This window comes from Pongo abelii, chromosome 18 (genome assembly GCF_028885655.2).
Source record: "Pongo abelii isolate AG06213 chromosome 18, NHGRI_mPonAbe1-v2.0_pri, whole genome shotgun sequence".
In the NCBI taxonomy this organism is placed as follows: domain Eukaryota; kingdom Metazoa; phylum Chordata; class Mammalia; order Primates; family Hominidae; genus Pongo; species Pongo abelii.
In genome coordinates, this window is record NC_072003.2 from 64096228 (window position 1) to 64360506 (window position 264279).

The following is a 264279-nucleotide window of genomic DNA, read 5'->3' on the forward strand; positions in this document are numbered from 1 at the left end:
TATGCTTTTAGCAGAAGTCTTTGATAAGCTTGAACATATCATTGTCTTTTCTTTTTGGATGCAATGGTTCATAACACAAGCCTTTGTCTTTGATCACTTTCTCTTGTATAAAGTACACAAACACTGACAGCTGAATGCAGTGATCAGCTGTCGTTGTCTCATCAAGTTGAATAACCAACCACAAGGAGCAAATCTTGATGTATTCTATAACCTGCTGCAAGTGATGCTTGTTAGTTTTATTAATTCGAACAAGTCATTCCATTTGACAGTAAAACATTGAGAAGTTATTTTGTTTTTTTAAATGTACAACTTACAATACTATTTTGTTATATTACCAATGTTTTGACTATAGCAAAACCTTCCCCCACACCACTCCTACTCATATATATATATATAAAACTATATATAACTATAAATAATGCATATATATAAAACTATATATATAACTATATATATAACTCATATATATATAACTTTTTACTAGTGCGTATTCTTATGCTTCGATGAAAAGAAACCAATTCAAGCTTGCATAAAAAAAGAATAAATAACTTTATGAGCTCATGTAATTGAAAAGTCCAGATGTGAGTATGATTTCAGACTTGGCTGGATCTAGGGGCTCTTCCATGTATTTAAGATATGGCTTTTATTCATCATTTTTACACTCTGTTCTTTTCCATATTTTTGTTTTCAGTATAAAAACATTTTCTACATATTTTTATCTCCCCCACCACCTAGTAGCTGAAGATATACATCCTCAGTTTTTTATGTTTAGCAGAAAATTATATCTTCCTCTAAAATTAAGAAAAAAAAAAAGGTAGAGTTTAGCCTTGGAGACTCAATGGCTCAGAATGGCTCAATCTGGGCTATCTCACTGTCCCTAAATAAAACTCTGAGGCCTGGTTGGCCAAGCCTGGTTGCATACTCAACTCCTGACACTAAACTTGGAGTCAGCTTCACCAAACCCAGAAAGAAGATGTCTTGAGATTCAGGGTACTCTTACTAGAAGAAAAGGTATTGGATGCTAAGCACATAGAAACACCAAATATCATATTATAATTATAATATAAATATAATATTATTCTTACACTTCCCAAGCACCTTTCTAATGATCAATTTGCAAGTGCTATCAATATTTTATTGCCATATCATGATCTGGTAGATTTTACTATGTGGAGCTCATATCCAACTCCATTCCCAAATCGTATTTAAGTTCAGGAAGCATGTATAGCTTGATATTGACATTTTAAAATAATCTGTTGCACAATGCACATTAAAGACACAGAGCTCTGTCCATTTTAAGTCATCTAGGAATAACCATTAGCAACAAACACCGTCTTTCCATTTGTATTTTTTCAACATGACATGGACAAAATTCACAGACGCAAATGGTATGGGTTTTTGTTTGTTGCTTTCTTTGTTTTTGTGGGACTGCTCTCTTTCCAACTCACATAGTCAAGGTCTAACCAAATTCAAGGAACAATTTTTCACAGTCAAATCATCATATTGGTGAACATCAAGGAAATAATTAAAATATGGAGGATCAGATTTAACCATGACTATGGAATTTAACTCAAGTAACTTCTTTCAACTTATCTCACCACTATAGAATCCTTGCTGGAATCACTATGGTCATAAAAGTGCCAGCACAAATCTTATCTTGACATAGCCAGCGCTGGTGAATCATATGCCTATGTTAGCTGTTTCAGCTTAATTTGTACTTTAATTATTTGACTTTTAAACAACTACATGTGTCTCCCATTCCAAGACAAAGGAGCTTCCACTCTTACTTACCAAGCATTGTTTCACACCCTGAAAGGCACATGTCTTCATGCCACAGTGTTGTGTGAAATGGACGCTATATACTGGGAAGTCCAGTATACAACAGTCTCTAGCAGAAATACTCAACGTCTCCATATGCATATACAGCAATAAAATCAGGAAAATAGAAATGCCACTTTCTGCTTCCCATGACTTTCATCTTGCTCTTCCTTATTTCATCTGTACCAAAACCATGCATTTCTCACTTACTTGCACATCAATTACTGCTGGACACTCACAGATCCAAACCATGCATTCCACTTTACTCTCTCATGCAATCAAAGAATCTCTGCGCTGAATAATGTCTTTCAGGTCACCTGGTTGTATATTTAAATCACCTATAGAAGATTCCCTATCTTAGAGTCTCTGCTTTATACTGGGAGAGGTATTTGAAGTGGTCCAAATCACAGGTGCTGGGGGCTAGCACCTCTAAACCCAGCTCCCTCATATGAATGGGCGATCTTGGTAATTTACTTACTTCTGTTAAGACTCAATGTCATCATATGGAAATAATAATAGAAATAATGGTGTCAACCTCCTGGGACATTAGCAAGAAATTCATGAGGCAATGCCTATACAGTGAGTTTAACACAAAGCTATGTTTGTGTGGTAGAAGCTCAATAACTGATAAGATCTATGTATCTATCTATATGTCCATATTTATATTTCTATTTTCAATAAAGTTTCATTTAATTATATAGCTACTACACACTGAAAAATGTAATCAGGATAATACAGAATGAAAGAACAAAAAATCACACGTAATTTCTCCAATGAGATGTAAATTTTATTGAATTTGCTGCTCTTCCTTTTAAGCTTTTTTCCACTGAATGTTTTTCTTTTCCATAGCTGAGATCATATTATGTACATATTTTGGAAACACATTTTTAATATTATAACATAAATAATTCCCCATGTTACTAAAAATGCTACATAAACATCATCACTAACGTTTAAATTTTCACCATGCAGTCTTTTTATTATTATTATTATTAAACTTTAGGTTTTATGGTACATGTGCGCAATGTGCAGGTAAGTTACATAAGTATACATGTGCCATGCTGGTGCGCTGCACCCACTAACTCGTCATCTAGCATTAGGTATATCTCCCAATGCTATCCCTCCCCCTCCCCCCACCCCACAACAGTCCCCGAAGTGTGATGTTCCCCTTCCTGTGTCCATGTGTTCTCATTGTTCAATTCCCACCTATGAGTGAGAATATGCGGTGTTTGGTTTTTTGTTCTTGTGATAGTTTACTGAGAATGATGATTTCCAATTTCATCCATATCCCTACAAAGGACATGAACTCATCATTTTTTATGGCTGCATAGTATTCCATGGTGTATATGTGCCACATTTTCTTAATCCAGTCTATCATTTTTGGACATTTGGGTTGGTTCCAAGTCTTTGCTATTGTGAATAATGCCGCAATAAACATACGTGTGCATGTGTCTTTATAGCAGCATGATTTATAGTCCTTTGGGTATATACCCAGTAATGGGATGGCTGGGTCGAATGGAATTTCTAGTTCTAGATCCCTGAGGAATCGCCACACTGACTTCCACAAGGGTTGAACTAGTTTACAGTCCCACCAACAGTGTAAAAGTGTTCCTATTTCTCCACATCCTCTCCAGCACCTGTTGTTTCCTGACTTTTTAATGATCGCCATTCTAACTGGTGTGAGATGGTATCTCATTGTGGTTTTGATTTGCATTTCTCTGATGGCCAGTGATGGTGAGCATTTTTTCATGTGTTTTTTGGCTGCATAAATGTGTTCTTTTGAGAAGTGTCTGTTCATGTCCTTTGCTCACTTTTTGATGGGGTTGTTTGTTTTTTTCTTGTAAATATGTTGGAATTCATTGTAGATTCTGGATATTAGCCCTTTGTCAGATGAGTAGGTTGCGAAAATTTTCTCCCATTTTGTAGATTGCCTGTTCACTCTGATGGTAGTTTCTTTTGCTGTGCAGAAGCTCTTGAGTTTAATTAGATCCCATTTGTCAATTTTGGCTTTTGTTGCCATTGCTTTTGGTGTTTTAGACATGAAGTCCTTGCCCATGCCTATGTCCTGAATGGTAATGCCTAGGTTTTCTTCTAGGGTTTTTATGGTTTTAGGTCTAACATTTAAGTCTTTAATCCATCTTGAATTGATTTTTCTATAAGTGTAAGGAAGGGATCCAGTTTCAGCTTTTTACATATGGCTAGCCAGTTTTCCCAGCACCATTTATTAAATAGGGAATCCTTTCCCCATTTCTTGTTTTTGTCAGGTTCGTCAAAGATCAGATAGTTGTAGATATGTGGCATTATTTCTGAGGGCTCTATTCTGTTCCATTGATCTATATCTCTGTTTTGGTACCAGTACCATGCTGTTTTGGTTACTGTAGCCTTGTAGTATAGTTTGAAGTCAGGTAGTGTGATGCCTCCAGCTTTGTTCTTTTGGCTTAGGATTGACTTGGCGATGCGGGCTCTTTTTTGGTTCCATATGAACTTTAAAGTAGTTTTTTTCCAATTCTGTGAAGAAAGTCATTGGTAGCTTGATGGGGATGGCATTGAATCTGTAAATTACCTTTGGAAGGATGGCCATTTTCACGATATTGATTCTTCCTACCCATGAGCATGGAATGTTCTTCCATTTGTTTGTATCCTCTTTTATTTCCTTGAGCAGTGGTTTGTAGTTCTCCTTGAAGAGGTCCTTCACATCCCTTATAAGTTGGATTCCTAGGTATTTTATTCTCTTTGAAGCAATTGTGAATGGGAGTTCACTCAGGATTTGGCTCTCTGTTTGTCTGTTATTGATGTATAAGAATGCTTGTGATTTTTGTACATTGATTTTGTATCCTGAGACTTTGCTGAAGTTGCTTATCAGCTTAAGGAGATTTTGGGCTGAGATGATGGGGTTTTCTAGATATACAATCATGTCATCTGCAAACAGGGACAATTTGACTTCCTCTTTTCCTAATTGAATACCTTTTATTTCCTTCTCCTGCCTAATTGCCCTGGCCAGAACTTCCAACACTATGTTGAATAGAAATGGTGAGAGAGGGCATCCCTGTCTTGTGCCAGTTTTCAAAGGGAATGCTTCCAGTTTTTGCCCATTCAGTATGATATTGGCTGTGGGTTTGTCATAGATAGCTCTTATTATTTTGAGATACGTCCCATCAATACCTAATTTATTGAGAGTTTTTAGCATGAAGGGTTGTTGAATTTTGTCAAAGGCCTTTTCTGCATCTATTGAGATAATCATGTGGTTTTTGTCTTTGGTTCTGTTTATATGCTGGATTACATTTATTGATTTGCATATATTGAACCAGCCTTGCATCCCAGGGATGAAGCCCACTTGATCATGGTGGATAAGCTTTTTGATGTGCTGCTGGATTCTGTTTGCCAGTATTTTATTGAGGATTTTTGCATCAATGTTCATCAAGGATATTGGTCTCAAATTCTCTCTTTTGTTGTTTCTCTGCCAGGCTTTGGTATCAGGATGATGCTGGCCTCATAAAATGAGTTAGGGAGGATTCCCTCTTTTTCTATTGATTGGAATAGTTTCAGAAGGAATGGTACCAGTTCCTCCTTGTACCTCTGGTAGAATTCAGCTGTGAACCCATCTGGTCCTGGACTTTTTTTGGTTGGTAAGCTATTGATTATTGCCACAATTTCAGCTCCTGTTATTGGTCTATTCAGAGATTCAACTTCTTCCTGGTGTAGTCTTGGGAGGGTGTATGTGTTGAGGAATTTATCCATTTCTTCTAGATTTTCTAGTTTATTTGCATAGAGATGTTTGTAGTATTCTCTGATGGCAGTTTGTATTTCTGTGGGATCGGTGGTGATATCCCCTTTATCATTTTTTATTGCATCTATTTGATTCTTCTCTCTTTTTTTCTTTATTAATCTTGCTAGCGGTGTATCAATTTTGTTGATCCTTTCAAAAAACCAGCTCCTGGATTCATTAATTTTTTGAAGGGTTTTTTGTGTCTCTATTTCCTTCAGTTCTGCTCTGATTTTAGTTATTTCTTGCCTTCTGCTAGCTTTTGAATGTGTTTGCTCTTGCTTTTCTAGTTCTTTTAATTGTGATGTTAGGGTGCCAATTTTGGATCTTTCCTGCTTTCTCTTGTGGGCATTTAGTGCTATAAATTTCCCTCTACACACTGCTTTGAATGTGTCCTAGAGATTCTGGTCTGTTGTGTCTTTGTTCTCGTTGGTTTCAAAGAACATCTTTATTTCTGCCTTCATTTTGTTATGTACCCAGTAGTCATTCAGGAGCAGGTTGTTCAGTTTCCATGTAGTTGAGCGGTTTTGAGTGAGATTCTTAATCCTGAGTTCTAGCTTGATTGCACTGTGATCTGAGAGATAGTTTGTTATAATTTCTGTTCTTTTACATTTATTGAGGAGAGCTTTACTTCCAAGTATGTGGTCAATTTTGGAATAGGTGTGGTGTGGTGCTGAAAAAAATGTATATTCTGTTGATTTGGGGTGGAGAGTTCTGTAGATGTCTATTAGGTCTGCTTGGTGCAGAGCTGAGTTCAATTCCTGGGTATCCTTGTTGACTTTCTGTCTCGTTGATCTGTCTAATGTTGACAGTGGGGTGTTAAAGTCTCCCATTATTAATGTGTGGGAGTCTAAGTCTTTGTGTAGGTCACTCAGGACTTGCTTTATGAATCTGGGTGCTCCTGTATTGGGTGCATATATATTTAGGATAGTTAGCTCTTCTTGTTGAATTAATCCCTTTACCATTATGTAATGGCCTTCTTTGTCTCTTTTGATCTTTGTTGGTTTAAAGTCTGTTTTATCAGAGACTAGGATTGCAACCCCTGCCTTTTTTTGTTTTCCATTTGCTTGGTAGATCTTCCTCCATCCTTTTATTTTGAGCCTATGTGTGTCTCTGCAGGTGAGATGGGTTTCCTGAATACAGCACACTGATGGGTCTTGAGTCTTTATCCAATTTCCAGTCTGTGCCTTTTAATTGGAGCACTTAGTCCATTTACATTTAAAGTTAATATTGTTATGTGTGAATCTGATCCTGTCATTATGATGTTAGCTGGTTATTTTGCTCGTTAGTTGATGCAGTTTCTTCCTAGTCTCGATGGTCTTTACAATTTGGCATGATTTTGCAGTGGCTGGTACCGGTTGTGCCTTCCATGTTTAGCGCTTCCTTCAGGAGCTCTTTTAGGGCAGGCCTGGTGGTGACAAAATCTCTCAGCATTTGCTTGTCTGTAAAGTATTTTATTTCTCCTTCACTTATGAAGCTTAGTTTGGCTGGATATGAAATTCTGGGTTGAAAATTCTTTTCTTTAAGAATGTTGAATACTGGCCCCTACTCTCTTCTGGCTTGTAGGGTTTCTGCCAAGAGATCCGCTGTTAGTCTGATGGGCTTCCCTTTGAGGGTAACCTGACCTTTCTCTCTGGCTGCCCTTAACATTTTTTCCTTCATTTCAACTTTGGTGAATCTGACAATTATGTGTCTTGGAGTTGCTCTTCTCGAGGAGTATCTTTGTGGCATTCTCTGTATTTCCTGAATCTGAATGTTGGCCTGCCTTGCTAGATTGGGGAAGTTCTCCTGGATAATACCCTGCAGAGTGTTTTCCAACTTGTTTCCATTCTCCCCGTCACTTTCAGGTACACCAATCAGACGTAGATTTGGTCTTTTCACATAGTCCCACATTTCTTGGAGGCTTTGCTCGTTTCTTTTTATTCTTTTTTCTCTAAACTTCCCTTCTCGCTTCATTTCATTCATTTCATCTTCCAGGGCTGATACCCTTTCTTCCATTTGATCGCATCGGCTCCTGAGGCTTCTGCATTCTTCACGTAGTTCTCGAGCCTTGGTTTTCAGTTCCATCAGCTCCTTTAAGCACTTCTCTGTATTGGTTATTCTAGTTATACATTCTTCTAAATTTTTTTCAAAGTTTTCAACTTCTTTGCCTTTGGTTTGAATATCCTCCCGTAGCTCGGAGTAATTTGATCGTCTGAAGCCTTCTTCTCTCAGCTCGTCAAAGTCATTCTCCGTCCAGCTTTGTTCCGTTGCTGGTGAGGAACTGCGTTCCTTTGGAGGAGGAGAGGTACTCTGGTTTTTAGAGTTTCCAGTTTTTCTGCTCTGTTTTTTCCCCATCTTTGTGGTTTTATCTACTTTTGGTCTTTGATGATGGTGATGTACAGATGGGTTTTTGGTGTGGATGTCCTTTCTGTTAGTTTTCCTTCTAACAGACAGGACCCTCAGCTGCAGGTCTGTTGGAGTACCTGGCCGGCCGTGTGAGGTGTCAGTCTGCCCCTGCTGGGGGGGTGCCTCCCAGTTAGGCTGCTCGGGGGTCAGGGGTCAGGGACCCACTTGAGGAGGCAGTCTGCCCGTTCTCAGATCTCCAGCTGTGTGCTAGGAGAACCACTGCTCTCCTCAAAGCTGTCAGACAGGGACATTTAAGTCTGCAGAGGTTACTGCTGTCTTTTTGTTTGTCTGTGCCCTGCCCCCAGAGGTGGAGCCTACAGAGGCAGGCAGGCCTCCTTGAGCTGTGGTGAGCTCCACCCAGTTCAAGCTTCCAGGCTGCTTTGTTTACCTAAGCGAGCCTGGGCAATGGCGGGCGCCCCTCCCCCAGCCTCTCTGCGGACTTGCTGTTTGATCTCAGACTGCTGTGCTAGCAATGAGCGAGACTCCGTGGGCGTAGGACCCTCTGAGCCAGGTGCGGGCTATAATCTCCTGGGGCACCGTTTCCTAAGCCCCTCGGAAAAGCACAGTATTCGGGTGGGAGTGGCCCGATTTTCCAGGTGCCGTCTGTCACCCCTGGAAAGGGAAGTCCCTGACCCCTTGCGCTTCCCGAGTGAGGCAATGCCTGGCCCCTGCTTCGGCTGTTGCACGGTGCACTCACCCACTGACCTGCACCCACTGTCTGGCACTCCCTAGTGAGATGAACACGGTACCTCAGATGGAAATGCAGAAATCACCCGTCTTCTGCGTCGCTCACGCTGGGAGCTGTAGACCGGAGCTCTTCCTATTCGGCCATCTTGGCTCCTCCTCTTCACCATGCAGTCTTACCCCGATTTAATTAACTATGCCCCTGTTTTTGAACACTGAGGACAGACATATTTTTCAAGCTACATTTGCATAAAGCATGAGAACTATCTATATTGACACAAGGTTTGTTGGAAAGGAAACAGGGTAATATACACTTAACATGACCAGGCGAGAAAAGATATTGGATAAGATACAACAAACGGTCTTTCTTCTAGTTTTTCATTATATTAATATTAATATTATTACCAATAATAACACTTATGTAAGTACCTACTATGTGCCAGGCATGCTGCATTATTTAATTTTGTCATGCAAAAAGACTTGTGAGGTAGGTTTCATAGAAGAGGAAACTGAAGCATAAGAGGTGTAAGCAAAGCTCATGTCACTAGTGACTGAGTCAGAATTTGAATCTAAATATGTCTGCCTAAAATATTCTTGTCTTTTCACAAAATCCGGTGGCCAGACTACTTCGGTCTGCCCATGATTCTCACTTTGGGGTCAGGTGGACCCCCTGATAGCCATAGCAAAGGTAAGTTTCCTGGTTAGATTCCAAAAGATACACAGATGCTAATAAAAAACAAACAAACGAACAAATTAAAAAAACACACACAAAGAAAACCTTTTTTAAAAAAGAAGGAAATGCAGCTAAACTCCGTGTGACAGGTTTAGTCCAAGCCAATTGTGGTGACCCCATTCCCTCTGCCAGTGATAGATTTGATAAAGGGCACATGACTTAATTCTGGCAAATAAATTTTGAGAAGATTTCTTTTGAGAAAAAGAAACAGGGCTGGAATTCTGGGAAACATTTCTTCATGATAAAGAGTACCAATAAGTAATGATCCTTCTTCTTCCTCTTAACTTTGTTGTCTGGGCATAACACCTGGAACTGCTACAAAGTCCCTATTCCTGGATTGAACATGAAGTTAGCACAAAGAATGTCAATGAGGAGGCATCATACAAATGTGAGTCATTAAAGATCTGTCACATTATCCTACCTCTGGACTTGATGTTATAGAAGATAATGAATTTCCTTATTGGTTCAGTCTATTTTGAGTAAGGTCATTTGTTACTTGCTGCTAAAGGCATTCTATCTGACTTCAAGAGGATCTTTAGTAGCCTAAGACTCTTAACTCACTGTATCTATCATTGCATAACACTTATTAAGTGTGTAAGGATTTTGACCACATTTCTACATCTGTCATCTAAAGAGAAATGCATAACTTACCCCTGATGGTTTTTGGACAAACTACATTATTCCATTTAAGTAACGGAAATCTGAAACTTACAAAAACCAAGTAACTTGAAGAAAGTGGCTTGAATAAGTATCTGTGTCAGAATTTCAACAACAGTACCCTGGCACCAGGGTGCACGTTTTCATGTGAATTCACATATAAACTCACATTTGGATGCTGCCATATGGTAGCCTCAATACTTTTATGTTCACCATTCCACTTGATTTTTGACATCAAATCTATCACTTGACAAATGCAGTTTTATGATGTCCACTCTTTAATGTACTGTAGTCCAAGAAGGCATGTGAGCTTTTCAAGGTGACACAGCAGGGAAAGAGAAATAGGAAAGACCTACTGTTCTGGAATGAATGTTTTTGATGTCCTCCTGGATTCATTTGTTGAAACTTTGCCCATCCATGTGATGCTATTAGGGAGTCAGATTTTGGGAGGTAATTAGGATTAGTTGAGATCATGAAGGTGGAGTCTTCATGAATGGGATTAGTCTTCTTATAAGAGTCAGAATTGAGCTTGCTTCCCTCTCTCTGCTGTAAGACCAGTGAGAATCCAATGAGAAAGCTACAGTCTGCATCTGGAAGAGGACCCTCACTAGAACCTGAGCAGGCTGGAACCCTGATGTTGGACATCCAGCCTCCAAAACTGTGAGAAATTTATTTCTGTTGTTTTTAAGCCATTTGGTCTATAATATTTTTGTTACAGCAGTCCAAGCTGGCTAGGATGCCTACCCTGATGCATAAAAACAGATCTGCTATAGCAAAACAGTATTGTTCACCATGCAACACTCTTTCTTTCAGTCTCTTTCATAGTAGAGTTAAGGTCATGTGGCTAGTCTGGCCAATGGGCTATGAGCAAAATTGGTATGAACTATTCTTGGCCCAAGGTAGTTAGAAAAGGATGTAATTTCTTTATGGCCTCTTAGACGTTTTCCATTATTTTCATGGCTGGAAGTGAAGAGCACCACCATACCAGAGATGCTGGAATGAAGCAGCCAAGGCTCAGGCTAGATGTCCCAATTGATGATGGATGAGAGTGTTAAACCTCCATCCTGCACAGGATGGAACACCAAGAGCTCCAAACCTACGTGTAAGTTAACATTAGTATGAAGTTAAATCTGACATGTTCAGCCACTGAAATTTTGGGTGTTTGTGTTACTGCAGCACATATATCCTATTCTAACTAACTCAGCTGCTAGAATATCAATAGCTGGTTGGTTTAACCAGTATCTAAGAGGTTTCATTTAACTTTTGAGTACCTGGTAGACATTTTCAACATATAATATCTTTCTAGGTTTTCAGCTTCTAGTTTAAAGTCCTCGGATACAAAGTGCTGGTGCTTTTTAAAGCTCTTTCTTTACTTTGTTTTACATGGGTGAATAGTTGCTTTATTTATTATGCAGTTGGTGGTGGTTATGGAGAATTTTTCTTCACTATGCTTCAGATTTATAGAGCTCGGCTGTCCTTTTATTAGGCAATATATTCAGTTTGGCATTCTTAGGTGCCTAGAGAATTTGGCATAGATATACTTTTATCATAAAAAAATTCTCATAATGATTATTATTAGCGTACCCTGTTGTTTATCAAACTCGAGTGCAAAAAAAAAAATGCATATGTAGTTTTGAGAGCCTAAATCTTTTGGTCTGAGTAGAATAAAGAATGGCATAAATATTCCTGAGGCTTAGTGAATATACTCGCCAAAAAATTACATGAGCTACTAAAATTACAAATAGAGTATTGCTGCTGGTATCCTTGAAACTAAGGTTTCCCTACTGTACAATGGATTTAACACACATGAATTTCCCTATTATACCTCCAGGGCATAGCTACAATTTACTTGAATCTTGAAAGCATCAAATCCCGACTGACTGCTCCTGGGGAAAAGAGAAAAGCTCCATCTTTCACCCCTAACATTGCAGAGCCTGAGGAAACATTGGCAGTCACCTAGTTGGAACTCCATAAATTACAATTAAAAAAAAAGCCAAGAGAATAGGAAATAATTGTCAAAAGGTGGCAAAAGTAGTTAGGATCTAGCCCAATGTTTTTCTCTATTTCATGTCTTCTTCTAGATCTCAAAAAAAGAAGCAACGGGACCACATCATGCGTCCTTCCTCCTGCTTTCTAAAGCAACAGTCATCTTGCTCCATATCTTGGGTTTAACAATAGGAAAATATAGTCTTTCAGGCTGGGCATGATCTCTGTGTATCAATTAATACTACCATTTGGGCTGGGTGCGGTAATCCCAGCACATTGGGAGGCCAAGGTGGGCAGATCACGAGTTCAGGAGTTTGAGACCAGCCTGGCCAATATGGTGAAACCCAGTTTCTACTAAAAATACAAAAGTTAGCTGGGCGTGGTGGCACGCGCCTGTAGTCCCAGCTACACGGGAAGCTGAGGCAGAAGAATCGCTTGAACCCAGAAAGCAGAGGTTGCAGTGAGCCGAGATAGCGCCACTGCACTCCATCCTAGGCAACAGAGCAAGACTCCATCTCAAAAAAAATAAAAATAAAAAAATTTTAAAATACTACTATTTGTTGAACACCAGCCCAGTGGTCAAAACTAAACTACAGTTTGTTTGTTTGTTTGTTTTTAATTCTCACAACAATCCAATGAGATGGAGGTCACCATTTTAGAAGGTTCAGAAAAATTAGTCCTGAGTACATGGAGAGCAAGAGATAAAGACAGAATCCAGAGTCAGATCCCTTCTCTCCAGTGGTCCTGTGTAACAATGTCCTCAGGAACAAAGTAAAGCATCATTATCCCCATTTTACAGAAAGAAAGCCGAGTCAAAAAAATGTTAAGCAAAACATTAACTCAGTGACTGAGCTGGAACCAAGTATGCCAAAATTTCCAATGATCAGAGATTATTTTTTGCTCCTAGCTAACCCATTATTCTCTGTGTTGAATTTAGTGGCATACGAAGTGAAGAATGGAATGAGTATGGTCAGAAATACATTTTGTTCTCCTTTTAAACTTTTGTTTTCCAGATAAAATGAAGTGTCTACGTAGTATGTGTATCTCACCACTTAGAACGTATCCAAGAATTTTTTTATTATTATTTTTATAAGGCTAGTGAGGAGGTTGTCTGGCACACGACAGCACTCATTGAGGTTTTGCTATTGTCTTTGGAAAGAGGACTGTAACCAAAAGAGCCAGGCAAGATCCAGACATGGAGAAATTCAGAAAGTTGCCATGAGACCTCATGCCTTGTGATCTGTCTCATAGGAATCTATAAGCATCACCTTTTCAGCAGAATATTTGTGTCCTCATAAATTATTTATTTCAGAGCCTGCTTACTTCTGGGATAAAGGTGATCAGCCCAAAGTCATAGAATTTAGATAATGAATGATCTTAAAAAGTAGCGAGTATGCTATCTCATTTTGCAGATTAGAAAGCTGCGATTTCAGACAGGGGCAGTAGCTTATCAAAGGCCATGCAAGTCAATTTGTGACAAAGTATAAACCAGACAAAAGGTTACCACGAGGCTCATATCATGGCCAGCTGAATGACTGAAAACCTGGATATACACTCTATAAACAATGTTATGGTGCCGTGGCACAAAGAAAGTTGAACTGCACAAAAAAAAAGAAGAGTGTGATGGTAACTCTAAGCCAAAGGCAGAGGAAGAGAAAACAAAGGTAATTAAAAAATAATTACTCTGTATTCAGTTAGCCAGCATTTGTTAGTCACCTCCTCTGTGGGAAAGCATAACCCTATGCTCAGGGCAGCGAGGGAACAAAGTGATTACACTGACCGTGTCTTTAAGGAACTTACGTTTTCTTACGGGAGCATCCACCTAGTCACAAAGGTTGGAAGAGATACATTTTGGAAGAGCAGTACAGATAAATTGGTTTAGAGAATCAGAGAAAGAACAGATGTCAGAGATGACCAGTCGTTGTCAGTCTACTAAACTGCAAGGAAATCTGCTCATAATTTGGGGGAAGGTCTTATGTTGTTAGAGTTCCTGCAATTCCTCCAGCTTGGGAAGACACACTAAAAAATACAGAGCAGCTGGTTAAAAAAAAAAAAAAAAAGCGTTATGCCTTCTCTTCACCACTGCCCTCCATCCACACTTCCTCCTCAGACCCTCCTTGCATATTCTTTTTCCATTCAAGCCTGCCTTATGAGTTCACCATAACTTAATTTCACATTTATTGATGTCTACTCTCTGTCTGCTGACCACAGAAGAGGCTATTTTATGTACATCTTATCAACTGCTTACCACATAGTAGACACATGATGTAACTAACTCCATTTACATATGGGAAAATGGGTATAGAGACTTTAAGCTGTTTGCCAAAAGTCACACAGCTAGAATGCACTGGAGACTGGATTTCAATCTTGAAAACAAAGCTCCAATTATGAAGGAAAATAAAATGATCAATTGAACTACATAAAATAAAAATATACGTGCATAAAATACATCATTAAATCTATCTATAAACTTATCCAAATGATAAATATAAATATAGCTTAAACATTTACCTTAACGTCTTAATTATAGCTTAAACATCATCTATATATCTGTTTACCTAGATGAGACAATCAGACACACACACACACACACACACACAGAAAGACAGAGAGAGAAAATTTACATCTTAAATTTTATTTATTTATTTCCATACACGATTACTGGATATTGGAGACATGAGGACACTATTCTCACAAAGTCCTGCCACATAAGGCAAGTCAATTTCCCCTTCTTGGGCTTCAGAAAAAATCAAAAGCTGATAAAAATGAAGAAATATGCAATGAATTAAATTAAATATGTAGATGCCAGCTTCAAACATTTCTGGTTGCAAAATCCAGGTTCAATATTTTACTAGCTTCTGAACAAGTAACTTCATCATTTCGTAACAGTATTGTCATCTGCAAAACAGGAAAATGATAGTAAATATCTTACATGGCTGTGCAAACATTAAACAAAATTGTGTATTTAAAATACTCAGTACATTTCTGTTTAGAAAAAAAAAAAAAACTCAAACTGTGCTATTCCCTCACTGCCACACCAACATAAAAATAATCAATACAGATGACTTCTGTTAAAAAATGGGGAGTGGGGAGGGGTTCTTGTCACCACCACAGTTACTTCTGCAGCAGGCACCAACTGGGTGTCTTCCAGTTCAATTCTCATATTGTCTACCTGGAGAGAGTGTCAGATCTCACAGGTTGAGAGCTCAGTCTCAAGACATTCCCCCCGTTGACACACCAGTTCCAAGTCCAGGTCTCTGGAAATTCTGTATGACAGGCTTCAAGTTGGGTTTCCCACAACCCCCTCTTTGGGTTTGATTAATTTGCTAGAGAGGCTCACAGAACACTTTATTATAATAACCAATTTATTATAAAGTATACGACAAAGGATACAGATGAGGAAATGATTAGGGCATGGTATGGGGAGAGGGGCACAGAGCTTCCATGCCCTCTCTGGGTTCATCACCCTCCAGGAACCTCCATGTGTTTAGCGATCCAGAAGCTCTTGAGCCCCACCTTCTCAGGTTTCTATGTAGGCTTCATTATATAGGCATGGTCAACAACCATACAGAAATGCCACTGGAGAAAAATCATGTGATCGAAACCCAGCAAGGCCTGCCAGAATTTTCTTGGCCTCTCTGTGTAGCATTCCTTCCTCTAGTATATGGAGCAAGACCCTCTCTGGAATGAGCATCTTTTTACCCAAAGTTGGATTATAGACCTACCTTGGGCTGGTGGAAGGAGGACAGCAGAGTGTCAGAAAGAGAGATTCTGTTTCCTGATGCCTGCCTCTGAGGCCTAGAAGCACCCTCACATTATAACAAGGGCCATGGGAGTTATGAGCTTCCTTTTGGACATGAATTTAGGAAAGGACAGAGCATATAAGTCTTTTGTGGAAGTAAAAGCCTCATTCACCACCAGTGAGAGAAGAAAGCAAAAATCTCAACTACATCAGGAAAGATAACCAGTTACATATGTGCTGACTACCTAAAGACATTCGCATAAGTGATTGAGACAACCTAAATTAAATTAAACCTCAAGTAAATTGAAATGTCCCTGATTCTGATGAGCTTGGAGAGCTGACACTGGCTCCTTCTTAGAGAGTGGGTATCCCTTTAAATGCCCACTTCCTCAGAGATTTCTTGACCTCCCTGAAAAGATAAAGTCTTGTTAAAAGGATTTTAAGAATCCCATAGTTCCGCTTCACCCTGTCCATTTTCTAAGACCCTGTACTTCACTCTGAGATCATCTGTCATCTTAGATAGTTTGCAATCATTTTGAATGGTCTCGCTTTCTGTCTCTATCACTGAATGGTAAGTCATATGGGGGCAGAGACATATCTCTCTTGTTCAACATTTGCCCTCATCTTGCCCATGACAGCACCTGGCACAAGTGGCAAATAAAATAAGGTGAAAATAAGCATGACAGTGATTGTTAGGGAATGAAAGGAAGGGGAAAGAGAGAGAGAAATGTGGGAGAAGGCGGGATGCTGGGGTTTCATGCTAATCTTCTAAATCCAGGTTTAGAACTTTTCTTTTTATTGCACCAGAGTCCTTCCTTCTCTTCTATTTCCCTCAATTTGTAAACTTTTGTTTGTTTGTTTGTTTGAGACACAGTCTTGCTCTGTGGAGAGCACTGGTGAGATCACATCTCACTGCAGTCTTGATCTCCCAGGCTGAAGAGGTCCTCTCAAGTATCTGGGAGTACAGGTGTGCACCACCACACCCAGCTAATTTTTGTATTTTTGGTAGAGATGGGGTTTCACCATGTTACCCAGGGTAGTATCAAACTCCTGAGCTCAAGCAATCTGCCCGCCTCTACTACCCAAATTGCTGGGATTATAGGTATGAGCTGCTGTGCCCGACCATTTTAAACTTTTTAAAAAAAGTAAGTCAGATTATTATGCAGCTACATGTGGGGCTGGCATTTTAGAAGGTCTGGGGGAAGCTTTTTATACTGGCTGACTTGATGCATAATTTGACTAACACATCAAACACAGGCAATGGAGAACCAGCTCACTTTTATTTTTTATTTATTTATTTTTGAGACAGGGTCTCACTCTGTTGTCCAGGCTGGAATTCAGTGGTATGATCTTGGTTCACTGCAACCTCCGTCTCCTGAGTTCAAGCAAATCTACTGCCTCAGCCTCCTAAGTAGCTGGGATTACAGGTGCACGCCACCACACCAGGCTAATTTTTGTATTTTTAGTAGAGACGGGGTTTCTCTACGTTGGTCAGACTGGTCTCCAACTCCCAGCCTCAGGTGATCTGCCCGCCTCAGCCTCCCAAAGTGCTGGGATTACAGGCATGAACCACTGCGCCTGGCTCTATCATTGGCCCACTTTTAGTTGAGCCCAAATAAGGCACTGCTGGGGGAGAAAAGTGATGAGCTTGCCGACAGCTAATATCAGTCATCTTGATAAGGTTAGCAGTGTTGTAACACTACTTCAAGGGTGGAAATGGGTGCTTTTAACAGACAACACTCTTTGAATCTGAATCTGCTTCAGTCATGGGTCACCTTAATCCTTCCCTAGATTGAGGAGTCAGTCTCCTAATGTTTACTTTTCCCAGGCATATCTTTACAGACAATCAGAAATAACACTAAACTCCAAGAATGAGTCCAGCCCATGCGACATCACTGTACACACAGCATTTTGTCTGGCTCATGTTGTTGATATGGGCTGGTCTACTACCCTGTCTCAGTCATGACCCCTGGTTATCAGGCAAGGCCCCAGCATTTTCTAGATACCTGTTAGTACCTGGCACACTGCCAGAAGGAACCTCAGAAGATGAACCATCATTCTTCCCTCCCATTTTAATATAATGATTGAATTGGGGCCAGAGAGGAGAAATGACTTGCCCGAGGCCTCACATTGTGAACCATTATGATAGAGCTAGATCTAGAACCAGGTACCCTTGACCAAAGTTGAGAACCAGGTATGCTTGACCTGAGTCAGGTCTACTACTGGGAGAACATTCCAACATTTTAAAAATTTTTCTTTCTTTCTTTCTTTTTTTAAATGCATTGTAGATACTGGAACAGGCCCAAGTAGCAGGGCCACTTCCATGGCCAAATATCCAGGTCCTCATTATACAAAGTCACTGATCCTTCTCCTACTTTTTCCCTTAGTCAACAGAAAAGGGAAGAGGCCGCCTCTCTTCTCCTATTTTCATTAAAGCCCAGGCTCAGGGGAAAAAAATCCCTCTCCCTCCACCCCAACACACACATATGTCTTGGTTTAAACTAAAACTTGAGGTCTACTAAATAACCCACTAAATACAGTGGCACACAGGATGTAGACTGTTTAAATCCTACTATAGTTCATTTTAATGTAAATTTAGTGATCACTAAGGGGTGCCCTAAAGGTGGTGACTCTGATCCCTGGTGCAACTGCCCTCCCCAAACATCTTGGAAAAATAAACAGAAAGAAACAAGGTCCACATTTTTCATGTCTGTTAACATTGCCACATGTGGCAACCACCTAGGTTTCTGTAATAAGAAACTGTTATAATTAAGCCCTTTTCTGCCCATGCCACACTGGTGCTCAGAGTCTGCAGGGAGCGATAAGAAAGTTCTGTTCTACTGAATGTTTTGACATTGTCTTTTGAAATGCACAGCTATAGAATATAAAACCTTTTTTTATTAGGGTTGTGGGAGACTGAAAATTGTATAAGCAATTATATGTGAATTGGAAATGCAATCTTAAATGTTGAACAAAGGGTATATTTTCTCCTAATTCCAATGAAGCTGTATTTTTCTAATGGACTCCCATGATTCAAACATATATAAAGAGAGAAAAAAATACGTTTAATCTTCCAGTTGGTTATAAGACCCTGGTATACAGAAGAACTGTATAACAGTATGTGAGTTTATAATCCCCTGGCAGGAGGATTAGAAATTTGCAATGAGAGAACTCCTTCATCTTGCACTTACATAACTACGCATTTTTAAGATTTAAATTCTACAAATCAAAAAAAATGAAGATCATTTTGTTCTTTCTAAAGGGTACTCATAGATAAATGATGACTGGTTACAGCCTATTGAATGTTTGAAACATTTGTAGAATGTAATTTATTCATACCAAATACATCAGAAAAGTAACTCTAGTGTTAAATTACAGCATGAAGAAATTAAAAGGCAGAAGTGAGGCAGTTGGCTTTAAATGGATGCTCTGAGGTTTGTAGAAAATGTCAAAAGGGTTCAAATGTTCCTAATGTGAAAGTAAATATTTGGGCATATTGCAGGAAGGCTTTCTCTCAGTGTAAGATAATAAAGTTTTTCATGGGATGTGGTAGAAAGAAAAAACTGTTTAGTCTAGTTCATTTAATTTCCATATGCTTTATTAATAAATGATTATACCACAAAGATGATGTTCTTACTTTCTTTCTCATTCAACTCTAGTTCCCCATAAAGTTTATTCTCCAGTGAATCAAGCAATCTTTATTTTCCTTTTCCTTACTGATTTTTCTTCATTTAGCAGAAATTTCACTGGAGCAATAAGACATATATTCTTCAGAACTTGAGGACCAGAGGCTAATAAGGAGTCCATGGTTGATAGGATCTAGGAATACACAGAAACTGTCATCATCTAACCCAAATTCCTTCCCATTGTTACAAGAGTCATAGGCACAAGTAAGGTAAAGACAGGCAAAATATCAATTTGCAAATTCATGACTTCAGCCTTAAACTTAGTATGCTGAGCTGGGTTAAATGGATAATTATTTTGCTATGGTTTGAAATTTTAAATGATACCTCTCTTTAAACCCTAACGTGCATCTTGGAATTTATCATTTTAGTAAGTCTAAAATAACAACATGTCACTACAACAAGAGCAAAACGTATATACAAAATAAAACAAAACAAAAAATATACAACTGAATAATCAAATCAAACAGAAATGTTTAACCCTGAAGGGAATAATACATATGTCTATAGTTCTATCCACAAGTTTACTTAATATCCACACTGCCACCTGGTAAATGTCTGGGAATTGAAACAACAAGATCAGTATACGTTTTCCTCCAAACTGAAGCAGAAGAAAGCTTAGCAGAGTATACCTGTGACTTCAGGAGCAGAAAAAAGTTTTCTTACACAGGACACTAAAAGGTCTAATCATATTGAAAAAACAAAAAAGATAAACTGGGCAACAATAAAACTTAAACTCTCTATCATAAAAATTCTCTGTCTAAATGAAGCACAGAGGAAGAAATATATATATACGTATATATGTGTATATATATATATATATAACATATATATATAGCATTATGTTAATATTGGAATCTTGTAACCACCTGATGGGTTCTTCCTGCCTGTTGCACAAACAAAATCAACTTACTAAGACCAAGGCATTGCAGTAAAGAAAGAGTTTAATTGATGTGAGCCCAGCCACACCATGTGGGAGATGGGGTTATTACTCATATTAATCCCCCCAAGAACTTGGGGATCAGAGTTTTTAAGGATAATTTGGTTTGTAGGGAGTAGGAAAGTGGGGATTGCTGATTGGTCTGGTCAGAGATGAAATTATAGGGAGTCGAAGCTGTCCTCTTGTGCTGAGTCAGTTCCTAGGCGGGGGCCGTGAGACCGGATGAGCCAGTTTATCAATCTGGGTGGTGATCCATCGAGTACGGGGTCTGGAAAATATCTCTAGCACTGCTCTTAGGTTTTACGATAGTGATATTATCCCCAGGAGCAATTTGAGGAGGTTCAGAATCTTGCAGTCTCCAGCTGCAGGATTTCTAAACCATAATTGCTAATCTGGTGGCTAATTTGTTAGTTCTGCAAAGGCAGCCTAGCCCTCAAGCAGGAGGGGAGTTTGTTACCATTTTTGCTTCAAAATTAGACTGTGAACTCCAAGATTCTCCCAAAGTTAGTTCAGCCTACACCAGGGAATGAACAAGGACAGCGTGGAGATGAGAAGCAAGATGGAGGTAATTAGGTCAGATCTCTTTCACTGTTACAATTTTCTCAGTTATAATTTTTGCAAAGGTGATTTCAACCTGAGTAAGGGGTTGATGATATTTTCTTTAGTTCTTTGCAATGTATATATCTAACAAAGAACTCTTATTCATAATATATAAAGAACTCTTTCAAATCAATAAGAAAAAGGCAAGGAATATTTTTTAGATGGGGAAAATACATAAATAAATGCTAAAATTCACTAGTAATCAGAGAAATTAACACAAAAGTATATATATCACAACCTACCCAAAACGATAGGAAAGGAAAAAGGAAGAAGAAAGGGCCTAAGGAAAGAAGGAAGAAAGAGATGAAAGGAGAATATGAAGGAATAGACAATAGCAAGTGTTGACGAGCATTTACAGTAACTGGAAATCTTCCACACTTGTGGTAGAAATATTATATAGTACAACCACTTTGAAAAACTGCTTATCAGTAGCCTCTTCAGCTGAACTTCTATGTCCTGTTACCCAGTAATTCTACTCCGAGCTCAAATGTACATACGCATAAGAATGTTCATATGTTCACTAAAAGACATGTACAAAATGTACATTTTCTAGAATGTTCAGAGCAACACATTTTTATTTATATATTACTTATTTTATTATATTATACTTATTTATTTATTATTAGAGATGTTCTTGCTCTGTTGCTTAGGCTGGAGTACAGTGAAAGATCACAGCTCACTGCACCCTCAAATACCTATACTCCAGCAATCCTTTTACCTCAGCCTCCTGAGTAGCTAGAACCACAGGCGCACATCACCATGCCTGGCTTTTTTTTTTTTTTTTTTAATTTTTTGTAGAGATGTTGTCTCAGTATGTTGCCCAGACTTTCCTGGAACTTCTGGCCTCAAACCATCCTCCCACCTCAGACTCCCAAAGTGCTGGGATTACAGGCATGAACCACTGCACCCAGCCAGCAACATGATTTTTTAGTAGTAAAAAGCTGAAAACAGTCTAAATGCCCATCAGTAGTGGAATAAATAAATTATGGCACTCTCACACAATGGACTACAATACAATATTGAGAATGAAGGAACACTAGCTACACAATGCAAGATGAATGAATCTTACAAAGATAAAATTAAGCAAAATCAATCCAACACAAAAGAGTAGATACAGTGTGATGCTATTTATACAAAGCTTAAAAATTAGCAGAACTCATCTATGGTGCTAGAAGTCTGGGTAGAAGTGAGCAGGAAGGGTATTGATTGGAAGAGGTGGTAAAAGGGAAGTTTTAAGGAGAGAGAATGCTGGTAATTTTGTATGATTATTATTGATGGTAATAACTAGGCTGGGCTCATTTTATAAACATTTATTGGCTTTTATGAGTTATGACATTTTCTGCATATACTTTATATTCCATTAAAATTTATCTGAAAAATAAAATTAAATGTTGGTATAAAAGACCTTTGCACCAATAAGAATATTTCTCTAATTTAAGTACATAGATGAATGATTTTATAAAAAGGAAAATGTTACTATTTAAATAAAGGTCGAAGGACTCAGTCTATCAAAAGACACCATTGTGAATGATAGTTAATTTAAGAAACTACAATCATAGTATTTAAACCTGTTTTCAATTAATGTAACCACAGTAAATGAGAAGTTTAATCATTCTAAATTATAAAATGTATTTCTTGGATTATGACTGTTTTAATCTTAATATATATATATTTTTTGTCTATAGTTTAAAGAAGCACTTACTGTAGCAGTCTGGATAGGCTAGGATACACAATGGAAAGCTAAATCTCAAGACCTCAAAATAACAAGGTTTGTTTCTTACTCAGAGCTTCATGTCCATCCTGGGTCATCGAGGGACTCAACTCTATATCATCCTATTGTAGGATCTAGGTTTTTGGAAGGGCCACCAGTTTTGCTGGTCACTATGGGCAGATAGAGAATGCAGCAAATGATTCACTGCTTTTTAATGTTTTGCCCTAAAAGTGACACCCATCAGCACCACTCACATTTTAGTACCCAAAACAAGTCCAATGGCCATACCCAACACCAGTGAGGAAGAGAACTACAATTCTGTCCTCCGCTTGAAAGTAAACATCAGTTACCGAGAGACTTAGTGACTTAGAATCCATCAATTTGTTCTCACATCTACAAGCCTAATCAGAGTGCTTTAACAGTGGTGTGATCAAATAATACTGGGAACACATCCCAGACACATGCGGGGCAATTGCACTTGTTTCGCCTACCACTAAAGTCTCAATGTTTGGCAGAATGCCTGACGCACGCCCCGTGCTCCCTGAATGCTTGCTGAATGTATGAAGACAGTTGACAAAATCAATTCAATGCAAAGGGTATAAATATCCCTTATGCAAAGATACAAAAAAGAATAAGATTATGTTTCAAAAAGACTGAAAAAGCATCTATTAGAGAGGGGATAAAAGCAAAAAACAAAATGGAAGACCAAAGGGGTGTCAAACATAAAGACAGAAAAGTAGAGAAGTACACAGTGGCCAAATGCAAATGACTACAATGGCCCAAATGTGTATTGTAAATGAGCAAAATGGCCCAAAGATAAGATAATAGGGAGAAGTAGGGACTGTGAAAAACAGAAGACCTTACTCTTCTCAGTTCAGTTATTTCTCATTTCCAGCGAATTATTGTCATCCAGGAACCCACTGTTCCAGATCTTTCAGGTTGTTGTTGTTGTTGTTGTTGTTTTTGGACGGAATCGCCCAGGCTGGAGTGCAGCGTGGTGATCTCTGCTCACTGCAAGCTCCGCCTCCCGGGTTCACGCCATTCTCCTGCCTCAGGCCTCAGCCTCCGGAGTAGCTGGGACTACAGGAGCCCGCCACCACGCCCGGCTAATTTTTTGTACTTTTAGTGGAGACGGGGTTTCACTGTGTTAGCCAGGATGGTCTCAATCTCCTGACCTCGTGATTCACCCACCTTGGACTCCCAAAGTACTGGGATTACAGGTGTGAGCCACCGCGCCCGGCCATCCAGATATTTCGGTTTTTTAGAGTGTTTACAAAGTTTTTTTAAGTAAAATATCTCAATTTTCAAACACGAAATAAGCCAAACGAAACAATTTTGCTCACCAGATTTACACTCTGGGCTGTTGATGGGTAATGACCTCACTCTCATTACAAGTGAAATAATAGCGAACAGTGATTGAGGAAAGTAGCGATCCCACTGGCGTTAAAGGCTGAAATCTGGTTGCAGAGGACTATTTTTTGAAAAATCTTCAACATTTTCATCTGAATTTTACAGAAAGGTCAATAAAATTCAATGCAACTTGAAAACTTACATAAAGTTATATTTTAATGGTTCTAAAATAAACCCTGGATTCAAAAGTTCTCAAACAGTCATTGTTTCCTGCCTATAAGACAAAGACAAAGATTGTTTTCTCAGTTCACATTGCTGATTTTGCCGGATAATAGTTCACGGGCATTGACAATAAAAAATGGAACATGCACCATGAGTGTTTTGCTGTTCTTGCTGTTGTTGAAATACTCAAGACTATTTGGCTTTCATCATCATCAAACACTCATTGTGCAAATATAATGCAAAAGTTTCAGTCCAAATGAAGCAGATACAGTAAGGTCAAAAATGTTCCCATAATCTAAACATTTTAGAACCAAGTTAAAAAAATTCTCTCATTAAGCATTTAATTTAATTATTTTTCAGTGCTTAGGGCTAATAGAGCCTAAACACATAGTTCTCCTTAATTTCATTAGCAGGCATTTATGAGTCCCTGCTGTGGGTGGATATGGAAGAAATATAAACTTCGGGGTATTTTTCTTTCTTATTAAGATAAAATGCGAAACAATTCATTGTAAATTTCAGGGTCAAAATAGAGTAATCTTTTGAGGCTGCTTCTGGGAAGTATTCCTCACCTTCCCCGTTCAACAGAAGGAGGCATTAGTCCAAATTTCTGCAACTAAAATTCATCCAGGGGACACACTTTGATTTGAACACATACTAAAATATTTCTGGGATATTAACTCCTCAATTCTAAAGAGAGCTTCAAAGTGGTCACTTAAGCCTAAATTTAGAATTTATTTCCATTGGTTCCTATTCTTATCCATTATCCCTAATGGTTGAAGGTATTGAAAACATAAGGATTTAGTCAGAAAAGAGGAAAAGTTTGTAGTATTCTTTTACAGAACTCATATAGCCATTATAAAGTGTACAATTCCTATTGAATTGCACACATCTAGGGTTTTGCTTGATTGAAAAGTTCATTGTGACTGTGAATGGAGGGCTCAATCTTTGTTTTTTCATCCCCAACTTATAACACCCTCAAAAGCTTGCAAGGTATGTAGCTAGGGAGAGGTCAATTCCGTTTCCTGTGGGTTTTCTGTAGAAATCCCTTTTTGGATTGTACAGATGAACCTCACTCTGAAAAACAAGAAGAAATGATGGATACTTATCCCAAATGACATGGTAGACCCTGAAGTAATGAGCGTTTACTCAGTTCGACAGCTTACTCACATCCAGATGTTCCAGTCGCAGGTTCAGTGGGGTTAGTGAGCATGAATAGATCTATTCCACACATAAGAAGTTAAAAAAAGAAGAGGCCACTGAAGAATGGACTTTTCTAAAAAATTCCTGCCTCTCCTGACCTTGCAGAGGGTAGAGATATGAGGACAATGTTCCTAACATTTGTCTTATTTTGTCCCCAGTTCATTTGGGCTCTGGCATTAGACTGAATGGGAGGAAAATCTAGCTTCACCATGTATTAATTTAAGTGGCATTGTGTGAGTCACTTAATCTAACTGCACCTCAATTTCATCAGTAGAAAGGGGTTATAATAATACCTACCTTGTAGGACTGTGGTATGAACCAAGAAAATGTCTGTTAAGTGCAGCATAAAGTACTTTGTACAAAATAAGAATTTAATAACTGCTGTTATTATTATCAGTGTTTAATTGTTACTGTTATTATTAATATTTTGTTTTCAAATTAGGAGCTGGTTCACTATAACTGCAAATGAATTTAAACTTGAGAATTTCTGTGAATATTTGTCTTTTTTTAGATTTATTCAAGAAATGTAAGCTTGTTTATCCCAAACTTCAAGTATTCCCACAACTAAAGGTGGCTCTTGCAGGCCCTTCTGGTTTTGATAGGTCTTAGGACATTGCTTCACTAAGGTGTTTTGGGAAACACACACACACACACAAACACACACACACGCACACACACATGCAGCAGCAGCAGCAGCAGTAGCAGCAAGTTCATGGTTCTTTCTGTTTCCACCCATTTGTGCATTTATTATGCAAACGCGTATTGCATATGATGGCTCTGTACTCTATCTCAAGATTGCCTTGGCTATAATCTCTAAAAAGATAACTTTTGTGTGTCTTAGATGCATGTTATGCATATGTGGAGGGAGATGGTAAGGGCATATAATTTTTAAGATTGTTCACTTTCAGGGGGAATTACTTTAAAGCAAAGTTAAGGGGGTGGTGTGAAGGCTTTTGAAAGTGGTAGGCAGCCACTGCAAACAACCACCTTTCACAGACGTTACTCTCTCTACGGGAGCCAAAGTCCTGGCTGCCAGGTCACTACTCCTGCTTTTGGCTACTAGCCTGGTCCAGCTTTGGCCAATCATCTCTAGTAGCTTGATGGAATTGCCTTTTCCTGAGGCTTCACTCCTGCGACACTGATTGACATCTGATTTCTTCCTGAGATTTTGACTGGCAACCAATTCCCTGAGTTTAGCTTCAAGTGCTTCTCTAGGAAGCAGGAGCACTCACCCCAGCCCCACTTATCCACAAGGGCTGTTTTCTCTTTACAGAATTAATTGCAATTCAGGAACCACGTTGCAGTTATTGATCTCCAGGTCTGTGTGTCTGAAGTTTGATTTCTCCTTTGTCTTTGCCTCTCTTTCCCTGTGTACATTTTCCTAGACCAATATAGGTTTCTAATTAAAGGAATCATATTATTCCATAGTTCCTGGCTTACTGGAGGCAGCAGTCTCCTCTGGAGCTCATGCCTAGAAGGCGTTTAGCTGAGTCTAGTTAGTGTCTCCACAGTAAATTGATCACATTCTGCCAATGTTCATTTTCCATAACCCACTTGTATTCAGGGTTGATCTATTTTAAAAATGTGAAAAGACGATCATTTAACAGCTGTTGTGAAAACCATTTACAAATAACTGTTTTTAGTTCTCTTCACTAAAGCAGAGCTCACTGATAGGATCCCTTCTAGTCATCTCTCTGAACCTTGATATATCAACAAGCCATGGTATTGATTAACCCACTTGCACATAACAGGCAGCACAGCATAAAACAAACAAATGCAAATAAACATCATGGGGTATGTGGGCAAACAGATCTGGATTCAAATGCCTGTTTTCAGCTCCTTGAAAATTGTAGGAACTCAATCAAGTATCATAACCTCCAAGTGTCTCACATTACTCATTCACACATTTGGGATATTGCCTACATTGAGGGATTACATTGAATATTAAATTATATCAAATACACACACATCATTAAATTATATTGTGTATGTGTGGGATCTTGTTCCTAGTAAATATCTGATCAAAAGAATAACTATCATCATTATTCTTCACTGTGAAAAAAGGAACATTTTCTTGGGACAAAAGTTAATGTGAACTAAGGTTTAAGGCTGGTGTTAAAAAATAAGAAGGCCAGGCACGATGGCTCACACTTGTAATCCCAGCACTTTAGGAGGCCGAGTCAGGTGGATCACCTGAGGTCAGGAGTTTGAGACCAGCGTGGCCAACATGGTGAAACCCCATCTCTACTAAAACTACAAAAATTAATCTCAGCTACTTGGGAGGCTGAGGCAGAAGAATGGCTTGAACCTGGGATGTGGAGGTTGCAGTGAGCCAAGATCGCGCCATTGCACTCCAGCCTGGGCAACAGAGCAAGACTCTGTCTCAAAAAAAAAAAAAAAAAATATATATATATATATATATATATGATGGATATATAGAGGAAAATAACTTCAAAATTCTTTAGACTGATAAATCTGAGATCAACTCCTAAAATGCCCACCAAACTCAAGACTGCCTGGGTGCATCAACTGGGATCTTCAGTGCCTATGAAATTGACTTAAAGTCATGGTGCCTCTTGAAGCTATGCATCTAAATCAGAAAGAAATCAGCCCTAGACCTTAGCTTCCTCCTTATGCTCCCTCGCTGCTATTTATGTAAGAGTCTATGAGCTGCAGTGCTTGAAATTACAGCCCTGAAAATTTGGGCTAGATCTTGTTCTCTGTAATGTTGCTTCCAATCTCCTGCCCCTGACCAGCTCCATGGAGTTATACCAAGGCTCCCACTTAAGTTTACCTCCAGCCCCACCAATGTCTTAACGTACTCTATCACTCACTCTCAGACAGGGAACTAAAAGTAGCTGCTGGCTTCAACCGTTTGCTTGAAAAGGAAAAACAAAATTGAGAGAGAGAACAGAAATGATGACAGTTCCCCCTTCCATCCAGGTCTATACCAAAGACCTTCTCCAAGAGTAATGCCTGATTCAATTAGGCTCACCTGATTACGTCATCCAAGCTCCCCGAAGGGTCTGCACATGGTGATGTGTAGCTGGGCTCCTGCCCAGCTACTACTATCTCCTACTTGATGTCCCTCCATGCTCCAGAATCTTCTGTCAAATGTGAGAGTCCAATTCACTGCGTTTCAGGCAAGTGGCAAATGAGGCTTTCTGACAAGAGCTTATTAGAGGCAGCTGTGGTGAGACTCTGCCGTTCAGAGAACCACAATAACTGACAGATTGGCTTTAAAATTAGACACTTTGCACACACATTCCAAAGCATCTGTACACTTCAGATTGTGCGTCACTCAGGGGGACTACCATGTAAAAGTCTCCATGTATCCTGATGTTTAAGGCCCAAAGTGACTGTGCCCAAAGCCATCTTAGTTTCTTTTTGTCCTTCCCTCACCTGCAGCCACATCAAATTTTCTTGCCTATCTAACCGTGGCATCGTTAACTCCACAAAAAAGCTACCATGGTTTTATTGTTTACAATTTCTGAAGTGCCCCAAAGTCTTTCCTCCCTTCATTTGTGCAGTTATGCAATACATAAACATCAGTCTAAAATCGCATCTACTGCTAAAGATTTCCCGTAAATTTTGTATTTTTTTTAATTATTGTTTTTTATCTATTTATTTAGTGAAATGGAGTCTCGTTCTGTCGCCTAGACTGGAGTGCTGTGGTGCAATCCGCACTCACTGCAACCTCGGCCTCCTGGGTTCAAACGATTCTCCTGTCTCATCCTCCTGAGTAGCTAGGATTACAGGTGCACACCACCATGCCTGGCTAATTTTGTATTTTTAGTAGAGACGGAGTTTCACTATGTTAGCCAGGCTGGTCTGGATCTCCTGACCTCAGATGATCTGCCCACCTCAGTCTCCCAAAGTGCTGGGATGTATTTATTTATTTTTTTAATAAAACCTGTAGCCGTATATCTGTTCATTTCCTATGACATGACATATTTAAATATATATTATATCTAATATTTTATAATTATATAACATAACTATATTACTTATGTTTATATTTAATATATTAATAAATATATGAAATATTATATGTGACTATATTGGATGACTGCAGAATATATTAATACATATATGAAATGTAGATTAACAAATATATAAAATAATATATTTAATATATATTTTGGTGATAATAAAAATGATGATGATGATGGTGACTATAATAATAATGGTCATTTAGGTGCTTGTTTTATTTTCAATATTAAAAGGTAAAGTTCTTGGAGGATGAACTGAGTATATTTTAATGGCTTTTTCCTCTTCGGCATGTAAAATGGCATATAATAGGTGCTCAACAATACCGATTGAATTGGATTGAGTAATGCATAGATAAAACTTGAAGCAATCCATGCTCTTGGTATATTTGGGTTTTGAAACTTTAGAGTTGTTTTCATTGCAAAGACTTTTCTTTAGACCTTCTCTTTATCTTTCAAAAATGATTGTATCTTTGGAAACTATCAAAGTAAGGGTAATTGAAGGCTTGCAAATGCAAAAGATATAGGCTTTACATTTTGAACAATTTCTTTACATCAATTTTCTTGTATTATTTTATGACTAAGATCTCTTATCTAAGCCCAAGCTAAGAGCGTATAAAGCGGAGATTATTCATAGGTATTTTGAATCCCATTTGGCATTCAGAATTCTGATTATTTCTATTGTATCTAGCACACTATTTCTTTCTTTAAAAAAGTAAAATAAATGTAGCAAGAAGCACTCCTAAAAAAAAAAAAAGGATAGTGGATATCTAATAGAAATGATTGTGGCCATTAAGATGCTCATTGTGCTACCTCATTGGAACTTCCTTGAATTTTGATCCCTGGAAAATTAAAGTACAGGGAGGCAAGGAAAGTAGGTTATTATTTCCTGTGCACCACTGCATCTCATTTTCCCATGAAGATGGAATGAACTAGGAGCCAACCATGACATCACAGGGAAGTAGAGAAGGAAGAGTGGCTGTGGAAATAGTCATGATACGAATCACATGGTACACAATTTCAATAGCAGGAAAAAATAGTGCACCTGTAAATCTTCTCCAGCCCTCAAAGTAGAGCAGCATTTTCATGTGTGTGTAAGTGAGTTTTGTTGGTGGTGTTGTTTTCAGTCTACAGGACCTTGAAGTAAATATACTAAAAAATGCTTTCTGAGATCTCATATGCTGACGACTTAAAGTGATACATTTTTTAAAAAAATTTTCAGAATAGACATTCAGAGATTTTGGGGAGGGAGGTAGATCTGCTTGTTTTGAAGCCATTGGAAAGGAATGGTTATTTTCACCTAGCCTCTCTCCTTCTACCATACTTCTCAGGGGTACCTACTATATTTGGAGCCAAAATAGAGAAGTACCCACCAATCAGGTGCCATATTTTGTCATCTTAGTTAGAGGAAATAAATATCTAAGCAGCTCAACCAATCCAGATGTGACATACCCAATTTGGCTTTTTCAGGCTAGATTGTGATATATTCATAATAGTGAAATAGCATACAATATTTGTATAACATTTGTTCTACTCAACTATTTGGTAATGTGACCCGAGATGCACCATGGTGTTCCTGTGTTTCTCAGTAATTTGGAAATGTGTCTATGAGATTTAGACAAACGGTTCTCAACTAAGATCAATTTTCCACCCAAGAGACTTTAGAGTATGTCTAGAAACATTTCTGACTCTCACATGTTGGAGGATTCTTTGGCATCTAGTAGTTAGTGCCAGGGACGCTGGTAAAAATATTTAAATGCATAGGACATGCCCCCACAGCAAAATTATCTAATCCAAAATGTCAATAGTGCCCAGTAGGAAAACCTGTGCTACCGCCCTTCTTCCCAAGTGATGGTCTGTGTACCAGCAGCATCAGCATCATCTGCAAGCTTATTAGAAATGCTCTGTCTCATCTTGCCCCCCAAACTGAATCAGAATCTTGGAGTAAGGCTTCAGTGGATTCATATGCTCATTATAGTTTGAGAAGCAGTAGTTTGGAGTGGTTGTTATCTACTCTTCCTAAATCACAAAGTTGCCTGAGTAGCTCTCAAATAAAAATAAAGATTAACCACACTTTGCCATAACCTTGGAGATTATGCTTCACTCATCTGGGATGGTGTCCTGGCAGCAATAGTTTCTAAAAGCTTTTCAAGTTATCTTAATACGACACCAGGGTCTATACCCATTGGTCTGAAGTAGCTCAGAGTGGGGTGAATGTGTTTAGAATGAACAGATGTCTTGGTATCCTGAGGAGACTCTGGCTTATGCCTTTTGTACTAGTATATTATAGCACCACTTTTTACCCTCAAATGTGTTCTGATCTTGGAGTAAGCAACAAGTTCTTTAAAAAATGCTAATTACAAAAGATTAAGATAAGCTGAAATTTATTAAAACTAAGAACTTCTGTTTCTCAAAAGATACCATTAAAATTTTGAAAAGACACCCCATAGAATGGCAATAAGGTATTTTAATGCATATATATAACAAATAATTTGTGTACACTAAATACACAAGTATTCACAAACTCATAAAACTTATTTTAAAAGTATAAAAAGAAACTAACAAATCAAGAAGAAAAAGACAAGACAACCTATTAGGCAAAAGACCTGGACATTCATTTCATAAGAGACACTCTGCAAATGGCTAGCCGACATATGAAAAAAAAATTCAACTTTATATTTGAGGAAATGAAAATTTAAACCACAATAAGCTATTAATAAAAATTAATTGCAGTTGCTAAATGCTAAAAACTGGTAATACCAACTGCTAGTGAGGTAAGTGAAATTCTCCTCTTGCCTTGCAAATGGTAGAACAAATTGATACAACAACTTTGAAAATATTAGGGGCAGTTTTGTTCCAAACTTCAACATATACATGAGTATGCCCATGATCAATGCTACTACTTAGGCATACACCCAAAAGAAACACTCATTTATGTTCATCAAAATGCATGCATTAAATTTCCCATAGTAACATTAGTCATCATAGTCCAATGTTGGAAACTATCCAGATGCCCAACAGTAGAATGAATAAATAAATTAACTGGGATACATTCATGACATAAAATATTATACGGCAACGAGTGTGAATGATCTTCAATTAAGCACATGATACAGATGCATCTCTCAAACATAATACTGAATGAGAGTAGCCAGATACAACAGCACGAACAATGATTACATTTCTGTAAAATATAAAAATCTGTAAAACTAACACTTGCTACTAAAAATTTGAACAGTGGTCGCCCTTGAAGAAGACCAAGCTGAAACAGAGTGTGAAGCAGAGTCTCGTTGTTCTTAACATTCTTTCTGCTGCTGGACTTCGGTATCATTAATGTGTTTGTTGGGTTACATGCATTGAATTGTACACTTAGGTGCATTCTTAAATATGTATAGTATACTTGATTTATATTTTAAATATCCCATTTTGGATAATAACATTCATAATCACCCTATTCTGATGAGATGATCTCAAGTCAATAGTACATGGCCTGAAGAGCAATCATCCAAAGTCTACGAGGGCAGCACTCCCTCTATTAAGCCTGAAGAATTCAGAAAGAACTGTAGGACAATTTCACAATGACCCTTTTTAGTATAGCCATTCTTAACCTTGACAGCACATTGGCATCACGTGGAGAGTCTTCAAAACTCCTGACAATTAAATCAGTAACTTTTAAAGCTCTCCAAGTGAAGCCCATGTGTGAAGGGCTGGGAACCACCATGTTCACCCCACCTCCCTGAGACTATATGGACTTGCCACGTCACACTGTTGTTATGACAGTGTTTGCTGCAATTATCTGGACATTCTTAGTTTCCTTGGAACAGTCATTAACTTATTTGCTGTCTCAATAAGCATGCATTATTTACTAGGTCCTGTGTTAGGTGCTAGGTTCTAGGCTATATAAAAATAGATTGTAAACCTCAGGGAGCAAAGACCATGTCTTTTTAGTTCTATGCTATGCTATCAATGTTAAGCACTGGTATATATAACAGTCTTGAGAGGAACTCTGAAAAATATTCAGGAAAAACAAGAATGAAGGAAGTATTTTAGATACAAGAAATAACAACGTGAAGGTATGGAGACATTTCTCACTGTTAAAGTGAAATGACCATCTTCTAATCCTAGGCCTTTAGGAAACTCAACAATTTCAGAAATGGAAGATGCAATTTCAATAATAATAATAAGTGTTGTTATAAACACAGTTGGATTTTGCTTTTCTTCTTTCTCTCATCATGTTATCATCAGTGCTCTAAACAGTGCCTATATATGGTCAGTAAATATTTTTGAATAAATTAATAATTGAACAAGTGAATGAAAATATTCTTTCAATAAAGAAAGGATGAATTAACGTTTATTGAATAGGAAATATACTCCATCCACATCCTAGGTACCTCATGTATTAATGCTATTTAATAGTCATGAAACAATATAAATGGTAGGCATCATTATCCTCATCTCAAAGCTTACATAAAATACAAGGCACAGAGAATGCAAGAAATGTGCAAGGTCACAAGGCTATTTGAAAGAACCCAGATTCACAGTCTGATCAGTTGCTATTTGGCGTCCCTGCTCTGGGCATCCCGCTCCACAGAGCAGTGGGACCATAGTGAGCCTGGCACGTAATCCATCTGGGTCCATCTGGCCCTGCTCTTCTCTGGGCCAAGTGCTTTCCCCACGTACCTACTTCCCTAACACCAAGCCTTGCTTTCCTCTTGTCGTTCATATTTATAATTCAGCATCAAATTATCTTATTAACACCATGGTGATTAAGATATGATAGAGGGGCCACTATGGAATCAGAGGTGTTTACAGGCCAACTAAGTGGCAATCTCCCTCTTCCCAACCCTAAAGTTTTATTTGGGTCTCCTGAGGAGGAAAAAATAAATTTTGAGAATAACCATTTGTTTTGGAAAAGTAAGCTAAGAAACTGACAGGAGAAAAATGAGCAGGAAACCGCCTGGCCTTTGCTGGATTGTCCTGCTCCCTCCCTTCACTTTCTCCATCTTCATTCTCTTCCCCTTCTTCCTCTTCTTCTTGCCCATTCCCTGAGCCCTTTCTTATCTCATTAGCATTTCTCCTCTGACCAGAATCTAGATAATATTGCAAAAACCATGGCACTCAGAAATCACTTCTGTCTGGAATGAGAAGCGATGGGCTACAGGGCTACAGAGTATTTACGGGGATTTTCAACTTTTCACTGGATAGAGATTTAAAGTTCTCACTTAGAGTTGTGGATTCAATCCATTGTGAGGATGCCTTTTGCTCTATTTTCTCCTTTTCTTAATTTCTCTATTAGTGTGGGTTTCCCAGAGAAATGGAAATAATAGGAAAGAGAGAGAGAGACAGAGAGAGAGAGAGAGAGATTCACATACATCCATAAGCGTGTGCACACACATACACACACACACACACGAGGGGACTTCAAAAATTCATGGAAAATGTATATTATGAAAATACTATGCACAAATTTCAATATTTTTTGCACCTACATAAACTCGTACTAGTTTGTTATAACATACCTGAACAGGATCTACTTTGAGGCACTCAGAAGGACAGGACAGCAGTTTGAGAAGAACCTCTATCAAAGCGATATGTATTCTGCTAATATTGAAGCAAGAACAAACATCAAATTCATGGCGAAACTTGGCGGTGGAAGTATGGTGAAATCTTGATGCTTTACAAAATGTTTATGGGAACAATGCCCCAAATAAATTAGCAATTTCAGTTTACAAATCAATAACTCATTTTATAAAGGAATAAGATTACGTTGATGATGAAGCCTGCAATGGCAGACTATGCACATCAATTTGCAAGAAAAAAATAGTCTTGTTTATGCCCTAATTGAAAAGAACTGATGATTAACATCAAAAACAGCAGCCAACACCATAGACATCTCAATTGATTCAGCATACATAATTCTGATGGAAAAATTAACGTTGAGCAAACTTTCCACTTGAGTGCCCAAACTACTGTACCCACATCAGCTGCAGACAAGAGCAAAGCTTTCAATGTAAATTTTCAGTAAGTTCGATCAAGATCTTAAAGGATTTCTTGGGAGAATTGTAACAGATGAAACATAGCTTTACCAGTATCATCAGAAAGACAAAGCACAATCAAAACAATGGCTACAAAGAGGCAGAAGTGGTTTGGTCAAGGGCAAAAGTCACGGCAACAGATTTTAGGATGCTCAAGGCATTTTGTTTGTTGACTTTCTGGAAGGCCAAAGAATGATATCATCTGCTTATGAAGAAAGTGTTTTTAAAAACTTAGCCAAATGTTTAGCAGGAAAATGACCATAAAATTCTCAGCCAGAGTGTCCTGCTCCACCACAATAAAGCTCCGGCTTTGTCCTCTCATCAAACAATGGCAATTTTGCAAAAGTGTCAATGGAAAATTACTAGGCATTCATTTTACAGTCCTGATTTTTCTCCTTCTAACATCTTTTTGTTCTTAATCTTAAATTGTCTGTAAAGGACACTTATATTTCTTCAGTTAATAATATAAAAAAGACTACATTAATGTGATCAAATTCCTAGGACTCTCAGTTCTTTAGGGATGGACTACACAGCTGGTGTCATTGCTTACAAAAGTGTCTTGAAATTGATGGAGCTTAGGTTGAGAAATAAAGTTTGTATTTTTTATCTTTATCTTTTAACTCCATTTCCCATGAACCTTTTTAAAGTCCTCATGTGTGTCTGCATGTGTGTGTATATACATACATACGTATACAGAGAGAGAGGGTGGGGGATTTAGTTATAAGGAATGGGCTCATGCATTACAGAGGCTGAGAAATCCTAAGATCTGGAGTCAGCAAGTTGGATACCCAGAAGAACCAATGGTAAAATTCTAGTCCAAGTCCAAATGCAAAGGCAGAGGAGCACTGATGTCCCAACTCAAAGACAATCAGGCAGACAGGAAGAAGTTTTTCTTACTCAGCCTTCTTTTCTATTAGACCTTCAACATATTGATTAAGGCCCACTCACCCTGGGGAGGAAAATCAGCTTTGCTTAGTCTACCAACCCAAAGTTAATCTCACCTAAAAATATCTGCAGACACATCCAAGAATAATTTATTATTAGAAAACATCTTTACTTTATCCTTGATTTGGTAGGTTATTTTGATTTTTTAAATTGACAAGCAATAATTGTGCATATTTGTGGGGTACATAGTGATATTTCAGTACATATAATATATAGTGACCAGATCAGAGTAATTAGCATATTGATCATCCCAAACATTTCTCATCTCTGTGTTGGAACCAGAAATAATTTTCAACGAAATATCTGTGCATTCGATGGCCCCGTCAAGTTGACATATAAAATTAACTATCACAATTTGCATTTTAGCAGTTTAAGCATTGTTTTCTATAATAATCTAATCTTTTTTCTGATGAGTTTGTTCAGTGACTTCAGCCATATTTTTCTGTTTGTTTGTTTTTTTTTTTTTTCTGTAGATCTCAGAGCCCAGAGTCCCCTCTTCATGCAAGTGCGTGCACACACACACACACCCACAATTTTGGACTATCATTGAGATAGATCTGCACACCACTTTTACTCCTTTTAGCTCTGACTTATTTCAGGCATGAAAGTAAATATAGTTCCCTTCCCTTGGTATCTGTTTGAACAGCAGTTTCCAAAGTGTGTTCAGAGCGTGATAGGTTCCACGGTAGGCAGATAATAACATTATAGGTAAATCGTTGCTGAAGAGAGGGATAAATGGGAAATAATCTGCAAAAGAGCTGCATGTCTAAATTGTTGAGAAGCACTGAATATTATACCCTTCTCTTAAATTTTTATGATTTATTTTGATAATGCATATTACATAGTAAGGGCTCTGAAAAGTATTTATTCATTTCTTCAATGTGTATCTATTGAGTGTCTACCATGTTTAAGGCACTGTTTTAAGCACAGGGAATAGTTATTTATGAAATATTTCTCACTCTCATGAAGCTTGCATTTTAGTTAGAGGAAACAAAATAAATGAATGAAGATAAGTAAAGCAGGCAAGGAACTAAAGCATTGAGGAGCATGCTATTTCATAAGGGCATTAGGAGAAACAATCTTTGAAAAAAGGATATTTTGAGCAAAGCCTAAATGAAGAGAGGGTGCAGGACACATGGATATATAGAAGAGCAATGCAACAGTCCTGAAAGGGGAGTATGGTTCAGACATTTCAAAATGATCACAGGCTGTGTGACTAGAGCTACCTAGGAAGAGAGGTGGGAGATGAGACCAGTGCATTAGTAATGGGCCAGGTCATCTATTTTAGAAGCCAGGATGAGGACATCAGAATTAATTATGTGCAAGAGAGCAAGTGGTTGGAAGGTTCTGAAAAGGAGAGTTATATAATCTGGCTAACATTCTAGAAGGATCGCTCAATGAGGCTTACACATTGTGAGGCCAGGCGAGAGTGTAAGCAAGTGACCAGCTAGGAAGTGACCCCAAGGGTCCAGACGCCACAAGACTGGGGACTGGGATAGCTTTGTAACAAATAGAGGATGTCTGGAGAAGTGAAGAGATTATAAAAGTATGTCATTCTCCAGTCAGACATTTTTTTTAATTTTATCTAATCCCGAGGCTCTTGGATTTTTTTGCTCATTGCCTTCTCTCCAATTGGCTCTCCCCTCCGTTATTTTTCAGAGTTAACTGTTTAAATTTAAATTGGTGTTTTAGCTTTTTACTAGTAAATATCATGCAGTTAATCCTTATGTCTAATATATTTCTATTTCAGATTATCCTTCTGTGTGTCCTGTTTGTATGCAAGCATCCATAGGAGTGGTCACATAAATCAACCACTCATAGTTTTAAGTGGATTTGTTTATCTCTTTTTTGTATGTGAAAATCTGTCAGTGTGTTCACTTCCCAATAGGGATTTAAGGCCTCAGGGTCAGGGATGACACTACCCTTCTGTCTTCTGTCCAGTGTAAGCCTCAGTGTGTGTTCAACTTTCAGATATCTGCATATGTTTGTCACTTCTTTTATGAAGGCCTTCTTGAACATGCGTGAAGTTGAAGATGCTCCATTCTGGGTCCCTTCAGAAAGGCCTCAGTGTATCTCTGTTCTGGCACCAACACTCTCCATCACTATGCCATGAATGTGGGTACAAACCTCTCCTGCTGCACCATAGGCTTCTGGAAGCAGGGATTGTTCATAGCTATCATTGTGTCAGCAAAATCTCTCACCATGAATGACACCAAGCAGTTATGAACAAATGCCTGATGAGTGGCTGGAAAGTTTTTATTCTTTATTGGTTTAAGAAATATTAGTTTATTGGTTTGTTTGTTTAAAATATTTGTTGGCACTTTGCAGATGCCACTTCCACTGATGTCACCACTGCCAGTGATGGTCAACTCCACCTTGTTCTTTGACATTATAGTCAATGGTGAGCACTTGGGCCATGTCTCCTTCCAGCTGTTTGCAAAGTTCCAAAGACAACAGAAAATGTTCATTTTCTGAGCACTGGAGAGAAAGGATTTGGCTATAAAAGTTCCTGTTTTCACAGAGTTATTCCAGGGTTTATATGCCAGAGTGGTGACTTCACATGTCATGATGACACTGGCACAAGTCCAACTACTGGAAGAAGTTTGATGATGAGAACTCCATCCTGAAGCATACAAGACCTGGCACCTTGTCCATGGCAAATACTGGACGCTACACAAATGGTTTCCAGTTTTTCATCTGCACTGCCAAGACTGTGTGGTTGGATGGCAAGAGTGCAGTCTTTGGCAAGACAAAAGAGGGCTTGAATATCTTGGAAGCCATGGCGCACTTTGCTTTCTGGAATGGCAAAACCAGAAAGAAGACCATGATTGACAACTATGGACAACTCCAATAAATTTCACTTATGTTTTGTTTTAACTACCAGACTAATTTTTCTATAGCCAGGAGAACATTCCTCCACTCCATTTGCTCAAAATATCCTATAATCTTTGTGTTCCTGCTCAAGTTCTTTTGGTTCCACATTTTCCTTAGTCTGCTCCACCTCTAGCGGATTGCAGAGTTAAGTTTATAATTATGAAATAAAAACTATACAACAAAAGAAAAGTAATATTTACTGAATGCTTAGTAATCCAAGGAAAATGAAGTTAAATACACACACACACACATACAAACACACACACGCATGCACACTCTTACATTCTTAGATAGATTTATATAGGAAGATATAAATTAGATATAGATATATATAAATATAGATATAGATATAGATACAAATGGCTATGGTTTGGATATGATTCATTTGACCCCATTAAGCCTCATGTGGAAATTTGATCCCTGATATTGGAGATGAGGACTGGTATGAAGTGTTTGGATCATGAGGGTAGGTTTCTCATGGATGGGTTGGTGTCATTCTCCTAAGAGTGAGTCAGTTGTCACTCTTAGTTTTAATAATACGTTGTTGAAAAGACCCTGGCACCTCCTATGCTTTCTGTCTTGCTTCCTTCCTCTCACCATATGATGCCTGCTCCCCTTCTCCTTCCACCATGAGTAGAACTTTCCTGTGGCCCTCCCCAGGTGCAGACACTAGCACCATACAATTTGTACAGCCTGCAGAACGATGAGCCAAATAAAATCTCTTTTTTTTATAAACTATTCAGCCTCAAGTATTCTTCTGTGGCAACACAAACAAACTAGGGCACAGATATATATATATATATTATATATTATATATATAATATATATATTATATATATATAATATATATATTATATATATATAATATATATATATTATATATATATAATATAATATATATATATATTCATCTGTTGGAAGAGATGATTAAGTCTATAGAGTTTTACAAGGTATGATAGAAACCATTATCTGATTGATCATGATGCCATGCTTTTCATTTAATTCCTTCGAGCAAATATAGCTTTATCAATTACCTTATTTTTTCTCATGGCTTTTTTCCCCACAGACACTGCTGTATTTAGAAGTTTCTATTTTACTTCACTAAAAACTACAAAACCAATCTATGTCATATACCAAAAATTTGAAATAACTCTATATATTTATTGAAAAATAAAGGAGGGGAATGATTGCCATGAGAGCAGAGCTCAGACATGTCTTCATCAGCCTGGGAAAGAAAATGATGGAGGAGGAGGTATAGACTGTTCTGGCAGGAAGTGAGGACAGCAATTGGTGTAGCAACTCAGAGGCATTTCTGAAGCACACCCCAAGCATCTGAGCTCAGCAGATCCAGGGGGCTATGGCAGGCAGAAGCATGTTCCTGTGCTAGGAGGCCTCCTATTCTTTCAAAATAAAGAGACAGTTTCTTTCTTGGGAGGGTGAGGAAAACAATAAACGTATGTGAAAAATAAAGTATTGCTTAAGCATGGAATGTTTTTGGAGAACAATAATTCATTCAATGGGAATTCTTTCAAAAGTGAGAAGGAGGAAAATCTAGAAGGCAAGGAATGTTGTGGGTATTCAGATAGCAAGTAGTTCAGAATAATTGGTCTTCAAGTGCTACTGAGGATGGTAATAAATAAATGGAAGGGGTGGACCAGAGTTTGGACGCTGTCCAATGAGTGCAGTAGAAATTGGTGGAGCTTAAATATCTGTTTGGGCTTGGCACAAGGCTGTAATCTCAGCACTTTGGGAGGCTGAGGCAGGAGGATTCTTTGACACCAGGAGTTGGAAGCTACAGTGAGCTATGATTGGGCCACTGCACTTCAGTCTGGGTGAGGGTAAAATCTTGTCTCAAAAAAAAAAAAAATCCCATTTAGTGAAATGATTGAGTTTGATTGATCTAGGGTTTTCTCCCCAGTTTTTCCTACAGATGCTATTGACTCTGATACCAACATTTTTCTCAACCAGTGCATAGAAAAGTATCAGAAGGTAAATATATTGAAAAACAGATCAGGGCATTCATCAGAGAACACTGAGACCCATGTGATTAGAGAACATAAGATCTGTCCCATAAAGATAATACACACAAAGGGCTTGATGAATTGGTACCATGATGTCTTTCAGTTGGTAGATGGGATTGAACTGCATTAAATGCTGGGAAAGCTTATTTGTGCTCCCAAGTTTCTTGCACTTGCTTTATCTGAAGTTCTTGTGGCATTATGAGGAAAAAATTAATACTGATGCAAGTGACAAAAAGGGCAGCTAAAATTTGTAAGAGAGTAAATCATAATTATCTTTATCATAATTATCATCGACATTCTTGTGCTCAAACAATTAAACATATCTCACATTTTTTCTCTTCAGACCTAAAAGTCAATACAACAATAGCAGTGAGCCTATGCATTTAAGGAATACATTAAATATAATAAAATGATGTATATGCGAGTTAATATCTAACAGTGATAGCTAAGCTGCTTCTGTCTTATAAGCAATACCTTTTGTGAATGGTGTTTTCAGGTTATAGTTCTCTCTCTTTTTAAAAGCAGTCCTATGAAGAAAATCTCTGTTTTTTTTCTGTGGCTGATAATTTTGGCGGACACTGTATGTTCTATTGTTTGTATCCACCTGAAACATTCATTAAATAATTGAGGAATGGAAAAAATGCTTATCTCCATATTAACTGACGTGGTTTCTCTTTCTATAGGCTATGCATTAATCAAAAATTGACTGCTCCTTTTGGCCTTAATATCAAGGACACCGAGAGCTAGATTTACTGCTAAAGTCACAATATTAATTTTTGAGGATATTTTTTCCTTCCATTTCAATGCTATTTTTCTTTATGCCTACCATTTTATCATATGCCACTTCAAATCAGCCTTGGAAATGGATGGAATATAAATGAATATATTAGCAAGCAACAGCATAAATAAGTGGGAAACGAGAGAGAGTAATATGGAAATTGTAAGATCCAAAAGGGTAATTCATCCTGTGTAAATTATAATCAGCAAATATAACTGGTGCCTCAGAAGTAATGCATTGTCCAAAAACAATGATTTGAAAATAGAAGCAGAAATTTTTGACAACTATTAAAAGATGAGGGAAAGGGGAATGCATTAATAATGTATGTGAAGAAACCCTAGAAATTGTTAAGATACCATAATTTACTAATATCACTGAGTATGTAAAAAAAAATAGCTGGTAGTGCTGCATTTTGACCAAGTGAGAAACAGACAGTGCTCAACATGGTTAAATGCAGTGAAAATTGATGCAACCATTTTGTAAGGCAATTTAGCAATATCTGTCAACATTTCACACACATGTATTTTTGACCCAGCAACTTTTTGAATGTGCACAATACATTCACTTACCCAGCTGTACAAAGGTATTCATACAAAGATGTTTGTTGAAGCATTTGCTGTAATAGCAAAATTCTAAAAAATATTTTAAGTATCCATCAATAGTGGGCCAAATAAATGATGGCACTATATATAATGGAATTTTATGCGACCAATAAAAAGAATGAAGCAGATGTTTTTTGTGTAAGGATGGGAATTTTTTAAAGTATTTAACTTAAAATGTTGGAGAATATATATTTACTTAATAATATATTTGTTTATTAAAAATCATCATTTTTAGTAAGACGTGCAGACTATGATGATAAAGAAGAAATAGGTCGATCAAATGGACACATAGATAGATTGGCTTATATACACAAGATACTCTTAATAGTCATGCTTCTAGGGAATGAAACTGGTGAAAAGATTCATAGAGTGACTTTTATTGTTTAATTCATTTCCATTCTGAAGTGTTTAATTTTTTCCACAAATATATACAGTTATTATGATAACTGTAATGAAAACTAGCTTTAGAAAAGAGCTTATAGAAAGCAAATAACTGTAAATCGCCAAGGGGAACTACACTGTATAATATCTTCAGCAAAGTCCATGATAGAGAGTGCTCATTCATTATGAAATTAACCAACATATAGATATATATGTCTAGTATTGCTATTGCAAAATATAGGAGGAAAGTATGCTTACTGTGGTCCAGATACTAGGCTTAGTATCATAAGGTAGAAAACATTTTCAAAGACGGACTCCATTTCTGTTTTTCAGAGTAAATGCCATTTTGTCAATGAAAGAGGGATGCTTGCAATGATGCGAAGGATGTCTGAGAAGAGGTGTATTTCTGAAGGAAAGAAAGAACACAGCATACTCCTTGGATAAATCTCATTTTTTCCTTGTTAAGCCTTTTTTCCCGATTGCATTCTCTACAAACCCCTGGCCCACTCTTTCCTCCTCTTTCTACTTTCTTCCTTCCTTTCTCATCTGTACCCCAAACTATATTTGTAAACTCTTGCAGTGTTACTTTTGCACAGGGCTTGAAATATTTAACACCTTTGTTTTTAATACATGAGAAAAATAAGAGCTATAGGAAAGGAAAAACTTATACCAGTTTCAACAGGTAATTGATAGACTACAGTCCTCTCTCAAATGTTTACTGATGACACATATGCATGGAGATGGGAATGTATACACACACACACAAACACATGTGTTGACTGGTTGAAACATGACAGTTCTCCAGTACCTGGGAATTAAAGGAGGGTGCATTATCCATCCCTACCCTTACCTCAATATCCATTTTAGGAAGGGTTAGAAATTAATTTACATGATTGAACATACCAAGGGCTTTGAAAGCAGATAAATATGAAATTCAAATTTTTCACTTCTTCATCCTGGAGGTTCAGTTTTCCCAACACTAAAATGAGGATAGTAACACCAAACATGGGAATTGTTGAAGCAATCAGTGAAATAGATGCTGTATTATAGGCCTAGCTCAGTTTATGCTCTTATTTTAAGATTCTTTATCTGGAAACCAAACCACCCCTGGAATGGACTCTGGTGGTCCTTACATGAACATAAGGCATGCATCATGCATAACCCCTTTGATATTGTGAGTGTTTCTCTACATATGAGCATTCTTTTTTTCGGGGAAAAGTTCCTAACTTTTATTAGATTCTCAAAGTTGTCTGTATTTCCTATTATTTTAAGAAAACTGACTTAAATAAAAGGTGTAATTGCTAGTGTTAACAATAATAATTACAAACACCATAATATTACTAATATTTCACTACAAACAAATAATAATAGTATTATTATTAATATTCAATTATCTGAACATGAGCCAAAATTGGTGGATGAATCACATTTAAATCATTGGGTGCTTTGCTTTCACTAGGTAAAAAGCTCCAATTTCTTCTTATTACGTTAAATCTTAAGAACCTATTTCACTCTTATCCACAAAGAGGAACTCATTTCCCCTAGAAAGGCAGGCTAATGAGGTCTGCTTAATTTATAGCTGGGTCCATTTATGTGGTTGCTTCATTAACAAAGACATCTGTTTAATTCAATAGAATCCTACACATGGTACACGTAGAAGACACTACTACCCCCATTCACTCCACATCCATTCACTACCCTAATGCTTCTGACATACACAAACAAACATTGTTTTACAAATTGCTTAGAGATTTGATTAAGTTGCATAATGCATTTTGTTGTAACAAGAAAGGTGATTTAAAATCATTAGTCCTAAAATTTAGTCCTGCCTGTGCTTTGAAGTCAAGGAGAACAATTTGTCAGCTGGTTGATCTTTTGCTCCTAAAGCTAGTTAACTGATCAATCTAATGTCAAAGGAACAGAGATGGGAGACATTTTACTACGTAGAAAATGGTACATGAAGATAAATCCAACACTGTGCTTCATTTCATCTGCAGTTATCTTTGTAGTAATTGCTTTGGAACACTCAAGGTGCTCTTTGCACACAGGGAGTGTTAGAAGCCTTTAAATCATCTGCATAGACTAGTAGCTTCTTGCTGTGAATCTTGCTTTGCTCCATTTTTGGGTAGAGAGGGCAATAATTTCCTACTATAAATGCAAATTTGGCAAGGAACAAAGTTTGGGATTTTTGACTAGTTGTTTATTGCACAATCAATTCATTCATTTCTGAAATTTCTTGACATGCTTGCAAAGTAGATCCATTCCTTATTGAATTCATTTGATTTTCACTATGACCATAATGATAAAACTAGATCTGGAGTAAAAGTTTCCTAATGAATAGATTTGGATGTACCAGCTGTTCCAGTTATCTCTGTACAAAACACACCCCCCCAACTATCTGATTTAAAACAAAAGATGTATATTTCATAATTTTGTAAATCAAAAATTGAAATTGAGTGACAACAGCAAAGGAAACTTAAAAATATTTAGCCATCAATGAACTGTAGGGTCCAATATACTTTCACATACATGTCTGGTACCTTGGATGCAGGGAATGATTGGAAGGCTTGTCTGGTTGACTCAGCTGGGACTGTCAATCAGAGTACCTCTATTTGGCTTCTCCAACAAGCAGTATCAGATAAACTTCTTACTTGACATCTCAGGGCTCTCAGAGAGTTCCAAAAGTCCATACTGGAAGCTGCAACAGTTCTTATCAGAGTATCAGTTGCTACTAGGTCCATTTATGGACAAACCACTCAGGTCATCTCAGACTCAAGGTAAGAGAAACCAGACTCTACCTCATAGAGAAGAGAAAAACACGGTATCCATATCCTTCTTTAATTTACCACTCCAGAGCATTTTGATTCTATACAAGACCTATTATCAAATCATTCTGCTGCCATCACCTCAAGGTTTTATATGCTTTAGAATGTTTAGCAAGACAGATCATGGTCAGGGTAAAAGCAGTAATTGGTTAAGTAGATATAATTCTGACAAGCTACAAAAGGGACTTGCATTTGCTTAACTCTCAGAAATTTTTTTGTGTTTATAGTAGAGAAGAGGTTTCACCGAGAAACATCTTCTTACTGAAAGTTATGTGAACACCCATTAGAAATCAGGGAGAGAGATTTCATTTCTTCTGGAGTATGTTCAATGCCTAGTTTTACCCTATCAGAATTTTGTCTGGGGCACTTATCCAGTGACAATTCTTTTTCCATAAGAGCTATTTTTCATAATACTGCCCAAAGTCTTAGGAATGATCCAATTTCCAGTAATGACTAATATATTAAGATGCATATGAAGGCTCCTCTTTCATTATGATAGTCACCCTCTCACCATTGCCTACAGAGTACTGTCTCAACTCATCGAACTGCCTGACTTTTCACAACTAAGCCTTTAAAGTTTATTCAAAACTTCTCTCCTCACATTCACCCTGTCCACCAGCAAGACCACCCCTCCCATTGTCTCCAGAATAAATATGGTGTTCCCACCTTTGGGAAAGTTAACAATAACAATTATATCAATTGCTAATATTTGTTGAACTCTTACATCACTTGCTTGCTCTCTAGGCTATGCTGACTGATGTGAAATGCAATGGACACTCTGATGTCGTTGGGTAGCACTTTTTGTCTGCTGTACTCAACACAAAGAACTGTCCACTCTTGATTTTTTTTTTGTAAAAGCCTGTATCATGTCTTCCCAGACTAATGTTCCAGGAAAGTATGAGATTTTGTCTCGTACTACTTGTTTTCACACAATGTCTCACACAGAGCAGGCACTCCACAAATAAATTATTAGTCCAGCAACCCTTTATTACACAACTGTTACATACTCCATGCAAACAAGGAAAGCAAATTAGAACAAATGAAACACAGCCTCAGGAATAGTTTGTTGTTCATTTGAATCTCTTGATATTTTTATGTTTGACTTTAGAGGAATTTGAATGATTTAAGTTGGAATTGCATTTCTACAGCTGGCTGGCAGGGCAACTTTGAACAGTCTGCAGAGCTTCTATTTTCCTCTCTCTGAAGTGAGGGAAGCAACTGGTAAAACTGTTGTATGTGTAAAATCACGAAAGTGATGTAAAGCTTTACTTTCCAAATTTTCTTGTGCTTAAAAATCATCTGGAATCTTGTAAAAAGGACTGTGGTCTTAAAGAAAGAGCCTGAGATTCTGCATTTCAGACAAGCTCCCAGAGAAGGTAAATGACGGCCCATTGGCTACAGCTTGAGTAGCAATGCTATAAAGCACCTAATATTAATACTCACTCTGAAATGTTGTCCTCCTCTTTCTCCCTCCATCTTCCTATTGGAAAATTCCAGGAGACAGAAATGGATTTTTATTTACTCCAAACGTCCAGTCTGATGGTCTCTCAATTGTGTTCCTCATTTAAAATAGTGCAGCTCCCGCACTTTGTTTAACTTTGCTTGACAATCAGTGATTTGTGATTCTGCTCTTTCCTGAGCATGTTTATAAAATGACGACCTTGGGATTGGAGTCTCTGCTGCCCAAATGCAGGGAGCAGACTTTCTATGGAAGAATTGTGAAAGGTCATTTTACCACTGTTTTTTTCTTTCTTCTTGTCTTTCTTTTTGTTTTTTGCCTTGGCTTCATATGCTAATGGAATCAACATCCCCATTTGCTATTTTAATGTTTCTTAGAAAGTTTTATCTCAGAATTTCCTATGGTTTGTATGTGCATTAGTCTTCTAGGTGAATCAGAGGTTTCCTGCTAAACACCATGAGGTTTCTCAATAGACCCTCTTGGCTCCTTGTTGAGTCTTTTGAATGACTTTATTATAATAAAGTTGACTTGGAGCCAGAGGAGGCAGAACTCCAGTGCTGGGCTTTCTTTAGAATTTTATGGGTTTTTCTCAGAAGTTTAACACCAGTTTAGTGGAGTTTTACAGCTATTAATACTCTACCACTCCAGCTGCGCTAAGAAATATGTAACTAAACAATAACTTGAAATAGGTAAATTCATGATTAAGTTGCAGTAAAAACTAATGCCTCTTGGCCATATTTCATAATTTCCAAAGGCACATCATTTAGAATGATTGGTAACTTTAGCCTTGTAACTCTTTCAAGGAGAAAGGCTGTGAGCTTAAATCACTACATTAAGCTGACAGTGAGGCTCATATTTTCTGAGCTAAAGATATATTTTTATGGCCACACAGTGGACTCTGTTTATCACTCATCATAAACCATAGGAAAGCATTTTTGTTTTAAATTAGGTGCTCAGGCTTTTGTCCTGTAATCTGTTTATTTCCCCTTTTCACTTTTGTTGGTCCATTTTCAACAACTCCCAATCATCTTCCATTTCCTGAAAACAGCTCATATTTTATATCTCAGCTTCTTTAAAGGTATTTCATCCTAGTTGAGGTCACCTTAATTTACACCTTAAATTACAGTTCCAGAGCCAACTTCTTTGCTGCTGATATTGAGTAATCCTACTAAAGAGTCCAATTTTAAAATGAGGAACAGTCTTATCCTACAATGCCAGGCATAAGAAGCCCATGAATTTTGCATATATCTTTAGTACTTTTACTTATTGAATTACATTTCTCCCCTTCCTTTGAGCCACTTATTCAATTACACTTCATTCTGCTGCCTCATCTGGTTCTAGAAGCTGTCTGTTCACAAAGACCATAACTAAGTCAGTTTTTCCCAGACAAGGCAACAGCCGCAAATCATCTGAAAGTGAAATGACTGTGGAATTTGAGGTTTAATCGTTTTTAAGCCATCTTGATTATGTTTATTAAAATAGAAGGTATTGTCAAGTTAGACTTCTCTCTATTTCTGTCTGTCTTTCTCCTCACCTCCCTCACTGACTTTTCAGCTCACTGAGGCCCATCCTTTTATTACCTGATTTTATACAGTTGGATGAGAAACACACACTGGACAGAGGCCACAGCCCCATCAACTGAAAGGAATATGATGGGATCAGAAGTCATCTTGATGAAAAACTATATCTTTAATTCCTGTGGAATTTTAAAACATGTACAGTGCAAATCTGTAAATGGCCAAATAAAAAACAGCAAATAAACATAAGATGTTACTGTGATCTGGTGTAATGCCTATATGGCATAGCTGAATTTCTACCCTGCCCTAACTCCACTTATCTTGAAGAAAAAGGATGCCTGTGATCAAAAGTTTTCTTTGCAACCCAGACTAGCTGAATTTCTACCCTGCTCTAACTCCACTTATCTTGAAGAAAAAGGATGCCTGTGATCAAAAGTTTCCTTTGTAACCAGACCAGTTGAAACTGGTTAAAACCAAGATAGCGGACCAAACAATGTCAAAAGACTTTAGGCTTCATTATGGTCTCATTTCCATGCTAAATGACACTTCCAACAGTGCCATGACAGTTGATATGTGCCATGACAACAACCAGAATAAGCCAGAAAAGGACAAAAAGGAAGGCAGCACTCTGGTTCCAGGAAGTTCACCACCGGTATTAGTCCGTTTTCATGCTGCTGATAAAGACACACCAGAGACTGGGTAATTTATAAAGTAAAAGAGGTTTAATGAACTCGCAGTTCCACGTGGCTGAGAAGTCTTCACAATCATGGTGGAGGGTGAACGGCACTTCTTACATGACAGCAGCAAGGTAGAGTCGAAGAGCCAAACAAAAGGGCTTTCCCTTTATGAAACCATTACAGACTTAATCACTACCATGAGAACAGTATGGGGAAAACTGCTCCCATGATTCAATTATCTCCTACTGGGTCCCTCTCACAACATATGAGAATTATGGGAGCTACAATTCAAGATGAGATTTGGGTGGGGACACAGCCAAACAATATCACCACCCATTTCTGGAAAAAGACATAGACATTCTTCCTCTCACTTTTAATGTCCAACACCTTCATCAGAAAACCCTATATTTTAACCCCCTCACTCCTCACTAGTCCAGGAGTTGATGTGTGAGTCATGCTCCTGTTTCTCAATTCCATGGTGATTGAGTAAAGCCTGTACCACTTGACACTCACTTTTAGTTTTGTATGTTGGCTTTCTGACACAAAACAGAGAGAACCCATCCTTGGGGAGACCAGCTTTGTGGGTAACAGTTTATCATGTTTACAGTGATTTTCTTTTTCATAATTTCTAGAACTGTTAAAAGAAGGCTTTAACACAATATCTTCTTACACAAATCAATAAGGGAAGTGGGCCTGCTCCTGAGCATTGTAGGAGGTAAAACTCTATGTTTTGCTCCTGATTACTTTGGAAAGGGGGATTTGACTCTTGCCTCCTTCATTTCCTCACTCAGCTCTGTCTGCCTCTCTATTGCCCTTTTTTGTTTACATGCCTAACTTTATCTTTCCAGACTTGAACTCTTCAATTGTGTAGCTATTACCCATATGAGGCCATTGAGCATCCAAACTACCGCTAGTCCAAATTGAGCTGTGAATACCCAATTTCAAAGACTTAGCACAAAACTAGAATGCAAAGTTGCTCAGTGACTCATATTAATTATGTGTTGAGAGGCTAATATGCTGGGTTATTTTTTCATTCATTGTGTGATATTGCGTTACTTAAATATTTGGGGTATAATAGGTTAATTTAAATATATTGTTAGAATTGATTTCATCTGTTTCTTTTTATATGACTACATTATTTATACATAACTTTTTACATTATGTTTATAAATTACATATATGACTTTCATCTAAAGCTTGAATTATATTTCTATTGGAGAGGGCTATTCTAGACTGCAAGCCCATAGAGCAGAAACAAGTTCTTATTTCTTTTCATATAATGGGTGAGAAGTTTAGGAGGCAGTGAATGATTGGCTAAATCAGTAGATATATTGATTAATTAATTTACTATTTATTCTAATTTAAACTCCATTTCCAAATAGAGTAACATGCTTCATATTCCATACATGCATGATACTGTTTTTTGTGTTCTAGTTCAGAGAGTACCAACTTCCAACCACTGGTATTTCTGGATAGGTTACAGGTAGGCCAAAAGATTGGTTCTGTCATTCCTAGAGATTGACAGATGGGAAATGAGGTTGACTGGGCCCCCAAGTCCATTTCTTTCCACTACAAGCAGCCTCATCCATTTAATTCAGGGTATTGTACAAATACTATCATGTCCTCTGTTTATCATGATATGAAAATGAGAAATAATGTCAAAATCTTGTATGATGGAGTGGAATTTTCTCTATGTTTTGCAGAAACAGCTCAGGAAATTAATTTAGTCATGAAATCTGTACTGGAAACTTTCTTTTCTTTCTTTTTTCTTTAAACTATTAGAATTGGTGGGTATAAATCTGAGGGGTAATCTCACTTTAGAGTTTCATAGGTTGAGGATTATTTGAAATTGGTGTAAAGTTTCCTTCCAAACTTCTCTGAATGTTGTAGATATAAATTGTGTTATTTATCTGGAGTATATAATTCTTCCAGTTAAATACATCCTAGACAACATAAATACAACTTACTGGGAATTATGAGCCACTGAAGCATTTAGAACTTTTGACATAATTTGCATGCCAAACTGATGGGGTATTATTATACTTATTTTGCAGTAGAGGCAACTGAGCTTTGAGTAACATACCCAAATTCACATGGCTATTCTGTTACAGATCTGGACTTTGAATTTTGGCTTGTTTGTTCCCCTAAAGCTTTACCATGTGTTGAAAATGTGTTTCTTGGAGAGTTAAATAATCAAGAAAATTAATCACAGTTATAATTTATTGAGATACAAATTTGTCTTGCCTGTATTTCACTCCCATTGCATTTCCATGCCTCAGGAGTTTTCTAAGACAGAAGACATTGTTGAATCCAAAGTCTATAACTAAACACTGAAGAGAAAATACTGTATGTATTAAAGGGGAGAGAGGAAAGAAAACAGAGACTACCAAAATCACAAGGAGAAAGAACCAGCCCTTGACCCATTGCATCTTGGGCTTGCATGGGTTTTCTTGCTTCACTGTTGATAAGGAAGCAGCAGAGTGCCAGACCTAAAAACCAAACAATTACAACAACACTGGTTTATTATTATTATTATTATCATTATTATTATTTTGAGATGGAGTTTCGCTCTTGTTGCCCAGGCTGGAGGGCAATGGCGTGATCTTGGCTCACCACAACCTCCGCCTCCTGGGTTCAAGCGATCCTCCTGCCTCACTCTCCTGAGTAGCTGGGATTACAGGCATGCACCACCATGCCTGGCTAATTTTGTATTTTTAGTAGAGTCAGGGTTTCTCCATGTTGGTCAGGCTGGTCTCAGACTCTGAACCTCAGGTGATCCACCCGCCTCTGCCTCCCAAAGTGCTGGGATTATAGGCATGAACCACTGTGCCTGGCCAACAACACTGTTCTTCTAGGCAAGGACAAGAGTATGGGACTATCTCCAATGTTGGGAGATATAACTCAGCATGAATAGAAGTGAAGACAAGACAGCTAATAAGACAGCTCTGACAAAAGGACATTTTGTATCCCTCAAAAGTTTTCATGCGTTCTGGTTTTTGTTTTTGTTTTGTTTTGTTTCGTTTTTTTGAGATGGAGTTTCACTCTTGCTGCCCAGGCTGGATCGCAGTGGTGTGATCTTGGCTCATGGTAACCTCTGCCTCCCGGATTCAAGCGATTCTCCTGCGTCAGCGTCCTGAGTAGCTGGGATTACAAGCATGCACCACCACGCCCAGCTAGTTTTGTATTTTTAGTAGAGATAGGGTTTCTCTATGTTGGTCAGGCTGGTCTCAAACTCCTGACCTCAGGTGATCCGCTCCCTTTGGCCTTCCAAAATGCTGGGATTATAGGCATGAGCCACTGTGCCCAGCCCCTTTTTTTAACTTTTCTTTTTCTTTTTGAGACAGGGTCTCACTCTGTCACCCAGGCAGGAGTGCGGTGGTGAGATCTTGGCTCCCTATAGCCTCGACCTCCTGGGCTCAAGCGATCCTCCCAAATCAGCCTCCTGAGTAGCTAGGACTACAGGTGCATGCCACCATGACTTGCTAATTTTTCCATTTTTTATATAGATGGGGTTTTGCCACATTGCCCGGTTGTTCTAGAACTCCTGTGCTCAAGGATCCACCTGCCTCAGCCTCCCAAAATGCTGAGATTACAGGCATGAGACACTGCATGCAGCCCCAGTTGTCTTATTTTTAAGTTGACAAATAACAATTATATACATTTATAATGTACTACATGTTTTGAAATATGCATGTATTGTGGAATGGCTCAATCAAGCTAATAAACATATGTATTATTTCAAGTATTTATTTTTAGTGAGAATACTTAAGGTTTACTTTCTTAGCAATTTTCCAAGTGTAGAGTGCATTGTTATTAGCTATCATGCAATAGATCCCTTGGACTTATTTCTCCTCATTAAAATTTTGTATTTTTTGATCAGCATCTCTTCAATCTCACCAACCCATAGCCCCTGGTAGCCCCCCTTCTATTCTCTACGTCTATGAGTTTGACTTTTTAAAAGCCCATGCATAAATGAAGTGAAATCAACCTAAGGACTCGTCCATGGATAAGTGGATAAAGAAAATGTGGTATATACACACAATGGAATATTATTCAACCTGAAAAAAGAAAGAAATGCCATTTGCAACAGCATGGATTAACCTGGAGAACATTCTGTTACGTGAAATAATCCACTTCTGTACTAACTTCAAAGCCAATCTAAAAGCAGTCTGAGAGGATGGAATGGGGATCACAGTGGGAGCCAGATGATTCCCACAGCAGTGACTCTTCCACCCAGTGGATTCCATAGCCTGGGTAACTAACTGTTCCCCCCAGATGACATTCCAGCAGAATTCTGGGAGATGACTGCTTTGTCTCTGAAAGAACAATTATTTCTTCTTTGGAAGCAAAGACACAGAGAGTGAATGGCCTTTTCTATTCTCAGGAAATGTGGTCCTTTTTAAGTGAACTACATCTCTCTTTGTGCCCTCTGGCGTACTCCAAGTGCTTTGCACTGTTTATCACCCTTAATCACCATGAGTGGCAGAAAACCTGATAATAGACCAGGGATGATACTGCTGGTGGGGTGACCTCTTTTGAAATGTCAGACCTGAATAAGCTATATTTACATTTCTTTGGGCTCCAGCTTTTAAAAGATTTGTATCTTCCACACCAAAAGGATGAAAGTAAAAGTTATTTTGGTATCCATCCAAAATTGCATCTTAGAATTGGAATCTGTCTACATTCTCCTCCCAGCTGAGAACTCCTGTGTGAGGATCCACAGTCAACAGTAATGCAGCTGCTAGAAGCATTGCACACACTCCATCTTGGGAATATTAAAATCCATTAAAAATAAAGAATGTCATCAAGGTGCGTATTAATCACTTTAAAGATGCTTTCTTTCTTTGCTTTTTTTTTTTTTTTTTTTTGAGATGGAGTCTTAATCTATTGCCCAGGCTGGAGTGCAGTGGCACAATCTCAGCTCACTGCAGGCTCCGTCTCCTGGGTTCAAACAATTCTTCTACCTCAGCCTCCCAAGTAGCTGGGATTATAGGCATGCACCACCACACCCAGCTAAGCTATTTTTCGTATTTTAGTAGAGATGGAGTTTCACCATGTTGACCAGGCTGGTCTTGAACTCCTGACCGCAGGCGATCCGCCTGCCTCGGCATCCCAAAGTGCTGGGATTACAGGCATGAGCCACTGTGCCCGGCAAAGACACTTTCTTTATTATGTTGTAATATATACCGCAGGTAGGATTCTAAGTCAGAAAAACTGGGTTGGATCCCTGCTCTGTTGCTTGGATTGGCTATCTTGGGGAAGCCCCGTATTCTCTCCAAGGATATTTCATGGTGGATATAAAGGAGACAATAATACATTACTTTAGTGAGAATTAAGTGATGTAATGGATGAACGGATGTCTGTCACAGCACTTGGCATGTATTAACTACTTCAGAAATCTTAACTTTCTACCATTCCTTTGTTTTCTCCTCACCTTAATTGGGACCCTCTCACCAGAGGAAAACAAAATTATCCTGGAAAAAACTAGGTCACCTCAGCACGTTCAGCCCAAAGTATGATTAAGTACTGTGCTCCGGCTAGCTACTGTGATTTAATACTTAGCTTCTCAAAGCGTGGTGCATGGACCAGCAGCATTGGAGCTTATTAGAGATATAGAACCTAAGGACTCACTCCAGACTGGCTTCACCAGAATTGGCACTCAAAGAAGACTCCAGTGTTATTTCTATACATATTGAGCACTGTTTAATGGAAAGAATACCAATTTACCAGTCAGGAGATTGGTCTTCCAGTTTGTCTTTCAGGCAAATAGTAAAGACTCTAAATTCTGTGGTTTTGTTGCCTATTCTTTAAAGCAGGGATGTTTTCACCTGCTTTCTCTGGAAAGGTCAGATATGATCTGGAATAACAAAAGTAAACCCTGTGCTTGACTGTTTATTACAAATAATATGCATGGAATGTTTTTTGGATATAAATGCATTAAGTGAACCTGCAAAAACAAAACCAAACACAGAAATACACACACACACACACACACACACACACACTCTTCTAATTGTCAGGAGCTGTCTCATGCCCAAGCAAGAGAAAAAGAAAGAGAAAGCAGCAAACCTCACTCCCTTGGACACTTCCTGTAACATTTATGACTTTAAAGATGTGTTTCTCCTATTTCCCTACCCAAGAGAAAATTATTTGCAATTCTGCGGAGCTGCCCTTTATCCAACACTGCAAGGGCATAGAGGTTGAAAAAGGGTGTTGAGTCTCACTGGTACGTAAGACCCTGGGTTGAATCTGTAATCAAGGCATATAATTGGGACTTATTTGCAAACATCACTGCTGTTTGAGAAAGGGTGTTATTGTAGAGGACACTTTTGAAAACGGGTCCCCAGAGGACAGACTTTTATCATCTTAGAAGTTGAGATGCTATTTTGCTTCTCATCTTTCCTTATTCAATTCACTTTCATTCTTCATTCTTTCAGGGGTTTACATTATATATTTTCCTCTGTGGTCAGAATAGCTGCATTCCTAATTTAAAGATGTTTCATCCTTAAAAATTATATTAAACTGTCGACCATCTTCAGGAAAGACTTAATTTCCACTTTCTGCTGCAGTCAGCATGGTTGAGATTCAGTCCTTCCATAAACGTGGAATCTATTTAAAGCTATTTCCATAAACCTGGAGTTATCTGATACCTTTTCATAGTCTTGCTAACCAACTAACTACCTATTTTTAAGGGCCAATAAAATTGACCTGATTTCGGGTAAAAGGGAGAAACACATTTTAAATTCTGCAGAACTAAGAAATTATAGAAACAGAGTTTATAGAGAGAAAGCAATAAAATTGCAAAGTGCAAATATTTGGGAGAGTTAGACTATTGCTGTTGGATTTTGGGAAGAAACTTGGGGGAGAGGGGTGAGTAGACATTCCCCCAGGGCAATCTTCACAGTTGATTTTAAGCCAAACCCACTGTGACTCACATCAGCACTTTTTTCTGAGGGAAAATGTTATCTTGCTCTTCGTTTAAGTAGCATGTGCTCAGTAGATGCAAATTGGTGTGCTCCTCATATCATGGGGTTTTGATCCAGTTTGCTTCTATTTTGCAAAGAATATTTGGGCAAAACTGAAAGAAAATGGGTAAAAAATTCACAATATTACCCCCCAACAATTCTCTCACTTTATCTGTGAGTGGTTTTTATCTTTTTATCATTTGAGCTATTCTCTGTATTTGTGAATATTTCGCATGTTTGTATTCATAATACAGGTATAATTGTTATTTCTTCCTTGCCTAAAATACTTTGCAAATATTTTCATTCTCTCCATATAATTTGCTATGGCAACCATAGGGAGCTAACATTCCCATGAAGAGTTTTGCACCTTATCTGAATGCAATAAGCAGCCATCGACACACTTAAATTTAGAGATAGCATCGTCCTGTAGAAAAGATCACCTGGCATGGAAAGCCAGGGTGGGAAGGTGACAGTACTGGAGGCAGAGGTATTTCATTCATTCATCCATTTAATTATTCATTCATCCATTTCATTCATTCATCTATTTAATTATTCATTCATTCATTCATTCATCCATTCTCCAAATAGTTATCACATGCAAATAGTTATCACTATGCACATGGCTATGCAAGATTCTAAGCATAGAGTGCAGAACAGAATAGATTCTGCATTCACGAAACTGAGAATTTAGGGAAGAGATGGCCAAGAAAGGAAGAGCAACTAAATAATCACAAATTGTGTGAATGGCAAAAAGGAAAAGAAATGGTGAAGGATGAGAGTGGGATAGAGGTGGGCAGTAGGTGATTTGATTTAGGTATGGTGTTAGAGCTGTCCCTGTGAAGTCCTCCCTGAAGTCCAGGAAAGAATGTATAGCATCCCTGGCAAAGGGACCAGCATATGCAAAGGAGATCTGGAAGCTGGGAAGAGACTGGAAAGAACAGAGTGGCCAGGACATTGTAGGGGAGAAAAGAACCACAGAAAATAAAGTTGAGGACCAGTAAAGGCCACATGGTGCTGCAGCTCCCGGGCCACAATTAACGGTGTAGATTTTGTTTCATATGTAACAAGAATCCAAGGGAAACTTCTAAACAGGAGGAAAACTTAATGTAATTTCTGTTTTACAAGGATCTCTCTGGGCCGGGCACGGTGGCTTACGCCTGTAATCCCAGCACTTTGAGTGGCTGAGGTGGGTGGATCACCTGATGTCAGGAGTTTGAGACCAGCCCGACCAATATGGTGAAACCCCATCTCTACTAAAAATACAAAAATTAGCCAAGCGTGGTGACACGTGCCTGTAATCCCAGCTACTTAGGAGGCTGAGGCAGGAGAATTGCTTGAACCTGAGAGGCAGAGGTTGCAGTGAGCCGAGATCTTGCCACTGCACTCCCTTGGCTACAGAGTGAAACTCCAAGTCAAAAAAAAAAAAAGATCCCTCTGTCTTCTGGGTACAGAATAAGAAAGGAAGAATCAAAACCCCATCTCCACTAAAAATACAAAAATTAGTCGGGAGTTGTGCCGTCCACCTGCATTCTCAACTACTTGAGAGGCTGAGGCAGGAGAATCACTTGAACCCAGAGGAGGGGTTGCGGTGAGCCAAGTTCAGGTCACTGCACTCCAGCCTGGGCAACAGAGTGATACTAGGTCTCAAAACAAAAACAAAAATAACAACAAAAGAAAAACCTTTATTATAAATTGTGTCAGTTATATTTGGTGTCATTGTTATTCTTGGTTTGTATTTTTAAATGTTTATTTTAATTTTCCATACATGAGTGTTTAAAATTTGTGCATCATTAAATTCACCTCTTTCTTTCTGATTTTCTCTAATCATTTAAAGCTTAGCTGTTGTCATGCTTCATATGATCTAAGTCTATTTTGTACTTTTCTGTGTGTGGATACTTCATTAATCCATGTATTGTTTGTTTTGGTGTATGCTATAAGGCGTACTTACTCCTAAATTATGAGAAAGCATTTCCAACTTCATTTGTTACATGACCATCCTTGTCCTGATCATTATGAAATCCTAACTCATCATACATTAAATTCCATATATGTTATCAGATAATTTCCTTGGACTTCTATTGTGTTCCTTTGATCTATATTCTGTGTGTATGTTGAAGGGAACAGCATATCTCTACTATTTATTGTTCTCTGCAAATAAGTTCTGCTTGATATTTCTTTATCAAAATAATATTTGCTAGACATACTTGTTGATCCTTCTAAGAAAACAAGTCTCTTATATTTTTAGTTATTATTTAAATGCATCAGAATTTGAAAATAAATTGTATATATTTATTTTGTAACTTTAGTATTTAAGATTACAAATGCTAAACTATATGGGGATCCGTCTGGTTTTCTTCCATGAAATTGTCAGTACTCAGCATAGAATAGTATACCTATTAGTGGCTCAAAAATATTTTATGAATAAGTAAATAAATGAATACAGTTTAACTAATTACATTGACAATAACATTTCAAAATTAACCTGAGAAAGCCATCTTTATATTGTTCTGTTTGCTCATGCAGAAACAAAGATTGTTTCCCTTTTATGCAAGCCCTCTTTGATACACTTTATTTGCAAATATAGGTCACAAATACTTTCTGTTATTTTTAGTATACAATTTTTTTCTACATGATTGAAAATGAAAATTGACCTTTTGTTTTTATCATCTAACATATTACTGCTCTTTACAAAAACGCAGCTGATTTTTGTTATTTTGTAGTCAGTCACTATAATAAACATTTACTGATTCTAGTGACATTTTAATAAAACCTAATATTCCTTTGATTTTAAGCTACACCATTAATTTAATGACAACTGAAAACATAACCACATTAATTAGCACATGATAATAAGTCCCATTTCAGTTTCATATCTTTTTAAATGAGTCCTAATATTGATACTATTCTATAGTTTCTATACCATTGTTTAGACTGTGCCCAAATAATCTGTAAGACATAACTTTTTTTTACTTTACTTTTTGTTGTACATTATGATATAGACCAAAATTTCAAAAATTATGATAATGAATACTTTTTCCATTAGGAATGAAAAAAAGTATAATTTTTTACTTAGCAAATATTTACTGAGCTTCCACCATGGAGACATAGTTGACAAGATGTACTGAAGGATGCTGGACACTGAGCACACAACAGGGACATGTGAAGACCCAGCACTGAGAACAGAGCTGCCCATATTGTTACTTCTTTGTGAATTTAACAGAGGGGTAATTTCAGTGTCAAATTTGGTAAAGATTAAGAAGAGTGTTCTTAACTCTGGCTGCATATGAGAATCATACCTGGGCTCCTCTCAGCAGTTCAGACTTCTTTATTCTGAGAAGGGCTCACATGCAGGCACATTAGCCAGCTGCCCGGTTGTCTGAAAATGCAGTCAGAGCTGAGTTCTTTGTTCATGATGGATATATGTAAGAAATACCTGCAACCTAGGGATGCTCGGGGCCTTCCGAGGGCTCAAGTGCACGTTAAAACCCTAAAGTCATTACAGAATTGCTAGTCCACATCTAGTCTCACAGTTAAATTTAATAGTTCATTTGTGAAATTAACAGATGAATTTGTCTCGCCTGCTAGATTCTAAGCACGATGCAGGTGAGGATGATGTTACTACCGCACTGGCTACAGTTTCCCAAACATTATTGACTATGTTTTTTCGTTGTTGTTGTTTGATTTTGTTTTTGTTTGTTTGTTTTTTAGTATCTCATGTAGCAGTAGTTCTAAGGAACACATTTCTGGAAAAGGCTGCTGTAAAATAAGTACTTTCCAGGATTATCCTCCCATGTGCATTTCCCAGGGTTTTCTTATTAAATGGAGGTGATCACCTTCTCAAAGAGGCAAGCAAACAAGAAGGGAAACTACACTAGATTCAGAATCAAGCTTTCTCAAACAGCAGATTAATATGTAATTGCCAGTAGACAATTTTCAGTTCTTAAAAGTATTGACTACATTTTCATTTCATGAACAACAATGAAAAGCATCTGTTATATGTCAGGCACAGCTCTACATATTATACAAGGTATGTAATATAAATCAATACACATTTACTGAGTGCTGATCATGTGTAAGAAGTGGGTGCTAGTAAGCAAAGCATGGTTGGTCCTGATCTGGAGCTTGCAAGCCTGTGAGGAGCTCACATTCATATCAAAAAGACAAAATCCAGTACTTGGCATGGTTGACCATTCCCTCTCCATTCAATCTCTTCCCTGCCTTTCATTACCTTAAATTTCTGACCACTATGATATACTTTTTCGAGATACTACTCCTTAAAATGGTATTCCCAGACTCTATTTTCTTGCTTTGCTTCATTTTCTCTCCTTACACCATCCTTTATTTTCTCTCGCTAGATAATTGTATCCATTCCTCCAACTAGCACACGTATGCTAATGATGCTAAAATCCTTTTTTATTATATGCTTAATGAAACCTTATTGTTCATTAACTCATGTCAAATATTTACTGAGTTTTCCTGTTGCTTACCAATAGGGCTGAAACATAGCAGATTCTTAATGTTTTGTAAGAAGTTAGTTTATTAAATTATTAAGTGCTCACTTCCTGATTTATTATTATTATTACTATTATTATTATTATTATTTTAGACAGAGTCTTGTTCTGTCCCCCCCAGCCTGGAGTGCAATGGTGTGATCTTGGCTCACTGCAACCTCCACCTCCCAGGTTGAAGGGACTCTCCTGCCTTAGCCTCCTGAGTAGCTGGTATTATAGACATGCCCACCTTGCCTGGAAATTTTTGTGTGTGTGTATTTTTAGTAGAGATGGGGTTTCACCATTTGGCCAGGCTGGTCTCAAACTCCTGACCTCCAGTGATCTGCTCGCCTCAGCCTCCCGAAGTGCTGGGATTACAGGCATGAGCCACCTTGCCTGGCTTACTGAAATATTCTTAATGCCAGAGTTGTGTTCTAGATTTATGAAGAGTGGGTTTTGCTAGTCTTCAAAATGGTAGGAGACGGGGTTATCAACACAAAATTGGAATAGATATTATGACTTTAAAGCATAGGTTGTTGAGATCCATTGATGTTGCAAATGACAGAATTTTCATTTCTTTAAGGCTGGATAGTATTCTGTTGTGTATATATGCCACATTTTCTTTATCCAGTCATCCACTTTTGGATACTTGGCTTGATTTCATATCTTGGCTATTGTGGATAATGCCGCAGTCAACATGGGAGTGCAGATGTCCCTTTGACCTACTGATTTTAGGTCCTTTGGATATATACCAAGAAGTGGAATTTCTGTATCATGTGGTAGTGATATTTTTAGTATTTTGGTTTTCTTTTTTATGTTTATTTTTAGAAAAAAGATCTTGCTCTGTTGCCCAGGCTGGAGTGCAGTGGCACTATCCTAGCTCACTGCAGCCTCAGACCTCAGACTCCTGGGCCCAGGTGCTCCTCCCACCTCAGCCTCCTGACTAGCTGAGACCACAGGTGCAAGTCAATACACTTGGCTAATTTTTGTATTTTTGTAGAGATAGTGTCTTGCTATCTTGCCCAAACTGGTCTTGAGCTCCTGGGCTCAAGCAATCCTCCCACCCTGGCCTCCCAAAGTGCTGGGATCACTGGCATGAGCCACCATGCTCAGCCCTATTTTTAGTTTATTAAGGAACCTGCATAACAATTTTCCATAATGGTTGTACTAACTTACATTCCCATCGACAGTATACAAGAGTTATGTTTTCTCCAATATTTGTTTAAATAGTCCATGTAAAGAAGTAGATGAACAATGTATGATTGTATTAAAATGTGAGAGAGATATATATATACATATATATAGAGAGAGACCATAGAATATCACTCAGTCACAAAAAAAGAATGAAATCATATCTCTTGCAGAAACATAAATGGAACTGGAGGCCACTAACCTAAGTGAAATGACTCAGAAAAAGAAAGTCAAAAATTGCAGGTTCTCACTTATAAACCAGAGCTAAACAATGGCTACACATGGACACACAGAGTAGAATAATAAACATTGGAGAGTTCGATAGGTGGGAGGGTAGGAGAGAGGTGAGAGATGAATTACCACCTGTTGGGTACAATATACACTATTTGAGTGATGGTACATGGAAAGCCCAGATTTCACCACTACACAATGTATCCATGTAACGTAACTGCACCTGTACCCTGTAAATCTATTTTAAAAAAAGAAAAAAAAAGAATGTTTGTATAGCAAACATCACTCTGAAAAGAAGTTCAGGTTTCTTACTGTCCAGTATAATAATGATAATGTCTACCTTCAGTGTAAAAAGCAGGCATGCACAATGCCAATTATAAAAGTATTAGGTTCCCTATACTTAGTGTTAACCTCCTATAATGCGGGTTATTGCATGTTCAGGAGTCATCTTGAGGGGACTGAGGATATGGGAGCTGGAAATAAAAATGTTACTCTATCTAGGGCTATTGCTGTAATAATCTTTTGTCTCTGAACCAGGAGATGCATATCTTTTGCTAGCATTCATGAGGCTATGGCAGGCTAACTTGCAGGATAAAATCCATCCCATTTAATTTCTTAGCATCTGGATTTCTCCAACATCTAGAAATGTCATGAGAAAGTGCAGCAGAGAGAACATCAGATCGGGAGTCAGTATAGCTGGCTGTGATAGTTACTAGCATTGTGGCCTTGGACAAGTCACATAAGCTTGCTAAACCTCAGTTACTTTACCATAAATGTGAGGACAATAAAACACGCCCTACCTGGCAAGAGAAGGAAGAAGAAGAAGGAGAAGGAGAGGGAGAGGGTGACAGAGAGGGAGAGGGAGAGGGAGAAAGATAAGGAGAAGGAGTAGGAAGTGAAGGAGGAAGAGGAAATGAAGGAGGAGGAGGGGGAGGAGGAGGAGAAGGATGTGAAAAGAAAGAAGAAGAAAAAGGAGGAGGAAGAGGAGGAGATGAGATTTAAATGCACATTTGAGAAGAGATTTTGAAAAGCATTGGAAACTCACCCACTTCAATATACACCCCTATCTCCATCCACAAAAAAATTAGAAAAATTATGAGTCTTTCCCTGTAATTCAGTTTCATTTGGCTGATTGCTTCTGGAGGTGGGGAAAATAAAGAGCCTGGAATAACCAGACCTTCCCTTCCCCAACCCTAAGGTCCCATCAGGAAGACTCATTTTCTGGAAAGGAGAGAGTGAGGAGCTCCCTATCCAGGAATGAGGAAATCTCTAGTCAGGATCGGCAGGCAAATTTTATTTCCAGAGCCTATCTCCCATTAACAAGACTTGACAGCAGTTCCACTTTTTTTTTCACAGTAAATATGTGCCCTTGTTAAATAATATCATTTTTAATAACAACAAATATTAATCAAAACTTCTTCATAGCCAGTAGTACCCCAAATACTCAAACACACAGGCTCTATTAAGCAAATGTGTGGACTGGGTGTGGTGGCTCATGCCAGCAATCACATCACTTTGTGTGGCTGAGGCAGGAGGATCATTTTAGCCCAGGATTTTGAGACCTCATCTCTACAAAAAAAAAGTTTTTCTTAGTTAGCCAGGCATGTTGGCACAACCTGTAATCCCAGCTACTCGAGATGCTGAGGTGAGAGAGTGACTCAAATGTGGGAGACTGAGTATACAGGGAGCCATCACCTCGCCAATGCACTCTAGCCTGGGCAACAGAAGAGGACCCTGTCTCAAAAATGAAATAAAATAAAAATTTATGTACAACTTTTATTTTTTCCATCAATATTTCACATATTGCTACCCAATTACATTCAAAACCCCTCCTCAAACCAACCCTCCCTCAAAGTGGAACACGCCAGACCTAGAATGGCTTCCCTTCTGTTGTAGTTTCCTTCACTTATATCTGGCTTTCTTATCATCATATCATTAACATAATGAGGGAAGGTGGTTGTTGCCAGGACAACCAGCTGGGGTTGGTTTTGGTTGAGAATTCAGTGCCACATAGATAAACACCAACCATGTTGAGCTTTAGTCTCATCTTTTGCTTACGGTGGCAAGTATGCAAATACTACTACTTTCTCATCTTCTTTCTTCTTTCTTTCTCCACCCTCCCTTCCTCTTGTCTTGCTGTTGCTTTTCCTCCTACTACTCCTGGAAATCCTTTCTTGTTTGTGTGTTTGATTGTTATTACTCCCCAAGCTCTCTTTGAACTATACACTTAATAACAAATCATTTTATATCTAACCAACACTGATTCCATTGCCTCCTTCAACACAATGAATTATACTTTAGAGAAACACAATTTGGATTACCTACCCAATAGCTTTCATAATTCTATTTCCATCAACTCTTATTCTTACTTTAATGATTTTAGCCTTGTTCTGAAGACATTTATAAAATTACAGGGTTTGTGCTGCTTTATGTTTTTCTAATATGTATTTAAATAAGTATGTTAAAATTAAGACTCAATCATCCAATGCCCCCTAAATTTATCCTGTATGTGTCTGTAGGTACCCTTGAAGCATAGCCTGCTTTAAATGCATGTGTTTTCTTCCTCACTTTTAAGAGCTTTCTGTATATAAAAAAATTCCTCTTATCATGTTATCTCTTTTTTTCACACATTAATGAAGTTGGAGAATTTTCTTATATTTATTTAAGGAACAGAAATTCTAGATCTTATACAAGCCACCTGAGTCATTTTGAACTACCTATAGGTCCCTGAACACAAAAGACTACCTTATTCGATAGGGTCCTTATTTATTCTCTTCCCTCTTCCTGTAATACCCTTCCCAAATTTTGTACTTTATTTGAAAATTTTCACAATTCCTCTAAGATAATGTCACCTTTTTCAGGGAGCCATCCAGTCTCTGGTTTGGTTTGAGGACTCACTTTTTGCTCTCTGTGCACCTTAAGGTATATGTAAGTTAGTAATTATGAAATCATCTTTTTATGTGTGTAAATGCAACTTCAGATGAATCCATCAAAGAGTGCCTGAGGAATCCAAAGCTTGCCTTAAATTATCCCTGTGTCCTCAGGGCCTATTATCACATCTGGCACAGGGAAGTGGCCCAACAAATGGCTGGAAACTGAATCAGTTGTATTTTCTTTCACATCCTTACAGTGTCTTCCCAGATGTAAATTGAAGATATCACCCTTAATTGTTTTAAAAACAATTCCAAGCAGTCCTCAGATTCCCAATAGCACAATTTCTCCTGCCTCCTCTTCCTATTTTCATGAGTCTTTAACATTTAACTCTTTGGACTTGGATACTGGGAGGATTTATATATTGAAGAAAGTGGAAGACCCACAGAAATATGTCTGGTATTTATGTTTTGTTTTCCAAACAGATGGCAAATTGGGAAGATTCACATTCAATATACTAGGAAATATTTTCTCCTCATTCAGGACTTAGGTTTCCCGATGTTCACTATATATTTGTGCTGTCAAGAGGAAAGAAACCCATCTTCTATTTCTCTTGGATTTGCTGACAGTGAAAGTGGATGCCCTGAGGAGGAGTAGGGTGGAGCTGTGAGTTCCCCATGGGACCCTCCAGGGAGTGAGTTTCTGGCATCAGAAGTTTGAGTTGCTGAAGGTCTCCATTGGCTCTGATCATTGTAATTATCTGCCAAAACAGCCAGCTTAGAGTAGTCTCTTCCCATCTTCTGCTTGCAACAATGTCTATACCATACATCTGGACAAGCAACACCAATCACCTTAACCATTTTAGCCTTTCTCGGACACACACTAGAAACGCAGGCACTACAGCCTGAACCACCATTCCCTGCCCTCTCTCCACCTGAAACTCTTTGGTCCCAAACTCTTCACTTAATCCAAAAGCGGGAGTACAACCCTGGGATTATGTGCATGCACCTGACTACAGAGTGAGACATCCTGAATGCAAACCCCAACTCAGCCACTTTTAGCTGTTATTTAACTTCTCCATGACTTGGTTTCCATATGCCTCAAATAGAACAACAATATCTAATTCAAGATACCTATTTGAAAAGTAAAATATGCTAGTTCATAAATCATGCTCAGTTACAATTTTTATATATTCTATCTTCATTTATGTTGGTTAAAAAAAGGGAAAATCTTGGAATTTATTCTTTTAGCTACTTTCAGAATTATGGGAGCCTCATGATATGAGGCCACTAAGAGGTAAATTTATTTTTAATCTACAAAAGAAGAAATTGAGGCTCAGAGAAGTTAAGAATTTTGCCAGAGTTCATACTTTTAGTGAAAACCACAAGTCATGATTAAAACCCAGGTTTCTCTGAATTCAAACCTGTGTTAGTTATTTTCTTCACTCTTATCAAGCTATATGTGTGACTCTCTTGCAGCATTCTTTATATGGCTCTGAAGTTGTCTATCTGTTTGTATAGCAAGACCTTGAGTCCTGGAGGACAGGGATCCCTGATCACCTTCCTCAGCTTGGCCTTGCCCAGTGCCTGACATGGAAGGAGTAGGGGGTACCATAAATATCAATCAAAAAGTGAGGCAATAAATTCTTCTTCTCACACACTCCTCCACGATGTACTGTGGTGCTTTATGTTTTCAGGAGTTTCCCCAGACTGGTTCCCAAGCCTTTTAATGGAAAACACTATTTTCCCAGTGAGAAATTGGTAAGTGAGCTAAACAAAAGCAAAACTATCATCAAACATGCTGACTTTTCCTTTGGCTTCGATGTGACCTGCCCTTTCCAAAGGAAAGATCGGCGGTGGGGACTGCGCTCACTTGAAACAGGTGTTCCCGCCAGGCAGACCTGTGTTGAAACTCTGTCTTGCCATTTACAGGCTCTATGCTCCTGGGTGAGTCACTTGCCTCCCATGAGTCACACTTTTCTCATCTGTAATATGTGATATTAATCCTTATATAAGCTTAATTATGAACATGAGCGATTCCAGCACCCACCAGGCACTGCATAATATCTGTGCCTTCAATGACACTTTCTCTACCACTGTATCCCCAATCCCATAAATTGGTTGAAGCTGGGTGAGTTCTCACAATTGAATGAGTACCCCAAGATGAGCATTATTCCTCGGTACAGGCCTCCAACATAGGCCCTGCCAATAACCCCTGGGACCACCTCCCACTCCCCAGGGTGCATTCCACTGACCTGTGCATTCCGCAATGCCAAATCCCTTTCATGACCCACCCTTTTGTGGGTCCCAGTCATAACCTAAAAAGACAGACTAGGGGCTACATGAGACATTCACATTTTTCCTAAAGGAAAATGTGCCTTGTTGATAAGATTGAACTAACATTTGGTCACCATTTAAGGTATGCCTAACCCTCTATTAATGTTTTTCACTGTCATGAACTCATTTAATGTTCATAATGACCACAGCAGTTGGGATTATTACCTCTATGTTATAAATGAGACCCTCAAGATTCAGGGAAGTTCTGAATTTGTGCGTTTATTTTATACATATTTACTGAAGACCTTTCATACAGCCAGGAGTCATATAACTTGAAGGGACCATAAAGATCAACTGGTAAGGAAGCATGTTACTTCATTTCACAACCTAGTCCTGTAACCCTGAGCAATGTGCTTCAAGTCACTGTACCATTGTTTTTTCATCTCTACAATGGACGTTGAGTTTTGATGAGATTTCAATACATGAGTTGCAGAATGAAAAACATTTAGCAAGTGTCTGGCATACAGAAGTATTCAAACTGTGTTCACTATAGTTAGGAAGAGATGGTAAGAAACAGTACAGGAATTCAAAGATTGAAAACAAGTAAACAAATAGTTGGTTTATATTTCACAGTGGAGAAATTAACAAGAGTCAGTGCATATGTAAAAGTGGAGATAATCAACTCTGCTAGAGAAAAGGAAGCCTTCAAGTTCACGTGACTCCTAGGTTAGCAGATGTGCAGATTTACTAGAGTCCTAGGCCAATACTCAAGGGCACATGCTGCCTTCAAGATGGACATGACTTTCCACACAGCTCTGCTGTTAAGGAGTGCTCAGTACGTGTCCCTAATAACTCTCTGCAGAATTAAATAAAAATACAGTCTGGGTCCAAAATTGTCTCCGGCAAGGATGTAGAAATGCATTCAATAAATGCATAAAGATTTCATAAAAGCTCTGGAAATCCCTTCCTAGAGAAAAAAAAATTAAAAAGTGCATGCATATTAGTACATTTCACAGGTAATGAGGGAGAGAGCCACTTCAGGCCCACAGGTCCAGAAAAACATAGCTAGTCTGAAAATCTCACCCAAAATTATATAAAGAGAGGGAAGGCAAATCTAATCATCAGAAATATCATCTCAAAACTCTGAATTCATTCATCAGTTGTTTTTCTTCTCAAATAATGTTCTTTTGGAGGGTATTTTCAAGGATAGTTTCTCCTGAGAAAATATCACTGACTGACATTTAGAAATAATACAATTTCCAGTTATGAGCCATCCTTTTCATTGTGTCCATTTTTTTTTTTTTTTTTTTTTTTTTTTACTTTTTTATTTTTATTTTTTATTATACTTTAAGTTCTAGGGTACATGTGCACATTTTAACAAGAAAGAGAAAGAGAGGTGATAGGAAAGGGAGTGATAAGTGGTGTTCATATCCAAGGGGGAGAGGACACAGGAGAGTTTACTTTTGAAAAATAAAATGGGCTTACTCATTGTACGAGGACATTCTTGGATTGCTATAAATGGCTTTGTACCTTTAGCTATAAGGAAATGCTAGAGACTGGGTGATTTATAAAGCAAAGAGTTTTAATTGGTTCATGGTTCTGCAGGCTTTACAGGAAGCATGGTGCTGGCATCTATTCAGCTTCTAGGGAGGTCTCGGAAAGCTTACCATCATGGTGGAAGGCAAAGGGGGAGCAGGCATGTGATGTTGCAAAAGCAGGGGCGAGAGAGAGAGGTGCCACACACCTTTAAATAACCAGATTTCATGAGAACTCACTCACTTTCATGAGGACAGCACCAACGGGACAGCGCTAAGCCGTTCATGAGAAATTCACCCACATGAGACAGTCACCTCCCACCAGGCCCCACCAACAATACTAGAGATTATAATTCAACATGTGATTTGAGTGGGGACACATATAAAAACTGTATTTATTTATTACTGATAGGAAGAGATGCTTACAACATGACGACACTGTGCTGAGTACCTTAGGGAGTTTTTTCACTAACTCCTCACCCCATGTAAGATGGATATAATTTTCCCTATTTTTGAAATGTGGAAACTGGGGCACAAAGTAACGTACCCAAGATCACTTGGAAAGTCAGAATTCAGATCCAGGACTCTAGATTTTTTAAACCACATTTAAAATCATGATAGTGTTTCTAGTTTACTCAATTTCCCTTGAAAGGTGTCAGGGCTAAGGATAGACAAGCACATACTTTAGAAAGCCCGCACAGAAAGTGTAAGATCCACAGGCTCCTCATGTGACATAAACCTTGGTGCAATTTAGTATTTGCTGGTGTCTAGGTTCTAATGTGTCTTCTTCTCACTTACAAGAAAAGGTTGAGTAGGGGGATGGAGGGTAACGTTTGATTTGGTTTGGATGGAAGTTTTCTCTTGTCTGTGTTGAACAGACAACTGCCCCTGTCCTAGCATGCAAAGTGCGATTCTGTTATTGTCAGATGTCTTAATTGGGTTTATATTATTGCTCTCTGTTAAATCATTTTCAGAGAGGAAGAAGGGCATGGAACTTAGAGTCTGAGAACTTGACATAGAAATAGAATACATAAAAGGAATGATGACATTTACCCCACAGGCCTGTTCTGGGAATAGGACACACACAGGCTTGTGTTTACAAAGACTCTGGGAGGGCCCCTGGCACATAGTAAGCACTTCATGAATTCTCATCTCCTTCTTCTGTGTCAAAGCAGGATAAGGACTTTTAGAGGCATTAGTAAAAAATAAAAATGAAATAGACTATGCTGTTGAGCACTGTATTTAATTTAAAAAAAATCTTGTTAGGAAATGAATGGAAAATGTTTCTGCATTTGCAGTAGAGCAGAAAACAAGGCAATTATGAATATCAAGAATTGACTGTAATCACAAGTCGCAGATAAAGAATTACAGCCTTGGCTCCTAAAGGGAAGGGAGGAGATGAAGTTTGGATTAGAGTTCAAATAGATTTGAGGAGATGAGAGAGAATGTGACAACTATTCTTGGGTTACTTTAGTAGGATAACTTAATATGGAATAGTGGAAAGAACATAGAGTTGACCTAAAGTTTCCTGAAACAGACTGTTGAAAAAGTTAATAAAAATTTCAGAAAATACTTTATTGTCATTGTCATCATCATTGTTGTCATCATCAGCATAAACCATCTATTGATTTTTTTCCCAAATACATATGACTGTTTAAATAACAATTAGCAAGTGATTACTATATGTTAGACACACTAATGTGTTATTGTATTTAATCTTCTTAGGAACCATTCACAGTAGATATTATTCAGATGTTATGGTTCAACGAGATGAATCTCAGAATTGAGTGCTCCTCTTCAAGTATAAGTCATTTAAACATGAAAGTATAGAGATTACTTGATATACATTGAAAAGCTAATATATGCTGGTTATTTTGCACTTATCGACTCATTTGATCATCAAAACAACACATGACTTAAATGTTATCACATCCTTTTTATACATTTGGAAATGGAATTTCACAGAGTTACAGAAATTTGCCCCAAATCACATGGTTATAAATGGCAGAGGCGCAAATGGAGTCCTAGTTTGTTTGATTCTGCCAAGACACAACCCAAGAAACCTGGTACATCTCTCGTGATCATAACATATATTCTTAGTTTAAGACTCTCAGTCTCAGAGAAAAATCAATGATGAAAGTCATGCCTCATGCCCCGGTCCTTTTTCTTTCAACAAAGTCTGAATGTATTCATGTATGTTCATTTGTTGTACGTAATCATCATCAACCTGCCAGATAAACAGCTAAATATTTTGGTTGTGTTATAAGCAAATAAACTTGCCCGTGTGCAATTTGACAAATGGGGCCTGATCAACAGAGAAACAATTGTTCCAAGCTTGCAAACTCCCAGGAGTCTAATGAGCAATGGTTTACTGAATGAGCAATTGCAAAACAAAGAAATTACATTAGTGTGGTTTCTTTAGGAATAAAGAGCAATCCATTGGCTTTCATGCCTTCGTAATAAAGAAATTTGTCAGCTGTGGATTGGGCAGTAGAAAAAGCACGCAGAGAATGCATATACCTTTAACCTGACTGTTTCTGACACTACAACGCTCCTGGGGCACACCCTCACTCACTGCCCTCCAGGACCACATAAATACCAGAACTTTTACCCTCAACCTGCTTGCCTAGCCAAAGATAACACCCTCAGCACCTAGCCAAAGGCTTTCTTTGGGAGCAGATGCTTGTGTTTTTGAATGACTGGAGCAATCAGGTTATGTTTAAGCCTGTTAAAATAAGAGGTAGGGTGCTTAATGTGTGAAGAGATGAGCTTTGGTCTTGATCAGATCTGAATTTGAATCCAGTCTCTTTTACTTACTAGCCATGGGCTTTTGGACAAGTGGCTCAACTCTTTTCAGCAAAGGTGTCTCATCTATGGATAGAGTAAAGTTTTTTCATTTCTCTCAAGATCTTTGAAAGTATTAACTAAAATAAAAGTAAAAAATCAAACTAGAACACTGTGTTAGGCTATTCATGCATTGCTATTGATGGCAGCAATGGGCCACCTGAAATGGCCGCTGCCAAGACACTGGCTGCAGCAGGGGAGGTGTAGCTGGGCCGGACACTCCATGGAACGAGCAGGAGCCAGAAACAAGTGGGAGGCCCACCCTCCTGGGCACAGCTGCAGCCTCCCAGTTGTGGCTGTGGACCCAGGACTCCCTGTGCTCTTGCGGGCTGGGAGTAGACAGTAGCCCCACCCTCCTGAGTGCAGCTGCAGCCACCCAAGCTGCAGCTGTGGACCCAGGCATCTCTGTACTCTCAGGGGCCTGGGAAGGCCCCCCAACCCCTGCAAGCTCAGATGTGTGTGTTCCCGCTGCCTGGTCTCTTCCTGCTCCTGCACCTTTTCCAATCTCAGAGTGAGGTTGAGGCCAAGCCCGGGTGTTGTACCAGCACGGTGAGGTATGTGCATGCTTTCGGAAGTGCTGACACACCAGCCGCCTGCTGCCTCAGCCCCCTCCGGACTTTGAGCACCAAGAAGCATGGGAGGAAGGTCAAGGTGGTGCTGAGGGCAGCTTGGTGCTGGCGTGCAGCTGCCTAGCAGCATGAACAGCCTGGGTGCCATGAATAGCGGCAGGAGGCAGACAGGCTTCTGCGTAGAAGAGGGTGGGTCACCAGTGAAGCTCCGCCTTCAAGCTGGGGAAGGCTTGAAGCCTGGGAGCCCGGCTGCCAGTCCTGCAGACTGGAGTGGGAGCTTGTGGTGCTTTTTCCAGGACCACCTATGGCCTCCCATGGACCAATCGGTGCCCACTTCCTCCCCTCTGAGGCCCATGAAAGCCCTGGACTCATCCAGACTTGAGGAGACAATGACTAGGTATGGAGAGCAACTACCTATCCCAGTGTCTCCTCTCTACTTAGAGCTGAACACTAGACAAGACAACCTGCTTGTGGGGAGAAGCTACCCAATGCAGGCCTCCTCTGAACCCTTCTGTCACTCAATAAAGCTCCTTTTTGCCTTGCTCACCTTCCACTTGTCTGTGGACCTCATTCTTGATAGACATAGGACAAAAATCCAGCACCCACAAAATGGTGGGGCTAAAAGAGCTGTAACACAAACAGGGCTGAAACATCCCCCTGGCTCGCCACATTGCAGAAGGACAGAAGAAAGAAAGAGAGAATAGCTGCAGCCCTTCGTGGAGTCCATACCTAGGAGCTCCCTAAGCTAGGGCTATGACACCCTCTTTGGGACTCTGGTTCCTGGCATCTCTAAGCTTCTGAGTGTCACTGCATTCCCTGGTGCCAGCCATGGAAGCTGCTTGTGGTATGCTTGGTCCAGCCACAGCCTGACAGGAAGCCTCGCAGGGAGCTGGCACCTGTGCCAGCACCTGTAACTGCCTGCCCAACTGAAGTAAGCGTGTCTGTCTGTACACAGTGTCTGGACGCCATGCTCACTCGTTCACGTGCCCCTCACTGCTCCACTCGCTCTTGGCAGGCATGGGATCTAGGCCGGTAGGATAAGCCGAGTGCTGCCTGCCACACCGAGTGGGTGGAACGAGCCCAGCAAGTCTGAGCAAAACTCAAGCAAAGGCATCTCTGGCAACAGAGGTTTCCAGCCAGAAAAGCATCAACCCAAGGATCCCATGACAGTATAGAGAAATACCTGAGGCTGTATAATTTGTAAGAAATGAATTTTAATTCGCTCACAGTTCAGCAGGCTGTACAAGCATGGTACCTGCATTTGCCTGGCTTCTGAGGAGGCCTCAGGGAGCTTTCACCCATAGTGGAAAGTGAAGCAGGAAGAGGTACATCATATGGCAAAAGCAGGAAGAAGAGGCAGTGGGAGGGAGATGCCACACACTTAAACAACCAGATCTTGTGAGTATTCACTCACTATTGCAAGGACAGTACCAAGCCATGAGGGATCCACTTCCATGACCCAAGCACCTCCTACCAGGCCCTACCTGCAACATTGGAGCTTACATTTCAACATTAGGTTTGCAGGGTGACAACTATCCAAACTATATCAAACACCACGCTGATAATTTGGGTGTGTGTATGTACGTGTGTGTGCATGTACGTGTGTATGTGCGTGTGTGTGTGTGTGTGTGTGTACGTGTTTGTGTGTATGCCTGATGTTGATATTTAGGGAAGAAAAATCAAGTTGATTGGCAATGAGATGTATGTCCCAGCAAAGTCACATCCCAATCAAGGCTATGTTTATCCATTTTGTAATTTCCCTGAAATTTTTACAAGATGAGGAACTAGGGAAGCAGAATCAACCACAGAGCAGAGTAAATACAGCTAAACGGCTTTGAACAGATTCAGCTTATGCTCTTGTAAGTAGCTTATTCACTCCAGTTTTAGGAAAACAGGAAGTAATAAGATTAAAGTTCCAAAGCTCAAATGAAAACATAATGTCAAATCTAGTCCAAGTAGGATTTAGGTTCAGGAAAGAGATCAAAATACTCTATAAAATTAAAAGAAAATGAATAAGCTTATAATAAGTCTGAGGTACACAGTCTCCTTATATTTTGTAAATTCTTAGTGGAGCACTACATGGAAAATAATAAACTGAGAGGGTTTATTTAGGAAGCCCTGTGCTGAGCAGAAGATATGGGCCAGGCATTTTCAGGATATGTACACTAAAGTGTCACACACAGTATCTGCCATTAGGGACTCAGCAAGGAATAGAGCAGTGGCTTGCAAACTTTTTGATCATAGTGCACTCAGTAGGGCCAAAAAACCTCTAGACCTGCATATTTATCTCATTCTCATTTGGAAGTATTCCATTATACCACAGAATTGGAGAGAAATATCCATACGTTGCTCATTATTTGTTTCCTCAGATACTTTATGTATATATAACTACAAAACAAAGTAATTCATCTTTAAAATGAACAATTACCTTTATCAATTGTGTAACACAAGTTATTTAAATGGTAAAATTTCAGATGGAGTCTCTTACCAATCAAAAACTAGTATATAAGCACATTTGGACTAATTATTGACATCTGTTACAGAAATGGGTATAGGTACTATTATATTTAAACATATTTAAGCTGCAGTTTATACTAATATTAAAGTTCAATTATAAGAATATTTTAAAAATATGCATTACTCTCCCTCTAAGGACAATTGAAACAGCACACAGTAAACTAAATTACTAATGAGGAAATTAAACTAATAGTGATTTGCAACATAAAGTAAAACTGGCATAAATTCCTCTACCAGTTCAAGGCAAAACTGGGGTTACATCAGAGATGAATTTTTTTTCAAGTTATGAAATTCTCAACATCTATTTGTAGGTGTGCACATTAGGAGCTGTAAAACTTTCAAAGAATTGCATGAGTCAAACTTCTCAGAAAATTACTGACTAGTCCTCAGGGAATTCTAACTTTTATGAGGCATTCTTACTTTTAGAAGCCATTATGAACACACTGAGTGGATTACTAGCAAATAACATTCAGCTGTCTATTTACAATAAAAACGAAATAAAGCACAGATAATTTATCAGCACGTTAGGTGCATGTACTCATAGACGCAGGACAATAAAAATAAACAATAGCTTATACTTACTTACCACTGAGTATGTGCTACACACTGTTCTAAGTGCTTTGTGGGCATTTATTTATTTTAAAATTATATTTTATTGTGGTAAGAAAGTTAAAGATGAGACCTACCCTTTAACAAAATTTTAAGTGTGTAGTACATTATTGTTAGTAATAGGCACAATTTTGTACAGCAGACCTTTATAAGTTATTCGTCTTTCTTAACTGAAAATGTATGCCCTTGATTAGTAACTCTTCATTCCAGGCTCCAGCAGCCACTTCTCTCCAGGCCCTGGCAGCCACCATTCCACTCTTTTATTCTATAAATCTGACTATTTTAGATAACTCTTTAAAGTGGAACCATGCAGTATTTTTCCTTCTGTAACTGACTTATTTCACTTAGCATAATTGTCCTCAAAGTTTATTCATATTGCCACATATTGTAGAATTTCCTTCTTTTTAAAGTCTGAATAATATCCCATTACATGTATATAACACAATTCTTTATTCATTCATCTTTCTATGAAAATTTAAGTTGTTTCCACATCTTTGTTATTGTGAATAGTGCTGCAATGAATACAAGAGGGCTAATAACTATTGGAGATCTTGATTTTAATTTGTTTGAGTAAATACTCAGAAGTAAGATTGTGGGATCATATGGTAACTCAACTTTAATTGTTTTAGGAACTTCCATACTGTTTTCCATAGAGGTTGCACTATTTTGCATTCCTACTAATGGAAAAGGGTTGCAATTTCTCCACATCCCCGCCAATGCTTGTTCTCTTTTATCTTTGCCATCCTAACAGTTGTTAGTTGATATTTCATTGTGGTTTTGATTTTCATTTTCGGCATGATTTGTTACATTGAGCATCTTTTTGATACCTGTTGCCAATTAGGCTGTGTTCTTTAGAGAAGAATTGTGTATTCAAATCATGAGCTCATTTTAAAAATTCGGATTATTCGTTATTTTGAAGTTGAGTGGTAGGAGTGTCTTATGTATTTGAAAATTATCCCCTTGACAAATATATGTTTTGCAAATATTTTCTCACACTCCATAGGTTATCTTTCCACTCTCAAATGTTTCAGTAGCTTTGCAGAAGCTTTTTTGTTTGATGTCATCACAATGATTATTTTTGCTTTTTTTTGATTATGCTTTTGGTGTCAGATCAATGAAAATGATTGCCTAGGCCAATGCCATAAACCTTTTCTCCTGTGTTTTCTTCTGGGAATTTTACAATTTCAGATTTTATATGTAAATATTTAATACATTTTGAGTTGATTTTTGTGTACAGTCTAGTAGTTCAATTTCATTCTTTTGTGTATGTATATCCAATTTTTCCAAAACCATTTATTGAAGATACTATTCTTTCCCTATTGTGTATTTGTGACACCCTTATCTAAGGTCAGTTGATTATACATACATGCATTTATTTTTGGGCTCTCTCTTTGGTTCCATTCATCTATATGTCTGTTTTATACCATTACCATACTGTCTTAAATACTATAGCTTTGTAATATATTTTGAAATCAGGAAGGGTGATCTGTAGCTTTGTTTTTTCTCAAGATGGATAGGAACAATCAATATCGTGAAAATTGCCATACTGCCCAAGGTAATTTATAGATTCAATGCCATCCCCATTAAGCTACCAATGACTTTCTTCACAGAATTGGAAAAAACTACTTTAAAATTCATATGGAACCAAAAAAGAGTCTGCATTGCCAAGTCAATCCTAAGCCAAAAGAATAAAGCTGGAGGCATCATGCTACCTGACTTCAGACTATACTACAAGGCTACAGTAACCAAAACAGCATGGTACTGGTACCAAAAGAGAGATGTAAACCAATGGAACAGAACAGAGCCCCCTCAGAAATAATACCACACATCTACAACCATCTGATCTTCGACAAACCTGACAAAAACAAGAAATGGGGAAAGGATTCCCTATTTAATAAATGGTGCTGGGAAAACTGGCTAGCCATATGTAGAAAGCTGAAACCGGATCCCTTCCTTACACCTTATAAAAAAATTAATTAAAGATGGATTAAAGACTTACATGTTAGACATAAAACCATAAAAACCCTAGAAGAAAACCTAGGCGATACCATTCAGGACATAGGCATGGGCAAGGACTTCATATCTAAAACACCAACAGCAATTGCAACAAAAGCCAAAATTGACAAATGGGATCTAACTAAACCAAAGAGCTTCTGCACAGCAAAAGAAACTACCATCAGAGTGAACAGGCAACCTACAGAATGGGAGAAAATTTTTGCAATCTACTCATCTGACAAAGGGCTGATATCCAGAATCTACAATGAACTCAAACAAGTTTACAAGAAAAAAATAAACAATGCCATCAGAAAGTGGGCAATGGATATGAACAGACACTTCTGAAAAGAAGACATTTATGCAGCCAAAAGACACATGAAAAAATGCTCATCATCACTGGCCATCAGAGAAATACAAATCAAAACCACAATGAGACACCATCTCACACCAGTTAGAATGGCAATCATTAAAAAGTCAGGAAACAACAGGTGCTGGAGAGGATGTGGAGAAATAGGAACACTTTTACACTGTTGGTGGGACTGTAAACTAGTTCAACCATTGTGGAAGTCAGTGTGGCAATTCCTCAGGGATCCAGAACTAGAAATACCATTTGATCCAGCAATCCCATTACTGGGTATATACCCAAAGGATTATAAAGACACATTCACACATGTGTTCATTGGGGCACTATTCACAATAGCAAAGACTTGGAACCAACCCAAATGTCCAACAATGATAGACTGGATTAAGAAAATGTGGCACATATACACCATGGAATACTATGCAGCCATAAAAAATGATGAGTTCATGTCCTTTGTAGGGACATGGATGAAGCTGGAAACCATTTTCAGCAAACTATCGCAAGCATAAAAAAATCAAACACCGCATGTTCTCACTCATATGTGGGAATTGAACAATGAGAACACATGGACACAGGAAGGGGAACATCACACACTGGGGCCTGTTGTGGGGTAAGGGGAGGGGGAGGATAGCATTAGAAGGTATACCTAATGTAAATGATGAGTTACTGGGTGCAGCACACCAACATGGCACATGTATACATATGTAACAAACCTGCACATTGTGCACATGTACCCTAGAACTTAAAGTATAATAAATAAATAAATAAATAAATAAATAAATAAATAATTTGGTTATTTGGGTTTCTGTGTGATTCCATAGAAGTTTTATTGTTCTTTTTAACTTTCTGTGAAAATACCATTGGAATTTTAATACGAATGGCACTGAATCTTTAGATTATTTTGGGTAGTATATAACTGTAACAATATTGTCTTTCAGTTCATGAACAGGAGACACCTTTCCATTTGTCTTGTTTAATTTTTGCATCAATGTTTTGTAGTTTCCACTTTATGTCTTTTACCTCCTCAGTTGAGTTTATTTCTAAGTACATTATTTATTTTAGTCCTATTGTAAATAGAATTGTCTTTCTAATTTCCTTTTCAGATAGTTTAATATTAGTACATAAAATTTACAACTGATTTTGTATGTTGATTTTGTATCCTGTAGCTTTACAGAATTTGTCTACCGTTCTAACAGGTTTTTAAATAATGGAGTGTCTAAAGTTTCTACATAATATCATATCATTTACAGGCAGGGACTGTAAATGATATTTACTGCTTTCTTTCTGATTTGTGTGTATATATATATTATATATATATATACATATTTAATTTGTCTTGCCTAATTTCTCTGGCTAGGACTTCCAGCACTACACTGAATAGAAGTGGTGAGAGTGGGCATTCTTGCCTTCTTCCTGATCTTTGAGAAAAAGCTTTCAGTTTATCACTAATATAGTTGGGACATGTGTCCCTACCCAAATCTCATGTTGAATTGTAATGCCTAATATTGGAGGTGAAGCCTGGTAGGAGGTGATTGATTCATGGTGGTGAATTTCTCATGAATGGTTTAGCACCATCACTTAGGTGTGATTCTCATGATAGTGAGTGAGTTCTCACAAGATCTGGCTGTTTAAAAGTGTGTGGCACCTCCCTCCCTCTCTCTCTTGCCCATGCTCTGGTCATGTGATATGTCTGCTCTACCTTCACCTTCTGTCATGATTGTAAGTTTCCTGAGGCATCCCTAGAAGCTAAGCAGATGCCAGCATCATGCTTTTTGTACAGCCTGCAGAACTGTGAGCCAATTACACTTTTTTCCTTTATAAATTACCCCATCTCAGAAATTCTTTATAGCAATGCAAGAATGGCTTAATACAATCACCATTGAGAGTGATGTCATAACTCCTCAATACTGTAAATGAAGTAGATAGTAATGTCAACTCATTTAAGGCAAAGAAAGAAAGAGATTGCATATTCTTACCTGGACTGAGAGATTTCCGTTTAAGTCCTGTCACTCTGCTCATTTTCTGACAATCACAAGTTTGAAACAAAATAACACTTGTAAAATTCTTTCACTTAGAGCCAGATGCATAGTAGGTACTATTAGCTAATCTGAATCTGAAATTGAATTTGGCAACAAAGAAAAAGAATATTAAAATTCTTTAGTCTATGACTTTCATCTCTAAATCAAAATACACTTTCCTCATGTGTGTTTTTGAGACATTTTCCATTATGCTTTGCAATATCTTTGTGTTATGAGCAAGTGCTTAATATATAGATACAGATGCAGCTCTATTAAAGTATGTACTTTAAATGTAGAAAAAGTGTTTTTTCTTACTAGATCATACAAATTAACTGGATAGTGGATAGAATTCAGTATTGATTCACTTAAAGTGGAAAGTATTGAAACATTGTATACTTAATTTTGCATTCACCATGGGAAATACATGGGAGATATTTATTGATGTCTGCATGTGATTTGAGTAAGAGCTGCCATTCTGAAAGGTGGATATTATTCATCTTATTGCCTTTATAAGAATGGAAAATATAAAACCATCAGGAGCAGGTTGGTCACTAAACAGGCCCCCAAATAGGAATATTGGTAAAGTCAACATAAGTTCAACGTCAGCTTCTCAAGCTGAAGTCAAAAAACCTCATCGTGCATCCACATATCAGACTCAGGGCCACTATCTGTCATTAATCAAGTCCCCCAAACATTGAAGAATAAAATGTTCCAGATTATTAACTAAAAATGAGAATTATGACTGACAAAGGGCATTAAATGCAAATGCAAGCATTTGAGTCAGTAAATCCTCTGATTATGGAAATCCTTTCAAATAATGAACAATAGGTCTATTAATTAATTCATTTATTCATTCACTCAAGAGGTTGAGCTACATACTTAAGATGCAATGTTTAGCAAAAGGGGAAACTCTGTGTCATCTGGAACTTTATAGATTGGCTGAAGTGTTAGATGTACAGTAAAAATGCACAAATAACTGTAAAATTACATCTGTGTAAATAGAAATAAAGAAGTACATGTCATAATGCTGTGTGAGCCTCAGGCAGTATAAAGGTGGTTTATTTACTTGTCCTCAACTACAAAAGCCTGTTGAACTCATGCCTCCATTTTCATAGATAAAAAACTTCCTATAGTCAGGACTTCACTTAACTTGGAAAAGGAACACTTTCAATTCTCCATATAATAAGCCCATGTTTCTGTATTTTCCTTCTTTTTTATAAAGGTACACGTGTGCCATTTTTAATAATCCTTATTTTATGGAGTTTTTTTCAGCCAATTGCTTAATTACCTGTGTGGATGACACATAATTATACCTTGAACTTAATATATAACTTGAACTTAATATATTTGAATTATTCTCTGGTTATCTAAGATTATTGATTAAATTTTCTGTCTATATTCCCTGAACTGACTATACCTCTTCACTTGTCATGTTCCTAATTGAGATGTTAATAAAATCAATTCAATTAGAGATAAGAGTCACACCTGTGCTGTTCCTGCTACCATTGTTGATCAAAAAATCATAATAAAAATCACGAATACTATTCACTTTTCAGAATGGCAGAGACCTTTGCTGTTCCTGACTGTGTTTTCGATATATTTTCTGCAAACAACTGAATTCATCTATCAGGTGATGGCTCTACCAGAGTTGGAACGGTCATGATCTTTCAGCTAAATTCACCAATGGTTTATGTCCAAATATAATGCTGTATCGTACCTGGAGGTGGAGCAGGCTGACCAACAGCCCTTCCATTTCCTTTAACTATGTGTTGAGCAGGGTGGTCACAATGAGTTTCCAAGGACCATTTCACAGAAACCTACACACAAGTGTTCACATGTTGATTCCCAGAACTGTCTGTGTAGTGCATTACCTAAACAGTCAAGGGCAGAAGGAACAATAACACATGAATTATTCCCCTTGGAAAAACCAGGTAGTTAAAATTCAATTGAATTCTCAGAAAATAACACCTGATTTCCTTACCTCGTTTTCTAACCTGCTGCCAATAATGTTTGGTCTGAAAACTGGGTGGAGTGAAATCAAGAATGACATGGGTTGATGTTCATGGATGTATTCTTCTACCAGTGGAAATGTTTATAAACTAAACAAAATGTTCAAAGGGGAGTGTGCATGATTTATTGTCTATAATACAGTCCGGCAACTCTCACAGTAGAGCCAACTGAGGAACTTCTATTGATTTCCATTGTTGTGAAGATATTTCAGACCTCAAAATTTAAGAGATGAAGCAAGTTGCAGCCTTTTGGGGAAATGGGTTCATCATTTGGAGGCTGCTTGGCTACGTAGCATATGCAAAAGAGTAAGAAAAATATATGTCTTCTATTTCAAGTATCTAGATATTTGAAAATCATCCCATGCTGAAATTTGTCATGGAACCAGCCATGCCATTCTCATTAAGTTTACAATGCCTATTGTTAAAAGAAATAGTTCTTACTGTGGGGAGAAAATTACACCCAGCAATTCCAGCCTGTAATAGTCTGCAAAAATAACTCCTAATTGACTGTTGAGAGTAATGATAACATGATTTAAAACATAACATTGGCACCAGAAAATTTAGTGCAGAAGACCAATCTGAGGGTTGAGCTGTCAGTAAAGCAACCCATTGAATTTTTCTAAGCTAATTCAAATAAAAACGGTAAGATTAAAAGTGATAACACAGTGCCAATGAGATAAGAATTTCTGCAAAATTAGATTACAGCCTTTTTGTGACCATAAAAACTATATTATCCTTGACTGCTAAATCAATCACTGCAAGAATATTATCTTTACAAGTTAAACTACTGCTTCTTAGATTGAACCTGAAGAGTCTGGTCTGTTTTTCTGCTATTTGAGAAACAGAAGTGATGCTTCTTTTACATATATTTTGTCTGAAGAGGGATGAATGCTTTGCAAGCAGCTTTGTGACAAAGAAATCACACCATTTACCCATAGCGTCACCAAAGATATCATTTAGATTCAAAGGAAAAAAAAGAAACATTTGCAGAGTATTAAATTGTGAAATGCAATAATATCTACAACTTGTCATTTGGTCACTTATTGACATCCCATCAAAATTTGTTAAAACCTAAGTTTATTTTTGTCTTTGTGCAACATAGGTAGGCATTTCCAGATAACTCTGTTCATTCCTCAGCAATTCAGACATCTTTGATGAAGAGTTTTTATTTAGGATACTGTTTTCCCTGTGGAGTGAGGAATTATGTTTATGTCCCTGTTCTGATTGTTCAGTAGGACAAAAAAGAACAAGAGAATAATCTTCTGTTTATGCAAACAAGCAAATTCTAGACAATAGGTTTAAGACCATAACATCTTGACCACTGACTTCTCTGAAGCAAAATGCACATGATAAGAACTTAGACTCTTATGGGACCTGAAGTTGAATTCTGTCTACATTTCAGGGTAGCAATATGAGTTCGGCAAAGCCAGGTAACTGCTCTTCCCTGAGTTTCTTATCAGTAAAAAGTGTATGATAATTTTGATAGGGTTGGTGTGAGAATTAAATTAAATACAAATCATGAAGCTTGACACATAGAAAGCACTTGGCACATTGAATCATCATTATTAACATTATCATCTTCATCCATATCATTTGTGCTTCAAAATTATATTCACTAAATTGCTGTGTATTAAAATATGATGTCTTGTTTAAAATACCAAATCTTTGAGCATGTTGTTTTTTCTGTCTGAAAGACCTTCACATGTAAAGATGGCCTGGAAAATATTCATCAATGTACAAGATTTACTTTTAAATATTTAAAAAGCAATAGATAGGTGGAGATAATTGAGTCGTCTTTGATTGTCCTGGCAGATTAATTAATGCCATTTTCTTTCCATCTACTTCACAGGGCTTATGGGAACACTAACTTCAGACTTTCACTCAGAATGTAAGCATTCTCTGGCTTCTCTTTCTACCTAATAGAGTTTGAATTCCTTGAAGATAACTCCAGAATCCAGCACGTAGTAGGTGTTGAAGTGTGCTTCTTAAAGAAGAGGCTGTTTTTATGATGTTTTGTTAGCTTTTAAAATCGACTTTATTTTTTTTAGAACAGTTTCAGGTTCAGAGCAAAATTGAATGGAAAGTATAGCGTTCCCACATACCTTCTGCACCATACGCATACAGAGTTCTTCAATATGAACAAGCAACACTAGAGTGGTCCATTTGTTACAATCAATGAACATAAATTAACACATCGTTGTCACAAAAAGTCCATAGTTTGCATTGAGGTTCACTCTTGGTGTAGTATATTGTATGTGTTTGGAAAAATACACAACGATATAGGCCTACAATTACAGAATCATACGGAATGAGTTTGATGAAAATCTTAGCTTGCACTGAAATTCCTCTGTGCTCTGCCTAATCCATACTTCCTTTCTTTCTAAATCCTTATGACCACTTATTTTATTAATTTATTTAATTTTCCCTTTTTCAGAATGTCATGTAGTTAGAATCATATAGCCTGTAGCCTGTGAAGATTGGCTTCTTTCATTAGTAAAACGCATTTAAGTTTCTTCCATATCTTTTCATGTTTTGATAGCTTATTTCTTCTTTGCACTGAATAATATTCCATAGTCTGGAAGAACCACAGTTTATTTATCTATTCACCTACTGAAGGACATCTTGGTTGCTTCTAAGTTTTCACAATTATGAATAAAGCTGTTATAAACATTGTGGGCAGGTTTCTGTGTGGACATAAGTTTTTAATTTATTTGGATAAATACCAAGGATCATGATTGTTGGATCATGTTGTAAGAGTATGTTTAGTTTTGTATATGTTTAGTTTTATAAGAAGCTGCCAGCCTGTCTTTTAAAATAGCTGTTCCATTTTGCATCCACACCAGCAATGAATTCAGGTTTCCGTTGTTTCACATGCTGGCTAGCATTTGGTGTGGTCAGTGTTTTAGCTTTTGGACATTCTAATAGGTATGTACTACTATCTTATTGTAGCTTTAATTTACAATTTTCTAATGACATACGATGTTGAGCAACTTTTCATAAGTTATTTGCCATCTAAATATCTTTTTTAGTGCAGTGTCTTCTCAGGGCTTTGGCCTGGTTTTTAATTGATCCCTTTGTTTGTTTGTTTCCTTATTGCTGATTTTTAAGGGTTTTTTACATAGTTTTGTTCTTTATCAGGTATGTATTTTTCAAGTAATGTTCCTCATCTGTGTCTTATTGTTTTATTCCCTTGACAGGTCTTTTGCCGAGCGGAAGTTTGGGTTGTTAAAATTTTAGTAAAGCCTAGTTTATCAATTATTTTTATCATAGAACATATCTTTGGTCTTTTATCAAAAAAGTTATTACCATACCCAAAGTCATCTAGATTTTCTGTTATGTTATCTTCTAGGAGTTTTATAATTTCGTATTATATATAGTTCTGCGATCTATTTTGGGTTAATTTTTTTTGTCTTTAATATTTTAAGTAATTTTTTATTTTATTTTATTTTATTTTATTATTATTATAGTTTAAGTTTGAGGGTACATGTGCACAATGTGCAGGTTAGTTACATATGTATACACGTGCCATGCTGGTGTGCTGCACCCATTAACTCTCCATTTAGCATTAGGTATATCTCCTAAAGCTATCCCTCCCCCTTTCCCCCCTCCAAAACAGTCCCCAGAGTGTGATGTTCCCCTTCCTTTATCCACGTGTTCTCATTGTTCAATTCCCACCTATGAGTGAGAATATGCGGTGTTTGGTTTTTTGTTCTTGTGATAGTTCACTGAGAATGATGATTTCTAATTTCATCCATGTCCCTACAAAGGACATGAACTCATCCACCCCAGAATATACATTTTTTTCAGCACCACACCACACCTATTCCAAAATTGACCACATACTTGGAAGTAAAGCTCTCCTCAGCAAATGTAAAAGATCAGACATTATAACTAACTCTCTCTCAGACCACAGTGCAATCAAACTAGAACTCAGGATTAAGAAACTCACTCAAAACCACTCAACTACATGGAAACTGAACAACCTGCTCCTGAATGACTACTGGGTACATAGCGAAATGGAGGCAGAAATAAAGATGTTCTTTGAAACTAACGAGAACCAAGACACAACATACCAGAATCTCTGGGATACATTCAAAGCAGTGTGTAGAGGGAGATTTATAGCACTAAATGCCCATAAAAGAAAGCAGGAAAGATCTAAAATTAACACCCTAACATCACAATTAAAAGAACTAGAAAAGCAAGAGCAAACACATTCAAAAGCTAGCAGAAGGCAAGAAATAACTAAAATCAGAGCAGAACTGAAGGAAATAGAGACACAAAAAACCCTTCAAAAAATTAATGAATCCAGGAGCTGGTTCTTTGAAAGGATCAAGAAAATTGATAGACTGCTAGCAAGACTAATAAAGAAGAAAAGAGAGAAGAATCAAATAGACGCAATAAAAAATGATAAAGGGGATATCACCACCGATCCCACAGAAATACAAACTACCATCAGAGAATACTACAAACACCTCTATGCAAATAAATAGAAAATCTAGAAGAAATGGATAAATTCCTTGACACATACACCCTCCCAAGACTAAACCAGGAAGAAGTTGAATCTCTGAATAGACCAATAACAGGCTCTGAAATTGTGGCAATAATCAATAGCTTACCAACCAAAAAGAGTCCAGGACCAGATGGATTCACAGCCGAATTCTACCAGGGGTACAAGGAGGAGCTGGTACCATTCCTTCTGAAACTATTCCAATCAATAGAAAAAGAGGGAATCCTCCCTAACTCATTTTATGAGGCCAGCATCATCCTGATACCAAAGCCGGGCAGAGACACAACCAAAAAAGAGAATTTGAGACCAATATCCTTGATGAACATTGATGCAAAAATCCTCAATAAAACACTGGCAAACAGAATCCAGCAGCACATCAAAAAGCTTATCCACCATGATCAAGTGGGCTTCATCCGTGGGATGCAAGCCTGGTTCAATATACACAAATCAATAAATGTAATCCAGCATAAACGGAACCAAAGACAAAAACCACAGGATTATCTCAATAGATGCAGAAAAGGCCTTTGACAAAATTCAACCACCCTTCATGCTAAAAACACTCAATAAATTAGGTATTGATGGGACGTATCTCAAAATAATAAGAGCTATCTATGACAAACCCACAGCCAATATCATACTGAATGGGCAAAAACTGGAAGCATTCCCTTTGAAAACTGACACAAGACAGGGATGCCCTCTCTCACCATTTCTATTCAACATAGTGTTGGAAGTTCTGGCCAGGGCAATTAGGCAGGAGAAGGAAATGAAGGGTATTCAATTAGGAAAAGAGGAAGTCAAATTGTCCCTGTTTGCAGATGTCATGATTGTATATCTAGAAAACCCCATCATCTCAGCCCAAAATCTCCTTAAGCTGATAAGCAACTTCAGCAAAGTCTCAGGATACAAAATCAATGTGCAAAAATCACAAGCATTCTTATACACCAACAACAGACAAACAGAGAGCCAAATCATGAGTGAACTCCCATTCACAATTGCTTCAAAGAGAATAAAATACCTAGGAATCCAACTTACAAGGGACGTGAAGGACCTCTTCAAGGAGAACTACAAACCACTGCTCAATGAAATAAAAGAGGATACAAAGAAATGGAAGAACATTCCATGCTCATGGGTAGGAAGAATCAATATCGTGAAAATGGCCATACTGCCCAAGGTAATTTATAGATTCAATGCCGTCCCCATTAAGCTACCAATGACTTTCTTCACAGAATTGGAAAAAACTACTTTAAAGTTCATATGGCACCAAAAAAGAACCCATATCACCAAGTCAATCCTAAGCCAAAAGAACAAAGCTGGAGGCATCATCACGCTACCTGACTTCAAGCTATACTACAAGGCTACAGTAATCAAAACAGCATGGTACTGGTACCAAAACAGAGATATAGATCAATGGAAAAGAACAGAGCCCTCAGAAATAATGCTGCATATCTACAACTATCTGATCTTTGACAAACCTGAGAAAAACAAGAAATGGGGAAAGGATTCCCTATTTAATAAATGGTGCTGGGAAAACTGGCTAACCATATGTAGAAAGCTGAAACTGGATCCCTTCCTTACACCTTATACAAAAATTAATTCAAGATGGATTAAAGACTTACATGTTAGACCTAAAACCATAAAAACCCTAGAAGAAAACCTAGGCATTACCATTCAGGACATAGGCATGGGCAAGGACTTCATGTCTAAAACACAAAAAGTAATGGCAACAAAAGCCAAAATTGACAAATGGGATCTAATTAAACTAAAGAGCTTCTGCACAGCAAAAGAAACTACCATCAGAGTGAGCAGGCAACCTACAAAATGGGAGAAAATTTTCACAACCTACTCATCTGACAAAGGGCTAATATCCAGAATCTACAATGAACTCAAACAAATTTACAAGAAAAAAACAAACAACCCCACCAAAAAGTGGGTGAAGGACATGAACAGACGCTTCTCAAAAGAAGACATTTATGCAGCCAAAAAACACAAGTTAATTTTTTGAAGAGTGTATTATAGAATGAATTATAGTCCCCCTAAAAAAATTCATGAGATGAAACTCTAACCATCAATGTGACTCTATTTGGAGAAAGAGCCTTGAAGGAGGTAATTACGTTTAAATGAGGTCATGAGGGTGCATCTCGAATCAAACTGCACAAGTGTCTTTATAAGAAGAGGAAGAGATACAAAGAGTGTACGCACAGATAAAAAAGCCATGTGAAATCACAGCAAGAAGGCAGATGTCTAAAAGCCAAGAAGAAAGGCCTCTAGAGAAACCAAACCTACTGACACCTTGATCTTGGACTTTCAGGCTCCCGATCTGTAAGAATACAAATTTCTGTAGTTTAAACTACCTAATCAGTTATATTCAGTTATAGAAGCCCTCAGTTGACTACTACCAGTTATAACCATTCTGTTTAGATATTTTTTTTTGCTTGTAAATGTCCAGTTGTTCTAGCACAATTTTTGGAAAATGCTGTCATTTCTCTATTGCATTACTTTAGCTCCTTTGCTAAAGATCAGGTGGCTATATTTCTGTGGGTCTATTGCTAGTATTTATTTTGTTTCTTTGATTTGTTTGTCTATTCTTTCATAAATACCATCTTGTCTTGATTACCATAGCTTTATAGTAAGTCTTGAAACTGGAGAGTGTCAGTTCTACTTTAATATTGTGTTGGCTCTTCTAGGTCCTTTGCCTTTCCATATAAGCTATAAAATCAGTTTGTCAATATTCATAAAATAATTTGCTGAGATTGTAATTGAGACTTCAATGAATAGTTCAATTTAAAAAGAACTGACATCTTGAAAATATTGAGTCTTCCTATTTACAAACATGAAATATCCCTCTATTTATTTAGTTTACCTTTGATTTCTTTCATCAGAGTTTCAATGTTCTCTTCATATAGATATTACACATATTTTGTTGGATTTATACCTAAGTATTTTATTTTGGGGGATGCTAATGTAAACAGTATTGTGTTTTTAATTTCAAATTCTACTTGTTCGTTGCTGGTTTATAGAAATGTGATTGGCTTTTGCGTGTAAATCTTGTATCCTTCAACCTTGCTACAATTACTTATTAGTTGCAAGAGTGTTGTTGTTGATTATTGAAGCCCCCCCCACAAAAATTCATGCAATAAAACCCTAACCTTCAATGTAATTGTATATGCAGATTTTATGCATAAAAATGTTATCTGTAAATAAATAGTTTTATTTATTTCATCCTATCTGTATACCTTTTATTTCCTTTTCTTCCCTTATTGCATTAGCTAGTATTTTTAGTATGAATATTAAAAGGAGTGATGTTGTCTTGTTCTTAATCTGAGTGGAAAAGCTAGTTCCTCGACACATTTTGTTCTTTTTTTGTAATGATTTCATATGCGATAGTCATACTTGGCCAAAAAAAAATACTTCAAATTGAGTTCATTGGGTGTATTTTCAAGGGCCTATTTTCAGCCACAAATTACCTCATAGTCTTACTTATGAATCACTTAGAAAGAAGCACATCTTTGGTAGGGCCTATTTGTTAGTCCAATTAAAATTCACTTCAGGAATGGAATACAACAAATTTCTCTTCACCACTTAGTATTATAGCATCTTGACTTTAAGAATTTGATCATTGTATTTATATTTTTACTTCATATTTTACTTCAAATTTTGTATTCTTTAACAAGAATGATAAAACATATAATCTAACAAAATCCCACCCCCTTTTATTCTGCCTTTCTTGTAATGTAAATGCTAATAAATTAGATTGTAAATTAAAAGGTAAAGAAAGTATAACAATGATTATTCAATATGTCCCTCTTTTAGAAAAGTGAATGCCTTGGTTGAAAATTAACCATACAATTTTAGTGTGAAGTACTTAGGAAAGAGTATTCTAAGTTTAGGCGACAAAAATAAAAACAACAACTACTTCATATACATATAAAATATATTGAGAGATAAATTGTTTTAATTTGAATTCTAAGGTAGTAAAAGTAATCTAATAATTTATAAATTGTTGTTGAGCTCCATATATCAGGTTTCTCATTTATTGTAATTTTGTTGTATGCAGGTCACAATTAAGAAAATGTTTTTCTTACTGTGCATTTTCAATTCCTTTATGGGCAGAAGTAGTATGTATTACTTATAGCCAGAAAGAAATTGGTCATTTATTCTATCTGTGATAACTAAAAGATTGTGAAAGCTGTTTCAAGATGTTTTTATTTTTAAAGTACAATTAATGATATTTCCAGATAGTAACTTTGGTGCATTATTAAAAGCACGAAACCTAAATAAACTATTTTATATTCATCTTGCAACTCAGGTAAAGACACTAAATTAGGAACTTAAAAATATATTTCATGGCTCTAATTTGGTTGGTTATATAAGAAAGAGACAGTGCATGAAGCTGCAAAATATGAGCATATTCTCTGACTTTCCTTTTATTAACAAATAGAATGTAAAAGTTAATGTATTTTTAGTTTTTTGTTCCATTTTTAAAGTATGGTTTTAAACCTCCTTAATCTTTAAAATGATGCTATTTATTTCTGATTTGTGGCAGTGTCAGGGAAACATAAAAAAGTAGACCCACAATGGTTAATATATTGAAGACATTGTTTGCTTTGAGTGTTTCCTTGTATTCATTAAATTCTACCAGATATTGTAACCTCGAGCATCACCTGTATTTGATTGCTTAGAATTCCAAATCTGACTCATAAAATCACCTCCAGTGTGTGACTGGGTTTACTATGTAATTTTTCTTTTCAAATAGGCCATTATTGCAGTCTCCCACCTAAACCCTAAGTGTGCTGTTATTAACTTGCTTTTAAGTTCTTCAATAAAGCAACATTTAGGATGTACATAAAAACACTGCATTTTTATTAAACAGCCCTAGATGAAGGAAAGCTTTTTTTAATGTGGCATCAACAGTGTGGTTCTGTGGTTCTATTCAATTAGCATTGGCTTGCCAACCTCTTTAAGTACTGGCACCATGTCCAAGTGTGCTTATTAGCAGCTTTTCTCTTTTCTATACTTCCCCCCTTATCTTTAAGCTCCGGTAAGAATATATCGTAGATTTTTTTCAAGTTAAGTAAAATCTGTTTCCATTTTTCTCTGTCCCTGTCTTTTATACACACACAGTCCTTGCCTTCTAAGGATAGATACATTCAGATAGGGAGAGATAGATGATAGATAGATAGATAGATAGATAGATACACAGACAGACAGAGGTATATAGAGAAGCATAAACAGACATGAACTAGGGCAATATAAATGGTGACATAAAAAAGAGAATACATTTTAAAACTTTTTAAAAATTTCAAATTAATAGCATTCAATGATTAATTGATGTGTAGGTGAGCCAACATTAGAAGTCAAAAATAATTATCTAATTTCTGGTTTGGATGGCAGCTAGTTTAAGATCCATAATATAAAATAATTAGCAAGTTCAATTGGAATATGTCTAAATACAGCTAAATTTTATTTATTTAGGGCTTAGTGTGCCTAAACACTTTACATGCCCTGTCCTATTTAATACTCAAAACATTAGAAATAAGGAAAGTGAAACCCAGGGAGCTAAGAAGCATGCCAATGGTCATATCTATAATACATACTTAGCAGGATTCATGGCCAGATATTTTGATGCCAGACACCACTCTATTAGTAACCACCACCTTATGGCATGCTGAGTTTGAGATTCTCATGCCAAGATAGACAGAAGTGCCCCAAAATATGTTGGCTACGGCATTGTAAAACTCATAAAGAATGGGTTTTGACACTTGGTAGAGTTACCCAAGGGGGCAAGTGCATGTTAAAATAGTGGTCCTACAGACAGAGTGCTAGGCAATGTCAACATTCATGGGAAGAGCTGAGGAGAGACTGAAGTGATGAGACCAAAAAGTAACATTAACAGAAGGGGGAGAAGACTCAAAGAATGCAGAATAACCAATGTCAAGGATGGCCGATCGTTTTGAGAAAGACAGTAGCTGACATTGACGCCGACGTCAACATCAAGCAGAGAAGCGAATCATAGGACAGGAACATCATGGTTATTGGGCAGAGACTCTTAAGAGACCATTTCCAACCTTTGCTAGGGTAACTGCAGCTTAGGAGTGGGGAAGGACCAGGCTGCACTAAGTGAGAATAGGTTAGCAGGGAAGGGGTCTAAGTGAGCTGAGATTATAAGAATGCCCAGAAGATGCCCTTGCCCATGGTGTGGTCATCATAGGCATTATTATGGTTACCTGTATTGTCTTTTGCAGTGGAACCTGTGCATAGTGTATCATACAGAAATTTCATGCATAGATCCTGCTAGAAATAACTTGGACTATGACCTCTGAATTTTTAGCAGTGTGGGAAGATTTTAATAAAATGATATTTTGAAGATTTTTTAATTTAAACCCAGAATATGCAGGAGATATATTTAAGTCCACCAAAAGAGCTTCATTTGGTAAAGCAAAAATGCCACAATCTTTTAAAATTGGTATTTTTTTCTAAAACTGAAAACTTCACACATTTTACATTTCATTTGCTAACTTTCACAGCAGGTCTCTGAAAACCCAACTTCCTACTGAAATGTGTTTCTAAGCAATTTCATTTGGAAACAGAGAACTTTCTTGACCTTTTCATGGGTGTTAACTCTGAATCCTAAAAGACTTCAGCGGCAACACTCAACAGGTGTCCAAATATTCCAGGATAATATGATTCCTATTTTTAGATAGTATTTTTCCATAGCTAAAAAAAAAATAGATTAGTCAATCAGTTCTCTTTTAAAAGGCCTTCTGGAAAAGCAGTTTTTTACCTTTGAGTTTGCATCACATTTACCCCTTTGTGTGTTCCATTAAGTATCATTACATGGCCTTTTACACCTAGCAATATATGGCTCTAAAATGGAAAACTCCAGTTGTTTCTGTCTCAAGGCTTTGAATCAAGAATCGCAAAGCCTGTTGATGGACATTTAGGTTTCTTCCAAATCGTGTCTATTGTAACCAGTACCGCAAAAAATATAGGAAGACAGATATCTCTTTGATATACTGATTTTCTTTCTAATGGAGCTCTAAAAATGTAAGATGACTTGCCCAAGGTTCCACCATCAATTAGTGGCAGAGTGTGTTTGTTAAAGTCTTAAATCATTAAGTTAATACCCAGCAGTGGGATTGCTGGATCATAAAATCATATGGTAGCTCAATATTTAGATTTTGAGGACCCTACAAACAGTCCTCCATAGTGGCTGTACCAATTTACATTCAGTGTACCAGGATTCCCTTTTCTCCACATTTGTTGTTGCCTGTCTTTTGGATATAAACAATTTTAACTGAAGTGAAATGATATCTCATTATAGCTTTGATTTGCATTTCTCTGATGGTCAGTGATGTTGAGCACCTTTTCAGATGCCTGTTTCCCATTTGTATGTCTTCTTTTGAGAGATGTCCATTCAAATCTTTTGCCCATTTTTTGATTGGATTATTAGATTTTTACTCACAAAAATATTTAAAAATAATAAGCATAATAAAAAATAGAGCAATAAAAAAGAACCACGAAACCATGGAAAGAGAACTCTTTAGCATCATCTGTTCTCCAAGGGAACAGCTCTACTAACAGGATTCTTCAGGCCTCTGCTCAGAGTGAAATAAGTTTTGTCAAACAGTAAAGAAAGATTTGAGGTGGGAAAATCAATCGTCATTTTCCTTCATTTTATTTATTCAAGTTTCCTGAAGCTCATTTTTTTTAAAAAATGAGTGTCATTTTATAAGTGGTTAAGAAATGTGGATATACATCACTAGCTTCATTGTACAGCTGAAGGAAATGGAGGTCTAAAAATGTAAGATGACTTGCCCAAGGTTCCACCATCAATTAGTGGCAGAGTGTGTTCATTAAAGTCTTCTGGGCTGCAAGCTAAAGAAACCAACTTCAACTTTTTCAAAAAAAAGTAAGAACTCATTGGAAAAACACTAGGGTAGCTCACAGAATAAAAACAAAAGGTGAATAACCAAGCCTCAGGTGGAGAGAAACGAGTGTAGTATAGGGACAGTCATTGTCAGGCCACCTTTCTAGAACATGGCCAAGGGAGACTGTACTCAGACACCATCTGCTAATGTGGTCAACTCCATGCTCAGGGTTCAAATTCCCACTGAAGAAAATCTGACTGGCTGAGCTTGTGTCAGAGACACATACCTGGGAATCTAAAGACTGTGTTTTGGGGTTTGCAGAGCCACAGCCTCTGGCAAAATATTGAAGAATCTCATACTCAACTGTGGCTCACAAATCAGTGTTTATGTTGCCTGGTTTTCTACTCACATTGTCTTTGCTGACATGAGCATCATTTGAGGAGCTTTTAAAAAATAGCAGTAGTCAGGCCCTACTCCTAGATACTAAATAAGTTACTCTGAGTAGAGGTGAGCCCTGTTTATTTGTTGGTTTTTATGCTTTACTTTTTAAATGATTCTAATGTGCAACCTAATTATAGAATCTATGGGGAAGAAGATGTTGCCTACAACAGAAGTTAAGTAAAAAGGAAGGAAGCAATGAATGAAACAAGACAACATCCACTGATTGGCAAAGAGCTCAGAAACTATTTAGGCACTTTATTCCCATATTTTAGTCCAGGTCAGAATAACCAAGGAAACCTGTGCTAAAATCTAGATTGCAAAGTCCCATTTTAGACCCACTGAATATGTAAAAATCCTGGAACCTGTATTATTGCAACTCTCTTTAGGTGGTTCTCATAGAGGCACATCTGTGCTGGCTCTGTTGTTCTAAAGTTGAAATGCTTGACTATGATGACTCCAGGCCAGTAGTTCTCAAACTTGAGCATGCATCAGAATCACCTGGAAGACTGGTGAAGCTGGAGATTGCTGGGCTCCACCTTAGTTGTTTCTGATTCAGTAGGTCTAAATTGGGGCCAAAGAACTAGCATTTCTGAGTATACTGGTGATACTGGTACTGCTGGTCCAGGAACTACACTTTGAAAACCATCCTCTCAAGGGATTAGAACTTATTCTCCCACAAAACGTTGATTGCGAAAGGCTTCTGCAGTAGAGTCCATGACTGTGGTCCTAGAGGAAAGCCATTAATGAAGAGCTACTTCAGAGCAGGATGAGAGGTGCAAGGTTCATGCAAAAGAAAATGGCATATCCATATTAAAAATACAATTCTACAGCACACTATGGGGCATTATTGAGCTCACAGCCTCTGACCTGGCATGCCTTAATTTGACCTCACATAGTTGGTTTTGCCAATATTTGGCACATTTCTTTTGAAATGAGTCCTAGTTCAAAATCCTATATTTTTCTGAGATAACCAGTGCTTTGAACATTCGTCATAGTATCTCTTTCCAAATATTTAAGGACAGTTTCTCTCACTGTTCAGACATTCATTAAGTTATCTTAAATCATTAAGTAAAACTAAATGAATGATCATAAATCACTCATTAGATTTCTCATTTAGCAGAAATGCTTGAAACACTGATCATGTGCTTTGCTGAACTCTGAGAAAACAAACATAAAAATGAGAGATTTGGTGTTTCAGATGGTATCACCTATATACACACACATTCATTTGGTATACCCATGTATTTATGTAACAGTACAATGAAATATAAATAAAGGAGTTTTCACTACACTATATAGAGACGTAGGGTATGTTGGCAGGTCAGAGAAGCCTTTATAAACATGAATACTTAAAGTTGTATAAGTCCATAAACCAGGTAAAGAGAATACTCCCAGAAAACAGCAGGACATGCAAAGTCATAGAATGAAGAGAAATCTATGGCCAAGCAGCAAAAACTGATGCTTCTTGATGAGTAGAAAGAAGATGTGAAGGAGGTAGGCAGAGGCCCTACCTTGGAGGTGTTCATGGCCATGTTAAAGTGCTAAGCAGATACCACAAGACCATGTGCACGGATTTATATTAGCAGTTCCTAGTCCTAATGTTACAATAGCTGGGGGAATTAGCTGCATTTGGTGGCACATACTTGTAGTCCTAGCTACTTGGGAGGCTGAGGCAGGAAGATTGCTTGAGCCTTGGAAGTCAAGGATTCAGTGAGCTGTGATTACACCACTGCACTCCAGCCTGAGTTACAGACAATGACCCTGTCTCAAAAAGAAAAAGAAAAAGAAAAGAACCATCTGGGAAGTTGTAAAACAATACCATAACAATACTTGGTCTCTCGTCCAAATTTATGCAGTTGGAATCTCTAAAGATGGGCCAAGGGCATTAGTATTTTTAGAGACTTTCCTGTTAATTCTAATATTCAGCCATGGGTGAGAATGGATTAATTATAGCACCATATTTGCTAATAGTCAAGATGGTTCTGGCATCCAAATTCAAGGGTAGATTGGAATGGACACAACTGAAAGCAAGAAGAGCAATTAGGAAGTTATTGCACGAGGTCTGGAAACACGATAAATCCTGAACTTGGTAGTTTCAGCGGTAATGGGGAAGAATGAACTTTAGGCAGGATGTCAAGGAAGTAGGGTTTACAGAGTGTGGTTTCTGATTGAAAGTGCTGGACGAGGAATGTGGAGGGGACTTACTGAATCCCCAAGTCCCTGCCTTGGCCATACCTCATTTAGCTTTCCCTTATTTTCAATTCCATAGTGTTTCCCTGGACAAGTTCTGCGAACTAGGTACAAATTGAGCAAGACATTACTTTCCTGTATTCTAGGCCTGGTTATCTCCCCAGAGCAATCATCTTAACATCAAGGTCCTGAGCAATGTGTCATAGAATTTTCCTTCCAGTTTAAAACTAGTTATATTTTTTATGGCAAACAACCAAGCACATTTGGCAAAAAAAAAAAAAAAAAAAGAAAAAAAAAGAAAAGAAAAAAAAAGCATGTACTTAAAAGTGAAACTACTATGGTAATTATTTTCCCTTCTATTTTAAAGTACATTTACATTTGGAGAAAAAATAGCAGGAAAGTTCTAACTGTAATTTAATGCATGGTCTAATACTTCCATTTATCAAAATGTCAGCTGCCAAACAACCAGCACAAACCAACATTGTTTCTGGGGAACTGGCCCACTCAAAAGACAATGTCTCTGAAGGGAGTTTTAAACAACCAAGAGTGAACAAATTTCTCCTTTTTTGTAAATTGATGCCTGCCAGGGTAAAGGTATGGGGAAAAAAAGGAAGCACCTGCATTTTCTTGTAATTGTAACTACGGCATTTGCAAAAACTGAACTGGATTTTCCCATTTTCATGTATGGTGCATTCAATAGTTGTGTGTGTGTTTCTGCAGAAGCAATGAATTTGGATAGACCTACAGGTGGAATTTTGTCAACTTTCACTCTTGCAATAAGCCCATGACACAGACAAAGAACAAACCGTTGTCTTTTTTGAATGTCATTTACATGCATTCCACTGCACGTCATTTACAAAAAAGGAAACATGACTTTTAACCAAAAAGACTCATAGGTGTAACAGCAAAAAGCAAAAGACTTTGCCTTATCCAGGATCACAAGGCTGGGAAGCCAAGAACCCAACTACAGGTTTCTAATTCTGAGTCTTAAAAACTTTTCATCACCTGCCCTACATCTCCAGTGTTGAGTCATCAACTTATTGTGGGAAAAGTCAGCTCTGAAAGCAGAGGAGTTTAACACAAAGCTCTTCCAACAGTGTGACCTCCAGTTCCTTACACACCTCTCTGAGCCTCAGTTTCCTCAAGGTTAAATTTGCCTGAGATCCACACGTGCAGAATACTTTTGGAGAAACTGTAAGATATATGATTCTACACTACTGTCTCCGTCACTTATACACACATATATCATTGGTTATGAGATTATAAGAGAGCAGAGATTTTGCTTTGGTTTCTGTTGAATCTGTCTGGAAATAACATCTTCAATGATGAAAGAAAGGAATTTGTAAAGCGTATATTAAATACCTGAAAGCCTGCATGTATTATTTTCTTCCTCTTCTACGTTTTTATTTTCCACATATTTTATTGTAGAGGGTTCTAAGGGCCTGGATTTATAGTCTACTTTGTCTGACTGACACAAAGTCCTCCAGCCACCTCAGCAGAAATCAAACACACGGGATGATGGCACATCCATGAGGGACAGCTGGTATTCGAGACGGTGTATAAATAATAAATTTAGCATTTTAAAATCTCACATAGGTCTTCTGATTTTATTAACCTAGACAACTTATAATAATTATGATAAACAGACATTGTCATTAAATATAGCAGACATTTGATAAGATTAAACATAATGCAATACATCTTCCTTTCCTCACACTCAGTATAATAAATTACCCTTAGGCTTCTAAATGAAGCATTTTATAATTGAGCAAAACAGATCGATTTTTAGGGGTCCTTATTTATATGCAAAACAGACTTCTTGAGAATGGTAAACTTGATTAAAATCTCTCTAATTGCAAATCACAAGTAACTTTTTCTCCCAAGCCATAACTATTCTATTAATGTATAATTTATGGCATACAAGGATACTAAATTCTAATGTGCTTATGATCCAGATGGAAGAAAGAGTTAAATAGAGAAAACAACAAACTATATAAGATGGGAAGAAAATGGAATTAAAATTTAAAAAAATATTGCACTAGATAATGTCCCAGCTGTTATAGATGCCACAAAACAACAGAGATTGGTATAGAATATAATAGCAGAATCAGCCTCAGGAGACTTTAAAGAGGTTTCCATGGAAGATCTAGATTTAGGGAGGAAAAATTCCTCAGAAAATGCATGAACCATTCATTGGCTATGGAAAGCAAGTTTGCAAATGTGACCTATTTGGGTCTGTTTGGGAGCCCATAGCTACACCCCTACTCAAAATCACAAGTCTGTTCTGGTCATTAACCAATGATTAAGATGTGAAATCCTAGGCGAGTGGCCTTTTACCTAACTGCATGTCATTTATAAAAAAAAAAAGGAAACATGGCTTTTAACCAAAAAGATATATCGGTGTAGCAACAAAAATAAGACCCCAGTTGATGTCAGTCATGGCCTCTGCAGGTATCCCCCTCCCCAACTGGACCAATTCCACATGACTCTTTTGGGTTCTACTTTAGAAGTGAATCCAGTGGAGATGTGGAGATGTTCTCTTGGGGGGAAGACTTAAGGATTCAAAGTTTCTAATTGATGGCCCCCAATAAGCTTCTTCATGGGCATACATTTTATACCCACATGCAGTTAACTTTTTTTCTATTCGGAAACCAGCTTTATTTCCTATTCAGAAATAGGGCTACTCTTAACAGGAGTACTTATTGTTAAGTAAAAGTACATGATGTAATTTCTTCTCTAGTAAAGGTAAGTATTTAAAAAGAACCTCTGGATTCTCCCACGCTTGTAGGAAGTTGTTCACACAGGGGGATGGACCTGCATGTTGGTTTGCTTTCATCTATCCTTGAGAATATTGCACTCTTCAGAGTATAACATTCACCTATTTGTTCGAAACTGCTTATTTGTCACCAATATACACAGTTTCCATTCCCATGTCCTAATAGAAATTGTTTTATTGTAAAATATATAGATTATAAACTATTTCAATTGTGCAAAAAGAACAAAAATATTATAAATAATAACTATGATTCATACAAATACATTTTATTTTAGGTGTAATTATTGGGTATATAGGATGGAGTAATCCTGCTCTGGGATTCAGTCATGAACAAGGTGAGCCTAGCTCCACTCTTAAAACACACAATTATGAGAAGATGGATAATGGATTCTCATAAAAGACATGATAGCCAAAGCCCAGGGGTGATGAGTTCATATGGTGGTGTGAAGGAAATCTCCCTGGGGGGTGAAACTGGAATTAATGAGGCTGATGTGCCTTTCTTTCTTCTGGACTCAGCATAATAAGTTACCTGTAAGCTGCAGAATAAAGCATTTTATAATGCAATAAAACAAGTCAATTTAGAGTCTGTATTTATAAGGAAAGTAAGATTTTTGCAACTGGTAACACTGGTTAGCGGTTGTGGAGAATGCCCCAGGATGGTTCCTCTCCCCACAAGATTCCCCAGGTAAATTGTGATGGGGAAAGTGCTCCATGTTCAATCTGTTCTTGTTCATTCTTCTCTTACACAGAATGCAATGCAGGAACAGGTGCTATCAACCTAATGACCGTTGGTTCTTTTCACATGAAAGTGTCTTAGAAACATTTCACCTATTGACAAGCCCAGAACATGATATTTTGATAAGTTCTATCAGCTTAAATTTAAATATTATCCCAGAGCATTAATTTCCCTGGCTAACAGTATTGTTAGATTCAGTGCTACTCTTTTGATTGAAAGTAACTGAGCAAGGAATCATGATACTGCATGCCTTTGAAGAGTCTCAGGTTTGGGTAGCTGTCTGCAAGGGGCAATTTGTGATGGTGTCAACAGCATGTGGGCTCTAGAGGCTGACGTGAGAGGCAGAGAGAGAGTGAGCTGGACCTGTAGTTAGAAAGTTCAGGTTAGAGTTCTTCTCGGCCATGGATTCTGTGTGATCTGGCACAGATACCATTTTGGAAGCTGTGTTATCTCATATGCAGGATGCACATAGAAATATATTCCTCACCACAGGGTTTGTAGGAACACCAAGCAAGAAAGACCTGTAAGATATATCTGTATTCTAAAGTAGTACAAATGTTTTAGAATATTGGGTACATGTCACAATTCCTGAGGGAACAAAATTTTCCCAAGCTTATTCATTGTCGTGTAAAAAAGCCTATGGACAATTCTCAATTGAAACATTCTACAAAAGACCTAACCAGTACTTCTCAAAATTGTCAAGATCATCAAATCAAGGAAAATGTGACAAACTGCCACAGTCAACAGCCTCAGGAGATATGACAACTGAATGCAATGCGGCATTGTGGCATTCTGGGTGGCATTGTGAAACAGAAAAACAACATTAGATAAAAACTAAGGAAATATGAATTAAGTACAGACTTCAGTTAATAAAAATGTATCAATGTTGGTTCCTTAATTTTGGCATATGTACCATACTGTGTAAGATGTTAACAATAGGGGATGATGGTTATAGACTATACAAGAATTCTATATCTTCACAATTTTTCTGTATATCTAAACAGTTCTAAAGTGAAAAGTTTATTTAATTTTGCTAAATGGCATTATAAAAAGTCCCATTTATTTATTTAGCCAACATATATGCATTAAGTAGCTACTACATGTGCCAGACACTGTTTTAGGAGCTTGTGATACAGCAATTAACAAGATAAAATGATGAGAGGTCACTTAATGGGTACCGTGTATGTTATTTGAGTGATGAATACCCTAAAAGCCCTAAGTTTACCACTATGGAATCTGGGCATGTAATAAAATTACACGTGTACCCCATACATTTCTACAAGTAAAAATAAATGTAAAAACACAAAAATAAAATAATTAAAAATAATAATTAATAAAAACAAAGTCCTGGTTGTTAGTTTATACACCAGTAAGGAAATGAAAATAAATAAAATGCAAATATATTTTAAATGATATCTTGTGCTGCTAAATGCTATGAACAAAGGAACACAGCATAACAGTGAGGAGGAGAGACTGACAAAGTGGAAAGAGGAGATCTCTTGGGGGAGGGGTCAGAGGAGATTTGAATCAGTAGCGGTACAGAGAGAGTGTGGCCATGCCAATACCTGGGATGGGAGCATCCTATGCAGAGGTCCCAGTAAGTGTGAGACCTCTGAAACCAGAACAGGCTAGGGGTGCACTAGGAAAAGTAAGGAAGTCACCATCACTGGAAACAAGCCAGAAAGGGTAAGTGTGGGAGCAGATGAAGCCAGAGAGGCTCCAGTCACTATATTGGGCAGTGCCTTATCGTCCAAAATAACTACCTTAGATTTTGCTCTAGGTAGGTTGAAAAGTCATTGGAAGATTTTTGTGGAAGAGAGAAAAGAAATAATATTTCTATTTCTTAGCATTTTATTACGAAAAATTTCAATCATACAAAAAAATTGAATAAATTTTACAGTGAATAGCCTGATGTATCCATCACTTACATTCTGTAATTGTTTTGCTATAGTTATTTTAGACCATGTCTATTCATCTGTTTGTTCATCTATCAATATATCTTATTTTTTGATGCATTCCAAATTAAGTTTCAGAAAGTAGTCCAATTCCTATCAAATACTTTAGCACAACATCATTAAATAAAGTTTAGCCTCTGTTTACGGTTCTTTTTATTTAAGATAGAATTTATATGTATTAAAATGCACAAAGGTAAATGTATCAATTCTAAGAGCTTTGACAAATGTACACGTCTGTGTAATCAAACCCTTAGTAAGATATAGAATAACACGTCTCTCCCAAGAGTTTTCTCATTCTCTTTCTCAGTCCGTCCTCCTCCCCACCCACTTTTAGAGGCAACCTGTGGCCCCGTAATTCTACTTCCAGGTATATATTCAAGAAAATGAAAACATAGCCATGAAAAAACTTGTTCAACAAAGTTTATAGCAGTTTTATTGATAATGCGCCAAACAGAAAACAGCCCAGTTATCCATCAACAGGTAAATCAATTTAAAAAGTGGTGTATTCATACCATGGAATTCTCATAGCACTAAAAGCAACAAACTACCAAAGTGCAGAATAATATGGATGAATCTCAAACACATTTTACTCCATAAAAGAAACCAGACACAAAAGAGTATACATACTGTCTATTTCCTTTCATGTGAAGTTCAAGAGCAGGAAAAGCTAACTCCTGGTTAAATAAGTATATAAGAAATAAATGAATTCAACTTTAAAGGACCCTTTACTTGCTTTGGGCAGAACAAACTTCACTCCAGATGAATGAAGAGAAGAGAGAGCTTCCTGGATTTGCCCTAACTTCCTCGATTCTAAAGTACAGAGCTCAATAATTGTGGAATGAGTAAATAAAGAGCTGAATAAAAAGACCTGAGATCTAAGGAATCTTTCTCTAAAGATGGGACTCTCTGAAGTGAGCCTACCTTCTAACATTTGTTGACAGCAATTCTCCAATCTGAAACCCTTGAGACAGGACTTATACACACTGCCTTTTATTCCCTCTCAAACCTTTACCCAGTACCTTTATTCATTGACCTGAAACACACACGCTAATTTCCAGACAGTATATATTGATGCATCTTGGTCATTTCTGTTTCAGGCACCAACAAGTTTACAAAGATATACATTTCAGAGCATTTATTAGGCTCTCATTATGCACTGTGTTCTTTTTTTTCATTATACTTTAAGTTCTGGGGTACATGTGCAAAACGTGGAGGTTTGTTGCATAGGTATACATGTGCCATGGTGGTTTGCTGCACCCATCAACCTGTCATCTACATTAGGTATTTCTCCTAATGCTATCCCTCCCCTACACCCCCATCCCGCGACAGACCCCCGTGTGTGATGTTCCCCTTCCTGTGTCTATGTGTTCTCATTGTTCAACTCCCACTTATGAGTGAGAACAGGCAGTGTTTGGTTTTCTGTTCCTGTGTTAGTTTGCTGAGAATGATGGTTTCCAGCTTCATCCACGTCCCTGAAAAGGACATAAACTCAACCTTTTTTATGGCTGCATATATACACTGAGTTCTTAAGCTAGGTGTCAGCAAGATAGAAGTAAATCACACATAATCACTCTGTGGATTATTGGGAGAGGCATACATGTACCCATGGGATGTGAATCTGGGTGAAGGTAGGGAACAGAGGCATCTAAACCAAACTCAGGGGGAAAACGGAGGGAGAAGAACCAGATAAGACTTTCATATATTTAGTTGGGACCAGCACAAAATGTATTCATTAATATTGGTTAAAAAACATGTAATAGTCGTGAAACAGTTTCTTCATGACAAGCAGGCATGCAAGTTGCTCCTGCTACATGTGTTACAGGAACTTAATTAGAATTATTTTTGGTGTACCTTCTATATTAGAAGGAACTATCACATGCTCAGTTCATGTTCCTTTGTTCTTAGGATAGGAAGAGGACTCCCTTTTTTCAAACTAATTATTCATATTAATATGAACTAATATATATTTAACTTTACCGCAAAAACTGTATATCACTAACAATATTTTAATATGCATAGATGCATTTATTATAAATATGAGATTATATTACATAAAATATTTGGAGACCTGCTTTGTATATCTAATCAATATCATCTATTTTTTTTCCAAGCCAGTTAATATGTGCCCACATCCCACTTTAATTAATTATACAATATTCCATGGTGTGAATATAACACGTAATCAATCCCCTATTGGTGGACATTTAGGTTATTTCCAGTTTTACACTTTTATGATATGGACTTCTTAATTTTTCTGGAAAATGATGTTTCGCTATATAATTGCCTTTGTGTTACTTCCAGAATACCAGTAAAACAGTTTTCTCCTGTTCATCTCTAATGGAAGGTTATAAATGGCACTACTTAGAGAACAGAAAAAGTTTCTAAAAGCTCACGTGCTACCTAGCAGCTGATGCTTGCAAGATTTCAGCTCACCTAATGCATGGCTCATTAATCAAGTCGCAGTACTCCACCTACAATAAAGCAGTTGGGGAAAAGGACACCCGGCTTTGAGTACAGGAAACCAGTTATGGTTAACTCTGTGACCTAGGGTATGCGATTTAGCCTCTCCAAAGCTTCATTTCCAGATCTATCAAATGGAAATATTAATCATTTGTTCTTGTGAAGTTGTTGAGGAGATCACGAGAGAAGGACTGTAGGTAAGACTGAATGAATTTTTCAAGGCTATTTAATTATATATTGCTTTGTCCACATTTTCTGATGTTCCTAAGGAGAACTAATGCGATGAATGTAGTAAAACTTTTGGCAAAAGTTAAATTTAAACATCGTGTTCATGTGTCTTTATAGTAGAATGATTTACATTCTTTAGGTATATACCCAGTAATGGGAATGCTGGGTCAACTGGTATTTCTGGTTCTAGATCTTTGAGGAATCGCCATATTGCAGTCCTGTTTACAATAGCAAAGACATGGAATCAAACCAAATGCCTGTCAATGATAGACTGGATAAAGAAAATGTGGTACGTATACACTATGGAATACTATGCAGCCATAAAATGGAATAAGATCATGTCCTTTTCAGGGACATGGATGAAGCTGGAAGCCATCATTCTCAGCAAACCAACACAGAAACAGAAAATCAAACATCACATGTTCTCACTTACAAGTGGGAGCTGAACATTGAGAACACACGAACACAGAGAGGGGAACAACACACACCAGGGCCTGTTGCGGTTGTGGGGTGAGAGGAGGGAAATTAGAGGACTGGTCAGTATGTGCAGCAAACCACCATGGTACACATATACCTATGTAACAGACCTGCAAGTTCTGCACATGTATCCTTTTTCTTAGAAGAAATTTTTAAAAAGTTAAATTTAAGAAGCAAAGGAAAATCCCTCAAACTATATGGCATAAATCCAATGCTCAGTTAAACTGACTTCATATAGGTGTTGAGATTTTTCTAAGGTACTTCAGCCTGCAAAAGTGTCACATACAAACAGAAAACTTTTCTGAGCCTCACTCACGTCCCAAAGTGGCTTAAACCAGGAACCCTTGAGTCAAGTTTACGTCTAGGTCTCCAAAGAAGAGATAAACTTTAACAAGCAGAGAGGTGGCTATTCAAAGCAGGGATGGAGTCTGGACAAAACGATTGTGCTATGGTGTACTTGAGACAGGAAATTTTCAAGTCACCATTACTTTCTCCTTCTTGGCATTTGTCATCATGGTGAATAAAAATTACTTCATGTAAGAATAAGTCATAAGTTATAAGTTCTCCTGGTTCTTGATTTACTCTGTTTTTCTTAGAGCTGGCTTTATATATTGATTGTGCTTTAAGGTTACAAAGACTATTTAGACATTATCTCATTTAATGTTCACATTTGTGTAAAGTGTGCATTATTGGATTCATTTTCTACATTGCAATGTGAGGCCCAGTGTGCATGCAGCAGCTGGATCTGATCTTTGGACTCATGATCTAGCATCACTGATAACTGTTTATATCCTGTATGTGGGAGATACAACTCCATGATCCTCTGGAATCTAAGATAGTAAACAGGGATCCATGTTGAGCCAAGCACTGCACCAGACATTGAGAATGAAGTTCACCGGGTGTAGTCTCTATTTTTACAAGGGAGATGTTTCTTCTCATCCCTCTCTAAATTCAGGAAAGTCCTATTTGGGCCATGACCTGACAAAGAATGCACGTGCACACACACGCATGTGCACATCCCCCCCCCCCAACACACACACCAGGACAACGAACCAACTTCTGCCTTAGGGAATCCAAGCTGAGAAATTCAGTAATCAAGTAGTTTTCCGTGAGCACTGAAGTTGAAAGACCAGGCTATGGACTGAGAGGCCTGGAGTGTGAACAGCACTTCTGGGGAAAGAGACGCTTGAAAGTGAGGAAACCATTGTAAGGAGAAAGGAGAGGCTGGGCTAAAGGAAGAGCCCCAAAGGGAAATGCAATGTCTTCTACCCACCTAGTCCTATGAGCAGATTTTGGTCCAGAAATAATTGTACTAGACGGGGTTTTCTTTGCTGTCTAGGACCTGGTTTTTCAGCTCTTGTTGGGTTTCCCCACTTGCTTAAACTTAATTTTACACCTCCACCCATTATGTGAGGTAACTTGACTGATTTTCAGTTTCTTACCAGCAGAATAACATAAATTTTTAATTTGTGCTTATTGCAGCACTATCTGTAACATTGTTAAAACGAAACAACTTAAATGATCATTAACAAGTTAGCCATATAAACTCCGGCATTCGCTTTCTCTTAAATATGATATAGTAATAAAGGATAATATGGTATCTTCCATATAGTATCTAACATATTTTCTTTTACTGCTATAATGTATTGTATTATATGAAAATAATGTAGCTATTACATATATGAATATATAAATATATGTAATATGTGTATTGAGATATGATATATAAATATTTAATTTTATAAATATGTTTGTAAATTTACACAATTTAATAGGTATCATATTTCATAGGAATATAACTATCATTCCTATAAAATGTAAAATATATCATATATAACTATATATTTATATACATCCACACACAAACACACAATCATACCATATGTGTGTTAAGTGAAACAAAAGTTGCAGTGCACATCTAAAATAAAACTTTATATTTCTCTATATACATACATTTATATAATGCCTGTAAATATATTGGGAAGACACATCTCTGACTATAGAAGCTACCTCTTAGAAGAGGCTTAGAAAAGTGTGATCTAACCATGTCTTTCTATCTTAATTTTTTGCTTAACCATGATAATGGATTAATACTTCTAATGTAATTAAAACTAATCCAAAACGTATTTTGAAAGGAAACAAGAAAGTACACCACAAATTGCCTGTTTTATGGTTTGCTTTGTTTTTTTAGTTCTTCCTCCCATCCCCACTGCTCAATATGTAGTAAACAAAATCATTTTGTGGTGAGTTTTCACTTCAGTGTTCTAAAATAGAAGCTAAAAAGATAATATTAAGTTACTCTGAGGTATGTGCCTGCTGAATTTTTTTTCTCTTTTTTGTTTAATTTTGCACAATATGGACATGGGTAAAAATAAGACATAAACCTTGAGAACTAGAGTTTTCATCAAAATAATAAATGCCAATTGAAGAATAATTTTCAGGCACAATGGCCCAGAGGTGCTTACTTCGTCTTTTAAACATGAGAGAACTTTAAAAATATTTTTAATGACTATTAAGAAAAAATAATGGGAATATTAAATCTTTTTTGTTTTGTACTATGTGTTATTGTTGTGAGTGTGTCTGTACCAGGGTCCTCATATGGATAAAAATATCAACACATTTATTTTAGCAAAGGAAAAAATCCTCTGGGACTAGAATGTGGCAGTTTAACATGATGTTAAATTTACCAATTTAAAGATGTTTACTCTTATATAAAACCTTATCTGCACATTGACATCATGCATTTAAAAACTCATCCTATATATATAGGAGTCCAAAGGTTCAAATAGTTGTGCTAAGAGATTTCCTTGTTTATATTTTTAATGGGGTTCTTAACTTATTTATAGAAGTAAGCACTCTAATGTAATTTTTTTAAATGATGAACTTTGGAAGGCTGAGGTGGGTGGATCACAAGGTCAGGAGATCAAGACCATCCAGCAAACATGGTGAAACCCCGTCTGTACTTAAAAAAAAAAGAAAAAAAAAAATTGCCGGGCATGGTGGTGGGCGCCTGTAGTCCCAGCTACTCAGGAGGCTAAGGCAGGATAATAAAAAAAAATAAAATAAAAAAATTATATAAAAAGATATGCCTGGGCACAATTATGGAGGTTCAAACCTGAACCCCCTATGATGACCTTAGCAACATGGATGATGGGTTCAGGAGAGGGGATGTGTAACCTGAGGATCAGGGCTAGGTAAACAAATTCATTATTCCCCACGAATGGAACCTGGATAGAAATGCGGAGATGGCCAATGTCCTAGTCCAATATGCAAAGACCAGGGAAAAGTACCACAGTTGCATAATGTGAAGGAAGGGGCTCATCAGTAAGAAATTACAGTCCTCCTGGACCACTCTCAAAGTCAGTGGGGAAAGCAGAGTTCTGGGTGAGTTGAACAAGAGCAGGATCTAGACCAGGGCCAGGGAGCTGACAGGAAACGGGCGAAGAGTTTGGATTGTGGCAAACCAAAGACAGAAGACAGAAACTGTTCATGGAACAGGAAGAACACAATTGGTGTTCCAAGGGCTGTCTTATTTGGCCAATATAGCAGAGGGTATGTGTCGTTATCTTGGGGAGCCACAATAGTGGTGTAGGCTCATCATTAACCAGCCTACCTCAGGTCCATGGAGGAAAACAATCAAAGAAACAAAAAATGCTGATATCAAGGATCACACATTGAAAGCATAGAATTTGTTCATGTACCTCCTTCTTTGATTAGTGTTGTCTTATAAATAGCATGGGGCAGAGCTTACTGGTGGGTCCCAAAGTAGGCACTCAATGGAAAAACTCACTACCAGTTTTGGGGAAGCATTAATATTTTTGTATAGATGTAATATCTGCTATTGCCTTAGTACTTTTGTTTTGTTTTGTTTTTTGAGACAGGGTCCTGCTCTGTCACCTAGGCTGGAGTGCAGTGGCACGATCTTGGCTCACTGCAACTTCCACCTCCGGGGTTTAAGCCATTTTCCTGCATCAGCCTCCTGAGTAGCTGGATTACAGGTGCACACCACCACGCCCAGCTAATCTTTATATTTTTAGTAGAGATGGGTTTCACCATTTTGGCCAAGGGGGTCTCGAACTCCTGACCTCAGATGATCCGCTCACCTCGGCCTCCCAAAGTGCTGGGATTACAGATATGAGCCACCGCGCCCAGCCTTAGGACTTTTAGTGTTCAAAGAAAAGGTCGATAGCCTCCTTGATAATAAAAATAAAATGTAATCCAATGCTGCATGAAGTGCCAAGACTTCCACTTTGAAGTCCTCCCCAACTTACAATATCTTAATCATCGTTTCTCACGAGTGAAAGTATTTGCTGTTACAACTTCCTAATGTTTAAGGATGAATAACCGCCTTTCAAAGCAGTTAAGTGCCATGATCTGGGTCACACAAACTATGATATTAGAGCCAGAACTTTAATGAAGACCTTAGCTCCCAGGTAGGCTTCTGTCCACTTGACATGGTCACCTTTCTGTGGAATTTCCTCCCTCGTTCAGTTTAATTGTGTTTGCACAATGTTGGTAGACTCAGCTCAATGGTGAGATTTAATTATTTTTGGAAGGGAGAAAAATGATTACCCAAAACAGAGAACCCACTTACTGAAGCTCTATCAAAGCCATTGGTATTCAGTGTGATATTTGCAAAAGCTGCCACACTACGTAAGGTCACTGAAGAAGCACAGCTTGATTCCCCGTGCAAGATTTAGGCATGCCCCCAGCCAAACTCCTAGCCCTTGTGTCTTGACTTTAAAAGGCGTTTAGCAGGAAGCTTTTCTTTGACCTATATGTTTTTGTAAGTAATGGCTCATCTATGTTTGAGATTGTTCTTTTTTAGTCACCTCCCCTTAGGTACTGAATATTTTTCTGCAGCTTCCTGGATGCCTAATGAACCTACTTTGGGACCAGGTGAAATATATTTTTGGAACACTATCACCCTGCACTTCTCAGGTCATAAATTTCTTTATTATTTGCCCTGGCAGGCGTTGCTACCCCAAAAGTTATTATCTATTCAATCTCAGTTCTAACCTGCAAGCAGATACGTCTGAGGAGCCAATTTATTACAGATGTAACAGCACCAGGGAAGATGAGTTTGCTTGTTTAAAGAGATGAGCGGCATTGGCAAAGCTATCAATTTTCAGAAATCCTGTACATGGAATTTTTTGTAGTTATTAAAAAAATCATGCATAGCAATGTTTCTATCCTTTATTGTGCATTTTCTGGGACTACACATCCATCATAGCTTGTTCCTCTCTAAATGGGCTTGTCTTTCAGAAATTGGTAGCCTTATAGAGTTTTTGCCAAGCACTAACTTGTGAGATCAGAAGACCATGCCATCTATATTTGGATCTATGTTTTTCCATGAATGATGCAGGAAATGTTCTTTACATGTAATTTTGCCACTCTGGGTATCAATTTCATGCAATCAATCCATTCACTTACTGATGTAATTGCATTAGGCATATCCCCAGGAACAATAAACTGGGAGAGGAGGATGTGGGGTACAAGATAACATTGAGGAGAATTGATAACGACAACACTGGCTAAAAAATATATACATATATACACACATATAAATGTGCATATAAATGTGTGTATATACGCACACGTACATGCATACATATGTGTATGTACACACACACACACACAATTAATCACAACTTATTGAGTAAGCCTGACCTGGGTTCTAATCTTGCTTTCTGCTACAGGAAATTGGGCAAGCCAATGACCTTCCTTGAATATGTTTTATGTTTAATCTATAAAATATAATAAAACCTGTCTGTTAAAAATGCTATGATGATTCAATAACACTTTTAAAGCTACTAGCATAAGTCCTGGCACCGAATAGTTATTACTAATCTTAAATTATTATTAATTTTGAAAATATTAATGATCAATATTTGAAGTAACTTCCTTTACAAATAAATGTCCAATATTGGATTTAAAAAGGGCTGCTAATATGCACGCAATTAACTATAAAACCAGGCTGTAAAAGAGAAAATCTCAATACAAAGAGAAAAAAAAAAGTACTCTGCTGGTGACCTCTTGCTGAAGAGATCAAAGGATATCTTGTGAGGAAGTATAGATTGAGGCACACTTTGAAGGATGAGTTATTCGGGGCTCTTTGATTTGCAAGGGACAGAAACTGAACCCTAAATAAGTTAAACTAAAAAAAGGAATATATTGGTTCACATCTGGCTTCAGGCACAATTGGATCCAGCTATTCAAATGAAGTTTTAAGGATCCTGGCATCTTTTTTTCTTTTTGAGTTCTAAATCTCTCTGTGTGTTGGGAGAATCATGACATATTCAAGCATAAAATTTTATGACTCATATCTAAAGGAAAAGATAGCCTTTCCCAAAATGTATATGGTACACCATAGGGAAAACTATAATTTGCCCTGCTTTGGTTAATTGTTCTTCTCGGACCAATTGCTATGGCCAGGAAAGATGGAGTACTCATTGGATAGCTTGGTTTGCATGCCCAGCTTTACGATGAGGAGGTGGTTGCTGTGATCAACAGTCTCACCAGAACCACCCGGAATGATGCCAGAATAGTTTCTCAAAGAAAAGTGGTGTTCTTGGAAGAAGTAGTAGGAAGAGAAGAAAGGTATAAGACTAAAAATGTTAAAATAATAGGTGTCTCAGGAAGATATCCAGTATAAGGGGGATTCATGATGGAATATACAAGGAAAGCTATTGAGGAAGGAAAACTGCATATAGCATTCAACCAGTAATTTATAATACATTTCACTAAACCTGAGATTCTCACATACTATCCCTCAGTAAACCAAACAATGCTTGCTTCAATAACCAATACGTAATAGAAAACAATCATTTCTTTCTCTAAGAATAAATAAATAAATGTATGCTTGGCTGAAAAAATGTACTTTTCACTTAAAACTGTTTTATTCCCGGCCGGGCGCGGTGGCTCACGCCTGTAATCCCAGCACTTTGGGAAACCGAGGTGGGCGGATCACGAGGTCAGGAGATCGAGACCTTCCTGGCTAACACGGTGAAACTCCGTCTCTACTAAAAATACAAAAAAAATCAGCTGGGCGTAGTGGCGGGCGCCTGTAGTCCCAGCTACTTGGGAGGCTGAGGCAGGAGAATGGCGTGAACCCGGGAGGCGGAGCTTGCAGTGAGCCGAGATAGCGCCACTGCACTCCAGCCTGGGCGAAAGAGCCAGATTCCGTCTCCAAACAAACAAACAAAACTTTTTTATCCCCATTTTACCAATAATAAAACTGACCTGGAGAAGTTTAGTGTCTTACCTGAGACCATGCAGTTAAAAGCTTAGAAATTTGAGGTTTTATCTCAGTTACCTCTGGCCCCATGTTGCCTTTTCCTGCCAGTTTCCCACAACTTTGTCTTCTGCAAACTGTTGCTATTTCCAAAGCCAGCTCACAGAAACCTGAACCACTGAGACTCATTGCCATATTTTGTTTCCAACAATTCTGTTCTTCAATCTTTTGCTTGAGACTTTGAACAAAATAACATTTGTATGCCAAAGACTCATAGACTTCTAGACATTCTAGAGTTGGAAGGAACCTTAAGAGCCATGAAGTCTAAAATACATGTCCAGAGAACTGTGGTTAAATAATCACTCCTGTCGAAGAAAGTAAGGTGGAAAGCCATGGCCTGTCTTCTCTGTTCTCTACTGACTGACTCACTACTCTGACTACTCAAGTTTTTTCTCTAAACATGACTCTAACAAATGCCCAACAGGGTCTCCTTGAATAGAGTTGCAGGAGGTTAGAGAAATAATGAAAGAACATGAATCTTCTTCTCCTATGCAAACACGGGCGCAAGGAAGCTGGTGTCACTAGGATCTGACATATGGAACACCACATTTAAAAATAACAAGACTGAAGATGCTGTACTGCTTTTACTTACCCCATCCATCCACCTCCTCACATCCTAAATCCCCTTATCATTTAATAAAGACAGCCACCTGTTTGGCTCAAGAACTTAAGCCAGCCTGGCTGAAGTGGAAAGGGGTTGGAGGGGGAGTGTAGACAGGAAACTACTCTGTGTGTGGTCTCTCCCACTGGACTTTCCGATTATGGTGAAGATAGAGGCAACTTGCTTCTTCTCCATCCCTATCCTCAGCTCTCAGTTTGAAGAAAACCTTCACATTGTTGCTGCTAACCGCTAATAGCATGATTCCATATCTCCAGTTTCTAATGGAGTTTAGAAAAGCCTTACGTTCTCTGTTAATATGAGTGTTTATCCAAGGATAATATGTCCCTTCACTTTCATCCAAAATCCCTGGCTGCTTGTTAAACATCCAGACTCCAGGATCCCATGCCAAACCCACTGAAATATAATCTTTGGCATCTTAAACTCTTTAAAAACTCCCTGGCAAATTATTTTACAAACAAAAGTGTGAGAACCTTAACCTCTCATTCCTCTGCATTTTTTTTTCATTTTGGGTGTATCCTCACTGAACAAAACAGGTGGAGGAAACCACTTAAGAAGCAGAATGAGAATAAGAGGTGTGCCCAGGGGGAAAGGGGTATGGGACAGACTGCTTCCTCAACTCCTAGTCTAAGCCTGGGACCAAAGGTGCACTTAAAAATCAGTAGTAGCACAGCATTTTTCATGAGGCCAGGTGACTCCCCAGGCATTTAGAACTAAAGCTCCGCTTGGATTTAATGTATATTGACCTAAAGTGCATTTTGCACCATAGATTGACCTAAAGTAACGTTTTTCAATCTTGAGGTCAAGACCCACGGTGGCCATGAAATTAATTTAGTGAAGCATAGCCATCTTAAAAGAAAAATAATGTTATAATAATAATTGAATGAAACTATCAGAAACATTTTGCATTGTAAGAATAAGAATTTTTGTCTGAAAGTTCTGTTTCAGATGTATATGTGTGGGTGCATCCTGGGTTAAGAAGTTCTGTGTATTTCTTTCTATGGGTTGGAGTCAAAAAAGTTTCAAAATCATTGAACTAGGGAATCCAGAGTACCAACCTGTTAAAAATTTACATGTATTTACTTACAGTTCCCATCGTACAGATGGAAAGATTAAGGCTGAGATACAGTGGTACAATGAAGACTCTAAAGTATTTTAACCACAAAGTCCAATAGGCTAAAGACAGAGGACCAGGGAGAAAGTAAACATCTTCTCATTGTTCGGTCCGCTTAGGTCCTGATTTGCCATCTCTCTATGCCATTTAAATAACCTGACCCGCTAACCTGGCACTCCTCATCCCGACCTTTACCCCGTGATGTCCTAAGTATACTGTTGATAAGCATTTCTACATGGTAAAAGATCTTCACCTGAATTGCTGTGCAGTGTTGTGTTTGTAATGCTGTTTGACAGGAACCTGTGAGGAGTTGATAGAGTCTTATTTGTTTAGCTCTTACTGAAGGTCAGAACCAAGATTCACTGCCCTCACTGCAGAAATGCCATTAATATTCAAATCCTCTCTCCAATTTCAAAGGCTCCTTGTTAAGGGCTCTTCCAGGGGCTTTCAATGGCATCTTTGTTTACTGCCTTAAGAATCTCTTTAAAAAATTAACCAATACCTACTTAATACATAAGACTCAGTTGGTGGCAGGTAACAGAAAACTAGACTCAAACTAGTTTAAGCAGAGAGAAGAACCTTATCCTTTCAAGTAAATTAAGCATGAGGAGGAGAGCTAGCTAGCCTCAGGTTTGGGCATAGCTGGGCACAAATGATAGAATCAGGATGGGGATTCTCTGCTGCCATGTTTCAGCTCTGCTTCTTGGATATTGAATCCACTCTCAGAGATGATCTCCCCTAGTGGTTACAACAGGATTACCAAAGCAGCCCCTAGCTTTGATTATCTTCCTTTCTCACTAAGTATCATAGACTTCAAATGAGTGACCTGCTCATCCCTGAACCAATCACATAATCACTGTGGCTATGCAACGTGATACGATGATTGATGGAGCCCCACATAAGGACATTAGATTGAACTAAGGTGTACTCCCATCCTCATCCCATAGAAATAAATATGAGGAAGCAGTTACCAGAAGGCTCAATGGATCCTAGATGTTAGAAGTTCAGGCTGCGTTCAGTGCTAGGAACTCTAGGGCAGAGTTAACCGTGAAAAACTTACAATATAGGGTCAATCATGTAGCAGTTACTCTGCGTGTGTGTTCTACATACAGCTTCAGGTGTTGAGCACCGGGAGAGATCTCTGAAGAAAATGTAAGCATTCTTTATGGAAAAACTTGCAGTCTAACATCAGAAAAAAAATGCACATCATTAATAACTTTACATTTAATAAGAAAAAATACTAAGTAAAATTCATTCTTTTATCTGGGGGAAATTGTGGAAGGCAGAATATATAAAGTTCAAGCCAAACCTTTCAGCTTAGGTAGGATTTGGATGCGATGGGAAGATATAAATTTTTCCATGTGATGAATCTACACAGATTGAACAAATATGGCAATGTAGGGGAGAAGCAGGAGGCTGAAACATTTGCTGCTTCAGAGGGACAGTGTGAGAAGGAGAAAGATCCCCAAAGGGAGGGGCCATTGTACCAAATGCCAGGCTTCTGTGGTATTGATATAGAGTAAGTTCAGCTGTACAACAGGAAATCTACCAGGCAGTATTGGGCTTAAGGGGGAAATCTGAGAGTAGGGGAAGTTATTAATCCATACAAGGCACTATATGAGCATATATTTTACAGGCGTAGCGGGAATGAAAAACAGGGAATGGTTATGAAGGTGACATCAGACACAGAGGTGATAGCCTAGCAGTTCCTTAGATGGGGACAGTCCTGGCCAAGGGGAGTAAAAGTTGAGTTTATTCTCCACCTTTTATGATAGCAAAAAGCATGGGCCTTTGAGTGCTGTTTACTCAAGGGAAATGTGTTTTGGAGTGAACATCTATAAATTGTTTATTAGCAATTATCATGGTTTTCTTGAGACTGATTTCCAGGGGAGTACAGAATTGCTACATCAGCAAGTTAATGCTTTGGATTGGAAATTTCTGGAAATTTGGAGTTAGTCCTACTTGAGTTCCATCCCAATTTTGGGGGGTTAGTCATCTACTATTATTTCCTTCCTTAAAAATGGATCTAAAAAAACAACATCCTAGGATTATTGTGAAGTTTGAGATTTGCATAAGCAACTCCCATTTAATAAATATTAACTAAATATTATATAATTCCTAGAGCAATACTAAAAATGACATTGACAATATCTTCATTTTATGTCATATAAGGAGATCAGTGAAGAAGAATGGGAATCAGAGGGAATGAGACTTAGTCAAGTTCTTTGCAGCTAGCAAATGGCAAAGCTAACATTGAGATCCATGTAGACGTGAGTGAAAGCCTGTGCTGTTTTTGCTGCTCTCCACATTTGGGTAAGTGAAGTGACTTCTTAAATTTTAGAATCTAACATTTCACAAAGGCCTACCAATTGCCGTCATTTAAATATTAGTTCATGATATCAGTGTTCTGGTCAAGGAACTATATATTATACATATCTCTGAGGTCACTTGAGGTTTTTAACATGACATAAGCATTGTATGACATATTGTATGTTGGAATAGCAATACGTACCAATGTCAATTAACATTTTGTTACACAGATGTTCCAGGATTGAAGAAGAAATATGCTAATTAATACCTCCCCCAAATCCTGGGATAAAAATGAAAGTATTATATTATCCACTTGATGATCAACACGAAAATTAGACAACAAATGAGAAGCTCTCCCTCCAGGCTTAATGAGTGATGGGTTTAGGTAAGGAAGTTGGTTAGAGTTGATCCTCCTCATACAGACATCTGTTACTAACAATTTTTTTTTTACCATCTTCTTTTTATTAGTATTATTATTAACTTTGATGGTAGCCAAACATTCTTGCTGTTTCCTTTGGGTCCTAGAGATATAAAACAACCAATATAAAATAGCTGTTATCCCAAATGGCAAACTACGGGGAAAGAGGATAATAAGATGGGCCAGTGTATGGACAGGATGTAAAATATTTGCAATCCCTTGGTGTCATAGAGAACAGGGAGAAATCCAAGCCTGTCTGGGGGTTGGGGGGACTGGGAGCACTTTCCTAGAAGATAAGGGGTTTGGGGGGCTTCCTGCTTGTATTTTGCTTATAAATGGCTTAAGTTTTTCTCTGCAAAGAGAGTTTGCCAACAAGATTGTAGCACCATTAAGACTTGACAGACATTCATAGGTCTTTGTGTTGAAATGCAATCTTTTGCTTCAAAGATGTAAAATAAATGTCATCCAAATTACCTCCCATTTATTTTCCCTTTAATTCTAACTTTCTTGTTGAAAGGGTTAATATGGCCCTGTTACTAGGTAAAATTGAATAAAACTCTCTTTTTCCATGGTCCATAAGGCCCTGAATAGTCTGGCCTTCAGAGACATTGTCTATCACTTGTTGCTCCACTTTCCTTCTCAGCAACATTCTCCCTCAGCAACACTGATTTCCTTTTATTTTCTTCTATTGCAGGACATTTACACATATTACTTCCTCTGCCTGAACATTTCTCCCAACCCCTACCCCACTGTCAATTACTCTTTATCGCACGACCCCGTGCATCTCCTCTGTATAGTTATTGCTATGTAAGATTAGTTGATCTGTTTACTTTTTAACTAGTTAAAACTGATTGAACAGTTATTATGTGTCAGCCAATTTCTAAGTATTTACAGTTATTAAAACCTTTGATGTTCATTATACTAACATAGAGTAGGTAACATAATTAACCTCCATATTTTTGACCAAGAAACTGAGACGTATTGAAGTTAATTACTCATAACTAGATAGTAAGTAGAAGGGCCTAGATTTGAACCTAGGAAGTCTCGATCCAGAGTCTCTTCTCTTAATTACAATCTTGTATGCCTCTCTTCCCTGTATATTATTTCTCTCTCACAATTTAAATTGAAAATTTTAGGGACTATTGTACTTGCATGCATTATGTCATTGTATTCTTTTTTAAAATACACAGATCGACGCAACGTTTCACAAATTTGGCTTTTCTCCATAGCTAACATATATCTGCTAACCAATAACTAACACATAACTAATTGCATATCAGGCATAGTTCTGTTTGTGTTAATATTTATAATCCAGAACTGAAAGGCAGGTTTTGTTAAAAAAAGAACATAATTCATTGAAGAGCTTCAAATGACTATAGACCCATAAGCAAATGTTCAGCGTTAGTACTCATTAATGAAATAAGATACCATTTCCTACCTCTCTAATTAGCAAGGATGTAAAAATAAATAATATGCACTGTTGGCAGGAGTACAGGGAAAGGACTTTGTCATAGATTAGTGGTGGGAGGAAAAAAAGTTGACAGCCTTAGTGCAATGCAAGTTTGGCAACATGTAACCAAGGATTGCAAGTTTACCTTGACCTTGGATGCAAAAGAAATTTATTCCTAGTAAATTAATATTTTCTTAAAAAAGCAAAGAGTCAGACTAAGACCTGGGTTGAGAAATTTTCATGGTAGGACTGTGTTGTGTGTGTGTATGCATAAGTAAAATAAAATGATAATTATCATGTAAATATCCAACTGCAGCCAGTTAGTCATTTGAGCATTACTAGGTCCTTACCATGTGTAAGACCCAAAGTAGGTACTGGGGATGTGGTAATGAATGAGTGAGGTAGGAGGGTAGTCATTACCTTTTTGGGGTACAGTACATCTTGAAATTGATCAAGTCAGTACTGTTAAACCCACAATGTGGAATGATAACTATGGCTATCACATTATAATGAGGACTTTCAAGAGCATACTTTTTTGAACTTTTATTTTAAGTTCAATGGTACACGTGCAGGTTTGTTATACAGGTAAACTCATGTCACGGGGGATTGTTGTACAGATTATTTCATCACCCAGGTATTAAGCCTAGTACCCATTAGTTATAACTCCTGATCTCTCCCTCCTCCCACTTTCCACCTCCTGGTATGTCCCAGTGTCTGTTGTTCCCCTGTATGTGTTCATGTCTTCTCATATTTTAGCTCCCACTTATAAGTGAGAACATGTGATATTTGGTTTTCTTCCTGTGTTAGTTTGCAAAGGATAATGGACTTCAGGTCTATCTATGTTCCTGCAAAAGACATGATCTCACTCTTTTTTATGCTCTAAGGTATAGATGGAACACATTTTTTTAACCCACCCTGCTGTTGATCAGCACTTAGGTTGATTCCATGTCTTTGAGTAGTGCTACGATGAACACACATGTGCATATGTCTTTATGATAAAATTATTTATATTCCTTTGGCTATATACCAGTAATGAGATTGCTGAGTCAAATGGTAGTTCTGTTTTTAGGTATTTGAGGAAACATCATGTTGTTTTCCACAATGGTTGAACTAATTTACACTCCCACCAGCAATGTGTAAGAGTCCCTTTTTCTCCACAACCTCACTAGTACCTGTTATTTTTTGACTTTTTAATAGTAGCCATTCTGTCTGGTGTGAGATGTTATCTGTTTGTGATTTTCATTTGCATTTCTCTAATGATCAGTGATGTTGAGCTTTTTTTTCATAGGATTGTTGGCCATATGTATGTCTTCTTTTGAAAAGTGTCTGCTCATCCCCGTTGCCTACTTTTTAATTTTTTTTTTATAAATTTGTTTACATTTCTTAAAGATTCTGGATATTAGACCTTTATCAGAAGCATAGTTTGCAAAAATGTTCTCCCATTCTAGAGGGTGTTTGTTTACTGTATTGATAGTTTCTTTTGTTGTGCAGAAGCTCTTTAATTTAATTAGACCGCATTTGTCAATTTTTTGCTTTTGTTGCGATTGCTTTCAGTGTCTTCATCATGAAGTCTTTACCCATTCCTATGTCCAGAATGGTATTGCATAGGTTATCTTTCAGGATTTTTATAGTTTTGGCTTTTACATTTAAGTCTTTAATCCATCTTGAGTTAATTTTTATATATTGTGTAAGGAAGGGGTCTAGTTTCAGTCTTCTGCAAATGGCTAGCCATTTATCCCAGCACCATTTATTGAATAGACAGACATCCCCCATTGCTTGTTTTTGTCAGCTTTGTAGAAGATCAGATAGTTGTAGGTGGTACAACCTTATTTCTGGGCTCTCTATTCTATTCCATTAGTCTATGTGTTTGTTTTTGTACCAGTACCATGCTATTCTTGTTACTGTATTCTTTTAGTATAGTTTGAAGTTGTGTAGTGTGATGCCTCCAGCGTTGTTCTTTTTAGTTAGGATAGCCTTGGCTATTAGGGCTCTTCTTTGGTTCCACATAAATTTTAAAATAGTTTTTTTTCTAGTTTTGTGAAGAATGTCATTGATAGTTTGATAGGAATAGCACCTAGTCTATAAGTTGCTTTGGACAGTGTGGCTATTTTAACAATATTGATTCTATCCACGAGCATGGAATGTTTTTCCATTTGTTTGTGTCATTTTTTATTTCTTTGTACATCATTTTTTATAATCCTCGTGGAGGTCTTTCGCTTCTCGTGTTAGCTGTGTTCCTAGGTATTTTATACTTTTTGTGGCAATTGTGAATTTGATTGCATTCCTAATTTGTCTCTCACGTTGACTGTTGTTAGTGTACAGGAGTGCTAGTGATTTTTTATGTTATTTTGTATCCTGAGATTTTGCTGGAGTTGTTTATTAGCTTAAAGAGCTTTGGGCCACAACTCTGGGGTTTTCTAGATGTAGGATCATGTCGTCTGCAAACAAGGATAGTTTGACTTCCCCTCTTTCTATTTGGATGTTTTATTTCTTTCTCTGCCTAATTGCTCTGGCCAGAACTTCCAATACTATGCTGAATAGGAGTGGTGAGAGAGGGCATTCTTCACTTGTGTCAATTTTCAAGGAAAATGCTTCCAACTTTTGCCCATTTAGTATGATTTTGGCTGTGGGTTTGTTATAGAGGGCACTTATTATTTTGAGGTATGTTCCTTCAATACCTAGTTTATTGAGAGTTTTTAACATGAAAGGGAGTTGAATTATATTGAAATCCTTTTCTGCATCTATTGAGATAATCATGTGGGTTTTGTCTTCAGTTCTATTTATGTGATGAATCACATTTATTGATTTGTGTACATTGAACCAACCTTGCATCCCAGGGATAAAGCCTGCTTGATCATGATAGATACGCTTTTTGATGTGTTGCTGGATTCAGTTTTCCAGTATTTTGTTGAGGATTTTCACATCAATATTCATCAAGGATATTAGACTAAAGTTTTGTTGCTGTTGTTTGTCTCTTCCAGGTTTTGGTATCAGGATGATGCTGGCCTCATAGAATGAGTTAGGGAGGGGTCCCTCCTCCTCAATTATTTGAAATAGTTCCAGTAGGAATGGTACCAACTCTTCTTTGTATATCTGGTAGAATTTGGCTGTGAATCCGTCTGGTCCTAGACTTTTATTTGTTGGTAAGCTATTTTTTACTGATTCAATTTTGGAACTCATTGTTGATCTGTTCAGGGATTCAATTTCCTCCCAGCTCAGACTTGGGAATGCTTATGTATCCAGGCATTTATCCTTTTATTTTAGATTTTCTAGTTTATGTGCAAAGAGATGTTCATAATATTTTCTGAAAATTATTTGTATTCTTTGGGTCAGTGGTAATATCCTTTTTATCCTTTCTAATTGTGTTTATTTGGATCTTCTTCTTTTCATCTTTATTAATTTAGCTAGTGATCATTTTATGTTTTCAAAAATCCAACTCATGAATTCATTGATCTTTGGGTTGTTTTTGTGTCTCAATCTCCTTCAATTCAGCTCTGTGTTTATTTCTCCTCTTATGCTAGCTTTGGGGTTAGTTTGCTCTTAATTCTTTTGTTCTTTTAGCTGTGGTGTTAGGTTATTACATTGAAATCTTTCTAACTTTTTGATGTGGGCATTTTGCGCTATTAATTTCCCTCTGCATTGCCTTAGCTGTGTCCCAGAGATTCTGGTATGTTGTATCTTTGTTCTCATTAGTTTCAAAGAACTTGATTTCTGCTTTAAATTCACTATTTACCAAAAGTCACTCCAGAGGTTATTCAATGTCCATATAAATGTTATGGTTTTGAGTGAATTTCTTAGTCTTAATTTCTAATTTGACATTGCTATGGTCCAAGAGAGTGGTTGTCATGATTTCAGTTATTTTGCGTTTGCTGATGAGTATTTGCATTTTCTGAGGCATGTCCAATTATGTGGTCGACTTTAAAGTATGTGCCATGTGGTGATGAGAAGAATATATATCCTGTTGCTTTTGGGTGGAGAGTTCTGTAGATGTCTGTCATCTCTATTTGATCCAGTGCTGAGTTCCGGTCCTGAATGTCTTTGTAATTTTCTGCCTGATGATTTGTTTAATATTGTCAGTAGAGTGTTGAAGTCCCCATTATTATTGTGTGGGAATCTAAGTATCTTTGAAGGTCTCTTAGAACTTGCTTTGTGAATTCAGGTGCTCCTGTGTTGGCTGCATATATATTTAAGATAGTTAGGTCTTCTTGTTGAATTGAACGCTACCATTACAAGAGCATAAATTTTAAGTAATGAAATTTAAATAATATTTAAATAACATTGATTAAGAACCTGTGGAAAAAGTTAGTGATGAAGTTAGATAGTAAATGAATTTATGTTTGCATATAGCAGATAACATGTAGTACATATAAATACATAAACACATATAGACAAAGAAAACCACAGATAGGAAATTACCAAAATGTTAATGGTGACTATACAGAAAGGGGAAATTTAGAAATTTTTATTTTCCTTTTTCTACTCTAAGTTTTCCACTATGAAATATACAAATAGATTACTCAGGAAAATAGTACTACTAACACCAAAAAATTCAACTAAAACAGGTGTTTATGTAGATTGTCCACCAAACTTTTCTGTCCCAAGGCTGTTAAGTTTCTGCGTCTGTTTGGAAATGAGAAATCCATTTCTTCCCCAGCTCATTGGCTGGCAACTCATCCCTCTGAATCTAGTAAAAACAGATGTCTGCCTCCCAGACACAATCAGGTCCCCTCACCTTGCAGTTTCTCCAGCATCCTCCCCTTCGTTTATCACATGGTTTACTGCATCACGTTTTAATATTAGTCAGTTTGTTCTTAACTCTCCCTTATTCTACTGTGAGTTCTTAAAGAGGATGCAAGCATCCAAGTCATAGTTGGGACTCAGAATTTATAGAATTAGTTATTAGCTAATTAGGTAATAATTAAATATATAAAAAATAAAAACTAAGAAAACTCTGGTGATAGTACAAAATAGCACATCATTAAAAGAGAGGCCATTCTGCATATTTTTTTTCAACTTTTATTTTAGATTCATGGAGTACATGTGCAGGTTTGTTGCAAGGGTATGTTGGGTGATGCTGAGGTTTGGACTTCGACTGATCTCATCACCTAGATAGTGAGTGTAGTACCCAACAGGGAGCTTTTCAACACTGGCCCCCCTCCCTCTCTCGCCCCTTCTAAAGTCCCCAGTGTCTAATGTTTCCATCTTTATGCCCATGAGTACCCAATATTTAACTCCCACTTATCAGTGAGAATATGCAGTGTTTGGTTTTCTGTTTCTGTGTTAATTCGCTTAGGACAATGGCCTTCAGCTGCATCCATGTTGCTGCAAAGGACATGATTTCATTCTTTTTTATGTGTAGTATTGCATGGCGTACATGTACCATATTTTAAAAATCCAATCCACTGTCTTGAATCTGACACAGCTGGGCCATGAGCCTGTCCCTGCCTCTATCTGTGTGATCATAGGCCAGTTGCTTATACCCTGGGTGACCTAAATTCCTCCTATGCAAATTGACTGTGTGATAGTGGTGAGAATATTATAAATAACAGGAGTGAATTGTTTGACACATAGTAGGAGTTTACAGTATTCTGGGGGAATGTTATTTTCAAGTTTATATTCAATTTAGGAAATAGTTTATTGTCTTTTTTCATAGGCTCTGTCTTTGAGTTTTAACTTCTAAATTAACTCATTAGTACTCATTTGACAGATTTTTAATTACGTGTCTTCAAAAAGTTGATGTTCTAGACTGGCTTTTTAAATGAACAAATAGCAAACTTTGTTTCAGAAAGAGGTTCTCTCTCTCTCTCTCTCTCTGTGTGTGTGTGTGTGTGTGTGTGTGTATGTGTGATTTCATTTATTCATACATGATTTTCCTATAAAATAATATCCTGCTGAAACCAGGCTCCTCTGTTAATAGATAAGAAAACGGAGGAAAGTAGAAGAAAGAATAGAATTTACTTTTACTTTTCATTACAAAACCATTTTTCAAACACTGTGCTAGGCACATTATATTCAGGCTCTTAATGCACTGCCGGTCCTCGTGTTTTGCATAAAGAAAGCCTGGAGAGCTTGGAGAGTTTCAGAGGAATCTGGATTCAAAATCGGTCTGTCTTGGCCCAAAATCAATGCTGAGAGAGGTGAAGTTAGCTGAGATCTATGCCTCTTAACTTCCAGCCTTAGGTTGGTGCCTTCACATAACTTTGTAGCAGAGAAAAGAGCAGCCTGTGCTCCCTCCCTCCCACCCTGTGCCTGCTAACCATCCTGCTTGGATACATTGCTTCAATCTGTACCCATTGTGAAGCCATGTCATTAATGAGACACCAGGAACAAACAGAAATTGTTCTTTCTCATGTGGCTCTGCTACAAGCTGCCTAATTGGGATTTATGGGTGCCCATGATAGAATTTCTGCATAATAAAATCCTGAGGTTTCTCTTGAACAAACAAAGCTTCAGTGACTGAATAGATGGGTCAAAAATGCATCCAATTGCAAGTGTGTGTGTGTTGGGGGCAGAAGAGAAAGATTGTTTACACAAATTAGACCAATATGAAAGTCTACAGCTTTAAATAATGTCTGTTTTTGCCAATTCAGACCTGAAGTGGATTTTCTTCAAGCTTTTTACCCAGTATCCTTGAAGAGCCATTCACCATGTATGGACCTTTGCGGTTTGTCTTCCTCGGTATCATCCTCACCTCTGATTCCTGAGTCTGATATATCAACTTGTGAGCCCAGCACAAATGGCATAATCCCATTTGGATACCATCATTTTCTCTTCTTCAGTGAGGATGATAAGCAGCAACAACAATGATAATGATAAGCAGCAGCAACAATGAGGATTGTGACTCATCATCTTTGACTAGTGCCAAATAGGTAGAAGAAAGCCTTTTATTAATTAATCCTCATATCATCCAACTACAAGTAAGGCAATGAGAAATGATCATCCAACTACAAGTAAGGTAACGAGAAATGATCTTCCTTTGTAAATGAGAAAAGTAATGCTCAGAGAGTGGAAGTAACTTGCCCAAGGCCAGGGAGCAAAAGCATAGCAGATCCAGTGTGTGTATGTCATTGTTTTCTGTAAGAAGTCTTTCACCATCACTTAAAATCTCTAACCAAATCCACTTATTAAAATGCTTGATTTAATTAGATATTGACAGAAACAACATAAACTATTAAATAGGGTATCTAGAAAGCCTCGAGGAGGAGAAAGCACATGAGCTTGGTTTGATCACCAAACAGAATTTCTGTGAGTGACGCTGTGGAGACATTGGAAGTGATGATTAGAGACATGAATGTGCTTGACACATATATAGAAGCCTGTGTTGCTGGAGTTTATAATATTATTGTTATCCTCACCCCAAACCGGATTTCCTGGTCTATGGATGTCACAATCGTCTGCCTTGTTGTTCAGACCAAAACTTTAGGAGTCATTCTCAATTTATCTTTTTTTCTTTCGAGCTTATATTTAAGCCATTGCCACCCATCATAAATCCATTGATGAACCTACAATCATTTCTGGCTTCCAAGAGTGTGCAGCCTCCTGACAGTCTCCCTCTTCTGCCTTCACCACCTTGCCTCACACTTTGCCCTCCATAGGGTTGTGGGGTGAGGCTTCTAACAGGTAACCCAGACAACACTACCCTCTTCCTTAAAACCCTCCAATATAATTGAAGGTATTATGTAAGTTTTATTCATTTTAGGTGTAACAGTGGCATTAAAGTTATGCTTTAAAAAGAGTTCTTGTATTTAGAATACTGAAAGTAGGAATATTTAGAGATGACATTTTATAATATATGGGATTTGCTTCAGAAGAGGTGGAAGAAGTGGATGTGGATATGAATGTACAAATTTGTTTGCCAAAAGCTCAGGTGATTAATGACATTAACACAAGGCAACTTATTATGCTATTTTATCAACTCATATTTGAAGTTGTTTATTTAAAAAATAAAAAATAAATAAACTGGTGGACTTCCACTGAAAGCCGAATACAACACAAATTCCCACCTATAGCCTACAAAGCAGTGTGTGATCTGGCCCATGCTTGCCACTTGATGCTTCTTTCTCCCCATTGTTCCCTCTGTTCCTGATTCACTGACCTTTCTGGACTTTGAAAATGCCAAGCTCTTCCTATCTCAAGAGCTTTGAACCCGCTCATCCTTCTGTTTGGCATTTCTTTCTCTTAACCTTGAGGTGTCCATTTCCTCTCAAATGAGGTCTCACCTCAAAGCAACCTCCATAGAGAGACCTTCTCTGATCACTGCAGAAAAATTATACAGCACACTCTCTGCACTCTCCACCACATTTTGTTCTGCTTTATCTTCTTAGCATTTTAAACTATTCATCTGTTTCTTTACATGTTTTTTAGTCTACTGTATTACAATGTGACTCCCTTAAAGTCAGGGAATTCTATCTTGTTCACTCAGGTTTTTCAGTATTAAAAGACTTGTTGGGGATTAGTAGTCATTCAGAACATACTGGCTGACAATTTGCAGTTCACTTACAGTGGTGCTCTAACTTCACAAACCCCAGTGAACTGTATTTATTGTCCTCACAATGACCAGACAGTGTCACTGGCATTTAGAACCCAAGGAGTCATAGATACCAAAAGTCTTGCCAAGCATGGAGCACTGTCCCATCCAATGAAGAATTGTCCTGCCCCGAATTCCATAATTCCGTTTTAAAAACCTGGGCTACAGAATGGCATTTAGGGATGGTGATGTTGGCAGAAACTTGACATTACAGGGAGTCATGTGGAATAAAGCACTAGAGAAAAATCAGGATTAGACCAGGACAGGCCTTCTGAACACCATCATAAGGAATTTGAAATTTATTTTGGAAGTTATATTCATTTTCCATTGCTGCCATAATACATGACCATAAAGTTAGTGACTTAAAATAACACAGTTGTGTAATCCCATAGATCTGTCGGTTAGAAGTCCAGGTGGACCCAGTTGTGTCCTCTGTACAGGGTCTTGCACGACCAGAATCAAGCCATGCTCTTATCTAGAGGCTCTGGAGAATTCATTTCCAAGCTCCACAGGTTGTTGACTGAATTTGGTTCTTTGAGCCTATAAAACTTAGTTCTGTTTCCTTGGTGCCATCAATGAGGGGCCTGACTTTGCTCTTAGGTGCTGCCCACAAACTTGGTCATGATCTCCAAGCAACAGAAGGTGGAGTCCCTCTCGTGCTTTGAATCTCTCTGGCTTCTTCTGCCACAACACTAACTCCAGCTAGAGAAAGTTCTCTGCTTTTAAAGACCTGCGTAATTAGTTTGGGGCCACCTGGATAATCCAGGTTATTCTCACTGCTTTAAAGTTTATAACCTTAACTACATCAGCAATGTCCTTTGTTCTGTTTAATGTAACACAGTCACAGGTTTCAAGAATGCAGGACTGGAACACCTTTGGGCAGCCATTCTGCCTACCGTGGGAGTCACTGAATGTTTTAAAAGAGCTAAAACACATTGCCTAAATCCATTTAAATAAGTTTTTATTTCTCTGTGGGTATTTGTTAGCAATAGGCTTCCTTCTCCTCTAGGAGCTATGGCAGTGAAGCCTGCAGGGACTCTGCTGGGAAAGCCATTATAAACCAGCAGCTGAATGTCAATCCAAGTGGTACTGTAGCCCCAGCTCCAAATAGATAAAGCAGAGAAAGAGGGAGTGTGTCTGCTTCCACAAACAGTGGGTCTCAGCTGTGTCCCCATTTCTGGGAATTTATGAGTAGAGCACATGCCAGGGGGCATGGAGAGCTTCTCTCCCAGAAGCAGATGCTGCTGATCCCCACAAAGAAGCCACCTCACTCTTCAGTCCTCCCAGATACTGCCTGCCAGATGGCCACAGCTGAATTCACAGCTGAGTAGATGTCTGCTGTTGGCACCAAATATGCTTCTGTGGGACTGGTTAAGGACCCGAGGTTGTATGGTGGGGCTTCAAATACACACAAAGAATAAAAACACTCAGGGAGTGCCAGCCACTGTGCTAAGCACTTTGCAGGCATTAATTCAATCTTCACAATATTATCATGTGGATGGTGTTATTCTCATGCTCATTTTATACAGTGAGGGACCAAGGCTTAGAAAGATTGAGTAGCTTACCAAAGGTCATAGAACCAGTAACCTGCAGGACTTGTGTTTGAACAGAAGCAGTTCTTTCTCCTGAGTCTGTGATTTTAGACACTGCACTAGCTGATGCAGGACGCATCTCATGTCAAGAAATTTTCAGCCCTCTTCTCCAGTCTCCATAGCATCCAATCTCATTTTGCACCAGCTCAGATATGCCCAAATCTGAGCAGTTGCCAGCTGATGTACTACCCTCATTTACAGATCAGTGACCCAGAGTATTTCCCTCCTATGACACGGCATGTAAAGCTAGTGAGTGGAAAATTGAAGCTGACACCAAAAAGGATGTATATAGCCAAGATAACATGGAGAATTGAAGCCAAATGTAGAATGGAGCCAGACGAGGGTGCAAAGTGAGAGAAAGTAATGTCTGACTCTAGACTAACCCTAGGAATTTTGAGTAGCCAGTATGAAGTTGTGCATACAGGTGAGATACTGTCATCCGGAGATACTGTGAACCAATACTATATTGGCTTTTTATTGTGTGTCAGGGACTAAATTATGCCCATTACACAGATTCTATCATTTGTATAAGAAAACTTATCCCTGGCTTATAGATGAAGAGCCTAAGAGTGAATGACTTATCCTGCTCCAGGTACCACAGCAGTTAAAAGGCAACTCTGAGATTTGAACCCAGAAACTCAGACATTATCAATGATCTAAGTGCCAAGGAGCTTATTTTGTGTTCCAAAATGTCACAGGACATTTCACATTTAGTTCTAAGGGTGCTGGATTGACTCAGAGGGGAAATACAGTCTATTTTGGCACCACATTGAAATTAGCCTGAATCCGGTGACAGTATGCATCATAAAATGATGCCCACAGGTTAAGGGCAGTCCATGTTTACACCAGACATGGGATACATTTTATAAATGATTATTGACTGAATAGAATGAATCAAATTAAGAAAAGTAAAGCCATTGGAGAGAGGATAAGACCTATTGTTCAACTGCCAATTCAGAAAAAGAGAAAGTTATGATAACATATGGTACCTAGTGCAGAGTGAATGATGAGGATAGATTATGAGATTAAGTTAAGCCAAGTCCAAAGTGTTCTTAGATGGATTCATTTAGGAGTGAAATGTGGCTGCAACTTAGATCACTCCTCCCACTTACTATCAGATGTTTACTGCAGGTGCCAGTCTGGTAATATGAAAGTATCAACCTTGGATGGACCCTATAACCATCAACTATCAGGTCAGGTCAGGGGCATGTGCACAGATGTGAAAGGAACAGAACACTCATGTCTTTCCTTGAAAGCTAGTGATTAACGTGGTGTGTATATTACAGGGCACACCAGGTACATGACAATTATTGCCAACAAAAGGAAATTCTAAAGAAATCTACTATCATTATAATTAAGAAATATGAGCTCTTCCCCTATATACTCTGGGCACTGAATTTGTACAAACACTGGCAAATGGAAGGCAAATGTATGGAATTTCTTACCTGAAAAAAATAGAGATATTGCATGATATCCACAGAGCTGTGATAGTTACATAAAATACACTTAGGAACACCCCTGATATGAAGGAAGTGGGATGCATATAATTTGAATGAATTAATAAAGCACATGAGTACCTCCAAAGAAACATAGTAGGGTTGAATTAAAATTGGGTTTCTTCTCTCCTTTTCATGTTCAAATGGCCCCCTGTTCCAGTTACTTCAACTACCTTGAGAAGCTTAGGGGCATAGAACAACAATTTTTTATACTCTTTGATATGTGATTCACAGACTTGGATGGGTCACTGCTGGAATGGGTTGTTTCTGCTCAACAGTATCTAGAACCTTGGAAGCCAGGGGCTGGACTCACCTAGAGGTTCCATAAACCACCCATCTAGCAGTTAATGCTGGCTGTAGCTTGAGAATCTAGAAGAGATTGCCAGTCCGACCATCTACACATAGACTCTTCATGTGACCTGAGCTTCCTTACAATATGGTGGTTGCATTGCATAGGCAAGCATCCTGAGAGACAGAGAGAAAAGCTGAAGCTGTATTATAACTTTACTTCAGAGTCACATAACTTACTCCGTTGGTCAGAGCAGTCACTTCTCACTCAGATTCAAGGAAAAAAGAAATAGCTCCACCTCTTGAAGCAGGGTGGCAAGGCTCTGGAAGAGCATAAGAGACATCAAATATTACTGTAGCCACTTTTGGAGAATATAATCTGCCACACTTTCTGACATCCAAATCCCTACGGATATTGGTAAGAGATTAATGTAAGAAAAGTTATTTTCCTAGCTTCTTTTTGTAAAAAATAGGTGGATTACAAAAAGAAGCTAGGAAAATAACTTTTCTTACATTAATCTCTTACCAATATTCCAGCACATCTAAATTTTGAAAATATTATGTTTCGAAATTTTAAAGAGAGATTGGGTTAGAAATAGGTCTACATTGATTCCAATTTCAATGTCATATACAAGCCTAACCTTAAAAATTAGAAAATAAAAGAGTGGATTTTTATTAAGCAAGTGTGATAAATCCTCGATGAATCACTAAGGTTTTTTGCATGATATGCATTTCCTCATTCTCCCTTGTGTTTGGAAATTTACAACTATGTTTTTCTTTCTAATTCAAACATAATTCTTAAAGAAAATATGCAACTGGCCTCTCTTTGGCCCAATTTCCTCATCTGTAAAATGAAAAAGATAAGCAATTCACAAAGTGCACTCATTGGCATGCTACTTAGGATAACATAGAAAAAAGTCTTTTGATTGAATAATTTGAGTACGTCAGATTTTTTTGCTGTTGTAGGATTTCTAAGATGCTTGAAGATTTCCCTCAAACCCTTTTTGACCGTGGATTTCGTTTGCAAGATCACTTTAAGGGACTGAAAGTCCCTGGACCAAACTTTGAAATATACTGGGATGGGCAAGCCATTCTTAATTTGTGTTTCTGTAGGACACAGTGTTCAACGTAAGCAAGAATGGTAATCATTCCCCCAAAGGACAGAGAGGAACAAATGAAGAGAATTTACTCAATTTTACCTGTTAGTCTCCTTATGTATTTCTAATTATTTTGGCACCTGTTACGTCTTCCTCTTTTAAAATCAATTTTGAGGTGGTGTTTTCCCAACCTTGCTGCCTAGTAATAACAGTTACTATTTTTTTGATCTCAAGCCCTTATTATGGTTCAGCAACAATTTGAACATGTTCCATGTATTCTTCATTGAATGCTCCTAAAGACTCTAAAAATTAGAAGTATTACTATTCCCATTGTATTTCCAGATGATGAAACTGAGGCTTAGAGATATTAAGGAACTCGTCAAAGATCACAGATAAAGGGTAGAGAAAGATTTGAAATCAGATCTTGAGAAGTGCAATGAATTATGCTAATAATTATGCAATTTTGCCTTTTTGTCACACAGCTACCACTACAAAAATAATGGGCCAGTGCAGTCTACAGATTACTCACATTATTATAATAGTAACTAATCCCATGTTCCAGCTCACCTTGCTCTCCAATTCCTTACCTATTTGCAACCTTCTCAGACTGTTGCCCTCTGAGCTGGATGCTACTGCGGCTGCCACTGCTGTTACTACTGATAATGGTGATAGCTTATTTTATTATTTATTATTTTATTGCAATCAATTTATTATTTATTTTTATTATGGTGTTGTTGGCTCTAAAACCTGACTTTTGATGCCACTTTTCTAGCTTCAGTTCTGGCTTCCTTTCTCAGAGAATTTAAACTCATTCTCTTAAAATACAGCATTTTGAAGCTCTAAAACCACATCTGATCCACCCCAGCCACAGGACACTTCCTCTCAGGGCTGGCTGTCCATGAAGGTGTCATTGTTTGGGTCCAATGTAGCCTACAAACACCATTTGTGTTCCAAACTCCCTAGGGGCTCCTGTATCGTGTTTCACGCAGCACACCATGACATTAATTCACACTGCCGTGGAAACAAGGTTGAGAGTCAGTGTTAAGTGATTAACTCAACAAGTGTTTGTTGAACATCTTCTATATAATGAGCACCGTGCTGGGAATACAGGGTGAGCAATGAAACTGGCAGTCTAGCAGGGGAGACTAGTGTCAGCACCATACCCATGCAAGTGGATTTATAAATACAACTGAGATAAAGAGCCTGAAATAAAGGAACTGGCATCCATGAGCCTGTAAACAAAAGGAACCTGATTTTCTTTAGTGGGAGAGAGAAATCTTTTTTGAGAGTAGAATCCTATGGTTGACATCTGAAGAACAAGTCAAGGTGGAATTATGCAACATGCCAAAGGAGGGAAAAGGGTCAGCAAGAGCAAGGACCCAAGGGTGCATTGAAGCTCAGACTCTGGGGTGTAGAGGCTGAGTAGTGCAGCTAACAGAAAATAACATGATCTGATTCATACCTCTCTTTCCATTTAGATACACATAGGCTAAGAACAGGATCTTACTATGAAAACAGTTGGGTGCCACTGGAAGTCCCAAGCGGAAAAATGAAATGAACTAAATTGCATTTAAAAAAATCACTTTGGCTGCAACTTCAGGAGAGAACTGGAGAGACCCAGGGTAGATTTGAGGAGACTAAATGCAGTGCAATAGAAGGCTATTGACAACAGATCGCTAAGGGTTTTTTTCTGCTCTTATATTAGATGATTTCATGTTTATCCAGCAGAAATGGTAGACATTATTGGCCCGCATTTATTTGAAATAAAAACTAATTTCTATTGCATTGTTATACAACTGCTCAGTAGATGTATCTTATTTGAAAATGTGTATCCTATTTCTACCCTGTAAAACTCTTTCTACAGTTAGGGCACATTTCATTGATTACAATTGTTAAAGAAGCAGCTGAACCGATGAATTTTTTTTAAAGTCAAAGATGTGTACATGTGTGTATCCTAGTTTGTAAAATAGAAACATCCTTGAAGCGAAGTGGAGTGGACAGGAGAGAAATACACATTTTTGGAGACATTTATTCACTAAATAAGTATTTGTTGAGACTATTTATTAAACACCTACTGCATATTCAGCACTCCCCACCCTCTGGGATATAATAGAAAGATGAAATGAAACAAATTAGGCCTCTCCCTATTTCTATCTGTCTCTGCCTGCCTGCCTCTCTCTCTCTCCCATTTTCTTTCCTTCTCCTTCAAAATTTAAATTTGTTAAAAAGAATGCAGGGTTTTCCAGACACAGATATTTGACTTTTAATTCCAGCTGTGTGGCCTTGAACAAGTTACCTTTCTGATACTGAGGTTCCTTATTTGTAATTCAAGGAGAATAATATCTAAGAGTGTTTGATCTGAGCATCTTCTAAGGACTGAGATAACATGTTCCAATCATCTAATACAGTATCTGGTACATATTTTCAAACTTAATATAAAACTCAGGCTCCCAAATTTAGATTATACCATAAAAGATTTTACACTCATATTCATGTTTGATAATAATTTTACTGACTCCACAAAAAACACTACACCCTTTACTTATCAGTTTTGGATATTTTAATACTTTAAAAACATTTATATCTGACCAAACCATTTTAAATTATGATTCTAAGTGATGATGCAAAATACTTTAAGTTATACCAATATTGTGCTATTTTCTTCTTTGTAATCTTGAAGACTATAAAAAGTAAGTGCATATAAACACACATGAAAGCGTGTATATAAATATATATAGATATATAATATACAGACACAATTGTGTCTACATATAGGCAGAAATACACACACACACACACACACACGCACACACACACACACACACACGCACACACACACCAGCAATGTGGCAAATGCCTTCGATATTTCCAGTGGTTTACACTTTGAATGTACAGTATTATCAAAGGATTGAAGTAATTCCTGAAGCCTTGAAATAGTGATGCTGCTGTCAATTTAATCCCCACTTTATCCACTACTTCTGCCCCAGGCTATAAAATACAGCATTGTTCATGGGTAATTTCCCACTACTTCCTGCTGCTAACAAAATGGATACTTTCTTTAAACTAGAAAACACACTGTCTGGCATTACTCACTTCAATTGGCAATGGGTTTCATATGATCAAAGTCACAGCCTGTGGACAGACAGCTCCTATTCCTTTGAAACAAATCTCAGTGGTCTCTAATTCACAGGCTTGTATCAACCAGGATGTAAATATTTACCTTTCCCTAGAGTAGCAAGTACTATAAGTGCCTAAATATAAGTCGATCTTCTGTTTTCTCAATACGGAATTTTTTTTTAAAGTCTATCATCAACCTAATTTATTAAATTTATAAATTTAGTTGTAGACTCTTTTATCATTCAAATGAAACATCAAACTTTTTTCATCCTTGGGATAAATGTCTTCGGTTCATTTAACACTGTTCTCCAAAGCACACCATTTTCACTTCCATCGAAGCTACCTAAGTGAGAGAGGCTTTGAATCCTATTCAATGATGCCACTCTCTCCAAATTAACCACTCTTATAATAAGCTCTACTGTTTTCTATGCTTCTCCATTCATCTTGTAAGCACAACTTTGTGACCTCCGCAATGTAAGTATTTTATTTTAAAAGTCATCTTTAAAAAGCTTGTTTACAACATCATCTAAACTTGCAGTTTTGAGGTCAGAGCCCCAGTAATAATTACTAAATTGTGTTACATTTCCTTGTATTTCTTTTGTTTGTTTTTTCACTGATTCTGCCACTGACCTCTCTAAGCAATCCAAACTAGTATTGATTGAGGTCCTCTCAGGCTAATGTGCAGTACTTTGTTCAAGATACAGTCATTGAGAAAGTGCTTTGTAATGTGAGATCTTTTATTTACACTGAAAAATATGAATATTTTCCAGTGGGGGTGATGTGTACTGGGGCAAAAGCCTTAACTTCCTATGTAGACATTTATGGTTCATTGGATAAATGTCATTATGCTCTCCTGTGCTTTTAACAAGCAATTTCTTTGCAATACTTCATGGCATTCTTTTGTGCTGAGGCCAGCCTCTATCTTTTGCAACTCTGCTTTATAAACAACCTCTTTTGTAAACCATTCTGTGACTTGCTGAAGTGCACATAGTCATCTGTGTAGTACTCGCTATTTTTCAAGAATTGAAATTAAGGCTTCTCATTTATTTTTCAAATCTCACTAGACACTCACAACTATTTGTTGTGACATTTCTATTCTCTCCACATTGCAGATGAGAAAAATTAAGGCTCAGAGATATCAGGTAACCTGTCAAATATCACAAACCCAATCAGTAACACTTGAGCATCAACCTTGGATCTATCTGATTCCAGAATTTTACCTGTTTATTTGAATATAGTGTATATAAGTGGTCCTATCATGTTTATAGAAGAAGCAGTTTTAGATATCTCTTAGAAACAGAAAGATTGTTTTGTAGTTTGGAATGGTATAACTCAATTGTCCTCTGTTTCTGTTTTTCAAAAACCAAAGAAGGATGACCCCACAATTTCACTTTAGGTGTTGAAATCAAAGAAATAAAAACATATGTTGACACAAAAACATACATACAGGCTCTTGGCAGCTAATATGGTTTGACTGTGTCCCTACCCAAATCTCATCTTGAAGTTCCCCACGTGTTGTAGGAGGGTCCTGGTGGGAAGTAATTGAATCATGGGTGCAGATTTTTCCTGTGCTGTTCTTGTGATAGTGAATAAGTAAGTCTCATGAGAACTGATGGTTTTTTGAAAGGGCAGTTCTCCTGCACTTCTCTCTTGGCTGCCACCATGTAGGATGTGCCTTTGCTCTCCTTCACTTTCCACCATGATTTTGAGGCCTCCCCAGCCATGTGAAACTGTGAGTCCATTAAACCTCATTTTCTTTATAAATTACCCAGTCTTGGGTATGTCATTATTAGCAGCAAGAGAATAGACTAATACAGTAGATTGGTGCCAGGAGTAGGGGTACTGCTGTACAGATACCTGAAAATGTGGAAGCAACTTTGGAACTGGGTAACAGGCAGAGGTTTTAAGAGTTTGGAGGGCTCAGAAGAAGATAGGAAAACATGGGAAGGTTTGGAACTTCCTAGAGACTTGTTGAATTGGCTTTGACTAAAATGTTGATCGTGATATGGACAGTAAAGTCCAGGCTTAGGTGGTCTCATATGGAGATGAGGAACTTGTTGGGAACTGGAGTAAAGGTCATTCTTGCTATGCAAAGAGGCTGGTGACATTTTCCCCCTGATCTAGAATTCCGTGGAACTTTGAACTTGAAAGAAATTATTTAGGGTATCGGGTGGAAGAAATTTCTAAGTGACAAAGCATTCAAGAGGAAGCAAAGCATAATAGTTTGGAAAATTTGCGGCCTGATGATGCAATAGAAAAGAAAAATGCATTTTCTGGGGAGAAATTCAAGCTGGCTGCAGAAATTTGCATAAGTAACAAACATCCAAATATTAATTGCCAAGATGATGGGGATAATGTCTTTAGGGTGTCTCAGAGACCTTCATGGCAGCTCTTCTCATCACAGGCCCAGAGGCCTAGGAGGGAAAAATGGTTTTAAGGACCAGTCCCATGGCCCCCCTGCTGTGTGCAGTCTCAAGACTTGGTGCCCTGTTTCCCAGCCACTCTAGCCATGGCTAAAAGGAGCCATGGTACATCTTAGGTTGTGTCTTCAGAAGGTGCAAGCCCCAAGCCTTGGCAGTTTCCCCATGGTGTTGAGCCTGCAGATACACATAAGTAAGGAATTGAGGCTTGGGAACCTCTGCCTAGATTTCAGAGGATGCATGGAAATGCCTGGATGTCTAGGCGGAAGTTTGCTGCAGGGGTGGGGTCGTCGTGGAACACCTCTGCTAGGGCAATGTGGAAGGGAAATGTGTGGTAGGAGGCCCCACACAGACTCCCCACTGGGGCACTGTTTGATGGAGCTGTGAGAAGAAGGTCACTATCCTCCAGACCCTGGAATAGTATATCTACCAACAGCTTGCACTGTGTGCTTGGAAAAACTGCAGACACTCAACACCAGCCCGTGAAGGCAGCCGGGAGGGGGCTATACCCTGCAAAGCCACAGGGGTGGAGCTGCCCAAGGCCATGGGAATCCATCTCTTGCATCAGCATGACCTTGATGTGAGACATGGAGTAAAAGGAGATCATTGTATCTAGGAAGTAACTAACTTGCTTTTGATTTTACAGGCTCATAGGTGAAAGAGACTTACCTTGTCTCAGATGAGACTTTGGACTGTGGACTTTGTAGTTAATGCTGAAATAAGTTGAGACTTTGGTAGACTATTGGGAAGGCATGATTGGTTTTGAAATGTGAGGACATGAAATTTGAGAGGGGCCAGGAATGGAATGATATGGTTTGGCTGTGTGCTCACCTAAATCTCATCTTGAATTGTAGCTCCCATAATCCCTATGTTTCATGGGAGGGACCCAGTGGGAAGTAATTGAATCATGGGGGCATGTTTTTCCTGTGCTGTTCTTGTGATAGTGAATAAGTCTCACGAGAACTAATGGTTTTATAAAAGGGCAGTCCCCCTGTACTTCTCTCTTGTGTGCCACCATGTGAGATGTGCTTGCTTCTCTTTTGCTTTCCTCCATGATTGTGAAGCCACCCCAGCCATGTGAAACTGTAAGTCCATTAAACCCCTTTTTTCTTTCTAAATTACACAGTATTGGATATGTCTTTATTAACTGCGTGACAACAGTCTAATATAGCAGCTTTCTTCATAATAGTTCTAAACTAGAAACTACCCAAATACCTACCAACAGGTGAATTGTTTAACAAATTCTGTTCCAGTACAATGAAATAGCATTCAGACATAAAAAGGAAAGAACTCTTGATATGTGTAACAGCATAGATGAATCTGAGAAGCCTGTTGAGCAAAAGAAGCAAGTGCAAAACAGTATACAATGAGTGATTCCTTGTATATGAAGTTCAAGAACAGGCAAAACTAACCTACAGGGATGAAAGCAAGTCAGTTATTCCCTGGGCTAAGGGTTGAGGTGGATTGCAAAGAGGCCCTAGGGAACTTTGGGAAACAATAAGAATATTCTATATTTTGATTGTGGTCCTTTCTTCCATGGCTGTGTGTACTGGTAAAAACTCTCTGTAATGTACATTTAAAATGGGTACATTTTGGCTGGGCACAGTGGCTCACACCTGTAATCCCAGCACTTTGAGATGCTGAGGCAAGCAGATCACCTGAGGTCAGGAGCTCGAGACCAGCCTGGCCAACATGGTGAAACCCTGTCTCTACTAAAAATATAAAAATTAGCCAGGCATGGTGGTGGACACCTGTATTCTCAGCTACTCCGGAGGGTGAGGCAGGAGAATCACTTGAACTCAGGAAGTGGAGGTTGCAGTGAGCCAAGATTGCACCACTGCACTCCAGCCTGGGTGACAGAGTGAGACTCGTCTCAAAAATAAAATAAAATGGGTACATTTTAATTTATGTAAAATGTATTTCAATAGAATTGATAAATAGGAACATTTTTACACTGTTGGTGGGACTGTAAACTAGTTCAACCATTGTGGAAGTCAGTGTGGCGATTCCTCAGGGATCTAGAACTAGAAATACCATTTGACCCAGCCATCCCATTACTGGGTATATACCCAAAGGACTAGAAATCATGCTGCTATAAAGACACATGCACACGTATGTTTATTGTGGCACTATTCACAATAGCAAAGACTTGGAACCAACCCAAATGTCCAACAATGATAGACTGGATTAAGAAAATGTGGCATATATACACCATGGAATACTATGTAGCCATAAAAAATGATGAGTTCATGTCCTTTGTAGGGACATGGATGAAATTGGAAATCATCATTCTCAGTAAACTATTGCAAGGACAAAAAACCAAACACCGCATGTTCTCACTGATAGATGGGAATTAAACAATGAGAACACATGGACACAGGAAGGGGAACATCACACTCTGGGGACTGTTGTGGGGTGGGGGGAGTGGGGAGGGATAGCATTAGGAGATATACCTAATGCTAAATGGCGAGTTAATGGGTGCAGCACACCAGCATGGCACATGTATACATATGTAACTAACCTGCACATTGTGCACATGTACCCTAAAACTTAAAGTATAAAAAAAAAGTCAAAGAAATGAATTTTGTATTAAAACTATGAAAATTTAAACATTAAAAGTAAAGATTGGCTAGTTTGAGGATGAAGGTGTTGATAATTGCAAGTAAATTAACAAAGGCAATAATGAAGAAATAAATGAGAGATATTTGACCTTTAAAATAGATGACTCAAGAGAAGAATTAGACTGACTTCAAATATCAGACACAGGTTATATGTAACAGGCAAGGAGGAACAAACATTTCACAGAGCAGAAGACAGAGACCTGGTTCTCACATAAAGAAACTTTGTAATAACTATAGCTGTCCAGTGGAATGGGCTGCTCTGTGTGGTGGTAAACCCCAACAGACTCGCTCAAAAGAAGTCAGATAAACAACTCTTGATAATGATGTATAAGAGATCCTTCAAATGGATGAAAAGGCAACTTAGCAATCCTTTAAATGAGAATTATTTAGTCTATGAGCTAAAAAACTCACACTCTTTTTAAGGTGTCTAAAAGTCCAGTTCAATTCAAAAAGCATGCATGATATTTTGAATTGATCAGACAGCTGTCCAGGAGACGACATATAGAATGGTTCATTACACTAAAATGCGTAGAAAATTGGCCTTAATTCTACGAAGGAATTTGGGCCTCCCTATAAATAAAATAGATCTATTTTTTTCTCCCAACCCTCTCTAAGAACTCCTTCAATTCACTTCATTATGGAGTTCATAATCAAGGCTAGAAAATGTGTTCCAGGTTATGGGGAATACACATATATACACAGAATAACAATGTTGATCTAATTATGCAGGAGAAGCCTACACATATTACACTACAGCCAGGTGTGGGCCCAAAGAATACCAAACACAAATTGCTCTGGAGTTAGAAGGGCCAGCAGTTACCCAACTATATATCAATCCACTCTACCCATTGGTGATCTCCACCAAGATATAACAGGAGCCCCTCAAAATTAACTGATAAAATTGAACTGAGTATCGCTCCATTCAGCCTTCTCTTCTTGTATTCCTCATCACAGAAAACAGCATCTAAGCCACTCTTCAGACTTGAACCTGGAATATACTCTTGTGCCTCCCTCCTACCCTATCCAATAAACCATTATTCTTGCTAATTGACCTTTTTTTAAATCATTTCCCAGATCCAGCCCTTTCTCCTATTCTCCCTGCCACTCTCTCTCTCACCCCAGGAACTCACAGTGTATGACCCGACATAACGCAATAGCTACCTGCGCGTTTTAGAAAACGACTTAAGGCCCTGTATAATCTAAACCTTGCCTACCCCAGTATCTGACCTCATCTTGCAGCTTCTCTTTATGCTCTCTTCTCCAGTAATAGTCAGTTGTTTAACATTCTGTGGGTTCTTGTTTAGCTTTAGTACTATTATCCTACCACATCTATCCTGACACTCATTCTGCTCCACCTTTAAAAGTATCTCTTTAGTGAAGGCTGGGTAGTGCCTAACACACCCCAGGACAGAACTCTGATGGAAGCAAATTGTATGATATGGTTTGAGGTTTCCAACCTCCATCCCTTGTTTCCTGACTTTCGGACATTTAATTCTGCAGCATAGATCCATACTTAACTTACTGGACCAGTAACAGGTATTTAGAAGGTGGAGGAAAAAGAGATACCTGGCCTTATCTAAAATGTCAGGAAGTAGACAGCATTGCAGAGCTAGAAGCACCAAAGGCTTGTTCAGAAGTAATACCTGTGATTGAAAAACGAAGGAGCAAGATTGGGCAGGAGGCATCCTTACACCAAGATAGGGACCTAACAACCCAAAGCAAGGTGTGAAACAACAATTGCTGATTGCAGTCCTCCACTGGACAGAAATGTCTAGGCTGCTATGACCCCAGCCAGTCAGTCATGGCCTGCAGGCCAATCCAAATGTAGTGTGGCTTTGACTCAAAAGCACAGGTCACCTCTATAATGCCGGATTTAACATGTTGGGGCTGTCAACTAGCCACACACCTCACAGCTGGGAGGAAATCCTTTCTCTAAGGGGAGCAGAACAGTGCATTTCTGTAATTGCCACTGTATGTCCCTGGTACTGTGTGGAGCAAATCTGCACCAATAACCAAGGATCTAGGGCCTGTCTTTCTGAGGAGAAATTTAGAAGATGGAGGATAGGAGGATGAATTACTGTCTTTGTTTGTATAATTAGTCTCAAGGCTATAACTGGACTTCATTCTCTCCTCTCCCTCCCCAATTATCTACTCTAAATACCCCCTCTCTCTCAGCTACCTGATAATCTGAACATCATTCCTGAGGACACTGAGCTCCTGTTGACCATACTCTTCTTATGCAGCATCATTTCTCTCCTTCCATTCACAGTTGCAGATAGGCAAGAGAGAACCAAGAGAAACCTAAGAAGGTTGTCCAAGTCCCACAGATAGCCCTCCTACCTCCACTGTGTATCGACAGCCCACCTCCTCCTGCTGATCAGGGTAAGTTACCTCTAACTAGATGACTGTTTTTTCTTATTGCCCGATGGTCTCTGGATATAACTTACCCAAAGTACCCTGGTGACAGCCATAGTTTGTGTATGATGTGACATTTGCTGGGTCTCCTGGGGAGAATGTACTCCCTTTGGAAATCAGGACCTCTGACCTTGTAGAACCCTGATTTTCATGGATAGGAAGCACAGAATTCTCCAGTGAGTCACTGCAAATGATGATAAATGGATCTACTACTGCTTCTATTCCTTATTCACAAACCTATGGCATGTTCATATAGAGAGCACAGCACCATACAAATGGCTTTAGATATACCACATTCCGGATGACAATCTATCTTTGCAGAGTATTATTATTATTTAAAGTATAATATTATTGAAAAACCATTTCAAAGCTCTAGGAGGCCAGCTGCTTCTGGAAAGTGTGATCTGACATGGTCAGTAGATCTCATGTTCATGACACCACTTTTGCATGTCCCTCACTGTAAAGTGTCTCCCTCCCAGTCAACTGCTATATTTTGTGGGATCCAATGACTGTGGATCAGGTACTTCACAAGCCCTGGAATAATGGTGATGGCTGAGACTCTATGAGTAGAAACACCAAACTCATATCCAGAATATGTGTCTCTCCGGTGTAAATAAATAAATAAACCATCCAGGAAGGAAGCTTCCCAATGCTGCCAACTTTTCTTCCTTTCTTAATTTCTTTCTTTCTTTCTCTCTCTTTCTTTGTCTTCCTTTCTCACTTGCTTGCTTTTTCTTTCTTTCTCTCTCTCTCTTTCCTTTTCTTTCTTTCTTTCTTTTTCTTTCTTTCTCCCTTCCTTCCTTCCTCCTTTCTCCCTTTCTTTCTTTCTCTTTCCTCCTTTCCTCCCTTCCTCCTTTCCTTCTTTCTTCTTCCTTCCTTCCAGAGCAAATTAGCCTCTTTAGGAACCAGAACTGTGCCAAGTGCTCAGAATTGTTCTCTGTTGCTGGCAAATCAGGAATTGAGGCAGCAGTAGATCAGCCTTGGCAAGCAGGAGTCCATGCAGTTGAACGCGTTCCTAACCTCTGTCTCTTCCATCATAGCCATTTCCTTCATATGTTCATCCTGCCAGTGTCGGGGTGGACATCAACAATAGCTGGTTAACTTTAACTGGCCAAGTCATACTGTCTCCTTAGTTGCTTGGTGCATTTTCAGTGCTGGAAACATACTAGTTGATGTTCATGTGTGATGGGGATATGTTCACACTTTGTGCCCACTTTCATATGCCTTTCCATTGCTCATAAATCCATAGATTTTCTTACCTTGTGCCACATTTCCTTTCCCACAAGGCGGATGACTGATGCCATCACCTAAAGCTCCATGCAGAAGATCTTCCCTTCCCCTATCTTTCAAAGCCACCTCTGACTGTGGCTATAATGCAGCTGCCATTTATTTTTAGTCTCCAAGCCAACCCTTTCCTAAGTGAAGATGACAATGGGAGTGAGGTGAGGGAGGGGCACTGGTGCAATAGTGGTGGGTGACATGGGAGCCTGGGTTACTGCTCATACAGCTTGCTATGCCCTCTGTTCATGTTTGTGATTGGACCCTCACATACAATTTCTGCATTTCCATCTCGTGATGGATTTTTTTCCAAACCAAGCCAACTTTTTTACTAGAAACTATGTCTTAATGGGCAATTCTGGGTCCATGATCACTTGGTGTTGCATGGTCAAACATTATGTTCCTACCATGGCTCTGTAGCATTTCAGAAGCTGTTTTCCAAAACGGGTTTAATTTAATTTTCTGCAACAGATGACATGGCTTTTCTCCATAACTCCAGTGGTCTACATTGGATTCTCCCATTGGAGCTTGCCATCTGATTCATACCACATCTTTTTCCACCATTTACATGTCCAGTATTGTAGAGTCTATCAAACTCCATGGCTTGCTATTATCATGATTAGCCTGACTTGCTGTAGCCCTTTCCTGATCCTAACCTTATTCAAAGCTTTCTATTTCATCAAGGATAGAGATCATACTTGTATTTTAATAGTAGTGGAAATTATTCCCTCCACAATTAGAACCGGATGTTAGATACTATGATAGCTTCTCTGATGTAGGGGATGCAATATGTTGCAACTTGTCTTTTATGCTGGAGGAGATGTTCTGCATATGCCTGACTACTGGATGATAAAAACCTAATTGGAAAGTGATCAGATCAGATGCAGATCTGACAATGTCTCCACCAGTCCAATGAGGACATCTGGAGCAAAGACTAGCTGGTACAAAAGTCCTGTGTTGGGCAGAAATGACTAAGCCCTTCTGTTGCCACCTTGCACAGTGGCTGCGGCTTCTTCCTGAATATTAGTAGAGTTTATCTCCACCATCCAGCCACCTCTTGCTCATCTTGTTCAATTAGAATAATGCTATCAATTGACTAAATCAACACAATATTGGGGGGATATCCAGAAGATTCAGATCTCCTCAGACTGGTATAATAGTCCATAGGTCATTTAACTTACCTGTGGGAAAATTATAAATATACATTTTATCTATTCCATAAGAATGAATATGAGTGAGAACTGTTTCCTATCCTCTTTCCCAATTGGTATAAGAAAGAAGGTATTTACCAAATAATGTCTACATACCATAAAGCCTTACTGATCTGCTCTAGAAGGTACATCATTCAGCATAGCAATTGCAATTGAGGCTACTACTTGGTTGAGTTGTCCACAAATATTCTATAGAATTCACCTGGTTTCTGCAAGGGTAAGATTGAGTTGTGTACAGATGTTATTCAGAATTCATCCAGTTTCTACAGAAGCTAGAATGTCCAATCAACTAAGATATTTAAGAGTGACATTAATCTCCATGATTGACCATATACACTCCTCAACAAAAATATTGTCTTGATTTGACTCGATTTTAAAGTGTTCCACTTGGCCTTCTCCAACATGAAAGCTCTTATCTCACAGCCCAAAGCCATAATGTGTGGGTTGCTGAACCTTCCAAGAATGTCAATCCCATCATACATTAGAGAATTGGAAAAAAAGACCAATGGGTGGGTCCAAAAATCAGTGGACCCACTGTTCACTGTAAGTCCAATTTTTTACAAGACTTACTCTATTACATGATTCTCAAGTGACTTCACTTTTAAAAAGAGAAGCTATGATGATTCCTTGGGTTTCTTAGTATTGATGTCAAGTTGGAGTTTTTGTACATTTGTCATTGAAATGCTTGAGTCCCCTTTCTCAAGTCTATGGTCACTTGTATAAATGCTCATAGATTTATTTCAGGGTAATTACTGTAATGTATGCGTGTCATTTTCCTACAGTGGCCTTCCCTCTGGGAACCTGGGCATTTCTTCAATCAATGTGTTTCAGGCCTACAAACTTGCCCTGAAATTTAAACAAGAGATTATGATGTTTTATGAAAGAAACCACCTTCAGCCTCCTTCTCTTGCTATTGCTATATACTTAGCATACACAGATATTAATAAAATGAAGAAGACAGAGAAAGAGGGAGAGAGAAGTATTTTTCCTGCTTTGCTGGCTACCCCTCTATTTTGCTTCAAGAGATGTTGTGTTCCATTTGCCATTACCATAATTCTGTACTTCATCCTGGCTGCGACTCTGTCCTTGTTGAAGTTTATGATAATTGCAGTCTACTGGATTTGGTAGTTAAGAGCCATCACTTGACATCTATTGTCATGTCTGTATCATCTCCATGGCTACCAATAAGACAAACTGGATGACAATCTCCCTGCTACCAGCTCTTGCCTGAGGAGAGAGCCACCATTGAACTTAGTGATATTGGTGTCCACTTACCAGTCCATTCTGGTGTGTTCCTATGAAACAAAATCCTCAGATAAGTCTTTTATCATCATCTAAATATGACCATTCACACATGTCCTCTTCCTTGAGCCTTTTCATCCCCTTTCCTGCCATCTGTTACAGAAATTCAGGTGTTTCAACATTGCCCCGTATGCATATCTCTTTTACCAAGGTATAGAAGCCATGTCTGCTGCAAGTTTGATACATCCTCTGGGATCCTTACCAAGATTTGGAATCCTGAGAGAATGGCTTCTAATCAATAAACTCTCTTTTATTAAATCCTATTCTCCTTCCCCTTGAATTTGATCTAACACCCTTAGAATCTAGTCTCACGGGTACTCCTTGGCCACGGTCAGTTCATGCTGTTTATGTCTTGGAGCTCCTTTGGGTTATGATCTCTTTCCTCCCTTAGGAATCCCAGCACCTCAATGGTCAGGGTTGTGTTGCTATTTAACCGTGAGTAGTAACCCTGATGGCCAGTGGAGGTGGTAAGGGCATTTCTTGACAGAAGCAGGCACCTGTTGGCTTGAGGAGGAAATGCCTCTCTGCATTGTCTCCCTGCACAGGTGAAGTGGTAGCTCTTAGTGGGGGATGGTGCAGAGAAGGCACTTCTGCAAACTCGTAAGATTCAGAGAAGTTTGAAATGTTAAATTCCTTGGGGCATGGCTCCTACTCAGATAACTTCATCTCACGTGTCAGGGTCACATGTTTTCCCAACTAGAGCCTCCAATTTTGTCATAACTGGCCTGCTTTGGTTGAACATTCAACCCTTTTTGATGTTAAGCTATGCTATTCAATGTAGTATTTACTGTTCTGTTTTCATTGCTCTGTCATCGTGTGAGATAAGGGCCTCTTTAAAAGCTACCGAAGAGATTCTCTCACTCTCACACTTAGTTTTCAAGTGTTTTGTTGTTGTTGTTGGTTTGGTTTGGTTTTACTTGTCATCATCTTATTATCCATGTATAGGGGAGCAATGCAACTTAGTAACAACTATGCAAATCCATTAATTATCTTCATGGTTGTTATCATCCCCAAAGCCTGAATCATCACACTGGATAGTTTACTCCCTTCCACTGCCACATTCTCCTAAATCATCACCAGTAAGGTTTTAAAAATTTGTTTGTCATCTTGTGCCAGGGGCTATTTGTGCTCCACCTGCTGGACAGGTGTAGTGGCCCAGTACCAAAACCTCATCTTCCTCCCTACTTTTATCAACTGTCATAGATCAGATTCCTCAGGAAGCAGACAGTGGACAGAGCTAAGAAGGAAAGCCTTACTGGGGACTAACATCTATAAAATAAAATAGTTCATATGCTGAAATATGTAGATCCACATATTTTATCATTTGTATTTATTTGTTTATTTATTTAGAGACAGAGTTTTACTCTTGTTGCCAAGGCTGGAGTGCAATGGCGCGATCTCGGCTCACTGCAACCTCCGTCTCCCAGGTTCAAGTGATTCTCCTGGCTCAGCCTCCCAAGTAGCTGAGATTACAGGCACCTGCCACCACATCCAGGTAATTGTTTTTTTTTTTGTTTTTGTTTTTTTTTGTATTTTCGTAGAGACGGGGTTTCACCATGTTGGTCAGATTGATCTTAAACTCCTGACCTCAGGTGATCCATCCACCTAGGCCTCCCAAAGTGCTGGGATTACAGGCATGAGCCACTACACCTGGCTCCCATATTTTATTTCTTTATAGCTACACACTGTAGTGATTTTTGTATTACTTTTGAATCTCTACACATTTGAAACAACCTCAATGTGAAATTTTAGCTATTTCAAGATATCTTGCAATTAGGATTCAAAGCAAAGTAATTTTCCTGCCAAGATTTCTCCCTTTGTTATCTCCTCGTTCCATCAGAAGCCATTCAGTCTATTATAGAACTGGAGGAGTGCTTAGAGCTGCCCCCTTGCATGGAGTGTTAAATCATTGGCCATCTTTTCCAATATGTATTTGCACACAAAGGCCTAGTATAAAGGTTAAGAATCTATCTTGATATTATCACTTGGGTAATCAAAGAAGTAATTACAAAAATGCTCTTGGAAGAGAAGCAGCATGATTCAGTCTTGGAAAAGCAATTTATTTGCTGTTCTTTTTTTAAAAAAAGCAGATTTGGCAAGGGTCCATGATTAATTTAACATTTAGTCAACATAGCAATGAATGGGAAAGTCTTTCTCTGATAGACAGGTTATTACAATCAAGTCGAGAAATGATTGCATATTTAAACATGTGATTATATCATAGTTCATATGCTGAATATATGAATTACTAATTAGGACAGCTCCAATGCTTAGGACATAACACATACACCCGAGTAATATCTTTTTGTTTCACATCTTTCTGATGAATTACTTCCCACTAAATTATTAAATCGTAAGTCCAAAGAATACTGAATTAGAAAGAAGCAGTGAGAACATCTACACCAGCAATTTTCAGTGTGTTCCATGGAACCCTAGGGCTCCACAAAAATGACTCAAGGATCCACAAAAAGGAAAAGGAAAACCAAGGAAGAAAAGTTACAAGTTCCCTGACCTACTTCAACTTGAGCAAAACCTTTTACAGAGTTTGAAATCTAGTAGAGCTGCTAAAGAAGCTCAATTTTTTTCTAATTTAATTATTTTTTGAGACAGGGTCTTACTTTGGCACTCAGTCTGCAGTGCAGTGGCATTGTTACAGCTCGCTGCAGCCTCCAACTCCTGGGCTTAAGAGATCCTCCCATCTCTCCAGTAGTTGGGACTACAGATATGCACCACCACGCCTGGCTAATTTTTTAATTTTTTGTAAACACAAGATCTCTATTTTTTGCAGGCTGGTCTTGAACTCCTAGACTCCAGTGATCCTCCAACCTCTGCCTCCTAAAGTGCTGGGATTACAGGCATGAGTCTGTAATTTAATTCCTGAAATACATATTAATGCGAAGCAGACTCTCTACATGATCATCTTGTCCTTGCCTGAGTTGCTCACATGATATGGCTCTTTCTACTTTTGAGGCTGTCAATTCTATTTTTTTTTTGACAAGTCTCAAATAGGTCTTTTCTGATTTGGACACAAATATGTATCTCTACAGTGTACATTCTGTACTTGCATGTAATGTTTGGAGTCATTACAAGTATTTCCTTATGTGTGTTACCAGTTGGTTTTCCATGGAACCCTGACTCAGAGATGGAGTTTAGGGTGCAGAGTGTTTGTTAGGGAATGCTCTTAGAATCAATGCCTTTTGGAGAGTGGGAAAAGGTTAGGAAGAGGAGGAAGTCAAGAAGTACTGCTTATACAAAACTAACCCCACAAGGAGCTCTACAGCTAAAATCAAGCAACTTACTTGATTGAGCAAACTCAGAATCCAACTCTACACATCCTGTACCAATTTTGCTATTATTCTTTGCTTGTAGTTCCTCTAGGGAATGGTCTTCTGACTGTCTTATCAGGTTCAGCACATCTCAAGCTGTTATAGGTCTAGTGTCCAGGATGAGAGTGAAGTGACATCCAGAGGAAACTCTTGTTGTCTTTCAGAGAAGAAATGTCTGAATTGCTTTCCAGCAAGAGGAGCTTTCTAGCTTTTCAACTGTGCAATGTGGGCCACTGCTGTAGGCTCAGTAGATTCAGGAAAATATGCAAAATCAAGATTTTCAGGTTCATCAACTTAGCTGTTCCCATTCCGTATTTTTCCTGTCATATAGTATCTGCTCTTACAAATTTAACATCTAGTCTGTCCTCTATCCAACCTAGATTCTGACCTTGGCATAGCAAATCTGCTTTGGCTTTAAGTTAATCTGACTAGTAAATCCTGGTCCTGTGGCTCAGCTTTCTCTGCTGTCTTGAACAGGAGAGGAGGACTTCTTTGTCTGCTGCCAAAGATGCCCTCTAGCTTTCCTACAGACTTCCAATTGTCCATTAATCACTCTCAGCCCCTTATTGTATTTGTTTAGAGAGTGGCAGGATCCTAAAACAGCCACATCTTCTACTGCTTTTGTAGCTACTATATCCTCCATTTGAATCAGTGTTCCAATACACTGCAGGAGCTAGTGTATTTCTGTCCAATACATCCGAATTCACAGCAAGTAAAAGTTTAAAAGTTGGACCACTATATTTTGCCAGGGGCTGTCTGTTCTCCACCTACCACTCATGCATGTTCACTACCAGCTAGCCAGTGAATGACCCAGGCCAAAAGTGCCACCTGAAGAACTACTGTCCCAGATCACTCCTGGCACCAACTCCAGAGGTTTGTTTCTTCTGGAAGCAGACTTTTGTTAGGGAGTAGTCTTGGGATTAACACCTGTGTCAGGAAGAGAAAGGAAGCAGGATTGGGCTGAGGGAAAATTCAAACTGAAATGCAGACCCAATGACAGCCTTGATAGATTGGATGGGGATCTCTGTAGTTAAAATGGCACATAAAAGTTACCTCACATAGGAATGAAATAGCCTAACTGTTATATTCCCAACTATCACTGGATTTGAGCCACTTAAGGAACAGTGGAACTATGGGCAAAGTAGTTCTCTGCAGACATTATGCTGGTTGCTTTACCTCATTTATTCTCATATTAAATGTGAAAGTTTCCTTTTCACTTTTTTTCATTCATTTACAATTATTCAAAAATCTTAGATTTGTGAAACTATCTTAGGTGTCAAGGGCCTTTGGAAAAGGATATATTTTAGCTTGTAGTTTCTGAGATGAGTTGACAATTCAGCTATGTCTTCAAGGACAAGAAGCCTACACAGCATCACCACCATCGCCACATAAATATTGATATCTCAAGCTTAACATATTTAGATTCAATCCTTTCCTCTTACTCATCTCAGTTATAGCAACTCCACCTACTAATTGCTCAGGTCAAAATCTTTGGAATAACTTTTGTTTCATGCCCCATCCTTGTTTTATCTTTATTTTATGTCCCACATCTAATCCTTGTTTTATGCCCTACATCTAATCCTTCATGAAATCATGTTGGCACCATCTTCAAAATTCAGTAAAAATATAATCATCTCTCACCATATCTAATAGAACAGCCCTGGTCTGAGCCACCATTATATGTCACCTGGATTACTATAGGTCTCTCTGATTCTATCCTTGATTGTTTATAATCTATTCCCAATATATCAACTGGAGTAATAACTTTATAATCAAAACCCTGCATTGGCTTCTTATTTCACTTATGGCACAGATTAAAAGCTTTCTCAATGATCTGTCTTCTCACATGCTTGCTCTGCTTCTAGCACATAGATTAGTATATCCCATGTATGGAGCAGTCATGAGAACTGAAACTACTGCAGGAGGGAGCAAAGCAGGAAAGGCTTTATATGATACAGCAACATGACTGGACATTTTTCTCTTTAAGAATCATGGAAAGACTTTGAAGAAGCCTTTCAACAAAGAAAGGAAAATGACTAGATAAGTCATGGAAAAGATTTGTTTGAAAAGATAAGCTGATAGCTCATATTAAGCATGGACTAAGGAGGGGAACACAGGAACTACAAAAGAGAGTTAGAGGTGTTGCAATAACATGGATGAAAGAAGATGAGAGCTTGAAATAGGGCATCAACAACAGAGATAGAAGAGACAATCAGAGTGTAGAGTGGTCAGAGCTTAAGTGATACTTAGAGAGTATATAATTGTTTATATAATTCATATATATATATATCATGAATATATAAGTATATACTTAGAGAATATGTAATTCAATTTCTTTGAGGAATTGAATGATTTGAAGAGAAGATAAGTAAAAGAGATTTCCAAGATCCTGTGTCGCGCAAGTGGGATAATATGGGTGCCATTATTAAGATAAGCAGCAAAAGAAAAGACACAAATTAGAGAACAACATGCTTTCTATTTGAGATATGTTAAGTTGAATGTACCAGCTTATCCCATAAGTGAGATATTCTAGAAAGAAGTCAACCAGACAGTAGAAATTATAGAACTGAAATTCAGAAAACAGATCAAAGATGGGCATGTTGATATTGGGAATGTTAAAAAAAGAAACTTTAGATAAATTTAGCAGTGATTACTCGAGCAAACAGGTTTATGAACTGGGCAGCACTCAGAGCAGAGAGGTGCAGAGAGCTCCTTTCGGTAGTGTGAGCCTCAAGCTTTTATAGGCCAAACACAGAAGAAAAGTAGAGAAACACCTGAATGGCTACAGCTAGGTGGGCATGATGTGATTTTTTTTGACAAGTCTCAAATAGGTCTTTTCTGATTTGGACACAGATATGTATCTCTACAGTGTACATTCTGTACTTGCATGTAATGTTTGGAGTCATTACAAGTCATTACAAGTTGGTTCCTGTGATTGGTTGAAACCCAGCTGCATGTGATTGGAGGAAACTCTGCTCTTTGTTATATTCCTAAGTTAGGCTTCAGTTTGTTTGCCTACTAAGAATCTGGTTTGTTACGTAAGAACTCAAAGTTCATAGACAGCCATAGGCTAATACCCTCCTGCTTATTTAATAGGATTCAGCATGGCAATTTAATTCAAAATGGCAATTTAAATCATGAAGATAGTCTTGGGAATGTCAATATTTAGATATAGCAGAACTAGAGAATCACTCACTCAAAATTGACAGAAGAAGCTATAGAAGTTTAGAGTGCAAATTCATCACTTTTTGATCTCCAAGTTATTGCCAGTGAAGAAAAGACACAGGCAGCTACGTGGAGATCAATGGATTCCATTATTCATGTGCCAATAATGCTTAAAACACACTACTCAGAAAGTTCAGTCTACCTAAAGTACTATCCCTCAATGTTTCCTACAGACAATGATTCTGTGCTACCACACCAATGCGCTTCTGGCTATATTTGGTCAATGAGTAACCCTGGTGGAAGATGGAAGGCATAGGAACAAAGAAAGAAGCCAATTTTTTCTTCCTCTTTTTCTATGGTTTGTAGTCACGTTATTATACCAGCTGAGTCTCCATAAACGTTCCAGGTTCTAACTGGATGCTCTCTTTCTCTTTGGAATGGGGCAGCCATCTTTCTGATTCTGGCTCACACTAAACAGACCCAGCCCACGGGTTCTGCTAACACCACCTCCTTCCTCTCTTTGTCCCTCCACTCCCAGAGGGTTAGCAACTTCTCAACATTACTGAAGTCTCTTTTGTGTTGTTTTCTGTTTGTTTGTTTGCTTGTTTGTTTTTCATCATGCTTTAGTTGGCTTCTCACCCCTTGCATCACCAATTAATTACCTGTACTAAATTTGAATTACCTAGAGTGGTCCCTGTTTTCTTGAACGGATATGATGATGCTGGCTCATATATTTTTAAAACATATTTAGAAATTAAAGCCAAAATATTAAAAGCCTCCTACTAGCTATGTGTCTCAGACAATAACCACCCCCCCACCCCCCAAAAAATGAAAAGAGTCAATTTTTCTCTGTTTTAAAGTGGCCTGATCTGCCATACCTATGTAGTGGAAAGTGAGAAACTGAAGGAAAGGAGCAGAGAGAATAGGTTTATTTCCTACCCAAAGACAAGGAGCACAATTTGAGTCAATGAGACTCAATTCTGGGGGCAGAAAAAGAAAGATCCATGAACTTCCTTTCAGGACTAAGAACTTACCTTCTGACCAATAAAATCAGGGATCTTCACTCTCTCATCAATAAGACAAATCATCTCCAATGTGAGTAGATTAGTCCTTTGTGTTTTCCCTATGAAGGTCTAAGACACAGGATAAGGGAAACATTTGCATGATCCTTCTCTCCACACTATCTTTAAAGAAATAGAGTGACTAGCACATTTTCTCTATTGAAAGTTATGGCCTGGAAAATTAATCCCTTCCTGCAAGTAACTAGGGAACCAGGAAAAACTGGTGCGGCTGAGTCCAAAGAGAAAGTGAATTTTAACAAGAGGCAAGATCAATAAGATTAAATATCCCAGAAACCTCAAGTTAAAATAGCAATTTCAGATTAGTTATAGGATTCACCAACTAGAAAGTCTTTGATGAGTTTTAATGAGAAACTTCAGAGATATAATGGAGGTATTAACCAAATGCCAATAACTTGGGAATCAAATTGCAAGAAAGTGATTCCAGTATGGCTACATAGTTCTTTCAAGCAGTTTAGCAGGGAAGGGTAGACAAACATGAACAAAAGAATGAAAAGAAGAATAGACAGGACTTTTCTGTCAATCAGAAATACTTGTGTATGTTTACATGCTGAATGGAAACAGCCAACGAAGAAGAAAAGTTGAAGTAGAGGAAAAAGATTTGTTAATAAAGCAGGAACACTCAGGGTCCAAGAGATAAAACAATGCTAGATGTTGTGGATAGATGAATTACAGAAGGAAGAAATTTCATTCTCCCGAGACAAGAAAGTGAGAAGAGATTGGTAGAGACAGAAACCAATTTGGTTAATTCCCTTAAATATCATTAATCACTTTCCTTCTTAAATTAATTTATGGCACATATTACTGTAGTCAAAGAGCTTGATAAGTTATACATAATCTGTTATCTCACTGGTTTAATTTTTTAATTTTTAATTTTTAATTTAATTTAATTTAATTTTATTTTATTTATTTTTGGGTGTTTGATGGACTTTTGCTCTTGTTGCCCAGGCTGGAGTGCAGTGGTGTGATCTTGGCTCACTGCAACCTCTGCCTCCTGAGTTCAAGGGACTCTCCTGCCTCAGCCTCCCGTGTAGCTGGGATTACAGGCTCCTGCCACCACGCCCAGCTAATTTTTGTATTTTTAGTAGAGACACGGTTTCATCATGTTGAGACCACCAGGCTGGTCTCAAACTCCTGACCTCAGGCAATCCACCTGCCTTGGCCTCCAAAAGTGCTGGGATTACAGGTGTGAGCCACCAAGGCTGGCTATCTCACTGATTTAATATAATTCCAGCCAAAGGAGGAATCTTCCCATTATTGCCTGGTGGATGAAGTCACTTCTCTTTACTACTTCTCTCATCTTGCATGTCTCCATCATTTCTATCTGGCCAACATAGAGCAGAGAAATTTGTTTTGCTGGCCTTTGTGTCAAACCAGTAGATTCCATGATGTACATATTAAGGAATTAAATGAAAAATAGTTCTATGTTAAACAACATAAAATGCTTTTCTTTACTGTAAAACATATTGAAGGTCTTATTATTGTCTCAAGAGAAGTAAACAAAATGCAGTGTTCCCTACCATCACTAGACCGTAGAGGTTTTTATTAGTGGTAATCATAATTGATAAATATTCTTGGCAGCATCCTTTGATGCTGCAGTTGCTGCCTCTGTAGAAAGTCATGCAAGGTGTCCCACTTTCTGGGGCTTTTTTAGTGAAGACAGTCCCAGTGATGTTGTATTCCCCTGGGTCTCCAAACATATTTCTCAAAAATGTCATAAAAATTTTTGTGTTGAAATGAATTGTAACATTCTTTTCAACCACTGGATTGGAAAAAATGATTTGAGCAGGAAAAATTCTCCATACCTTCACTATTACAATGGCTGAAATCTAAAATGTAGACAATGCCAAATGCTGGCAAGGATGCAGAACAACAGGAACTCTCATTAATTGCTGGTGGGAATATAAAATGATGAAGCCATCTTGGAAGGATATTTGGCAGTTTCTTATAAAACTAAACATATTCCTACCATATAATTCATTAATTGCACTAATTGATATTTACCTGAGGGAGCTAAAAACTTATGGCCATACAAAACCTGCACACTGATGTTTACAACAGCTTTATTTGTAATTGCCAAAGCTTGGAAGCAACCAAGATGTCCTTTAATGGGTGAATTAATACTTAAACTGTGGTTCATCCAGGCAATAGAATACTATTCATTGCAAACACAAAATAAGCTAGCAAGACATGAAAATATATTACAAAAATTAAATAAATATTATGAAAGTGAAAGAAGCCAATCTTAAAAGGCTGTATATTATATGATTTTCACAATATAACTTTCTGGAAAAGGCAAAACTATGAAGGTAGTAAAAACATCAGTGATTGTGTAATTGCCAGGTGATAGAAGAGAGGGAGGGATAAACAGGAGGATCATAAAGGAATTTTAGGGAAGTGGAACTACTTTGTATGATACTATAATGGTGGATAACTGCCATTATACATTTGTCTAAACTCATAGGCTGTCAACATCAAGAGTGATTCCCTAAATGATGAACTTTTATTGGTAATGATGTACTAATGTAAGCTCATTGATTGTAACAAATGTACCATTTTGCCTGAGGATATTTGTAGTGGAGGAGGCTATTCATGTGTGACAGCAGGGCATATATGGAAAATATCTGCACTTTCGGTTTGAGAATTATCTGCACTTTCTGTTCAGTTGGTTATAATCCTAAAGCTTCTCTTAAAATATAAGTGCTTCATCATCCATTAATTCATTGATGGACACGTGGATGTGTTCTATATCTTAACACTTGTGGTGTATATACACAATGAAATATTATGGTGCTGGGAAAACTGGCTAGCCATATGTAGAAAGCTGAAACTGGATCCCTTCCTTACACCTTATACAAAAATTAATTCAAGATGGATTAAAGACTTAAATGTTAGATCGAAAACCATAAAAACCCTAGAATAAAACCTAGGCATTACCATTCAGGACATAGGCATGGGCAAGGACTTCATGTCGAAAACACCAAAAGCAAAGGCAACAAAAGCCAAAATTGACAAATGGGATCTAATTAAACTAAAGAGCTTCTGCACAGCAAAAGAAACTACCATCAGAGTCAACAGGCAGCCTACAGAATGGGAGAAAATTTTCACAACCTACTCATCTGACAAAGGGCTAATATCCAGAATCTACAATGAACTCAAACAAATTTACAAGAAAAAAACAAAGAACCCCATCAAAAAGTGGGAGAAGGGTATGAACAGACACTTCTCAAAAGAAGACATTTATGCAGCCAAAAGACACATGAAAAAATGCTCATCATCACTGGCCATCAGAGAAATGCAAATCAAAACCACAATGAGATACCATCTCACACCAGTTAGAATGGCGATCATAACAGGAAACAACAGGTGCTGGAGAGGATGTGGAGAAATAAGAACACTTCTACACTGTTGGTGGGACTGTAAACTAGTTCAACCCTTGTGGAAGTCAGTGTGGCGATTCCTCAGGGATCTAGAACTAGAAATACCATTTGACCCAGCCATCCCATTACTGGGTATATACCCAAAGGACTAGAAATCATGCTGCTATAATGACACATGCATGCGTATGTTTATTGCGGCACTATTCACAATAGCAAAGACTTGGAACCAACCCAAATGTCTAACAATGATAGACTGGATTAAGAAAATGTGGCACATATACACCATGGAATACTATGCAGCCATAAAAAAAATGATGAGTTCATGTCCTTTGTAGGGACATGGATGAAATTGGAAATCATCATTCTCAGTAAACTATCTCAAGAACAAAAAACCAAACATCGCATGTTCTCACTCATAGATGGGAATTGAACAATGAGAACACATGGACACAGGAAGGGGAACATCACACTCTGGGGACTGTTGTGGGGTGGGGGGAGGGGGGAGGGATAGCATAAGGAGATATACCTAATGCTGAATGATGAGTTAATGGGTGCAGCACACCAGCATGGCACATGTATACATATGTAACTAACCTGCACATTGTGCACATGTACCCTAAAACTTAAAGTATAATAATAATAATAATAATAATAAAATGCAATATGCAAAAAAAGAGAAATATTATCAGCCACAAAAAAAGAATAAAATTTTGTAATTTGCAACAACATGGATGAGCCTAGAGGACATTATGTTAAGTGAAATAAACTGGGCACAGAAAGACGAATATTGCATGTTTTCACTCATATATGGTAGCTAAAAAAGTTGATCCCATTGAAGTACAGAGTAGAATAGTGGTTACCAGAGCCTGGGAAGAGGAGTGGTGAGGGGGAAATAGGGAGAGGATGGTTAATAGGTACAAAAATTGCAGTTAAATAAAGAAGAATAATTTCTAGTGTTCTATAATACCATAGGGTGACTATAGTTAACAATAATTTATTGCATATTTCAATATAGCTAGAAGAGAGGATTTTGAATGTTCTCAAAAAGAAATGATCAATGTTTGAGGTGATGAATATTAAAATTACCCTGATGTGATCATTACACATTGTTTGCATGCACTGAAATATCTAATGAACCCCATACATATGTATAATTTTTAAGCACTAATTAAAATTTTTAAAAGTATAAAATGCCAAAAAAACTGCAAATGTTTTTTAAAAAGTGTTTCATACTCATAATCAGAACTTTAACCACCCCTAAAGATCTGCTTCCAAGCTCTCTATAAAACTATTAAACTAAGCACAGCCCAAGAAGGGTGGCCCCCTTGAAAACAGCAAACTCTGCAGTGGCATCATGACGAGATATTTTCCAGGGTAACTTCTACAGTCAAATATTTTAGCGAAGACAAGTCATGACTTTCTGATTACCTTCATCTGCTAGTTGCCCACAGAGCTTTAGAAATATCAAAGTTGAAAGACTTCTTATCACACCATTTCTCAAAACGTGTCCGAGAACCCACTTGAGTTAGAATTATCTAGGTTGCATATGTTAAAACAAGCAACTGTGATCTTAACAGTAATACTCCCAAAGCCCTGAAATCTGTCTTTCTAGTGAATTCCCTAAAATTTTTTTGTAAAAAGTCTGATAATTACTGGGTCAGAAATTCTGTAATCTGATTTACCTCACTATTTTTCAAATTTGTTGAGATGTAACATGCAGAAAAGAACACAAATCCATGAATTTTAAGAAAATGAATATATCTCCATACATAGCTGATACAGTGACTATATCAGAACATGAACCAGACTTGAACCCTAGAAATCCCTTTACACCCCCTTCCAGCCTCTGCATCCTAGGAAGAATTAACCACTCTGCTGATGTATAATGTCATCAATTTGTTTTGACTATTTTTGAACTCTATGTAAGTAAAATAAAGTAATAGGTACTTCAGGAAAACTGACTTATTCTCCTCAATGCTATTTTGTGTGATTCATTCATACTGTTCTGTTTAGTTGTAGCTTGCATCTGTTCTTCACTGTGCAATAGTCTACTGCATGGATATACCATATCATTATCCTTTCTATTATACACAGACATTTAGATTATCTCCGGTTTTTGCCTATTGCAAATAAGGCTGCTATGAATATTTTTATACATGTCTTTGGCACACATAGGTGCATACTTCTGTTGGGTAATATAAGTAGGGATAGAATTACTAACTCATAAGGCTTTAGTTTTCTGGGTTTTTATATTTCAAAAAGATTGTACCAAGTTAAAGTCCAACCAGCAAGCTATCAGGATCTAGCGGCTCCTCATCCTCGACACCCTCACTTGGTATCATTTGTCTTTTTCATTTTACCCATTGTAATTTGGTATACCAATATCACATTATGATTTTAATTGTATTTCCCTAATGACTAATTAAGCGCTCTTTGTTGTATTAATTGGATATTTCAGTATCCTGTTTTACAAAGTGCCTGTTCAAGTCTTTCAACTATTTTTTTTAAATTGGGTTGTCTGCCTTTTCCCTAATTGTAGCAGTCATTTATATATTCTGGATTCAAGTCCCCTGTTAGATATATGTTATGTAAATACAGTTTCCAATTGTGTATCTTGGATTTTCACTCTCTAAAGTATTGAGTGAACATTTTGAACAGAAATTCTTAATTTTAATGTGTTCAAGTGTATCATTCATCACTTTGTGTGTCTTAATTATTTGTCTACCTTACATTCATGAAGATATTCCCCTTATTTTTCCAAAAACATTAGTGTTTTATCTTTTATATTAAGGTGACCTATTCAAACCGAATTGATTTTATAAAACAATTTTTGTATCATGTGCAGTAAATATCTCCCCTTATTTTTATTAAAGAAAGGAAAAAGAAGAAACCTAAAGAGGGCCAAACCTGCCCAAGATTGCCCACCTGGTATGGAGGAGGCTGGTTGTGTTAGAAGTGACTTGCTACTACTTTCTGTTTATTCATATGATTATTTTTGCTCTCAGCATTAATTTCTCTAGGCAAAACAGCCTCACAAACTTATGGTTATATTTAAGGTTCTACTTCCTGAGCACCATTCTGATCTAAACAACCTCTAACTTCCATATTCTTTACATTTAAGGTAAAACAAGGTTGTCAAAAGGCGCTCAGCCCCCTAATACATGGATCATATATGTAGTACCACTTTCTAATATAACTTTATATTATGGTCCAAAAATACTCTGGTTCCATTCTAGTCTTTGTCATTAGTGTATTATCTACAGAGAACAAATAAATTTACCTTTGTTTTCTTATTTGTAAAATGAAGACATAGGATGAGACTAGCCCCACATTGCCTCTCATTTAAAAAAATAAGAAAAACTATGATTTTATTATTTATTTTATTTTGAAAATAGTCTCTCCGTAATTATTGCAATGCATGACACATTCATTTTCTTCTTCTTCATTCATTGCAAAATAAGAATGACTGGATATTATAACAACTGAAGAGCATTCTGTGAAAGCAACTCAAAGTATTTAAATTCTTGCAATCTATAAAAAGTATCTTATCTCCTTATTGCAGTATGCCAAAGGACTTCCATTTTAAAATCCAACTCTAGTCTGACACCTTCATTAACCATGCAGATGTGTTGTTTGATGTGTTATTCCTTCCTAAAAATCCCGGTATCCAATCATGCAGGAAAGAAAGATTGAGAGTAAGACCCAAAAAAATGAGTTTTATTAATGATTACTGCTGGTTTGTATGCATATCTCAGTTCATATCCTGAGGAATTCTTTTTCACTCCATCCATTTTTATTACTGTCTTGTATTGTGTTACCACCTCATTATCTGTCTGAAAGACTGATTCAAAGTGAGGTTTAACATGCTGAGCATTTGGACAGCAAAGAGCAAGATTTTTTCTTTTTTCTAGTAGGAAATTCCTGGGAGGTCTCTGGCCACTTTCTTTTTATCACTGACAAGTTGGTTTTGATATTTGAGAATATAGAGATCAATACCGACTTAGCTGTCAAAATGACTTGATAGAAGAAACACTCTAATATTGTGCCAGGAATAATACCTCATATCTTCAAGACCCAAGAAATAAACTTTTTGACAATTTTCAAGTGCCCCCAGGGGAAGATCCCTTGGTATAACCTCAAGGTATTTAAAGAAAGCATTTTTATCCGATTCTAGAACAGACACACTAAAAGCCCTAAGACCTGATCTAGATATTATTGAGATAGTATTAGGAATCCATGAGATGCTTCCACTATTTTAAATTGCCTATAGAAAAAAAAATGGTATCTTATGGGCAAACAGGCTGCCCATGGCAAATAAAATTACATATCCCTTTACTATTGGAAATTTTTAACAAATCATTTTCATTGCACTTATTCTCACTCAGGTCAGAAACCATGATTGGAAGATAAATTCTAGTAATAAAAAAAGGGGAAATGAATTAAATATCATTTAACAGACTTAGTTTAAAAGTCAGTCCTCAGTATTCTGTGTCTTTATTGCAGTGGTGGTTACAAATGTCTCGGAATTTGTCAACATAACAACCTGTACACCAAAAAGAGTATATTTTAATCATACATAGATTTAAAAAAATATGTTAAGTGAATAATTGCAAAACAAAGTAAGGGTGATACAGGGAAGCTTTGGTGTTGAGATATGATCCTAAGAAGTCACTTTCATAGATGGAGGACAAAGTGCTTTCTTCCAAGGCAACAAGGTAGGAGGAGAGAGCACTTTGGTTGGGACTCAGAGAGTCAAGGGTCTTGATGGAGAGAAGTACACAGGTATGTTGTGGTCACACCATCAACAAGATACCTTTATCCACCATCAGCCCTTGGGGAACCAAGGTAGATCAAATCAGGAGCCAGGAAGCAGAGCTGGACACCTGAAGTGTCAACAGTTGATTCTCTAAACAAAGAGATAGGGTAAAGGTGGCACAAGACAACAGGGACACCTAAAAGGAGCATGGCCAGGTGGAAGCGGAAGACCTCAGATGCAGAGCCTAGACCTAAACCCACAATCAAAAGATATCAGGGAAGACTTTGCTTTATTCTATTTGTTTTTACCTTTTATTGTTGTTATTTTAAGTTCCGGGGTACATGTGTACAATGTGCAGGTTTGTTACATAAGTAAACGTGAGCCGTGTCCTCAAATTAAGGAGTTCTAGCTCCCAGCTTTGCAATAATGGCAGTGTGAGCTTGCTTATTCTCTCTTGACTTCAGTTTTTTTCATCCATTCCCCAAATAGGAAGACTGGGGTGGATCATTATCCTGGTCTCTTCTCATTGAGAACATTATGTAAACTCAAAGAACAAGTCTGAATCTCCCTTTTATAAGCATTGCCTCATGTATACATTATGCCTAAGCATTGCTAAAATACGCATATAAAAGTCTTTGTGATTGAAAAAAAGTATCTCCTCACTTGGTTTGCAGTCTTCAGCCTGCTTTAATTTCTCTCTATGAAGCAAACAGAGACATAAAAAGCCAGGCAGGTTTAACATAGGTCCAGTTGTGATTAGTTTTTGCCCTCCCCTCCCTGCCATTTTACTTAATTTTGGAAGTGTCAGGTAAGGTGTATGGACTCCAAAGGGCTTTAAACAGGTCCAACCAGGCCTTGGTAATGCAGGTGTTAGAATTAGGCACTGGTGTGGTCAGCTGCACAAACAGAGTTATATGAAAACCAAGTAACTGGGAAGGAACAAGCCAGTTGGTTAAGTGGCTATTTCTGCTGCCCTCTGCCCCAAAGGCCTTCAGATCAGCTATTTCATTCAATCCTATCGGATGCTCTTTGGGGTAGATAGTGTCAGTGCTATTGTGCAAACTAAGAACGGGGGGCTCAGAGTCTTGAAGTTACTGCTTCAAAATATATGTCCAGGGAGAGTGGTGCTGCCTCAGAACACAAAGATGAGAATGTAGGGCTCTCCCAGGAAAGCTCATGGACAAGAAATGAGGCTGAATGATTTGAAACAAAGGTCACAATAGCATCCCATGTTCCCAAAAATCACAGAAGGAGCTTGCAAAATATGAAGATTCCAAGGCCCCCATAAGATATTTTGGGGCAATAAGAATAATGAGGTCCAGGGTTGTACATTACCTTGCTGCAAGATGTACTATTTGGGATGAAGATGAAGAATCCATTTAGCCAGGTCACAGGTAATAATTGTGTCTCACTGAAGAAAGTGATAAGCTAGTCATTCAGAGTCACAGGGAATGAAAACAGACAAAACTTGGAATAAAATATCTTCACAATTATACACCTATTAGAATGGCTAAAATCAAAAACACTGACAACATCAAATGGTGAAGGAATGTGGAGCAAAAGAAACTCTCTTTCATTGCCATTGGGAATGCAAAATATTACATCTGCTTTGAAAGATAGTATAACAGTTTTTTTACAAAAGTAAACATACATTTACGATGTAATCAAGCAGTCATGCTTCTAGGTATTTACCCAAACGAGTTGCAAACTAATAGCCATGCAAAAACCTGTGTAAAAATTTGTATAGTAGCTTTATTGCCAATTGTCAAAATAAAAAAGTAACCAAGATGTCCTTCAGTAAGTGAACAGACAAACTGTAGTATAGCCATAAAATGGAGTATCACTCAATGATAATAAAAAAATGAGCTATCAAGCCACCAAAAGACTTGGAGAAATATTAAATGCTATTACTAAATAAAATCAATCTGAAAAGGCTACATGCTGTATAATTTCAACTACATGACATTTGAGAAAAGGCAAAACTTGGGAGACAGTAATAAGATCAGTGCCAGGGCCTTGGCAGTGGAGGAAGGAGGTATGAATAGGTGGAACACAGAGGATTTTTAGGGCAGTGAAATCTATGATACCATAGTGGTAGATACACATCATCCTGTATTTGTCAAAACCCATTGAATATACAACAAAAAGAGTGAATCCCAATGTAAACTACAGATTTACTTAATAATATTATACAACAATATCGACTCAGCAATTGTAACCAATGCACTACGTCATGCAAGATGTTAATCATGGGGGAAACTGTTGGGGATGGGACGGACTGAGATGGCATATGGGAATTGTCTGTACTTTCCACTTAATTTTTCTGTAACCATACTATTGCTCTAAAAAATTAAAGTCTATACATTAGTAAAAATAAACATGAATTGGCTTGGCACAGTGGCTCATGCCTGTAATCCCAGCACTATGGGAGGCCGAGGCGGGTGGATCACCTGAGGTCGGGAGTTTGAGACCAGCCTGACCAACATGGTAAAACCCCATCTCTACTAAAAGTACAAAATTAGCCAGGCATGGGGGCGCATGCCTGTAATCCCAGCTACTCAGGAGGCTGAGGCAGGAGAATTGCTTGAACCCAGGAGGTGGAGGTTGTGGTAAGCCGAGATTGTGCCATTGCACTCCAGCCTGGGCAACAAGAGCAAAACTCTGTCTCAAAAATAATAATAATAATAATAATAATTAAGATTTTTTTTATGAAGTCTCAGGCTGCCTTATAGCATTATCTTAGGCTAAACAACTCTTCTTATGAAGAGATCCATCCCATGAGAGCTGCTGGATTGTGTTGGAGTAGAAGTATGTCTCGAAAGATCTCAAATTGTCAGAGGTCTGAATTCCTTAATACAGTTATGCAAAAATCCCCATGAGTGTGGTGACCTCACCAAGGACACTGAGTTTTCTTATTGGTAAGTGGACATCTGATAAATGTCTCTCTCCAGTGTCCTCCCTCATGCCATGGAATTCCAATAGATCTGTCTGTCATAGAGCCTTTGGCAGCAAAGAAAGGCCATTGACCCAGGCCTGGTCAATCATGGCAATTCATTCCTTCCTTCTGTATGCAACAGAATTGATCTAGGGGCAGACATTAACCCAAGCAGAGCCAATCATAGCTCTTCTATAAGATTTAATACAGAAAGCTGAGAGAAGTGGGAGACAGGGAGAAAAGGGGGAGCAGAAACGAGGGAGAGGAGAAAAAGAGGGAGCTCTCTTCCTGAGATTAAAAAGCTGCAAGAATATTGAAAGCAAGGAGCTACCAACTCCATTCATTTTTTTTTCCTACTCATACAGACAATCTGAACAAATAAAGCTAATAAAAGAGGCAAAGGATGGAGGGGAATAAGAAAGGAAGAAGAGAGGTGTTGGGAAAAAAAAAATAAAATGGTTTTATCACGCTGAATTTTAAAAATTACCTTAGCCCATAGAGCTCTTTTTTGTCTGTTACTGTCTAGATGTGGGTTTCTGTCATCTACAGTAATTCCAGGAATATAGTGGGTGGTACATATTCCCTGGGTGCATCATTACCCAAACTCTTCCCATGTCTGAGATATCTGCAAGGACTGGTGTCTAATTTCATTCCAGCATTCTGCACTCAGAACAGTCACCAACTTCTGTTTCCAGCAAAGTGGAGGAAACCTGCTGAGAAGACAGGTTCAGGAGAAATTTTCAAATGTACAGGTTGAACAAATAAAAGAATGCTGTTACTGCATCAGAAGCAAATCACAGGGATGCTCAGAAAGTCGAAATAGAGAATTCAAATAATACAATGTCATGAAATCATAGCCTGGCTTAGAAAAGAAGTTAGCCTAGCAGTTGGCTGCATATTTTTAAAGTGGCTTTCAAGGGACAGATGTCACCAAATAAAGGGTAATGAGGTGAAGAAGATGCATGGAAGGCAAGCAAAACTAACACAGACTGAAGGCCTGACACTGTTTCCTTTCAAATATACTTTTAAGTTTTATTTTTAAGTTGCTCTTTTTATGGATGTTGTAATCCCTGTTTTACATATGATGAACTGGAGGCTGTGAAAATTTAAATAGCTTCTCTGGCCAATAAGAGTTTCCATCAATAAGATTTGATCTTATTTGTCTGAATTATAGCCAGTGCATTCTTTTTTTTTTTTTTTTAGATGGAGTCTCACTCTTGTTGCCCAGGCTGGAGTGCAATGGCATGATCTCTGCTCACCGCAACCTCTGCCTCCTGGGTTCAAGTGATTCTCCTGCCTCAGCCTCCCGAGTAGCCAGGATTACAGGCATGCGCCACCATGCCCAGCTAATTTTGTATTTTTAGTAGAGAAGGGGTTTCTCCATGTTGGTCAGGCTGGTCTCAAACTCCTGACCTCAGGTGATCCTCCTGCCTCGGCCTCCCAAAGTGGTGGGATTATAGGCGTGAGCTACCACACCCAGTCTGCATTCTATACTGTAAAACTGTGGGGTAGTAGGAGATAGTGGGCATCCATTTTCTCTATTAATGGCCTCAATCTCATGAGGTAGACAGAAAGTTCCTGGATATCTTATGTCTTGAACTGTTCCTACCCTTTCTCTCAGTTTGCATCTTCTTTTATAGCCATGCCTGCAATCAGTAAACATTTCTAAAGATGTTTCCTATGTGTTCAATGTGAGGACACACAAGAAGAAGATACTGAGTGGTCCTCCCTTGAGGAAGGTACAGTGCATTGGAGAAGATGTGGTAAACCAAACAATTGCAGTACAATATGGCATTTGAAAAAATGGAAGTACATTCAAAGAGCTGGGAAACACAGAGGTAAAAATGACATGCTCTTCCCAGGAGTTTGGGATAAAACTTCACAAAACAAATTATAGTTGAGATGGCATGTGAAGGGGTTTGACAGATAGAAAAAAGAAAACCTTTTATGAATTTATAGTGTTAAAAGAATTTCTTTTCTTTCTTTCTTTCTTTTTCTTTCTTTCTTTCTTTCCTTCTTTCTTTCTTTTTTTGTTAACCTCTCTGTGGTGTGAAACTATTGTTTTGTTTATCCAATATAATGACTGTCTGTTTCTCTGTCTCCTATTTTAATATTAAAATATCCTTTAGAAAACCACCCCTCTTCTCTCATTCCATAAATTGTATTTGTGTTTGACCCCGGCCTAGTAAATCAGAGTAGGACATTGATTCATTTAAGGATTTATACATGCCCAAGTTTGACCAACTAAGAATCACACCCATCATTTTTGTATTCATTATCTGTCAGACAGTGAGGACTTTCTCAGGGCTTGTTATCTAGGAGGATATAAGTTTGTAAGGCCCATTGTTCCAATGTGCCAATATATGGAGAGGGTTCACCTAAGAAAGAAGTCAATTAGAGAAAACACAAAAGAAAGTTTTGATGACTTTTTAAATATCTGAATCTATCTGTACCAGTAATATGTCTATATTCCATAGGTAAACTCACCAATAAAATTCTAAGTTGATAGATATGCCTCACTAATATGGTAAATGCTACTTAAGTAACTTATTTGCATTTTATCTGAGACCTTCTAGAGAGACAGATTCTCACTCTGTCACCCAGGCTGTAGTGCAGTGGTGCAAGCATGGTTCACTGCAACCTCCAACTCCCGGACTCAAGCAATCCTCCCACTTCAGCCTCCTGAGTAATTGGGACTACAGGCACGCACCACCATGCCCAGATAATTTTTGCATTTTTTGTAGAGAGAGGGTCTCGCCATGTTTCCCATGCTGATCTTAAACTCCTATGCTTAAGCAATCCACCCATCTTAGCCTCACAAAGTGCTGGGATTACAGGTGTGAGGCACTGAATCTGGCCTAGAGGTACTTCTTATGCATTTTAATGGTAAGATTCTTCAAAAGATAGTAGGCATTCAAAAAGTATTGGTTGATCAAATCATCAACCATTTACTGTGGGTCTACTCTGTATGAAATACCCTTAGCCGGAAGCTATAGATAAATAATAGTGAACGCTTCAAGAGGCTCACAATCCAGGGCTGGAGACACACATAAAGCAATCACTTGTAAGACCACGTAATAAGATAATGTAAAGTGCAGTCATGGTAAAAAGGAAAGAAAAATCATCTTTCTAGATAAGGAGAAGGAAAGCTTCCTGGAGGAGAACACATCTCTGCAATGGAAGATGAAACAAGAGGTCAACCAGGTAGGCAAACAGGGTTAACATTTTCCAGAGAGAGGATCACCATGTTCTTTAGCCAAGAGACTTAGGAAAAAAAAAAAAAAGGCCCGGCTCTGTGACTCATGCCTGTAATCCCAGCATTTTGGGAGGCTGAGGCAGGCGGATCACTTGACAAGGTCAGGAGTTCGAGACCAGCCTGGCCAACATGGTGAAACCCCATCTCTACTAAAAAAACGTAAAAATTAGCCAAGCATGGTAATGCACACCTGTAATCCCAGCTACTCAGGAAGTTGAGGCTGGAGAATCACTTTAACCTGGGAGGCAGAGGTTGCAGTGAGCCGAGATCATGCCACTGCACTGCAGCCTGAGTGACAGAGTGAGATTCTGTCTTAAGACCAAAAAAAAAAAAAAAAAAAAAAAAAGAAGAAAAGAAGAGGAAGTTTTTCTGTACTAGAATAGCAAAATATTGGCTGGCAAGTTTGGTTTGAAATGCATCTGAGCATCTGAGAAGCATGTTGAAGTTAAATGATAGGGATTTTTTTTTTCTTTTGAAAAACTCTCACTCTGCCACCCAGGTCTGGAGTGCAGTGGTGGAATCTTGGCTCATTGCAACTTCTGCCTCCCAGGCTCAAGCAATTCTCATGCCTCAGCCTCCTGAGTAGCTGGGATTATAGGTGTATGTCGCCATATTCAGCTAATTTTTGTATTTTTAATAGAGAGGGTTTCGCCATGTTGGCCAGGCTGGTCTTAGACTCCTGACCTGAAGTTATCCACCTGCCTTGGTGTCCCAAAGTGCTGGGATTACAGGCGTGAGCCACTACACCCGGCCCTCAGTGACAGATAAATGTTTATGCTGTGCTGATCAATTTAACTCTGAGAAAAATAGGAAACCAAAAAAAGTTTTTCAAACAAGAACTGAAGTTCTCAGATTTGAATTTGGAAGAGGCATTTGACAGTAAGTAGAGAGGCTTGACAGTGACTGGAGCATAAATAGACTAGACATAGGGTATAAACATGAATGTTACTATAACAGACCAAGAGAGAGATGACAAGACAGACATAGGGCACTTGTAATTAGGATGAGAAGAAGAAGGAGAAAGAGCAACGGAAGGAAGAAGGAAGTGAGAGAGATGACAGAAGGCTACGTGAAAATAGTGGGAGAAATAATTTTACTCTTTAATTCTCTTCACAAATGCAGCTCAACTTGCCAGAGTCAGGTGGCTCTGGGGGAACTTGAACTGGGTGCACCCAAGTGGCACACATTTTGGTGTAGGCTTTCAGTGGCAGGCATTGTTTTTGAAATAGCTCATGGGAAGAATCACCTACATCTTGGGGATGCCTTATCCACTTTAAAAGCAAGTATTTCCTGAAAGTACTGACCAGCAATAGTTTTTAAGCTGAAATAACATATCCATAATCCATTTATGAGTTCAGACTCCACTGAGGTTTTCAAAAGGCTATTATCATTATCTTCACTCAACATGCTTTTGTTATGGGCAAGAGGCTGGGCCAGACTGCCCTTATAAGCACTTTGCAGGCATTAACCTTGTACAGTTCTCACAATAGCCTATGAGACGGCAGTATAACAGTATACATTTATCTCCATTTTATGAATGAGAAAATTCTGGCTTAGGAGACGTTCACACTCAGGTAGGGTTTTTTGTTTGTTAGTTTTCATATACTAAATTCACCTTGTATAGACACATTAGTAATTTTGAAGAAAAAAAGATGCTGAATATGTTTCCACTTCTTTATATAATATTTGAAACCAGATTATAAGGATTAAATAATATTCAGTTAAATTGATGGATCATCATTTATTTTGGGGGCATGTAAGTCACTTCCACATTTTTTCTGGTATTGTAAACTATGCTATTATAAATACCCTTATTATAAAAGGATGGATATCTGGTTATCCCCTGCAATGAATTCCTAGATATAGATATAGTACTATGAACATGTCTTAGTCATAACATCTTTTTCCAAATTTTGAGAAAATTTCCTAAAAACAGTGCGGCAACTCAGTGATATTGTGGACAATCATAATTTTAAAACAAGGTTTGGAGGAAAAGTTACTTGCTTAATGAAGAAAGAACTGGTAATGCAGTCAGTTACATTTCATACTGATTGAATTGGCCTTTTCTCCTCCTCATCACCAAATCATAATGCTTCCTTAGAAGAGTGAATCCTATTTCAATAAACAGAATTGTCCAGGTCTATAAATCAATGAGAGCTAAACTCTATTTTTTTCTTAAATTATGAACCCCTATTTATCTTAAATTATTTTGTGCATTAATACATCTTTAGGTAAGGTAAATCATTTTTAGCAAGAAAATCATACAGCAATGGAAACATTCACAAAATCTTTTCTCCATAGCATATTTCTTTCAAAAAGAAGTTATTCTTATTTCTTCATGAATTAATAACTATACACTTAGGATAAGATTTATTATGGATGTAGGAAATGAAAATATGTCTTTAAAATAGCTTTCTTCCATTATCATCTCAAGTTTTTTTTATAGTTAATTGGCATTTTTTTCTTCATTGCCAGGATTTTCAGTTTATTCTATAATTATTTGTCCTCAATTCACCTTGAATTCTTTTAATAAGCTTTTTATTTTTGAAATAATTTAAAGTTTACAAAAAAGTTTAAAAGATAGTGCAGACTGTTCCTGTATAGCCATCACCCAGTTCCCATTAATGTTAAATACTTATGTAACCATTTGTTAAAACTATGAAATTAACATCCATGCAATACTACTCACTAAACTATAAGTTTTATTTGGATTTCACTAGTTTTTCCACCAATGCCCTTTTTCTGTTTCGGAATCCAATTCAGAGTACTACATTGTGATTAGTCCATTTTGGAGTTTATCTAATTCATTGTAATTCAGCCTAGGTGGTTGTTACGTTAATTTGAATTGTGGCTGATGAAGGCTCATACTCAGAAAGAGCAGTTTCTTTTCTTGTCTACGGCTCCATTTTGCATGTCTTATTAGTATTACTTTCAATCCATATTCTCTTTCCATGTATTTATAAAATTCACTTCTTTTTAAATTAGTTAATTTAATCAAACTCACATTATATAATCCATAAATTCACTTAACTGAGCAGCTCTAAACAGCAGGACTTCACAGCAAAAGCAGTAGAATGATTGTTAAACTAGTGAGCTAGGGAACTTTCACCCTTTTCGAGGATGCATCAAAGATTGTTCAAGATCTGCGACTCACTCAAAGATGGTGCCAGTTTCAATTAATGACTAAACATCAGAAAAAAAACATATTTTTGGATAAATGGATGTAAATTCCATGTATATCCATGAATATAAATATAGGTTCCAGCATATCCAGCCCATATCCCCGTAGATTTGCTTGTGTACGCACTGGAAGGACCTTGACCCCCTAGAAGACTTCCCTACTCCTGCAAGGCTTTCTTGACGCTGGGAGGAAGTAGTAGTACACACTGGGGCTGGCCTGCTGTGCTCCCACCCCATAGCTTTTCTTTCTAGTCCTCATCACTCAGGAATGTATCCTTATTAAACCAGGCTCAGAAGCTCAATGTGTCTACTCTGAGTCACCGAAAATGCTCCTGAAATATGACATCTTCAGTGTTAGGGAGAGCAGGACTTTGTTGTGTGGGATTTAAACTTTCAGCAGGATCACAGAGCGTCTGTTATTTCAAGTTGGACTTGATTATTTTTTTTTAAACCGCCAGACTTTCAGACCATACAATACCAGCTTTCTTCAAATGTAACTCTTCCATTCCTTTTATGGTGAAGTTTAATACTGTGAACATATGGAGGGTCTGAACGTCTGCCAAATGTTTTAAAAGACAAGGTTATAAATACCCCAGCAGCGAGCTTTGTTCCTTAATGTATGGCTCTGTTACTCTGAGTCAACGTGGAAGATAAATCAGAACATAGAGCTGGCTTGGGCATTAACTTGATATTTCTGGCAAGAATTCATATAGTATCTCATTTCAGAGAGCAAAAGAGAAGTGGTTGTCTGAGGTAACATTAAGAGAGTAAAAAAAATTAGCTTTTATAAAAAGCAAAAAGCAGAATTATAGCTTAACTAAAACATCTAAAATCTAAATACTTAGTCCAATTTTCTTACCATCAAATTTAAGCTTAAAGAGTCATAATCATGTCTGTGGGGTTGGTGATTACACTCTCTGGTCCCTGTACTCTAGATTTGGAATAGATACCTCTCAATTTCCTTGGTAGTACATTTCTCTGTCCCACCCCAGCTTGGTTTTTCTCTATTTCCCTGTACCCTATTCTCAAATTTTCCTCTACCCAAAATTGGGCTTGTCCCTGTTTGACTCAGTTCAGGGCCCACCTCTATCATCTCTCTGACTTTGCTGTTTCTCTATAAATAGGAATTTGCTGAACTGCCCTCCACTCCTCAGCTTTTGACACAGCTGGTCCCATTTGTCACTGGGCTGACAGCTGAAAGGACCCTCTCCATTGCTGTAACACAAGTTGCACCATGCCTAACACTACTTTGAGAGGCGGCCTCTTGGGTGCATAAACTGCAGCGTGGTATAAGAAAAGCCCTTTGCATGAACTTTCCAGGTCACTCGGATAATGTTCAATAATTCATGTCTTTCTCATAGTAAGTGCACTTAGTATCCCAAATGGTTTAATGTAGCTTCCAAAGAGTCCAGGAACTGCCTGGACTTAGTTCATTTATGTAGCAGGATATGATTAAGGACAAAGAGCTAAAAGAGGAATCAAGAGAACTTCACTAAGACTATTTTTTCCATTTCCTGAATGAGAATTTTTTTTGTTTGTTTTTAGTAAGCCATGTAAGCTTGAGCTTCTCTATATCTAAAATGGGAATACTAACAAATCTGACTTGCTTAGAATATTGATATGGGGCCCAAATGATATCAATGTAATGCATAAGAAAGCATGCAAGATCGTGAAAAATGCCCTTACTATTTGTATTAATGAGCTGGGTTTTGCTGGCAGAACAAAAACCCTTCAATCTCAATGGTTTGCAACCAGAATACTGTCTCTCATTCATGCTACACGTTGTGGTTGCATGCCACTCTGCACCAAATGTCTTATTCTTCATTCCAGGGTCAAAGCTAACCTTCTACCTGGGATATTATTACCAGATAGTAGAGAGGAAAAGCAATAGTAGAACCTCATGATGGTTCTTGAACCTTCTGCCCAAATGTGGTGCATGTCACTTCTGCTTAGATTTAATAGCCAAAACAATTCATGTTACCAAACCTGACCTCAATTAAAAGTGTACACCCAACAGGAAGGAGCCCTATGGAAGAGCCCTATGGAGAGGGACTAGTAGAGAGGACCAGTGAATATCTTCAACAAGTAATGCAAACATAAATCTCCCTGGAATTTGACCCAGCCAAGTCTCTGGGAGATGTTTCCTGGTTACTAGCTGTATTATTTAAAAACCACAAGAATAAAAACTCCTCAAAATTGTTTCTTTCCTTCCTTATATGAAGTTCTTAAATAGCTGTCATGAAATAGCCTAGAAAGAAGGGATTAATTTGCAATAAAATCAATAGGGACAGAATGGAGGATGAATAATTTTTTTGGGGGGGCGGGGGGTGCAGAAATTAGAGTAAAAGGCAATGAAGAGGAAAAAGTGAAAAAGAAAGACTAAAACATCATTAATGAGAATTCTGTCACCAGGATTAGTAAAGAAGATACTGTATTTGATAACACAAGTGTTAATGGCGCATTCTTAGTGAAAACCAGGGTTCACACACTCCATGTGTCAATCACTGTGACATCTTGGATTAGACTCTGGGTCTCAATGAGCCTTGGTTACTTGATTATAAACAAAAATAATTAATGTAAATGCATCTCATTAGTTGCAGTGAGATAAAGGACATAAAAGGATAAATCATAAAATGATGATGAAATAACAATTAAAGAAATGTTCTTTTAGGGGGTTGTCTATTTGTTATGTTTTTCTCATGTGAACAGTAATCATGGTAGATTGACCCAAGACCAATCAAACAATCTATGCCCCATCTACCTGGCCATGAACTGCTAAGTAATTTGTCTACTAATTTACTCTACAGTCTCCTACATAAATGACCTAAAAAATTCAGAGTACAGTGAAGATAACAAAAGTATTTGCTAAAGATCACTATCCTACAGCCATATTCATCATTATACACATTTAATTGTGAACAGTTTTGAGTAGATACACTATAGTCCTGAATCCTTCCATCTGTAGAGTTGATGAGGCAAGGAAAACTTACAGAAATTTGGTTGCACAACCGGAGGCGGTGGCTCACACCTGTAAGAAGCAGAGGCAGGCAGATCAATGAGGTCAGGAATACAAGACCACCCTAGCCAACATGGCAAAACCCTGCCTCTACTAAAAAATACAAAAATTAGCTGAGTATGGTGGTGGGTGCCTGTAATCCCAGCTATTCAGGAGGCTGAGACAGGAGAATAGCTTGAACCCAAGAGGCAGAGGTTGCAGTGAGCCAAGATCGTTCCACTGCACTCCAGCCTGGATGACAGGGTGAGATTCCACCTCAAAAAACAAGAAAAAAAAGAAAAAGAAAAAGAAAAAGAAAATTGCTCACACAAAGTCCTGAGAACCCATCTCTAGAACACACTCCCCTCTCAGCCTGAGGACTCTTTCAGGACTGATTTTTGTTCTTTCTGCCTAGAACACTTCTCCCCTGTTGGTTAGCACGACTGGCTCCCTCATAGCCTTCAGTTCTCTATTTAGATGTTACCTTAAACGGTGACTTTTGTGAAAATGTTACAGAAAATAATCATCCTGCAGCATGATTGATTACAGATATAAGATTGCATATATTTAAGATTGTGTGTGCATACATATATGATTATATACATGTGTATATAGTGTATACACACACACACAAATGTAAACTCCATGAGGATAGAGACTTTTTTTGTTGTTCACTGATCTATTTCTTAATGACTAGAATAGCATCTTCCTCAAAGTAGGTACGTACAAATATACTTTGAATGAAGCCAACTGTGGTTTCTTTCAAAATTTTTCAGGCTTGTATGGTTCAACTTTTGCTTAAACAATGCCATGGGGGCAGGGTGTGGGGGCTCATGTCTGGAATTTCAGCACTTTGGGAGGCCAAGGAAGGCAGATCACGAGGTCAGGAGATCGAGACCATCCTGGCCAACATGGTGAAACTCCATTGGTACTAAAAATATAAAAAATTAGCCAGGTGTGGTGGCGGCCACCTATAGTCCCAGCTACTCGGGAGGCTGAGGCAGGAGAATTGCTTGAATCCAGGAGGCAGGGGCTGCAGTGAGCCAAGATTGTGCCACTGCACTCCAGCCTGAGCGACAGAGCAAGACGCTGTCTCAGGAAAAAAAAAAAAAAAAAAAGCAATGCCATTTAACAAATATCCCCCTAAAAATCTAAGTGACTTATCATGACAAGAATTTACTAATAAATCTGCAGGTAGTTTGTGCTTGGGTGCCAGTCTTCTCCCTGTGTTTCTAATTCCAATACTTAGGCTGCAAATACAGAATGTGTTTAGTGTGTACTCTTCCCATGGAAGAAGGCAGATATGAAGGAAGCAAGTCAAAACACAGACACACACACACACACATTTAAAAATCTCCTCCTCGATGTGGCATATGTTATGCTCAATCACATTCCATTGGGCAAAGCAGATCATATGTCCGAGTCCAACTTTTTTAAGGTAAGAAATGTATGTCTGCCATGGAGAAGGGAAGGAAATACGCAAATCCTCTTGACTGGGAAGTAGCTGCTGTAAGTCAGAGAGTTTAAAGAGCTGAACCCAACACTTGGGTTTTTCTTACCCAAATGAATCCTAATTTTGACAATGTTATCTCTTCATAGCTGAGTGTCTCTCACTCAGCAAGTCACTTCACCATTCTTCAATTCTGTGTTTTCACCTATAACATGGTAATGATAGTAGTGAGAATTAATGCATGGGGTGAGGAAATAATTGAATAAGTTCAACTCAGTTGCTTAGTACCTGGCACTTATTTTAGCATTTTTTAATTAATCATAATGATGTAGAATCTTAACACTTTTGTCAATTAAAACCTTTGAAGCCTATATGCATTGAGATTCTTGGATATGACCAATAGAAAGCAAAGTCAAGCCTAAGCAAGGAATCTAGTTTATTGACTCCTATAACTGGGAAGATTGTAGGTGTATATGAACTCAGCAGATGCAAAGATGTCATCATCCTCATCCTCTTCTCATTCTTTTTTGCCACCCTCTCTCCCCGCTCACCTCTCTTCTTCCCTTTTGTTGTTCTATGTGTCCCTACTTTTAGTTACCTAACAGACTGATTCTTTTCTGCCTCATGTATAGCATCTTCTTATAGCTGGAAAGATGGCTGTTGCCAGCAACAAACCCATATCCTCAAATTTATGACGTAGGAGGAAAAAAACAACAACCTTGTATTCCCATATCTGTTTCTAATTTCATGGAAAAACCTGCTTGAGTCAGGTGTTCACCGTTTGTACCCATCTCTGTCAACAGACAAATCATGCAAGACAATGTGCATGCAAGAAAAAGCATACAGGAGTCTCTGAAGAAGCGCACGGAGTGGGCAGGTGTAGCTCTCAATGGACCAGGACAGACACAAACAGATATTTTCTGAAAGTGCTTAGATATGTAGTGGTCATTACAACACTGTACTCATTATGCCAATAGGAATTTTTACTACTGGAGCAATAACTGTCCACCTCTCCTACACTAAACAGTTAATATAAGCCTCCACTCCAAATCCCTAGATATCTCAGGTTTGCATTCCATCAACACAAAGTCAGAAGAAGCCTGATATACATGACCTCTACAGAGGATCCGTTCTTAAGACTAATAGAATATTACTTTGTTTTTTTTCTTTCCCTGTGTTCTGACCACCACGGGAACTGCAGAAACTTAACAATTATAATTTTTTATACACATTAAAAAATTAGAAGCAAAGTAAGTGAGGTTACAGTGCAAGTGTTATGGTGAGAAAGTTATTTTTTAAATGCATCAGTGACTCCTACCCAGTGGGACCTCAATAAATGTTTAATAATGACTATATTTGTTTACTTTCTATAATTGCTTCTGCCATTAAAATGCACTTCTGCTTTCTGGAAGAAAATGACAAGCGATGCCTTGTTGTGAGCATGTAAAGAAGGTTAAGATATGGAAACGGTATGCCACTAAGATGGGTGCAAGGGACATTATTCTGGCCAGAACAAAATAGCTCAGAGATTTTTACTTCTAAATTCCTGGTTTAATCACACATACATTGTATATGTAGGGATTTCATTATTTAGGGCCATTTTATTCCCGTTGTTCCCAGTGCTGTGGTTTTTTGATAATCAGTGAACAGATCAATTCACCAAGCATTTTCAAAGTGCCCGAGTGAACAAATAAAAATGTCAGATGATGTGGATACTGCAGAGATAAAAATAGTGAGAGTTCCTGATTTGTTGGGAGGGAAAGATCTTTGCAAAATTAAATATAAAGCAGGTTATAAAAATGTTTTGATGTGAGTGATTTGCATATGTGTGTATTGGTTTTATAAAGGCTCCCATTCATACAATATACAGAAACCATATTTTTGTAGAGTCACTAACAAACATTCATTCATGTTACTTAATGTCCTATTCCATATTTAATTACTTGCTGAGAACAACAAATTCCAATGCAATGTGTTAAATAATCTATTAAATTCCTCATCTAAAAATATCCAACGTTCTATTGTACTTCTGTGCTAACGTGCACAAACAAGTAACCAACTTCTTTTTTTTGCTCTTGTTCTTATTTTTTTAACAGCCATGTAACTGACATTCTGAAAAATAACAAGTACTAGAAATTATAAATGGTCAGAGAGGCAAGGAAAAATGAAGAGATCTTTCACACCTTATCAAGTATTAGCTACTACTGCCTATACTTTTTTTTCACTAATCATAGATGTGTGATGTACTATTCTGTTTTATTTATATCATTGCACTCCCCGGAGTAACACACATGTGGTATATATTATTCTCCGATGTTTCTGGTAATTAAACTTTCTCAGATGCTAGAATGTGGAAGACCTGAAACCAGAGCTGGTCTTCCAATCCCTGCATCCCATGTGTTTGAAGTGTTTGAAAAACCCTAAATTGTTCTATATATCTGATCACACTAGCTGTGCATAGAGATATCTGAGGCAAGAATGACAGACAGCAGCTGGCATCAGGAGCCTTATCATGTCATAATGTGAGCACAGGGTAAACAATTGAAGATTTAAGCATTGATGTGGTTCAGTGTGTGTCTTAGAAATATCACTGTGATGATTAGACTGTGGGCACCATGGCTTAGACAGAGAGGAGGAAGAATAGGAAGGTCAGTAAGGAGGCATTTTTCAAAATCACAGACAAGAATATAGATGGAGAAGGCAGAAGATTAAAAAGTATGAAGGAGGTAAACACTATTGGACTTACTGAACAGCTGAGTATGGGACTCAGGATTCAGGCATAATGGAAAAACAATCATATCAATATACCTGGTCGGTAACAATACCTGTAAGCTCTCCTGCATCATTTTCTTGTCCTACCCCTTGTCAGGAATTCTTAAAGGTAGTGTTATCCGTGAGAAAGCATATTTATGCAGAAATAAGGACAAGCCACTAAAACCAGTGTAGGTGAGAAGCCAGGCTGCCATCATTCTCCTTGTTAGCAAAATATGGGACATGCTCATAGGTTTTTAAAAATAGGTAGGGAAGTTCCTGCCTTCTTGTTCAAAAAAATATTTTATTGTTGGCCCGAATAGATCTGCTAATTCATATTTGGGGGTGTGGAAATTACCTGTATATTATACTTGTAGTAAAAAAACAAAGAACACACAAAAAAAACCTTAATTTTAAGTACTAGTAATGATCTTTATAGCTAAATTTTATGTGGCAGAACTGTTGTGTTACTTTACATAGATTAACCTATTTAACCCTTGCAACACTTCTTGGAGGTAAGTACTATTACTAGCATTATTATGATGGATAACACCAACTTATTTTACATAAAAAATCTTGCATCAAGAAGTTGCTTGTTAAGGAAAAATTTATCATTGTGAACTTAGACCTAGGGTCTGACTCCAAATTAGTCCACTAACCTTAGGACACAAGAGGACAGTGGGAATACAAAGTGAGGAAAAGTGGGCATAAATTTTGTTTCTGCTTCAAACTTTCAATCTTACACAATTGGAACCTTGAGTTTTTGATATGAGAAATGAAAAAAATTATACAAAATACTTTTTAAAACCTTTTTTTAAGATTCTATGGTTTAATAGAATTGTATTTGTTAGAACAGGCTGGTCATTTGTGAAACTCTTTATGTCAGCATCCATTTCACACTATCCTAATTATGACTCTGTCTCTCTGAACCAGAATTGAAATAGGACCCTTCTCAACAGAGAGCTTTAGCAGCCATTACTAACTAGAGTTGCCACCTAAGATGAAACTTACATTCCATCCAAGTGATACAATATCTATCCTATTGCAAAAGAAACAAACACCTTTCCATAAATGTATATCCCTCATGTAAATCTAAAACAATAAATGTTTCTGCAAGCTCTTAAAGAGGACAGCATGCTAAGCCATGAAGCAGTGCTCAGAAAATTGAGAAATTTCTGCAATTCTCTCTTTAGATGTAAGTATCTCAACACCCTTTGTCCTGACTTTGTTAACAGATAAAGACCTGAGAAAATTCTCAGCTGAGAAAATCTCATTCAGAGACTGAAAAATTATTTTTAGTATCTGGAGGGATTAATAATGTTATCTAGGCAGTAGGTGTTAGATTAAAAAGAAAGCTGGTATACGAGTGTGTTAATGGGTCAACAGACAGACTTCAAGATCCACCACCTGGTGCACCCAAGCCTGCTGTTTCTCACATAGGCCCGAAAGTCTCACATAGGCTGGAAAGAAGGATCACACCCTCATTTTGTCTCTGAACTCAGAAGAGGTAGCTTGGGGCATGAAAAGAGCCTAGAAATAGAAGGCAGATTAATACAGATGTGTATAGTGGTTGTGCTATTTGTTACTAGTTCTTGGGACTACAGACAGGTGCTTTCCAACTAACTAATAAAGTAAATGAGCTGATCTCTTGAGGAAGAAGCTAAGCATGACTCTGACTCATGAGAATTTAGACCTCTGGCTCTCTGGGCAAGATGATATGATCATTGCCTGGTTGAGAGGAATAACTTATGCCAAATGCAGCGTGTGTCCATCCAAAAAGGTAAAAGGAAGTGATCTGTCAATGAGACCTAGAAAACGTGAGACAGAGAGACACAGGCTGGCAGCATCTGCAGACATATGGAAGAGGAGGAACCTTAATTGGCCATTTCTCTTTTAAGATGTGGGGGGTCAGAGCAGCAATTCTATATTTCAAGGGGCTTAATCAAATGCTTTCAGATAACATCTTCCAAAGAAATGGAAATGTCCCTAAATCCCCAAACAATCTTTTCCTTTTTTTTTTTCAAAAGTCCAGAGTTGTACATTTCAAAGTAGAAACTTTAAAACCAAAATATCTAATCACGAATAAAAGACTATAGCTCAGCTCTTGAAGAATTGCCCTGACTAGGTTGTTCTAGCAGTAAGAACAAATTCTTTTCATCAATACTCTTGTCTAAAAGCCAACGTTTTATGCTGAGAAGGGCAAGAGAACTTTGAATCACAGGGGAAACTTTCCTGACTTTAATTTTTAATTAAATCTTTTCTTGCCAGCAATAATATAGTTTAGGAAAAGGTCATCCACAAAAATCATGATTTTAAGTAGAGTCAAGAGAATGAGGATGGGGAATGTTTAACCTCTTCTTTAATACCCTGTAATACTTTTAGAGAGTGAGGCAATGTTTAGTTGAAAGACATCAACATTTATTGAGTACCTACTCTGTCCCAAATATTGTTCCTGTGTTTAATAGAATTAATCATTTATTATCATCTCAAAACCTCCATGAGGGAGCTCCTAGTTTTACCTGGTTTTCCAGGTGAGTGACCTATATTTGGATAGGATTAAGTAATGTATAGACCTAAAAAGAGGAAGGCCTAGGAGTTAAACTTCTGACTTAGGAATTCAGTGCCTGCTTGCTCAGGCATTATCTTTCCCAGTAAAGGAACAAACTAAAGAAATTTAGAAAAAGCACAATGCAAACACTTAATAATGTGTACACCTGGAATCTGACATAAATTTAATTCCATAAACAATTTCCTATGAAATGTTACAAGCATCCTTGCCCTTCTTTTTAAGTAGGAAACTATAATGCATTGGATTAATGTAATTCTTGTTTTATTAATATTTGATATGTTGCCTTTCTTCAGGAAACTTACTGTTTTGAGGATGTATGCACTATAAGTGTATAATGTTTGTTTCTAAAAAAAAGAGGGTCTGCCACTCTTCCTTAAATGCCAATTCAAATTTACTGTGGAGAAGAAAGATTATATATTCATGATTTCTTTCTTTCTCTTTCTTTGGTTCTTTCTTTCTTTGGTTCTTTCTTTCTTTCTTTTTCTTTCTTTCTTTCTTTCTTTCTTCCTTCCTTCCTTCCTTCCTTTCCTTCCTTTCTTTCTCTTTCTTTCTTTCTTTCTTTCTTTCTTTCTTTTCCTTCCTTTTACTGCTAATAATAGTGTTATTAGTTAACAAGATAACACTATTAAATTATTTGTTTTGATTTGGAATATAATAAAATCTCATTTATTCTTTCAAAATGCAGAGAAACTTCACACTACTATGGATGCCACTTTTAAGTTTCTAAGTATATGGCAACCAATCATGCATTTATAAGGGAAATTATTTTTCTCTGGGGCAGAACTTCATAGCGCTCTAGAAGCATATAAATGAAATTCCAAAAAAATTTAAAATACTTACGGAAATTAGAAAAAAGGGCTGCATCATCATCATGTGCTTGTAGTGGTTTTGGAGCACTCAGTCACCTGGTAAACACTTACTATATTAATGAGATTCTCATTGTCCCTACTCCAACAAGGTACTCAATGTATATTGCTTGTATAAACCAAACAGAATCACAGTTATCCTTAGGAAGTGGGGTAGCAATGCCTGAAATTCCTACAGCACTTTCTTATTTTTAAGAGTTCATTGTTTCATTAGTCTTCAGAAAAATCACAGGAAGGGTCATAATTGTCCTTCTCTAGAGAGTGAAACAGAGGCCCAGGGACTTACACTGACTACCTAGTTTGATGCTGATAGTGACTTACAATACTCTCAGCTTCTGACACGAAGCCTAATGCCACAACTTCATATCAAAACTGCCCACAAAGAGCATCAACATTTTAATTCCTTTACCTAGTACTGGACCATAGTTCTATATATCACTTATTCATTTACTAAGAAAAGGAGTCAGTGCCTACTAGTTGTTTAGAACGGTGCTGGGCACTGGGAATACTATATTGAGCAAAAACTGTCAGAGTTTCAAGGTGCAGGGGAGTAGTAAGCAATACAACCCCAAAAGTAAATGTATGGAAACTGACTATAATAGAAAGATGGTCAGGTAAGAAGCTGACCAAAGGTTCGAGGAAGACATTTCTAATGAACAAAGAAGAAAGAACAATTTAGTGAGTATCTGAAGAGCGAGCAGGCATAAACATGTGTCTATAGTGTGGATAATTCACTGTGTGTTAGGTCAAAGGCACAGTAGTGCAAAGGCCCTGTCATGTAAATAATACCAGCAAGGATGGAGAAGCAGGTGAAGTTTTTCAGATTGTAACTAAGCCTTTAGGCCATCAAGGTTTAGCATGCCTCTAAAATCAGTGGGAAGAAACCCAAAGGTTTTTCCATCTTGGACAGAGAGATAGTGATGTGACTACATGGCAGCTGGCAATATCAAGAAAACTCTACCTAGTTGGGATCCTCTGAAGTTAGCGAACGATATCTCCATGACATTCTCAACTAAAATTTGCACTGTGAAATTAAACATCCCTAAATCAAATATCATGACCTTTTTTAAAAAACATAGAAATCTTTTTTTGTTTGTTTGTTTCCATTTCTAACTAAAGAACATCTATTCTTCTTCTGGGTTGAAGGGATGACAATAACCTGACTGCAAAAAGTTGAAGTGGTGATTGGCAATTCTTAAATCATTTTTAACTGAACAAACCTAACTATTTTCTTCTTCCTCCTTCTTCACTCTATCTTCCTTTTTTGATTGCTAAAATATTTAATATTTAAAATATTTGATATTTAAAATATTTAATTCTTAAAATATTTAATATTTAAAACATTTAATTCTTAAAATGTTAATTATGTTGGGATTATAGAAAACTGACAAAGCATATTATCAATTTTATAATTTCATAATATATTTCTATGCAAGTGTGCGGAAACATATTGGACCAATATTTTAAGATGACAGAGCATGATTTAGACTCTCAGAGCTTGCTTACTGTTATAATCATCATTTTTGCTAATTACAGATGCAATAACAATAATTCATGTGTATGCTTTAAAAATTGTGCAAGTCTCTTTGAATATGATATAGATTCTAATGAAGCAATATTCTTCACCATTATTAGAATCTATTCTTTCTTTCTTTATTTCAGTAGGTTTCTGGGGAACGGGTAGTGTTTGGTTACGTGAATAAGTTCTTTAGTGTTGATTTGTGAGATTTTGGTGCACCCATCACCCGAGCAGTATACACTGCACCCAATGTGTAGTCTTTTATCCCTCACCCCCTCCCACCTTTTCCCTTGAGTCCCCAAAGTCTGCTGTATCATTCTTATGCCTTTGCGTTCTCATAGCTCAGCTCCCACTTAGAAGTGAGGGCATACTACCTTTGGCTTTTCATTCCTGAATTACTTCACTAAGAATAATGGTCTTCGATTCCATCCAGGTTGCTGCAAATGCCATTATTTCATCCCCTTTGATGGCTGAGTAGTATCCCATGGTATACATACCTATTGATTGATTGATGGGCATTTGGGCTGGTTCCACATTTTTGCAATTGCTAATTGTGCTGCTATAAACATGTGTGTGCAAGTATTTTTTTCATATAATGACTTCTTTTCCTCTGGATATATACTCAGGAGTCTGGATCTGGATCAAATGGTAGATATACTTTTAGTTCTTTAAGGAGTCTCCACACTGTTTTCCGTAGTGGTTGTTCTAGTTTACATTCCCATCAACAGTGTAAAAGTGTTCTCTTTTCGCCACATCTACACCAACATCTTTTTTTTTTTTTTTTTTTTTTTTTATGGCCATTCTTGCAGGAGTAAGGTAGTATCACATTGTGGTTTTGATTTGCAGGTCTCTGATAATTAGTGTTGTTGGGCATTTTTTCATATATTTGACATTTGTATATCTTTTTTTGAGATTTGTCTATTTGTGTCCTTAGCCCACTTTTTGATGGGATTTTTTGTTTTGTTCTTGCTGATTTGTTTGAGTTCCCTGTAGATTCTGGATATTAGTCTTCTGTAGGATGTATAGATTGTGAAGATGTCCCCCCACTCTGTGGGTTGTCTGTTTATGCTGCTGATTATTTCTTTTGTTGTGCAGAAAGTTTTTAGTTTAATTAAGTTCTATCTATTTGTTTTTGTTACATTTGCTTTTGGGTTCTTGGTCATGAAGTTCTTGCCTAAGCCAACATCTAGAAGGTTATCCCAGCACTTTGGGAAGCTGAAGCGGGAGGATCACTTGATGCCAGGAGTTTGAGACCAGCCTGGCCAATATGGCAAAACCTTGTCTCTACTAAAAATGCAAAAATTAGCCAGGCCTAGTGGTACATGTCTGTAATCCTAGTCACTCGGGAGGCTGAGGCACAAGAATCGCTTGAACCCGGTAAGTGCTTGAGCCCAGGGGGTGAAGGTTGCAGTGAGCTGAGATTGCACCACTGCACCCCAGACTGGGCAACAGAGCAAGACACTGTCTCAAAAAAAAAAATTGAAGACCTTTTTTTTTTTTTTTTTTAACAAGAACATAATTTCATGATATAAAAAGGTTAGAGTAAGGCTACAGTATTTATAATCAACCCCTAAATATTAGGAGTCTAAAAGATTGTGCATAATTTCAGGAGTGGAGATAATTGGAGAAAATCTCGAGTCTTAGCCTTTTACTGTATAGGCAAGGAAACTGAGGGTCAGGAATTGAGTTATCAGAATTCACAGAGTAAGTGAGAGTCAGAGAAGTGATTTCTCTGGCTGCCTTAGCATTTTCCATTCCTAGAGAGACGTGAGTAAATTTCCAGGGAACTAATCTCCCCTCTTCATTCTGCATGATATGCAACCAAGATTTTATGGCATCTTCAGATAACAAAGAGCAACAGCTCTCAGAAGACTGGCAAATATGCATTTCAGAAGCAGTGGGAAAATTAAATGCAGGAGGCACACACACATTTATGTATTTTCCATATCAGAAGATGACCTTGTTAACTGTCATCTTCCCATTGAGGCATCTCCTTCAGCACAACATATATTAAATTTATGGATACAAGGTATAAATATAGTCACCAACCATTCATTCCACCAGCATGTATTAATCATTTGTGTGTATCATGCCATAATTCAATTAAAATCAATTCATTTTTACAAGGATTGGAAAGGAAGCAAGAGAAAAGAACATCTGATGCAATATTGAATCATGATTTCAGTACTTACTGACTGTAATGTTAAGTGAAACATGTAACCCCCTGAGTCTCAGTTTCCTCATCAGTAAAAGGAGGAGGACTAATTATAATGACCTTGCTTTGTGCAGGAAAGAGTAAATGAAGTCATGCGATGCCCAGTGCCTGGCACATAAGAGCTTAATAAATGTTTCCTTAAAAAAATAAAATAAATAAATAGTTTCTAATGCATGAGTAACTGAAATAAACACTCTTTTTCCTTTTAATGATTATATCTGTTTCTGAACAGACACTTTGCTTATTTCTCTACTTGGGAACCTGTGCAAACCGGAATCCATCTATTCCTGTGGTAAAGCAAATGATTCCATCACTATAAAATAGCCCCTGGAGACTAGCTGGGCTAGGTTTTGCCAGGTGTTAGAACACCAATCCCAAACAGGGAGGAGACCACAATGACCTGCCTTTCTCAGGCACCGGGAGACTGCTAGAATGATTATATTTTCATAACAAAATGAAATTGGCTAGAAGCCTTTTTCCCTCTGTTCCTGCTGCACGGTGATTTGGCCCATTAGCGAATTGCCAATTGGCTTTCCAGTGGCCTGGGACTGTTCTGTGAACCCAAAGCTCCACTCAGCTGGGGAAGATGTGCTGTCTAATTACATTAGTCTTGACTGCCAATGACAGAATGACAGAATCCATAAGCTGCTGGGAGAACCATTTGTGTGTCCTATCTCGTTGACCGTATGGCGCTTGCCATTTGTGTCAGTTTCTGGCTGAAGTCTGAGAAATGCCTGACAGTACCCATCTTTGAAATGGAGGAGATGATCACACTTGACTACTGAGCTTGCTGTTGGAGCAATTATATACTCTCTTTATACTTTGAAAAATGAAGAATTTTACTGCATTGTGGTACACACATGCATATCCACAAATATAAGTGCCCTATGTACTTTACAATATGCTGGGCTTTTAAAAATCTACTGGTTGGTATAATGAAGAAGACATAGGATCCAGAATAAGCTGGATTTGGCATTGATTCTAAACTCAAATTCTTATTAACCCCATGACTTTGAGCAAATTATTTCATCTCTCTGAGCAGGGCCAGGACTAAGGTGGTGTTAAGGAAGCATCTAGGGTGCAAAATTTGAAGAGACAAGCAGGACCCTATAGTATCCTCAACTTTTGTATCCAAAGCATCTTGTTGGCCTCACCCTCATGCTGTCCGTGTCTCTGGGCCTCAGAATCATAGGAACATAGACATTTAAAGCACCTACTGCACAACATAGCACAGCCACTTAGTAAATGCTGGGGTTTGTTTGTTTGTTTGTTTGTTTGTTTTGAGAAGGAGTCTCGCTCTTGTTGCCTAGGCTGGAGTGAAATGACATGATCATGGCTCACCGCAACCTCCGCCTCCCAGATTCAAGCAATTCTCCTGCCTCAGCCTCCCGAGTAGCTGGGATTATAGGCATGCACCACCACACCTGGCTAATTTTGTATTTTAGTAGAGACAGAGTTTCTCCATGTTGATCAGGCTGGTATCGAACTTCTGACCTCAGATGATCTGCCCGCCTCAGCCTCCCAAAGTGTTGGGATTACAGATGTGAGCCACCGTGCCTGGGCCATGCTAGCCTTTAATCAGCATATTTCACAAGCACAAGTGCCTGGTGCAGCCAGAACCACATCCAGATGTTATGCCTGGCTCCCTTCCATGTTAGGGTGGGGTGGGTGTCCTTGACCACCCAGTGACCCATGAGAAAGCAGCCACTGATGGCCCAGCAGGACTGCTGAGACCCAAATCAAACAGCAACCTGGTGGGCTTCTGGGGGAGAGTAAACCAGTCCATTTACACTGTACAGGGAGCCACCCAAACGAAAGCAAAGGAATTCCAAAGCCACATTTGAGATACCTTTCCTGCTTATTTGAGTTAATTTTAAAGAAAAAATTTAATATAAAACAAGAACAACCCAACAGTCCACAACAGAGTCACTATTGATTTCTAAGGTAATTATTTCCTCTATTATACATACTCTCACATAACATGGATTGGCATTGCATATAAAAGTTTCTCTTTCATTTCTTACATAACATTGTGCTATGACTATTATGCCTCATCGTGAAATGTTTCTCAGTTTTAATGGGTGAGAAGTAGGTCATTTCATAGATCTAACATAACTGATGAATTTTACATTGTTGGATTTGCAGGTGGATCTGAAACATATAATTTGATGAATATCTTGTCTGCATTTATCAATCCACATGTTTATTTTAATATTTATAAGTTGAACTATGCATCAATTATCATGAGCATTTTCAAGGCTTCCTATGCTAATTGTTGAATGTCTTTCTGGGGAACTTGGACCAATTTAGATTCCCTACAGCTGGGTGTACAGTGTACATATCACAGGACATTTGCACTCTCCAATGGCTGGTGGTTGAGACAACAGACTTGGCCTTAAGCTATTTAGTCACAAGCAAACCTTTTATGCCTGTGATGACTCTTCTCCTCCTAGCAGCATGTTTTCCTCTCTTTGTTAGCTCTACCTTGTGTTCTATAGTTGGGGCTATAATATCCCAGGATCTGGCTGAATGTTGGGGCATTCTCTGATTATACCTTCCCCTCTAAAAAGCACACTCTGTACAGTCTTTAAGAGTGAGTAGGCTCTGCTGAGCACGAATCAAGATGAAAGGCATAGGAAGTTGATCTTGTTTGCACAGCTGGAAAAGGGGGCAAGAAGTTTCTAGAAATTGGTTAATTATGGGAACAGCACGTTCTGCAACTCTGGGAGTATTGAGAAAATTGTTGAAAAGGTTGGTCTGGGCCCTTTATTTAAGTTACCATTTGTTAAGCACATGTATTTTATTTCCTTAATTCTTACTGAATTAAGAATGATCACTTGGGCAAGTGACATTATTCTCATAATAGATGGAAATTAGAGTCAGAGAAGTTCAGCAAGTTCCTCCAAAGCAATCAACTAGTGAATGACCAGGCTGAGATTCAACCCCAAGGCTGACCCAGTGACTGCCCTCTTTGTGCAACATTCTCCTATCTGCTAAAGTACCTTTGGCTCCTGGCAAACTTATGTGGATATTGGACTTACCAAACAGATATTTTCAATCCTTCTTATCTTGGTGCTGTTTTGAAATTACTTGTTTATTTTTTATGTATTTATTAATTTACTTTTTTGAGATGGAGTCTCAGTCTGTCACACGGGCTGCAGTGCAGTAGTGTAATTTCAACTCACCGCAACCTCCTCCTCCCAAGTTCAAGTGATTCTCCTACCTCAGCCTCCTGAATAGCTGGGATTACAGGCACATGCCACCACGCCTGGCTAATTTTTGTGTTTTTAGTAGAGATGGGGCTTCACCATGTTGGCCAGGCTGGTCTGGAACTCCTGACCCCAAGTGATTCATCCACCCTTGCCTCCCAAAGTGCTGGGATTACAGGCGTGAGCCACTGCACCCGGCCTACTTATTTATTGTTGATGCTCTCACTGAAGTGATTTAGTTTGTCCAACTCCTTTTGGAAACAATAATTGATAACCCGGCATTTGCACTCTTCCAGGCGCTTTTCCAAAGCTTTACCTCTTTCTTTGAAGTCATTTCACCTAAAACAGCTCTACAAGGTTATTATTATCCCCATCTTACAAATGCGTAAGCACAGGCCCTGAGAAGTTAAGTAATTGGTCTATGACTGCACAGTGACTGCATGGGATAGTTAATTAAGTCTGTCACCAGATAACTACACACCCTTCTGCAGTGATGTTCCTGGTAGCGCCTCACCTCCCATTGCAGATAACATGATGGAACCTATGAGAGGCGCCTGAACTGCATGGATAGCATAGGAGCAGTAGGTGAAACTCACAGGAAGGTGGTTATTAGACCTGGGGCTTGAAGGTTATTGAATGTGAATGAAAAATCAGCTGCTGCTATATCACTTTGCACCTAAAATATATTCAAAATCATCAATTTAGGCGGTATTACACCATCTCTTATGTGCTGGATTTTACAAGTCTGACCTTTAGTTACACACACTGACTGCATGCCTGTGACCTACACTTGGCCCCTACTTGAGTGGGCTCATGCTCAACATTAATGGTCTGAATGACTCCAACCGAGGAATGGCAGATGAAACTAAGCAGTCAACTATCCAACAAAGAAATTTCTGTTAATATTCACAGAACTTAGAGTGCAGTAGAGCAGAGAGTCAAATTGATGCTGGTTTTAATCTGTTGGTGAATACATTCCTATGCTTCTTGGTGGGAGGGAGTGAAGATAGTTCACTGACATAACCAAAAAACAGTGACAGTCTCATGCTCTGGTGTGGACACAGCCAAGTCTGTCTGCAATGGAGCCATCAGATTAAGGAAAAAAAAAAACATTTAAAATTCTTTAAGGACCATGATTATGTGATTATGTCCATGTGGTTCTACAGCATCTGAAAAGAAAGTGAAAAACATGGTTATTTTTCCAGACGTGTTCTCCTTGTTGAGCATATATGTGTTTCCGTATCTTCAGGCATTTGGCACCAAACAGTGAAAAAAAAAAAAAAAGGTGATATATTTCATGTTTCCTTTTACATCTACACATTTTTATGGCATATATCAAATGGTATGCCATAGGAATCTATTTCTGGTTTGAATGGATAAACTAGCCAATGTGAGTTTTGCTATACTCAACAATCACACAGCTTCCATTACAAGTGTGACCTTGATAAAATTACTAACCCTCTCTGAGCTTTCATGTCAATGTCAGAGAGGCTGAAATGCTCTCCATTGCTGTTAAGTCTAATGAGGTAGCATAGGTAAAGTCCTTACTAATATTGGGTGGTTTACATTGGCCATTTCATAACACACACTATTCTAAGTTCTTTATGTGAATTCACTCACTCATTTTATCCAAAAAACAACTGTATCAGTTAGGAAATATCATTACACAAATGATAAAAAAGTTTCAGGGAGGTTACACATCTGACTTGTAAGTGACACAGCTGGAATTTGATCTAAGGTAACTTGACTCTGAAATCAATGTTATTAGCAATTATGCAATACTGCTTTTAATACATTATGCAATACTGCTTTTAATACAATTATGCAATACTGCTTTTAATACATCATAACATAATTGATTTGTAAATGGCTACTATCTCATTATTGTTGGTTGCAGAGTTGACCACGTTCTCTTAACAAGCCAGTAACAATCAAAATACACACAAACATGATCTCTAATGGTGGCCCAAGAGGTTTTAGACTTGTGATTTAAACACATAATATGCCTCAAGCATGATTCACCTGGAAATGAGGGGAAATATCCAATAGAAATAGAGAACATGGGCTTTGGAATCAGTCTATGAGTCTGAAGCCCATTTTTGCCACTTGGTTAGCTGAGTGGCCCATGCAGGGGCTTATACTGCTCTTCTGCTTGTCACAGGGAATAATAAACACCACAAAAATAACACAGTTGAAGCTCAAGAGATACTACAAATTGTAATGGGAGGATCACAGTAGTGGTTGTAATAGTAGTAAGAAGAGATATAGTTGCAGTTGAAATCACAGTAGCAGTAGAAAAGTAAATGTGTTCATTTTGTAGGAATTCTATAACAATGCGCCACAGACTATGTGGCTTAAACAACGGAAATTTATTTTATCCAAAAAGTCTGGAAGCTGAATGTCCAACATTAAAGTGTCTGCAGGGTTCATTTATTTTGAGCCCTCTCTTCCTGGCTTGTTGGATGGCCATCTTCTCCCTGTGTCTGCACGTGGTCTTTCCTCTTTGCATATCTATCCTTATCTCCTTTTTTTTTTAACAAGGACACCAGTCACATTGGATTAGGGACCACCCTATTGGCTTCATTTTAGCTTAATTTCATTTTTAAGACCTTATTTCCAAATAGCAGTAACACTCTGAGGTGCTGGGGGTTAGAACAACATATGAGTTTAGAAGGGCGGAAACAGTTCACCTCCTAATATTAGGCCTTCCACATAAGAATTTCCCATGGGTCAGGAATCCTTTAGAATACTTCACATGGAATTTAGGACAGTCAATTTCAGAAGTAATGACCTGTGCAATGGTTTGAGCAAGATACTGGACCTGTGGCCTTCCACCAAGAGAGTATCACCTCTTTAGTAAGAATGCTAAAAAAATCCATAAGGGATTGGTGTGTGTGTGTGTGTGTGTGTGTGTGTGTTGTGTTGTGTTTATTTTAGAGACAGGATCTCCCTCTGTCACCTAAGCTGGAATGCAGTGGCATAATCACAGCTCATTGCAGCCTCCAACTTCTAGGCTCATGCGATTGTCTTGCCTCAATCTCCTGAGTAGCAGAGACCACAGACACACCCCACCATGCCTGGCTAATTTTCTTTTCTTTTTTTCTCTTTTTTTTTTTTTTTTTTTTTTTTGTAGACACAGGGTCTCACCATGTTTCCTAGGTTGGTCTTTAACTCCTGGACTCAAGTGATCCTCCCACCTTGGCCTCCCAAATTGCTGGGATTACAGGCATGAGTCACCATGACCAGGCAGTGTGTGTGTTTTAAAAATGCTGGGGATGAGGGGATCCTGATTTTTTAATGGGTGGAGATTAGGGTTTCCGTGAAAGAACCGTCCTGTTCAAAAAACCTATCCTGCATTCCATATGACTTTTTAGAGTCTATCAGGAAGTCAGGTAGACTAGAAACTCTTTACAATTATAGGTGCCTAGATTTGTGTTCATTTTAGGTATGAACGTGAGGAATTTATCTCATTGTTTGAAAATTTTTGAAATTTCCAGGAATACAACTTCAGTGTAAATTAGGAAACATTAGATTTTTTAAACTTTTGCCAAAAGTTGTTTAGCTTTTGGAAAAATCATAGTTACAGAAATATCCCTATTTATGTTTATGCTTCCATTACAGTACATCTGTTTGTCTATATTTTAGGCCGTCTCATTTTTCATGATTTTTTATATGGATGTAGGTATCTTGCTACTTCATTGTATCTTCTTATAATGTCATGTCAGAATTCTTAACTTATGGGAAGTAGTTATCATTTTATTATACTCTACTTTCTTTAATTTCTTTTCTGCATTACAATCAGGGCATTGCATTGATTTTTAAAATTATGGATGTAGATAACTTATATTATCAAAGGGTTTTATTTCAGGATAATAAAGGAAATGTTTTAAAATACTTGTTGTAAAAGAAGGCACTGAATCAATAGAATTCCCAACAACTACAGTCATCAGTACTCCTGGGATTAGAAAGGCTACATGTGACTAAAGGGTCAAATGTTGGACCAGTGAAATTGAATCCAAGCCATCGAAAGCCGGAAAGGGAAACTGAGTCTAAGAGAAGACAGACAATTTGCGAAGGTTACAGAGCCAGAATCACAAGTCAGACTGCATTGCAGAAATATATACCATATTAGAAACTTAAGTCCAGACAAGCTTTCCCCACACTGGCTTTCACAGGGATGCAATCCAAACCATGGACACAAACAGAAGGAGCTTTGGGTTTGTGGAGGGAAAGCAGAGTTTACATGCAAAGTTTGAACACTGTAATATGTCTCTTCTATTAGTTTCCTTCTGGGGGATAGTGGTTTTGTTTGTTCATAGTCCTAAATTAATTTTTCAAGTTTGTTCATTCAGTTTAGAGTCTACAAAGGAAGAAGATGAAACACAATAATTAGCTTGTTGCCCTGCAATTATTAAAAGGCTACAATGGCAGTTTCCACAGGAATCTCCCCCTTGGTTAACATTCTTGGAAGGAAATCTTACCTTATACTTAGCTTTGCATTCACTTATTTCATGGAAAGTTATATGCCTCTCCAAAAACATCCCTCCCTTAGTTTTAAATGTATGAACTGTGTCTCTTAGCTTCACCACAATCACCATGATTCAGATAAATATCTTGGTAAATTAAAGCCATTGACTGGCAAAACAAATGCCATCAAAATCTGCAATGATCCTTGCACACATCAATGGCAAAATCTAGAGTCCTTAGAATAACATTTGCATTTTTCCCTGTGATATGATTTCCCCATTTGGAAATCAGTTTTGTCTCCCATCCTCTCTCCTCCAAATGGTGTCCAATCCAGCCCCACAAACTGCAGGCTATCCATTTCTTAACACGTCTTGTTATCCAAACGTGCTAAGAAACGTTCCAGCATTTGGTTGTTCTAATCAACTTGGTGAATGTACACTCAATATTGAAGACCCAGCTCAAGTGAGAAGCATTTCTGTTTCATCAGCTTTGACCTCTTTTCCTCATGTTCCAGTGTTTTCCTCACCATAAAACTTGTCAACTTAGAGTGTCATTATTGGTGACCAAATTTCTGGGGATCCCCACCCAATCAGACAATGAGTTCTTTAAAAAAAACCCTTTTATTATTTATCATGTATTCCCAGAGACTAATATGGCACCTGGGACACTGCTGCTTAGTAATGTTCAATGAAAAGAAAAGCTGAGGAGTACAGAGTAAAGAGAATTTGATCTCCTTCTATTTCAACAGTGGTTAAAGTATTTTCTTATTTTAGTTGCCCCCTTTCAGGTTGAGCCTCCTTATCCTTCCATAGCCAAGAGCCCACATCATATTAAATACACCACAAATGAGTTGAAATCTCTCTATTTACTTATATGTAATTTCAGGCACGATTTCACACTGATGAAATCATGTGATCTCTCTTTCTCTCTCTTACGAATTCAGCACTAAGAGTGAAAGAAGAGAAGTGAAGAACTGAGAAAAATTAATCAGAGTTGCTTGTAGAATCTTAAAAAGGGGCTTTGAGTGAAAGTAGTTTCCTCAAAATTATAAGCTGGTAAATCAACCCTGATGGAAGTAGAGATCTTTGCCTCTTTGGCAGAAGCCTGAGATAGAAGCCTTCTGGTGAGGCCATTGGTGTGTTACCGATGGCTACAGTGGGGGAGTGGTCAGCCGTCTTCCTGCTGAACTTACCAAAGCATCTGGGGGAGCTAAGGAGACACCCCCCCCTCCTCAAGCACAGGTTGCAAGACAAGGACATGATGCAAACTTTCTAGAAAGTAACTTCTGAATGTATAGAAAATTTTGTTAATAAAGATGTAAAGATGTTCATTCTAGAATTATTGAAATTGGGAAACTAATGAAGAAACTAAATATGTAATAATAGAGATAAACAAATTATAGGACATCTACATGATGAAATACTGTAGAAACACTAAATAATGCATTTATTAATTCAAAATAATACTACTAATAATACCAAAAACAAAAGCCACAGCCAGACAAGTTTTAAAGAGTAACCAGTTTTATCCTTTTACCATGTTTATGTTGTAGTTATTATCATCCTTATTTTACAGACAAGGAATCTAGGCTAAAATAACAGGTAAAGTCTTGTTTACATCACATCACTGCTAATAAGAGCTGGGACTTCAAGTCAGATGTGCCAAACTTAAAAGTTCATGTTCTTTCCAGTATATATAATAGCTTATGAATACTTTTAGTGACATAAGAAAATGCTCAGGTTAGAGTGTTACATAACAAAGGTGATCATAGATGCATGCATTGTATCAAGACCTTGAAGGGAAAATAGAAAAAGAAGGAGGAGGAAGAGGAATTGGAGGAGAAGAAGGAAAAAAATGAAGTTGTGATTTGATTATATGCATCTTTTTCTTTTCCTTATGTTTTTCTTTTATTCTTTCTTTCTTTTTTTTTTTCTTTTTTGAGAAGGAGTCTTGCTTTGTCACTCAGGCTAGAGTGCAGTGGCGCAATCTCAGCTCACCGCAACCTCCGCTTCCCAGGTTCAAATGATTCTCCTGTCTCAGCTTCTGGAGTGACTGGGATTACAGGCGTGTGCCACTACCTGTGGCTAATTTTTGTATTTTTAGTAGAGATGGGGTTTCACCAAGAGTTTGGCCAGGCTTGTCTCAAACTCCTGACCTCAGGTGATCCACCCGCCTCGGCCTCCCTAAGTGCTGGGAATTACAGGCAAGAGCCACTGCGCCTGACCTTCCTTTTGGTTTTCTGCAGTGAGCATACATTACTTACATAACACAGATATTGAAATAATATAGGAAAAGAGAATATTCTAGTTTTATTACAGGTACAAAATTTGAAGGAATCTATCTTTCATTTCCAGGAGAACCCTGGTACACCTATTAAGCAAAACTAGGCAAGAAGTCTTCTTCTCAGAAAGAAACTTTAATATTGCCTTTTTTTCCCCCAGCATGTCTTGCTGCATTTATAACATTATTGGACAAAATAAAGCAGAGTGGTGGGTCAGAAGGATTGGGTGGACAATGTGACAAATAATCGAATCTGGTTGAAGAGAGTTGCAACAAAGAAAACACATTTGGTGTGGTGATTAGAAAGGTATTGGCAGCACCTGCCAAAGTCAGTGGGCTATCAGGGGCCAGAGCCAGACCACAGGGTGTGAAATGAGACAGAGAAACGGGGAAAATGTCAGCAGACACATGCCGCTTTCAATAAATGGTAGAGTAATAGCATGTCAATTGAAGTGTGCCCAAGTTTATATGAAGGTTGTCCATTGCAATTAAACAATCATTTCAAGTTTCTCAACTGCAAATATTCATACACATTTGACTGGTGGTAGAAATTGGTGTCAGTGGGTTCTAAGGAAAGGGCTAAGACTGAACCATTTTCGATTGTCATCTTAATACCCTGCTAATTTCTAGATAGAGTTGAGTTGGTTTTTTTTTCTTCTTCTTCTTTTTTTTTTTTTTTTTTTTCAGTTGTTCAATGGCTTTATCTTAAAAATGGGTCTGTCAGTGCCACACAGGAGATGTGGTGTGGATTAACTACTGATCTGAATCCTTGTGAACTAAATAATCTTGCTCCAGGTAGCTTTCTAAGAAAATAATACTACAAGAAAAGCAATTGCCGTTAGCTCAGCCTGCCCTTGGAGAATTTAATGAAGAGAAGAAACCTGGGGAGAAAATAGCACTTTTTAGAGAAAACTTGGATATCTCATTTCTACTGGCCTCCCCATCCTTACTTGTCTAAGCTGGATCCATTTTTCTCCTGCACCCAGCAAAGCTTGCCAGTCTGCTTTTTTTCTTTTTACCTTAAGTGGCAGCCTCCAGTTTAACTTATTGGTGTTCTCAAGTGAGCCTTCAACAGAACTGAGCCATTTAACGGTTTGCCCTCATCTCATTATAAATTAGTTTTGAATATCTCTCAGTATGCACAACATTCCTCAGCTATCCAAGTTAGAACTCCTTATTAGGCTAGGAAGAATTTGCGTTTTAATTAGTTTTACCTCTGGTGTATGAAGCCCACTGAGATTACTACACTTACTAAAATTTAATTAACTTGACAAAAGATCCTAATTGTTTTCGTGCCACTGGTCCTTTGCAAAGCTAAAAATAATGCCCTCCAAATTAAGCAGACACCACAAAGCTTCATTTTCACTGTCCTATATTTTTTAAAAAAATTGTAATTCACATGAAGTTTTATTTGTCAGACACTGGTGCAGTCTGTTGCTAAGGCAGAGATTTACGAACCCTTGAAGAAAGGATATCTGGGGGTGAGAATGAGTGGGAAGGGAGCAGGGAATAGACACCTCCTCTCACCTTCATTCTTGTGGAAAGCTTTGTGGAAATGAGATGAAGAACATATTGATTTGTTCAATTCCGCAAAGACTCAAGCAGACATAATATATCATGTGAATTAATAATGAAAGTTTATAAGTAAAAAATGCTGAATGAATGAACACCCATCCATTCATTCATTCATGTATCATCTATTTACTCTTTTACTGTGCATTTCTGGAAGATAGCTTTATGGTGTCAAGTGCTCACAATGGAAATACTCAATCTTTAAAAGCTTCAGTTCTTTGCAATGTCAATCCCAATGTATGGCTTTCCTTTCCCCTACTCATTCTGGCTGACATTATATAGCCTTCAAGACCAGCACATTTCTTATTCATTCTTTTGTGATTCTAAACTTCTTTGTCTTCCTATTCCAATAATTCTAACAGCATTGGAAGAAAGTATCTTGACATAGTGTGTGGCGGCTGCTGATGGCTTTCGTTGGTTTGTTTGTGGTGCTGTAGCAAAAACAGGTTTTCACCTTGACACTGACCTTATACAAGGAAATCTCCTTTGTGTTTCAATCTCTTCTTTAAGTTAAAAAAAATATATAATCGCCTCTCTCTAGTGGAAGTTGCTGAAGGATTGAATAAGACAGTAAAATAAAGCAATGGAGGGAGTTTGACATGGAGTTGATACTCAGAACTCTATTATGTGTATCACTTCTAAGAGTCACATCACTTCCCTCCACCCTGAGTCTATCAAGCCTAATTGTGTTACCACCTTCCCTGAGCCAACACATAATTTGAAAATGCACAGGTCTATCAATCACTAAACCCAGCTGACTTATGGCATATTTTTTGACCCGAGGATATCATTGTCATCATTATTATCCCTTGTGTGATGAACATAAGACTAGGCATCCAGCAGAAGCTGTATCTATTATTTGGACTTTTTTTTTTTTAAGGCTGATAATGAGGATAGGCTGCAACATTTCGAAAGTTCCCACTTCCACTTAATTACAGAATTGGGCCACTCTACTTCATGGTGGAATATTGTAGATATGCCTAGAGCTTTACTTTATTTTGTCTGTGTCTATTCTTTTACCCCCATCAATTAAGGAAGACTCTGCAAAAGTTGTTTTTCACTCCACTGCTCACCGTTGTGAACTGCAGAGAAGAGTCTTTCCTCCATTTCTAAAATGGTCTAGTAGTCTCCTTCTCATGTCCTATTTTGTCATGGTTCCCCATTCCAGACATTTCACTAGGAAGCTGCCCCTCCTCCACATAATGTGGTTCTACACAGGCTGTGAATCACAGTGTTCTGTCCCACTAAGGGTGGGCATGTGATCCAGGTCAGGTCACTCAGGGTACGCCACCCCTCTGGCCACAGTGACTGCACAATGGTGAGTCTGTCACCAACCTAGACTAGATAACTTCTCTGGATTGTGTATAGGCTAAGTAAGTTTTCTATCTATTTCATGCTCAGAAAATTAAGCTAATGGAAGCCTAGAGCTGGATATGCCTGTGCCTCTTTCTGCTAGCTACATGGAGGATGCCTTACTATAGGAGGACAGGCCAAGGACAACCTATTGAGAGAAGCAGAACTAAGACATGGGAAAGGGAAAGAAAGGAGAAGGAAGAGGGAAGTAGATGGAAAGAGAGGGACTTGATATTCTTGAAGTCAGTGTAGATATTTGGTTCCAAGCTCAGGCTTTCTAATTATGTGAAAAAGTAAATACCTGTTTCCCACTTGGATTAGTTAAAAACAGATTTCTTCTTGCCTTCTTTCAAATTCTTGACATCTGTTTAGTAATAACATGCCCAGCTCCAAGGATCAGGGCTACTATCAGTGTGCAGTTTTGAGAGACTATAGGTGAAAAGAACGTGAGGGTCCATGAATGGTGCTGGCGTTCACCCCTGCCTCCAGTCCACATACATCCTTAGCACACCAGGAAGGACATTGTTTCAGGAGTCCAGTGCATACTCACTGATGAATTCTGATGAGGTCAGCCACACAGGATCTCAGCACCTTTTAGCTCTGAGATCTTTACTAATTCAAAGGACAGCCAGAAACAACTGAATCTTTTCCAAGCCAGCAGACCCCACAAGTCAGATTCACAGCTCAGAAATGGGCTTCTTTCTCCAGAGGTGGGTAGGCCTTCTTGGTAATTTCCCCTCCACAATCTAAGAATGAATTTTGAGCCATGTTTTAAATGGAATGAAGTAATATTTCTTATTCAAATACCACATATTTCTAAGGCCAATCATTATCACAGTGTGAAATGTGACAAGCATGTGTTTTAGCACTGGGGGGAGAAATATGTATGTGATTCATCTCTATATCCATATCCATATTCATATTTATATCATCTCCCCTTTTTGTTCTAAACTTTGGGGATCATCTCTACAATACTTACATTATTGCAGAAATTAATCATCCACAAGCCTTGTTTAATTTGTCCACAGATACTCTCATTCAACACACCATTAATGTTCACCAACTGTGTGCTGACACAGGTGCCGCGAAAACAAGGATCCGTCAGAAACAGGGCTTACACTTAATTTATAGTGCGCATAATATGTTCACTATTTCATAGTCACTCTTTCAGTTTATATTGTTTTTCTGTCCTCAAACCCCTCTGTTTCCCGGTGTACATTGTTCCAATCCTATATAAACTTCACTATCTATGACATCATCTCTGATATACCTACTGTGGAACTGGTGTTTTCTTTTTTCTTCTAAACTCTTACAGCCTATTAGCTATATCTCTCTTTTGAAATATAATACATTTGGTCATTTTGTAGTTATTTATGTTCATGTCATCTCAGAAAATCAGAGGTTCATGTCATCTCTGCATATCAGAGGTTATGTTCATGTCATCTCTGGAAATCAGAGGTTCTACCATACACACATATACATATGTGCATAATGTACATAATGTGTATGTTTATGTATGCACATCCTGTAGTACCTATTATAGACACTGTGCTTAGTACTGAGTATAACACATTGTTGGTGTTTAAAAAAATTAAAAAGGTTTTTAATGACTGTGTAAATAACTGACTCAAATTCCCCTGGAGTGTGGGATCCTTTCCAATAAGAATTGTGCATTAGAGACAGTGATTGTCTGAGATTGTTGCATTTCCCAACAAAAATGCTGAGGTCTGTTTATACTGGATAGAATGAATTGCTTCCTTGTGACTCAAGCATCTGTTTGAGATGTTACATTACAAGTTCCTGTAATGACCACCACAAAAGATGGCATTGATCTCTGAAACTGGCAGATACATGTCCTATGGATGGAATATTCATTTATGAAAATTGGAAGAATCGATAGCTCAAAGGTCATCAAGAATGATGACACACTGTAATTTCGATATATGGCCTGACACAAGTTAATGAAAAGGGAAAGGGCTCATTTGTCACATCTGGGTGATAAATCTTCTGTGTGCCTCTTTATTGAACATAAAGCCATGCAAGCTGTCAGCAGCTGTGATCTGGGCATCTTAATCTGAGAAATGGAGTAAGGTTTATTTTATTTATCCAACGGACTATTCAAAGGGAAAGAAGTGAAAGTAGCATTTGTTAAAAGCATAAAGCGCGTGCTAAACATGACAAAACACACTTTACAGCTATTACTAAATCTAATAGTCACAATAGCCTCATGGGACAAACAATGTCATTTCTGCTTTCCAGACGGGAAACTGGAAGTCTGAAGGGTGGGTGCGGGGACAGGGCTTAGCAAGATTCTATCCATGTAAGAAGAAAGCTCATAGTCTTGCCTCTCACTAAGTCGAATGGAGTGAAGACAGCTTAGAAAAGGAAATGTCACATGCACTGAGCTCCAAAAAGATCACCCTGATCCCCAAATGGATCTCCCACTTTCCTTCTGGCTGACATTCAGGCAACTCATTTCTCAGCCTCGGTTCCCTCATCTATAATGTGGGAATAATAAGATGTATTCAAGAGGTGTTTAAACACTGCAAGATTCTTGAAGCTTCTGCACATCACTCTTTCAAATGTCAGAGCATTTTACTTACACCTTCAGAGAGGGGTATATTTTTACTGTGAAGATTAGGAGAATGCCACATATTAGAGGGTAGGCTCTTTTATTTTTTATTTTGTTATTCATCCATCTAATTCATTTATGATCCAGTCCAATTAACTTTAACACTAGCACTGGGAATATAACACTTTCTCTATCACATGGAAAGAACAGAATTCACTTTAAATTCTCAGTTCCCCCAAAAAGCCGTACTTAAAGCCTCCTATTCATCTACTCACTGTGAAATATATAGACATTCAACAGAAAATCTCTCCCCAACATTTTCTGACTTGTCCTAGAGGAAGAAGAGCAGAGTAGAGAAAGGATTAGCCTCAAACAGAGCTACAACTGAGTCCCAGATCCTCCTATAAAAGTGATGTAAACTGAAATTACCAAGTTAATTTACCTTTGTAAGGCTCAGTGTATTCATCTGTAAAATGGGAATATTATCTAGTTTACAGTTTCATTCTAAGTATTCAAAGGGATGATGTATGAAGAATTCCTGCTCTGTAGCACACAGCAATCACACAAAAAGTGGTTCTTTGATAATTTGCACTGGCTCTCAGTGTCAGTATGTCTGAGTGCACATGAGAAAAATATCTGTCTGATGCATCTTTGGTAGACATCCATAAGTTTGTGTTCCTTACAGACACTGACTGTCTAAATTGACTACTACTGAAACAGCAGATCAGAAGAATAATTTATGCAGCTGACTGACACACACCATTTGTGTAGGAGGGAGATTTTCTATGGTTGCTTTTGTGGTTGCTTTCACACTGCTATAGAGAACTACCTGAGACTGGGTAATTTATGAAGAAAAGAGATTTAACTAACTCACACTTTTGCAGGCTTAACGGGAAAACAACTGGAAAGCCTCAGGAAACTTACAATCATGGTGGAAGGCGAAGGGGAAGCAAGCACGTCTTACCATGATGGCTGGAGGGTGGTGGATGGCGAGGGGGACCGCTACGTACTTTTAAACTGTCCAGTCTCCTGAGAACTCACTCACTATCACGAGAACAGCGGTTGGGGGGTCTGCCCCCATGATTCAATTACCTCCCACCAGGCCCCTCCCCTGACACATAGGGATTACAATTTGAGATGAGATTTGGGTGGGTACACAGAGCCAAACCATATCACTGGGCATTGGGAAATTTAAATAAAGAACAGAGGATGAGAGGTGAGGAGTCACATAAAAAAAATTGCATTGCAAATCTTTCCAGTCTTCTTGTGAAAACTGTTCTTCCCACCCTCCACCCACCCTGCCCCAAGATGGAGCCTCACTCTGTCGCCTAGGCGGCTGGAGTGCAGCGGCACAATCTCGGCTCACTGCAGCCTCCGCCTCCCAGGTTAAAGCAATTCTCTTGCCTCAGCCTCCTAAGTAGCTGGGATTACAGGTGCATGCCACCACACCCAGCCAAGTTTTTGCATTTTTAGTAGAGACAGGGTTTCACCATGTTGGCCAGGCTGGTCTTGAACTCCCGACTTTGTGATTCGCTCGCCTCGGCCTCCCAATGTGCTGAGATTACAGTCATGAGCCACGTTGCCTGGCCATGAAAACTATTCTTTACCTGACAGTTTTCCAGCACTCTTTTCTTTGGTGAAAAGGGGACTTCTTCATTCCATTTAGCTGTCACTAACCAAGGTTATTGAAGGACTTGCCTTTTTCATAATAATTTTGAAGATACAATTGCTGATGATAAAAATCTTTTCATTTGTTGTTTTTATTGTCAGGAGACACAGATGAGTGTTTTTAGAGCCATTAGCTCACAATTCCTCAATGGAAGGTATTGTTTTATACCCATTTTGTAGAAAGGAAAATTGAGTCTTGGCTTCCTCAAATTGCTCATTGTCACATGGCTGGTTAGCAGCAAAGCTAGGAACAAACTCAACTTTGTCTTAAACCTGTAACATTGGACGTTCTGACAAACTGAATTGAGAATAATCAACTTTAAAAATGAATGAAGGGAGAGTGATAACATTGATGATATCCTCAGTTTGAGCTTCCATGGCCAAAAGCTTCCTTTGAGATTATTTCACAGAATCCTGAAGAAGGGGAATGATATTAGGTCTGATTAAAGTTTGGGGTAGGGGAGGAAGGAAATGCTGCTCAGAGAAGCCAAGCAACTTGCCAAGGTCACACAGCTTTTCATAGGCAGAGCTGGAGGATTTCATAAGATGCTACATTCAGGTTTGCAGAAAGATATTCTATGCTTAATTCTTATATCCTCAGGAGAAACATCTGTCTTGCTATAATTAGTCTACATCAAGGTCAGCAGCACCATAGAGTGTCATATGTAAAAGAGAAACTAAGTCTGGTAGAGAAGGAAGTTTTCAAGTGTTAAAAGGAATATGAGAAATGAAAGAAAACATCTGTTCCTCTGTCTAAGCTAACTGAGGCCATGTTGACTTGAAGAGCAGGAGACTGTACCTGCACCCTGATGAGGATACAGAGGAAGACTTCAGTAAGTACCTAATAAATATATGAAACTTAAATTAATAAATGGGCAAACAAATAACTGCATTTAAGAAACAGTTTCAGGCTGTCACAGTGTCATGGCAGGTGTTCTATTATAGGTGGCTTCAGAGCACAAGAGGTGGCTTCCCTCCCTGCAAGGGGAGGCCAATAGGAAGCCAGAAGCATCAGATACTGGATCCTAGACAGAGGTGCAGAAATGCATGCCTCCCATACCAGGGCCCTTAAGATTTAGGCAAGGGAATCCAATCTCCCTCTCCAATATTGTTTTGATGGCACAAGCAAATTGTCTGGGGCCGCAAAACAATAAAAATGTAGACAAGAAGAAAGTAGCTGGAAGAAGCATTGGAGGAAGAGGTGAAGAAGGAATTAACACATGCTGAGTCCTCACTTTGTGACAACCCTATACCAAGCATATCGCATCATTATAGGGTAAACTTGTCCAAATATCATGAAGCAGAGTCTACGTTTTTACAAATGAGGTTACCATAGCACAGAGAGGGTAAAATTTTCCCAGAGCACAGGAAGGGGAATATGGAAGCCCAGGCTCTCTGACAGCAAGAATATGCTCCTTGGGGCTGCAGATTTCTGCTCAGGGCTGGGATGCCATAGCACTCCATGCCTTGGCCCCAGCAGACTGCATTTCTTTTTAATTTCTTTAGGATCTGGGAAGAGTCTGGAAGCAATAACCAGACACATTCTCTTTTGCTGACAAAATGGACTTGGGTGTGGGGTATAGCCTGAGGCCCTAGAGTATGCATTTCTAGCTAGAGAACTGGGAAGGAGATGGTGTTAGAGGCTAATGCTGTCAGTGCTGACACTTTAAGGAGGAATGGGTGATCAGGTGTCTTTATCAAGCTTGTACAGCCACAAGTGCCTCCCAGGGCCTCTGCTGAAGAGTCACCCCGGGAGCACAGCAAACAACAACAAAGGCCTTCTCCTCTATTCTACTCTGTTATCTCTGGATCCTCCACCACTTTTGACCTCTCTGGCCACACTAGGAAGTCCCACTGCAATAACGAGTGATGAAGGTTATTGTCCATCCCCCCTTCCCGTCTTTGCCCTCTGTTACCCCTCCTGCATTTTTACTAAAATATTGTATGTCACAGCATTTTTCTTAAGTAATAAATTTATGGCAGCAAAATTGGAATAGCCTTTGAAGCACATTTCTTGAGATGAACATTAGGTTGATGTATTATAACATTTAAAGCAGGAATCCTGCACACAAAGAACTCATTGGGACCTGAAATGATTAGATACATAGGGAAAGGAACACCAGTGGGAAAGGCAGGACTCTCTCTGACTTTTGCTTCCCAAAGTCAATACTAATCTTGTTCACTTTTAGTGACAACTACAGCTCCTGCCTAATGAAAATGTTCTCATCATTAGCTGGGCATGGTGGTGTGTGCCTGTAGTCCCAGCTACTCAGGAGGCTGAGGCAGGAGAATCGCTTGAACCCAGGAGGCAGAGGTTGCAGTGAGCCAAGATCGCGCCACTGCACTCCAGCCTGGCAAGTCTCCATCTCAAGAAAAGGAAAAAAAAAAAGAAAAGAAAAAAGAAAGAAAGAAAATGTTCTCACCATGAGCTTCTGTCAGAAGAGTGCACCAGAATAATGCACATGCCCACATCTGGACACATACTGGGGTGTATCAGCAAAGCTGAAAGAAGAACAAACTTTCATAATGACAAGTGCTTCCTTTCCACAAAGGGATGTTAGCTGTTCCCATTTTTGCATTTATCTCAAGGGTAGAATAGATCACTGGCTAGTTGTTATGAAAAATATGATTCTATTTGTCCCTGATGTAATTATGTGGGGGCAACTTCAGAGGCATGTTTTTAAATTGGCCTCTTAATTTATTTTAATGCATCAGTTAGTCATGGGGAGGGAGTGGGCAAGATTGCCACACTTTTTGGAGCTCGTACACAGTGTATTGGTTGACTTCAACATGAAGGTGGCCCTTTTGAGCCAATTATGATTTCTTAATTCCATGCTATTGCATTTTAAGTCACCTTCGAAATTTTATCATAATCTATAATTGATTGGTTTAGTGAATCACATCTTAATTGAAAAAATATAATGTCTAAAAGCTATTTTAATTGGCCATTATACAGGCATTTAGCAGCTGAGCTGCTGTAGACACAGTGAAAATAAATAAATAAATGAATAAATAAGTTTATGGACGATTTGCCAGCTCTATCTGATGTCAGTGTTCTATTTCTGAACACAGAGTTGTGATCTGGGGCTCAAGGGGTAGTTAGAGAAAGACTAAAAACAGCACCTTTCATATGACAAATTTTAGTCCAGGAAAAAGTGGCTGATTTTTTACCCTACTTATTATACCCCATTGAATTTCCTTCATTCATTTACCCAGCTGCTGTTTCAAAAATAAGGTCTTCGGACAAAGTTTATTTTTGAGTTAGAATCATGAGTTCTTTACGAAAAATTAAAAGAGCATGCTTCATAAGGAAGTTTTCTCTATCATTTTTGGGGGAACAGGATCTGAAAATCTATAAAAATATGCTTCAAAGTCTATTTTTAAAAAATCTGATTTCTCTCAATTTGGATGACAATTACAGCAGTACATACCTGTCAGAAGCCACTCAACTCCACATTAAAATGTTGAAATTTGTGTATTTATTATATGTAAGTTATGCCTTCATTAAAAAGAAATAAGTATTAAGGAGAGTAAAAAAGTCCAGTTTACTTAGATCTCTGTCTTCCTTGGCTATTTTAATGTCTTATTACCCAAAGTGAAAGGAATGGTGATTAAGACAGGCACTGATCACTAGTTAAAAAACAGAAAGTTAAAGATTCTCTGCTACTTTATCTTTAAAAAGACTATTATCATATAGTACTTTCTGTATTCATAGCATTCACTTTAAAAGGAACCAAACAAAAACGTATCAAATGAAAAATCCTTTCAAAGCCGAACATCCTGAAATTGTACAACTTTATGTCTTGCAGGAATTCAAAGAAAAGAGAAGGGCCAGGGTAGAGAATCCAGCCTGTTTATAATATATTTAACCAGCCAATTACACTGTTAGCCCACAATGACAAATTTCTCTCCGAATATCGCTTAGCTGTTCCTTGTTCATGGCACTAATTTTCTTCTCATTTGGCACTATTTCATAAAGTTTTGTCAATCATAAGCATTTTTTAGAAGACTGAAATGGCAAATTAATAGTTCACTCTAAAAGAGACAAACACAGAGGAAAAACAGCTGCAGTATTTAAACACTGTAGGAGAGTGTCAGCGTAATGAAGGAGCAAGCGCGCAATTAAAGAGAAGGAAATGCTCCTAGAGTAAAATTCTAACATTGGGGTTCTCTCATTTTTAAATTTATTGAGGATTGTTCAAACACATTTCTTTTGATCAATAAAAATACCAATGGCTGTTTGTATTCCCACTGAATGTCCCCAAACTGGCATCTGCAAGTTTAGCAAAGTTGAACACCAAGTAAGTTAAGGAAAACGCAGAATACTAGTGTATTTACCATCCCTGTAAAACTTGGAACTCAGGAACAAAAATGATATGGCTGCTAGAGTGAATTGAAAAGATAAAACAGAGTTAAAAGTATCTTAGAAGCATGCTAATGCACAATTTTTCTACACTTCCCTCTAGACTACTTATTGTTTTTTCTCCCGCAATCTGGTGAGGAATGAAATAAGATATGAGAGTTGAACACCAATATTTAAGTCTCTGAATTAGGAAGCTTCATATATCTAAAACAGATGTGAGGGAAAAGGATGTGTCTTCAGCAATACATTGCTAGAAACAGCTTGGCCTGCCCTTAACTTTTCTTGTTTATTCTGATCCTTTGAATTACCAGGCCTGTTCCTGATAGCATCAAATAAAAGACCTCCTCTGACTCTTGCTCTACATTTTGCCCAGCCTTTCTACTAAATTATTTCTCTTGACATAATCCATGCTGTATTTACAAGGGTGTCACATTCTTCCTCTCATTTGATGGAGTGTGTGTGTGTGTGTGTGTGTGTGTGTGTGTGTGTGTGTCTGTCTGTCTGTGTGGTCTTACAATTTGTTAGTAAGATACACTCTCTTGCTTCATTCTAGACTAAGATTGATACTCTCCCCTCAGTTCCACTGACCTTAGCTGCACTGACTAAAAATCCCTACCTATGTTTTGCTTCTATCTTTGTACATGTCTTTGAAAGGACTTTTCCGGTTTGTTAATAAGAGAATGAAGTTGCACAAGAATAGTGAAAACAAAGTTCATTTGCACTCACCTTGGAAGCACAGGGAAGATGCATCAAATTGATGAGTAAGGAGAACAGGCTTAGCAAACAGCAAGGGTGTGGTCCAGTTGAGCAAGACAGATATTGGCTCTGAAATCTGATGTTGGGGACTCCAGGAACTCTCTCATCACAAGTTGGAAGCATAGAGAGAATGTGGCCCTCTTACCCCCAGAGTGATGGGACATTCATCTCTGTCATCTGCATTGGCACAGTAGCAGCAAGGCTTCTTCTCTGCAGTGAGGGAGAAGGAAACTAAGGACTGTGGTTAATTTCTATCATCTATTCATTTTAAGTAGAACCTTCAAAAGTAACACATTATGACATGAGCTAAAGTTTCCCATGGACTGCAGATGAAAGAATAAAGAACACTTATCTGGTGCTTTACAAAGCTGAGAAAACTGAGGACAGATGAGTCTGAATGATGAGGCTTTCAATACACGTCATACATATATATATATATGTACACACACACACATATATGCACACACATATATATACACACACACATATTTATATATATACACACACATCCAGTTTTAACACAAACACATAAAGGAAACCTTTTCTCTTGAGAATGTCCTCTGTGCTAGCTTCTGTTCCAGGAGCTGGGGATAAAGAGATAGAAAGACACGACCACTGACTTCATGGAGCTTACATATTAGTAGGAGAGGCTGTTATTACAGAGCTGCTAATCCCCCTCCACCCCCCAGAAAAAGACATTACAGGCTTAATCTCAAATTTTACAAAAAGATAGATGCTAATCCAATTGGAGATTTTGTTTTTGTTTTGGCTAAAAAGTGGAATGAGTTTATTTTTATTTTCAAAACTCAAATAGCGTAATTATTTTTTCCGATTATGGAAGCAATGCATTCTCATTCATAAATATTTGATCATACCACATATATGACTCTCAAATTTTACAAAAAGATAGGTACTAATCCAATCAGAGATTTTGTTTTTGTTTTGTCTAAAAAGTGGAATGAGTTTATTTTTATTTTCAAAATTCAAACAGCATAATTATTTTTTCTGATTATGGAAGCAATGCACGCTCATTCATAAATATTTGATCATACCACATATATGACTCTCTAACCTGCTTATGTCAATCAACAAGATTCAGAGCACATTTTTCAATGTCAAAATAGGCTTTATGTCATCTTTAAAAAAAAATGGCTGCATGGTACTCCATTACATGAATGAACCATTTTACCTGGTTTTAAGTTCATTGTCTCCTTAAATAATAATATTCCTATTTATTTCAAACTAAAGATGGTTCTTTTTGATTTTACTGTATGATTTGAAAGCAAATTAGACAATATGTTTGAGAGCATCTGGTAACCTATAAACATGGTGCAAACTATTATTTTTTCTGTTTCTTTTCTGTTTCAAATATACACCAATATTTCTGCCTCATACAAATCTTGAACAAATTCTGGCTCTACCAATCAAATAAATTTTTTGTTTTGTTTTTATCTCTCTGAAATATAGTCTCCTCATTTTCAAAATGGAGCTACCTACATTTCATGGTTCTCTCATATATTAGGACATCAATTCAGGTAAAATGTTTAGTCCTGTAACTTGTAGTAAGCTGAACACATTAGATGTGTTCACTTCTGCCACTGCTCCATCTGTACTCCCAACATCTCTATTGTAATCCCCTCCCTCCTACTTGGTCTTTCCTCTTTGCCCAATCAGTTTATCTTCACTAAAGAACAATTTATTAATAAAGTGCTAATAAGAACTTTGTATGAATGTACTCAACTAGTCTTCCAACAGCCTTCGGGTAGGTACCATGATCATTATCATCACACAGGTAAGGAAGCTCAGAGAAATTAAGTAAATTCCCTAAGATCACCCTGCCTGTAGATGGTTCTCTATGACGGTGAAGACACTAGGAGAAGGGAAAGACATAGTTGAGACTAGAGAGGCAAGCAAGAGTGGAAGCACGTAAAACACATTTTGCATTGCAATATGAAACATGAGTTCAAAGAGCTCAGCTCCAGTACAACAGCAGACAATTGGACCCAAGTGCAAATAATCATCCCAAGTGGGGTGAATATGTAAGTCAGGTGGAGTGTGGGATGGCTGAGACACATGGCTGTGTCACCAAGCTTTGAAGTGACCTGGCAATAGTGATAACACTACTTATTATTTATTGAACATATACACTAGGCACTGTTAGAGTTGGAGAGAAAGGTAAGATTGAATACCAGGACTGATCAGGATTGCAAAGCTCATCACCCCTCTGAATTAGCCCCATATGAACTACATGTGTAATTCTGAAACAGAAATGTCAATTTTGGTCTTTTCAATTGGAAATTCCAGCAAGAGAAGAGAAGAAACCAAACCCTTGGTCATTACTGCTATACCCATCCCTGTCTTTGAATTCATACACTTTTTTAAAAAGTATCTTCCAAATGTATCATTTGTCTTCAAACTCTTCAAGAAAGACAAATGTCAATATAATGCAGCCATATGCATCTGAGTAGCTTGATATATACAATAAGGGAAAGACATATATTACAACAGATGGCAGCATAAGGTGGAAAGTTCCTTTGCCACGTGATATCTTCTGCTTTGCTAATACATTAAAACCCAGTGAGAAATCTCTAAGGAGTGTGGTTTGATGGGTTGAGGTAGAGGAAAGCCCAACATAAATAGATATTTGTATATGAGATCACACACCAAAGAGTTATTTTCACTAAGACCGAACTGGCTGACCACCAGCCCATCTGACAGCAGAATGGCGTAGACCCTTCATAATGTATGTGCGTGAGTAAGGGTAGATGTCTCACAGGGACCCCATGATAATGCTGTTGATGTAGTTTCCGAGAAGGGTGATAATACTTTATTCTGGAGACAGCCTGAGTTACAGAAACACTGTTTTCCCACTTCACCCACCCTCATTATCATCAAGAGATGCCTTCATACTTGATTGTGTTTTAAGAGGCTTGGCTAGCACTGGGATGAAAATTTTATAAACTATTATTTTTTAAAGGATGTACATAGCTGGCAGAAAAGCATCCCACTAATCTGAAATTTCTTCCTTGTAAAAATATTCTGAAAAAAATCAAAAAGGTCATCTTAGTCTGGTATAGAATGGTGGACTTCGTAATCCTGTTATTCCACACCCAGTATGCCTGACACCAGAGATGATCATGATTGCCAAGAAGATCCAGAAAGAGAAGTTATTACAGAATGTATTTATAAATTCAGTTATTCATTCATTCAGCAATTTGAATATGTCCTCTATGTAACAACTATGCTAAGATATGAGTATACAGAGATGATTAGACCTTGTTTATGCTCTCAAAGAGTAGAAAGACAAACTGACAGTTATGATGCAATGTGCTTACTTCTATAAGGAGTGTGTATGCATGGGTGTGTGCACATGCCTGATAAGAATGACAAAGTTTATCTTAAAAAGCAAAGAATAAAAGGAGGTAAGGTCACACACTACAAAGTTTGGGTTAGAATGAACCAACCTGCACTACATCAAGATCAGGGAATTCAATGGAAGTATTTTAGGACAGATAAGAGGAAGGCATATGTCACAAAACAGCTAGTCACTTTGAGAAAATCATTTGCTCTAAAATGCAATGTGACCCAGGTGCAGCAGCTCATGTCTGTAATCCCAGCATGTTGAGAGGCCGAGATGGGAGGATGGTTTGAGCCCAGGAACTCAAGGCTGCAGTGAACTATGATTGCACCACTGCACTCCAGCCTGGATGACAGAGCAAGATCCATTCTTAAAAAATAATAATAATTTTAAAAACTAAAATAAAATTGACAGAGATGCTTCTTGAAAATGGAATAATCTTCATTAAAAATAGCACCTACTTCTCAGAATTGTGAAGACACAAGAAGATATGTCTAAGACCCCAGCAGAGGAACTGATGTGTATCCAGGACCAGTACTATTTACTTCTCCTGCCTACCCAGGATCCTTAACCTACTGGGGCACTTGACTTCAGACTTGTAAAGATGCATCTTTCTCCAAAGACAGCTAAGCTCTTCTTTTATGTAAAAGTCAAATTCTATCAACAAGAAATTCTTCCCAATCTTGTATTCTAGGTCAGCCTATATCACCAATTCACCATGCCCACTCAGAGAATTGCTGAGTTCCAGAAAACCACTCTTCCTGAAAATGTGAGCACCTTTCAATTTCCTATATGTTGGTTCTGTAAGATCACTTCTTTTGTCATAGCTCACCTTTCTATAAAATGTATGACACTGATGGGCCCTTTAGCTAAAGAAATATCATCTGCAGTTTTTCTTTTTAAGAGAGTGCTGTAGACTGAATATTTGTGCTGTCCTCAAAATTTATATTTTGAAACCTAATCCCCAATGTGATAGTATTAAGAGGCGAGGTCCATGGAGGTGATTATTGGAAAAGCATTTGAATTTACAGCCACAAGAGAAACACACTGAGGGTGGAGCCCTCATGAATAGGATTAGTGCCATTATAAGGGAGGCCTGTAGGAGCTTGTTTTCTCCTTCCACAGTGTGAGAAAGCAGCAGAAAGATGCCTTCTATGAACAACAAGATGGCCCTCAAAATACCAATTTTGTCAGCACCTTGATTGGTTTCTCAGCCTTTAGAACTGTGAGAAACAGGTCAGGCGTGGTGGCTCACGCCTGTAATCTTAGCACTTTGGGAGGCCTAGGCAGGTGATCATCTGAGGTCAGGAGTTCAAGACCAGCTTGACCAACGTGATGAAACCCTGTCTCTACTAAAAATACAAAAATTGGCCAGACATGGTGGTGCATGCCTGTCATCCCAGCTACTCCAGAGGCTGAGGCAGGAGAATCCCTTGGACCTGGGAGGTGGGGGTTGTAGTGAGCAGAGATTGCACCACTGCACTCCAGCCTGGGTGAGAGAGCAAGGCTCTGTCTGAAAAAACAAACACAAAAACAAAAACAAAAAACTGTGAGAAATAAAATTTTGTTTATAAGGTACCCACTCTGTGGCATTTTGCTGTGGCAGCCAAAATGGACCAAGGCAGATGGTTATCATCTCAGTAATATAATATATTAGTACTTACCTAGCCTGTCTCAATTATCCACAGGTATTGTTGTAGGATCCACTAGTATCTATTGGTATTAATCTGTTTCAAAAATCTTATAATTACCTCTGTTTTATTAATGAGGTAACAGATTCAGAGATAGAGAGGTCAAACCAGAATTAAAATTTATTTTCAACAGACCTCAAAGCCTGTGCTTACATCTTGTGCTGACTCTTGTGGCTCTAAGTCCCAAATGCTTTTTCAATCACTTGCCTGTTCTCTGGTTGATTCTTCTCATACCGTCCTGGCTACATAAGGTACCCAGGTATCTGCACTTGTGTAACATATTTAGGAGGATGACCCAGTCTAATAGAAAGAGAGAAAGCAAGAGAAATAGAAAAAGAGACAGAGAGACAAAGAGAAACAGAGGCAGGAGTGGAGGCACAGAAGGATTCAAAGATGCCCTCACTCTTTACGATGGCTGAGAATGCCGCCATGTCATCAGAAAAGTTCTTGTCACACTTAGGAAGTTAACTGGTCATGATTAAAAAGTATGCAATGTACCTCTCCACTTAGTATAATTCAGCTACTTAACTTTGCAGGTAACCTTTCTAAATCAATTTAGAAATCTGAGGAATTAGACATTCAAGCCCATAGGTTCTACTTTGGACTTCGTCAAGAAATGGAATCCAAAAAGTGCACTATATTACAGAAGAATGATATTCCCTAATGAAATTCCATAAAGGAATCATCTGCCATTTTGTTTTGTTTTGTTTTAGAGTCAGGTTTTCACTCTATCACCTACGATGGCATACAGTGGAACAATCGTAACTTCCTGTAACCTCCAATTCCTGGGCTCAAATAATACTCCTGCCTCAGCCTCCCAAGTAGCTCAGACTAATACATGTGCCACCAGGCCTGGCTAATTTTTATTTTTATTTATATTTTTGGTAAAGATGGGACCTTGCTATGTTGCCTAGGCTGGTCTTGAACTCCTGGGCTCATCAGTCTCCATAACACTGGAATTACAGATGTGAGTCACTTCACCCAGCCATCACCTGCAGTTTTTGTAAGATATGGAAGGCTAACAAATCCTTTGAGTATTTATTCCGAAATGTTATGAAGGGAAAGCTGGAGAGTGTCATGGAGGCAGAAGAAATTCCTAGAATCTTAGATTTTGGAGGGCCCTTAAACATCACCTGGCACATTATTGAAAACAGGAACTCCTCCATTCTGTTGTTACTAAGACAGTTTTCTATGAAACATCCAGGTATAGGGGGATCTATTGTCTCCCAAGACTGTGCATTTTACTTGCTTGGCAGCAGTAACATTGTTAAAGAAATTCTTGCTTCTATTGAGATTAATTTTGCCTTTCCCAGTTCCAACCTTGTCTAGAATGAGTGTGACCCATCTTGTTCATAACACATCCCATAAGACAAGGTGGGCATCCTCCTCCCTCCCCTGACTCTCAGAGTCTTCTCTGGAGTGAGGTGGTAAGTTCTCTACTTTTTTCAGGTAGAAACAATTCATTAGAGAGTCAAAGTAGGAGAGAAGGGATCAGTAAATAAACTAGGAAAGATATTACTCAATGATTTTTTTTTTTTTTTGACACGGAGTCTCGCACCGTCACCCAGGCTGGAGTTCAGTGGTACGATCTCAGCTCACTGCAACCTCCGCCTCCTGGGTTCAAGCGATTCTCCTGCCTCAGCCTCCCAAGTAGCTGGGATGACAGGTGCTTGCCACCATGCCCAGCTAATGTTTTGTATTTCTAGTAGAGATGGGGTTTCACTATGTTGGCCAGGCTGGTCCCAAACTCCTGACCTGGTGATCTGCCTGCCTCTGACTCCCAAAGTGCTGAGATTACCAGCGTGAGCCACCACGCCTGGCCTACTCAACAAATCTTAAAGGAAGAGAAAGTGAGCACAGGTCCTTTGCAATTGTTTGGATGCAGAGGCAGCTCAAATACCTAAAAAGATTCATGGACCCTGAGATAGATGTCACTTGTAGGTGATTTTCCTCACAGGTCTATAGCGATGAGACTAATGGGTGTTCAGAACAACCACAGCGCTGATAAGGATAATGTTTGTCCTGCGAGCATATACACTTAAACTCTTTTCTTCCTGCATCTTTCTGGTCTTCCATGCATAAATGTTTAATTCTCCATTTTGCCATCAATCACCTCACTGCTCTGGGAAGGGTCTGTGGATAAAAGCTGCCCAGTGCGGTCTACCCAGACCTCCAAATGCACTCAAGGCACCTAAAGAGCTTCTAAAGAGCTGATGTCAGGACAGGACCGTTGATTTATGATTCCCTAGGACATTCTGACACCCTTGCTTGGATGGGAGAGATAAGAGCCTAACCAAGGCTGCCAGAAAGCCTTGTTTTAGAAGAATGAGGTCAAGGTCAGAAGCATGTGGGAAATCCACTGAAAAAACACAAGGCACAGAGTCTTCTCTGGGGGCAGTGAGCTGGCCCAATAAGGCCGGGAAGAGAGGGAAAGATCATTTTGTAGTACTATAAGGCAAACAAGTGACAAGACAGATCACGTTAAAGGGGACACTGGACATATGTAACTTGCTTGCACATTGCGCACATGTACCATAAAACCTAAAGTATAATAATAATAATAATAATAAAGAGAAAGAACTACAGATAGCTAGGGCAGGAGGCACTTGGGGATTTATTCTGAAATGCATGATTTCATTTATCAGAAGAAGGACTGTTTTGTGTCACCAGCCTTTGGTTCTGCTCATTTGTGTGTGTGTGTGTGGGGTCGTCTACTTAACGCAGGAGCACCTCAAATTACAGAGCTTTTTGATAAATTGCAATCCTATGTTTTCAACAGCTGGAAACAATATTCTCTGTGGCATTTATCCTCATCAAGGAAGGTCTCTCTGGGCTTTCATAAAGAGTTTACCTCAATCCAGGTACGGTGCTGTAATTGATGATCATCTCCAAGAGGAGGAACAAGAACGTCTCCTCGTTTTTACCTCCTAGAATGTCTCTCCATGCTTCCTTGGCCTAGGCTTTGGCACTTTCATCTTGGATGACCAAAAAGGGCCTCTGGTTGGCCTCCCTGACATCTATCCTAGTCTCCTCATAGCTACTCTCTAAAATCAGTGATCCTCAAAGGTTAGCAAAGTATGGAGGGTGACAGAAGGGGAGGAAGGTTACACTCAATGAATATTCTTTAAAATTCATGTGAATCAGTTTTTTTAAAACTGCATATACACACACTCATAATAATGAAAGTACATGATATGTTTATATTAATAGGTATATAATATACCTATTTATATTATATATTATATATATATAATATATAATATATATAATATACCTATATATATACCTATATATTATAATAATATAATAGGTATAATTATATAATATAATAGGTATAATAGGTATAATAGGTGTTGATATAGATATATAAATATAGTATCTATCTATCAATCTATCTATCCTATTGCTCTATTGCTCTGTGTGACTTTAGCTTTCTCCCCATTATACTCAGGCATCTGTGAAAAGAAAGGTTCTGCTCATGGGATATCTTAAAGATCACTGCTGCATGTGAGCTTCTAGGCCTCACATGTAGCCTCTAGAACTTGTCTGTTTGAGATTACTGATTTGTCAGAGAGAGAGACAATGTTGACCCTTAATGTTATTGTCAGAGGACTGGAACTATAAGCAATATATCTTCATTTATTCATTCACCATTCATTTAGTCATTCACCATTTATTCATTCATTCATTCACCATTAAATTTACAGTACATTACATTCACCATTAAATTTACATTATTTATTTACAAGTTAGGCACTATACAAGGTGTTGGAGTTACAATGATCAAAACAAGGTAGTATATTCTCTGAAGAGTTCCTAGTTTATTGGAAGATATAGGCAATGAGACAGGCAAATTTCAATACAAGGGGATAATTTTTATAGCAGAGGAGTGCTTAAGATATTTATTATGACCCCCCACAAAAAAAGCAAAACATACTCTTTTATATGTGCCACATGAGATATGAAAAAGCAAAGACTGATTTTAGGGAGTAGTTTTACTCAAAGAAAACAGGGCCTCAACAAAAAAAAATTCACAGCAGCAGAAAGTTGAAACAAAACAACTGAGTGTGTTTTTATTTTGCTTTTGAATTTTTTTTTTTTTAATTTCAGCTGTTTGGTTTTAAATCTCAGCTGAAACTTCCATGTGTCTATAGGATTTGGGAAGGGGAGAAGGGAAATTAGTTCTAGACTAGTTTGTGAAGGTGGCTTAGTTATCTACGCTTTGTGTGTTCTGAGCTTCCCTATCCAGAGGCACAGAGTGGTAAGAAAACCTCTTAAGAACACACAAGTAGTATAAAGACTAAGGGGGAACAAATTGATGATTTTTACTTTACCCTCAAGCCCCACTGAGGTGAAAGGTAAGGCTCATTTCTGGCAAATCCCATAGAAGAAGTGAGGAAAGCCATGCAGGACACAGCCCCCAGGCCTTTCTGTTAACCTGCTGCTTCTGGCTTAGGAAGAACCCCTGGCTCCCAACCACAGGGGCTGAAAGCATGAGGAGACAGGTGCTGTCTCACACATAAGTGGAAGACACCAGTGAATTCCTTATGGGGTCCCTAACCTGCAAGGGTTTGGGGAAACAGGGCAGTTAGAAGCCAGAAAGAATCAGAATCATGGGAAGAAGAAACAGCTAAGCTCCAGGCTGTTTCACTACCTCTGAGTGGCAGCTGTAATACACCCCTCTTGCCAGTCAAGTTGCAAAGGTGGAATGGCAGATGGAAAGCCCATCATCACATACTGCAATGCATAGAAGTTTCATAACCAGTAGCCCAGCTTTCTCTCCATAAGGATGGTGTCTTACCCTGTCTGATTTAAAAGACCTTGATGATGCTCTCTCCCACTCACCCTTGATGAGTCCAGCCTCATTCTTTGTCTGATTCACTTTGTTGACTGAAGCAGGAGACAGCCCAGTCCTCCCTTCCCAGCCTCTCATCCCCTAGCAGCAGGAACCAGCTAAGAAAGGAGAAATCCTGATCCCAGCGGGGCTCTGGTGTAGCTGAGCCAACACCCACACAGCTGCTAGACAGGAAACACATCAGACACGCTCTCTCTTCCCTAGGGAATTTGGCTCACCAGCGGCAGGATTCTCAGGCAAAAAAACGCGGAGACAAGGATCAGACATTTGGCTGCCTCAGGCTCCCTTACTGCCTTACATATATTTAGACGATTTCTGATTCTTTCTAAAGGTACCACTGAGAGCCTTCGGTTCTTATTGTTATTAACAGAACGTCTGAGATTCTAGTAGCAACACAGAGATAGAAATGCAAAATTAAGCTTTCAAGGAGCAATACAGTATGGTTAGGAGACGCACAGACACTCTGAGCACAAAATAAAAAACACATTGGCTACCAAGTCTATGAGATTATTCTCAGCTTCCCTAGTAATCAAATGCATGAAAATCAAAATATGATATGATATGATTCTCAGCTGGCAAATATGAATGAATGAATGAATAAGTGAATGAATGAAAGCATGTATGCATGCAGAAGAAACATAATACCTAGTGCTGGTGAGGGTGTGGGGAAACAGGCACTCTCATGTACCATATACGAGCAAAAATTATTCTACCCAAGTATGTTAATAACATGGTTGAAAAATTTAAAAATGCACAGAGTGCCTATAGAACCCCTAGGGATTTATATTAAATAAATAAGGCCATGTGTTGTGGCACACACCTGTAATCCCAGCACCTTGGGAGGCTAAGATAGGCAGATGACTTGAGCTCAGGAGTTCGAGAACAGCCTGGGCAACATGGCAAAACCCCATCTCTACCAAAAAAAAAAAAAAAAAAAAAATTTAGCTGGGCATGGTGGTATGCCCCTGTGGTCCCAGCTACTAGGGAGGCTGAGATGGGAGGATCACTTGAACCTGGGAGGTCGAGGCTGCAGTGAGCTGAGATTGCACCACTGCACTCCCGCCTGGGTGACAGAGTGAGACACTATCTCAAAAAAACCTGTCAATTCATCCATCCATCCACCCATTCGTCCATCAATCCTTGGATAAATATATAGAGATAGGCAGTTTTTTATTATCTCATAATCTTTTCAAATTCTGAAAATGTTGAAAAAGAAACTTTAGGTTGCATGGCACATGTATACATATGTAACTTACCTGCACATTGCGCACATGTACCATAAAACCTAAAGTATAATAATAATAATAATAATAATAAAAGAAAAAAATAATAATAAATTAATAAATAAATAGCGGAAAAAAAAAATAATGGTACATTCCTATGATGTAATATTATTCATCCTTTACAATGACAATGATGTTCCGTCTGTATTTATTAGTAGATCTTTGGAATTTAGTAGCAGATAAATAAGTGGTTGTTTTCCATTTACCCCCTTTTCTCAATAAAATGTTCTTTTTCTTTTTATTTTATTACTCATGCTTTTATTTATGTTATATAAATAAGACATATTTATTTCAAATTCTAAAACATATTGAAAAGCATTTAAAGAATCATTCATGATTCAACATCATTCATAATGGAGTGTACTGTTTATTTGTTGTACATCTTTTCAGAATTTTCTTATGCAGTTACAAGAATATATTATGCATATTTTCTGATTGGAATAGATTATACATGTTTTTTACTCTACTTTTCTGATGAGTAATACATTATTAATATCTCTATATATTAATAAATACAGATGGATAATAATGTTTAATCATATCTGAACCTCATAGTCTCCCTGAGGGTAAGTATGATTAAATACTATTATTCTTATTTATATGTAACCATATACAAGGCAGGCAATTTCATTATTTCACTTCACACAATTAAAAATTTTAAAATGAAAAAAAACTAGCAACCAATAGAAAGCAATTCAAATTATTTATTAGAATTTCTTATTAATATGGGGAAAGACGAAATAAAAGATGTGATGAAGAGAACACACTATGAAAACTTTATACATAGCATAATATTAATTGTGAAAAAAATGCATACAAACTCACACACAAAAAGAGATAGAGGGAATAAACAATCTACCAAAAGATTTATAGATGTTTTTTCAAGCTGAGAAATTTCAGGTGATTTTGAGTTCTACATTCATATTTTTTAAACTTCAATATGAGCATAAGTTCATTTTATATTCAGAAAAATTTATAATGAGAAAATGTGATAATCCATGTAGTATTAATTTTAAGATTATAAACACACAAATGTGTAAATAAATAAATAAATACAAAATAAATATTTTCTCTTATTTAACTTTACTGAGGCCCAAGGTAGTCTGGTTTTGTCTCTAGTTTAGAAGATAAAGAGGGACGGGGGTGGTGGAGTCCTATGTTCCCTGGATTTTATAGGAAGAGATCTGATGATATTTGCATGCTTACTTGACATAGGATCTTACTCTTGGCTGCACATTAAAATCACTTGGGGGACTTTTAAGAGTTACAGAATCCTGGGCTACATTCCCAAGAAATTCTGATTTAATTCGTTAAAAGTGGAACCCAGGCATCAGTATTTAAAAAAAAAAAAATTCATTGTTTCTACTGGTGTGTAGCCAGGGCTGAAAATAATTAGGTTATATCATTTAAATTCCCAAGGCTCCCTCCAAAAACTGTGTCAAATATCTCAGAGTGTCAGTGTTAGAAAGGCTTCCTCTTGAAACCTGCCACATACATATATGTTCAATGGCTTGAGCTGAGCCTTCTTCTAAACTGGACGGTATTGTAAATGTGCTTGCATTTCCCTGCTTATTCTGCTTTTTAAGTTTCTGACAATGCTCCGAAGGACAACTGGAGATGTTACAATTTTAATCCATTAAATAATTTCCTTAATATTCATTATTTGGTTAGTGCTTAAAAAGACTTGGAAATTTGTATGGCTCTTGATGCTTTATATATTACTTTCTGAAGTGTTTCTACTGATTTCCATCATCTCCAATACACAGCAATTTACCAATTCACCACAAATTTAATATAGCCAATTACTCCATCTCTCTGGTTTTGGTTATCATAGCAGATGAAAACATTCCATTTCTTTCCTCATTTCTGATTACTCTTTATTCTTTCTTACTCGGGATTTTTTTTTACTAATATATCTATTAAAATCTGAGATAATTTTTACTATAAATATATACAAATTCTACTGGTATCAAATATCGTCACCTCCACTGATGATTTTTAAGCATTTTATTCTGAATCCAACTTTTAAATTTTGTTTTTATTTTACTATAGAGAAAATTTTCATTTTATGAGAGAAAAACTCTTAGATTTTTTCCTTTAAGGTTTTTTATCACTTTGAAACTTACAAGCACTTTCTCTTCCAAAGATCTCATAAAGTGTTAATTCTATTCTAACTTTTTATGCTTAGATTATTTTATTATAAGCCCTTTATCCATCAGGGGTTTATATTGGTAGATAAATGCAAAGGATTTATTGTAATTTTCATTCCCTCAAAGATTAGCTAATTTTACAAATGTCATTTATAAAATGGCCCCTTCCATTCAATTACACAATGATAGTTTGAAACCATATGGGTAAGTGCACATATGGGTTTTCCCTCTCTCATTGACCCAGACATCTAATTTCATGTTAAGTACCACACTGTGTTAGTTTTGGCTACTCTATAATATCTTTTTATATCCAAAAGATCTAGCATCCTCTAATTCTTTAAAATATTACTTGCCTTGTAATATTCAAACATGTTTTAGAAAAATTTTAATATGTTTCAGGGTATTTCCTTTTGATGATTTATTTAGGATTAGATAAAATATATGCATTACTTTGTGGACAAAAGATAAGCATATGGCTTTTTTGGACACATTGAAATTTCATAATACAGCCATCCCTTAGGGATCAAAGCAAAGGATGATTACCTCGTGTCTCTGCTCAGGACTTAATTTTGATATGTCCCCTTAGGACTGAATTTCCTGCCTACCAGAGGTCTAGGTTTGAGAGCTATAGAGAAAACATTGAGATTTTCATTTATAGTTTCTGACAGTGACATTAAACAAACAGAGCAATAAGAAATCAATGGCTGGCATTGGATTTAGATTTCACCTGCAAACAAAGCAAGCAGTGCCGTGCTGAGCTCGGGTGCATAATCTTGCCTTGTGAACAAGAAAAGGGCCGAGGTGATTATGCAGGGCAGTCACGTCAGGGTGCCAGCCTTTTTCCTTGCTCAGTTCAAATATTATTGCTTTTAAATGTCAGCATATAACCATTGTAAGCATGTATATTTATTAAAACTCCTCTTTCCTAAGACATTTCAGGTAGACATCTTGGAGCATGGTATATATTTAAATTTTAATCAGAACTGCAGGCACAGCAATGCTTCTGTTAGAGCTAAATTCTTTAGAGGAAGAGCACTAACTTTACTTGAGATCCTACAGTAGGTGTGGAACTGTCCTGGGCACTGCACATATGCAGCCTCATGTGATCCTCATAGATGCTTTGTGATGGAGGGATGTTTCTAAAGCCCCATTTTGTAGGTGATGAAATTAAGTTTTAGCCTCTAGGGTTGAAGTGGGCCTTGAGGGACACTCAGGTCACTACCTTCACCATTCCCTGCTCACCAGCATCTTTAATATCTTGATGAAGTTCTAGCAAAGTCTTTCTGAACACTTATGTCTGAATGCCTCTGAGGGTGAGCAACTCATGCCTTTCCCTCCAAAGATGGTTCAGTTCATTATTGGATGCCTCTGATCTAACCATTTAAAAACAAACAAACAAAACTACAGTCTTTATATCAAACTAGATCCCATTTCCTTAAATTTCTGACCTTAAACACTATTTCAGTCTTCTGAAGTCAGGGAAAAAGGCATATCTCTCTGCCCAGAAACAACTCAAAGGAATTAGAGGGGCTTATTCCCACTGAGTGGTAAACTCTCCATTTCATGAGATGCAGAAACTGCCACCAACCCTGGTACTTCAACAGTTAGGAACCCAAAGTGAAGTGTCTGATTTTCAAGGCACCATGTTCTTCATAACTGGAAATATCAAGGAAATCTGGTGTTCCCCTAAATGTCAAAGCTTTCACAAAAACAATCTCTGGACCTCACGCTTATCCCAGGGAAAGTGATGCCTCCACATCCATTTCTAACATCAGTGTGTTCCAGGAACAAGTTTCCTTTTAATTTCCTGGAGAGCGGAGGGAAGCCAGAAAGTTGTTGTTTTTTAATCTCCTTTGCAACCTCTCAGGTTAGAGCTTTTCTATGTCTTGTTTGATATACATTTGAGTCCCTTGGAGAACGAAAGGATGATGTGTCTCTTAGCTGGTTTTCCTGAAATCTTATTTCTCTTGCCTCTGCTTGAAATAGGAGCTACAGATCAGGCCATTCAAGGTCATGCCCTCTAATGATGGCCTGGAATAACAGCATCAGGGTAAGGGATTTGATATCAGGAACTATCAACATCCAATCAGTACAAAATTATTTTCTGAGTCCAGCTAACCATGTACTTTTCTTTGCAGCTGCAACTTCATTAAATGGAGGACTGAGTTTCCAACAAGAAAAGGTCAACATTTCCATTTGGGCATTCAAACATCTCCAAGATGGGCTTGAGGCTTTAGTGTTCTATTGATTCAGCCATCTCCATGCTGAGCACAGAACTTTGCCCAGAATAGATGGGCTGTGTCAATCAAAGCCCACCAGTGAGGCTATTTATTTTCAGTTTGATTCACAGGGCTATCAAATATTGAAACTGAAGGGGATCAAGGTAATTCTACTTCAGTTTAAATTTGCAAATGGAACTTTCACAACCGATACATTACTGAAGCTGAAATTCATGAGGAACTCTTTGAAATGACAAGGTTTTCTCCTGCTTTCATTTGGCCTGTGTTTACCAAACACTCACGAAATACAAAAACACTAAAGTAGGGTCTCCAGAGGAGAAGCTGACTCTAAATTAAAAAAAAAAATTGTAATTATGTGCCAAGTGACATAGAAATATAAAGTACTGCTGATCAAGGAGGGAGTCTATGGTTTGGAACATAACTGAAATTGGTGGCATTTGTTCATGCAGAGATAGAAAATACTCTCCTGATAGAGGGAACAGTCCATCTGGTAGTTAAGTTTACCTAAATTATGTAAGTAATTAATGATAGCAACTTCTCAAATGAATGTCATACATTTTGTGAAATTTTATGGTATTTAATTGCATCCTGAAAATGTTTTTATTTAAAAAGCTTATTTTTATGTTACATATTTATATTTATTATCTTAACAACATGAGCTATAACAAAGGTGTTATTAATTTTTATAAACCTTGTATTATTGGAGTTATGTTTTTCCTTCAAGTGTTCTCCTTCTCATCTCCACAAGGTGCATTTTGCCCCCTAAATGGATTGCACTCTCTCCCCAACACACACTTAAATCATGTCAGTCTTTCTGATGTTTTGAAAAGTCTTTGTTCTTCAAGTTTGCTTTGTCCCTCCACTTCAAGATAATTTGCTTTAATTTTAAACATATTTAATTAGCAGTGAATGTATCAGGTCAACATTAAATAACATGATTCAATCACCTATAATCATATCAACCACATCCAAAGGCTATGTATAAACCTTTTAATAAAATGTTTTCCTTTTGCTTTGTAAATGTGTTCAGGTCTCTAGCATTTCTACATCCTTAGCATCTTAATTAATTCATTTTATACAATTTATATTTTACTTTTTAAAATTTTCTTGCAAGAGATGAGGGGTCAATTTATTTTCTTTTTCTTTTTTTTTTTTTTTTTTTTTTTTTTTTTTTTTTTTTTTAGATGGAGTCTCACTCTATAGCCCAGAGTGGAGTGCAGTGGCACGATCTAGGCTGACTGCAAGCTCCACCTCTGGGGTTCACGCCCTTCTCCTGCCTCAGCCTCCCCAGTAGCTGGGACTACAGGCATCCACCATCACGCCTGGCTAATTGTTGTATTTTTAGTAGAGAAGGGGTTTTACCTGTTAGCCAGGTAAAATTTCTATCGCTTTAAGCTTTTTTATTTTCTTTAAACTTTTCTTTATAGATGGCTAGTGTATTAGTCTGTTGTCATGCTGCTGATAAAGACATACCTGAGACTGGGTAATTTATAGAGAAAAAGAGGCTTAATGAACCCACAGTTCCACATGGCTGGGAGACCTCACAATCATGGTGGAAGGCCAGGAGGAGCAAAGCCAAGTCTCACATGGCGGGAGGCAAGGAGAGAATGAGAGCCAAGTGAAAGGGGATTCCCCTTATAAAACCATCAGATCTCATGAGACTTATCACTAACATGAGAACAGTACAAGGGAAAACCACCCCCATGATTCAATTATCTCCCACCAGGCCCCTCCTGCAACACATGGGAATTATGTGAGCTATAATTCAAGATGAGATTTGGGTGGGGACACAGCCAAACCATATCAGCCAATTCTGGCTTTCCTGACCCAAGATTTAATACTTATGTTTGTATAAATTATATATCAATAATCTCTTCACATGATAATATACATGAATATAGAATGAATCTATAAGGCAAATGTGACGAAGTACTAAATCTACATATGTAAAAATCCTGTAGCAGGAGGAGGAGAAAAACCTGAATAAAGCAATTCATTTTGTCCTATGGCATTGCTATGGAACACGAGTTACAGTGGCAACTATTTCTTCCATCCTTTATGTTTGGAAATTGACCATGTCTAATGGAATCACCAGCTCTTCCTGAGTGGTCCCCAAGGTGATGCATCAGGTATGCACAGGAGCAGATCCCATGCCCTTTCCTGTACCTCCTCATTCTGAAGACCTCTGCTCACTCTCCAACAGTGACTCTTAAGGAGTCAGCCATGTCAAGATGATGACTCCGTGCATGCCAGTCCTCTGCTGTCCTCTGCCTTCCTTTCTTCCTTTCCTGGCATGTGCCCTTTTCTGAAATCTACAAAGGCTCACTGAGATATGCCTCTCAATGTTTGTGAAGATTTTGCTAAAAATCTAATTAGTGTAGAAGAGAATACTACCTATGTTTCTCCTCCTGGGGACATAGGCCACACTAACTTGCCTCTACAGAAACAAGCTAGGTTCTTCAACCCAGTTCTTTCCTGCCCAAGATGACATCTTCCCAGGATGACTAACAGCTGGAGTGCTCATTCCCCTTCAGAAACGCTCTCCCCGATCCCCAGCACCACCTGCAGGAGAGTGGTCTGGCTAGGACCCCCAGTAGATGCTATCACATACACAGACACCAGCTCACTTCTCAAAAATGAGTTGTTCAATCTCATCTCCCCACATGTGGGATGACTTCAGCCTCATCCACATTTGGCTATAACAGTTCTCTTTATTATCTCCTCATTAATGGCTTCAGAAAATCTCCATGTCAATTACATCTTTATCATGACCAAAGAGAAAGCAAAGCTTGCACTGTAAACTGAACCACTAACTTCACCCTCTCCTTCCCTGACCCTCCCAGCTAATCTTTCTTCTTGATTACTTTCTTTCCATGGCCTCGTAGCCTTAGGACATGCAAATATCATCCAGCCATCATTGTCTGAGCACCTGTGCTGAACCTAGGCCTGAGAAGGCACTATGAATAGAACTAACTTTAAAAAGAGGGGTGAGAGGAAAGGTTCTGAAGCGAGATGCAAGAGAAAAAGAATGCACATTTTGATTGGAAAGATATGAGAAGATGTCATCGGAGTGATATCATGGAAGTCAGATCTCAAACAATGGTGATAACCTGAGAATAAACAAATATTTATTTTTCAGGTATATGAAAAGAATAGTCTCTGTTTGTACAACACTAATGTAATTTATTTCCTTTTATCTCTTTGGTGATTCCCTGGAGCTCATTCCATCAATTCTTACCTACAGACTCTGGCATACTTTCTTTCTCTGTGTCTTAGTATTTATCTTTCTAAGAACTCCCACATACCACATGGGAATGTAAATTGACGTGAACGTCTTACAAAGCAATTTGGCATTAATGGATCCAGAGTCTTAAAAATGTTCATACAAGGTTATTATGAGCCAGCAATTCCACTCCCAGAAATCCATCCAAATGAAATAACCTAAAACATAGGGGAAAATAAATACATATAAATATATTTGCAAGAATATGCTTATCACACCATAGCTTCTCACTTTGATGAAATGATAAAAAAACTAAATTGATAATAAAAGAAATGATTAAATGATAACACATCCATATGATGGACTGTTAGGCAGCCATTAAAATGGTGCTTATGGAAAACTGGTAACATAAAAAATACATATAATATATTGTCAGGAGAAAAATTCAAGCTGTGGAATTATGCATAGAATATGATCATGGCCATACAGAACTTGCATATCAAATGGATTATGAGCAAAAAAAGTAGAATGGGAGGGAAGAGGAGAAAGTGTCACAGCAGGATTCTGTGTGGGTTGTTTTCACCCTTTGTTTCCACTTTACTAAATATTCTAGATACTCTTGAACAGATAGGTTCCTTTTCAAAGTATAATATTTGCAGTAATTTTTTGAAAGTACCTTGTAATCCAAAAGTGCATCTTCTTCCTCACCAGGGTGATGTGTTGTGCAAAGGAACCCAGCTCAGATGTTTCCATTTGCTTTCCTTCATTATCGGACTTGTATCCTAATATATTTCACGTTTGAGGCTTCTCAGCCCACACTGGCAGCAACAGTCACAGAGGTCAACTCACTTCCTCTCACCCACTTCAGGGTTATTTCCACCCAGCCCACCCATAGAGCACAGAGAGTCTGGCTATTTTAATATACAATAAACATACATATTTCTGTCACTTGTCTGGTGTTCTTGATCTGCATTGGACTAAAAAGAAAATTCCACTTGGCTCAATAAAAATTTTGTTCTTACTCCAGCTGTCCCTTCTATCCTATCTGCCTCTCTCTTCTAGTATGCCCTGTGGTTTAGTATTGCACAAACACCAATATCAGGTCTTTTTGAAAGTTCTCTGTACCATGCACTGCAAGCCCCTGTTATCCCAGCAAAGTTTTGCTGCAAGATTTCCATAAACTCCTACAATCCTTATGTAGCAATGCCAGTACATTCTTTCCACTGCAGATGGTGTATTAGTCCGTTCCCATGTGGCTAATAAAGACATATCAGAGACTAGGTAATTTATAAAGGAAAGGTTTAGTTGACTCACAGTTTGACAGGGCTGAAGCCTCAGGAAACTTATAATCATGGCAGAAGGGGAAGCAAGATGTCCACCTTCACATCGTGGCAGCAAGAAGTGCAGGGCGAAAAGGGTAAAAACCCCGTATAAAGCCATCAGATCTTGTGAGAACTCATTGACTATCATGAAAACAGCAACATGGGGGTAACCACCCCCATGATTCAATTACCTCCCACTGGGTCCCTCCCATGACATGAGGGAATTATGGGAACTGTAATTCAAGATGAGATTTGGGTGGGGACACAGCCCAACCATATCAGATGGCCTCTCTTTGTCACCTTTTACAATGATTGCTTCTCTAGGTCTTCCACTGCCAATACCTCTCATTTGCCAATACCTCTCATTTACTCCAGACCAACCAGCATGAGATTTAGTCCATTATTAAGTGAGATTGCCCCAAAGTCTCTTCCACAGTTCAGGATGCTGCTCACACATATATAATCTGATGTTGGGCTCTTTCTTGTGTCTTTCTCTCTACTTGCCATCCCTCTGAAAGAACTTCAGGATGGGCAATTTTACTTTATACACATAAGAAATTAACAAACATGTATTGAGTGCCTACCACATGAAAAGTATAGTGCCAGCAGCAGGAAAAATTCAGAGAAAGAAAAATGGGCTTCCTTGTTCTTAGAGTTTGAACAGTCTAGTAAGAGAGAAAAGACAGTTTTGGTTAGCACCTAAACAAAAGGCATAGGATGTTTATGTGACGCAAAGGAAGAAAGGGAGGAAAGGAACCAACATTTATTAAGCCCCTACCTTATACTGAGCACATAAAAGTCTGCTACAGAGAAATAAAGCCAAAGATTTGAAAGAACTCAATAAATGCTCTCAACCATATTTATTTTCATAGAGAGTTCAGAAAGATAAATGGAAACTGTGTGAGAAGGGGTGAATTTGGAGCAGAGTTTCAAAACCCTAAGCTTAAGAGATAGAAGTTTATATGGTTGTAATAAAAGTGATAATGTAAGCAAGTAGAGGTCACAGATGGAAAAAAAAGCATTCATTTATTCCTTGATTCAGAATACCATGTACTTGTTGTGGGAAGAAAATAATTCCAGGACTTCAGAAATGACAGAGTAAGAAGCTCAGTGGATCCTTTTCCCAGCAAAGTAACAATTTAACTGGTGAAAATAATAAAGCAACAAAACAAACCAATTATTTAAAGTGCCTGGAAAGTGTCCCAAGGACATATTAAAGTAAAAAATTATTCAAGAAAGTTTACAAAATTTTAGTAAGAAAAGTGAGAGTCCATGGCATATAAACCACTAACATCTCTGGGCAGAGGCAACCAAGAAAATTGAGGATTCAAATTCCCCAGCTCACAATCTAGGGTTATGGCTTTACCTGAAGGAGAAGTCTGCTTGAGTTTTTCATACCCTACCTCCCCAAGGCCTGTGCCACGAAGGCTTTATTCCAGTCAACAGCTGAGAAGTGTGTGTAGTTCTCTTTACCCACCCAGCCCTCACTCCTAGAGGGGAAGCCTTATTTCAGGCAGCACAGGCCAGGAGTTCTGGACCTGTATTACTCTGTTTTGCATTGCTGTCAAGGAATACCTGAGGCTGGGTACTTTATAAAGAAAGAAAAGAGGTTTATTTGGCACAGGGATCTGTAGGCTGTACAGGAAGCATGGCTCCACCATCTGCTTCTTGTGAGAACCTCAGGAAGCTTTAAATCATGGTGGAAGGGGAAGAAGGGGAGCCAGCATGTCATGCGGCAAGGGAAGAAGTAAGAGGGGAAGAGTGCCAGGCCCTTTAAACAACCAGTTCTCCTGTGAACCAATACAGCAAGAACTCTTTCATTACTATGGGAGGGCACCAAGCCATTTATGAAGGATCCACCACCATGTCTTACTCCAAAAAAGTGGGTCCCATGCCCAGTTCCATCTTAGTGGTGAAGGGCTGCTCTCCACTGGGCAAGGCAGGGCTTTTGGACAAGAGCGCCTGCACCTCTCTCTCAGGAAATTGATTTTATTTGAAAAAAGCATGGAGAACTCCATGCCTGTGAGTGTTGTGGGAGACAAGAAAGATCTGGAAAGGAAGCTGTAGCTCCCTGACACAAGCAAAATAACAGAGCCTACAGTAGTTCAATAGAGAGAACCAAGAAAGCAGGCAACTTGGAAGAGCTCTCCTGGGACCATGGTTAGTTCTAGGGGTCAAGAATGCTGTGCTCATGTGCTAGGCTAAATCCACTCAGCAGCAGCAGAGACAATGGGTTGCCAGGCATTCTCCAAGTCACAAAGCAAGGCAGAAGCCTCATTGCCAGGAGGCTTAAATACAACCCTGACCCAACACTGACTATTCAGATGCAGAGGCAACTCCTAGGAGGCCAGGCTTGCACATAAACTCATACTCGCCCCTGTCAGTCTGGAAGACTGTGTGTGCCCAAGGCTGCACCCTTCCAGGAGAAACCAGAAAGGAAATCTCCCATCTGCTACTCCTGACTGAATATGGTCAAAATGCTGTAAACTCTTTAACCTGTGATAGCCGCCTCCGAGCCATATGCACACCCAATGGTAATGGGTTAAAATAAAACTGTCCCGGGGAGTTAAGCACAACTTTTGACGAATAAGTGGCTTCTGATGACCCAGGGGTAAGCCCTAGCAGCCAGTCTAAAGGTAGACACCAGGGGAAAAAACAGCCTGAGGATATCAGAGGCCACAAATTATCAGGGAAATAGATTTTCTAGAACTAATTCAGCCAAGCCATGAAACAAATGAATGACTAAGCAAATAACCACGAACAATAACCTGCTGGGGAGGTCAATATCTAAAGTTGCTCCACTATATAACCTAAAATGTCCAGTTTTTAACAAAAAATTAAAGGACACGCAAGTAACAATATATTAGAATAAGTTCTCTAAAATGTATTGTTTTTAACAAAAAACAGTAAGAAATAGTGATGGAAAACCACATCTTGTATGAGTCTATTTATATGAAACGTTCAGATTGGCAAAATGTATAGAGACAGAAAGTAGATTACTGGCTGCCAGGGGCAGGGGTAGGGTCGGGGACAATGGGCCATGACTGCCGACAGTATAGTACTTCTTAAGAAAGACAAAAATATTGTAGAATTAGATGGTTCTGCTGCTCACACAACCCTGTTAATATATTTTGAGAATATTGAATTGTACACTTTAGATGGATACATTGTATGATACGTGAATTATGTATTTATAAAGGTTTTTTTTCAAAAAGCTGCCTACAACTTGTGTTGGTTGTATTATATTATAAGGTTGCCACATAATTCACTGGGGTAGGAAGGAATATATTGTTTTTATACAGAAATAAGTAAAAATAAAATCAAGTACAACCATTTGATGACCTTTCCCTAGGGCTAAGATCTTATTCTGGAATCAGGGGGTTGAAACAAAGAAAAGCTAATGTACTCTACATAATAAATATGTTCATCTTAGGGTAATTTTTTTTTCTTTTTTTTTTTTTTTATATATATAGCTCACTGCAGCCTCAACCTCTGGGACTCAGGTGATCTTCCCAACTCCTGAGTAGCTGAAACACAGGCTTGTGTCACGCCCAGCTATTTATTTTTTATTTTTTTTGTAGAGACTAGAGACAGGGTTTTGCCATGTTACACAGGCTGGGCTTAAGCAGTCAGCCTACCTTCACCTCTCAAAGTGCTGAGATTACAGGCGTGAGCCACTGCACCTGGCCTTTTTCTAATATTAATTTATCTCACGGTTCTCCCATATATATGTGGTAGGAGACAAAGTGGTCAGAAATGTAGGATGCTGAGGAAGTACAGAGAGGAGATTCCAGAAAAGAGAATATGCCTCAAGGTGAGCACTAAAAGAGGAACAGAAATTTGAGAACAAGGTAGACACTTAGGAAGAACATTCCAGACGAAGAGATTATACACAAAGGCATTGAAATGCAGTAAATGGAGTCAAGCCTAGTCTGAGTACTTCTAGTAGATATGTATTCCTTGGAATCTGGTTGGAAATAAGGTTGAAAAAGGTTGGATTGAAACCACGGATGATATCCAATACCCTGATAAGGGTTTGGATCTTATCTCATGAACAGTGGACAATTATTGAGAGTATTAAGCAAGAGGCAACCAGAATCACATTTCCGTTTTAGAAAGATTTTTCTTGTGGTATTATAGAAAAATAATTAATGAGGATAGACTAAATGTAGACAGAGTGTTGAAGAGGGTGTCTTAAAAGTCTCTTCACATAAGAAAATGATTTGTGGTTGCCATGAAGAGGAATCAAGGCAGAATTCTAAGATAAAACCAACATTTTGATGAGGAATCATATACAGGAGTGAGTAATAGGAGAAAGACAAGGTAACACCCAGGTCTGAAGCAAAAATTTATCATTGTCATGGCCCAGGCTCAGCCATCTAGTCAAATTCAGAGCAGAACAAGAAAAATAACTAAAAAATTACAAAAGGTGAGTAATCCAAATTAAATGTAAACTAAGTCAGGTTCTTTTTGGCTAGTCTTCTTTTATTTTTTGTCTTTCTATTATGATTTTTATTTTTTTAATTTTTTATTTCCATAGGTTTGGGGGCATATCTTGAATGTAGATCATAACAATTCAGCCTAAAATATTATGTTCTCTTCCATTCATTTTCTTTGCACAGTATAACTACTCCATCACCTCCCTCAAAACTCTTCGAAAATTTTCTCTTGTCTCATCCCAAGAGGCTCATTTCTTTCCAGCCTTCAACTCTCCTCTCTATTTTGCACCCGAGCAATTCCAAAGAACCAGGTTGGCTATGCAGGCTCTTCTTTGAAGGGTAGAAGAGGTAAAGAAACTGAGTAGGCAAACACAGAGCCTATTTAGTTAGGAGCACTCACTTCAATAACTTGTTTCACCACACAGGATTCTAGACTTCAGACTTCAGCTATCTCCTCTGCCTTGGAAATATTCAGTACTATTAAAGCTCTAAAATTCTCCCTACTCTGATTGTAAAACAACGTCTCCAGTCCTACTGGAATAATGCATTTTCTTAAAGAAAAGTACCAACTACGATGTAACAGCAGAGCAACAATTTGAAAACACCTTAGAAGCCCACATCGGAAACTCTCCTTGAGCAAGGATCGCTTGGGGCAAGTGGGCCAGCCTGGAGTAGAACTGCACAGATGATGAAAATACAGCAGTCTCCCCCTACCTAAGGTTTAGCTTTCCATGGTTTCAGTTACGCAAAGTCAATTGAGATTCAAAAATCGGTGAGGAAAGTACAATAAGATATTGTGAGAGAGAGAGACCATATTCACATAACTTATTATTTTTTATTATAACTTTTTATTATTTATTATTTTTCCCATTTATTTTTGTTATCTCTGATTTTTCTACTTTATTGTTAGTTATTATTGTTAATCTCTTACTGTGCCTAATTACAAAATAAACTTTCTCATAGGTATATCTGGGTAGAGAAAAATATAGTATCTATAGGATTTGCTACTATCTGCAGTTTCACGTACATACTGGGGGTCTTGGAACATTTTCCCCAAGGAAAAAATGGGAGTATTTTATACTTTTATCAGTCATATTAGCACACTTTTCTGTATCACCACAAATGCCAGATGGGCCTACGAGTGACAAACGGAGACATCAAGAAAATGTCCCCTCTCACGCTCGGGCTGAAGAAGATTTCTCTAATGACCAGAGCTTTGGCACCAATATCTTCAGCTGCCCATTTCCCCAATTTGAGCATTTAAGCAAATTCCTCTCCAGGAAGAGTTGGCCTATCTGTTGCTTAGACTACAAAGCAGATGGAGTGCAATTTACAGTTCAATCAGGAATCCAAATTAAAGTCATTGGCTTGTTCTTAATGGGATTAATGGGAGTTCAGGAATACATCCTGGCAGCTTGAGAAGCTGCCTGTCTTTGGCAGGAGGCCCATCCTATGTTAAGTACACATGGGTATGCCAAGTTGCTAAGACCCACTTTCTGAGATTTCAGATATAGACCAAGAAGGCTATTGAGGTGATGCCACAGGACAGCAATGCTCTTGTTTACTAAAGCCAAAACTTGTGTGACTTAGTACTGTTTTTCCATTTATTTTATTGAAGTGTAAGTTATACACAGTAAAGTTCACATTTTTTTTAGGGCACAGTTCTACTAGTCTCAACAAATATAGTCAAAGGACTACTACCATAGTCAAGATATAGAAGAAAATTCCCTTGTATCCTTTTTCATCCCACTATCAACTCATGGCAAACACTGGTCTGTTTACTGTCCTTATATTAATCATTTTGTCTTTGCAAGAAGGTCATGTAGATGGCAGCACGAGTATGCGGTCTCTTAAACCTGACTTTTTTCATTGAGTTTCAAATGCATTTGAAACTCATCCATTTGTTCAGTGTTTCAAGACTTGGCTCTCTTTGATTAGATGAAACAGTTTGCTTACCCATTCCCTAGTTGATGAACATTTTAGGTTGTTTCTAGTTTTCGGTGATTAAGAATAAAGACACCATAATAATATGCATACAGAGGTTTGTGTGAACATAAAATTTCATTTCACTTGGTTAAACAGCTTAGAGTGAGTATGTCAAACTGTATGAGACACTGCCAAAATTTTTACAAATCAGTTGTAATGCTTTGCACACAATCAGGAAAGTATGAGAATTCCAGTTGTTCTATGTTCTTACAACACTTAATATTTTTGTCATTGTCGTTATTATATTATTACCTATTCTAACAAGCGTGTAGTGGTTTCCAATGTGGCTTTAATTTCCATTTGCCTAATGACTAATAGTGTTAAGTATCTCTTCATGTGTTTATTTGACATCTATATATTTTCTTTAGTGCTATATCTGTTCAGATATTTTCTTCATTTTTAATAGAGTAGTTTGTTTCTTTGAATTACTAAATTTTAAGAGTTCTCTAGGTTTTCTGGACACAAGTCCTTTCTCAAATAGGTGACTGAGGATATTTTATTTCAGTCCGTGGCTGGTTCTTTCTTTCCCCCCGACCCCATTACAAGCCTTTATTTTATCTTTTTTCCAACTTTTATTTTAGATTCAGGGGTTATGTGTGCAGGTTTGTTACCTGGGTATATGGTGTGATGCTGAAGTTTGTGGTATGAATGATGCTGTCACCCAGGTACTGAGCACAGTACCCAGCAGTTAATTTTTCAACTCTTGCTCCCCTTATTTCCAACTCTAGTAGCCCCAAGTGTCTATTGTTGCCATCTTTATGTTCACGAGTATCCAGTGTTTAATTACCACTTATGAGTGAGAACATGTGGTATTTGCTTTTGTTGTTGTTGTTGTTGTTGTTGTTCCTGTGTTAATTCACTTAGGATAATGGCTTCCAGCTGCATCCATGTTGCTGCAAAGGGTATAATTCTTTTTTATGGTTGTGTAGTAATCCGTGGTGTATATGTACTACATATTCTTTATTCAGTCCAACATTGATGGGCATCTAGGTTGATTCTGTGTCTTTGCTATTGTGAATAGTGTTGCAATGGACATGCAAGTGCATGTGTCTTTTTGGTAGAATCATATCTTTTCTTTTGGGTATTTACTCAGGAATGGGACTGCTGGCTAAAATGATGGTTCTGTTTTAAGTGCTTTGAGAAATCTCCACATTGCTTTCAACAGTGGCTGAACTAATTTACACTCCCATGAACAGTATACAAGCATTCTCTTTTCTCTGCAACCTCGCCAACATCTGTTGTTTTTTGCCTTCTAACACTAGCTATTCTGACTGGTGTGAGATGGTGTCATTGTGGTTTTGATTTGCATTTCTCTGATGATTAGAGATAATGAGCATTTTTTCATATGTCTTTTGGGCACTTGTCTTCTTTTTAGAAGTATCTCTTCATGTCTTTTGCTCATTTCTAATGGGGTTATTTGTTTTTTGCTTGTTCAGTTGTTTAATTCCTTATGGATTCTGGAAATTAGATCTTTGTTGGATGTATAGTTGGCACACATTTGCTCCCATTCTGTAGGCTGCCTGTTTATTCTGTTGATGGTTTCTTTTGTTGTGCAGAAGGTCTTTAGTTTACTTAGGTCCCACTGTCTATTTTTGTTTGTGTTGCAATTGCTTTTGAGAACTTGGTCATACATTATTTTTCAAGGCTGATGTCCAGAATGGTTTTTCCTAGGTTTTCTTCTAGGATTCTTACAGTTTGAGATCTTATCTTTGATTCATCTCGAGTTAATTTTTGTATGGTGGAAGGTAAGCGTGCAGTTTCATTCTTCTGAAAATGGCTAGCCAGCTATCGCAGCACCATTTATTGAATAGGTATTCCTTTCCCCATGATTTATGTTTGTTGACTTTCCCAAACATTCGATGTCTGTTAGGTGTGCAGGTTTATTTCTAGATTCTCTATTTTGTTCCATTGGTCTATATGTCTCTTTTTGTACCAGTACCATGTGGTTTTGTTTACTGTAGCCTTATAGTATAGTTTGAAGTTGAGTAATGGTGATGCCTCCAACTTTGTTCCTTTTCCTTAGGATTACTTTGACTATTCAGGCTCCTTTTAGGTTTCCTATAAATTTCAGAATTTTTTTTCCAATTCTGTGAAAATGACATTGATAGTTTGATAGAAATAACATTGAATCTGTAAATTGCTTTGGATAGTATGGTCATTTTAGTGATATTGATTCTTTTAATCCACAAGCATAAAATGATTTCCTGTTTATTTTTGTTATCTCTAATTTTTTTTAGCAGTGTTTTGTAGGTTCTTCTCATAGAGATCTCTCACCTCCTTAGTTAAATGTATTCCTATGTGTTTTTTTCATGTGGCTATTATAAAATGGGATTGCATTCTCTATTTGACCCTCAGCTGGAATGTTATTGGTGTATAGAAATCTTACTTACCTTCCTACATTGCTTTTGTATCCTGAAAGTTTACTGAAGTTTCTTACCAGTTCCAGCAGTGTTTTGGTGGAGTTTTTAGTGTTTTCTAGGTATAAAACCTTATCAGTTGCCAAAAGATATAGTTTTACTTCTTATTTTCCTATTTGGATGCCTTTCATTTCTTTCTCTTGCCTGATTGATCTGGCTAGCACTTCCAGTATTATGTTGAATAGGAATGATGAAAGTGAGCATCCTTTTCTTGTTCCAGAACTCAAGGGCAATGCTTCCAGTTTTTTCCTGTTCTATATAAGGTCGACTATGGGTTTGTCATAGATGGCCCTTACTATTGTAGGTATGTTTCTTCATTGCCTAGTTTCTTGGGGAATTTTATCATAAAGGGATGTTGGATTTTATTGAAAGCTTTTTCTTTGAGATGATCATACGGTCTTTGTTTTTAATTATGTTTGTGTAGTAAATCACATTTATTGCCTTGATTATGTTGAAACAAACTTGCATCGCAGGAATGAAGCCTACTTGATCATGATGAATTAACTCCTTGATGTGCTGTTGAATTCAGTTTGCTAGAATTTTGTTGATGATTTTTGCAACTATCTTCATCAGAGATATTGACCTGTAGTTTTCTTTTTTCAGAGTGTCTTTGCCAAGTTGTAGTATCAGGGTGATGCTGGCTTTGTAGAATGAGTTAAGGAGGAGTCCTTCCTCCTCAATTTTTTGAATAGTTTCAGCAGAATTGGTACCAGCTCTTCTTTGTATGTCTGGGAATTTGGTTGTGAATCCATCTGGTCCAGGGCTTTTTTTGGTTGGTAGGTTTCTTATTACTGATTGAATTTCAGAGCCAGATATTGGTCTATTTGGTGCTGGAATTTCTTCCTGATTCAAACTTGGGAGATTGCATGTTTCCAGAAATTTATCCATTTCCTTTATATTTTCTAGCTGTGTGCATAGAAGACTTCATAAACTCTCTTTCACATGTCTTGTGGGATCAGTTGTTGGTACCTTTATTGTTTCTAATTGTGCTTATTTGAATCTTCTCTCAATTTTTTCTTTGTTAGTCTAGCTAGTGATCTTTTCTTTTTTCTTTTTTTCTCCTTCCTCCTCCTCTTCTTCTTCTTCTTCCTCCTCCTCCTCCTCCTCCTCCTTCTTCTTTCTCCTTCCCCTTTTCCTTCTTCTTCTCCTTCTCCTTCTTCTCTTTCTCCTTCTTCACAGGATCCCACTCTGTTGCCCAGGCTGAGTGAAGTAGTGTGATCATAGTTTACTGCAGCCTCAAATTCCTGGACATACAAAATACTCCCATCTCAGCATGCACAGTAGCTGGGATGATAGCTGTGTGCCACCATGCCTGGCTAGTTTTTATATTTTCTATAGAGATGGAATCTCACTATGTTGCCCAAGCTGATCTCAAACTTCTGGGGTCAAGTCATCCTCCCACCACAGCCTTTTCAAGTGCCAGGATCACAGGCATGAGGAACCTGCGCACAGCCTCTAGGAGTTTATCAGTCTCGTTTATTCTTTCAAATAATAAACATTCTTTGTATGGACTTTTGGGTCTCAATTTCAGTTAACTCCATGGCGATTTTAGTTATTTCTTTTTTTTCTGATAGCTTTGGTGTTAGTTTGTTCTTGTTTCTCTATTTCATCTATGTGTGATATTAGATAATTAGAGTTCTTCCTAATATTTTGAGGTAGGCATTTAGTGCTATAAACTTTTAGCGCTGTTTTTGCTTTTCCAGAGATTTGGGTATTTTGTGAATCTGTTTTTATTTATTTCAAAGAAATGTTTATTTCTGCCTTTATTTCATTGTTAACCAAAAGTCATTCAGGATCAAGTTAATTTCCATGTAATTGTGTGGTATTGAGAGATCTTTTTGGTATTGATTTCTATTTTTATTACATTGTGGTCCAAGAGTATGGTTGGTATGATTTTGATTTTTTTGAATTTATTGAGATTTGCTCTATGGCTGAGCATGTGGACAATCTTGGAATAAGTTCTGTGTACAGATGAAAATAATGTGTGATCTGGGGTTGATGTGTGCAGTATCTTCTTAACAATTTCTTTTTAGAAGAAGTTCTTTGTTTTGATGAAGTACAATTGATCAAGTTTTCCCTTTATAAATCTGGCTAAAAAAATCTCTGCTTAATCCAAGGTGACAAGTATTAATACCTATATGTTCTTTGTCATATTTTGTAGTTTCAGGTTTTACCTTTATGTTTATTACACCTTTTGAGTTAATTTTTGTAAAAGTTATGAAGTGTGGTTTGTAGTTTTTGCATTTAGCTATTTTGATCTAGTTTTGATTTCAATTTGTTTACAGCTTTACTTATTTAAAAATATTTATTACTACTTTAATATTTAACATTTGATTTTGTTGTAATTTTTCTTCTAATATTTTCTTCATTTTTCTCTTTTGTTATTATTTATCATTATTATCATTATTATATTGAAATTGCTAATTCTTGGTTATTTTGACCTATACAACTAGAAATTTTTAAGCTAGGAGATCTCTTTTTGTTAAATTGATTTTTAACATTCTTCATGCATGTTGTAAATTGACTTTTTCTTTCATTTTTTCTTCAATTACTTGTTTGCCTCCGAGTTGTCATTCTAAAACATAAATAGGATTTCAGCATTTAAATGTGACGACTTGAAGGCATACCTTTTGAATGAATATGTGAGAATTACATTCATGAGAAACTATCATTTACGTCAACAAAATTACTATGTCACTTCTGCCCAAAAATTGTTAGAAGATGAAGACATTGAGCAGCTATAGTTCAAGGCCTTATGGCAAAACAATTTAAAATTAGCTTTCCTATTGTGAATAATGCCGCAATAAACATACGTGTGCATGTGTCTTTATAGCAGCATGATTTATAGTCCTTTGGGTATATACCCAGTAATGGGATGGCTGGGTCAAATGGAATTTCTAGTTCTAGATCCCTGAGGAATTGCCACACTGACTTCCACAATGGTTGAACTAGTTTACAGTCCCACCAACAGTGTAAAAGTGTTCCTATTTCTCCACATCCTCTCCAGCACCTGTTGTTTCCTGACTTTTTAATGATCGCCATTCTAACTGGTGTGAGATGGTATCTCATTGTGGTTTTGATTTGCATTTCTCTGATGGCCAGTGATGATGAGCATTTTTTCATGTGTCTTTTGGCTGCATAAATGTCTTCTTTTGAGAAGTGTCTGTTCATGTCCTTCGCCCACTTTTTGATGGGGTTGTTTGTTTTTTTCTTGTAAATTTGTTGGAGTTCATTGTAGGTTCTGGATATTAGCCCTTTGTCAGATGAGTAGGTTGCGAAAATTTTCTCCGATTTTGTAGGTTGCCTGTTCACTCTGATGGTAGTTTCTTTTGCTGTGCAGAAGCTCTTTAGTTTAATTAGATCCCATTTGTCAATTTTGGCTTTTGTTGCCATTGCTTTTGGTGTTTTAGACATGAAGTCCTTGCCCATGCCTATGTCCTGAATGGTAATGCCTAGGTTTTCTTCTAGGGTTTTTATGGTTTTAGGTCTAACATTTAAGTCTTTAATCCATCTTGAATTGATTTTTGTATAAGGTGTAAGGAAGGGATCCAGATGTCCAACAATGATAGACTGGATTAAGAAAATGTGGCACATATACACCATGGAATACTATGCAGCCATAAAAAATGATGAGTCCATGTCCTTTGTAGGGACATGGATGAAATTGGAAATCATCATTCTCAGTAAACTATCGCAAGAACAAAAAACCAAACACCACATATTCTCACTCATATGTGGGAATTGAACAATGAGAACACATGGACACAGGAAGGGGAACATCACACTCTGGGGACTGTTGCGAGGTGGGGGGAGGGGGGAGGGATAGCACTGGGAGATATACCTAATGCTAGATGACGAGTTAGTGGGTGCAGCGCACCAGCATGGCACATGTATACATATGTAACTAACCTGCACATTGCGCACATTTACCCTAAAACCTAAAGTATAATAATAATAAATAAATAAATTAATTAATTAGAAAAATAAAAAAATAAAATTAGCTTTCAAATTTCCTCCTTTTTTATCAATTTGTAAAAATGAGCACTACCTCTTGAAAATGCAAGGTTGAATAATCAAAGATATTCTGCAAGAGAAGCAAAAAAGTCAAAGTATTAAGTATTTTGATATTAAAATTCAACATTTATTTTAGCAGACAAAATAAGCTGGATTGTGCTAAAATGGGTCCTCACTGACATATTTATTGTTACATTAAGAAATATAAGTACTTATGCCTTCACTATTCCACCCAACCCTAACATTCTTGGGTTTGCTACGAGTATTTAGGACCTGAAAGAAAAAAAAAAAAATCTAATCATTAGATTCTAGTCTAACTCCCTGTGTTATGTATAAGCAATTTCCCTAATCAGTAATTCTATAGCATCTCCCTAATGTCCCTAAATGTCACCATTAATGGGGAGCTGATTATCTTCCAAGGGCATAAATTCCATAGTTTTTCCTTACACTGATTTTTTTTCTTATTATTACTCCCACCCCCTAGCCATCTGGGACCACTTGGTCATAGCCTAACTCCATCCCACAAGACAGTCTTTGGGATTGTTGTTAGTAGTACATATATCCAGAGAGGTCTATTTTCTAGTCTAACAAGACCCTGATGTTTGACTCTTAATCTTGAGAAATGGTTTTAAAACCCTTTATGACTTCGATAGATGTGAATTTTTCAGTGCTGTTGGAAAACAGATGTATTCATATCTATAAACAAATTCTAAAGTTATGGTGCAACCAGGGAAGACAGAAATTATCTCCTCTTTTATTCTTCTGAACAAATAAAGAACTGTACTTGGAAAATAAAAAAAAAAGATATTAGAGTATATTAGTGCAATATTGAAAGTGCTGTGCAGGTTGGCTAGGATAATGTCTTCAGGAACATATAGTCAGAACTTCTACCTGCTCAACATGCCTGTTTTATCCTCCTTGTTCTCTATGCCTTTTCTTTAAGAAAGCCATTCTGTTGGTAGAATTTTGGCTGCCCCTTCTACCTCACTCAGTGTGACCTAGGCATGTCAAACACTAATATGCCAATCTCTGCTCATTGGGATTAGAGATTGCCATGTACATCAAGGCAGCCCAACATTCTCTCGGACTTTTTTAGAACCATCAAGGAAGAGGTGCTCTTTTTTTTTCATAGTATTATGAGGTTGAAGAATAATGGAAACCTGGAGCAGTTGAAGGCTGTGATCATTGGTTTTATGTGTCAACTGGGCTAAGCCATGAAATCCAGATAGTTGATCAAGATTATTCTAAATGTTTCTGAGAAGATATTTTTTAGATGAGGCTAACATTTAATTTTTTCACATGAAACAGTCTTTCTGATAAATAAATCAATAGACAATCCTATTTATAATAGCGTCAAAAAGAATCAAATACTTAGGAATAAATTTAAGGAGGTGAAAAATGTATACATTGAAAACTATAAAACATCAATCAAAGGAATTGAAGATAACACAAATACATAGAAAAATAGTCACTTTTCATGGATTGGAAGAATTATGTCCATACTATCCAATGTGATATACAAACCTAATGCAGCTTTGTTACATAGGTATACATGTGCCATGGTGGTTTGTAGCACTTCCCATCACCTAGGTTTTAAGTCCCACATCTATTAGCTATTTGTCCTGATGCTCTCCCTCCCCTTCCCCCACCCCGCCCCCACAGGCCCTGGTGTGTGTTTTTCCCCTCCCTGTGTCCATGTGTTCTCATTGTGCAACTGCCACTTATGAGTGAAAACATGTGGTGTTTGGTTTTCTGTTCCTATGTTACTTTGCTGAGGATGATGACTTCCAGCTTCATCCATGTCCTTGCAAAGGACCCGATCTCATTCCTTTTTGTGACTGCATAGTATCTTTATAATGGAATGATTTATATTCCTTTGAGTATATTCCCAGTAATGGAATTGCTGGGTCAAATGGTATTTCTGATTCTAGATCCTTGCTCCTAATACTGTTTTGGCTAAATCTCAGAGATTTTAGGAAGTTGTGTCCCTATTTTGATTAATTTCACAGAACTCTTTATATCTGCTTTAACTTTAGTGTATACCCAGGAGTTATTCAGGAGTAAGTTGTTTAATTTCCTTGTATTTGTGTAGTTTTGAGAGCTTTCTTGGGGTCGATTTCTATTTTTATTGCTCTGTGGTATGAGAGTGTACTTGGTGCAATTTCTTATTTTTAAAATTTGTTGAGTCTTGCTTTATGACTTAGAATATATTCTAATATATTCTTAGATGAGAAGAATGTACATTTTGTGGTTGTTGGGTGGAGTGTTCTGTAGATGTCTGTTAGGTCCACTTAGTCAAGTGTTGAGTTTAAGTCCAGAGTTTCTTTGTTAGATTTTTGCCTGTATAATTTGTCTAAAACTGTCAGTGGAGTGTTTGTCTTCCCCTATTATTGTGTGCTTGTTTAAGTCTTTTTATAGGCCAAGACAGAGCTATTTTATGAATCTGGGTGCTTGAATGTGGGTTGTGTATATATTTAGGATAGTTAAGGCTGCTTGTTGGATTGTACCCCTTATCATTATATAGTGCCCTTCATTGTTCTACTTTATTTTTATTGGTTTACAATCTGTTTTGGCCAGGTGTGGTGGCTCATGCCTATAACCCAAGCACTTTGGGAGGCCAAGATGGGAGTATTGCTTGAGGCCAGGAGCTTGAAACCAGGTTGGGCAACAAAGTGAGACCCTGTCTCTAGAAAAAAACAAACAGCAACAAAAACAACAAAAAATTACCCAGGCATGGTGGCACAGGCTTGTGTTCTCAAGTACACAGGAGACTGAAGCAGGAGAATCCCTTAAGCCCAGGAAGTTGCAGCTGCAATGAGTCATGTGTGTGCCACATGACACTGAACTCAAGCCTGGGTGGCAGAGTAAGATCCTGTGTAAAAAATTAAATAAATGAATAAAGTCTGTTTTATTTGATGTAATAATAACAACTCCTAATCCACTAGGCATTATTCCTGGGAGGCAAGATGGTTTCAACATGGGCAAAACAATGAGTGTGATTCATCACGTACACAGAATCAAAAGCAGAAACCACATGATCATCTCAATAGATGTGGAAAATGCTTTCAATAATTTCCAACATCTCTTCATAACAAAAACCCTCAACAGGCTAGGCCTTGAAGGGACATATGACAAAATAATAAGAGCCATCTGGGACAAACTCATAGCCAACATCGCACTGAATGGGCAAAAGCTCAAATCATTTGCCTTGAGAACTGGAGCAAGAAAAATATGCCAATTTTCACCACTCCTATTCAATATAGTACTGAAAATCCTAGCCAGAGCAATCAGACAAGAAAAAGAAATAAAAGGTATCCAAATAAGAAAATGAGAAGTCATACTTTCTCTTCACTGATGATATGATTCTAGACCTAGAAAATCCTAAAGATTCTGCCTATCTATCTATCTATCTATCTATCTATCAATCTATCTATACTATTGCTCTATTGCTTTGTGTGACTTTAGCTTTCTCCCCATTATACTCAGGCGCCTGTGAAAAGAAAGGTTCTGCTCGTGGGATATCTTAAAGATCACTGCTGCATGTGAGCTTCTAGGCCTCACATGTAGCCTCTAGAACTTGTCTGTTTGAGATTACTGATTTGTCAGAGAGAGAGACAATGTTGACCCTTAATGTTATTGTCAGAGGATTGGAACTATAAGCAATATATCTTCATTTATTCATTCACCATTCATTTAGTCATTCACCATTTATTCATTCATTCATTCATTCATTCACCATTAAATTTACAGTACATTACATTCACCATTAAATTTACATTCTTTATTTACAAGTTAGGCACTATACAAGGTGTTGGAGTTACAATGATCAAAACAAGGTAGTATATTCTCTGAAGAGTTCCTAGTTTATTGGAAGATATAGGCAATGAGACAGGCAAATTTCAATACAAGGGGATAATTTTTATAGCAGAGGAGTGCTTAAGATATTTACTATGACCCCCCACAAAAAAAGCAAAACATACTCTTTTATATGTGCCACATGAGATATGAAAAAGCAAAGACTGATTTTAGGGAGTAGTTTTGCTCAAAGAAAACAGGGCCTCAACAAAAAAAAATTCACAGCAGCAGAAAGTTGAAACAAAACAACTGAGTGTGTTTTTATTTTGCTTTTGAATTTTTTTTTTAATTTCAGCTGTTTGGTTTTAAATCTCAGCTGAACCTTCCATGTGTCTATAGGATTTGGGAAGGGGAGAAGGGAAATTAGTTCTAGACTAGTTTGTGAAGGTGGCTTAGTTATCTACGCTTTGTGTGTTCTGAGCTTCCCTATCCAGAGGCACAGAGTGGTAAGAAAACCTCTTAAGAACACACAAGTAGTATAAAGACTAAGGGGGAACAAATTGATGATTTTTACTTTACCCTCAAGCCCCACTGAAGTGAAAGGTAAGGCTCATTTCTGGCAAATCCCATAGAAGAAGTGAGGAAAGCCATGCAGGACACAGCCCCCAGGCCTTTCTGTTAACCTGCTGCTTCTGGCTTAGGAAGAACCCCTGGCTCCCAACCACAGGGGCTGAAAGCATGAGGAGACAGGTGCTGTCTCACACATAAGTGGAAGACACCAGTGAATTCCTTATGGGGTCCCTAACCTGCAAGGGTTTGGGGAAACAGGGCAGTTAGAAGCCAGAAAGAATCAGAATCATGGGAAGAAGAAACAGCTAAGCTCCAGGCTGTTTCACTACCTCTGAGTGGCAGCTGTAATACACTCCTCTTGCCAGTCAAGTTGCAAAGGTGGAATGGCAGATGGAAAGCCCATCATCACATACTGCAATGCATAGAAGTTTCATAACCAGTAGCCCAGCTTTCTCTCCATAAGGATGGTGTCTTACCCTGTCTGATTTAAAAGACCTTGATGATGCTCTCTCCCACTCACCCTTGATGAGTCCAGCCTCATTCTTTGTCTGATTCACTTTGTTGACTGAAGCAGGAGACAGCCCAGTCCTCCCTTCCCAGCCTCTCATCCCCTAGCAGCAGGAACCAGCTAAGAAAGGAGAAATCCTGATCCCAGCGGGGCTCTGGTGTAGCTGAGCCAACACCCACACAGCTGCTAGACAGGAAACACATCAGACAAGCTCTCTCTTCCCTAGGGAATTTGGCTCACCAGCGGCAGGATTCTCAGGCAAAAAAACGCGGAGACAAGGATCAGACATTTGGCTGCCTCAGGCTCCCTTACTGCCTTACATATATTTAGACGATTTCTGATTCTTTCTAAAGGTACCACTGAGAGCCTTCGGTTCTTATTGTTATTAACAGAACGTCTGAGATTCTAGTAGCAACACAGAGATAGAAATGCAAAATTAAGGTTTCAAGGAGCAATACGGTATGGTTGGGAGACGCACAGACACTCTGAGCACAAAATAAAAAACACATTGGCTACCAAGTCTATGAGATTATTCTCAGCTTCCCTAGTAATCAAATGCATGAAAATCAAAATATGATATGATATGATTCTCAGTTGGCAAATATGAATGAATGAATGAATAAGTGAATGAATGAAAGCATGTATGCATGCAGAAGAAACATAATACGTAGTGCTGAAGAAACATGTATGCATGCAGAAGAAACATAATACCTAGAACTGGTAAAGTTTCAGGATACAAAATCAATGTACAAAATCAGTAGCATTTCTATGCACCAATAATGTCCAGGCTGAGAGTGAAATCAAGAACACAATCCTACTTCAATAGTCACAAGAAATGAAATACTTAGAAACACAGCTAACCAAGGAGGTGAAAGATCTCTGCAAAGCAAACTATGAAACAATGCTGAAAGAAATAAGAGATGACACAAATAAATGGAAAAAATTCCATGCTCATCGATTGGAAAAATCAATATTGTTAAAATGGTCATACTGCCCAAAGCAACTTACAGATTCAATGCTATTTTTACCAAACTACCAATGTCATTTAAGAATAGCTAAAAACTATTCTAGAATTTATATGGAACCAAAAAGCAGTGTGAATAGCCAATCCTAAGCAAAAAGAACAAAGCCAGAAGCATCATATTACCCAACTTCAAACTACACTATAAAGCCACAGTAACCAAAATAGTATGGTACAGATACAAAAAACAGACACAATGGAACAGAATAGAAAACTCAGAAAGAAAGCTGCATACCTATAGTCATCAAATTTTTGATAAGGCCTACAAAAACAAGCAATGGGGAAAGACTCTATTCAAAAAATGGTGCTGAGATAAGTGACTGGCCATCTGAAGAAGATTGAATTTGGACCCCTACCTTTCACCATATACAAAAGTTAGCTCAAAATGAATGTAAGCTTTAAATGTAATACCTCAAACTATAAAAATCCTGAAAGACAACCTATGAAACACCATTAAGGACATTGGCCTAGGCAATGAAATTTCAGCTGAGTTCCCCACAACAATTGCAAGAAAAACAAAAATAGACAAGTAGGACCTAATTAAACTAAAGAAATTCTGCACAGTAAAAGAAACTATGAATAAAGTAAACAGACAACTTACATAATAGAAGAAGATATCTGCAAATTATGCATCTGACAAAGTTCTAATATTCAGAAACTATAGGAAACTTAAATCAACAGGAAAAAAATAACTTCATTAAAAATGAGCAAAAGACATGAACAGATACTTCTGAAGAGATGATGTACAAGTGGTCAACAAATATTTAAAAATGCTGCACAACAACTAATCTTCAGAGAAATGCCAATCGAAACCACAATGAGATACCATCTCACACCAATCAGAATGGCTGTTGTTGAAAAGTAAAAATAAAATAACAGAGGCTGGTGAGAATGTGGAGAAAAGGGAATTGCTGATACACTGCTGGTGGGAATATAAGTTAGTTTAGCCACTGTGGAAGGCAGCGTGGAGATTTCTCGAAAAACAGAACTACCATTAGACCTAGCAATTCCATTAATAGGTATATATCCAAAAAAAATAAGTTATTCTACCATGAAGACACATGCAAACATATGTTCATCACATTACTATTCACAATAGCAAAGACATGGAATCAGCCTACGTGCCCATCAACGGTGGAGTAAATAGAGAAAATATGGTACATATACCCCATGGAATACTATGGAGTCATACAAGAGAATGAAATCATGTCCTTTGTAATAACATGGATGGACCCACAATTGTAAGTGAATGAACGCAGAAACAGAAAACCAAATATCACATGTTCTCACTGTAAGTGGGAGCTAAACATTGGGCACAGATGGACATAAATATAGGAACAGTGACAATGTGGACTACTACAGAGTGGATGGGGGTGTAGGATAAAAAACTATTTATTGGGTACTATGCTCACTACCTGGGTGACAGGATCTATACTCCAAACCTTAGCATCACAAAATATTCCCATTTAATAAACCTGCACATGTAGCCTTGTATCTAAAATAAAATTTGAAGTAAATAAAATAATGTTGAGCATACTAAATATCTACATTCAAAAAATGAAATGGAACTCTTATCTTATACCACACATAAAAGTCAACACAAAATGGCTAAAAGATCTAAATATATGACCTGAGAATGCAAAACTCTTAGAAGAAAACACAGGAGAAAAACCTCCTTGATACTGACTTTGGCAATAACTTTTTAAAATATTCCATCAACAGTTCAGGCAACAAAAGCAAAAATAAACTAGTGAGACTACATCAACCTAAAAGCTTTTGCACAACAAAGGAAACAATCAACAAAATGTAAAGGGAGCCTAAGAATTAGGAGAAAATATTTGCAAACCTTATATCTGTTAGGGGGTTAATATCCAAAATACATAAAGAACTCAGACAACTCTATAACAAGAAAACAAATAACCCAATTAAAACATGAACGAATGACCTGAACAGAATTTTCTCAAAAGAAGACATACAAAAGGCCAACAGGTACATTTAAAAAAAATGCTCTGCTTAGTATCACTAACCATCAGAGAAATATGAATAGTATGTTAATTTATTGTTACACTGCTATAAAGAAATACTTGATTCTGGGTAATTTATAAAGAAAAGAGGTTTAATCAGTTCACATTTCTGTGGATGCACAAGCTTCTGCCCCTGGTGAGGCCTCAAGAAACTTAAAATCATAGTGGAAGACAAAGGGGAAGCAGGCATACATTTCCATGATGAAGCAGGAGACACAGAGCTAAGGGAGAAGTGCTACACACTTTTAAACAACCAGATCTCATTTAAACTCACTCACTATCATAAGAACAGCAAAGGGGACGTCCACACCATGATCCAATCACCTATAGTCAGGCCCCTCCTCTGACACTGAGGATTCGAATTTGACATGAGCTTTGATGGGGGACACAGAGACAAACCATATTATTCCACCCCTGGCGCTCCCAAATCTCATGTCCTTCTCACATTTCAAAACACAATCATACCTTCACAACAGTTCCCCAAAGATTTTACTCATTCCAGAATTAACTCAAAAGTCCAAGTCCAAAGTCTCATATGAGAAAAGGCAAGTCTCTTCCACCTATGCTCATGTAAAATCAAAAACAAGTTAGTTACTTCCAAGATACAAATGGGGGTACAGGCATTGGGTAAATGCTCCTATTCTGAAAGGGAGAAATTGGCCAAAACAAAGGGGCTACAGGTCCCATGCAATTCTGAAGCCCGGTAGGGGAGTCATTAAATCTTAAAGCTTAAAATAATCTCGTTTGACTCCATGTCTCACATCCAGGCCACACTGATGTAAGGGGTGGGTTCCCAAGGCCTTGGGCAAATAGTATATTTTTAAAATGTTAAGCATCACAAATCATTAGGGAAATACAAATTAAAACCACAGTGGGATATCATGTCATACCTTTTAGATTGGTTATTATAAAAAACATAAAAGGAAAGGGTGTGGAGAAAAGGAAGCTCTTATACGCTGTTGACGGGAATGTAAATTGATACAGCCATTATGAAAAATATTATGGAGGACCCTCAAATAATTAAAGATAGAACTACCATATGACCCGTCAGTCCCTCTGTTAGGTATATACCTAAAGGAATTAAAACCAGCACCTCGTAGAGGTGGCCATACCACCATATTCATTGCAGTTATTTGCAATAGCCAAAGTACAGAAACAACCAAAGTGTCCACAACAAATGGATAAAGATATCATAAAGAAATTGTGGTGTACACACAGACACACACAAAGAAATTTTATTCATCCTTAAAGGAGATATTGCAATTTGTGGAAAAATGAATGAAACTGGAGAATATTATACTAAGCAAAATAAGCCAGACACAAAGAAAAATAGTGCATGAACTTACTTATATGTGGAATTAAAAAAATAGGGAGAATAAATAGAAACAGAGAGTAGAATGATGGTTACCAGGTGTATTAGTCTGATAATACACCTGTGCTGCTGATTAAGAGGTACTTGAGACTGGGCAATTTACAAAAGAAAGAGGTTTAATTGGACTTACAGTTCCATGTGGCTGGGGAAGCCTCACAATTATGGTGGAAGGCAATAAGGAGCAAGTCCTGTCTTATGTGGATGACAGCAGGCAAAGAGAGAATGGGGGAGACGCAAAAGCAGAAACCCCTGATAAAACCATCAGATCTTGTGAGACTTATTCACTACCATGAGAACAGTATGAGGGAAACTGCCCCCGTTATTCAATTATCTCCCACTGGGTCCCTCCCACAACACGTGGGAATTATGGGAGTGCAATTCAAGATGGGATTTTGGATGGGAACACAGAGCCAAACCACATCATCATGTGTGGAAATGGGGAGAAGTAGGTCGAGGATACACATTTGCAGTAACGTAGGATGAATAAGCTTAGCAATATAATGTAGAGCCTGAGAGCTATAGTTCATAGTATTATATTGTATAGTGAAATTTTGCTGAAAGAATATCTTTGAGATGCTCTTACCACATACACACACACACACACACACATGTGGTGTGTGTGTGTGTGTGGAAGATGATGAATTTATAGTAATCATTTCACTGTGTATATGTATATATCAAAATATCATACTGTAAACCTCAAATATGTTCAATAAACATAAATTCTAAAACAAGAAAAAACATTTTAAAGCAAGAAAAAAACATCTAAATTAGCAGGCTTTGAGCATAGCAGATTACTCCATGTTGTGGGTAGGCTTCGTCCAATCAGTTGAAGTCTTTAATAGAAAAAGACTAAGCTTATTGTTAGAAGTAAGAATTCTTCGTGCAGACTGCCTTTGGACTGGCACTACCATTTTTCCCTTCCAGCTGCCACAATCTGGTGAGTTCTGGCTAACGCAGGCCAACCTTTCCTCCATGGGGAGGAAGAATAAACACACATACAGACACGGGAATGTGCACATGTATACATGTGAAAGCAGTTTATAAACTTAAACTGTAATCAAGATACATACATGATTGTTCTACAGAATTTCACCCACTTCCATTTAAACACGTCACAAACATTTTCTATGTCATCATGTTAGTAAATCATTTTTGAATCATCATTTTGTTTTTTATTTTTGAATTTTTAAAAATCATTGCCTTATTTTTAATTATGATGGGTACCTAAGAGTAGTATATATTTATGGGGTACATGGGATGTTTTGATACAGGCAAACAATGGGTAATGGTCAAATCAGGGCAAATGGAGTATCAATCACTTCATTTATCATTTATTTGTATTAGGAACATTCCAGTTCCACTCTACTAGTTATTATAAAATATGCCATAGATTATTGTTAACTATAGTCACTCTTCTGTGCTACCAAATTCTAGATCTTATTTACCCTTTCTAACTTTGTTTCTGCACCTATTGACCCTCTTCACTTTATTCATCCCTTTCCCAAACTCTAGTAACTATCCTTCTCCTCTAACTCCACGTGATCAATTTTTAAAATTTTCACCTCCCACATCTAAGTGAAAGGATGTAATATTTGTTTATGTTTTGTTTTTTGTTTTTTTCTTTGAGATGGAGTTTTGCTCTTGTCACCCAGGCTGGAGTGCAATGGCGTGATCTTGGCTCACTGCAAACTCTACCTCCCGGGTTCAAGTGATTCTCCTGCCTCAGCCTCCTGAGTAGCTGGGATTACAGGTGCACGCCACCACACCTGGTTAATTTTTGTATTTTTAGTAGAGATGGGGGTTTCAACATGATGGCCAGGCTGGTCTCGAACTCCTTACCTCAGGTGATCCGCCTGCCTCGGCCTCCCAAAGTGCTGGGATTCCAGGCATGAGCCACCGGGCCCTGCTGATATTTGTTTTTCCATGCCTGGCTTGTTTCACTTAACATAATGTCCTCCAGTTCCATCTATGCCTTTGCCAATGAATCATCACTTTTAATAGCTACATATTAATTTATGAGTAAAATTTGCCACATTTACTTAACTCATATCATGTTGCTGGACACTTAATTTGCTTCTGATACCACTGACCACTCTTGTGAATACATATATGCAAGTACTTTTTCCATATTTGGATTATATCCAAATATTTGGATATATTTTCATATTTGAATGATGTCCAAATATAGGTAGAAAAATTCTCAGAGGTAGAATGACTGCTCTTGAGGCCATTGAGCTTAGGATTCACATTGCCAAATTGATTTTCCAAAGAAGAATACCAATTTACACTTTGGCCATCAAAACATTAATGTTTGTTTCTCTGAGTTCTTGCCAGTACTAGTATTATAATTTTAACTGTTTTGTTTGTTTTTATCTTGGTTTCTTTGAAATGTAGCAGTTGAAACACTACCTTAGTCTAGTATACATTTATTTCATTACTCATGGTTGGTAGAGATATAATTTTTCTGGGTTGTTGCTAGTCTGTTGCACTTACTCTTTTGTAGTTTGTTCATAATATTTACTCATTTTTCTGTTAGTGCCTTATTGATTTATGTGAGCCATCTGGACGTTAAAGATATCATCCCCTTTCTTGCTATATTTCATTCAAATATTTTCCCTTCTCTTTATTTTGCCTTTCCAGTTCAGTTTCCTTTGCTCTTGGTATTCCCATTGCTTGGAATGTTCTTGCACCAGATGTCTGTGTGATTAGCTGCTTAACCTCTTCAGTACTTTACTCAAATATCACCTTCTCACAGAGGCCACCCTTGGCCAGACTGTATAAAACACGACACCTTCTCCCCAAACCAAAGATCTCTTTCCATTCTTTTTCTCTCCTTAATATTCATCACTATTTAACTACATATACCTTTAATTATAACTGTAATTATATATGTATGTATGTGTATGTAGATAGATTTTTTAACCGATTTGTTGTAAAAGGGGGCCTATTTTCTGACCCTTTTTATGGCACCCCCACCAGAATGACATAGCAGAATATTATCATTCAATACTAATTGGAGCTGATTTGCTTTATATTTTCAGTTCCACTCTCTCCCATTTTAAAATGGATGCCAGAGTGTTTTGTATTTCTTGCCTCAAGGATATTTGCCCTGCAGAAAGCAGACATAGCCTGAAGTCAAATAGCTTTTCAACATCTTTTATAAAAGATTAAATCCAATAAGATAATAGCAGTGAGAGGGGAAATGTTTAATGCTCGACCTCCTCTCTCAGCTAAGACAAAGAGATGTAATGTCCATCTGACTGAGCTGACCCATAGTCGGCTCATTGGCAGAACCCCAAGGAATCAGGCGTCTGTCAGAGGAGATGGAATGAGGTGGTGTGTAGCCAAGACAGGACTCTGTCCACTGACAGCCAACCCCTGGGAGGAACTACTTCATCTAAAAGTGTCAGGCTTGACTGGGGACATGAAGGAAATATTTGAATGGAATAATAAACTAAGGCTCCTGTTGATCATCTCCAAATAAAAAAAGTTTTATCTGTTAACTGTAATAGGCTTATTACTGTTATTTTAAACTGAATTAATAAATACATATTTAATTTTTCCAACCCTAAACGATAAAGGCAAAGACCAATAAATAAATAAACAGATACGAGATCTCTTTGGGGTTCTCATTATTTTTAAGAGTGTGTAAAGGGATCCTAAGACCAAAAAAAAAATGAGAATCATTGTTTTTTGTGCTCTGATTAAAAGCTTGACATTTTTAGATTGGTAAGAAACACAGTAGTTGGCTAGGCATGGTGGCTCATGCCTGTAATCCTAGCACTTTGGGAGGCCAAAGTGGGCAGATCACTTGAGCCTCGGAGCACGAGACTAGCCTAGGCAAAATAATGAGACCTCATCTCTACAAAATATACAAAACTTAGCTCAGTGTGGTTGTGCATGCCTATAGTCCCAACTACTTAGGAAACTGAGGTGGCCTGAGCCTGGGAGGTGAAGGTTACAGTGAACCGTGATTGTACCACTGCACTCCAGCCTGGGCAATGGAGACCCTGTCTCAAAAAAAAAGAAATAAAACAAACATTTTTTAAAAACACAGCAATCATGCTATCTACAAATAACCTGTTTTTGAGGAAAAGATATACATAATTTAAAAGTTAAAGAATGGGACATCATGCAAAATAGCATCTCATATAAATACTAAGAAAAAGTCGGCTAAATGAATATTAGAAAAATTACACTTCAGATCAAAGAATATTACCGGAGATAAGATACTATGACTGCCCTGTGTGTATTCACCTTATAAAAGAGTTTCAAAATACATGAAGTAAAAACAAATAGGACTAAAAGAAGAAACGGAGGAATCCACAATTATAGTTAAAAATTTCAACAGTTCTCTCTCAGTCATTCATAGATCATTAAAGAGAAAATTGATAAGAATATAGCAGACTTAAACATTATCTACCAATTTTAACTAATTAACATTTGTAGAAAGTCCATCCAATAAACATACTTCCAAGCACTCATGGAATATTTACCAAGATAGGCCAAACTTTTGTCCCATAACACAAGTCACAAAAAAATCACAAACATCAAAATCACAGAGTATTTTCTCCGATCACAATGGAATTAAACTAAAAATAAAAAACAGAAAAGCATATAGAAAATCTTTAAATATTTGACATGAGTCAATGAAGAAATCCCAAGGGAAATTATAAAATATTTTGAACTAAATGAAAATGACAAAGCAGCATATCAAAGTTGTAGATGCAGGTAAAACAGAGCTTGGAAGGAAATTTTTAGCATTAAATGTTTATAGTAGTAAGACAGAGAGGTTTAAAATTAATAGTCTAAGCTACTGCTTTAAGAAACTAGACAACAAACACCAAATTAAGGGCAAAGTGGGAAGGAAGAAATCTTAAAAATAAAAAGAGAACTCAGGAAAATAAGAAATGGACAAGCAATAAAGTCAATGAAATCAAGGGCTGCTCTTTCAAAAATATAATAAAACAAGATACATTTCTAGACAAATGGACAAAGAAAACAAATAAAAAGCACAAAATACTAGCAAAATACAAGACACAAGTCCTTTGGATGTCCTCTAAACACTAAATGGAAAATAAGGGGATATTGTGAACAGCTTCATGCCTTTAATTCAATCATGTGGATAACATAGTCAAGTTCCTTGAAAGACACACAGTATCAAAACTTACTCAAGAAGAAACAGGTAACCTAAAAAGCTTCATATCTAGTAAATAAATTGAATTTGTAGTAAAAAGCCTTCCCATAAAGCAAACTCCAGAACCAGATGGCTTCCTTGGTGAATACTCACACACAATTTAAGTGCAAAGAATACAAATTCTACATGAGTTCTACAAGAAAACAGAAAAGGAGGGACCACTTCTCAAGTAATCTTAAGAAAACAGAATCACCCTGAATCACATAAGGACTACAATAAATGAAAAGGACAGTCCAATACACTTCATTAATATAAATGTAAATACCTTCAATGCAATTTTAGCTAATCACGTACAGAAACACATTGTTAAAAAGACTAATCTATATATTATGACCACAAGAGGTTTGTCTCAAGAATACAAATTTGGTTGAAATTTGAAAATCAAGCAATTAAAACTTTTACTACTTGACTTCAAAATTTTATATAAAGCTATGGTAATTAAGGAAATATTGTACTGGTGTCAGGATAGGCATATAAATCAAGGAGACAGAAAAGCGAATCAAGAAATAGACCCATGCTTACATGGTTGATTGTTGTTGTTTTTAGCAAAGATACCATGGTAATTCACTAAGAAAAGGATGTTGTTTTTAATGCAATCCTCACTAAGGAGGACTTTTCTGAGGATACATACGAACAATAGTGTTTACAATAAAGAGTTATAACAGTTGAATATCTGTATGAACATATTCTGATCCTTATCTCACACTACCTACAGAAATAATTTGAAATTTTTTACATAAAATCAGTGGAAAAAATCAAAAAAGAAAACTATCACACAGGATTCAATGACATAATTTTCTGGTATGTATTATTAAAATCATATAAGCTTAATATCAAATATCAAACAGGAAAAAAATTTCAGCACGTATTAAACATCATGATTCAGAATCTCAACAAAAAGAGAACTCTTGTAAATGCAAAGAAAAAAAACTGACATGCCTCAAAAAAGGATAAAGAACATTACAAGGTAGAAATCTAATAAATGAAAGAAATATGACTTTAAAAATTTGGAGGGCCAAAACTATGATAGTGCCTTGACGTATGTAGTCATGTGCATTGATGGTGAAAGTAAAAATGGGAGCAACTTTTCTAGAAAAATTTGAAAGTATGTATTCAAAATCCAAAATTTAGTGTTTGTATGCTTTGATTCTCAATTTTGCTTTTCAGAATCTCACTTTTTGGAATCCAGCCAAAGGAAATAATCAGAGCTATACACATTGCTTTATGCACAGGTATGTTAATTTTAAAGTTATGTATAACCTTATGAGGAAATAATCTATTCACCATTATAATTATAACTGCTTGCTTCTATGTCCTTTGTAATTATAGATTTGACTTATATATCTGTGTCAGTACTTAATTATCACCTGAACATCCACACTAGAACTTAATTCATATGAAGACAGGGACTTAGTCCATTTTGCCACTGGTGTTTTCTTTGGTCCCTGATGAGTGTCTGGCTTATAATAAGATATTTCTTTAATATTTGGTAATTTAGTGATCAAATAAGTAGTGATTCATCCATATTCCATATGGAATAGCAATTCAAGTAAGGGTTAAAAAATCTGTTTTCATATTGAACATGCTCTTATGTTAAGTGAAACATACAGAACATTAAATTGTACAAGCAATATGAATTCTACTATGCATTTTTTTATTTTTGATACAGATATATCTTGGGGAAAGGGTTAAGGTTATTTTAAAAAATTGGCCTTAAAATTTAAACCTTCAAAAAGGGTAGAGTTTTGATATGTGGAATATTTATCTCAGATTATTGAGATGGAGAATGAGAATTAAGGTTTTCCTTTTCTTCCCCTTTTCCTTCCTCCCTCGAGTAGGTTAATCACCTTTCTGCAATTGTGGGAAAAGTCTCTATGGGCCATTGAAAACCTATTACACTGTTAATACACTGTGGGATAAAATCTTTTGTAGCATGACCATATACATTTTTATCCATATGAGTCAAATTAGAGGATAAAAAATGGGCACTATTAAAAATTACTCTAGAACTACAAACAAAAACTGGGGCTGTCTTGGGGAAAGCTAGGACATGCAGTCACTAAAGTTATTGACCATATGCAAGAAAAGTGCCCTGCACCTACTCATTTCTAATAAATAAATAAACAAAAATATGGCATGGTTATGGGATATTTGGATACTCAGGACTTCAATCATCTTGCCAGAAGAAAAAATCACAAAAGAAATAATTTCCCCATAGTCAGTTGCATTTTGAATATATTCCTTTTTATCCATAATAGCAAACAATTAAAAGGGAAATCACAGTTAATAATAAATGGAGCCAATTTTTGAATAGAGTAGAAAATTAATAAATTGTCTACTTCATTTTTTAATGTGGGAATCATGTGAATGTCACAAGGATTACAGAAAAGAGCAGGTGTTTAAGAGCAGCAGAATGACTAGGACTATTTCAGTTCCCTTTCTACCAACTAATCTGAGTTGAATAATCCATTATAGTTAAAACAAAAATATATATATCATATTAACTAAAACTTCACCTCCTGTCAAAGCTGTCCACATCCTGTAGATTATTAGAGTGGGAGTTTGAAGGTTTCTTTCATTTAAATATCCAAGCCCTAAACAAAATGTCTGGAACAGTTCTTCATGCAACTCACCTGAGGTCTGTATTCCATTAATCTAGAGCCTCTCCTTGAGCACAGAGGATACCTTGTTTTTTACGGTCCTCTAGCTGTTTGCAGCAAACAGCTAGAAAAGCAAGAGGGAAACCCCTATTATGTGGTCAGCAGCTGCTGATCAACCACACACTTGAATCTGAAATGTTTGTGTTCTGGGAGAGAATGTAATAATACTATAGCCTCTGTGTTCTTCATTTGGTTCACAATATCATCCCTATTAACGAATAGGACTGAAAGAAAAAACTAAATGAAAATTCTCACTCAATTAAATCCATAAATTTAAAAGTCTAATGTTGATAACACACATTGCTATTCACTCATTTGATCAAAAATTGTTTATTGGACCCTAAAATCCTGCAGGCACTGTTCTAGCTTCTGGGCGTATAAAAGTCAACCACAGAAAGCCTCACTGTCCTCATGAATGTTTTGTTATAATAAGTGTGAGGGCGTGCGTACAATAAACAAATACACAGGTCTTAATTATAATATCAGGTAGAGATAAGTGTATTGAAATAAAATAAATGAGACAAGGGGTTAGAAAGGGACTCAGGAAGAAAGGGTGTTATTGAAGGTGGTCAACAAAGGCCTTTCTGGGGAGGTGACATTTAACTAGAACAACGGTACACATGAGGGAAAAGGTATGCCTGTATCTGGGCAGAATAAAGCACCTGTTAAATAGTTCTAGTGTTCCATGGACCCACAGAGGGGAACAACAGACACTGGAACCTGTCAGAGCATCAGAGCATGGGGGGTGGGAGGAAGGAGAGGATCAGGAAAAATAACTAGTGCGGACTAGGCTAATACCTGGGTGACAATCTGTACAACAAATCCCCATGACATAAGTTTACCTATATAACAAACCTGCACATGTACCCCTGAACTTAAAATAAAAGTTAAAAATTAAAAAAACAAAAATTTAAAAAATTTTAAAAATTCTAATGTTCTATACCACTGTAGGGTGACCATAGTTAACAATAATATTTTATATAGTTTCCAGTGGCTAGAGAGAGAATATTGAATGCTCCCAACACAAAGAATTGAAAAATGTTTGACATGATGAATATGTTAATTACCCTGATCTGATCACTATATATTACATATATGTAAATATCACTATGTATACCCCGCTAACATGTACAATTATGATTTTTCAATTCAAAAAAATATAATAAAATGAAGAGCTGACTCAATTGCTGGTAACTCTCTTTACAGTTCAGGCTTTGAAACTGACAGGTCACCAGCAGGAGATCCGTCTTTTCTTTCCAGATTCTCTTCTTGGTCCTCTGCCTCTGGAAGCAGGTTAGTTTACCTTCTAGAATTTCAGTACACTCATTCATAAATTGGCTGGGTATACACCATCGGTTTTGGCTCAAAACTGATGTTTTCAAAACTTCTGAGTTCAACATCACACTTCTTTCCCACACCAACATATTCAAGTAACAGACATACTTTTATTTCCTATGTGTGTATCTGTAAATAACTCATTTGTATCTAAAGAAACGTATTTAAGAGGAAACATTGTATTATTGTTATGCAAACTTTCTCATGGCATGGAAGATAACTGTACAAATAAATACATGGAAAGAAAATAACTTTATTAAATTCTTACTAGATACATTTGCTGCTGAAGACTTTAAGCTTGAGATCTTATTTCCATTTCAAAAAAGGAGATTATATAGTGGTTAGACATTTAATCCCAAACTGGGTCTTATCTCATTAGAATGAATAATAAAAATTGTGCCAATACCTCTTGGGGATCCACAATTATTTACCAAGCATCCACAACATACCAGGCTCTGTACTAGGCTCTGGGGTACCTTGTAAAAAGAAGTAAATCTTTGTTCCTAATGGCCTACATTCCAAAGAGAAAAATAGATTGAAAATAAACAAAATGTGGGAAAGAGAAGAAATCACACAAAAAAAGATATGTACTTGGCAAATAATAATAGAAGAGCAATGTGGCAGACAGGGATTAGGGGGCTGCTTCAAATTGGATGGTTAGAGAAACAGCCAGCAAAGAGGGAAGGAATTTCAAACAGAGGGGCAAATCTGTGTACATCACACTCTTAGTAATTTCAAAGAGAATACCTTTCTCCCTCTAAAATGTATTCTTATTTAACGTCCCTTAAAACTATCTCTTCTAACCACCAGAGATGCAGAAATCTGTATTTCAAACTTGGAAAACACTAGACTATAGGGATCAATGTTCCTCATAGGCTAGAACTTTGAGGAATGACTCTTTCCAAGCTCCTGATGACAATGTAGTGAAATCCCCTAGGCTAGGCTGGGAGAACCCCTGGGGTCACAGTCCTTACACAACAAAGATGCAATATCTATCTTTCAGATATTATTATCTTTTAGATGTAGTTTAAAGCCTACCCTGGGGCTACTAGATAAAAGTCTTTGGGGAGGAGCCAAGATGGCCGAATAGGAACAGCTGCCGTCTACAGCTCCCAGTGTGAGCGATGCAGAAGACGGGTGATTTCTGCATTTCCATCTGAGGTACCGGGTTCATCTTACTAGGGAGTGTCAGACAGTGGGCGCAGGTCAGTGGGTGCGCGCACCGTGCGCTAGCCGAAAAAGGGCGAGGCATTGCCTCACTCGGGAAGCGCAAGGGGTCAGGGACTTCCCTTTCCTGGTCAAAGAAAGGGGTGACAGACGGCACCTGGAAAATCGGGTCACTCCCACCCGAATACTGCGCTTTTCCGACGGGCTTAAAAAACGGCGCACCAGGAGATTATATCCTGCACCTGGCTCAGAGGGTCCTATGCCCACGGAGTCTCGCTCATTGCTAGCACAGCAGTCTGAGATCAAACTGCAAGGCCTCAGCGAGGCTGGGGGAGGGGCGCCCGCCATTGCCCAGGCTTGCTTAGGTAAACAAAGCAGCCAGGGAAGCTCAAACTGGGTGGAGCCCACCACAGCTCATGGAGGCCTGCCTGCCTCTGTAGGCTCCACCTCTGGGGCCAGGGCACAGACAAACAAAAAGACAGCAGTAACCTCTGCAGACTTAAATATCCGTGTCTGACAGCTTTGAAGAGAGCAGTGGTTCTCCCAGCACGCAGCTGGAGATCTGAGAACAGGCAGACTGCCTCCACAAGTGGGTCCCTGACCCCTGACCCCCGAGCAGCCTAACTGGGAGGCACCTCCCAGCAGGGGCAGACTGACACCTCACATGGCCGGGTACTCCAACAGACCTGCAGCTGAGGGTCCTGTCTGTTAGAAGGAAAACTAACAAACAGAAAGGACATCCACACCAAAAACCCATCTGTACATCACCATCATCAAAGACCAAAAGTAGATAAAACCACAAAGATGGGGAAAAAACAGAGCAGAAAAACTGGAAACTCTAAAAAGCAGAGCGCCTCTCCTCCTCCAAAGGAACGCAGTTCCTCACCAGCAACGGAACAAAGCTGGAAGGAGAATGACTTTGACAAGCTGAGAGAAGAAGGCTTCAGATGATCAAATTACTCCGAGCTATGGGAGGATATTCAAACCAAAGGCAAAGAAGTTGAAAACTTTGAAAAAAATTTAGAAGAATGTATAACTAGAATAACCAATACAGAGAAGTGCTTAAAGGAGCTGATGGAGCTGAAAACCAAGGCTCGAGAACTACATGAAGAATGCAGAAGCCTCAGAAGCCAATGCGATCAAATGGAAGAAAGGGTATCAGCGATGGAAGATGAAATGAATGAAATGAAGTGAGAAGGGAAGTTTAGAGAAAAAAGAATAAAAAGAAACGAACAAAGCCTCCAAGAAATATGCGACTATGTGAAAAGACCAAATCTACGTCTGATTGGTGTACCTGAAAGTGACGGGGAGAATGGAACCAAGGTGGAAAACACTCTGCAGGATATTATCCAGGAGAACTTCCCCAATCTAGCAAGGCAGGCCAACATTCAGATTCAGGAAATACAGAGAACACTACAAAGATACTCCTTGAGAAGAGCAACTCCAAGACACATAATTGTCAGATTCACCAAAGTTGAAATGAAGGAAAAAATGTTAAGGGCAGCCAGAGAGAAAGGTCGGGTTACCCTCAAAGGGAAGCCCATCAGACTAACAGCGGATCTCTCGGCAGAAACTCTACAAGCCAGAAGAGAGTGGGGGCCAATATTCAACATTCTTAAAGAAAAGAATTTTCAACCCAGAATTTCATATCCAGCCAAACTAAGCTTCATAAGTGAAGGAGAAATAAGATACTTTACAGACAAGCAAATGCAGAGAGATTTTGTCACCACCAGGCCTGCCCTAAAAGAGCTCCTGAAGGAACCACTAAACATGAAAAGGAACAACCGGTACCAGCCGCTGCAAAATCATGCCAAATTGTAAAGACCATCAAGGCTAGGAAGCAACTGCATCAACTAACGAGCAAAATAACCAGCTAATATCATAATGACAGGATCAAATTCACACATAACAATATTAACTTTAAATGTAAATGGACTAAATGTTCCAATTAAAAGACACAGACTGGCAAATTGGATAAAGAGTCAAGACCCATCAGTGTGGTGTATTCAGGAAACCCATCTCACATGCAGAGACACACATAGGCTCAAAATAAAAAGGATGGAGGAAGATCTACCAAGCAAATGGAAAGCAAAAAAAGGCAGGGGTTGCAATCACTTTAAACCAACAAATATCAAAAGAGACAAAGAAGGCCATTACATAATGGTAAAGGGATCAATTCAGCCAGAAGAGCTAACTATCCTAAATATATATGCACCCAATACAGGAGCACCCAGATTCATAAAGCAAGTCCTGAGTGACCTACACAGAGACTTAGACTCCCACACATTAATAATGGGAGACTTTAACACCCCACTGTCAACATTAGACAGATCAACGAGACAGAAAGTCAACAAGGATACCCAGGAATTGAACTCAGCTCTGCACCAAGCAGACCTAATAGACATCTACAGAACTCTCCACTCCAAATCAACAGAATATACATTTTTTGTATATTTTTTTGAATATACATTTTTTGAATATTTTGTATATTTGTATAAAACACCACACCTATTCCAAAATTGACCACATACTTGGAAGTAAAGCTCTCCTCAGCAAATGTAAAAGAACAGAAATTATAACAAACTATCTCTCAGATCACAGTGCAATCAAGCTAGAACTCAGGATTAAGAATCTCACTCAAAACTGCTCAACTACATGGAAACTGAACAACCTGCTCCTGAACGACTATTGGGTACATAACGAAATGAAGGCAGAAATAAAGATGTTCTTTGAAACCAATGAGAACCAAGACACAACATACCAGAATCTCTGGGATGCATTCAAAGCAGTGTGTAGAGGGAAATTTATAGCACTAAACGCCCACAAGAGAAAGCAGGAAAGATCCAAAACTGACACCCTAACATCACAATTAAAAGAACTAGAAAAGCAAGAGCAAACACATTCAAAAGCTAGCAGAAGGCAATAAATAACTAAAATCAGAGCAGAACTGAAGGAAATAGAGACACAAAAAACCCTTCAAAAAATTAATGAATCCAGGAGCTGGTTCTTTGAAAGGATCAACAAAATTGATAGACCGCTAGCAAGACTAATAAAGAAAAAAAGAGAGAAGAATCAAATAGATGTGATAAAAAATGATAAAGGGGATATCACCACCGATCCCACAGAAATACAAACTACCATCAGAGAATACTACAAACACCTCTATGCAAATAAATAGAAAATCTAGAAGAAATGGATAAATTCCTTGACACATACACTCTCCCAAGACTAAACCAGGAAGAAGTTGAATCTCTGAATAGACCAATAACAGGCTCTGAAATTGTGGCAATAATCAATAGCTTACCAACCAAAAAGAGTCCAGGACCAGATGGATTCACAGCTGAATTCTACCAGGGGTACAAGGAGGAACTGGTACCATTCCTTCTGAAACTATTCCAATCAATAGAAAAAGAGGGAATCCTCCCTAACTCATTTTATGAGGCCAGCATCATCCTGATACCAAAGCCTGGCAGAGACACAACAAAAGAGAGAATTTGAGACCAATATCCTTGATGAACATTGATGCAAAAATCCTCAATAAAATACTGGCAAACAGAATCCAGCAGCACATCAAAAAGCTTATCCACCATGATCAAGTGAACCAAAGACAAAAAACACATGATTATCTCAATAGATGCAGAAAAGGCCTTTGACAAAATTCAACAACCCTTCATGCTAAAAACTCTCAATAAATTAGGT

General features: G+C 37.9%; 1 long non-coding RNA gene across 1 annotated transcript; it reads left to right on the forward strand.

Annotated features, from left to right (window-relative positions):
- Positions 1–125317: 125317 nt before the first annotated feature.
- LOC129050828 (uncharacterized) lies at positions 125318–224506 on the forward strand. Its single transcript, XR_008514655.2, has 6 exons — positions 125318–125859; positions 142332–142444; positions 147619–147763; positions 212003–212077; positions 215779–215860; positions 223426–224506. It is a non-coding gene; the product is annotated as an uncharacterized LOC129050828 (long non-coding RNA).
- Positions 224507–264279: the final 39773 nt, after the last annotated feature.